This window comes from Phaenicophaeus curvirostris, chromosome 28 (genome assembly GCF_032191515.1).
Source record: "Phaenicophaeus curvirostris isolate KB17595 chromosome 28, BPBGC_Pcur_1.0, whole genome shotgun sequence".
NCBI lineage: Eukaryota > Metazoa > Chordata > Aves > Cuculiformes > Cuculidae > Phaenicophaeus > Phaenicophaeus curvirostris.
Window position 1 is genome coordinate 1,027,790 of NC_091419.1, and position 236,543 is coordinate 1,264,332.

General features: G+C 53.1%; 11 protein-coding genes and 1 long non-coding RNA gene across 16 annotated transcripts; 6 read left to right on the forward strand and 6 right to left on the reverse strand.

Moving 5' to 3' along the window:
* Positions 1–11,640: 11,640 nt before the first annotated feature.
* On the reverse strand, positions 11,641–155,476 carry CD320 (CD320 molecule). 3 transcript variants are annotated; one of them, XM_069878193.1, is made up of 5 exons: positions 155,356–155,476; positions 154,563–154,895; positions 152,907–152,984; positions 152,418–152,566; positions 150,045–151,982 (listed from the first exon to the last, which is right to left on the reverse strand). In XM_069878193.1, exons 1-5 carry the CDS (start codon positions 155,441–155,443, stop codon positions 151,968–151,970), a joined length of 663 nt encoding a protein of 220 aa, XP_069734294.1. In that variant the 5' UTR covers positions 155,444–155,476; the 3' UTR covers positions 150,045–151,967. The 3 variants fall into 3 exon arrangements, 2 of the variants coding, with proteins under 2 accessions (XP_069734295.1, XP_069734294.1); XR_011339223.1 differs by lacking the exons at positions 150,045–151,982; positions 152,418–152,566; positions 152,907–152,984 and adding exons at positions 11,641–11,903; positions 12,353–12,920; XM_069878194.1 differs by lacking the exons at positions 150,045–151,982; positions 152,418–152,566; positions 152,907–152,984 and adding an exon at positions 11,962–12,920.
* Positions 21,184–64,056, forward strand: ELAVL1 (ELAV like RNA binding protein 1). Its single transcript, XM_069878171.1, has 6 exons — positions 21,184–21,270; positions 33,317–33,500; positions 51,629–51,732; positions 52,525–52,678; positions 55,717–55,942; positions 62,481–64,056. The coding sequence occupies exons 2-6, from the start codon at positions 33,329–33,331 to the stop codon at positions 62,803–62,805; spliced, it is 981 nt and encodes a 326-aa protein (XP_069734272.1). The 5' UTR covers positions 21,184–21,270; positions 33,317–33,328; the 3' UTR covers positions 62,806–64,056.
* LOC138731832 (excitatory amino acid transporter 5-like) lies at positions 86,976–105,194 on the reverse strand. The gene is made up of 11 exons (XM_069878064.1): positions 104,665–105,194; positions 102,315–102,394; positions 99,801–100,013; positions 98,894–98,936; positions 97,042–97,264; positions 94,273–94,372; positions 93,834–94,067; positions 91,321–91,515; positions 89,946–90,080; positions 87,270–87,369; positions 86,976–87,170 (listed from the first exon to the last, which is right to left on the reverse strand). Exons 1-11 carry the CDS (start codon positions 105,151–105,153, stop codon positions 87,033–87,035), a joined length of 1,950 nt encoding a protein of 649 aa, XP_069734165.1. The 5' UTR covers positions 105,154–105,194; the 3' UTR covers positions 86,976–87,032.
* PRAM1 (PML-RARA regulated adaptor molecule 1) lies at positions 105,699–115,073 on the reverse strand. Its single transcript, XM_069878154.1, has 10 exons — positions 114,928–115,073; positions 112,881–113,568; positions 109,978–110,050; positions 109,355–109,467; positions 108,979–109,033; positions 108,585–108,678; positions 108,122–108,284; positions 107,088–107,121; positions 106,459–106,493; positions 105,699–105,961 (listed from the first exon to the last, which is right to left on the reverse strand). The coding sequence occupies exons 1-10, from the start codon at positions 114,928–114,930 to the stop codon at positions 105,957–105,959; spliced, it is 1,263 nt and encodes a 420-aa protein (XP_069734255.1). The 5' UTR covers positions 114,931–115,073; the 3' UTR covers positions 105,699–105,956.
* Positions 117,931–122,938, forward strand: POLE4 (DNA polymerase epsilon 4, accessory subunit). The gene is made up of 4 exons (XM_069878232.1): positions 117,931–118,086; positions 121,770–121,854; positions 122,151–122,192; positions 122,526–122,938. Exons 1-4 carry the CDS (start codon positions 117,931–117,933, stop codon positions 122,537–122,539), a joined length of 297 nt encoding a protein of 98 aa, XP_069734333.1. The 3' UTR covers positions 122,540–122,938.
* On the forward strand, positions 135,218–137,890 carry LOC138731740 (bone morphogenetic protein 2-like). Its single transcript, XM_069877868.1, has 5 exons — positions 135,218–135,665; positions 135,774–135,910; positions 136,256–136,378; positions 136,898–137,096; positions 137,496–137,890. Exons 1-5 carry the CDS (start codon positions 135,404–135,406, stop codon positions 137,888–137,890), a joined length of 1,116 nt encoding a protein of 371 aa, XP_069733969.1. The 5' UTR covers positions 135,218–135,403.
* Positions 139,906–143,644, reverse strand: LOC138731850 (potassium voltage-gated channel subfamily V member 2-like). Its single transcript, XM_069878116.1, has 2 exons — positions 142,351–143,644; positions 139,906–140,954 (listed from the first exon to the last, which is right to left on the reverse strand). Exons 1-2 carry the CDS (start codon positions 143,599–143,601, stop codon positions 140,682–140,684), a joined length of 1,524 nt encoding a protein of 507 aa, XP_069734217.1. The 5' UTR covers positions 143,602–143,644; the 3' UTR covers positions 139,906–140,681.
* LOC138731770 (uncharacterized) lies at positions 147,917–148,339 on the forward strand. Its single transcript, XR_011339196.1, has 3 exons — positions 147,917–147,982; positions 148,062–148,216; positions 148,296–148,339. It is a non-coding gene; the product is annotated as an uncharacterized lncRNA (long non-coding RNA).
* Positions 155,477–158,095: 2,619 nt separating the features above from the next.
* On the reverse strand, positions 158,096–160,278 carry NDUFA7 (NADH:ubiquinone oxidoreductase subunit A7). The gene is made up of 4 exons (XM_069877837.1): positions 160,144–160,278; positions 159,951–160,000; positions 159,712–159,861; positions 158,096–158,363 (listed from the first exon to the last, which is right to left on the reverse strand). The coding sequence occupies exons 1-4, from the start codon at positions 160,192–160,194 to the stop codon at positions 158,267–158,269; spliced, it is 348 nt and encodes a 115-aa protein (XP_069733938.1). The 5' UTR covers positions 160,195–160,278; the 3' UTR covers positions 158,096–158,266.
* A 1,690-nt stretch (positions 160,279–161,968) lies between these two features.
* On the forward strand, positions 161,969–162,474 carry RPS28 (ribosomal protein S28). Its single transcript, XM_069878339.1, has 3 exons — positions 161,969–162,059; positions 162,142–162,189; positions 162,266–162,474. Exons 1-3 carry the CDS (start codon positions 162,021–162,023, stop codon positions 162,386–162,388), a joined length of 210 nt encoding a protein of 69 aa, XP_069734440.1. The 5' UTR covers positions 161,969–162,020; the 3' UTR covers positions 162,389–162,474.
* Positions 162,475–163,971: 1,497 nt separating this feature from the next.
* On the reverse strand, positions 163,972–179,282 carry KANK3 (KN motif and ankyrin repeat domains 3). Of its 3 annotated transcripts, none has more exons than XM_069878337.1 (11): positions 179,259–179,282; positions 171,186–171,260; positions 169,212–170,891; positions 168,894–168,993; positions 168,562–168,771; positions 167,933–168,020; positions 167,169–167,388; positions 166,732–166,874; positions 166,232–166,432; positions 166,043–166,141; positions 163,972–165,529 (listed from the first exon to the last, which is right to left on the reverse strand). In XM_069878337.1, exons 2-11 carry the CDS (start codon positions 171,220–171,222, stop codon positions 165,473–165,475), a joined length of 2,835 nt encoding a protein of 944 aa, XP_069734438.1. In that variant the 5' UTR covers positions 171,223–171,260; positions 179,259–179,282; the 3' UTR covers positions 163,972–165,472. The 3 variants fall into 3 exon arrangements, with proteins under 3 accessions (XP_069734438.1, XP_069734439.1, XP_069734437.1); XM_069878338.1 differs by lacking the exon at positions 179,259–179,282 and adding an exon at positions 177,511–177,563 and having other exon boundaries at positions 163,972–165,526; XM_069878336.1 differs by lacking the exon at positions 179,259–179,282 and adding an exon at positions 177,511–177,563.
* Positions 179,283–220,796: 41,514 nt separating this feature from the next.
* ANGPTL4 (angiopoietin like 4) lies at positions 220,797–230,833 on the forward strand. Its single transcript, XM_069877824.1, has 7 exons — positions 220,797–221,285; positions 222,763–222,873; positions 223,383–223,515; positions 227,862–227,975; positions 228,061–228,156; positions 228,455–228,730; positions 229,236–230,833. The coding sequence occupies exons 1-7, from the start codon at positions 220,797–220,799 to the stop codon at positions 229,415–229,417; spliced, it is 1,401 nt and encodes a 466-aa protein (XP_069733925.1). The 3' UTR covers positions 229,418–230,833.
* The last annotated feature ends 5,710 nt before the right edge of the window (positions 230,834–236,543 follow it).

Genomic DNA, 236,543 nt, shown 5'->3' on the forward strand with positions numbered 1-236,543 from the left:
AAATGTTTACCTGTGAGGGTGGGGAGGCCCTGGCCCAGGCTGCCCAGAACAGTGGTGGCTGCTCCATCCCTGGAGGGGTTCAAGGCCAGGTTGGATGGGGCTTGGAGCCCCTGATCCAGTGGGAGGTGTCCCTGCCCATGATGGGGAGTGGAACATGAGCCAGCAGTGTGCCCAGGTGGCCAAGAAGGCCAGTGGCATCTTGGCTTGGATCAGAAATGGCGTGACCAGCAGGTCCAGGGGGGTTATTCTCCCCCTGTACTCGGTACTGGTGAGACCGATCCTCGAATACTGTGTTGAGTTCTGGCCCATGGCAGGGCATGGAACTGGATGGGCTTTAAGGTTCCTTCTGACCCAAACCATTCTATGATTCAATGATCATCTAGAGCACTTACCTTGAAACTGCAAAAGTCTACTCGTTTGGGGATAAAACCAGATCAGGACTACGTGCTGCTTCTTAACATATTTGTTGCAAGCTGGTATGCTTACCACAACAACAAACCCTTTATCCCTTTCAGCCAGGATTCGGAAATACATTCCTGAAGTATGAAGACACTCGAAGTGTGATAACACAGTAATTCTGTAGTGCTTTATTGCTTCCAAGGTGGTGATAAAGGACACTTAAGGCTTGCACAAGTGCCATAAAATTCAGGCTAACTAATTACTTCATCAGCCCCAGGAGATTCTTTAGGCATTACGGTGTTCTGATCACCACATTTTCTGTTTCTAAGACCATCAAGAATATATGCTCTGGAAACCACAAACCTCTGGCAGTGAAAGCAAACAATTCATGTCAAATGTATCAAAACCACTGAGTGCTATGTAATTGCTGTTCAGTGCCCGGTGTGGCAGTATTGTCCATGGACAGACAGAGAGTTGGAATTGTTCAGCCTGGAGAAGAGAAGGCTACAGGGAGACACTAGAGCAACCTTCCAGTACTGACCGGAGCTCCAGGAAAGCTGGGGAGGGGCTTTCATAGAATCATAGAATCATAGAATAACCAAGTTGGAAGAGACCCACCGGATCATCGAGTCCAACCATTCCCATCAATCACTAAACCATGCCCATTAGCACCTCGTCTACCCGTGCCTTAAACACCTCCAGGGAAGGGGACTCAACCACCTCCCTGGGCAGCCTGTTCCAGTGCCCAATGACCCTTTCTGTGAAGAATTTTTTCCTGATGTCCAGCCTAAACCTCCCTTGGCAGAGCTTGAGGCCATTCCCTCTTGTCCTGTCCCCTGTCCCTTGGCAGAAGAGGCCAGCACCCTCCTCTCCACAACCTCCTTTCAGGTAGTTATAGAGAGTTCAGGTAGTTATATAGTTATGAGGTCTCCCCTCAGCCTCCTCTTCTCCAGGCTAAACACCCCCAGCTCTCTCAGCCGCTCCTCTTGTTCTCCAGCCCCCTCACCAGCATGGTTGCTCTTCTCTGGACTCGCTCCAGAGCCTCAACATCCTTCTTGTGGTGGTGGGCCCAGAACTGAACACAGGATTCGAGGAGCGGTCTCACCAGTGCCGAGTACAGAGGGAGAAGAACCTCCCTGGACCTGCTGGTCACACCGTTTCTGATCCAAGCCAAGATGCCATTGGCCTTCTTGGCCACCTGGGCCACTGCTGGCTCATATTCAGTCGCTGTCAACCAACACACCCAGGTCCCTCTCCTCCAGGCAGCTTTCTAGACAGACTTCTCCTAGTCTGTAGAACTGCATAGGGTTGTTGTGCCCCAAGTGCAGGACCCGGCATTTGGCCTTGTTAAACCTCATGCCGTTGGAGTCAGCCCAGCGGTCCAGTCTGTTCAGATCCCTTTGTAGCCTTCCTACCCTCCACCAGATCGACACTTCCACCCAGCTTAGTGTCATCCACAAACTTGCTAAGGGTGCACTAGATGCCTTCATCCAGGTCATTGATAAAGACATTGAACAGGGCTGGACCCAGCACTGAGCCCTGGGGAACCCCACTTGTCACTGGCCTCCAGCTGGAGTTAACTCCATTTCCCACCACTCTCTGGGCCCTCCATCCAACCAGTTTTCCACCCAGGAGAGTGTGCGCCTGTCCAGGCCAGAGGCGACAGTTTCTCAAGCAGAATGCTGTGAGAAACTGTGTGAAAGGCTTTACTGAAGTCCAGGAAGATCCATCCACAGCCTTTCCCTCATCCAGCAGCCGAGTCACTTTGTCATAGAAGACGATCAGGTTAGTTTGGCAAGACCTGCCTTTTGTGAACCCATGTGGACTGGGCCCGATCACCCGGTTCTCTTGCATGTGCTTCATGATAGCACTCAAGATCACCTGCTCCATGACATTCCCTGGCACTGAGGTCAGACTGACAGGCCTGTAGTTCCCTGGATCCTCCCTGCGACCCTTCTTGTAGATGGGCACAACATCAGCCTCCAGTCCAGTGGAACTTCCCCAGTCTTCCACGACTGTTGGAAGATGATGGAAAGGGGTTTGGCCAGCACACCCGCCAGCTCCTTCAATACCCTTGGATGAATCCCATCCAGCCCCATAGACTTGTGGGTGTCTAGTTGGGCTAGTAAGGCCCTGACCACCTCCTCTTGGATCATGGGAGCCTCATTATGCTCCTCTAGCTCCTGGGTTTGTACACAGACGGAACGACTTTCTTTACAACTAAAGACTGAGGCAAAGAAGGCATTAAGTACCTCAGCCTTTTCCTCATCCCCTGTCACTGTTGTTCCTTCTGCGTCCAATAGGGACTGTATGGTCTCCCTAGCCCTCCTTTTATTATTTATATATTTATAGAAGGATTTTTTGTTATCTTTCACAGACTTGGCCAATCTGATTTCTAGTTGAGCCTTAGCCCTTCTGATTTTTTCTCTACACAATCTCACTTCCCTCCTGTAGTCCACCCAAGAGGCCTGTCCCCTCTTCCAGAGCCCATAAACGTTTCTCTTCTTCTTGATATCACTCAAGATCTCTCTGTTCAACCAAGCTGGTTTTCTCCCCTGCCGGCTTTTTTTCCGGAACATGGGGATGGCTTTCTCCTGAGCTGCTAGGATTTCCTTTTTGAAGAGCTCCCAGCCCTCATGGGCTCCCTTGCCCTTGAGTACTGTCTCCCATAAGACTTTGCCAACCAGCCTTCTGAAGAGTTCAAAGTCTGCCCTCTGGAGATTTAATGCTACTGTCCTGCTAACCACCCTCTTCACTTCACCTAGAATAGAAAACCCTATCATCTCATGGTCACTTTGTCCTAGGCGTCCACCTACTGCCACATCCCCCACAAGGCCTTCTCTGTTCACAAACAGCAGGTCCAGGAGGGCACCCTCCCTTGTTGGTTCATTCACCAGCTGTGCAAGGAAGTTGTCTTCCACACACCCCAGGAACATCCTAGACTGCTTCCTTTCTGCTCTATTGTACTTCCAGCAGGTATCAGGAAGATTGAAGTCTCCCACAAGAAGGAGAGGCATTGATCTAGAGATTAACCCCAGCTGTTTATAGAAGAGCTCATCAGCTGCTTCTCCTTGGCTGGGTGGTCTGTAACAGACTCCCATCACAACATCTACCTTCTGGTGGGCTCCTCTCATTTTAACCCACAGGCACTCAATCTCCTCATCGCCACAATCCAGCTCAACAGTGTCCAGGTCCTCCCTCACAAAGAGGGCTACCCCGCCTCCTCTCCTGCCCTTCCTATCCTGCCTGAAGCGTTTGTACCCCACCATAGCTGCACTCCAGTTATGAGTCGTCCCAACACGTTTGCGTGATGGCAACGACATCATAGGCTCCTTGCCCTACGACAGCTTCCAGCTCTTCCTTCTTATTCCCCAGGCTGCGTGCACTGGTGTAAATGCACTTCAGCTGAGCTGCCCAGCCTTCAGCCCTCTTAGAGGGAACAGAGTTCATTCCCAATTGCCTGGTAACTGGAGTAGCTAGCTCCAGAGTGCCCCTATCTCCCTTAGCACCCCCAGGTGTGTTCTCCCCCACTTTCTGTGTGGTGAGTTACTGGTGGTCCTCACCAGCACACCCTCTCCGAATCACCATTGTCCCGCGTCCGGGCTCGTTCCTGTCTAGCCTGGGCTCAACCCCCTCCCCCTCCACATCTAGTTTAAAGCTCGATTTATGAGCTTAGCTAGGTTTCTAGCAAGGGCTTTAGTCCCCCTAGGAGACACACGTGTCCCATCCTTAGCAAGAAAGCCTGGGGGTGCGTGAGCCACCCCATGATCAAAGAAGCCAAAGCCCCTCTCCTCACACCAGGCTCGGAGCCAGGCATTAATCGAATTCTTCTTCCTGACTTCCCGCTCCTCTCTATTTAGCCTTGGGATGGAGCAGAATACTATTTGTGCCCCAGAGCCCTCCATCATTTTCCCAATGGCCCTGAAGTCTTTCTTGATGGTTTTGGTCTTTCTGTTTACTAGACCATCGTTACCAGTTTGGACTATCAGAGGATAGTAGTCTGTCTCGTGGACCAGGGAAGGAAGTTTTCTAGCTCCCTCCTTCACTGATGCCCCCGTAAGCAGCAGACCTCTCTGTGGAGCGGGTCCGGTCTGCAAATGGGTCCCTCCGTTCCTTTTAGGAGGGAGTCCCCTACAACAATCACCCTCCTCTTCTTCTTGATGGAGGATGTTTTTATCTTTTTCTGAGGATGGTGCAGCCTAGGGAAGGATTCTAGGCTGTGGGAACCATCATCCTCATCCTCAGGGTTGGATTCCACCTGCAGCACCTGGTACTTGTTCACCAGGGGGATCTGGGGTTTTGCTGTCTGGGTGAGGGGAGCAGGTTTCTTTCGTCTGGCAGGAACTTGCTGCCATTCCCCATCTCTTGTTCCCCCAACCTTGCAGTTTGCAGGTGGATGGTGTTTGGACACACCAGCTCCAGCAGCCCGCTGAGTTAGTGAGAGGGCCCTGCTCCACTGACCTATCTCCCTCTCACACTCCCTGATGGTCCTCAGCCTCTTTACCTCCTCCCTTAGCTCCTCCACCATGTGAAGGAGTCCCCCACTCGAGCGCAGCTTTCACAAGTGGAGCCAGTACCAGAGGCACGAGCCGGTGTGGGAGGGGGCCCTGCCTGCAGCCCAGGGGCTGGGGAGCTGCTGCACCCACTGTGGCTCTGTCTGAGTGGCAGCGTCCACCCTGCCTGCTGCAGCACCCGGAGCAGCTTTAACCTTCTGCCGGGTGGCCACCATCGTCCTCGGTGTCTGCTGTCTAGTCTCTAGGTCCTCTCTACACCCTGCCCACTCAAACTGCCTCACTCCTCCTCGCGGGGCTCCCAGGGGATCCTTTAAATCTCCCGCGGTGGCCGCCGGGGCCGCCCCCTCCCGTCGGGCCCCGCGGGACCGGCCTGTGGGGGTGGGGAGGCCCTGGCCCAGGTTGCCCAGAGCAGTGGTGGCTGCCCCATCCCTGGAGGTGTCCAAGGCCAGGTAGGATGGGGCTTGGTGCACCCTCATCCAGTGGGAGGTGTCCTTGCCTGTGGCAGGGGGTGGAACTCTATGAGCTTTGAGGTCCCTTCCAACCTAACCAGTTACACAAATTGATGATTCTATGACTTGCCATTGCTGATGCATGAAGACTAAATCTGTGGCTTCAAGAAAGCAGTTAAATAACTGTAGACATTTCAACCATATAAGAACAGGTCAGGAAATCTATTTCCATGTATTTGTTTTTGTGGCAATAAATACTTGATCCCAAGACTAACAAGCTGCTCTCAAACAACCATCCCTAAGGCTCACATCAGGCTTTTCAAAACTCCCTGCTCCTAGTTCGTAGAGGACACTCCAGCAGCAGGTTTTGCCAAACATTCCAAATTACAGAAAAGACTGGTGCTTTCCCTGAGTCTCTGGGAAACAAAAAATTAATTAAAACTGTGTGTTTACTATGGATTTTCCTACAGCTTAACATCATCCCTAAATTTCAAGGACTGAAAGATGATGAGAAATGTAATCAATATGGTTTTACTGAGAGTTGGACAAAGTTTTTTTCCCACCAAGCTGAGACTACAGAATGTGGTCAGTCAGTGAGCTCACCCCATCTTTCTAGGCTAAACAAGGCTACAGCACACCAGGAAGTCTGGTGCCAAGGCCAGAACCAGTGAGCAACATGGAGAAGCAGTGATTTATGCCACTACTACTAGTACTACTACAAAAAAAAAATATAATTTGCTCCTATCACACCAGAGAGACAAGCAAATGAAAGCACGCTGCCAGCCACCACTGTAAGTGATTACTGTTTAAGGAGGGATCTAAAGCGTCAAAACTTAAATGAATAATTTGATTTATCACAAAATATCCTAAGCACTTTCCAGCCAGTTGCTTCCCCATTCAGTCCAAGATATGTAGCAGGTTGAGGATTAAAAAACTTGTTATCCTAGATTTTAATTGCAATAGAAAATTAACAGCTCACCAGACAGATAGAGTGATGCCACAAATAACCACTACATTGAATTAAACAATTGACATGGACACCATTCACAACCGGTACAACCACAAACAATGAGCTGGGAACAAAGGCAAGCTGAAAAGCTTCCATTTTGCTTCCTTCCACTTTGCTGTTTAACTGTGGAGGTATTTTACCCACTAATAAATGTTAAAGGAGTTGATTCCAGGAACTGGGCTAGCAGACAGTGTGGCTGGACACAAATACGTGGGGAACAATTCCAATGCAATTCACACAAAAAGAGAAATCAAGAAAGGGCAAGAGGAAAATCAGTTTCAATAACAACTTATAATAACTGCAAATTTCAAGTGAATTATAATTATCCATGTCTTCCCACAAATGACTAAGTGGTTTTAAGTGGATTTAAGTTGGTTTAATTAGAGAAGCTTGGTGCAGAGGAACCTGAACAGACAGGTCCACCAGCCAAGACGCTCACTGCAGAGGCTCCAGAGCTTGACACAGCATTCCCATTGTTTTCTGCATCCATCTGGGAAAGGCTGGAGAAGTTCTCCAATAATCCACTGAAGGTTTAACTGCAGGTGATATTCCTGCAGTAAAAGGAAGAGACAAACAGGCCCAGGGGACAGAATTCACCTCAGAGGGGAAAGAACAGCATGGGCAGAAGGAAAGAAGCGGTTACAGCTGACCGCAAGGGAGGAAACTCCTGTGGGAGCAAGACACCAAGTACGGCTCCAGGAAGACAGCACTTCTGGGGAGGATAAATCACTCCAGAGGAGTGGATATTACCAGAGCAGGTATCAGGGAGGAAAATTACCCTCATGTACAAAGACAAAAGCACCAAGGAAGGAATACCAGAAAGAGAGAGGAGAGCATAAGGGACATCCAAGGCAGGCAAACCAGAGTATGACTGAGAAGGATGCTGGCAGTGCAGCAATACAGAGCCCTTTGCTGGCTGACAGGGCCACGGTGTAGATCTACAAACCAACAGACGAGCAAAGGGCACCTTCAGTAAGTGAAGTCTTGGAGCCACACCAGGGCATTTCATAGAATCATAGAATGACTAGGCTGGAAAGGACCCACTGGATCATCGAGTCCAACCATTCCCATCAATCACTAAACCATGTCCCTCAGCATCTTGTCCACCTGTCCCTTAAACCCCTCCAGGGAAGGTGAATCAACCCCCTCCCTGGGCAGCCTCTGCCAGTGCCCAATGACCCTTTCTGTGAAAAATTGTTTCCTGATGTCCAGCCTGATCCTCCCCTGGTGGAGCTTGAGGCCATTCCCTCTTGTCCTGTCCCCTGTCACTTGGGAGAAGAGCCCAGCTCCCTCCTCTCCACAACCTCGATCAAAGACAGAAGCAGTGGACACCTTCTGGACTGGGACTCCCAGAGACACCAGACATCTGTGGATCCGTGGTGGTAGCTATAAACCCCTTTTCCTTCCCTTTTCTCCCCATCTCTTTCCTTGTTCTCTATCTCTTTCTATCGTAAGTTGCTTTATGAGCACAATTAATAAAGCCGCAGTTTATATTGAAATTTAACTCCCCTGACTTGTTGAATTTTTCCCGTTGCACTCTGAAATCATAAATGAAATGAACCATCACGCGTCCACCTATGAGCGGACCATGACAATGGTGGAAGAGCTAAGGGAGGAGGTAAATAGGCTGAGGACCATCAGGGAATGCGAGAGGGAGATAGACCAGTGGAGCAGGGCCCTCTCACTAACTCAGCGGGCTGCTGGAGCTGGTGTGTCTGAGCACTACCCACCTGCAAACTGCAAGGTTGGGGGAACAAGAGATGGGGAATGGCAGCAAGTTCCTGCCCAGCGAAGGAAACCTGCTCCCCCCTCCCAGACAACAAAATCCCAGATCCCCCTGAAGAACAAATATGAAGGGCTGCAGGTGGAATCCAACCCTGAGGATGAAGAAGATGGCTCTCACAGCCTAGAATCCTTCCCTAGGCTGCACCATCCTCAGAAAAAGATAAAAACATCCTCCATTAATAATAAAAGGAGAGTGATTGCCTTAGGGGATTCCTTTCTAAAAGGAACAGAAGGACCCATCTGCAGATCAGACCCACTCCACAGGGAGGTCTGCTGCTTACCAGGGGCATCAGTGAAGGATATAACTAGAAAACTTCCTTCCCTGGTCAAAGAGACAGACTATTATCCTCTAATAATATTTCAAATTGGCAATGATGACATACAGAGCAGAAAGCTGAAAGCCATTAAGGGAGACTTCAGGGCTCTGGGGACAATGATGGAGGGCTCTTGGGCACAAGTAGTGTTTAGCTCCATTCCAGCGCTAAGGACTGAGGAGCAAGAGGTCAAAAAGAAGCACTTGCTTAATACCTGGCTGAGAGCCTGGAGTGAGGAGAGAGGCTTTGGGTTCTTTGATCATGGGATGGCCCATGTACCCCTAGGCTTCCTTACTAGGTATGGGGCATGCTTGTCTCCTAGGGGGACTAAAGTCCTTACTAAAAATCTAGCAATGCTCATAAACAGAGCTTTAAACTAGATGTGAAGGGGAAGGGGGACAAAGCCAAGCTCATCAGGAGTGAGCCTGGAAGAGGAACTCCAGTGCCTGAGAGATGGTGTGCTGGCAAGGACCAGCAGTATGACACCACAGAGCAAGTCGGGGTGAGTACATCTAGTGATGGTAAGGATGAAACTGGCACTGAAGGGTTAGTTATTCCAAGGACCAGTCAATTGGGAATGAACTCTATTCTATTTATGACGGCTAAAGGTTTGCCAGCCCAGCTGAAGTGAATTTACACCAATGCATGCAGCACAGGCAATAAGCAGGAGGAGTTGGAAGCTGTTGTAGGGCAAGGAGACTATGATGTCATTGCCATCACGGAAATGTGGTGGATGACTCAAATAACTGGAGCGCAGCTATGGTGGGGTATAAACTCTTCAGGTGGGACAGGAAGGGTAGGAGAGGAGGCGGGGTAGCCCTCTGTGCTAGAGAGTGCTTTGATACCCTTGAGCTTGATTATGGTGGGGAAGGGACTGAGTGCCTGTGGGTTAAAATCAGAGAAGCCCATGAGAAGGCAGATATTGTGGTGGGAGCCTGTTACAGACCACCCAGCCAAGAAGTAGCTGATAAGCTCTTCTATAAACAACTGGGGATAGTCTGTAGATCGCTACCTCTTGTCCTCGTGGGAGACTTCAATCTTCCTGATATCTGCTGGAAGTACAATACAGCAGAAGGTCTAGGAGATTCCTGGAGTGCACGAAAGACAACTTCCTCGCACAACTGGTGAGTGAACTGAGGTGTCCTCCTGGACCTGCTGTTCATGAACAGAGAAGGCCTTGTGGGGATGTGATGGCTGGAGGACGCCTGGGACAACGCGATCATGAGATGATAGGTTTTTCAGTTCTAGGTGAAGTGAAGAGGGGGATTAACAGAACAGTCACATTAAACTTCCAGAGGGCAGACTTTGGACTGTTCAGAAGGCTGGTTGGCTAAGTCCCATAGGAGACAGTCCTTAAGGGCAAGGGAGCTCTTCAAAAAGGAAATCCTAGCAGCCTAGGAGCAAGCCGTCCCCATGATCCAGAAAAGGAGCCAGCGGGGTTAAAAAACAGCTTGGTTGAGTAGGGAAATCTTGAGAGACATCAGAAAGAAAAGGGATGTCTATGAGCTTTGGAAGAAGGGACAGGCATCTTGGGTGGACTACAGGGAGGAAGTGAGATCATGCAGAGATCCAGTGGATTTGTGGTGGCGGTATTTGGTTGGGGTTGGGGTTGGGGTTGGGGTTGAGTGTTGAGGAGGGAGTACTTTCCGCAAGTGCTTTGTTCTCATGTTTTCATTAAAAGCCGTTTTCCAGACCTTTTCTCTGTCTGCATGGGGTGGGCAGGGAGTGCAGGGGCACGAGGACATAGCTCGCCAGAGGGGCAAAAGCCTCACCCAGCCCCGCATCGCATCCCCCAAGCCCCGAAGGGAACAGAGCCGCCCCCAGGGCTCAGCCACCCCCAGCCGGGCAGGCAATCCTGGGGGGGACGGGGACTCCCCTGGCCCCTGCCCCACGTCCAGCAGCCCTTTGGCGGGGGAATCAGGACAGACGCGGCCCTGCAGGACTCATGGACACAGCCCCACACCCAAACCACCGCTGACCCCGCCAACCTGGTCACCATCCTCCCACATCCTTGGAAAGCAGAGCTGGGGATTTTAAGGCCCATCCAGCTCCAAAGCCCCTGCTGTGGGCAGGGACACCCTCCTCCAGACCGGGTTGCTCAGAGCCCTGTCCTACTAGGCATGGAACACCTCCAGGGATGGAGCAACCACAGCTTCTCTGAACAACCTGAAGTGCCCCACCCTCAGCAGAAAAGAATTCTTCCTTAGAGCTCGGCTGAATCTCCCCTCTCCCACTTTAAAACTGTTGCCCCTTTTCCTATTCCTACAGGCCCTGCTCAGAAGTCTCTCTCCACCTTTCTTACAAGACCCCCGTTTAAATGGAAAGAACATTATAAGATTACCCAGAGCTTTCTCTGCACCAGGACCTGCCCTGTCCAAGGAGCAGGACCTTACCCTCATCCTTCTTCAACCACACGATGTTCCCCTGCACCCACTCCTGCAGTCTGAAGGTCCCTCTGGATCGCGTCCCCTCCCAGGTGAATCTGATGCACCACTCAGCTCGCTGGCACCCACAAACTGGCTGAGGACGCACTCGATCCACCGTACCCACCTGTGATGAGGCCATTAAACAGCTCTGCTCCCACAACAGAGCCTTGAGGGACACCACTCAAGTCACAACATTTCTAAGGAGACACCATGAACTGGGAGCTGCTTCCCTAACGCCGAGTTCATTCCTGGGGTGGAAAGAGATCCTCGCCGGCAGGGAGTTGCCCCGAAGCTGCCTGCCCTGCGCTGACCCAGCGTGGCCGCAGCAAGGCCAGGGCACACGGGAAGCTTCTCAACTCCCAGCCCTGGGGCTGAGCTGCCACTAAAAGCCTCCTGTCCCCGGGCTGAGCAGCATCACAGCACCAGCACAACGGTGGAGCAGTCGTCAGGTGTGAGCGAAGCCAGCGAGCGCCTGCTCTGAGGGAGGAGAAAGTACCTGTTCCCTGGAAAAGTCCAGGGGGAAGAATGGGGCAGGTGGACAAGGTCTCTTGGCTGGACTGGAAACAAACAGGTGAATAGCAGCCAGCCCCTGCCATTTCCAGGGGAATAAAACTTTTGTGTCTAAGGTAACAGAGGTGAAAAAAAGGATTAAAACACCTGGAGGCAAGAAACATGGAGAATTTGATAGCACAGTGCGAATCGAGGGCTGATTTCACAGCACCGGGGAAGGCCCTGTGCTCCTGCCACTGCCCAAGGAGTCCCACAGCCCAAGGCCTGTCTCCAAGGGGAGCATCAGTAGGCTCGGTGGTGTGTGCTGATGAATGGACTTGATGATCTTGGAGGTCTTTTCCACTCTTAATGATTCTATGACTCCATAGCTCTACCATTTTCCTGTTATTCCAGCGTAACGACCCAGATCTGGGAGCTCATCTCCCATTCAGTCGCCTCTGTGGTGAGCAGGAGGGAGCCCACGCCAGTCCCATCGTGTCACCTCATGGCGAAGATCCCTGTTACAAGAACAGGAAAACATCTGGTCCTTTGGGTCCAGGGTAACACCAGTCCTTTGGGTAACCCAAGGTCTGAGCCCAGTGTGAGCAAAGCAGAGGAAAACAACCCCCAGCAGGAGATGAGCATCTCGGGGTGCTCAGCGTCCTCGGCTGCAGAGGAAGGACAGAGAGCAGCACAGCACGACCAACAGAAGGCAGCAGCTTCTCAGACTGGGCTGAGCAACTGGCGCTGCACCCAGCAAGAGCCTTGACACCCACCTGCGAGGGAGGAAGGGAAGGGGAGAGATCTGCTGCTCCAGGACAGACCGAAACCCCAACCCCGGGGCTGACCAGCAGCAGAACCGCTGGGAAAAGCTGTTCCCAGAGGGGAAAGCTCTGGAGGCCAGAGCCGTGGAGCAGAGGAATTTCTTCCTCATGTACACAGTGTGCATGGGGTGCAAGAAACTCACCCTGGAGGGAAATGAGCCTGTGTGTCTCTTGACAAGGCATCAGCTGCTCCCTGGATCCATTCTCAAGGCTCAAGATGTCAGATCTGCTTTTTGCTTTGGAGAGGCCCCACAGGGCAACAGAACCCACAGCTCCCAGGACGCTCAGGAGCGCTGGAGAGGAGAGCAAACAAGCAGAGATCCACTCAGTGTGCCGGCTCTGGACACCAGGACCGGGCGCTGCCACTCACCAGCGTCAGCAAACAGCGAGAGATCAGCAGCTTCCCTCATGGACAAGGGACACAGGCAGGAGAGAGTTAGTGCCAGATTGCACAGAATGGCCTTTCCAAGGACACAGGGCGTCCAAGGCAGAGGAAAGAATGAGCTGTGGGCTAAGGCCTCCCCCAGCCTGGCAAAATCGGCCTCCGACCCAGCTCTGTAATGAACTCCAGCAGGACCCTCAATTTATAGCCCCAGCCAGGACTGACCCCACGAGCAGCGCTCCCAGTCTTGCCTGCAATGATCACGATCCACGTGCGGCCTTGACTCCTCGAAGGCGCAGAGCCCCCGGGCACAGACGTGGCTGAGGCCTCTGGGAGGAAAGAGCAACAATTCCATCAGGCTCCCAGCTCACCTCGTGGACGGCGTTCAAAGCAGTCTCCAACCCCAACCTGGCCCAGTTCCCACTTCACCTCAAGAGCACCAAGAGGCCTCTCTCGATTGATGCAAACCCTTATCAGTGCCCCCTGGCAGCCAAGAAGGAACCGTGCCCTGGGCTGCATCCAGCACGGCATCGCCCGCCGGCCGAGGGAGGGGATTGTCCTGCTCCCTCCACACTGGGGCGACCCCAACTTGAGTGCAGGGGGCAGGTTTGGGCGCCACACGATAAAAAGGTCTAAATCCACTGGAGAGCATCCAGAGGAGGGCACGGAGGTGGGGAAGGGTTTAGAAGGGAAGAATGTGAGGAGTGGCTCAAGTCCCCTGGTCCGGTTGGCCTGGAGAAGAGCAGAGGGAGGGGAGACCTCATTGAGGTCTGCAGCTTCCTCAGCTCAGCAGCTCGAGCTAAGAGGATGATCTGGGACAGGCTGGTGACAGCTGACCTCTGCCATGTGGCCTTGACAGCACAAGCGCTTCTATCACCCTAGCTCAGCCCTATCCTGCTGGGATTTGTAAAGCACCTTCCCGCTCCAGTGGGCCCTGAACTCCTTTCATTGGTGCTAATGAAGAAGGAACAAGCACACGAGGGTTTGGGTTTCACTTAACCACACAATGATTTGAGTTGGAAAGGACCTTCAAAGATCATCCAGTCCAGCCTCCCTGCCATGGACAGGGACACCTCCCGCTGGATCAAGATACTCAAAGCCCCGTCCGACCTGGCCTTGAACCTTTCCAGGGATGGGGCTTCTGCCACCGCTCTGGGCAACCTGGGCCAGAGTCTCCCCACCCTCAGCAGAAAGGAATTCTTCCACAGAGCTCATCTGAATCTCCCCTCTTTCAGCTGAAAAACGTCGCCCCTTTTCCTGTCACTACAGGCCCCGCTGTCTGTCACTGGGGAAGAGATTAAACCATACTGGTCCCAGTGGTCCCATACTGGGACACCACTCCATATGGGTTTCCATGGTGCCCTGAGGGGGACTCGGAACTCTGGTGGGAACCATTGGTCACCAACCAGAGCTGTCGTTGGGTGCAGAACCCTGGGAGCCCCAACATTGGTCCTGGGCGAAGCTCAAACTGAAACGGCCAGTGCAGCAACTGCCAAAACAGTCGGGGCTCGGCGAAGCAGCAGAGCACAGCCGATCCCCGTCCTGCCAGCCCTGGGCACCCACGTTGTGGTCCCAGGGCTCACAGAGACTGTCCATCGTGCCTGGACCTGTTCCTGTGCCCTTCTACATTCTCCGTGTGAGGCAAGGACTGACCCCGACCCCACACCCAGGGACACCCTGGGGCAAATGCACAGCCCTTCCTTCCCTGCCCCTCTTCCTCCTCAGCCCCCTTGCGTGCCCTCCTGCCCCAGATCAGGGTGGCAGCGCCAGCGCTCGCTCATGGCTCTTTCAGGATCAGCCAAGGCCCTCAACACATGGGCAGAAGAGGCACCTTTCCCGGCCCCCTGGGCACCCCCGGCGCGGGGGGCACCGCAGGACCCCTGGGCACCCCCAGCAGGTACGGCATCCCCGGCTGCCCTGGCCCCTCGGCACTCCCGCCCGAGGGATGCTCCCTGCCGCAGGCTCCCCACTGCCCCGCAGCACAGCAGGGGCACGGCCGGGCTGGGGCGCAGCTCGCCGGGGGCCCCGCCAGACTCCCCGCAGCCCCCAGCCCAGCACCGCTCTCTCTCTCCCCTCCAGATCAGAAGCCGGCTGCCGCCTGCGCCCTCCAATCCTCCGCCTTCCCCAGGAGAAGAGGACCAGAGCCCTGACCAGACCAGCCACCATCGCCATGGGCCACCGCCTCGCTGCTCCCCCAGGCGCTGCCCTCTGGGCCACCCCCTGGCTTCTCACCCAGGCCACGGCAAACCCAGGGTTTGCCCCCCATGGGCAACCGCTGCTCCGGGGGCCCTGGTACCGCCAGGCCAAGGCCTTGGGGGCACCCAGGGGCAGTGGCGGCGCCCAGGACACGTCTGTGCCCATGGAGGTGGATCCTCCCTCCATCTTGGACATCTCCGTCACCACCGATGTCCAGATGGAGGGAGATGACACCCCACTCTTAGACATCTCTGTGGGCACAGACGTCGACATGGAAGATGTCACCGTCCTGGACATCAGCGTCGCCACTGCTGTGGCCATGGAGTAGGACACCAACCCAGAAAATTCCATCTCTCTGGGCTCTGGTGTCCCCATGGACGAGGGCAGCGTCTGGGGCCACAACATCCCCTGCCACCGGGATGTCAGGAGCAGCGCAGGGCTCTGGCAGGCGGAGCTGTGGAGGGAGGGGGATTGGAGCTGGGGCAGGCATCTGCTTCTCTGGGGGCTGGGAGAGGGAGTTTGTATATAATGTTGTTGTTTTGGGGGGAGTTGTTTTTTCACATGTTCCTGTTGTTTATATAATTGTTTTAAGTGTTCCAGTTGTTTAGAGTTATTGTTGTTGGGGGGTTATTGTTGTTTGGGGAGTTGCTGTTGTTTGTGGGGGGTGAGTGGCAGGTGGGTGTTGAGGAGGGAGTACTCGAAATATTTTCAGAAACTGTATTGTTCTTGTTATTACATTAAAAGCCGTTTTTTCTCCAGACCCTTTTCTAGACCCGTTCTGTGTCTGCATGGGGTGGGCAGGGAGCGCAGGGGCACCAGGACACAGCTCACCAGAGAGGCAAAAGCCTCACCCAGCCCCACATCGCATCCCCCAAGCCCTGAAGGGCACAGAGCCGCCCCCAGGGCTCAGCCACCCCCAGCCGGGCAGGCAATCCTGGGGGGGACGGGGACTCCCCTGGCCCCTGCCCCACGTCCAGCAGCCCTTTGGTGGGGGAGCCAGGACAGACACGGCCCTGCAGGACTCACGGACACGGCCCCACGCCCAAACCACCACTGACCCCACCACCCTGGCCACCATCCTCCCACCCTGGGCTCTGGCAGGGGCTCTGGCTGCTCCCCACCACCCCACCACGTCCCCACTGCAGCCCCACAGGCAGCTCCTCCAGGCTGCCCCATGGCAGGAGGGCACAGGGCTCAGGGAACAGTGGGGGCACCACAGCAAAGGCCTCCCCCCAGCCCAGGCAGCTGACAGCGCAGATCTGCCCTTGCCCGCTCGGGCACTCGCTCTGCCGCGCGAGGCCACTCCAGCAGCCAGGCCCACGGTGCCCGTGGGGAAGCCGTGCTGGCTGTCTCCAACGGGGCTGCTGAGCTCTTCTCTCTCCAGGGCCCAGCTGGGCAGACACTGCAGGGAAGCATTTAGGGCTCCTCCTCACCGGGAATTCACACAGGAGGGAAAAAAGGAGCTGTGTCCAGCAGAAACGTCCTGCTCGGGTAACTGCCTTGCCCTTGGATTTCAATCAGGTGCCACCAAGGCAGCAGCTTCCACCCTGGAGGCACTGAGGGACCAAGCAGGCAAGGAGAACGTGGCCAACACTCAACTCCAGGCCCTGCTCACTCATCTCCTGCCCCACTGCCAGCTCTTCTGGGAAGGGGACGGCGCTGCTGGGAAAGAGCTCCCCGTGCCCCCCGCACAGACAGGCTTTGGCCCAGGACAGGAGCTGCTGCAAGCTGAAAGAAAACCAGAGACACGGCGGCTGAGCCCCGTGCCGGCCAGGCTGCAGTGCAGGCTGTGAGCTCTTCCGAAGGGATCGGCAGGGGAGGGGAGCCGGGGGGGCTGTGTGTGTTGGGGAGGGGTTTGGTTGGACACAGCTCGATGGCTGCGAACGCCCCCCGGGAGGCAGCGCCGCGGGGACAGAGCAGGCGAGCCGGCCCCGGACCACCGGGAGGGCAAGACGGCAAACCCCGTGCCACCCCGAGGAGCGCTGCCGCCCGCCGGCCATGAGGGGCGCGGCCACTGAGGGGCGGGGCCACGCAAAATGGCGGGGCCGGCTGGGGGCACCATGGGGGGGGGCACGGGGGCGGGGCCAGGGGGGCGCACCCCGGGGCGGTGCTCGGGGCTGCGCCGCCATTTTAGGTGAGGGCGAGGGAGGGGACGAAATTGGTGGTTTCGGATGACAAGGGAGACGACGTAAACCCAGGGAATTAATTAATAAACCTGCACTCCGCAGGGTCACAGAGGGGCTTGCGGGAGCCTGGAGCCCCTATGCCTGCTGCAGCCCCTGAGGGCCATGGTTTAGTGATTGATAGGAATGGTTGGACTCGATGATCCAGTGGGTCTTTTCCAACCTTGTGATTCTGTGTTATTCTGTGGGTGCCTGTGCTGGGCTGCTGGCAGCTGTGGATCCCCCCTGCCGTCACAGGGAATCCCTCGAACCATGCAGTCACGGGATGGTTTGAGGTGGAAGGGACCTTAAAGCCCATCCAGTTCCATCCGCATGGGCAGGGTCTCCCTGCTGGTGTCAGTTCTCACTTGTCCTTGTGTAGCCACTCCAGTGATTCCCTTTTGTGATTGTCATTTCCCTGCCTTGTATGACCCACACAAGAAAGGGTTCCAGTGTCACGCTGTTAGCAGGGAGCCTGTTTCATCTTTCCACACACCTGCAGGCAAAGCATGACTGAGCGCAGCCGGCAGAGCCGGAGGGCATTCACACTGATGGTGTCACTGCAGGATTTCAGCCAGAGACACAGCCTTGTGTTTCCAAAAATCCACGTTATTATGAAACCTTCTGACAGATGTGTTCATATGGAACTGACACACTGCCAAACTCTGGTGTAGACGCTGTAACTACTGGTGAAACTTGTGGTGTAGCCCAGGATACAGTGCTCTGGCAGCGCAGAAAGCGTCTCCTGGGCTGCATCCCCAGCAGTGAGTCCAGCAGGGCGAGGGAGGGGATCCTGCCCCTCTGCTCCGCTCTGGGGAGAGCCCACCTGCACCCCCATGTCCAGCTCTGGAACCCTCAGCTCAGAAACGACGTGGACCTGTTGGAGAGGGTCCAGAGGAGGCCACAAAGATGATGCAAGGGCTGGAACAGCTCTGCTCTGGAGAAAGGCTGAGAGAGTTTGGGTTGTTCAGCTGAAGAAGGGAAGGCTCCACAGAGACCTTAGAGCAGCTTCCAGCACAGAAAGGGGCTCCACGAAAGCTGGGAGAGGATGAGGGGAACGGTTTTCAGCTGCAAGAGGGGAAATTGAGATGAGACATTGGGAAGAAATATTTTGCTGTGAGGGTGGGAAGGCCCTGGCCCAGGTTGCCCAGAGCAGCGGTGGCTGCCCCATCCCTGGAAATGTTCAAGGCCAGGTTGGATGGGGCTTGGAGTCCCTGATCCGGTGGGAGGTGTCCCCATGGCAAGGGGTTGGAACTGGATGCCCATGGTTCTCTGATGATTCTATGACAATAAATGTATTTCAGCAAAATAAGATCATTCCTTTAAATTGAACATGCAGTTTAACAGGTTAATACCTTTTAATTACCATCACAGTCTGAAATAACACAGTGTTTATAGTGATAAATGAAGTTATCAGATTGCAAATGATATTGTTACAATATCAAAATGTCAAAGCTCTGTGCAGCATTGTTTTGTGCCCAAGGCCCCTATTTTTGGAGATCTGAGACCCATCTTAGGCCCAGGAATTGGATTGCTTAATTAACACCTGAATGAGACAAGGAAAATTCGCAGTAACAGAAAGCTACCATCAATGTGAATGACACAATTGTGATATTGTGGCTGGCATACATCGCAGCATGAGCAAATAACAGATGCACAAACATCTTTAATGTTTTATGAGGCCTTGAAGGATATTTCCAGACCTGTCAGGCTTGGATTTTACATGTGAGGATTCCCCATCTGGCACTGAAAGCTATGATAAAGAAAAACAGAAAACGGCAATGTTTTTAACATCTCTCTTAATTGTTAACATGCTCAATAGATGTGTAATTTAATGATGTTTTGATACCATGCCCTATGGACTATGGCAGAGGCTGAGCTGGTCCTGGTCATAATGTAGAGATGAGGAGCCTGTACAGAATATCCCAGAACAGCAGGACCACTCGGAGGGGGGTCTGAAATGGGTTTCTGAGGAGACAAACCAGATACCATCAGTGCAATGATGTCAGAATTTACTGTACAAAGCCTTACTAGAAGCCATGTCCAGATAGGTGAAGATTTGCATTTTCATTGTGTGCTTTGCCATGTGTTCCAGTGTGATTACGCCTGAGTATGGAATATTTCCACACACACAGGTACAAGGACATGGCAAAGAAAACACAATCATATATATGGGTTTGCTACAATATCGCAAGTTCCTATCCTTCAGGTGAGATCTCTGTTTCCTTGTCTAGAGAAAGATGCATTGTTTCAAATTTCAGTTCTGTTGCTCAACTGTAACACTCAAATCATGATTGTCTGTGAATGAAAAACATCATATATTTTAATGTATTCTGAATTTTTGGCCAAAGTCTAGTGCTGTGACAGGATACAGGATTTACAAACCTGCAAGCTGCTGAGTACTTCACACATGAAATGTGCTGCTTCATACCACCCGTGTTACTGCAGAATACAGTGTTAATTTCAAAAATACATTTATTTCCTGCTCAGTAGTGGCATTTTGCATTCACAGACTCCTCCTATACAGTGGAAATGGGTTCAGATATAAAGGGATGTCCTTGGCTTCCAACAAGCTGCTGGCAGTGGACAGAGGGAAAACTCTTGCCCAGCAAGCACTCTGGGTCACTGTGGACCACAGAAAGCACTACCCACCACAGCTTCTCCTGCAGATCATAGAATCATAGACTTCTTTGGTTTGGAAGGGACCCTGCTGTTGTGAGGGTGGATTAGTGGATCAGCGCTACGTCAGGAATCACCACCCCAGGCTCTATTCATGCTCTAAGCAAACCCTTTAGTGTACAAACCCAACTGGCTCAGGTTTATATTTCAGCATTTCATAGAATCATGGAATAGTTTGGGTTGGAGGGGACCTCAAAGCCTATCCAGTTCTACACCCTGCAATGGGCAAGGACTCCCACTGGAGCAGGGGCTCCAAGCCCCATCCAACCTAGACTGAACACCTCCAGGGATGCGGCAGCCACCACTTCTCTGGGCAAGCTGGGCCAGGGCCTTCCCACCCTCGTGGTGAATAATTTCTTCCTAATGTCTAATCTAAATCTTCCCCCTTCCAATTTAAAACTATTGCCTCTCATCCTGTCACTCCATCCCCTTGTAAAAATTCCCTCCCCAGCTTCCCTGGAGCCCCTGTCAGTACTGGAAGCTGCTGTAAATTCTCCCTGGGGCTGAACAACCCCAACTCTCTCAGCCTGTCCTCATATGGGAGATGCTCCAGCCCTCAGATCATCTTTGTGACCTCTGGACTCGTTCTAACAGTTCCACATCCTTTTAACATTGGGGATTCCAGAACCGGCCACAGGACTCCAAGCAGGGTGTCATGAGATCAGGCCAGAGGGGCACAATCCCCTCCCTCGCCCTGCTGGGGATGCAGCCCAGGACAGACTTTCTGGGCTGGGAGGGTGCACTGCCGCCCCATCACCTGCCCTCCCCGACCAAGAGCTTTCCCGCAGCCCCTTTGTGACTGGGAGGCTGCCCTGACGAGGTTCTGGGTGCAGGAACATCTCAACCTGCTTAGCCTGGAGGAGGCTGAGGGGAGACCTCATTGCTCTCTCCAACTACCTGAAAGGAGGTTGTGGAGAGGAGGGAGCTGGCCTCTTCTCCCAAGTGACAGGGGACAGGACGAGAGGGAATGGCCTCAAGCTCCACCAGGGGATGTTCAGGCTGAACATTAGGAAAAAAAAATTTCATGGAAAGGATCATTGGGCACTGGCAGAGGCTGCCCAGGGAGGGGGTTGAGTCACCTTCCCTGGAGGTGTTTAAGGGACGGGTGGACGAGGTGCTGAAGGGCATGGTTTAGTGATTGATAGGAATGGTTGGACTCGATGATCCGGTGGGTCTTTTCCAATCGAGTGATTCTGTGATTCTATGATTCAACCGCTTACCCCCTGCGAGCCTCCCGCTGTGCCCGCTCGGAGCCCCAGCGGGCACGATGCCGCGGGAAGGACCCCAGAGCCGAAGTGGGGGGGGGGCAGGGGGGCAGGAGGGCTGCCTGCCTGCCTGCCTGCCTGCCTGCCTCCCGGGAGCACCGGGCCCGGGCCCAGCCCCCCCCCGCCGCCGCCCCGCACTCTCCGCGCAGGGCCCAGGCCGCGGCCCCCGCCGAGGCCCCGCGCAGCCGCGGTTCCCGCCCCGCGGGGCCGGTGACGGGCGGGCGCGCGGGCCAATGGCGCGCGGGGCACGTGCGCGCGGCGGCCAGTGGCGCGCGGCGGGCGGCGCGGGGGGCGCGGCGGGCGGCGCTGCCAGCGGCTCTCGTTGTGCGCTGCGGAGCCGATCGCCTCCCGCTGCACGGGCCCCGCCGCCGCCGCAGGTGAGGCCGCGCCGCCGCCCCGCTCCCGTCCCCCCTCCCCGGGGCTCCCGCGGGGCCGGCGCGGGCGGGGGGGGGGGGGCGCGGGGGCGCGCGGCGCGGGGGCCGCCGGGCGGTGCGGCCTGCGGGCCCGGCCGGGCCTGGGCGGGAGCGGCGCGGCCGGGGGCATCGGGTCCTGCAATGGGTTGGGGTGCAAGGGGCCTCCAAGCCCGTCCAGTGCCGCCTCTGCCGTGGGCAGGGACACCACCCTCTGGATCAGGGGCTCCAAGCCCCATCCAGCCTGGCCTTGAACCCCTCCAGGGACGGGGCAGCCACCACTGCTCTGGGCAGCCTGGGCCAGGGCCTCCCCACCCTCACAGGAAAACATTTCTTCCATAGATCTCATCTCCATCTCCCCTCTTTCAGCCGAAAACCATCCTCCCTTGTCCTATCCCTGCACTCCCTGGTAGGTATAACTCCATTTGCTGTTCTTTTCCCTCTCCAAGCCATGAGCTGTATAGCAGCATCTTCGGTTGCACTCGAATGTTTCTCAACATAATTTCAGTGGAATTCATTGTTCCACCTCATCTGAGAATCCTTTTATTCTCTTCCAGCGCAGCAGCCGTGTTTCTGCAGAATAACAGTTTAGTTCCACTTAATCTCTGACTGCATTGCCTCTGAACACTTGCTGAGATTTTGCATTGTGATGTTTGCAGCTAAAGAAGTGCCGTTATTTGAAAGCTGTGGTCCCTTTCCAGGGAGGTGGAGGGAGTGGTTTTAGAGTGATTCCCCCTCATCCTACAACTCCATGCATCATGCCCATGTCTGCACAGACACGGCTTTTGAATCTCCCACCTTCATGAAGGCCGATTCGTTTACACTGGACACTTTTAAGGCTCAGCTTAACAGGGTGCTGGGCAGTCTCATTTAAAGTATATGTCACCTAAAAAAAGTTGGACCAGATGATCCTATAGGTCCCTTCCAACCTGGCATTCTGTGATTCTATGATCTGGTGGTGCCTGAGTGTGGACAATGGAGTTGGACTCAGTGATCCTTGTGGGTCCCTTCCAATTCAGGTCGTTCTGTGATTCTGTGAATGTTAATTCTAGCGGGGGCCTGCTGGAGCAGGGTTCAGTGGTGGTGGGCTAAGGGCTTTTGGTCACCAGAAATAGTGAGTAAAGTAGCAGCCCGCTATTGTTAGCACTTGCGGGAGGCTTTTCAAAGCAGAGTGCTTACTGTGTTTGGAGATGTAGGGATGTGTTATGGGCTGTTCAGTGGGAGGACATGGATGGAAAGGACGTTTGTGTGTTGCCCAGGGAAAGGGCCACCAGGCTTTGGTGAGATGTCTGTGTGGAAGCGTGTACTGGTTACCTTGTTCTGGGATGCTGGGTAGTGGAGCAGTGTTATCTTGGGCAGAGGCTATCTGCTACCTACTGAGGTGGGAAGTGTGTTTTTTTGCATGAAGGACTTGTACTGTGATCCTATGAGGCATCTGTGGGAAAGGAAATGGGAAGGATAGAGATTGATTCTGTTTATTAGTGCTGGTTGTTGACATTTGATCACTTTTTGTGGTCTCTGTGTTTCTGTTCCTTTTTCCTTTTATGCCCCGAGCGTGGATGGGGGCTGCTCATAGCACTCAGCTCTTCGCCAGCCTGCAGTTCCCCAGTGCTCATGTTTTAACCACTCTTCTTTCTGGCAGTCTGTGAACAGTTCTGACTTGTGTGTCTCTCTGAAAACTGGGGCAATGGGGATTCTGTAGGCCTTAACAAGCCAGTATGGGTGATATGACTTGTGTTGACTCTTGGGTTGTCTGTGTTGTGTGATAGATAATAAAGTCTGGATTCATGAGCTCTGGTGTGTCTGCAGTGTGGTAGTGCTCTGTGTCTGTCCTAGTTCTCGTTTGGAAGCAGTGTAACTGAACGGGTAGAATGATGCACATGGATCTGTTATTTCATGGCTCGAAGTATTCAGCAGCCCTGAGTTGCAGAACTGTGGTTTGCCCGTGCAGTGGGCTCTCCCTTGGTTTGACTGGGATAGGAACAGGGATCAGAAGCTGGTGTTGTTGTTAAATACATTGTCTAGTCAATTTATGGCCTCAGCTATCCAGCCCTGGGCAGAATAACCACAGATAAACGTGGTTATTCTGCTTTTCTCTGAGTTTTGTGGGAGCAGCAGGAGGAGTGAGCACACTCCAGACGGAGATGTGAGGAGATGTGAATGTTGTGTATAGCATCCTTCTTAACTACGCCTGTTGGCTGTGGCCGGTGTCTGGTGCTGACAGCAGCTTACCATGATGTGTCCTCTGTGCTCTGAATTACAGCGCTCTGTTCTCTGTTTATTAAGTTTTGCATGTCCTGTCACTTTTTGCTTCCTGAAAAGAAGCCCTGCTGTGACCTGTCAGACATGTTGCTTTACTGTCAGGATCTATGGTTTTAAGCTGTTGTGCCAGCCTACTTGCTTTCCTGAAGCTTTGGTCTCTGTCTGCTTTCTTGGCTGTTTGTTAAGAGCCCTCTGTCAACAGATTATGGTAAAATGTGCTGAGATGTTGCCCTGACTCCATGCCTTGTGGATGAGTGACCTGCAACGGTGGTAGACTAGTAGGTACAGGGAGCTCGAGCTTGCTGTGTTTGCAGACTTCAGAAGATGTTTAGAGCAGCTGCTCCTTGTGCACTTCCAGATATTTTGGAAAAAGCACAAAAGGCAGGGACAGGAGATTCCCAGTAATTTAAACATTTAGGAAGAGTGAAATAGTTCAGCAAAGGAGAGGTGTTAAATTTGCCTCCCACAGGAAATTGATCAGTGCCCTTCTTTTCAATGCACAGTTCAGTGAGTGGGCACCTGCAGGCTTCCCACCGCCGCCTGCAAGGACCTATAGGTTATACAGCCTCTGCTATAGGTGGGTGATGTATGGCAGAAATAGATTTTGAACAGCTTTTGTTTGGGTTTTTTAGAGATGGGGGTGGAAATAAGCAATACTGAGAAGGCAGAGAGGTTCTTCACCTGCCTGGTTTTGCTGCCTTTATTTATTTTGTATTAGTAGCTGGTGTAGCAGGTATAAAGTAAAATGTTCCCCTCACCCACTGCCTCCGTGGCATTGCTGCAGGAGTGCAGTAGCGCATTGTGGTGTCTCGTCAAGCCTTCAGAGGTGAATTTCCAGCTCCTCATTTTGTGCTTGTGAATGAATTGTGTGCTGTCTTCTCCTCCTGTTGCTTCATTTGCCTTCTGGTTCCATTGCAGTGAGAATCCCAGCTGTTCTTCCAGGATGGACCAGTGGGAGGAACAGTTATTGGTGCAATGTGCCTGGGATCCACAGTTATGTCCACTGCCTCTCACTTACTGCCTGTGCCCTGTGTGTAGGAAAGCAGTTGCTCCCTCACAGCACAGTTCTTTGTTTCCAGATCTTTTTTGTAGCTGGAAGAATTGCCAGAGGCAGTTGCTGGTCCGACTGATTCTCTCTAGAACAAGGAAGATAACATCTTGCTTTTTTAAATATCCGTTTGTTATAAACCCCTCCTTTGTAAAATTCAGTGCAGGAGGTGAGGTAGTCCCAGATCCCAAAAGTTGTCCAGCTGTCTCTTCCCTGTGTGAGAACTCCCCATGTTCACTGCCAGCATCTTTGACCCAGCGAGGAAACAGCAGGGGAAGGTATTGCTGTGCAGCTCTGAGCAGAGCTCTCTGCCTGCTCTCCATCAAAGCCAACTCTTAACCCTGAGAGATGGTGCAATCTCGGATCCAGCTGCAGGTCTTCTGGGCCTGAGCTGCATAGTTTGGAACTGGCCTGTTCGTGCACACCGAGCAGAGCTGGTGTTGGAAGGCCCTGATCCCCTCTTCTTGTTCCAGCAGCAGTGGGTGGTACCATGGCCGGTCTGTGCCTGATTTCGTAGAGAACCCAAACTGCTATTAATTCTGTTCCTGGGAGTTGAGTGTAGTTCAGCAGCCTGATGGTAAAATGAGGTCATTCCTCTGACGAAGGCAGCTTATTTTTTACCCTCAAGTGCTTCTGTCTCTGAACGACAACATTGGCATTGACAAAAACATTTACTTTGTCATTATATGGACATGGATAAAAACAACAAAGACAAGCATTTAAAAGCTTCTTAGACAAATTTGATTGTTAAAAGAGTATGTAAAACTACTTTGTTACTGTATTAAAATTAGGCAGTTGAGATTTGTGAGACTGATAATGTGCTTAAAACTGAGTTTATGTCCAGTACTATAGGAAACAAAAACTGTAACAACCAGAAATGGTTGATTTATCACATAAAGCTTGCAGAAATACAGTGGTAGTTTTTCCTTACAGCCACTGCTGGTGCACAGAACTAAAAAAAATGGTGGAATCTTGAATTTATTCAAGCTGAGGAGTAAAAGGGGCAGTGCCTTTATTCCAGGTGCACAAAGCAGAGAGGAATCAACAAAAAAGAAGCTGTTAACTCTGAAAAACCTGCAGGGCTGCCCAGCAGAAAGGGTCTGGCTGGCTGCAGGATTTACAAACAGAGCTTGCACCTTGGTGTAGAAGCAGTACACAGGTACAAGCTCAGCAGCTTACACAGCTTTAACCCTTCAGAGTTTGTATGAAAGTGACCTTTGTGAGCGTGTTTCAGAAGATAGAGTTGGTTTCATTCTTGAGGGCGTGAGTACAAATGCCAAGTGATTCAAACTGAATATTTTCAATTGCTTATTTAAAATGTCACGACTGTGAGGTGAGGGAGAGGAGTTCAGATGAGGGTGCTGCATGGGACACCGCACTGGCCTTACTGATTGCTGTGTGACAGTCCAAGCAGAACTAGGGTACAGTGCGGTTTGGGGGAAGGACCCCGTGACACCTCAGTTTCTGCCCTTAAGTTTTCACATGCACCCAAACATCCTGCTTCAAAGCTCAGGAAGATTGCTCTTCCAGTGCAATGGAAGATTTGTGCCTGTGAAATTCAGTAGCTGCCCATTAACCCGGGCAAGCATAACAAGCCAGAAAAGGTGAGATTGAGATTCCCCCTTTGTGGTCATGGATTTACTTTTTGGAAACAACACAAGGCATCTCTCAGACGTTGGCATGCTACTTCATATCTACATTATTTTTATTTATAAGGAAAACTTAAGCATTATCACTGCCTGATACAGTGAAATCATCTGGTGAAAGGCTTGGGCAGGTAGCGCAGATCTGAGCTGAGGTTCTGGAGTGTGACCTGTACTGTGCATGTACACTCCAGGACAACCTTTTCTGCTGGACTTAATGTTTGTCCTCTTGTGCTCTATAAATGCTGTTCTTGAATTGAAAAGAGAATTTGTGGATTTGGTGATTTCCCTCTTCCTTCCAATTGGCTTTTGGTGTTCGGTCAATATTAAATCCTCTGCTCTTTGAAGTAACACTGTGTGAATGTGGTGTGAGTCGAATAGCAATGGGTCTTGTCCTAAGTTGCTGTTGACCTGCAGTCTGTATGGATGGTCGTGGAGGTCTGTGCTGTTGGGAACATGAAAGGAGTGTGTATAAAGAATAAAAGGGATTTTCTCAGAGATTATAGGGTAGGGTCTGTGGCAAATGTAAAGTAGATGTGTCTGGATTAGGAAATAGAGACATGGCTGTGGAGCATTTGGAAACTGTTGTTTTGGGTTTTTTTTTGTGGCAGGCGCATAGGCCTAGTGGAGGTTTTTCTGCTGGTATGGCTTTGAAGGTGACATATATTCTGTTCCCTGCAGTGATAGCTTGGAAGAAAACATGTTTTTATGGTTTTTTTTTCCTGTGGTCTCTGTCCCTTCGATGTAATGAGTGAACTCTTGGCTCTCAGCCCTGTCTATACAGCTGGCTGCAGAGCAAGTTTTTTCATGGCACTGCTGTGTTGGGTCATTCTTGAAAACTTTTCTTGACGCAGTTAAAACTCGTGGAGGCTCCTCAGGCCCTTCTGTGTGTGTGTGGCACTGCTTTTGGCTTGTGTTGGAACCCAGACACCTCAGCATCTCTGCATCTGCCCTTCATTGCTGTGTGGAATGGCTTTTCCCTTGCTGTAGGAGTGTCCTTTTGTTCCATTTCAGATGTGATCTCCAGGGAACACTGCTCAGCAGCTTCAGAATTGGGTGGCAGAGCAGTGTCCAAGGCAGTTCAGCAGAATTGTTGCTGCCTGAGACAACCACGGCTTGGGGGGGGTGGATGTCAACAAACATCACCCGTGTGCTGAAGAAGCAGGAGGAAGTCTCTGCATAGCTTGCAAGTTCTGCTTGAAGCACCCCATCAGGATTCTTGAGGTCAGCAGTGCATGTAGGAATAAACCCTTGAGGCTGAGGTCCAAGTTGATCAGGGCAGCTCACCAGCAGAACTCTGCTGAGGTCACTTGTTTCAGTGCAAACTCCCTGGTCATTCACTGGTGTTAACCACAACGAGGAGACTTCATCAGTTTAGGGACGCTGCGAGACAGTGTCTCCTGCGTGGTGTGTCCTTGGCAATGCTGACCTGCACTCCATGGGAAAGAAAGGCCGCAGTGTTGGCCCAGTGACCTGTCTCACAGCTGCAGTTGTCCCATGGCTTGAGAATTGTGCCATGCTCCATATGGCCCATTCCCTGTGCTCCAGTGAAGGTGACACAAACTCTATGCCACATTGCTTTAATGTGTTCGTCTAGCTTGCTCTGGCCAAACATCAGACACTGGTGTGGTCTGTGTGCTTCTGGTATCAGAGATGAGGAATATGTTTCAGGCAGCTCTGGCATCTTGTGTTCGGTACAGCCAGTGTCAGTGCTCACCCCTGCACCTGCGGCGTTCCCTGGTGTTTGCTGGCTGGAGAACTGGATCGCAGGAATGAGAACAGGTCAGTGGCAGGAGAGGTGAGACCTGCTGCCTGAATTGTAATGAAGGTGCTGTAGGAGTGGCATGAAGGAGCACAGAGCTCTTTGCTTCTGGAGGAATTTCCCTTCTTAAGTTCTGCAGTAGCTAAAATGCTCATGTTACCTACTGACCGTTCAGGTGTCTGCATTCAAGTTTGTGATCTCAGTAGTGGTCCAGAGCCTTTGCAAAGCTGTGAACTGCCTGAACTTGCAGCCAGACGGTTGCCTTCCTTGCCAGTGTTCCCATTTGAGATTCTCACCTCTGATTCATACAGGTCTTCCTTCTTGGCAGACACCTCTCAAGGAAAGAGTTCTGGATATAGACTCTGAGTCTCATTTTGAAAAAGCTTTTATTGGTCTGTTGCCAGAACCACCTGTGTGATTTGTGGTTTAAACAGTCTGGGAATGTGTGCACCTTTGAGAAGGTGATGGTCACGGTCAGCATGCTTCTGAAAAAATACCTTGGAGCTTTGCAGCCCAGCCCTGGACACGCAGGCCTGGCTGTCGGTGAGTGAGGGACCTTGGAAGCGGGTGGGGAAGTGCTGGACTCTGTGAGTTTGAGCATGTCCAGGATTACTGGAAGGTTTGGGCACAGCACATACGCTTCTCATTGGTTGCTCTGTGCATCCTTGGCCTTGTAAGTTTGAAAGCATCTTGCACAAGGAAGGAGGAGAAGGCTGCCTTTTAAACCAAGCAGGTGGAGGGTTTGGTGTTTAAAACTCCCTCAGTTTTTGAAATGCAGTGCAATGGGGCTTAGTCTTGAAATATTTTTTGGGGACACAGAATTGAAGTCCTTTTTGGGAAGGCTGCAGAGTACCTAGCCAGTCTCCTTACAGGTAGCCTTCCCCCAGGGAGCTGCTCAGTCTTCATTCCACCCTTGACTTGTCTGCTGAGAATAGAAACGCGTTCAGACTTCTGCTTTGTGTCAGCATGGATCAACAATCATCAATTAACGAGGTTATAGGTCCAACTACATTTCTAGGCCTGGTTCATGTCTGGAATATTTACTGATATAATTTGATTGTTCTCTCTTTGGTAAAGAAAGCTCGGGAGATTCTGTCAACACATTTCAGCAAGAGCAGAATGATAAACTTGTTTTCTTATGTAGCATTCCTAATTTCCTCCCTGCTGACCATTTTGTACTGCCTTTTCTTTTTGGAATTCCTTTCACTATGTCAAGGATAACGGTTCTTCAGGGGATGTTTTTATTCTCACAGCCAGGAGAGTTCTTCCCGGCCAGCGGAGGAAGCAGTTTCCCACTGCCTTCCAGATGGCCAGGAAGTGTCAGTCTTGCAGGAGGTTGTGTAAGTGCTAGGTGAGAGATGAGGGAGAAAGGAGTATCTTCTTCATCAGCGTTCAGCTCCTTCTCCTCTTCTCTGCTGTGCCTTCATCCCTTCTGTATGCTTTGTTCCTCGCATCCCAGCAAATTGTTTGCCAGGCCTTTATGTGAGAGCTTTCTATAATGTTTTTCTCCTGTCTGAAGAGAAGCGGATGGAAGGCGTCCTTCGCAGTTCTGATCGCTTCTGAATCAACGCTGCCCTGGGCGCTCTGTGTTTGTCATGGGAGATAGGAATGGGAGGTGCTGCTGGCAGGTAGATTAGAGGCTGTGGCAGAATGATTTACAGTGATAGCCACTTGCCAAGCTCCTGGCAGTTTTGCTTACTGCCAGATGTGAGTCTAGGAGCTTGTCCTCACGGTGTGCAGGGAGATCTCTGCACTCGGTATCCAGCTGTGGTGCTGTCTCCTTAGCCAGCAGATAGGTACGAGGGAGGATACAGAAACAGGTATTTTTTTAAAGTGTTTGATTTTGGAAAGCACTAAAATATAGAGCAACTTCTTAAACTTGTCACGGGGAGAATCTTGGTGGCAGGAAGGATTTGTATCCTATCTTGGGCAAATTTGGTTTTAGTGAAGGAAATGTGAACTTCTGTTTTGTAGAAGTGGAGAAATATCAATGATTCTTCCTTTGGTTACTGAACACTTGAATTGTACTGAAAACCTCCCTGCTCCAGCATATCAGTGTGTTGTGTTTGTGGGGTTTGAGTTTTACTGAGGACAAAGGCAAGCAAAGTTGCCTTCCATTAAAACAATTCTGAAATGTAAATCATTGGATTTTACAGCTCCGATATGTTGAACAGAGAAAGCCTAGCTGTTTGGTTGCAGACCAGGAAACTTAGGATGTTGTGCTCAAACTGTTCTGATGGAGCTGGAAGGGAATGTGTGTTTAATGATATAATTTCACAATGCAGCTTAATGTCATATGAGGAGGAGAGCCTCTTCCCCCTCCTTCTGGCTTTGCAGTTTCTCCTCCTGCTCTTCTCTCCTCCAGCATTAGCTCTGGTGCTTATCTTACTGCGAGGAAAGCATTACAAAAAGTGCTTCCCTCCTGGTGTTTTCATGTTTTGCTTTCATGGCACACGTTGGTTATCCTGGGCAGAAGGGTACTGGGTCTGGCTGGTGTTGGCACTGGGAATGCAAAAACTGGGAGTAGGCCCTCTCTTTCTGTAGCTGCTGGCTGGGCTTGCTTCAACACATGCTTATGAAAAAAAGAGCTCAATTTAATTCTGTCCTGTGCTAAATCTCAAATAAATGTAAGTCTGGTCATGATTTTTTCCAAAATCCTGTACTCTGTTATTGCTATTTAAAATATTTGACCTCTGCCAGAAGAAAGTGTGAAATAAATGCCCAGCATAGCTTGCCAAGAGCTGCTGGTGGGGGACCAAGCCCCTTCCTGTGAGGGCTCTCAGACCCCTTTCCAGACCTAGGATTTCTCATTGCTGTTACTGGCTGTTTCCACTATCCAACTCCTGGTTGTCAGCAATGCTGCAGTGCCTGGAAAGGCTCATTCTTCAGTAGATCCTGATCCGTACAATAACGCCGCATGCCAGTGCTGCTCAGCCTTTGGCAGAGAGGACAGCGATGTCTGTGGTTCCGCAGAAGTCTTTGAGCTGATGGGTCGTGGTTGTCTTGTGGTGTTCATGGTTGTAACTCAAACCTGCCTGATCTGAGTAGCACGTGTGCTTGTATGAACCCTTCTGACCCGTCTGAATGCAAAAATCCATTGGCAGCGCAGTCAGTGTTAACGATGTGGTACTGTCGGGCTTCCTCCGCGCTGTGATCAGTGGGAGGCTTTTGCATCCTTGGAACCCCTGCCCTGGTGTTTTACTGGTGCCTGAGGAGCAACAATGTCTTAACCTGTTGTAATCCAGGTTGGCTTGGTTACCCCTTCAGGCAAGACCAGTGTTGTGCTGGTGATACCTGCTCCAGAGAATCGCTTGGTTCTCAGGCAGGCTGCAGCCGGAGAACTGTGATAGCAGCTGAAATGCAGCACCTTCTGTTGTTCTTTGGGCCAAACGATTCTATCGGCCAAAAGTCCTGTTAAAGTGAGCACTGAGTTTGGCTTTGAGTCTGTGGTAATGAACTCAGCTGTGGTGGCACCGAGAGGTTCAGGGAGAAGCAGAGTTCATGTTGAACTGGGAAGGTTTGTGCTGACCTTCCCAGGTTCCTTCCCTTTTAGAAGGGAGTTAGAGAGTTGCAGGTCTGCTGCTGCATTTCCAGTGGCTAACTTTGCCGTTACACTGATCTCGTGGGTCAGGTGAAGCATTCATTCACCTTTAGTCTGGACTACAGTGGTGGGAATCTGAATTTACAGAGCTGGTAAACGGAGCAGCAGGAGCAGATGAGGAGCTGAGCAGGCACTGCTGCTGTAGCTGTGTGCACCCAGGTGTCTGATTGTGTTCCTGCAGTGAGAGCTCTGCATTGAAGAAAAAAACCCTGTATCCTCTCAAATTAGCCTTAGTTTCACCCAAAAATAAGTGTCTAGTCTTTTGCCTCTTACTGATGGGATCTGAATTGGAAACAATTTCATGTGTGAATGGATGGGGCCGGGTGCTGCTCTGGGCCTTGGGCCTTGGTTCTGTGGTAAAACGCACAGCAATGCTGCCACCAGGATTGGAGCGCGGAGCTGAGCACCAGGAGGCCGTGGATCCATGTCAGGTGTTCAGCAGCCTTTCTGCAAATTCTGTGTGCTTCACAACTGTTTAAGAGCTTTTAAACCAAACTGTGGGGTTCTGGGGCTAGGGGAATTCAGTGCACTCAGATTGAGAGGGTAAACAAATCTGCAGCAGCACAGGAGAACCCAGGTCTGATCCATGCAGGAAATGAGCTTCCCAGAGGGTTTGTTCTCCAGAAAGAAGGTGCCAGTCTGGGCTTCCTGAGTCTGCCAGACCTCCTGCTGCTGCTCTCGCAGGAATAGGGTTTAGGTATCCTGATTTTGACAATTTCAAACTAGGTTGTAAAAATGCTTTAAAATATCTTCTGGCAGGCCCTGAAGGAGGAGCAACTTGGAGCTGTTGAGGGTTTGAGCTGTAGATGTCCTCTTACGTTTGGAGAGAAGGGATACAATCCTGACTGTTGGCTAAGGCCGAGGGCAGCTGTGAAGGGCTTGTTCAAGGCTTTCTTCAAAAAGGTGCAAAAATGGAAACTATCAAATACTCAATATACACCACAATAGGGTCCAGTACAGATTAATGTTTCATAACTGCAGTTAAGCAGTCACCCAAAGGCAACCAGTTAACAATGAAAGGGCCTCAACGTGCAGGAGAAACAATGTGTAAAGCACAAAACATTTATGAAACTGGCCCAGATTGCCTAGAGCAGTTGTGGCTGCCCCATCCCTGGAGGTGTTCAAGGCCAGGTTGGATGGAGCTTTGAGCAACTCAACATGGCAGGGGGTAGGACTGGATGGGCTTTGAGGTACCTTCGAATCCAAACCGTTCCATGATTCTGCGATCTTGTGAACATTAACTGTTCCCATTTGAAATGCTGAACTGGTTTGATAGATCCAGCTGCTCCTCTTGGTCTCTTAAGAACTCTGGGCATAAGGTTGGAATGAAGGTTTTGATTCTGCTTGTCAGGTGCTTGGACACAGGAACCTGGTTTTTGCTTTGGGTGGCATGAAGACTGGTATTTACAGGAAAGTGAATGCAATCTGTCTTGATGTTTTTTGTTAGCAAAAAAACCTGAAGAGCTCTTTAATGGGGCATAGTTTTGCAAAATGCCGTACTTGTTAATCTGAAAGCATGAATTGTTCTGGAATTTTCAACAAATAATGTTTTGCTTTGTGACTGGAAAAAATGCGTGGTTGAAACAGTCACTTCTTCTCAGCTTTAAAAATAAACATTCAAACTTATTTCAGGTGGAGAAAGTTTGGCTCATTGAAATGCAAAGCTCTCGAACTTACTTGGGGTTTTCTCTTTGCAGATATATTATAAGATGTCAAATGGTTATGAGGATCACATGGCTGAAGATTGCAGGGACGATATCGGGAGAACAAATTTAATTGTGAACTACCTCCCTCAGAACATGACGCAGGATGAGCTACGGAGTCTGTTCAGCAGCATCGGTGAAGTTGAATCTGCAAAGCTTATTCGGGACAAAGTTGCAGGTATAATCTAACGTACAAGGAGTATTTATGTTGTGGGAGACTGCTTGGGCAAATACTGGATTGAACGCAATTTTATGTAGAAATATTAAATGTGTGTGTAATCAAACTGTTGACAAGACCTCATAGAACCAGCGCAATGCTAAGACAGGACACAGAGTGCAGGGGAGCCAGAATGCTTCAGGCTGAATTGAGGACAGTTGTATATGGCTAAGAATTCCAAGAAGTTCAGTTCCTAAATTTGAGCATCAACAGGCATGTCTAAAACTGGTTTGAATTTGGTGCTCAGCTTATTTATTCTTCCTCCTGTCCCTTAGCAAGTTTGCAGACGACACTAAGCTTGGTGGAAGTGTTGATCTGCTGGAGGGCAGGGAGGCTCTGCAAAGGGATCTGAACAGGCTGGACCACTGGGCTGAGTCCAATGGCATGAGGTTTAACAAGGCCAAGTGCCGGGTCCTGCACTTGGGGCACAACAACCCTGTGCAGCTACAGACTAGGAGAAGTCTGGCTGGAAAGCTGCCTGAAGGAGAAGGACCTGGGGGTGCAGGTTGACAGCGACTGAACATGAGGCCAGTGGCATCTTGGCTTGTATCAGAAACAGCGTGACCAGCAGGTCCACGGAGGTTATTCTCCCTCTGTATTCGGCACTGGTGAGACTTCACCTCGAATCCTGTGTTTGGTTCTGGGCCCCTCACCACAAGAAGGATGTTGAGGCTCTGGACCGAGTCCAGAGAAGAGCAACAAAGCTGGTGAAGGGGCTGGAGAACAGGCCTTATGAGGAGCGGCTGAGAGAGCTGGGGGTGTTTAGCCTGGAGAAGAGGAGATTGAGGGGAGACCTCATTGCTCTCTATAACTACCTGAAAGGAGGTTGTGGGGAGGAGGGTGCTGGGCTCTTCTCCCAAGTGACAGGGGACAGGACAAGAGGGAATGGCCTCAAGCTCCGCTAGGGGAGGTTTAGACTGGACATTAGGAAAAAATTTTCACGGAAAGGGTCGTTGTGCACTGGCAGAGGTTGCCCAGGGAGGTTGTTGAGTCACCTTCCCTGGAGGGGTTTAAGGGACAGATGGACGAGGTGCTAAGGGACATGATTTAGTGATTGATAGGAATGGTTGGACTCGATGATCTGGTGGGTTTGTTCCAACCTGGTTATTCTATGGTTCTATGATTTTTGACTCTGCCAGGGCTCCAAAAATGCCAACAACCCTTGTGGTCTGATTTTGATCGGTACAATAAAGGTGTGGCAGGCGTCTGAGACGCCATGGGCCTTATCACTCCTCAGGAATTTAACCTCCAAGTTCTTTAAAAGACTTTGCTTTAAAAATGAGAGGAATGAATTGTTCAGACCTGTGAAACTTAATATTTCCTTGAAAACAAACAAATGCTGGTAGAGCAGCTGGTTCCAGAGGCCACATCTATTTTCACTGTAAGAGCTTTTTATCTGCTTGATGATCTCAAAGGTCTTTTCCAACCAAGTGGTTCTATGATGTTTTAATCCTTGTACTGTAAAAAAACTTTATTTACAAATTCTGGTTATTCTTGCTCAGAATTCAGGGAATCCTGGATTGAGTGGGAGGACTCTGTTGCTCCTGTAAAAGTCTTTGTGCTGTTCTCTAAGCAATGTGTGATTGTTCTTAGCCAGCAGATGGCTGCTTTGTGGAATTTGGTGCTGCACATTCTCAATCTCATATTTCAGAACCTAGCAATGCTTAGATCATTATCTAATCCATAACGAAACAGGACTGAAACTCCTTCACTGACTGTAAAAATGGCATGAAAGTTCTGAAGCACACGAGGATTCTTTGTGCGTTATCTGTGCTGACTCTGGTACTTTATGTGCTCCAGAATAGACGTCAGAGCTGAATCATTAAAGACTTCAGAACTGGCTTTCAGGATGGCTTCTCTAATTTCCATGTTGTTAGTTTTTCTAGTTCCTTTCAGATGAAATTTCACGTGATGGCCTTCAATCTGGGTCTGTACTTATGGAATTTATATGTGAAATCATCATGAAATGGTTACATAAACTACTGATTTCTTTGAATAGTTTGATAGCTGAGTGTTCGGCTTCGATGTTGTTGTACAGTTTGAGGTGTTTAGCAGTAGAAGCTTGCACTGGAGGCTACTTTTACAGGGAAATAAGACCACTTGTTTCATGATAGCAGGACATTCATCAAATGTCACAACTGATCCACACCTTAGACTTTCAAATAAGAACAAAATTAGCTACATGGGAGCTAGGGATGCTTTAAACGGGAAGCAAGACACGTCATTACCTGAAACTTGACAGCCTACTTCTCACTGTTTGCTGCAGTGTCGAATACTCCAGTAGAGTCTGATTAACTTTAACTTGGAACTTGACTGTCCTGAGTGGTTTAAAGTCCAAAACACACGCTTCTGTCCTTCAGGTTTTCTTAACAGCCTCTAAGGAATCACAAGTAAATTCCTGTCAGTATTGCACAGCATCCTTGAGTGCCCATGGAGAAAATTTCGCTTTTCTTTAACATGATTGCAGATGTTCAGTTCTGCACAGTTCTGTTGGTCAGACCACTTAGTTTTGTTGCTACTTAATTTTTCGTTCACTTGCAACACCATTAGAAGCAATTGCCAGGCACCTCCGTGCTCATGGGTGCCTTTGGACTACCAGGAACTAAAAAAAACCTTCTAAAAGCACCACTTTTCCCCTTCCTTTTGCTTTCCTTTCCACCTCTCATGTTTGCGTGAAGATTTTTGGATTGTGAAACTCTGCTCCCGGCAGCTCTGGTGTTTGGCTGGCCCTGAAAAGAACACTCTTGTGGCAGGATTCTGCCTCCCTCGTGCCACCAGCTGTGTTTTTCTGACCCCAGGGCAGACAAGCAGGGAACAAGAACTGCAGGAAAACCTGTTCAGCTCCTGACCTTGGTTTCTGTGAGGTCAGAGAACTCGTAATATTGGCATGTGAGCAGCCAGGTTGGATGGGGTCTTGAGCAGCCTGGTCTAGTTAGAGGTGTCCCTGCCCATAGCAGGGGGGTGGAACTGCATGGGCTTTGAGGTCCTTTCCAACCCAAAGCATTCCACGATTCTATGACAGGAGGGAGGTGACCTCCCCTTTTGTTGGGATTAGATTTCTTAGATCAGTTTAGTTCTTTTCAATGAAATCACAGCTTTGGTGCCTCATCATGTTCTGTTAAATCCAAGCATTTTGTCTCTGGAGTTGCCGTTATTAGCAGAGTTAAAATCAGTGTTTGATAATGCTTATTTTTCATTAAACAATGACTGGTACGTATATTTTTTTCTCAGTTCTCTGTTAATGAAACGTGTAGGGCAGAAAAGAGCTTCTGCCTGGAATGCAGTTTTTAACGACTTATGGAATGAGGCTTGGCCTTCTGGACACTGATTTCTTCAATTCAAGGACTGGTTTGAAAGCCTAAGTTTTGTGTTGTTAGAGCAAAGTGTTTTGCTGTTATCAGAGTGTCTATGTTGTTGGGTTTTGTTTCAGATACAGCACTGGAGGGAACAAGCTGTCGTTATGTGTATTAGATTGTATTTATCAAACTTAGAGAGACTCTTTGAGACCACAGGGCTGCTCCTTCTGTATTTTGTTATTGATGAGTGCTATGGGAAGGTGAAAGTCACAGCAAAATTGTGAGGTTTCTGCTTTGTGTACATGAAATAGAGCAGTTGGTAAAAATGTGGCTGTGCCTTTATTTTGTTGTTTGAGATATGATCACTTTTTCTGTTTATTGCAGTAACTAAAGAGAAGCTTGTGCACAGCAAATGAACATTAAAAAGGGTACAGTGCTCCTTCAGCTGTTCCTGATCCTACTGGAAAGACAGGGTGCTGGTCCCTTCCTTTTCCAATGTGTGCGTTATGTTCCTCAGATGTGGCTTTGCTTGACTTGTGATGAGGGAGTTAGGACTTGGGGTCAGTGGACGAATATTGGATTGTTGCTCACTGTACTTGTGTTTATGGTGAATGTGTTGCACATCCAGGGTTTTCATAGGAGAACTATGGAACTCATGTTGTTGAATATTGTACTCATGTTGTTGAATATTCTTCTTTCTGTCAGATCTCAAGACTTGCCCTGCTTGTATCTCAGGACTCTGAGCCCTGGGGAGGTTCTAGAAGGTCGCTTCCCAGTACAGTACGGCATGGTGTCGGGTCTGAGATGTAACTTTTCAGTGTTGTATGTCCTGGCCTTTTGTAGGAACTGCTGAGGCTCATGAGCAGCCGTCAGTGGGGGAAATCCTCTCTACCAGTGGCTCTGGCTCATGAGGCTGAAAGAAAGGAGGGGTCCTGGGCTTTGTCCAGTCAGTCTGCACCAGTGGGACTGCAGCCCTCTAGCACTCACTGGACACAGTGGGGCCAAACTTGTGCTCTGGACTGATGTTCTACCCAGCAATGGGTGCAGTGTTAAATGTCCACTTTCCGGGAGCCACCACCTCCTACCGTGTGTGATCCCACAGAGGAAATGTGTCCTGTGCCACATTTTGCATTGGGAGTGCTTGACTCTGCTGGAACAGCCAGATTCTGGGCTCTGGGGTTCCTGCCAGTCCACTGGACTGGACTTCTCTTACAGGTGTGCATTTTTAAAGCATTTCTCCTCCTTCTGTACTTGTTGCTGCAGAAATCAAGGCCTTTGCACCACTTTGGTCTTGCTGAGTTTCCTGCAGCACAGATGTGGATGAGTGCTTCTGATCCATAGCTGTACATTTTCTGAGAGAACCTGCTCATCCTCAGTCTGCTTTTTGTGCAGCTGTACCAGGCTTTTACCTTCAGCTGTGGCATTTGGCCCAGAAGGACCAAGTCTGCCTTGAGCCTAAACTGTATTTAGCTTCTGCCTTCTCGTGACTCTGCTGAGGTGTTGGTTCTTTCAGATCTGTCTGTCTGACAGCTCTGAACAGGTTGGGTTAAACTGTTCAGGTTCCTGGACTGCTCTGGGACCGTTATTGCTCGTGACACCTCTAGCCCTGCTCTGAGCACCTGGTGACGAGTTGGCTGTGTGCAGCACTCTGGAAGTGTTCTAAAGACAGTTGGTTTTGTTAGGGAGATGTCTTGAGGGTTTCTGTTCCACCCTCACACCTTCTGTAGTGCCTGAGCCGGCACTGAGGGAGGCCTGTGATACTCACGGCAAAGTATGTATGGTTTCTACTCTAGGAAATCCAGGATACGATCCTTCAGGCTGTGCCAGACTCTGGCTGTACCTGTCAGTTACCGCAATACGGCCATCTCTGTGCAGGCACTGGAAGGAGCAGTGGGCTTCCTCTCATCTTTGCATTTGTGCATGTGAGCTTGAGCTCTGATGGAGCTTGGTAACGTTGAACTCCTTGATCAGCAGCTCTTGGGGACAAAGTTTTCCACTGTTGCTTGAAAAAATGGAGCAGTAGATATTTAGGATGAGTTGTTAAGGTTGTATGCAGAAATCTGGAGCCTACCTCCAGACTGTAACTGCTCAGTAACACTGCATGCGCTTGTGGCACGTTGCCTACAGGACCAAGAGGAAATCAATTCCAGGTAGATGAAATTCCTCTGGAATCGATGTATGTCTTCACCTCTTCCCTGTCTTTTTCTTTTAGCAAAGTCTTCTCTGGAAGACTCTTTCACAGAAATGATGCAGCTGAAAAAGAGGTGAGTGGCTGTGTCCATGTAAACTTTTAAAGGAGGAGGGGAGGTAAGATTTCCTTTGCCCTCCTTTCAGGTGCTGGAAGGCAGTGAGTAGCGCTCCGGCTCCCCTGCCAGGGTGCGTTGTTGTGTGCTTCACCAGCTCAGGGCTCCAGTGGAAAAACAGAATTCTTAAGTGGTAGCATTTTGTGGGAAGTATTTAAGCGTTCTCTGTGGCTGAAATTGTTTCCTTTTGCATGGAAAACAACCATGAAATTGCTTCTGCCGTTTTGCTGTTAACCATGAGAGGGGAACGCATCATTACACTTGGGTTATTTCCTAGCTTTTAATCACATTTGGTGGTTTGCAGTTTCTTTAAATGTGTGTTCAGGATGGCCTACCCGCAGCAGTTAACGTAATGAGAGTGCAGATGGCTTGCAGCCGAATAGGCCAAACACTAAAAACGTTCACACGCTTCTCGCTTTGCCGGCTTCACTTCATTTCCTTTATCATAGGGCTGGGCAGATGAACTCCCTTGGAGGAAATAATGGAGTGCTGGCAGGGGGGGAAACGCGCTTGGTATAACGGCTGCTTGGGTTCTTGAAGTGGTCTCCAAGCACAGGCAGCAGCAGCAGCTCCCGGGCTCTGCTTCCGAATATTCGGGGAATTTCTGGGACTTGTGGGCCCCCCTTGAGGAACTGGAGTGCTTGCTACTAGGAAAGGAAAGGTGTGGGAGCCCTCGACTTCTCTCAGGGCACTTGGTTGAAGGGAGACTGGAGCTGTCGTTCTGGTTGCCTCTGATTAGGGTGTCAGGCATCTCTTGAGCTGTTGCTCAGGACAGGTCTATGGAACATCCCAGCCTGGAGCGCAGCTCCCAGTGTGCTGCAAACAGGACAGCAGCGCTGATGTGGGACCACGGACTGTGCTGCGCTGAGGGGTGACACGAGGGCTCCAGCAGCCGTTGTAGCTGCTCTCCCTGTACCATCAGAGACTGAGACAGAAAGAGGGTGCATCTCTGAAGGTCTGGCGCCACAGGGTGCCGGGGGCTGCTCCCTTAGGTGGGGATGAGGGATGCGTTCTTGTCGCTGCTGGAGGGCCTGCTTCACCAAGCGACAGACCAGTTACTGGGTTGAACACTGATGTCAGAGGCTGGTGATGGGCATCACCAAGTCCAGCTGAGGGCCAGTCACCAGTGAAGTACCCAAAGGCTTGGCGTCAGAGCCAACTGTGTTCAAAGTTCTCTCTAATGGCCTGTGTGGTGGGATAGGTTTGACCCTTGGCATTCCTGAAGCCAATGCACAACTTGGAGGAGTTGTGCTGCCAGTAGGAGGGACTTCTGCAGTGTCTTCTGAAAGCTGTAAGGCAGGGCTGGCATGACATAGGATGACTCCTAATGTTCTAGGGTTGTGGGTATCCATTTACTCTGTCTGAAGACATTGAGAGGGTTAAGTGCACTCATGCTTAGTATCCCTCCTTCTGATACACAGGCACAAAGTCAGAAAGGCTGCACAGCTGCAGTGGCTGTCATGTGAAGCACTCTGCTTTGCACAAGGTGACACCTTCACTTCATAGAATCACAGAATCACGGAATGGTTTGAGTTGGAAGGGGCCTCAAAGCCCATCCAGTTCCAACCTCTGCCATGGGCAGGGACACTTCCCACTGGATCAGGGGCTCCAAGCCCCATCCAACCTGGCCTTGAACACCTCCAGGGATGGGGCAGCTACCACTGCTCTGGGCAACCTGGGCCAGGGCCTCCCCACCCTCACAGGAAAACATTTCTTCCTAAGATCCCATCTCAATCTCCCATCTTTCACCTTCAAACCATTCCCCCTTGTCCTATCCCTGCACTCCCTGGTAAAGATAACTCCATTTGCCTTTCTTTTCCCTCACTAAGCCATGAGCTATATAGCAGCATCTTCAGTTGTACTCAAATGTTTCTCAGCATATTTTTAGTGGGATTCACTGTTCCACCTCATCTGAGAATCCTTTTATTCTCTTCCAGCGCAGCAGCTGTGTTTCTGCAGAATAATGATTTAGTTCTGTTTAATGTCTGACTGTGTTGCCTCTGAACACTGGCTGAGATTTTGCATTGTGATGTTTGCAGCTAAAGAAGTGCCGTTATTTGAAAGGTGTGGTGCCTTCCCAAGGAGGTGGAGGGAGTGCATATTTCAGCCCTCAGGGTGTGGAATAGTCAAGTTTCTGTTCCAACCACAGATGAACAAAAGCCGTTCCGAACTTTAAAGAACTAAGTTCTTACAATAAGCAAGCCAGGTGTTTTCCTCCCAGAGGCTTCCTCAAGACATCAGCATATGGTGTTCACGCACAGCTTTGGACCTGATATTTTCTGTGTTCAGTTTACAAATCCTTTTTATTTCACTGCATCTCGGATGCTGGTGATTCATGTGGGAAAAGAGCCCTGGAGCAAGTGAAATTAAATCTCAATAGAAAATTTTCTGGGAGTGAGAGAAAGGAGAAAACATAAAGAGAACCTACAGAAATTATTAATGTGCAGGAGGGCTTCTGTAAATGAAATTAAATGTTGGAAATAACAAATCTGTTTTCAGGGTTTAAAGCTCTCACTCTTGCTGCATATGGTAGAGTTGTTTAAATATTGTGGGGATGGCAAGATCTCTGGAAGCTGTCTCTGAGACAGGATGAAGAATAGACTTGTGTTGTCCAGTCAGCTTTGGAGCCTCTGACTTCTCTCTGAAGTGTCTGAGTTGCTTATTTCTCAGTTCCAAGGCAAACACTGTTGATTTTACAAATGGAGGAGAGGCCGCGTTACTTGTAGTTTGTAATGCTTAGCTGAGTTGTTTGAAGCTCGGTCTTTCCAAACCCGTTAGATTGGATTTTGGCCTTAAACTTCCGTGATTGAGATTACTCATCATATGACCATGTCACAGAAAGTGCCGTGTATCCTGGTGTATGAAGCTACTTGAGCCAGTGGGAACACGTTCTGTATTTGAACCTGTATCAGTAAAACCAGATATTATTTTCTCCTCTTCTAGTTCCTTCTGTTGCAATCAGGACTGTCCCAGTAAGAGCTGTGGTGTTTAAGTCTTGAGCAGGCAAGAACTAGCTTAGAGTGATCTGTGTCTTAAAGACTGTAGTAAAGATGAATCCAGTTACTGCTGAAGAAGGGTGCTGAGCTGCTGGCTCGGCACTGACCATAGAGGCCTTTAAAGGACAAATATTGTGGAAATGATAGATAGAGATGGTTCTCCCCCTCTACTCAGCTCTTGTGAGACCTCGCCTGGAGTATTGTGTCCAATTCTGGAATCACCAAGAGGAGGATATGGAACTGTTGGAATGGCCAGAGGATGCCATGGAGATGATCTGAGGGCTGGAGCCCCTCTGATATGAGGACAGGCTGAGAGAGCTGGGGTTGTTCAGCCCGGAGAAGGCTACAGTGAGACCTTAGAGCAGCTTCTAGTACAGAAAGAGGTTCCAGGAAAGCTGGGGAGGGACTTCTGGCAAGGGGATGGAGTGAAAGGATGAGGGGATATGATTTTAAATTGGAAGGGGGAAGATTAGATTAGACATTAGGAAGGAATTCTTCACAATGAGGGTGGGGAGGCGCTGGCCCAGGTTGCCCAGAGCAGTGGTGGCTGCCCCATCCCTGGAGATGTTCAAGGCCAGTTTGGATGGGGCTTGGAGCCCCTGATCCAATGGGAGATGTCCCTGCCCATGGTGGGGAGTGGAACATGAGCCCAGGTGGCCAAGAAGGCCAATGGCATCTTGGCTTGGATCAGAAACGGCGTGGCCAGCAGGTCCAGGGGGATTCTTCTCCCCCTGTACTTGGCACTGGTGAGACCGCTCCTCGAATCCTGTGTGTTCAGTTCTGGCCCCTCACCACAAGAAGGATGTTGAGGCTCTGGAGCGAGTCCAGAGAAGAGCAATGAAGCTGGTGAGGGGGCTGGAGAACAAGTCTTACGACTAGTGGCTGAAGGAGCTGGGGTTGTTTAGCCTTGAGAAGAGGAGGCTGAAGGGAGACCTTCTTGCTCTCTCCAACTACCTGAAAGGAGGTTGTGGAGAGGAGGGAGCTGGGCTCTTCTCCCAAGTGACAGGGGACAGGACGAGAGGGAATGGCCTCAAGCTCTGCCAGGGGAGGTTCAAGCTTGACATTAGGAAAAATTTTTCATGGAAAGAGTCATTGGGCACTGGCACAGGCTGCCCAGGGAGGAGATTGAGTCAACATCCCTGGAGGTGTTTAAAAGACAGGTGGATGAGGTGCTGAGGGTCATGGTTTAGTGACTGATACGAATGGTTGGACTTGTTGTTCTGGTGGGTCTTTTCCAACCTGGTGATTCTGTGAACTGGATGGGCTTTGAGGTCCTTCCAACCCAAACTGTTTTATGATTCTATGAAATGCAGAAATATAAACCTGAGCAGTTGGGTTTGTACACTAAAGGGTTTGCTTAAAGCATGAGTGGAACCTGGGGTGGTGGTTCCTGGTGTAGTGCTGATCCACTAATCCAGCCTCACAACAGTTCGCTGCTTCCCAGGTGTTTCACCAGGTTGCGCACGAGCCCAGACTGCACCACTCAGCGGAGCATTGCCCCTGGCCTGACACAGACAGGAATACCTGGGAGTTCTGCTCTCTGTTTGCATGCCTGATGATGGTTTTGGGCAGTGTTTATGACTAAGCTGGAGCTGAAGCGGAACTGTAAAAAGTAATTCAGAGTGATTACTTGTGGCTCCAAGAAGTCATTCAGGGGAAGAAAAAAATCTCGCTTCCATTTCCCACAAACCATATAAAAGACACTGGAATGGCAGTGAAGCAAAAGAGGTCTTTAAAATTAAAGACTGGGTTTAGTACCTACAGTAAAGCTGCTGTTCTTGGTTCTGTCTCAGGCAGTACATTTGTTTCTGGGACTTGCTGTGACCACCATGGTGTGACTGGGAGAGAGTGGGGGTGTTCAGAGCTGCACAGCACCTCCTTTGTGTAAGGCTGACTGTGAGGACATCGCAGCAGAATGGACTGGGTCATCGAATCATGGAATGGTTTTGATTGGAAGGGACCTCAAAGTTCATCCAGTTCCACCCCCCTGCCATGGGCAGGAACACCTCCCACTGGATCCCGTTGCTCCAAGCCCCATCCAACCTGGCCTTGGACACCTCCAGGGATGGGGCAGCCACCACTGCTCTGGGTAACCTGAGCCAAGGACCCCAGTCCAGGGTCCATGGGGACTGGATCAGGAGAAAGGTTCTGCTTCAGGCTGTGAGTTTCAGCTTCAGGTTTATGTGTTTTCAGAGTAGCTGAATGTATCGTCTTTATCTTCAGTGAAGGATTGAGTGTACGGTGAGGTCCCCGGGTTTTCCAAAATGTTCTATGTGGGCTATGTGATAAACTAGTAATAAACAGAATCACTTCTGTGTTGTGATGGTAGGATTTGATCAGCATACACTTGCAGAGGAAGATTGTGCCCTTTTACTATTCATTTTTATGATCAGCCATTAAATACTTGATGTTTGTTTGCATCCAAAAATATGTTTTGACAACGGTCCTTCAAGAACCCGCTTTCCCTTTTTTGTAAGGATGCGTTGCAGTATGAAAACAAAAACTACCAAGGGGCAGTCTCCAAAGTCAAGCCAAGCAGTGGGTGTAGCAGGTGTCAGATTCTGAAGATGACATTTAGAATATTGAAGTGGAGAAGCGGTTACCAGTTCTAATTTGAATCAGACTTAACATTGAGTTGAAGGACATAAGGAGGCGCTAGAAACCAGCATCATCTCCTCAGAGCAGCGGACAAAAAAATGATGGAAGAATTCTAGTGGAAACCTACAGAAAGGAGTTTTCACTCAATTAAAAATAGACCATGAGTGTGGGTTCTTCCAAAACTGTGTGACAGAACGACAGTTCCCAGTGGTCTGTTGCCAGCAATGTAGCAGTTTTGGTAACTCCAGGCTCTGGTTTAAGGGCTACGCTAGAAATAAACTCAAAATATAGAAATAGTTCCATGAATGGAAAAAAATATTGTGAGGGAGTCTGATTCTTTACCTTCTCCAAACCTTCCACTTCTGTTCCATCCCCTCTGAGATAAAGTATGCACATGGGCTGCCTTGATACAAAGAGACCTTGTCCTGTGGAACTGGAAGAACCACAGGTTAACGTGGTATTGAGCTCCTCGTTCATTTGGGGTTTTAGGATGGTGCAGTTTCGTGGGACAGTAGCCCAGCCTCCTGCTTAGAGTGGAGTCAGCTGGGTCATCTGGTCTCTACCTGCCCGTGCTCCATTTCTTTGCGGATATTGGTGGCTCTGTGCTGAGCTCACTGCGGTTCGTTAATGCTTTTCCCATATGGGGGAACGTTAAACATTGGATGCGGTCTTCTAGGTGTAGTTGTGAATGGTGAGTACAGGGGTTGATCTCTTCCTTCTAGCTGTTCTTTTCTTAGTACGTCATAGGATGCTTTTAACCTTCTCTGTCACAGCACGCAGCTGGCTCCTGCTTGCCTTGCTCTGTACCATGATGCCGAGGTCCTTTTCCATAGAGCTGCTCTTCAGCCAGTAGGTGCCCAGTCTGCAGTGTTGCTGTGTTTTCTTCCTTCTCATGATCAGGACTTTGCTTTTGTCCTCGCTGGATTTCCCAAGGTGCCTGTTGCCTGTTCCTCTGGCCTGTTCGTGTCCCTCTGGGTGGCAGGCAGCCCTGTCCTCCAGGTTCCTCCTGGCCTATTGTCATCTCTGGTCTTGGAGTGAGCATGCTCCCATCCCTCTTCTGGGTCATGAATAAAACATTAAACAGCAGGTCCCAGGATGGGTGCTTGCCAGATTCCTCTTGCTGCAGGCATAAATACCTCTCTTTGAAGATGGACATGTCCTTAGCCTTCCTGCAGTTGTTGGGAACGTCCTCCAATTCCCACGACCATTCAAAGATGATAAAGAGCAGTTTTTGGCAGGATGTGAGCTTGGTGTCTCAGCACCCTTAGAAAGAACCCATCTTGTCCCACTTGAGTGGGTCATGTTCTCTCAAGCAATCAGTCCCTGACTTTGTGTTCACCCAGCACTCCTTCTCCTCAAGTTCCTTCTGAAGCACAGAGGCCTGTTGGGCTTTGAGGATTGAGGCAGAGAAGGCATCAGGTACCAGTCACTGAATCACATGCCCTGTTTATCAGCTGTCCCAGATTTTCCTTTTCCAGCCTTGTCCTTCTCAGATAGCAGCAGAAACTTTTCTCATTATTCTTGATATCACGTTTTTTTGGGTTTTATTCCTTTCAAGTCCCCGCTGTAGTCGGCCCCTGATGTTCCTGAGACCGAGTGGCTGCTGCTTCTGAATTCCTCCTTTGTAGGCTGTTGCTTCTTCCATCTCCGGAATGCTGCCCATGTGCCTTGGAGCTCTGCCATGGGTCCCCTGCTTGGCCAGGCTGCCCTGCTGACACATCTGCTTGTTTTCCTGGGTGCTGGGATGTTGGGAAACAAGAGATGCTGTGTGCACAGTACTGACTGTCTGAGCAGTTTGGAATCCAGCCTCTCCTTTGCTCACTCTGTGCTTCTGCATCGCTGTAACCCTTTGGGGACATTAGGTGCAAGGGTGCTGGTGCTTCTCTCGGTGATGCGATGGTGTGTCCTCAGCCATATCGCAGCATGGCTGTGCTGAGGAAAGCCCACAGCAGGCACAGCTGAGTGCTTTTAATCTGCTGTCATCCTCTGAACTAGAGTCATCGCTTTGAATTCTGCTTTTTCAGCACTCTGGTGCCTGGTATTTGGATGCTGTATTTCATGATGAGTTCACATGTATTTAGGCTGATTGTCATTGACAGTACATATTGTAAAGCCAAAGAAACAGAAACCCCAATCCAAATACTTTCGAAGACTCCCTGTTGTCCCCTGAGCGATGCCTGGGGAGCAACGGCCTGTCTCTCTGTGTTAGTGACTTGTGGCTTTAATTTAATCGCAAAGCACTGTTTCTCAGTTCAGAAAACACAGTCTAAACTAAAATGCCTTGCAATCGAAATGCCTTTGTACTGAAATGCTCTGCCATAACAGGAGCCAGGTTTACCTTTAGGTTTCTTAGGGAAGGGTCGGATGGGTACAATGTGTGTTCAGTGCTTTCGGGATGCAGCTGCTCTGTAGGGAAGTGAGAAAGCAGCACTGGCTCTGGTCTCTGTTGGACCGCCCAGTGAGACTGGAGCTGTCAGCCCGTGGCAGGAGGGGAATAAGAAACAAGCTAGAGCTGAAGCAGTGCAGCTCAGGGAGATGGGAGAGGAAGTGAGGACTTGAATAGAGAGCCAAGTGATGCACAGAAAGAAACGAATCCCCTCTTTCATGAAAGAGGTTTTTGTCATGCAACAAAACCAGGTTCTTCCTGCTGAAGGAGTGTAGTAGTTTGCTTAGAACTAGGTTTTATGGTCACTCTGTTAATTATTCATCTGGATAAGGACCTACGTGTTTCTTTTTCTTATCTCTGTCTCTTGAGGAGGTTTGCATTTATATATGAAACTTTTTAATAAACGTTTTTAATTATTGTCCACTAAAACAGTTTGAAAGCTGTTACAGTGCCACCTTCTTTTGCATGACAGGTTTAAAGCAGGCTTTAACGTCATGGTAAAGCAAATAACTTGTCTGCTTGCCATAAATCATAATGCTGTATAAATGGGGATTCCTCTTTTTTCTGGAATGCCTGACAAAGAGGGTGGTTTGGGCTGTTAGGGAACGGGGGATACAGAGTGCAGCTATGGAGCAGAGAGCATTCCTGCTCAGTGCTCCGTCAAGGAGCAGTGGGACATCCTTCTGCAGTGCCGTGGCTGTCATGTGTTAGATCATCTACCAGGCTGGAGGTGGTGACCGGCAGGAGAGGGCTGAGGCTCGAGGTGCCACACACAGCAAGAAAAGTTTGATTGTTGATTTTCACAGAATCACAGAATAACCAGGTTGGAAGAGACCCACCGGATCATCGAGTCCAACCATTCCATCGAGTCCATTTAGTGACACTAACCCATGCCCCTCAGCACCTCGTCCACCCGTGCCTTAAACCGTGCCTTAAATTTTGCATGGGTTGGCTTTTTTTTTTAGCACTTAAGGGCTGAGAAGCCGTGTTATGCTGGTGCAATGGAAGGGTGGGAAGTGTGGTCCAAGAGGGAGGGTTGATGTTTTCCTGTTCTGCAGACAAAGACAGGTAACTGGTATTTTTTACCTAGTGGCTGCAAAAAGTTTATGTGATTTAAGTGTCTGGGTTTTAGTGTGAAGTGATTGTCAAATGCCTAGAGTGAATCTGAGAAAATCTGGTAACTGCTGTAATCCTGCTGGTTTGCAGACCCTTTTGTTTTTAATCTATGTTTATTCCTGTGAACCCTGTGATGTCCCTGCTCCATTTTCCCAGGGCTTTCTAACTCTAATGAGGAGTAGTCACTGAGTGACCTGTTGAACATTAGAAGTGAGGAAGGTACAGAATTTTGCTCAGACTAAACCACATAAGGTGCCATGGAGTATGGTCAGTACTTGTGCATATTTTGGGGAACAGACAGATGAGGGAGTGTAAGTGCAAGGACAGCATTTCATAGAATCACAGAATTGATTTGGTTGGAAAAGACCTTTAAGACCATCCAGTCCAACCATCAGTCCAGCCCTGCTAAGTCCACCAGCAGACCATGTCCCCAAGTATAGCATCTGCCTGTCTTTTAAACACCTCCAGGGATGGGGACTCAACCACCTCCCTGGGCAGCCTCTTCCAATGCTTGACAACCCTATCAGTAAAGAAATTCCTTCCAATATCCAACCTAAGTCTCCCCTGGCGCATCTTGAGGCCATTTCCCCCTTGTCCTGTCAGTTGCTACCAGGGAGAAGTGCCTAACAATTTGCCCAAGAACAAGTGGATAGGAAGTACAAAGGTTCCCTTTTAGAGAAGGCAAGCATTGGAGGGGCTTTGTAAAACAGGCTTGAAATTGGAGTTCATGGGACAAAAATCCAACTGCTTTTAATGTGGAGCTCGCATATGATTTGAGAAGAGAGAGGGTAGGCAGCTTGTGGCTGTAGGAACTGGACCCAGACCACGTGGTCCCTTTTGCTTCAGTGTGTCCGTGAGAGCTGCTACTTGCATACAGGATAAACCCAAAAGCTGAATCTTCCTTGCGACTAATTTCAGACAGTGCATAAGTACACAAAGCCACTGGGTGAGGAACGGTCGTCTGCCTGCTGTGTTCTCTGGGAACTTGTTGCAAGAAAATGGAGAGGGATTCTTGCTTGCACTGGTCACAGGCTGAGCTCCTGAGCTTCATGACTCAGAGCACTAAAGATAGCCTATTAAATTGATACGATGTGGACTTCTGCTGCTTTTCCTCTGCCAGGGGAACACAGTCGCTCCCTCCCCAGGGCAGCATCCACTGGGGAGAGGCAGCCCTGGCTACCAGGGTGCCGTCATTGGGCTTGGAGAAATTAGTCTTGAAATCTATTTTCCTGGTCTTTAAGGCCCCATTTCCATAAGTGCTGTCAGGTCCGGGTTCTATTCCATACTTTGCTGGAATGTTGATGGTTGTGTGGCTCTTGGGACAGACTGAAAATATCTGCAAAGCAGCTGGTGCTCTGAGTGGGTGCTGGTGTGTTGTTTCCCTTAGGAGGGGAAAAGTCATTGCTTACTCTCTGCCTGAGGTTTGTTCCTTCTTCATCTTGTCTTTGTTTTCTTGGTCAGTCTGGAGAAATAAGCCAGAACCCAGTCATTTATGTAACTGTTAAATTATTTGTTTTCTTAATCAAGGAAAAAGAATCTCAGCAAGCAAATAATTACAAACTGACCAGATCTGACCTAAATGATTGATGATCTCTGACTAATAAACCAACAAATGAATGTTCTAAAGCAATCAACAAAACCTACGCTGTAGATAAATGTTAGATGTGTCTGCAGAGCCCTGCTCAGTGGTACTGCAGGCCTTCAAACGGTAAAGGAACAGCAGCTGGTGTCTAATATCTTGCTTTTATTGCATTTATTTCTTTCCTATGCAGAGTTCTTTCCTGCTTGACTGTCAAAGAGCAGTTTGCCTTTACAGTTGTGCAGAAGCTTCTGGCATCGTGAGAGTCTGATCTGCTGGAGGTGGTGTAATGCCAGATCTGTTGGGTGTTGTTCCTGTCTGAAGGATGAACACAAAGGGGATCTGGCTTCTGTGAGAGCGTTAGCAGACAGTAAGAATGAACTGGGACTCTTTGCACGTGGAGTGTATTAGGAAACAGGCAATGGCAGTGTTTGGGGTGAGATGAGTTACTGGTCTGTTAGGACTCACAACAAAGCAGCCTGAGTGGAGGGCACGCCAGGGAGCTGTGCTGTTGTGGTTCTGATGTCAGTCTGTCATGTGAGGGCTCTCCAGATCTTCCTTCCATCTCTTTTGCTGCTCGTGTTCACAGGTCTCAGTTCCTTCAGTGGATTGGTGATTCTTTTTCCAATAGCTGGGGTTGATCTGCGGTGTCACAACCCTTCTCTTCAGTTCCCCTGATATTTTGTGCTAGGGTGAGCTCTGTTGGACTCTGGGGAGATGGGGTGGTGGTGGGGTGTGTGTTTTGTGTTCTGAAACTTCCCTGCCAGCTGTGAGTGCCTTGGAGCCCTGCAGTGTGGTTAAAAAGGGGCTGCATTTCAGAGGAGAATCCTCTACTGTAACAATTAGCTGTGTCTTCCAGTGTTCCCAGGCCTAACGACAGAGCTTAGTAATAACTTAAAAATAGTATATTGTTAAAATAATGTCTTGCTCTATGCGTGCATACAGTTTTCTTTAGCAAATCCCATAGATCTGGCTGAGACAGGGAGAGATTGTCTGAAAAAGTTGAGTCTTATTGAACGGGAGCTACTTTATTGCACTGAGCCAGTCTTGAAAGTGTTGTAGTTGGGTTTAGGTCTACAGTGGTAGGACCCTCTGATTGTTGGGAAATTGCAACATGAAATGATCTTAGGATGTAGTGTTATAATTGATTTATGGTGGTTAGAGATAGAAGCAAACCAAACAAATGTTCAAATAGATATCCTTTAACCAAAACGTTTTGAAGACCTGTGTTATTCTCAAAGAGTGAACTGAAGAAACAGCACAGGAATTGTCTGTATTAACTGAAGAGTGAAAAATTCTCTTTTCATCCTATGTTTGGAAGCTGTGCTGCACATGGGCTCTGTGCATGTATGAAGGGATGAAAACGTATTTTCCCCTCTCGTCCCCAGGGGTGGAGGTTGGAACAGCCACACAAAGATGAGCAGCTTGAGAATTTCTCACCGAGCTGTTCACCCACTCACACTTTCTCACTTTCTGCTCTTTACTTACAGAGTTTGTACTTAGGAACTTTGTTGAACTCTTGCCTGTGTTCCACACCTGTTCAGTTTACCAGAGTGTTCAGAGCTGGTGTTTTGGGCTGGAATTCCTGGCTGTCGGTGATCCTCAGCAGCTGTCTGACACACACTGGCCAGAGTGGCAAATGAAAGAGGTCTGAGTTACTTTGTTCAGTGCAGGCCTTGAGGAACTTCTTTGTCTCCTTTAAATATTTCTTCTGTGGGTTATGTTTGAGTTCACTTCTCATTTGCATTTCCTTTAATGTTGATGGGGATAACTTTCTTTTGCTAGGATTAATTTAACAAACGTTCTTCCCCACAGGACACAGCTTAGGCTACGGCTTTGTGAACTACGTCACTGCAAAGGATGCGGAAAGAGCAATAAATACACTGAACGGCCTCAGACTTCAGTCAAAAACTATCAAGGTAGGATGTCTGGATTTTTTCTGTCTTCTGTGTAAAAGGCATTCTAAAAACTTCATTACAGTGGTAAGGGCTGTGTGCTCTCCAGTCGCAGGACACACTTAATCTGGGAGAACAGTGGTGAAGTGAGCTTTGTATTCAAAGATTCCCCTTTTCTCATTCCCACCATTTTTACAGCAGCAGGTGGGATCGTTCCAAATTGTTGTCAGGCTTTTGAACTCACAGATATCGCGGATACCTGATTATCTCTATTTTAACTCCTGTTGCACTTCTTTTCTGAAATAACCACTAGCACTGTGTGTGCAGGGAATCGTTCCTACTCAGGTGACAGTTGGAGCTGTCTCGAGTAGCAGGAATTAAGATGGAAAACTGCACTTTATCTGATGAAATGTTTTTTATGAGGCTTTACAAAATATACTGACAGCACAAGATCTTGTGATCCATGGTTACTGATTGGTCCAGTATTGGAGTTGGAACCTCAGACAGGGATTCACGGATGTAGCAGATGTGGTTGTTGGAAGCATCAATATCGGTTATCAGTCTGCTGCTGTCTCCTTACAGCAGTGCCACGATGCCCTTTATCGACTGGATAAGCCCAAAATGAACAGAGCTGTACAAGTACATGACTTTTCTCCTTTTGCTCTAGAAATCCTCCCCTTTTCCCAGCGCCGCTTTTTTGGACTGTATTTAAATATGCCTGCATTGATTGGGGAGTAAATGAAAGTGCCTCCTGTAGGATAAATTACTCTTTCCTGTTTACACCCTGAACATACAATTTTTTTTTTCTTTTCTAAGGTTTCCTATGCTCGCCCAAGCTCTGAAGTTATCAAGGATGCTAATTTATATATTAGTGGACTACCAAGATCAATGACACAGAAAGATGTAGAAGATATGTTTTCACGCTTTGGACGCATCATCAACTCGCGCGTGCTTGTGGATCAAACTACAGGTGGGTTCTGCTGCACTGGTGCCATGAAACTGTCGTGTATGGCCTGTTTGCTGTCCCTCTGAGGCTGATGGTTCCAAAGATAAATCAGACTGTCACAACTAACCATGACACCTGGTGGCAACCACTGATAGTTTTAACGGCATAGCCTTTAGCAATGTTTTTTTTATAACTCAGAGGTACTCACGCTGCCTCCTTTGGATTTATGCTCTTACTGTCCATTGTGCTAGGCTGAGCTGCTGATGTGCCAGATCCGCTCTCTTGCTGTGACGCTTGGTGTTACCGCAGTGCAGTGTTTGATCTGGAGTCCTAACAGTACCTTTACCCTACAAAAATGTAGCTATTATCCACATGTAGATCTTGGGCTATAGTTCTAGATTAAAAACCAAAACGCTAATGCATTTTGTCTTTATACCAACTTAGAACTCGCTAACACAATTGCGTCATATTTTAAAACATCCAAGGTGTCTCTCAGTCCCCTGTGGTTCCTCCTGACCCAAAGAATGAACTTAATGCACTTAGTGCTGCTCTCTTGACTTTTCTGAATGTGTTTTGTTTATGAAAAGAGGGGAAAGAAAAGGGCGCAGTTGCTTTGTTAAGCACTCAGTTCAGGAGAGACCAAAGTTAAGAGTTTCCTTTGTAATGTTGACACTGCCTCAGGGTGACAGTGTGTTTTAATTTCTTAGCCAGTTTTCTTAGACTGTAGAATGGAAGAGCATGGCTTACCCTGTACCCTGAGGTGTCCCATGTTTTTTCCAGCAGTCCCTATGTCAGATAGGAATTTGGAGCAAACTTCTGCGAATTCACTTTTCCATTTATTATGCCTGGGCTGTATTAGAATAGAGGATAATCCTTCAGCAATTCCACATTTAACGTTTATGTGGCAGTGTGTATGTTGATGCACAGTAGTTAAGCAGCAGCTCCCACGCTCTGTGAAGAGTCCGCTGTAACTTAGAGTGGGCCATCAGCAGCTTTAGGTGGGATTCGCCTGGTAAGCTGGGTGACAGCTAGAGGGAGGAGAAAGAGAGAGACTTCTAGGGCAAAGGAAACCTATCAATATGAGCGTCCAGAATAGTCGCCCTCCTCTGGCTGCCAGTGGAGCTCAGCCAGCGTCTGTCTGTGCCCGAGCACTAAACTAGATGGCAGAGGTCACACATTTAAAATCTCTCTAGGCACGGTGCTGACCAGTTCAGTGTTGGCTCAGAATACACCACTTGCTTTCAAACGACTTTAATGATGTGTTGTTTGAAGAGTATATCCTGCTTACATTATAAAATTTTAATGTGTGGGTAGCCTGGGTTTCTTTTCACTTTAGGAATGTGGCCATGCCTTGGCTTTCAGACCCACGTTCTGTATCTTGATCTGGTTCCAGTTTGGCTGAATTTCAGTTTGTGCTTCCAGCCATGCCTTCTCAGCAGAGGCTGCTCGCCAGCTTCTGAGAATTAATCTGTTTAAAAAGATGCTTTCTACACTATTGATGTTTTTAAATGAACACTCTGATAGATTGGGTGAGAAACATGGAAGTGGAGAAGCAGTAACAGCATGATGGGTGCTGGGATAGTCCCTGCTGGCTCCTGGTGATGCTGCCTTTCCAGGATTGGGCATGTGCTTCCTCCCGGCATGGTAAGGCCAGTCTCAGTGGTATTGGAGCATATAGTGCAGTTGGCTCTAGTTCAATGAGCTGAGCTGATCCAGCCTCTTGTTTTGGAAGTAACCAGACAGAAATCAAATAATGGAATAACTCCTCACCGGGTGCCTCCTTCCCAGGCCACTCCAGGAGCCCCAGGTGCCGCCTTTGGCATCTGCAACCTCCCGCCAGTGTTCAGTTCTTGTCTTCACAGAGCGCAGTGACATAGGACCCAGGCTTTTGCCGTGTGGCTTTGCTCGCTTAGCAACACGCAGTAAACAGGAGTTGTTATTTATGGAAGCTCTCCCAGTGCCTTTCCTGGAGACCACACTGTGGTAGCTGCAGGGCTTGGATTCTCTTTTGCTTCCTTGCTGCATGCCCAGGGCTTGTCACGTTGCATTTCCTCCTGTGAAATACAGGAAATCCCATTCAATTGTGACAAACAGCTTTGTGATTTATGGCTTAACTGGTTTCTGACACCATCAGAGACACGTGCCCTGTGTGGGTGTGGTGTCTTGGAAGTATTTGATGTGACCCTTTCTGAAATGGAGCTGGTGAAGCCTTCACCCCAGCCTACCTGTAGCAGCTGCTGTGGGATGGGACTGAAACCACAGGCTTCCCTGCGATAACCGATATCACCAGGTGTCTCACACAGAAGTGGGGGGGCAGGCAGAGCTCCCACAAAGCACAACTCATCCCTGGATCAGAAGGACAATGGCATCCAGTGCCTGGGGCTGGAACTAGGGAAGAGGTGCAGGTGTCTGACACAGCGTAACCGTTCACTGCGGTTACTGAGGGGTGACTTGTGATCAGTTTTTAATGTATTAAAAATAACGTATGTTACAAAAGTAGCAGCTGTGATGTGATGAACTTGCGATCCCTTCTTTGCAGACGGTTAAACTGCTTTATTAGTCAGACCTGCAGCCCTCACCTAGGAACCAGAATGGGGAAAACTGAAACCTCTGGGAACAATCAGTGTCTATTTTGTGTTTGCAGATGCTATTCAGTGACAAAGTGATCAAAGATAAGGGGCCTGGGTTTGGCTTTGACCAACTGGAATGAATTTTTGTGAGTGTGTGTGTAATTAATTTAACATTTTGGTAGGTTTTTGCTAATGGAAATGTCAGTTGGTGACAGGTTTCATGGAATTCTACCCCACTGAATTTTTTTTATGAAGTATTTTAGTGACTGTGGTTGTTATCGCTGAAATGAATGTGTTAATTTGTCTTTTGTTTGTTAATTTTGTACTTTATCCACCAGCTGCTGAAGAAATATCAGTAAATGTAGAGAACTTGAAAGCTGTGACCATAGAAATATTTAACTTTTTCGTTCTTTGCTTTCAAAGTTATTTTGAGTTTATCCTGAACTTCAATTTTTTTTATTTTTGTTTTTGTTTTATTGGTTTGGTTACAAGGTTTGTCCAGAGGGGTCGCATTTATCCGGTTTGACAAAAGGTCAGAAGCAGAAGAGGCAATTACAAATTTCAATGGTCACAAACCCCCAGGTTCCTCCGAACCCATTACAGTGAAGTTTGCAGCCAATCCTAACCAGAACAAAAATGTGGCCCTGTTGTCGCAGCTGTGTCATTCACCAGCTAGACGGTTTGGAGGGCCGGTGCACCACCAGGCGCAAAGATTCAGGTAGGTTAGGAAGAATAAAATGCATTTAAGGCTGTCCGACTGTTCCCGTGTCCGTCTGGGAAGCTGCACTCTTGCAGCAGCACAGTAATATCTTTGTTGCAGCGTGTGAATGAATCCATAGTGCACTCTTTGTCCTATATGTAAATAAATTGTTGAATTAAAATATGATTAAAGTAAAATCTTACTTGTAAAATTGATATTGAAGTTAATTATGTAAAGGTGCATACACTCAACGGTGTGAATAGTGCGAGGACAGAAATGGGCAGGTTCCAGAGGGGTGTGGGTAGATTCCTGTCTCAACAGATCCCCATTCTGCAGTCCATAGTTCTGAATGCAGATATAATTTGGCAACTTAAAGCTCTGAACCATTGGTTCCAGCAGGGAGGTGTCGGAATAAACCAGGCAAGCCTTATTTCTGGTTGTGTAGGATTTCTTCCTGCATCTCGAGCAGTGCAGGGTTCTGTCTGTCCTTGAGTCCTTGTGAGTGCAGTAGGATTATCAACTGCTTCCAACACGTGGTGAGCTGCAGAAGATGATGTGTTTTGGCCTTTGAGAATGGGCTTGCTTGTTTTGAATATGAATTGCTTGAAGTTGAATTGCCTTGGCTGCTTAAAGAAAGATGTTGATAGTTGGACTGTGCTCTAGAAAATGCGTTAAATATACTGTCTTGCAGATAAGGTCATTGATTTTGTTATGGATGTGTTCATGAGAGTTTGAGTAGTTCTTCCCTGCTGAGAATTTCCCCTTTTCTCCTCTGAGATATCCAATGAGCTCAGCAAAATCAAGACTAGGAACTCAAATAGCTTTGTGCATTGCTGCTGTTCCGGTATGGCTGTGACCTTTCCTTAGTGCTTCTGTTCAGCATTTTAAGAACAGTTGAGTGTAACAGCTCTCCAGTGAGATTTAGTGCTTTCTAGTCAACTAGTGTTTTACACCATGGATGTTTGAACAGGTTGCCCAGAGAGACTGTGGAGTGCTTGGCTGTGGAGATGCTCAAAGCCTGACTGGAAAGGGCCTGATCTGCTCTTGGTACCCCTGAGCAGGGAGGTTTGCTAGAGGATTTCCAGAGGTCCCTGCCAGCCTCAGTTGTTCTTCGATTCTCTTCACACGCAGCCCAGGCAGGTTCAATGCAGGCAGCTCCTTGAACAAGATTTCATTTCTCATCTAGATCTCCGCACCCAAACCTCCTAAGCCGCACCAAGGAATGAAATTGTACATTGTCAGCAGTTAGGCGAGCCATTAAAAAATCATCTCTGTCTTTTGCACCAGTGAGGGTTTCAGTGTGTCCTGGTCCCAGGAGGATCTCGAGGCTTAGGTCTCATGTGTTCTTTTTTAATGTAACTGAACATTTTCATCTTCATTCTTCCCCTTTAAAATTTATAGCAGAATTAAGATGCATCACAGTAAGCAGTGAACATTCGTAACAAAGGTACGAATTAATTTCAGTTCTGTCCTGTAATAATCACTCAGTAGTAAAAATGACTGATGTATCTATGTTAGTAGTTGTAGGTGAAACTAAGTTTTAATGAGCAGTTGGAATCAGTGATAGAATAATTTTGGTTGGAAAGACCTTTAAAATCATCAAGTCCAACCATCAACCTCACACTGCTAAGTCCACCACTAAACCAGAGGTGGTGATAGAGCTGTTCTGGGTTGAGCCATGCAGTTATGAATATGCTGTGAAGACCAGAGTCACCAGCTGACTTGAAGACAAGAACCATCCGCAGCCTTGCAAGAACTTTAACACTTGCTGTACAACTTCCTTCCCTCAGTCGTGTGTGTGTGTGCAGGCACATATGTGCACATAGGCGCAATGCATGTACTGTTCCACAGCCCTGTCTGTTTTTCTTCCCATCTTTGATGTTAACTGCAGGTTTTTCCAGTGAGTTTCCCTTAAAAGGTGCTGAACTTAATGAGTTATGATTATTCATACTGTGGTAAAGCTTAGGAACCTTAGCTTGGACTGTGTCTTGTTTTGTGTAGCAAACAAAACATGATGAAAGGATAAGCTGCTTCCAGAGCTCAGTCTGTATAAATAACAGTTGTGGTCTCTGTTGTGCAGAGGTTGAATACTTAAACTGACATTTTGATTACACTTCATCTCATTCCATCATATCCCTGTAAATCCAGGATTAAGTGTTTAGTATCTCTAATTTGTAATTATTAATTTCCTACAGATATCGCTTAGACCCTTTGTTCAATGTCCTGTTAATCCCTTGTAGCTCCTGTAGTATTTGTGGCTCCCATCAGGATGTGATCTTAATGCCTTGTCCCACTGGACAAGGAGTTCACTGAGTTCGGTGGGCAAACCTCTTGGTACCAGAGCCCATCAGTGAGGGCCAAAGTGCCTGAAGGAGAATTGTTGTTTCTTGATAATCCTTTGAGCAAGGGGAGATGCGAGGAGACTCCAGAGTCTCCTGTCCCTGCCAGGGAAAAGAATTCAACTAAAAGAATTTCTAGACCTTCTAGAAGTAAGAATAACTGGTTTTCATTTAAGAGGGGCACTTCTGAGATGGTGTGCTCTTGTGTGTTAAAATAGAATTGTAGAATCGCCAGGTTGGAAAAGACCTCTTGGATCATCAAGTCCAACCATTCTTCTCAATCATTAAACCATGCCCCTCAGCACCTCATCCACCCATCCTCTAAACACCTCCAGGGAAGGTGGCTCAACCCCCTCCCTGGGCAACCTCTGCCAGTGCACAACGACCCTTTCCGTGAAAAATTTTTTCCTGATATCCAGTCTGAACCTCCTCTGGCAGAGCTTGAGGCCATTCCCTCTCGTCCTGTCCCCTGTCACTCAGGAGAAGAGCCCAGCTCCCTCCTCCCCACAACCTCCTTTCAGGTAGTTATAGAGAGCAGTGAGGTCTCCCCTCAGCCTCCTCTCCTCCAGGCTAAACAACCCCAGCTCTCTCAGCCGTTCCTCATAAGGCCTGTTCTGCAGCCCCTTCACCAGCTTTGTTGCTCTTCTCTGGACTCGCTCCAGAGCCTCAACATCCTTCTTGTGGTGAGGGGCCCAGAACTGAACCCAGGATTCAAGGAGCGGTCTCACCAGTTCTCCTCCCTCCTGAGTACAGAGGGAGGAGAACCTCCCTGGCCCTGTTGGCCACGCCGTTTCTGATACAAGTGAAGATGGCAGAGTACTCTATTAAATGAAGCAGCCTGTCTTGTAGCGGTAGAGCACAGGATTTATATAAATGAGAAGCTTATAAACTGAAAAAGGTAGCAACTAAAAAATACTTCACTCGCGTTGAGCGTTAACGTCACACGAGATTGGAGGGTTGAGGCTTAGAAGAACCATCCACAGGTAATGTCATCTGCAGGTGCATACAGAGGGTTGAAAAATAGTGTGGAAGAGACTGTATGAAGAGAAATGCAGCAGAAACGAGGACACTAGCAGTCGCTGTGAGACTGGGATAAATCAAATTACAGGATTTATGGGATTTAAAAGATCTCGTCTCTCAAACATCTTGAATCTCTGTGGGCTTTGGTGTCATTTGCCCAGATCAGTCTTTTAAACATCCTTAGTAAGTACAACTTCCTCAGAGTCATCTGATGTCTGTGTGGCCAACGAATCTCTTCCCGTAGGTCAGAGAGGTGGTGTCCTCGCGGCTGGGGGACTGGCCCTGGCCCGACTGTGTCCCCATGCCCTGAGCTGCACACAGACCTGCCGTGCGCAGTGAGCATAGGGATCGGTCCGGTCGCCCGGCAGGAGCCCCGCTTTGCGTATCGGGTGAGCGCTCTTGCATGTGCCCAGTGTCCTGTGGGAGGTGTCCAGGTGGACGCCAGTCTAAATGTAGATGAAGCCTTCCGCGTTGGTCTGGTCCTGCACTGTGGTTACAGTCACTTTTGCAGACTGCTTTTTTGTATGGTCACTTTGCAACCAGCCAGAAACTCCTGTGGGAGATCTCTTTCCCGTGTGAGCTTTCAAAGTACAGCTTCACTTTAGAACCATATTAGACCTGGGTAAGACCTATGTTTCCTGTGTTCTTTGGAATGACTTTTCAAGTCTTTTAAATGTGTTTTTACCCTGGTCTTTGGGCTTTATTTTTTTTTTTATAAAACTGTAGCATTTTTGTGAGCCCAAGCAGGAAGGGAAGAGAATCTGTTTAAGATCAATGTATCTGGAGGACAGAGGTACTTGCTGGTTTATATTATTTTGCCTGTAATATGCATTTAGATTTGTTGTCTTCCTGAGTTCAGCCCCTAGCTGCTTTTTGCAAGGCTTTCCAGTCCCTGATGTGCTGTTGATCTGGGCCTGTGGGCAGAGCCAGAGCATTGAGAGCGAGCAGGTTCAGAGCCACACCAACTGCTGGAACCAACGGCATGTGATGCCGAGCTTAGTGACTGCCTGCTCCCCACACACGGGAGCAGGAGCCCAGGACTGGTGATCTGTTGAGATGAAAACTTCTCAGATGTGAGGGTAAATACACCCTACCAAATCATTTCTCAAATGGAAAGAAGCTGCAGAGCTGAAGGTGGCTGTCGGAACAAGTACCATGTAGAGCATGCAAACCCAGGAAGATTTTGATATAGAAGCAAAAATAAATAGATATGTCACACAATCATCAGACCACAGGGATGAGTGCTTCTCAGTCACATTCTGACACTCGTAACTACTTTCTCAGTACAATATGTAGTACAAGGTTTCCCAAGTTTGGATTTGCTTGGGGCTGTCCCGCAGTGGCAGCAGCAGTGAGTGTGCAGCGGGAGCTCCAGAGACACGGAGATGGGTGCCAGTGGGGCTGCAGCCTTGGCTGAGCCAGATCTGCTCTGGCTGACTTGAGGCAGGCAGCAGCCAGGGTCTGATGGAGGGAAGGAGGCTGTTCAACCAGCTGGGTGCAGGAGGGTCTAACACCTCATGGGTCCGAGAAGATGAGCTCTGAGCACCAGAGAGCCTGGGATGGGGATGGTGAGCAAGTGGTTCTCTTGTATGGTGCATCAGCTGAAATGCCACTCCCAACAGGAGCTGCTTCCCCGCATGTGGATGCTGCTGCAGCTCCACTCTCCTTCTCTCCAACACACACCACCTCCAATCCTCCCTGCTGTGGGAAGGCAGCAGCAGCTCCTGTTTTTGTGCAGGGTGAGAACGAATCAGTAGGGAAGTGTTTGGCAGCTCATGCAGCGTTCACTGCCCAGACATCCATTCCCTGTTTTCTCCAGGTCAGCAGAGAATCAGGAACTGCCACCGCCATGCTCTTGGCAGAGAGCAGCACGTGTACCGCTTTTAAGTGGTTTGCATGTCCCCAGTGGTACACCACAGTTTGGGAACCCCTGGTATAGTATCATTATATTTCTACAATCACCTGACCTCACAGTTTTAGAAAATACATAAAAGCAAGGGAGCAAATTGTGACTTTTACCTTAACTTTCACATTTCCTGACCATTTCCTGATTTTAGTGCTTAGCTGTGCAACCTTGATATTGCATTGAAATAGTCTGAAGATTTGAATTTCTAGGATGGAGACCAGAGGTAGAATAAAGGGGAATTAGAGATGTGGTTTAAAGGAGAAAAGAAAATAATACAAAGCAAGACATAAAAAGGAGAGGTTTTTTTGCTTTGTATTATGTGTGAAAACTGCTGGAGTGCTGTGCAGGGGGCAAAGCTCAGGTAGAGTGGGAAGGGGAATGTAAAAATCCAGTTGAGTAGAAACGGAGAAGGTTTCCTCCTATGAAGTTCATGTAAAATTAATAAGAAGAAAACAGTGAATGAATACTGAAACTGTGTTCTTAAGTGTGCTTTGCTATTTCAGTGTTTGGAAGCTGCTACAGTGTGAATATCTACATAACCAGTATTAAAGAATAAAACCCCAAGATGTAACTTCTGCAGCCAGAAACGTGGGGGCACCTCAGCTCCCAAGAGCTGTCTGAGGGGGTGCCACCATTTCCAGCCTGTAGCTGGGAGCGTGTATCCCTGGGGTGTGTTTAGTTGCCTGCTGATGCTGGGACTGTTTGCTGTCCCCACTACCCTACAGCGGGTCAGGGAGTGGGGTTTATTCTGTTCCACTAGAAATGAGATGTAGATCAGTGCACATGATCCCTTACTCCTAAAAACCAAACACACAGCCCTTCCTCCCCCAAGTTCCCAACATGCTACTTCAGAGGCAAAAAAAGTAGGATATGGGATGCAAACTCCTTTAGAGGAGATGCCTGGGGATGGCTTGCTCGGCTGGGGCCTCTGGGGAGGTGTTGCCTGTTCCTTGCACCCAAGCAGTTCTGCCCTGATGCCATGAGCACTCCTAACAGCCTTGTTGAGTTTGAGATCAATCCAGGTCCCCAGTGAAGGTGATCACGGAACTAATAGTTGCCTTGCAACTGTTCTGTTGCCTGCCTATTGCTAAGGATAGTTCCCTATTGGAATACTTAACTGTTTTTCCCTGGCAGCTCTCAATTTGATTGTCAATGTGAATGGGGAAACGTTTCTTTCTGACGGTTTTGATGTCCATGTAGAATATATTCATTCTCAGTTGCTTCCCATTCAAGTTAACTTGCTGAATTGAATTGAACTTTTACATGCAATGTTGTGCTTTTTATTTGCTAGGTTCTCTCCTATGGGTGTAGATCACATGAGTGGGCTTTCTGGTGTAAATGTTCCAGGAAACGCATCTTCTGGCTGGTGTATCTTCATCTACAACCTTGGTCAAGATGCTGATGAGGGAATCCTATGGCAGATGTTTGGCCCCTTTGGTGCGGTTACCAATGTGAAAGTTATTCGAGATTTCAACACCAACAAGTGCAAAGGGTTTGGTTTTGTGACCATGACAAACTATGAAGAAGCTGCAATGGCCATAGCAAGTCTTAACGGCTACCGCCTGGGGGACAAAATCTTACAGGTTTCCTTCAAAACCAACAAGTCCCACAAATAACTTGCTCGTGCTTTTTGTATGGAATAGATAATGGAGTGACAGAAGTTGAAACATTTTTGTTAGTGTAAAACTCATTTTGCGCCAATTTTCACAAGTGTTTGTCTTTAGTCTAAATGAGAAGTGAAAAAGGTTTTATATTCTGGGATGCAACTGACATGTTCAAATGTTTGAAATCCCACAATGTTAGACCAATTTTAAGTTCCTTTAAGTTATTTCATTTAAACCATATTAAAAATCCCCTGAAATCTTGAGCAGATTGAATTAACCAGACCCTCTGGATGGTGGTAAAATTGAAGCATGCTTTCACTTATGAGACTCGCATTTGTTCCATTGAATGTTGTCTGCAAAAACTGGAATTTGCTGAAAAATATCAGGCTGAGTTAATTAATTTCCTTGGGTTTTTTTTGTTGTTTTTCCTCCCCTAACCTTCTCTACCCCAGCCTTGGTAGTATGGAAGAAAAGTTGAGAAATACTAATGTTTTAGTTGCCAGTGAATTGTTTGCTCAGTTAATATTCATTATTGCATTTGTAGTTGAGGATGAGGCTTTCTAAAGGCAAGGTCTTGTAAGTAGTAGCATGCCAGCATAACTTTAACACCATTGAGGAGGTAAGTTAAGCTGCACACCCAGCAGTGGCCGAGCTGTCAAATTGGAAGGTTTTAGAAACATTACTTTTTAAGCCCACTTTCTGATAGGAACGGACCAAAGAGTTTCAAAGAAACTCCGGGAAGATTTCAGAGTCAAAATGAAACTCCAAAAAGAGAGCGTGAATATGTGTCGCTACTTTCTCAAACCGAAGCTCTTCTGTCCAAATATTTAATGCATGGTGCACTACTTACTGGTACATTATAAAGCAGCAAGATACTTATTCATTGTCAAAGATCCTTCTAGTTTGGATTCCTCTGGTAGCTCTGTTTTGTAAAGGCAAACCAGTTATAAACATTTGAGCATTGTATTTCTCGCATCCCTTCTAATGAGTGCTAGATTTTTCTATTTTAATAGGATTTTGTTTTGACAACTAGCTTTACTTATGGAACACTCAGCAGAAAAGTACTTACTACTTGCAAGTTAGATATTAACAGAAACCCCCTTTGATTTGTAGATTTAAAGATGAATCCCCCGAGTTTTCTGCAGACTGCCTTGAAACTTTGAGTTGTTCTGTTTCTGTTAATTTTCTTTTGCTTTTTTGTGTTTTTTGTTTGTTTTTACTTTTGCATTTAAGAACATTAAATTTGATTTTGTTTTGCTCAAATTTTGTTTTGTTTTTTATTTTCTGTTATTTTTTTGCTAATTATTTGCACACAGTGTCCAGCTTTCCGAGTGTTGCTTTCAGAACTGCAGTTCCTCTCTAGACGCTCTCAGTCGCTCCTTTGACAGATGAGTCCAAGGATAAGGGTTGAACCAAAAGCACTGCAGTAAATCTGTCGCAGAGAAGCTGTCGCACAGCGGGTGTAGCCCTGCAGGTGTTCCTTGCTAGGAAGCCCAACAAGGATTTCTCCATTAGGTGAAGGCAGCGTGTGGTTACCATGTGCAAACAGAGGCTGGCCTGGACAACATCCAGGTCCAGTGTTTGTGTTCAGTTGCCCCAGGGCAGAGCAAGGGTGGAAATGGGGAGAGTGGTAGTTTTGTCGTCTCCTTTTCTTGGGTGAAACTCTCAGTCCCAAAGTTTATTTTCCAACAGCAGAGGCCGTTCCATGCTGCCTGCTCGTACTGCTCCATCCTTAGCTGGCTTTGCCATGTATTTGCAGTAGTTTCTCCTTGTCCTGCAATGAGATCTGTGGTCTTGCACAGCCCAGAGAAGTCTGCATCAGTGTCCCTGCACACTGCGGCTGCAGCACGGCGGAGCTGCCTGCACGTCTCCATCAACCACCTTCAGCCCTGCCTGGGAAATGCCACTGCGGGTGTTCCTGGAGCTGCTTGTGGCCTATAAAAAGCTGTGTAGCTAGGCCTTGGCATAGCAAGCAGCCTTCCACTGTTTTTGAGCTCGTGTGCTGTGAATGTCAGTGGGATTTTTGCTGTGAATACGTGCAGCCTTGCTTTTCCCACTCATCGTGTTCACTCTGGCATCTTGTGAGAAGCACAGTCGTCTGTAGAACGATGGCTGTGACAATGCAAACAACCAACTCCCACCCCATAAAGTGTGTTCCCACTGTCTGTTCTGGAGTCTGTTCCAGATTTCTCCATCATTTTCTCATCATTTATCACCTCAATGAATACTTACCTTCTGTGCACAAGGAGATAATTCAGAAGCATTCAGGGGATTTCTCCCAAGGTAAAACTCTAGAGAAGTCCTTTCACAGTGTCCCATCACCTGTTATCCTCGCACTGTCCTGCTGTACAGGAGTTGGGTCTGCAGTCATTTCCAATTTCCCATCATTCTCTCTTACCTTAATTAATTAATACAAGATTAATTTTCACACTGAATGGGGGTTGCTGTTTTATCACAGCATTTCAATGTGGTTCAGACTTGCAATGAATGACACCCTATAAATATAACTTTGCATCCATAGTCACTCTGGGCGTGCTGGCCACGGCTCAGCGGCACACGGATGGGAGCTCTCTAGCTGCCACTTCTAAAACTCTTCCTGGAGGCTTTTTGGCATCATTGTCATCTGACTGCTTTCCTATTTTTCCATCTCTTATTCTTTGCTAAACAAAAAGACAGTGCAGGATATTGTTTCTCTTTTAGGGAACACCTGGTCCAGGCTTCCTTTGATAGTTGCTCTGAAAACAGTTGCTGGGCAATTTCTGTGCACAAGGCACTGCTGCTTGAGTTGGGAAAAGTGCTATTCAGATACCGAGAGCTGCCACCAGAAGTGCGTGGTCTGCGCCATTCTAACAGTTGATAAATGCTTAGCATAAAGAGCTGATGTCAAGAAAAAGTGGTGAATATATCCTTGGTGCTTTTGGTCCTAAACATCTCATGCATTCAGCTAGTAAAGTCCAAAAGGAAGCTTCTGGAAGTGGAAACTAAATTCTGACAAGAAGGAATGTAGCGACAACTTTCCTACCCAAAAGGAATCAGCGGTTGCCTTCCACTCCATGTCATCCAGCATTTCCTCCTTTGGAGCTCTCCCTTGAGCGTACCTGTTTGAAGAGAGGTTTGGGTTTTTAATCCTCAGGAAGTTTAGAACAACTGTGGATGTGTTCTGATTTTTTATCCTTTAAATAGAGGAAAGAGAGATGTCTCTGTCAGGTGATGCTCTGCCTCTGTGCTTACAGGATCTTTGTAAACCAGAGGCTGTTCTCAAACCAGAGGTGTCTCGTGTCTCTGCTGAGGCGCAGCAAGCTGAGTGAGGTAGAGAAGACTTGAAAGTCCTGGTTGCTGGATTAGAATGTGATGATCAGATTTTCAAGATGTGGATTTCATGGTCCACACTGGAGATGTGCCATAGGGAACAGCTGTCATGGGAATGCTTTGGGATGCAGAGCACCTGCAGGTGCTTTTGCAGCATTGTGTACGATTCCTGATGAAAACACAGTTATGGCCATGCTGCTATTGCAGGGTCTCATGTCTTGGGACAGGGCCCGGGTTTTTGTTACAGGACTTCCGAAGGGTTCAACCTGGCTTTCGGGAACCTGCAATTTGGGCGACACCTTTGCCTTTTTACTTCTTTCATCAAACGGACAAATGTGGGGACAAGATGAGAAGTTTATCTGCCTGTGTTTAAAAACAAAAGGGGAGAGAAAGCTTTTTCATCCATCTCCGTATGGCCAGGGTAGTTCATCTCAGAGCTGAAGCTCGGCCGACTGGGAACACCAATGGCAAGACCAGCGATGCTGCTGTCGGGCTTCTGGGCTTCCTTTTCAAATGGGAGTGTTTGCTGTGTGTCCAGAACTCGCTCGTTTTCACAAAGACGGAGCTTGTCTGTAAGTGAACGCTTAGCACTCCAGCAGCAACTGGCCTTTGTTTCTGTAGCTTCTTCCCGTGCTGAGTCACTCTGGATTTGCACTTCTGGCTATGAGCCATCTCGTTGGGAAGCAGCCTGCAAACCAGGCCCCCTTGAACCTGGCCTCTGTGGCAATTTGCGTTGTTGCTTTTAGCTTTAGAGTCACTTTGGTTTAGCTCAGTATTTCTTTCAAAAGGGAAGCTCTGCTGCCCTTTCTTGGTACCTCTCTCTCCGTCACTCTCTTTATGCACTTGTTGTACCTGGCACTCCAGGAGGGCTCTCAGCAAGGCAAGGCACGGCTTTGAAATACGCTCATGTGGGACTGCTTCCAAAACTGCACATGAGCAGTCGTCTTCCTTTGCAGGACTGGAGTTTCACTCTAAAAAAGAGACAATGCCTAGTTAAGAGCAAAACTGTCTTGGTTGTGGTTGAAAGCCACCTCTCAACTTCCCTGAAGATGTTCTGGGCTTGACTTGTGTTGTACAGAATTAAAAAAATAAATAAGGTTTTCTTAGGATGTTAAAAAAAAAAAAAAGTTTTGTCAAACTTAAAATTCCTTGAAGGCTTTATCCAGACTTGGTCTTTTCAGTCTGCTGATTTATTAACAAGTTTTTACTCCTGCTCAGTAACTTGTATTTGCTTCCCAGATTTCCACTATGAATGAATTCACCCCTGTGCAGAAAGCCAGCCTGAGCACAGTTTAAGCCTCCTGTTAACCATGTGCAGGTAGGGAAATCACACAGGAAATACCAAAAGGAAACCTCTCCTGTTGCTGTGTGCTCTGTGCAAACTGGCAGAGGCAAGTGCAGCTCCTTCAGAGGAGATCACAGCATCACAAAGGCTATAAACATGAGTGGAATCAAAATAGCTTAGCATGTTTAGTTCTCTTGTGATCCCGATTTAGACAGTATCTGCATACTAAGGGATTGAATTGAGTTTGTTCTTCAAGCTACGTCACCTTAAAGGTTGGTTTCCTTGGGATGGTGTGCTCCCCTCTTCCATGTAGAGGGAGGGGAGCTGCACCAGTGCACTTAGTGTTGCCTTCTGTGCCGAGCTTGTGCCAATCCCTTTGCTTCTGCGCTAGATCTGGGGCTGAGAAGGACTTGAGGATCCATCTGTTAGGGTGGAGGACAAGTCAGGAAGCACCACTGTTCAGAACAGCGTCCCGTAGTAGTGTGTCCCCACAGCTTCTTCCTTCCCTTTGGTTGGTTATAGTTTTTCAGTCTATCTGTGTCACAGTAACATGAAAACCTCTGGGAATGCAGAGACATGCAAGTCACTGAAGCAGGAGTCTTGCTGTGGTTAGATGTGGTTGCTCCGTTTGATCGGATGACCAAAGGGTGTCCGCATGGAGGGGGTACCTGGTTTGTAGGGGCATCGACCATTGTAGTGATGGTGTTTATACAAAGCAATTCAAAATCTTAAAAAAAAAAATATATAGCTACGTTTATAGAATGTTCAGCAGTGAAACCAAACCAATGAAATGACTGTAAGGGTGATCCGTTATCTGGAATGTTCAGCTTGGGACATGAGCGGTCCTTGAGGTCCTCAAGCATTGATTATAATATAATTTTATGTTGCTTTAATGTTCTGGGTGAGGTCAATAAAGTAGAGATTCTTCAAATATTTCAGGTGAGGTTTTTTTCAGTCTATTCCGAACTGCAATAATGAAAGTTCCTGTTTGGAGCTTTCATAGTTACATGTGCTTTTTAAAAACAAACTTGGGAGGGCACCCCCATGCTTTTGTAACGAAATAAACAGCTCTTATAGTAAAATAAACTGTTTATTGACATTAGGTCCTTTGACCTGTGAAATGTTAGAGTTTGCGGGAGGTTTTTAACAATCAGCTTTTTGTGAACTGACGGTGATCCCATGGTTCAATCCCAAATCAAATACCGAGCAATCTATCCCGATGCCTCTGGCACAAGGTTCCTCTCTTTCTGACTCACATGAGGAGGAAATGTCCCCTCTGTAACCCCATCAGCGAAGCATCTTATTGTAACGTGTCTGTTTTTAGGCTCCTAAGAATAGCTTTAGGGGGAAGTGACCAAATCCACATTAAGCATAAGAGAACTCGGCTCCCATCGAGCTCCCTTAGTGGAGCCGCACTTGGTTTTGTCAAGAGCTGAATTTCCCACCCCAGGCACTTTAATCTCTGGAGTTGAAGCAGAGTCTGTGCCCTAGGCCAGTTCCTCTGAGGTCACTGTGCACTTCTCACTGTCGGGCCTTGGCACAATAGAGCTGATAAATGCGGAGATCAAAAAGCTAGTGTTTATTTTCTATATTTATCGAACTTATGGATTTCTACTTATTAATGTAAAAAGTGCAGGGTTCATAAAAAGAGTCACATCGGCCTCCCCCGCGCTGGTACCTGCATACGGGCACCTGTGTGCCGGGCTGCTTCTCCTGGCAGCGGCAGGACCGAAAATTGCAGCTCCTTTCTAGAGCTGGTGGCTGCTCGTAGGTCGATCGGAGTACAGCATCGGTTTGGAGTTGCTTTTTGTAGTAGTCTCATGTAGGAAAACCAAACCCAACTTTAAGCGTTGCTTTCTCCTCCTGCATGATTTCAAATCTGGTCGAAGCCTCTCTGCTCTCTAAAGCAAAGCACGGCCCCAGCGAGTGCTTTGACTTCAGGTCCCAGCTGTGTTCTCTTCGGGCTCGGCTGGTCTAGCTTACAAGGAGTAAAATGATGACAGGGGTTGAACTGGAAATGTTTTCCTGTTGCGTGGAATTTTCACCACTTGTATTCTTTTTGTGGTGGTGATGGTAGAACTGAGCCCTCCAGTGTGTGCTGTTGTGCACACGGAGTAAAACCTCTATTGCTGGACCCTTGTTCCTTGGTTTTACACGTTTTTGAGCACTGTTTCAGTGGTTTCAGCTGAACTTTTTCACTTGACCATTGAGAAGAAAATTACTTGAGACACTGGAAACTTAAGTTGGGATAAACCTTTATTTGAGCACTAATTTTGAATAACGCTGTACTTCTGGTCCTTATTGATTTCATTTCCCTTAACTTGTGTAATCTTTTGTTTATAATTATTCTGTTTGTGGGACAGAAGGTTTTATCAACTGTTTTCCATACTGTACAGTATATGGTTAAACATTTTGTATATTTAGTGTGTTTTTAAGTTATTGATTTGTTTTATATCAAATAATTTATTTTTCAGGTACCATTTTCATTTAAACTTTGTTTTTACATGGGTTTATTTTAAATAAAGTATGACACTGCTTTCCAAATGTCTAAAATGAAGTTGAATCCTATTGTGTTATTTTGAGACTACTTCTGTAAATTGACTTATTTTAGAAATAACGGCAAGATTGTACCAGGTTCACCCTTGGGTTGTGCTTCACTTGGAGTGCTTGGAAATTTTCTGCAATGATTTTTGAGCAATTTGAAAAATGGGAATTTTCATATTGAAACAGTTGCAAGATTTGTTGTCTGAAGCAGCAGTTTTGTAGAATCCTGTGGATGGAATGATCAGCATTGTTTTCTATGTGGTATTTTCAAAATTAAATGAAACAACGCCTGGATATTTTGCGCTGGTGTTAATACTTAAATGCAATTAATTACTTGTCAGTAGAGCAAAGGAGTTCTGTACTTTGCCACATGTTCATTGCTGGTTTCGTTGAGTGCTTGTTTGGAATGCACTTTTGATGTTTTTAAACGATCCATGCTGAAAGGCGATGTATTTCAAAATAGAATCAGGCTTTTACTTGTTCATATTTTGTCTTTTTTTCCTGCAGGAATTGGATGATTATTGTGCAATTTGGAATTTGACTTTATTTTCAGAAGAATCTGAACTGTTTTCATGCACGGCTGGCGGAGCCTGCTCCACTGGAGATTTTGTAACCTGTAACCCTAATAGAAAGATGGAATTAAAAGGTGGCACATGATTTCCTTCTTATTTTTCAGGAAAAAAAAGTTGTTCTCTCCATCTTATGTTGTTTATCCTGATTAAACCAAACCCAAAGCCCAGTTGCACTGTTCCTCAGTGTTTTGACACTGTTGAAGAGAGCTCTTGAGAACAAGGAACCTGTCAGCTGTCAGGCCAGGAAGGGCTCTCCAGCTCCTGTGGTCTGGAGGTAGCTCAGAAACCAGGCAGATGCCCGGCGAGGTGGCTGCGGGGAGGTTGTGTGGGTGACCTGAAGGAATGCTTGGGAAGCCGGGTCCTGTCAGTCAGAGTTAACCCTCATGGGCTCTGGGCAGACCGTGTGTTTTGCCCTTTTTCACCAATGCATTTTTAAAGTCTGATGAATTGAAGTCGCCTCCTGATGAGTTTCAGGAGGTCCGTGCTGCGTTCCTTGGTCGCAGATGTCCATCTCTCTTAGCCAGGCTAAGCACCTGGGTTCTGATTTGGGACCTGGGTTCTGATTTTCCTCTTATCTTAGTATCTTACCTGTGAAAAGGGATGTAAAATAAGAAAAAAAAAGCAGTGTTTTTTTGTATGTCAACAAGGAACAGAGGGTGATGCTGCATCAGCTCAGGCAGCTCCATGCAGTGCAAAACTAGATTTCCAGTTGGCTTTCCTTGCTGTGAGAATTGCTCAGTCCAGCGCTGTTCACCAGGTTGGAATTATTCTTTGTGCGAAATTAGTAAAGAACAGAAATGGGTATTTTCTGTTACTACTGTATAACAACAGATTGTTGAACGTGTTGTAACTGGGAAGGCTCACTCACCAGTGTGGAATTTCAGACCTTTCCTGGATTTTCCTTTGGATGGAGCTGGGGCAGCTTCTGCCTTCTGCCTCCCACCTGATGTCAGTCCTATGTCATACACTTAGCACAGGTTTGTTCTCACCACCATTGTATTTTCCAGGTTTTTCTTCTATGAAAAATTACATGGAAAACACGCGTTAACCCCAAAAAGCTTAATCCCAGCACATGTTCCTGTACAGGACAAGCCCCACACAGAAATGGCTGGTTGTCCAAAAGGAACCCAAAAAATCAAGTCTAGATCCAATGACTCCCAGGTGGAATTTCTGGATTTGCAGAATTCCCCATAGACTCCCTGGCTTTTCCCCTACTTGCTCGACTGGAGGCACTGTTGGGGTATCCTGCTGTTAAAAATCGCTCCCTTCATTCCCAGAATAGAAGGGGTGTAGAAGGAGGGGTGTGAGGGGGAAGGTGTTAACCTGCTCTGGTTCTCACTGCTACGTCAGAAAACAAAATGGAAGAAACATCCTCCCATCTGTGTATTTTCGTCTGTATCTCATATCTTTATGAAAAAAGGGAACATGGAAAAATATTGGGATAAGGAATGTCCTCTGGGTCACTTTAGTGGTGTGTTTAGCCCAGGGTTTTGTCTCCGGCAGTGGCAGGAGAGAAGCTATTTACGGAAAGCACACGGACCCTGGCCAGCATCCCTTCTCCATTCCCCTCGTGCTTCCCCAGCCCACAGAGTAGCTGGATATCAGAGGGGGCCTGCTTATTCCCATATCGTCCCCTTTGCTTTGGCTTCTTGGTTGATCAAAGCTTTTTTTTTGTCTTCTGCTTTCATCTCTTGTTGGCAGCAGGAGACTGAAAGGAAAGACAGAATGTTTGGCGTAATGTTTCAGTGTGTGTTGTCTGTGCAGGGAAGTGAAGGTGAATGAACAGCCGTGGCTCACTCTGTGCTGTGACATGCTTCCTTTTCTGTGTAGAAGCAGTGAATTTAGCTAAAGGGAAATCTGATTCTGGTTTGTCAGAACACAGCTTCTATGACATCTTATTGATCATTTTTTTCTTCGTAACAAAACTAAGCAAAATTTGTCACAGTTAAGCTACAGATGTTCTTTGTTTGAATTGTAAGTATGGTGCCTAATGCTTTAACTATTGACCTTTTTGCAGCAGGTCACCTTTTCTCTGCAGAGCTGTAGCTGGAGCGCCTGTTAAAGAGCAAGTTCTTGACTTAAACTAGAGCTTACAAGGAAACTTCCCTGAGTTTAATAAAACTGAGTTTGGGGCTCCCTGGGTTCTCTCAGTGGGTATCAGCAGACCCCCTAAACTTGCTTTAACTGAAATTCTGTTTGAATGTGTTGGAACAGATTTACCGCAGGTCCAGCCCATGCATGCCGCAAAGAAAGGAGAGCAAAGCTGAAGTTGTTTGGCATAGGAGCAGTGTCAGTCAGTGTAAACAGTGCTGAGCTGCTTCCTTCAGTAGGCTCCCACTCAGGTACCATGGAAGGAGCGGGCACTCGGCTTTCAGGAGGTCAAGGCTGTGTTGCAGCCTATGAGTGGCTGTGGTAAGTGAACTTGTGTGCTTCTCTACAGTCATGGCACAAATGGGATTGGTCTTGGTCAAACCACACTTGCAAAATTTGGGAGGGAACACTTTTGTGACCGTTCATCCTGCATCACCTTTCTGTCCCGGACTGTTTCTTTTAGTTTGCGTCTCTGTAGAGGCACAGTGCACATCTATGCTTATCTGTGTGCATGCGCACACCTCATACCTGTGCATGTGTTGAAATGTGCATAGGCTGTATTTACAGATAGGTTGTTCAGAACACATGCATACAATTAACAAATACAGACAATAGTGCTGGGTATCTGCTGTCTATGCACATCTGTGCTGTTTCACTTGCCTACTCAATGTACAGTAATTTGTACAAAGATGTACATCCTTAAAAACCCAAGGTTATGAAAAAATAAGGTATTGTTAATAATGGCGCAGGAATGTGATGAGCAAGCTGTGGCAGTCTAAGAAAATGATTCTCTTCTGGGTAAAAATTTAACATCAATTTTTTCTACAGTTTCTCTTGCAATAACTCTAGCGAACAGCCACATCTATTTATTGTGCTTTTCTCAAAAGTGGCTCTGTAACGCGCAACATCACCGCTTTTCAGGGAGCACCTACTGTTCCATTCTCCCTGTGAGGCAAAGCACTGTCACTTCCTTGGGAGTCAGTGCCTTCTGAAATGATTTTGATTTTATTTTAAGCCATTTTTCTTATGTTTTTTTTTACTCTTTCTGTTTTTACCACGGACCTTAATGTTTTAATCCTTTCTTCCTGCAGGAATGGAGGAAGGAAGACAGGTCAGCTTCAAGGAAGACTGTGATTCTAGTGAAATGGCAGCAACTGACAGCATCTGCCATGGCACAGAGCCAGACGTTGCTCTTCCACCCGTGTCGCTGGATTCTGGGATAGACACCCTGGCTGCTTGTGCTAGCTTAGATAAACCATTCTGAAGCCTTGCCCGAGTGCTTCCTCTCTGAACAAGGCAAAGTTACAGTTTGAGGTACGACACACTGTGATGTCTTTGCCTTGTTCAGTTGCTCTGGCTTACATGGACCTGCTCCAGTTGTTTTATTCCTGAGCAGCAGTGTTTCCAGGGCTGTGATGGCTCTTAGGCAGCATTGTGGCTGTCCTCATTTGCATCTTATGTTAGCTTAACCACAGTAATCCTCAAAGGCAGCACAAGACAGAATCTTGTGAAGCTTTGTGCTTTCCTCCCAGCTTCAGCGTACAGCATGTTCAGCTGGGCAGGTCTGAGCCTCGCGTGTGTTGGGTTGCCCTTGGCCTTGAGGAAGGAATGTTTGCCCTCAGTTTGGCTTCTCCACCTTCATGTCACACATACTGACCTTACAAAAGAACAACTCTAATGCCCCCTGTGTAGAATCTGAGTTCCCTGGTCCTTTGTTGGTGTACATCATGGCTTTGAGTGAGGGAATCATGCAAGCTGGTCACCTCCAAGGAAGAATTAAAAAGGAAAAGGATGGGGTTTTTGTTGAATTGATGAGATTAAGGCAGCCTGACCTAATTTTTGCAATCCTCCCTCTGCAAAGGGTAGCTCGCTGACAGTCTCATAGCTGATGGGTGTTGAACAGAGCAAAAGGAAGGTGTCTGTGTAGGAGCGTTAGCGGCAGCGCTCCGTATCGGTGTGGGATAGGGAGCCGCTTGGGTGGGAGAGCCAAGCCATTTCACCCCTGTGCATGATCTCCTAAGCAAACTTCCTGTTGTACAAACCAAAGGAGGAAAAGAGGTGGGATGTGATGTCCTGATAAGAACAAGTGTGGGTTTTGTGCTTGGGAATGTTTTAATCCTTTGCAGTACACATCCAAGTGTGGGATCCTCTCGCCACCTGCCAGCGTGGCTGCTGCTGAAGCTGTGCTCTCAGCCAGGGCCTCTCCATCTCCTGCTCCTTATTGGAGCTGATGGAATGAGGAATTCCTTACAGTGGCTGCACTTGCACACTGTCAGCACTCATATCTGTGTGAAAGCTCAATGGGCTATTATCTCTCTAACAGACACAATATGATATGGCTTCAAAAATGCTTTTATATTACAAGAGAATTTTAGATATTCAGGTCCTAAAAAACATAAACAGTAATAATTGAATGTCATTGTAGACATAAAAAAGACTCTGAAGTTGCATTCTGGATATGATTTTAGGTGATGGTGTTGCAATAAATGCCTCAGTCTCCAGCATCTTATACCAGTCCTCCACCATCATCTTATTTGTGCAGATAAAACTGTTGGTAGGACTTATTTAAATGAAAGATAAGCCTCACTTGTATTTACTTTAAACCTGGATCCATTCTTGGATCTGTTTTCTATGCTTGGATCTGTTTTCCATGTAGTCTCACGGGGGTATAGATACCAGCGCTGCTGAAGGGACAGGTACAGAGTGGATCAATAGCTGAGTTCAGGGCTGCTTAAAGTGGTGCTGCCGGCAAAGTTGTACTCAAATGTGCTTGGAGTGCTTGGTGCCAGCTGTGTTACTCAGGGAAACCAGAGGAACCAGGGGAACTAGTAGGATGAAGAAGTTGATGTACGGGTGTGAGGGACAGGGGAGTTGCATCTTAGTCAAAACTGCTTTGTCATCTTCAGTCTCCGTTCCCAGCAAAAGCAAAACAAACTGCACTGGAAAAAAACCCAACCCAAAGTATTAAAGAAAAGTAAAGAGTAAATGGGGGAGAGGGAGTGCTGGTGAGCACCAAAAGAGACAGTAACAGATCATGAGATGGAATGGGGGGGACTTCATTTTCAGCTGGGGTGGGAATGTGGTGTTTGTGGCAAAGTGAGTGATTAAAGCAAGTATGACTACATGGAAGTAATGCTGGTGGATGGAAACAAGAGGAGATGGATGTGTCCTTCAGCCTATGTGCATCATTCGCACTGTGGTTCTGGTAGGAAATAGAAGAACTTGTCAGTGTTGATGAGATCTTGTGAGTGGAAATGGGCGTATAAGAGGTAGATGTGTGTTAGAGGCTGTGGTGCGGGCAGGTAAAGCCCTGTTAATCTGCGCTCTGTACGACGCGATATGTTTCAATGCACATCTCGCTCATGCCTTCAGAGCACTGAAGGGAGGCAGTGAGGGCTGCGGCAGCTCCTCCCCAGGGCTGGAGCCTGGTCCCACCAAGGCACAGCCTGACAAACTGCTGAAGCCTTACGTGAAATTTGTAATTACGTATTTAAAGATACAGCAGTTAGTTAAATAATTCAAATACATTTTGTCACAGATTGGTATGGATTTTATCACATTGGTTCAGTGGGTTTCTTTGATAAGTTCTTTATAAATGAGTACATTTTACAGCTAAATAAAATGCAGTACCTGCCATTCAGCTGGCACTGTGTAAAGAGAGTTATAGTGTAACCCTAACTAAACCTGGGTAATTAAAAATACAGTATTTTAAGGTTGAAATTGATTTACTGAAGACAGTGTCGGGGAAAGTAAAGCAGGAGGTTTTTGGCTGGTTTGCCAGCATTTCAGGGAGCATTTTCTGTATTCGTTCATGTTGGAACATCATTTATGTGCTATGAAATCTTCAGCTGGAAACTGCAGAGAGAGGCTTTGGCTCTTCCCTACTGAACTTCCCCCTCCCTAACCCTTCTCCCAGTTTTTTGTGAGAATGAGAAGTATAAATGCTCATGCACAGAGCGTGGGTCAGACATGGTGAAGAGAGCATCCAGACTCCACGTTCAGGAACCAAATGTATGGAACAATGAGCAATGATAACGTGGATGTGGGACATTTCTGTGAAGAGAAAGCATGGGGTGTAAATTGCTCAGGGCTCTGTAGGAGCAGGAGAGTCCATGTGATGAGTCAGATGGGCTCAGTCAAGTGCTTCGTAGCATCTCTGGACAGGACTGATGCTATCAAGAAGAGAAAATAACATGAGGGGATTCCATTGGCACCTTCTACATCTCACAGTGCTCTGTAGCCTTTGGTGAGGAGATGCATGAGCCTAGGAGCAGGGAAATGATTCTAGGACAGGATTTGCAATCTTTAATTGGTCTTGTCATGTGATCTTTTATAATGGAAGACTGTTGATGAGAACTTAGAAATCTTGATGCATCTGGCTGTTCAGGGTTTGTCACACGGGTGGCGTGGATGCAGGGAGGCTCAGAGTCGCCAGTTGGTAATGTCTCTCTTCCACACAGGCTGGAGTGAGCACCTGTAGAGAAGCTTTTTGGATGTCCTCTTCCCAGGGACAGTGCTTGATGGTGCTGTTGATCTCTTCTCACTTAGGAGGGAGTTAATTTTGAACTGAACCACCCTGCTTTTCTTCTTCTGACAGTGGACAGGTTCAGCACTTCAGTGGTTTTCCAGTTGGGGACGGGACACGAGTGAAGTGAGGGTGTCATATAGGTTGAGGAGGCAGTGAAATGAATGAATTGTGCACGCACAGAAACCTGTTGAACTGCCAGAATGTTCACCTTCGGCCAGCTCACACCTCTCTGAGATGAAGTCTGTGGGGGCCTTGCTGGGATTACAGAGCCAGCCAAGGGATTGTGCTCGCCACTGAACTGGTCTCCTTCTCAGAATTGCCTTTGTGAGGCTGAGTTCAAGAGCATGTTCCTAACTGAGTTGCAGGTTAAGAGCAGCTGGAGGCTGTGTTTGGTGAGGAACCAGAGGCTCACTCAGCTGCAGGATGTGTGCGGCTGCCTGGCAGTGTTGGGTGCTGTTCACGCAGCCCTGTACAGGCTCAGCCCCGCTTCCCCAGGACGAATTTTCTCTGCCCGGGCCTCCTTGCCACAGCTGTGTCTGTGAAGGTGTCTGAGCCTGGATTCACCATGGCAAACCAGGTCGTTGTTATGAGACTCTTTGTTTGGGCACCGGGACACTGGTGTTCCTTGTCCCCAGCCCCTGCCCGGTTCAGAGCAGTGGGGACTGCGTGGCGGTTGGGTGGCAGTGTCGTTTGGATGGCTTTGGCGGCAGCTGCAGCAGCCTCAAGACCTCCTGATTTGTTGCTGGTGGGGTTTATCTCCCTCCACTTGCTGTGATCCTAGCTAAAGCACTTTATTGCTATTTGATTATTGTAAGCCCAATGGCTATCACAGTTAATCTCTTTGTGTAGTGACGGTGATGGCAGTTGTAACTCCAGCTGTCGGCGTTCCAGACGCCTCAATATCTGTGCTCTTTGTAAAATAAAGGCTTTTTTTCAGCAGTGTGAAGGCTCTGCTGTTCCAGTTCCCCGTGCAGCTGCACCTGGTTATGCTAGCAAGAGTGTAAAAGAGATTAGAAAGAGTGTCCTGGGGCTTCGAGCACCCTGACCCAGTGGGATATGCCCCTGCCCACGGCAGGGGGGGTGGCACTGGATGGGCTTTGAGTTCCCTTCCAGCCCAAGCCACTCCATCATTCTGTGAAACTCAGGAAATTCAGAGCTTCACACTGAATCAAGGGTTAGTCTTTGATTGCATTGCTTCTATGAGAGACTGTCAAGATACCTGTTTTCGTAGCATACGGGTGCCTCTCTGTACTCTGCTTCTGTTTCCATCAGCCCCTCGCTCAGCTCCAGAAGCTGATGTTGTGATTGTGAAATCCTGGACTGCATAGCACAAGATTCAAGGGCTGGGCTGGGTGTTTAACATTTTTATTAAAACCAGAACCCAGGCAAATAAAGAAATAATCCAAGTTAGGAAGATATTACTTGTAAATTAAAAAGTGGAAGAATTTACCAGCTTGCAGAACTGAAATGCTGAGCACTCACTTTGTGCAGTTTGAGTAATTGTACACATTCGTAGATGAGTTTGGTTGGGGTTTTTTTGTTTGTTTTTTTGTTTTTTTTTACTTTGCATCACTTTAATTCCATTCTCAAGAGCTGTTGTTGTTACATGCTTAGGTCAGTGCCATCTGAGAGCTGTAAGCAAGGGGTTAACTAAAGGGTATGCTTCGGTTTTTATTCTGGTTAGTAGAGTACAGGGGAGCAGTGTTCTTTTTACACCAGTGAGCTGAAGCAGTGAAGTAATGACACCAGGCTCTTAGCATCTTAATTTTGCGTTTTCGACCAGGCTCTCCTCATGCAGTACAGGACGGGCTGCTTGATTCTGCTCATTTTTTCCTCCTCTGACCCATTCAATATTATCATCTGATCTTTTTTTCTGTCTTCCAGAGCTGGTGTGTGGGTTCATTGTTACATTCTCTTTAGTGCTTTGAACTGCATATTTTATTTCACGTGATGGCTGGTGATGAGGGTCACAAATTGTCGAAGAGGGAGGCTGGATCCAGATTATCGCACACTGCTAAGCAGGTGCATGCAGCACTGTGTACCAAACCTGTGCACATCCCATTCACAGCCCAGGTCTTCTGTGCACAGCAGCGGCAACCACCTCTTTGGTTTCTCCAATACCATCCTTACTGGCTGTTTGCTGTGATGGAGAGCAGCGCCCTGCAGCTCAGGCATGTGGACCTCACCAGTTCCACATGGGGATGTGCTGAAGAGAAGAAGTCAGCAGCCCAGAGCTTCTGCTTTGGTGTTGCGGGTTGAGAAACGAGAAGATCTTGGGAGAGATCTTCTGTTGGGATTTCTGGGAGGAGCCATGTGTTAGGGTGCTTTGACGAGGGGACAGGGAAAGAGGAAGGGGCCTGGCTGGTTTGTATCTGCCTGTTTGAGGGGGCTTTGCCCCTTTTTCTGTAAGCCTCATCTGGCACTGTGGAGGCAAGGGCTGGCAGGCTGAAAACACCCCAGTGTGGGTGCTGGAGAAGCTCAAGGAGTTCAGCTCTGAACAGTGTGGCTCAGGTGGTTGTGTCTGTTCTCTGATGCCCATCCATGTCACAACTGTGAGACCTAACCTGGCTCCTGGTGCTTTTGCTCAATCATGAAGTGAAGGGGAGTTTTTATGACTCTGGCTGCAGAAGTTGAAATGATTCATGTCCAATGTGTGGACAAACATAACCAGTTCTTTTGTGTTTTGTGTACCTGTCTGTAAAAGGGAGGGTGTAAATGAATACAAAGAGAGATTTCTGCTTTTGTAACTTTGGTTATGAGCGAGTGAGAAATTGTCACTTGCGAAGGATTTGTTTGAATATTTTATTTCCTACTTAAGACTTCAAGTATAGGAAATGCAGATGGGTGCTCAGGCTAGAAGAAAGCAGGGTCTTGAGGAGCAGCTGATAACAGAATGATGGATGACTGTATGCAGGTGTCCTCTCAGAAAGAATTGCCGATACACGAGCAGGAGAGACTCACAATGAAAGGTCAGGCCTGGTGTTTTCTGGGCATTAGGATGAGAATCGTGAGGAGCTTGGTCTGGCTAGAGCTGTGAAATCGGCAAGAGATGCCTCCCAGGCTGTGAGCGCAGAGAGCATTCCTGCTGTCCATCTCCAGTGACTGTGGCTTGTCAATAACTGGGATTTGGCATTCTGAGGGCAGACAAAAAGACAGCACAGTGGAGTTGGGGTGTAAATACAAGGCAGGATTCCTCAGGTGGGGGTCACGCTGCTGCTGTTAATGCTTTAGCACAAGAATGTGGTTTAAGGTGATGCTTTGCAGATGATTGAAGACTTCAGGATCACTGAAAGGGAAACGAGAAGAATGGCCAAACACCCGGTTTGTTGTGGTTCTGCTCAGGGAAGGCCACTGAGGAGATCTGAGGTGAGATGGCCAGGTAAGTGAAGCAGCCAGTTTGGGGATGGGTGTAATGTCTCAACCCTGTCGTCTTTCCTCTCTGTGTCAGGCTAGGGTTTGAGTAGACTGTGTCTCAAAATCCAAGCCAAAACTGGTTTCACAGAGTTTGAAGGCTCAGCATTCTAAAAATAAATACTATGCTCAGGTGTGTAATTTAGAAGGGGTTCATCCTGCTGACTCCAGCAGCTAAAAATCTTAACACCCAGTTCCAGCCCATCAGTACAAGACTTCAGAAGACGATTCATCCACTCCTAAAATAGGGGTGATTTTCTGCTCGTGAAGATGCCTGGCTCTTGCTGTTGGCTACAGAGGACTTCATTTGTGTGATATGAATGAGATTGTAGAAGACAAAGGTGAGTGTACGTTGCACACACGAGCACCAGGATGGCTGCACTTGCACAGGGCTGGCTGACTCCTGACATGGATGTTGGAGTACCTTTCCCAGGGAAGTTTTGACTTCCTCCCCATGCTGAAATTCTGGGAAGCTTGCAAGAGGAGAATGTCAAACACAGTGAGATCCAAGCTAATGAGCCCGCAAGGGACCTGCGCTGGAGGGCGGATGCACAGCAGCGGGGGCTGCTTTGCTCTGCTTGGGGCTGGTGTGTCTGAACCTAAGTCCTGGATGCCCAGTGAAGGTGTGGGTGCACTTGAACACTGCACAAAGAGTTTATAAAGTGTGAACTTCAGTTGTGGAACAGTTTGCAAACAGTACTGAGAAGGCAAGTGTTGCCGTGCTGTGACTTATTTTGCTCTCGTAGTGCTACATCTGAAGTGGGATCTGCTGTGTTGTACTCGGGGAGGTAACAGCTGGGTCTGCAGTAAGGAGCTCCTCCTGCTGTGAGGGCTGGAATTATTTATTTGGGTTTTCTAGAATGTTTTATTATCACATCAGACAAAATGTGGAGATTGAGATGAGATCTTAGGAAGAAATGTTTTGCTGTGAGGATGGGGAGGCCCTGGCCCAGGGAAGTGGTGGCTGCTCCATCCCTGGAGGGGTTCAAGTCCAGGCTGGATGGGGCTTGGAGCCCCTGATCCAGTGGGAGGTGTCCCTACCCATAGCAGGGGTGGAACTGGATGGGGTTTAAGGTCCTTTCCCACTCAAACCATTCTATGAAAAAGAAATTTCTAAAGGAAATAAATGGTTACAGTGGATCAGAGGAAGAGGCAAAGACACAGCGCACACTCACCAGGAGGCATTTACTGCTTAAGGGGAGTGTTCAGCGTGGGTTCCTTGTGGCTACTAAGCTGTGTGTATCACTTAGAGCTGCTCTGGAAACCTGATTTAACAGAGAAACCTGGAGATTTAATATATTTAAATAAAGACTTTCAAAACTTCTTGTGGAATGGAATTTTCAACAAATTATTTTAAAAATTTGCAGGGATTAATTTAGAAACTGATAGTGGTTTAGGTTAAAGAATGGAAGGTTTGAGCTGTGCCTTAACATCTGTTGGTTTGATTTTATTTTACTGCGTGTTACAACCTTGAGTCATTTTGTTCTTTTTCTCTGTTTCAGGAAAACAAGGGGCTTTGTGAGGGGAAGATGGGAAGGGCACAGCTCTCTCTGCTGACTCTCTGGGCCATTCCAGGGGCTGCCAGGCTGGGCTGCTGCTGCAGCCACTCTACAAGTCCTAGATGAAATATAGATTGTATAAATCCGATGTAAAAATAATATAAAAGTTAAAGTCCCTGATCAAAGATCATCACTTTTCTAAATTCAGAAATGTAGAATTAAGTCCTACTGCAGGAGACATTGAAAACACAGAGGCGCACCCACTTTTGGAAATGAAGACACCTAAAATGGGGGGTGCAGAAAGGAGCTGCTTTCTCTTGGGTGAAACTTGCATTCGAGCTGAAGGGTCAGTTGCTTGTGAATTTGTTGAAGCTTAGTGTTTATGCTGAATTGCATCCTCAATTTCACCAAAACCATAGGTGAGCTGTCATTCCCCAGTCGCATGAGCTGGTTCCATAACCCAGTGGTTGGGGGATCAAAACCATCCTCTGCTAAATGCTGTATAGGTCATGGGGAATGGTTTTCAGCTGAAAGAGGGGACATTGAGATGAGACCTTAGGAAGAAATGCTTTCTGGTGAGGGTGGGGAGGCCCTGGCCCAAGTTGCCCAGAGCAGTGGTGGCTGCCCCGTCCCTGCAGGTGTTCAAGGTCAGGCTGGATGGGGCTTGGATCCCCTGATCGAGTGGGAGGTGTCCCTGCCCATGGCAGGGGGGTGGAACTGGATGGGCTTTCAGGTCCCTTCCAACCCAAACTGTTCTATGATTCTATGAGCATGTAGATTTTCTGCTGGTGTTTGGGAAATGCCATAAAGCCAAGGGCTGCTTCTGCCTTTCCTTTTATTTCATTACCACAAACTCCCATCAACACCTTTCAGAGGGATTTTAGTTTATGGGGATAGCTTTTTGTGATTTTTTTTTTTCCTCAGTGGAAATAATACCTGGGTATCGAACAAATTCCTTCCCCCAGTTGCTCTCTGACTTTATTCCAATTTTATACACTCCAGCCATAACCTAGAGAACATCTGTATCACAGTGTCAGCCAAGATGTTTATATTTGTAATGAAAGCAAGGGTTTCCAGTGAAAAACCTTAGATTTTGGTGTTTGTGTCTGGTTTCATTGTCTGGTCCTTTCAGTGTCTGGTTAGTGTGTGTGTGCCTCACGCTGCAGGTCTGGGCTGCAGTTGAAGGGAAATACAACGGGAACAGCTTAGTGTTTCCATTGCTGGAATGGTGAGAGACACCTTTTATTCCTCACAGCCATCTAGGAAAGTAGTCTGAAATGCTCTGAAGGTGCAGTGTGTCAGTCAGTGAGATTTAATCGTATTTGCCCTTTTTTTGAGGGAGTTTGCTATGTGAGATGCCTTGATTTCATAGAATTGCAGAATCATAAGGTTGAAAAAGACCTTTGAGATCATCAACTCCAACCATACCCGTCGACTACTAAATCATGTCCCAAGGCACCTCATCTACCTGCCTTTTAAAATCCTCTAGGGATGGGGACTCGACCACCTCCCTGGGAGCCTCTGCTAGTGCTTGACAACCCTTTCTGTGAAGAAATTTTTCCTAATGTCCAGTCTAAATTTCCCTTGATGCAACTTGAGGCTATTCTCTCTTGTCCTATCACCTCTCACTTGGGAGAAGAGACCAACACCTACATCTCTCCAACCTCCTTTTAGGTAGTTGTAGAGAGTGATAAGGTAATTTTGCCAGGTGTGGAGCACGTAGCATCACCTCCTTCTAGTTCTGGTGTTCCTGGGTGTAGTCAGGACAGAATTATCTCCTACAGGTGATGCCCAGTAGCTTTATCCAGACTCTGTGCTGCTTTCTTGTCTTCCAGCAATCTCCTGTCCCTCAGCCACTGTTGAGTTTCATTACTCTGTGTACTTAAAGTCATGCTGGATTTGGAGTCGGATGGGTGCCTGCCTGCTTTTACCTTCAGACAGTCGAGGCTGCTGTTCCCCGCGGAGCAGCAGATCTTTTGGATTTCTCCAATCCATAATCAGAGAATCATAGAATCACCAGGTTTGAAGAGACCCACCGGATCATTGAGTCCAACCATTCCTATCAAATACTAAACCATGCCCCTCAGCTCCTTGCCCACCCATCCCTTAAACACCTCCAGGGAAGGTAATGATGGCTTCACTCTTTACCAGACCACAAACAGGTGGTCAGAAGCATTTGAGTTATTTTTTCCCCTTGTTCTATCCTGTTAGAGGGGCAAAGTGATTGCAGCCCTGCTTTGAGACTGTGGAGGGGTTAAAGCTGTCTTTGTATTTCCCATAAGATATGAGGCTGTATTGTCTCTTGACTTCTAACTTTCACAGAACCAACATCCTTGCTGCTGGTTTCACAAATCAGCTTTGCTAGAATGGATCTCACCTGATGCTTGGAGATGTCGCCGACACCTGATAAACCACAGTGCTTGTGACTCCTGAGGCAAACTGCGCTGAGCTGTGTTCACTCGCTAGCTCTAGATTTTATCTTGGGAAGCAATACTCTGGTCAGTAAAAGTTTGTTCTCTGGTCGCAGTGAGCTTGCACTGTTTTAAGTCATTACTCACAGTACTGCAGCCTCTGGGGGGAGCAGAGGAAATCTGGCTGCTCTGCAGAAGCAGAGCCCTGTTACGTGAGTGAGCACCTGAATCCCCATCCCGCATCCCAACCACTGACCTGGAAACCTCTATCACGGACATTCAGTCCTGGCTTTTATTGCAGGCTTAAGATTCTGTGTTGCAGTGCCCAGAGGTCATTAATGAGAGGGGAATGTATGTGACAAATGGAATTCATCTTGGCTGCTCTTTCGTGCTGCTGGGTTCGTTCCCCCTTGAGCCGTCAGTGAGTGATGTGGGTGCTTCCAGGGACAGGAAGCAGTAAAACAGGCATCTAAACAGCTCTGATGAATTATCCTTTTAATCTTGCCTGGTTTTAGTGACTGCTTTGGAACAACCTGCTGCAGAAGCATCTGTTTGTCCATCTGTAGTTTGGGGACTGTAGACAGCTGGGGTAGCCAGGCTTCTGTGGAGGAGTGAGGGGTGCTGGTGTCCCTATCCCAGAGCTGGGAGCTGCCTGGATCATGGAATCATGGAATGGTTTGGGTTAGAAGGGATCTCAAACCTGTCCAATTCCACCCTCTGTCATGGGCAGGGACACCTCCCACTGGATCCAGTTGCTCCAAGCCCCATCCAACCTGATCTTGAACCCCTCCAGGGATGGGGCAACCACCACTGCTCTGGGCAACCTGGGCCAGGGCCTTCCCACCCTCACAGGAAAACATTTCTTCCTAAAATCTCAACTCAATCTCCTCTCTTGCAGCTCGAAAACCCTTGTCCTATCCCTGCACTCCCTGATCAGGAGCCCCTCCCCAGCTTTCCTGGATCCCCTTTCAGTACTGAAACTGCTCTAAGGTCTCCCTGGAGTCTTTCCTTCTCCAGGCTGAACAACCCCAACTCTCTCAGCCTGGCCTTGTAGCAGAGGTACCTCCATCTCTCAGATCATCTATGTGTCCTCTTCTGGGCTCTCCAACAGCTCCGTGTCCTTCCTGTGCTAATTGTCCCCAGTGTTCACCAGCATCTCCCGTGGTCGGTTCTGTCTGACCTTGCTCTGGGTGCAGCGGAGCAGCCGGCAGTCGCTGTTACAAACCACTCGACATCCTGCAGTGCTAAACACGGTGCATCCAGCTGGTGATGAATGATCAGGGGAGGAAGGGGTGGCCGGGGATGCTGCTGAGGTCTCTTGATTTGAAATGTGATTAGTTTTCCTTTTGCAAATGACAGAACTGCTCCGATTGATGAAAAGCTGGACAGTAATGTTTAAGAAGCTATAAAGACCTAACCACCCTAGGAGGAAAGTGCAGGAAAGGCCAGAGTTAACAGCTGTGCCTCAAACTTACCTTGACCTTGATTCTGATACTTTTTGAAGTTATAGGGAGAAGAAGACAAGTTTTCGTGCAAAGGCTGGTTTATGGTATTTAATAACTTCTGCTTTTCTTTTGGCAAAAGTAGAATTAATGTTTCTTCTAAATTGGAAAGTATTTTAATACCCCTGACTCCAACACAAAGGATTACACACAGGAAATGTTTTCTTAACGTGCAATTGGAGAACAGTTCAGTGATGTTAGTGGGAGCTTAAGCTGCTTCCACAGTCTTAATGCTGTGGCTGTAAAGACAAAGAGGGAAAAGGGAATGAGATGGCATTTCAAGAGAGAAATTAATTTAATGATATGAATCGTTGGTATAAAAGGCTTTTGTGGAGGAGGCTGCCCTGGGAAGCCTGGGGTTTAAGGCTGTAAATGGAATTTGAACTTAGGGACAGATCCTTAGCTGGGAAAATCAACGCGGTTGCAATTTGGCCTGGTCAAATAGCTTCACTGTAATAAACCAGCTGGTTGAACTGCACATACAGCTGGTCCTTTGTCCCCTCGCTGTTTGTGCTGGGTGGGACACTCCAGCCAGCCGCCTGGAATGGTTGGGAATCCAGTTGCGTCCAACTTGGATTTTGAGCTCTAGACAAAAACCCACTTAATCTTAGTTTTCAGATGAGAACCTAGTAATAAAAAAGTATATATTTAAAAAAATAGTCTCTATAATAAGAAAAGAAAACGGTATAGAACGCAGCCGGGCCAGTGGATCCAGGCTGCTGACCTGGGGTGTCAGGTTTTGTCCCATCTCTGCTGCTTTCTCGTCTCATCCAGTGCTGGTTTTCTATACCTGCTGCCCTCCCCAGCCTTCAAAAGAACTGGTCTTGGAAAAAAAACGTGAAGCAGAAACCCTTCTTATCCCAACTACTTCAGGGCTGTGAGCTTGCAGCTGTGTCCTCAGTTGCAGGGATGAGCTGGCTCTTCCCCTGACATGGCATTTGCTGGAGAGTCCCAGTCTTCAAAGGAAAGAGAGGGTTTTCCCACTCATGCCAAGTAAGGCCTCTATCTTGCAGAGCATCCACGTGTGACATTCACAGTGTCATTGTTTTGCACAAAGCTCCCATTCTTGGACCAGGATTGCTGTGCTCTACACCTGACAGATGTTGTAATGAACTCCTGTCTGATCGAACAAAGTTTCTTCAATCATTTCAATCACGTTGTCTTTGGGATGCGGCTGTGAGGTCTCTGCAGAAGGAAACTTGTCTGTGTTGCTTCCTGGATCCTGCTGTAAAAGGAGAAAACCCAGTTTTAGATGCTGAAGTGACCAGCTATGCCATCAGTGCAGTCACTGCATCTCCTGCTCCCCTAGATGAGCTGTACATACCGCAGGGTGCTTGGGTGCAAAGTCTTTCTCACAGACATGGGCTATGATACCAGCAGCCAGAGCATCCCCAAGGACGTTGGTCATAGTTCGGAATCGATCCCTAGAGGAGAGAAAGCCGTGAGAATGCAGCTGGTGGCCACAGCCAACATGCCCAGTGTCTTTTGTGGTTTTGAAACACATCAGCCTCCATCCCTAATGTCTCTACCACTTGTGGGCATAAAAGATTCCAGTATTGCGTGTGCGCTGGGACAAGTGGCCGATGCCTTGGCGTGCCTGTGATATTAGCAGCAAGCACAGAGCAAATGTCTGGTGTTCTCATGCTTGCTAGCTTGTTGAGACCTTGGAATCTTTACTAAGACTCGTGAGTTAATAAGAAAAGAATGCATTAGACGGAAAACATGAAGATAAGGGGCACATCTCTGGAAAATAGTGAGTTGCACTCTATTGCTGTAACTGTGGGTTTCTCACAGGTTGAAATTCACTGGGATAGCTGTTTACTGGATACAGAAACACTATATAAGATTTGCATCCTCTCAATAAAGTGGATCTCACTTGTTGCTTTGTTGACGGGGTCCGTGCCTTAATCACTGCAACCACTGGCTTTGCTAAAAGTTGAGGTAAAGGCAGCCTTGCAAATACTGAGAGAAAACAGTATCTGTGATGTCTGTGTGACCCCGGCACCATGGAGGCAGTGAGGCTGCTTTTGTTTCATCTTGCTGCGCTTTTTAGTGCATTGTCCTGCCTGTGCTGCTTCCCAAACTGAGGCACCATCAGCATTTTTGCTCATTTGGGGGGTGAGCTGCCTCAGTGAGCCATAAACCCTTTCGAGATGCCTCTCAGAAGGGGAAATCTTGTCTATCCAGCCCAGCAGCTCTCATGTCAGCACACGGGGCAGGTGATGGTGCTGGGTGCACAACGATCGAGTGTGCATGGTGCTCTGGTTTTACAAGTTTCACCTGAACAGTTAAACTTCTTTCATGTGAAAGAATAAAAAAAAAAAAGCAGCCAGGGTACTCAATGTTGTTCCCTCTGTCCAAGGTGGCTGTGAAGGATGGATTGGCAACCCATGTGTCAACCATCAGCATCTACTCTATTTTGTTTCAACTAGCTAATTCGCTTTGTTTGTAACTTAGTGCTTTAAAACTGCACCTCTCCCAGACTGCTAGGGTTGGCTTCTGTTTGTCTGGGACAAATGTAATCATCAGGTTTTGTCTCCAGACCCATCTGGTCTTCATCCATCAGGATGAGGATGGTCTCATTGGAAGGCAGACTTCCTTGGTGTTGGATGCAGTCCTTTGAAAATGTCATCCTTACTTTTAGAAGCTCCAAGGATGTTTTAGATGTGGTGAAATATGGGTTTGAGAGAGAACTTTCATATTAAATGCAAGAGGAGGGGTTGCTACATCTGTTCAAGAACTGACGCTCTTGTTTTCTGCTGTGATTTGGTGTGTAACCAGCTCGTGCTTTACCCTGTTCCCTCTTTGATGTGACATCTGGTTCTCTCTGCATTTTGCTTCTTAATTATGAAAATGCCCATGTTTGGGAAATAGAAACAGCAAACTGGATGAGACCATATTGTAAATAATCACCACTGGTTTATGATTTGTTATTGGTTTCTCTGACTGATTTTTTTTTCCCTGAAGATCGTACTTTTTTCCCCAAACATGTTTCTACCCCTTTTGTCACTGTCTTGTAGTTGTTTGTGTCTTTCAGGCTAATTTTACCTTCTCCTTATGTGAAGCTGGTTACCTCTCACCCCACCTCACCAATCCTGTTCCTTTTCCAGGGTTAATATTCCACCAAAACAAGTCCTGTACCCTCCGCCACTTTGCCTTGGCTCCTGTGCTGTCCATCCTGCTGTCTTCACAGAGTGGACAGCTTGGAGAAGACTGGGATATGAAGTATTTCTAGGGAATATGTTACCTGGCAGCATTAAACAGTAATGCTTCATGGAGACAAGACTGTGCACTTACTTTCCTCATTTTCTGCCTCTCGCTACAGAGGACAGCAATATGCTTTTCGTCTCATAAAAGTATAAATGTGCTTTCAGAAAGACACATCCTTTTGTTTGAGACCTCCAGCTGGTACAGTCAGATAGGATTTTAGATAAAAGATCAGGACAAACTGGTGTTTCAAAGTGGGGATCCTACTTGAGAGGGTGGCTGAATTCCATCACTAGTTCTCCCACATACTCAGGCTGGGCAGTGATGGGCACCTCGGAACAGAAATGCCTCAGTCCCTCTGTTAAGAGTCTTTGCCTGTGGATATCATGAGCTGTTCTGTAGAATCATAGAATGGCTTGGTTGGAAAAGACCTTTGAAATCATTGAGTCTGACGGTACCTGTCCACTACTAAACAAGATCCCTGAGCACCTCATCTGCTCATCTTTTAAATCCTTCTGGTGTCTCCACCACCTCCCTAGAAGCCTCTGCTAGTGCCCGAGAACCCTTTCAGTGAAGAAATTTGACCTGATGTCCAAGCTGAACCTGCCCTGGTGCAACTTGAGGCCATTTCTTCTCGCCTGATCATCTGTCACATTCAAGACTTTCCCACTCGGCTCCTGGCCTTGTTCTGTGCTCCCTCGATCGCTGTTTGCCTTCATGAGAGCTGCTTCAAGTCCATCACTGTGCATTGGCCCTGAGCACCCCTGTAACGTTGTGGCTGGAGGACACTTACAGAGCCCAGTCGACGGCGATGATGAGTGTGATGTCCTCGGTCGGCAGCCCCACAGAAGTCAGCACGATGACCATTGTAACCAGGCCAGACTGGGGGATCCCGGCTGCCCCTATGCTCGCGGCTGTGGCTGTTATGCTGCAAAGAGGAGGGGGCTGCCGGTTACTGGGGACTGTGATGATAATTTAGAAAAAGCAAGTTTGCATGGCAAAAAAAAAATTTATTCCTGTTTGGAAGGATTGGATTGGGTTGAGTTGGATTGGATTGGATTGGATCTGACTTCCTCCACCTTCCTGCTCCACAATGCTCTCCTTACCCCTGCCTGCGCACATCCTGGACTTCCAGCGGGGACTCCTGACTTTGTGCTTGCACAGCACCTCTCTGCGATACAGTGTAGGCAGCCCCTGCATGGAACTGCTGAATATTTGCACCTCTACTTATTTTCATCTACTTAGGTGCTTTATTTCTCTGCTTATAAAATCATAGAATCATGGAATGATTTGGGTTAGAAGGGATCTCAAAGCTCATCCAGTTCCACCCCCCTGCCATGGGCAGGGACACCTCCCACTGGATCAGGGGCTCCAAGCCCCATCCAACCTGGTCTTGAACCCCTCCAGGGATGGGGCAGCCACCACTGCTCTGGGCAACCTGGGCCAGGGCCTCCCCACCCTCACAGCAAAACATTTCTTCCTGAGATCTCATCTCAATCTCCTCTCTTGCAACTCAAACCCATCCCCCGTTGTCCTATCCTTGCACTCCCTGACCAGGAACCTCTCCCCAGCTTTCCTGGAGCCCTTGTCAGTACTGCACAGCCTTCTCTCCTCCAGGCTGAACAACCCCAACTCTCCCATCCTGTCCTTGTATGGGAGGTGCTCCAGCCCTCAGATCATCTGCATTTCCTCCCCTGACTCTCTCCAACAGCTCCACGTCCTCCCTGTGCTGAGGGCTCCAGGTGGGCTCTCACAGTAGCAGAGCAGAGGGGGAGATGCCCCTCCCTCAACCTGCTGCTCATCCTTCTTTTGAGGATACCCCATTCCTCAAGGGGAGTAAATGATAACCTGTATGAACCCTTCTGTGCTAAGAGAATCCCTCCACAGTCAGGGGTTGACCCGCTCTGGCCATGCAGTTTGTTCAAAGCTTGGCTTTTACCCACAGGCAAAGGCAGTGACTCTGCTCCCATCCTGTGGGTGTGGAGCCCAAGCTCTCCCTGGCCACAGCACAGGGACCAGGACCCGCTGCCCCTCGCCCTGCTCCTCAGCTGCCAGCAAACCTCCCCCAGGCAGCGGCGAGAACTCTGCCGCGTGGGGAAAGGGTGAGAGGTTGTCAGAATGCCTATGAACAGAGAGAAATAATTCATCTGCTGCAAAGAAACATTTACCTTATCGTTATAATTTGTCCAAAATCCAACTCGTATTCGTTGACCTGGGCGATAAAGATAGCGGCGACCGCTTCGTACAGTGCCGTCCCATCCATGTTGATGGTGGCACCGACGGGGAGGACAAATCGTGCCACGCGTCTGTCGATTCCGTTGTTTTCCAGGAGACACTTCAGGGTGATGGGCAAGGTCGCTGAGCTGCAGAAGAAGGAATGGACATTAGGAATAAATTCTTCACAGAAAGGGTCATTGGGCACTGGCAGAGGCTGCCCAGGGAGGTGGTTGAGTCCCCTTCCCTGGAGGGGTTTAAGGCACGGGTGGACAGGGTGCTAAGGGGCATGGTTTAGTGTTTGATAGAAATGGTTGGACTCGATGATCCGGTGGGTCTTTTCCAACCTGGTTATTCTATGATTCTATGAAATGAGCAGTGATTCTCTCTGCTGTTGAGCTTTATAAATAGGAATCAATATAATAGTAGAGAAATACAAGTCCTCTTGGAGGTAGGTGGGGCTGCAATAGAATATAAAAAGCTGTAGCAGTGGAAGTTCAGCTTGTGCTCCGTGGGGACACACAGAATCAGCCCAGTAGTCAGCCAGCCGCTGGCTGCTAGGTAAACCACCCTCTGTGAGCTGCTCTGTGTGATGGTTCCAGCTTTGTGCATCGTTGGTCCCCACATTAATCCTGCAGCACCTCCAATGTTGGCGCGGGGCAGCATCCACCAGCATCGGCTGTGCCAGGGTCCAGGAAGACCCTGTGGCTCCTCGATCGCCTCCTCCCTGTGTGCGAGGAGCAGCTACCCCAGTGCTTGCACCCCCTGACTTCTCCCTCTCGTTTCTCTCTTAGCCCGAGGACGTGAGCTGTCACGCAGGAGCTGGGGTAAGGAGTGGAGGAAGAAGACTGAAAGGAAGAAAGGAAAGGAGCACAGAAAAGAAATGGATTGCGATGGGCTCCTGGAGGCAGGGACTGCGTTTCTGAAAGGAATTGGCTGCAGCGCGTCCATCACACGGCGATCCCAGGCCCAGACAGAGACCGCAGAGGAGCAAAGTGCTCCTGTCCTCTGTGTCACCTTTCTGCCTTCCTGAGCCAGCAGGGTGAGGGAGAGGATTCTTCCACTCTACTCATCACTTGTGAGACCCCACCTGGAGCCCTGTGTCCAGATCTGGGATCCCCAGCATAGGAAGGACATGGAACTGTTGCAACTGGTCCAGAGGAGGCCACAAAGATGATCTGAGGGCTGGAGCACCTCCCATACAGGGACAGGCTGAGAGAGTTGGGGTTGTTCAGCCTGGAGAAGGAAAGGCTCCAGGGAGACCTTAGAGCAGTTTCAGTACTGAAAGAGGCTCCAGGGAAGCTGGGGCTTTTGATCAGGGAATGCAGGGATAGGACAAGGGGGAATGGTTTTCAGCTGCAAGAGGGGAGATTGAGATCATGTTTTAGGAAGAAATGTTCTCCTGTGAGGGCGGGGAGACCCTGGCCCAGGCTGCCCAGGGCAGTGGTGGCTGCCCCATCCCTGGAGGCGTCCAAGGCCAGGTTGGATGGAGCTTGGAGCAACTGGATCTAGTGGGAGGTGTCCCTGCCCATGACAGAATGGTGGAACTGGATGAGCTTTGAGGTCCCTTCTAACCCAAACCATTCTGTAATTCCATGATTCTACAGCTCTAGAGCAGAGAGGAGGGAGAAAGCCTGATGGGGACAGAGCTGGAGAACCTAAGGTCAAGAGGAGATCAAGTAGTTTGGAGCAGCAGAAGAGCCCTGCATCAATGGGTGCTGTGGCAGGGAAGGACAATCCTGGATGGTTTGATAGGGATTATGTGAAGAAGAAACATTTGAGAGGCCAGGAAAACCTTTCGCCTGGTTAAATGGTTTCCAAGAAAATGTTTTAATTTGCCTGTCCCCCAGGCAGGACAGTGGTTTCTGATGTAAAGGTCCTTCATTTTGATGAAGGATGTTTTTCAATGAAAATAAAATAGATAAAAGTAATCTAAAATTATGAAATCTTATCAAAGTAGATAATGCTTTTCTTTGGAGGACCTTCAGGTGCCCAGGAGCTCATTTAAGATGTTCAGGAACGTGTTCGGGAGAGTTTTTTATGTTTTCAGCTAAGACCCAGAGTCATAACTCTACGCTGTTTTCTATGACACCCACAATGACATGGTTTGAACTCTTTCAAAGAAAGCTGACTACTGCTATGAGAAGCACACAGACACAGACAGACACACAGACATCACTGCTCTGCCCTGGAAAAAAACCAGGAGAAGGTGAGCAGCAAAGCAACTTGAGTTGGTTGGGACTGCAAATACTCCGAGGCTCTTGCTGCTGGGACCAGGGCAGCACCAAGCACCCTGCTTCCTACTAAAGGTGGAAGCGATCTCATGTCAAACAGTGCTGGGGTGTAATTTCTCTTTGTCTGATTTATTCCTGTTCTCCCACAGCTCGCCCAGCCATACACACCATCTTCCTCCCTCCACCAGACACCGTCTCAACCATGTCAGCATCCTTCAGCCCTGATTTTGTACCTGGAGGACGTTGCCAAGGCAATCAGCAAGGCTTGCAGGATCCCCTGGATGAAAGCAAAGGGGTTTTTCTTGGTGATGAGCGCAAAAAGCAGAGGTAAGAGAACGAGTCCGTGGATGACGAGCCCTGACACCACTGTGATGGCATACAGCCCCAGCTTCTGCCCAATAGCCGATGGGTCTTCCATCTCCAGGATCTTTCCAGCGATGAGAAATACGATGCCAAAGGGGAAGTACCTGCAAGGAACAAGCAGAAGGAATTCTTTCTGAGGATGCAGCAATCACTGGAGCACTACACTACATCCTGACAGGATTTGGTGCCGTGTGGCACAGCCGTATGTATGGAAATCCAGTGTTCACCGGGGATGCTTGTAGAGGCACAACTGGCATTACCATTAGGGGGCAGGCAAGAAAATAACTGAATCAGTCAAACCAGATTTACCAAACTGCCATCGAGACAATCTTCATAACAGCTTCATTCAGGCACTGGCACACGTTAACCAGCGGGGTTCCTCGCTCACCCATTTTTCCCAGGAGAAGTCCTGCAACAAAGCACATTTATGTTACTCAGCAGTGTGGGAGCAGGGAGCGTCCTGCTGAATGTCCTGAAGCTCTGGTGGACTCAGAATGGGTTTCACTGGGCAAACTGACAGCAGGTCAGGCTTAATGCACATCTCCACGTGCTTTTATGGGTCGTGATGGTTCTCTGCTCCAAGGGAATACAAAGCATCTGGCCTTTTCTCAAAGAAACACAACAAACCCAAGCCCAGGGTATGGACTGTTCCTTGCAGGAATCACTGATAAACTTGTCACTCCTAGGAGAGTCAGCCTCAGAGGTGGCTAAGCTATCTTTTTGCTGTTTAGTAATACAAGGGTAAGATAGCTCTGAAACAAAAACGGATTGTTTTTTTAAAGAACAAAGCTTGGTGCAGTTCTCTTGAGCTAAGGATGTGATGAGGGCTGCATCCCTGCCCTCATTCTGCAGTGAGAAGAGCCTCACGCCACGTCTGCTGCTTGGTTGAACTGTGGCAGTGCTCAGGTTGTCTCGGTCTCCACGGGCTGTGGGATCCCAGTTCCCTTGCGGATGGGCTGCGCTGGCTCCTGAGCAGCTGGAATACGAGTCTCTTGAGTGTTTGCCCATTGAGCTTCCCAGCTGGTGCATGGACTTCTGTGTGGTCTCATTGACTAAAATGACTTTTGAAGTGCTGTGCAAGTGTCTGCTTTAGCTTGGAAAAGAGGCATATAGTCAGGATCTTCCCTTGTCCCTCTCATCCCACTTCAGGGCTGAGACTTCTAGAGAGCCTTGGCAGGTAGTTGGGTCTCTTGGTTTGCTCAGAAACCAGATGAGACAGATCCATCTTTGCCAGGGCTTTCGGATATAAGACCAGGCTCAACACATTTAAATCTTAGCTCTGTGCATGTTCATCTAGTATATGGTGGCCACAACAGCTGGTTGGAAAGAAATCAATTTCTCTTCAGGTCCTGGAGACAGCTGATGTGGAAAAGATCGCCCTGGCAAATGGACGGCTTTGCTCGAATAACATTAAATCTCTGCCTTTTCTGGATTTCAAAAGCACTAGAGGTGACTGGAGATGCTCGATGTCAGTGAGAGGTAGCTGGGCTGTGGCAGCTTTGTTACCATCCACCGCAAAGCCACCTCTACCTGCGTGGACACCTCAGTCTCACAAACTGCCCCATTTTGGTATTGGACACAAATACCCTTTGCCAAGATCTCAATCAGCTTCCAGATCTGCAAGGATCTGCTGATCCCCGTTTCCCCACGGCACAGATCTGTGCTGCCTGCCCTTCCCTGTCCCTCTTCTGCCTCCTGCAAGGCAAATCCCATTAATTCAACCTCTCCTCACAGGTAAATCTTCCTGTGGATATAGGAGTGCCCTTCCCCAAGCTGTCCGGCCCCAGTACAGGTGATGCTTTGTGGGGCTGCAACTTTGTGGAGCCCTGATCCCTCCTGAGCGGAACCCGGGGAGCGCAGCTGGGTGCTGGCGGCGGTGATCTGCTGCGCCCTAACTCAGGGCTGATCCTCACTCCCACGCTGGTAGGCGGGTGGGCTGGTAATCTCAGAAGAGAAAAGCGGCTTCTCCTCACTTGTTTGGCTGGGCTGGAGGAAGGCACGTGTGCTGGGAGCTGGAGCTCAACATGTTCCCTGAGCAGCTGTGGTCAGCAGGTGCTGGTGGTTGCTGGGACAGGAGTCTTCCACTGACATGACTTTTGTCTGGAAGGGGCTCTGCCTCTGTCCCATCTCCTCCAGGCGCTGCTTTGTGGCCTGTAAAACCTTCCTCTCCTGCTCTGACAGCAGCCTGCTGTGCTCCAGCACTGGGCTGGCTGCGCTGCCTCCACCCCACAAATCCTCTAATTGGCTTTTTGGTTCCTTATACATTTAAGGTCAAGCTCTTTGCCCTCACCTCTTAATCTACACCTAATCCTGCCCCCAAGCTCATCTTATTGCCTCCTACTCTTTTCCCTCCTGATTCCCCTCTTCCTTTCTCACTCAGCGTTGCACCCAGTGTCCTCTATTATGCTTTGAGTCTGCTCCAAGTTCCTCCTTCCAAGGACTTTCTCTTCTTTAAGCCTTCTTCCTCCCTGTCCCTTGCACATGTTCTCTCCATCCAACCTTTGCTGCTTCTTCTTCCATCCTAAAATTGCTGCCGAGCCCCTTGCCCACACGCAATTGCAGACTGTTCAGCGCAGGAAACTTCTTGCCTTCTTCAGAAAGCCCTGATACAAATTTCCATGCCTTTGTGGCTGGCTCTAAGCCTGACCCAGCTCTCTCCTGCTGCCTGGTCAGGGAGGTTGAACTCTGCCAATGTGTCCCAGGAGGTGTCTGCCAAAGCTACAACTCACTTCATCAAGCTTCATTCAAAGGACCCTCTAGTGTATGTGATGGTTTCAAAACCCTCAGGACCCACACCTCAGCTGTGAAGGCTCATATGGAAAATCTGGGAGAAAACATCCTCCTCAGTGCCTAACACCATTTCTGAGCTCTGCTGTGGGTGGTACTGACAAAGGGGTTGGTATCAGCTCTGTGCTGTGCCTGGTTCCCCAGGGCCTTGAGCAGCTGCAGCTAAAATAACCTCATTCCTCTAAGCATCTTGACCTCAGTTTACAGCCCAGTGGCCACAGTTACCACCCAGGGCTGCAGCCACTGCTGGTCAGGAAGCAGCATGGAGCCCGTTCACTATCGAGCAGGTACCTATCGTTGCTGAGAAGATGACAATTCCCAAGACGTTCATCTCGTTGCTGGTCCCGGGCAGGGTCCTGTAGGTCATCTCAGGTGATGGCGTCAGCTCAAGGAACACCGGCCGATGAATTTCAGGGTTTTCGTCATCGGGTGCGAAGTAAATAAAACTGAGAGATTTCCCTGGTATCTTTGGAAAGCCGGGAGACTTCACCACTGGGACAATAACGGTTCGATACTGGAACAAAAGCAAAGCAGTGAGGTTAGGGTCCTGTTGACAATGGGCTCCATCCTGCTACAGGGCAAAACCAGCCCTGGGCTGAGTGGTCCTGGAGGTTCAAAGTTTGTTTTTCAGGCAGTAAAAGGCAAAAGGTGAAAAGAAGAGACACAAGGCACAGACGGGGGCACTGTGGTTGCTCCCTGCAGAGTTAGCAGAGCTGTCCTCCAGCTGGGCTGGGCTCCTCTGGGCCGGCACAAAGGATTTGTGAGTCAGGTCCCTCAGGATCCTGTGGCTGCACTGGGCAAACGGTGTGGTCCTTATCATAGAATCATAGAATCACCAGGTTGGAAAAGACCCACTGGATCCAACCATTCCCATCAATAACTAAACCATGTCCCTCAGCACCTCATCCATCCGTCCCTTAAACCCCTGCAGGGAAGGTGACTCAACCCGCTCCCTGGGCAGCCTCTGCCAGTGCCCAATGACCCTTTCTGGGAAAATTTTTTTCCTAATGTCCAGCCTGACCCTCCCCTGGCGGAGCTTGAGGCCATTCCCTCTCGTCCTGTCCCCTGTCCCTTGGGAGAAGAGGCCAGCACCCTCCTCTCCACAACCTCCTTTCAGGCAGTTGTAGAGAGCAATGAGGTCTCCCCTCAGCCTCCTCTTCTCCAGTCTAAACACCCCCAGCTCTCTCAGCTGCCCCTCGTAAGACCTGTTCTCCAGCCCCTTCACCAGCTTTGTTGCTCTTCTCTGGACTCGCTCCAGAGCCTCAACATCCTTCTTGTGGTGAGGGGCCCAGAACTGAACACAGGATTCGAGAAGTGGTCTCACCAGTGCCAAGTACAGAGGGAGAAGAACCTCCCTGGACCTGCTGGCCATGCCATTTCTGATCCAAGCCAAGATGCCATTGGCCTTCTTGGCCACCTGGGCCACTGCTGGCTCATGTTCAGTCACTGTCAACCAACAGCCCCAGGTCCCTCTCCTCCAGGCAGTTTCCAGCCAGACTTCTCCTAGTCTGTAGCTGCTCAGGGTTGTTGTGCCCCAAGTGCAGGACCCGGCATTTGGCCTTGTTAAACCTCATCCCATTGGTCTCAGCCCAGCGGTCCAGCCTGTCCAGATCCCTTTGGAGCCTCCCTGCCCTCCAGCAGATCCACACTTCCACCCAGCTTAGTGTCGTCCACAAACTTGCTGTGGAGACATCCCTCCCCCACCCCCGATCCCTTTTCTTCTGGGGGCTTTGCAGGTGCTTTCCCAACACTGTGAGTTCACTCATCTTCCCTTCCTCCCTACGTGCCTCTCCTTGGCCTCTCCTCTTCCTCCACCCCAAGCTGTCCTTCAGGCTTTCCTTCCCTGTGCTGCTGCTCCCCAATCCCTGGTGACTGAGAACCCACTGACCGAGAACGAAGTTTGAGGGACGAGCGGCGCTGCCGTGGTGCAGGAGCCCCCAGGCCAAAGGCAGGAGCAGCCCTGGGTGCCTGTGATCCCACCAGCACCTTCCTGCCGAGCAGCTGGGGATCAGCAGGGTGGGGAGGGAGGCAGAGGGAAGGAAAGGGGCTTGTGTCTAGGCTTTGTTTGAGGAGGAGCTCCTGGCTGTCAGAGCAGCCCCATCTGGAGCTGAGCACCATCCAGCCACCCACGCTGTGAACTCACCTGCTGGAACGAAGCTTCGACGAGATTGGAAGGGAACATGTTCCTGAAAGAGAGCAGTGGCGCGGGGGTTAGAGTATGTTGTGAGGACACAGGGAACAACCTGGGAAGCATCTCTGGTGGGACAAGGGGAGAACCACCACAGCCAACAGCAGCTCATGGCCTTGTGCTGAGGGTGAAGACCAGCTGGAAGCTGAACGAGGAGCAGGGTGGTGAGCTAGCCACGCATAAACTGGACTCCTGGAAAGCCAGAGGGTGGGATGGAGCCCTGGCACCTCCAGCTTGGAGCAGGCCAGCCTGCAAAGCTGAGGTGAGTTGCTCAGAGCCTTGTCCAGGTGATCAAATGCCTCCCAAAATGGAGATTCTCCCCCAGCCCCTGGGTCTGTGCTGCACCGCCTCCCCACTTCACCCTTGTTCATTGTTTTAATCTAGCCCTGAGCCAACTGCTGATTTTCACCTTGTGAAGCCCGAGGAGCTGCACGTCCCACCTGGGGCTGTGGAGGGAGAATTGCGGAACTGCAGGGAATTTAAACCTTCCTGTTCTCTGCTGTCACGTCCCCTTTGCTGGTGGCGCTGGGAGGGGGGCAGGAGGGTGGCAGAGTGTCCACAGGGACATGTAGGGAGAAATGAACCCCACGTCACTGGGCTTGGAGGTACCCATGTGGCCAGCAGTTCTCCTGTTTCCCTTGAGATCTCAATACCTCCTGGGAACTCAATGCCTTGTGGGAAGACCATGTCGACTCCCCCATCTCCATCCCATCCCTGCAAGGGCTCTGAACCCACCCTGCTTGCTCTCCCAGAGCCCTGTGCTTGCTGGGTGACACTGCTGAGGAGCTCTTCCCCTTCTTCTTCCCTCTCTTCTCTGAGATACCATCAGGACCGTGGCTCCTCCCAAAACCCTGCGGCGTACCTGATTAAATCCAGTAATGCATCAGCTGAGCTGAGCACCACTTTCCCCACAGAGTAGTCGTCCTTCTGGGCGGCTGCACCGGGATGGATGCTGACCACGAGGATGATCCCAATGGTCACTGCCATGAAGGTTGTCCAAAGGTAGTAGGTGATGGTGATCACCCCCATCTTCCCGCACGCCTTGGAGTCCATGGTGGCCAGTCCAGACATGAGACTGAGTGAAAAGATTGTGGTCAGTGTCTGCCCCCAGAACTGCTCAGGATGCACCTGATGGACAAAATTCCCACGATGGGAGACTTTTCCATAGATATTTATTTAACTAACACTTAAGGGCACCCTGAGCTCTTGCACATTCGTGTTCCTGCAGGATCCCACACCCAGGATGGGCTACTGGCAGCACAGGCTGAGCTGTGAAGAGCAAGGTGGTCCTCTCTGAGTCCTCTCTCAAGGTCTGGCTGAGTTTTCTGATTTCTTCATGGGATAAGAAGTAAGTATTCTCAGTGTGTTCTGGTGGTGAATAACCAACACTGATTCTTTTTTTTTTATTTGTGATAGCGGTCTCTTAAATCTCTGCCACCTTGTGCTGCTGCTGCGAGTCACGGGGACAGAGGTATTAGTGAGGTTTATAAAACCCTGCTGGGGACAGACCCCACTCCCCATGGAGAGAGCTGCTGGGTCAGACCTCCAGTACAGGTAAGCTTTCTTAAGAAGCAGCCCATAAGCTACTTTTAAACAAAACTGTACTAAAAATAGAGAGGGAATTGCAGGCTGCACCCACAGGGAGAGCTTATCAGTGCCAGCACTGGGGCAGTTGGGAACGTTTGGGGGCTGCAGCAAGCCCTGTGTGCTCGCAGACCCACACGAAGCTCCTGGCCACTGGGTTTCACTGCTCTGGCTCCCTCGGGGATGTGCACAACCTGTATCCACGAGCCAGACAGTGTGTTCCGCAGCGCCTAACGGCCCCCAGGAGGGATGTGATGGAGACAGAGGCTGCGAGGATGAACCCCACCCTAGGGATAGGTGGCCAGCCCACAGATCCTCTCCAGCAGCCACATGTCCAGGGGGAGAGAGACCCTGGGCAACCAAAGAGGTGGAGGTGGGTGAAGCTTTCCAATGTGAGGCTTGGGGAGCTCCAGAGCTGAGCACCAGCCTGGACAAACCCATCCCCAGGGCACACCAGGTCCCCTCTGGGACAACGCAGAGAGGGAAAATGCTACCATGCCATCATTCAGTGATTAAATCAGAAAAGAGCCTGGTGCAGTTCAACATACAAGAAAAATCCCGTGAGCTCCAGGCAGACCTTGCACCCGCAGGTGGGAGAGCGTTCATGTGGGATGGCCGAGCATCACTGAGCTGCGAGGAGGGCTGGGAGCACCTCCAGAGCCAGGGAAAACCCAGGCAGCGTTGGGGAGGAGTGGGAAATACTGGAGGGGAGAAGAAAGTGGTTCCAGAAGGGCTGATACTTAAAAGGCCAAGTGTGGCCAGGATAGAGACCACACTGCTCCCAAAAACGAGCCAAAGGCAAGCGGGACAGCAAGCAAACTCTGGAAAACAATAGAGAAGGGACGTCCTGAAGGGAACCAAGCGGATTCCTGGCTATTTCTAAAGAGCCAGCAATTGTTTAAAATATCTCAGCTTTTCAAGGCCTTGCTTACATCGAGTGTGACTCTATCAACTCTGTTTCTTATTTCTAGGGCTGGATGAGCCAGTAGAAGTGGGATTTGCAGATGTAGATGCAACATTGAGAGATGCTTGTGATTTCTACCTGGATTTTCTCAAAGCCTTCAAAATAAGGAAATCTGGTCTGAGTTTAACATCTGCCCATCAACAACCACTCATGGACGGTCCCACATCGCCAGCTGGCTGAGCCCAAAAGGAAGGAAAACACCCTGGCCAGCACAGGTATCTGACCTGGATGCAGGTGTTCACCAAGGAGCTGGCACAGAGCATTGCTGGGAAATGGGGCTGGATGGACACAGAGCCAGGGGACGGTGCTTGGTTGCTGGCTGCTTGGGGCTGGGGTTGTTCACACTCCAGGCAGTTTTGAGGTGATCTCCTCACCGTGATGCAGATGCCATAGAATCATTAAGGTTGGACAAGACCTCTAAGCTCATCCAGCCCAGCCCCACCATTCCCACTAAACCTTATCCCAAAGTGGTTTTTGGTTTTTGAAAACCTCCAGGGATGGAGACACCACCACTGCCCTGGGCAGCCTCTTCACTCTTCCAGTGAAGAAATCTTTCCTGCTAGCCAATCTGAGCCTCCCCTGGTGCAACTGGAGGCCGTTTTCTCTCCTCCTATCACTTGTTACTTGGGAGAAGAGATCAGTACCCACCTTGCTACCACCTCCTTTCAGGTAATTGTAGACAGCCTCTTCTCCAGGCTAAACAACCCCATCTCCTTCAGCTGCTCCTCACAGAACCTGTTCTCCAGAACCTAGGAGCTGTTCTCCAGACCCTAGGAGTTGTTCTCCAGACTTTAGCTGGTAAATTAGAAGCAGAAGATGATGTCTCACCTGGAGGTGATCAAGGGCAGGATCAGCATCTTCAACATCCTCATGAGGAGCTCTCCGGGAAAGGAAAAATACTGCTTCTCCTGCACATAGAGCAGAGCCATTGTGTCAGGTGAGAACTGAGAAGCAGATGCTTATTGTGGGTTGGATTAAAGGCTCAGATTTGATAAATTTTCCTTTTTCCCAAACAGACCCAGCTCCGAGCTTGGTTCTGAGCTAGCAGCCATTCCCTGAAGCACTGAGAGATGTGATTAACTTGGCCATCCTTTACGAGGAGCTGGGTCAGGGATGGGAAATACTGGCCACATAAGAAACCCGCCTGGGAACCAGAGCGGGGTGTGTGTTTGGACCCCTTCCAAAAATATCCTTGGGTCCATTGCCCTTTGGTGAATGGTCCCCAGGGCCCCATTGCTGGCTCCTCTCAAATATTGTTGCACTTATTATTGGGGAGCAGAGGCTTGACTGCATGTGCAAACACGCCCTGAAGGTGTTGGGTTCTGCCTTGTGCCGGCAGCAAAAGGTGGAAATTCCTTGTGGCTGCCGATGGCAATGCTGAGCTCAAGGAGAGTCCAGGTGTGCGTCCCACCTGTGATGCGGCTTTTTGGTGAACCAAGGGAGGTTTCCACCCCGTGGCATCTGTCCAACTCCTACACTCCTCGTGAGGGCATGGGGTACGGCTGCCTGGAGAGGGACCTCCAAAGCCCAGATCCTACAGCCATGACCACAAGAAGAGTGAAGGGTCTGTGACACAAGCAGCCACCTGGGCAGCATCCCTCCATCCACCCACCATCAAATCATCACCATCCATTCATCCACCATCCATCCATCCTTACTTCCACCCACCATCCATGCATCTACCATCCATCTATCCTCACCTCTATGCATGATCGCATCACCACCATCCATTCATCCATCCATAATCTTGGCTGTTGAGTTCCTTCCACGCCTCCACCCATCCCTCACCCCATCAATACATCCATCCTCCTTGCCTCCCTCCCTTCCTGCCCCCAGTCTCTCCCTGTGCTGCTGTAGAGGTGTCAAGGATGGATCTGAGATGGCCCCAAGCCAGGCAGGTACTTTTGGTTACTCCACAGTACCCAGCACCAGTGAGCTTTGAGGGACACCAAGCCAAGCTGTTAAAATAAACGCTCTATGCTGCTGTCCTTGTGCTAAACCAGCCCTGTGACTTGGCTGCTTTGGCTGGTTTTCCTGGGGAGCTCACATAGAGCGGAGCCGCAATGAGTCCAGCCAGGTCCAAGGAGTAATAACACATGCGACCAGCATCTCTTTTGTCAGTGGGTTTCTCAGTAGGTGACGCTGTCCCATCACGGGGAGGAAAACAGAGACTGGCTGCTTCTCCAGCCCCTCATCTGCTGCCGGGGACCACAAGGAGGGCTGTGGCAGCAGGGCAGGATAGGACCGGAGCAGAGGATGGATGAACTCGGTGCATGGCAGGATGAGGAGCAGGAGCCCCAGGCTCTGCTGGCCCCAAGCACGGTATGGGAAGCTGCTGGGGAGATTACACCAGCTTCAATTAAGTAACAAGATCATCCCCGCAGCAGCGGGTGATGCTGGAGGGCATAATTGAAGTGACAAGACTGCGTAATCCATTGGGTGACATGGGGATGTTCCAGCTCTCCAAAGCAGCATCCTCCCTCCCGCACTCAGCCAGCCTGGCCAGAGATCAGAGCTGAGCCCCAGCCAAGACACCCGATGCCACTAAAGCCACGTGGCTTCTAGTGTGGTGACATTCCGTAGCGCAATGCTCCGGGAAAGTGCTGAGCAAACATGTTTGTTCAGTGCATTTTCTCCAATGTGTTTATCTCCAAGGCTCCTTGGAGGAAGAGTCCTCTGGAAGGCTCTCGGGCTCCTCACGAACCCTGGATTTACTTTTACTGGGCCTTCTCCAGAGAGTGAATGGGCTCTGGCTGAGCATCGCGCAGCTGGGGATGACAGGAGGAGCTCCTCTCTCGGACCCCAGCGCTGCTGTTGGAGTTGGGGGATCCTGTTACTGAGCATCCAGCAGCCAAGCACCCATTCCCCGCTTTCCCATCCCCATCCCACCTAGAAGCTCTTGCAGCTCCATCCTGGAGCCCCTCGCTCCCAGTGGAAGGAGGCAGGATTTGTCTGGCAGCTTTGGCATTTGTTGACAGCTTTTTGGTCAAAGAAGAAAAGCCTCAGGGAGAAACCAGCCATGCAAGGTGGTTCTCTTGGGCAGGAGCCTTTGCTGTTGGGGCTGTGCTCACCTGGGGCCCTTGATGATGATGTCTTGGCAGCACCAGGGCTGGTTGCTCCAACTGCCCCTCTCCATCCCCCTGGCTCCCATCCCTGTCTCCATCCCGGCCAGGCTTACCAGCTCCGTCAGCTCCAGCGCCCGCAGCAGGAACCCCAGGAGGCACCCGGTGGCAACCGACAGCATCGACAGGGTCAAGAGGCCATTTTTGTGCCAGAAAGTCTGTACCCACTTCCAGATGTGCAGGCAGCTGGTGGACAGCGAGCTCCGCAAAGCTTTCCTGACCCGCTCCCACATAGCCATCCTCAGCTGCCCAGGCGATGCCCCTCGGAGCCGCTCCCTGCCCCGTTCATCGCCCCGGGCACCACCGCGCCACTGGATCCCGGTCCTTTGCTGGGAGCCGAGTGTGCCGGTGGCTAATCCCCAGGACCAAAAGCTTTGGGGCTCTTTGGGAGCCTTTCCCGTAATGGAAAGTGACGTCTTCAACTGCTTAATCTGGGCTTGGCATCCCGCCGGCGCGGTGCCGAACCTCCTGGTTAACCCTCTGCCCCCAGGATCAGGGCCGCGGGCTGCAGGCTGAGAGCAGGGATGCAGCCCCCAGTCTCCCATGCAGTCACAGTTTGTGACCCAGAAGGATCCGAGTCCTGCCTCTGGAGGCTGCCGCAGTGTTTGTGCTCCCACCAGCTGCGAGTGCATCCCACCCCACATCTCTAAGGGCTTCCTGAGGGCAAAGCTGGCAAAGGGAGACGTTCTCCAGTAAGGGGAGATCTTCCCATGGCAGCTGCACAAACCCAGGGCTCTGATGGGTGATGCTGGATGTGCCCACAGGAATCAACACAACAGCTCAGCCGGCTCTGCAGGGAAGCTGCCCCGAGGCCGCGCGATGCTGCTGGGGAGCTGGGTCAATAATCATCGCTGACCACGATGTTTTAGAGGATTTCTGTGGCTGCCTTGACTCTGGCTTGGGCCAGGAGCCTCGCTGGGGCAGGAGAGTGGTGCAGAAGGCAGCTGGGAGGTGAGGTGGGTGGGCTTAGGGATACAGCGCAGTTCCTAGGCTGAGGATGCTCTGGGAATGGGGAAATATTAAAACGTCTCTGAATTAAAACCTAACTGGCCCAGATTTTACCCCCCACCCTGAAGAAGACCACAAAACCCTCTCAAACCATTGCCATGTTTTACACAGACAAAAGAAAGCCACGAAGAAGGCTCGACCTGAGGATCTCTGGACTGCCTGCCCTTGTTGGACAGGATCCTGCAGCCCCACAGCAGGGACACAGAGGTTTTGCAGGCTCTGTTGGAGGAGGCAGAGCTCCTTCCAAAGCGGGAGCGTGGCAGGCAGTGCTTGTTATGTTTTGGCATTTGAGACGTCTCTGCTGGTGCTGTCTTGTGCCTTCAGCTTCAGCATGGATCGCTCAACCTGTCCGGCAGAGTGAGATAAAATGTTTGCTCATTGGCACAGCTGAAATAGAGCTGTCTCTGCTCCGCTCCATCTTCAGAGCCATCTGCGAGCCAAGGGATGGAATTTCCATGCTAGGAGAGAGCAGCTGCTGGGGAAAGGGCATCCCGAGTTGTCTGAGGGATCAGGGACATCTCAAAGGACATCTGAGGGTCCTTGGGGCTGGCAGCAAGTGGAGGGAGCAAGATGAGAAGAGAAAGGGTGTGGGGAAGTCCAAATAACTGGGAACAGAGGAACAATGAGGACTTGTGGAGAACTGAGGGGAAGGAAGAGATGTTCCAGAGAGAGGGAGAGAAATCACAGAGAGGGAGAGGAGTGAGGAAAGGGGGGGAAACACTGAGGGAGGCAGGAGGGGAGGCCCTGGTGTAGGTGTGGGGATCAATGCTGCCTGCCCGTGCCAGGGAGCATCACCCAGCGCTTGGCACAGTGGCAATGGGAGCAGTTCCCTCTGCACCTACCGTAAATCTCAACGTCATCATAGATGTCAGTGTCCCTACAAGGAAAAAGATGGGTGCTGTGAGCAGTCTGGTCTCTCCCGGCCACCTCTTGACACTGAGGCAAGGGCCGGCTCCCGCTCCAGTGTCTGTCCCATCTCTCCTACCAGGTTCTGCAGTCCTCCACACAGCCCCGTTTGCCTCCTCCCAGCCTCGTGCTCTCCCCGCAGGGATGGGAACATTTGGCATGGGATAAGCACAACTCTGGCCCCTCTTGGATTGCACATGGACGGTGGCCCCTTCCCGGGCTGCCGAGAGCCGCAAACACAGCTGTGTGGAGGGGCAGCGCTGGCCCATCCCGCTGTGCCACTGTCAGCAACTGAACAGCTTGTGGGCAGGTCCTACATGAGGCACCAGGGCTTGGGGAGGGCTCGCAGTGCCCCAGGAAATTGCTCTCAGTGCCAGAACCTCTTGTGACACCAGGAATGGCAGATGGCTCCAGGGTAACGAGCCCATGGCTCCGCGTCACTTCCCCGGGTGGATAGGTTTGAGCTGGCACCCAGTGGCAAGGGCTGGCTTGGTGCTGGGCACCAGCTGGGTGATTGCTCCAGCTCGTGGAGTGGGGAGGAAGGGTCTGGGAACAAGGTACTCACAGGTGTAGCATCACAGCCCGGGGCACGTACCCATCTGCAACAGAGCAAGGGAAAGCACATCAGGATGTGCCAGGGGCTGGGGCCGGCTGGATTCTCACCCCAGCACCTGCCCCTGCCCAGGACACATGGGGTTTGGCAACATCTCCCGTCCCCAGGGAAAGCTGGGGACAAGGAGGAGCCCAGCTCTGGGAAGCTGAGCTGGATGCTTGGGAGGAACCTGCTCAGGGCATTGCAGGTCATGAGCCAGGCTGGCCTGTAGCTGCCTGGGAAGAGACTGCTCCCATCTCTCTGCTCGTGGAGTCCGTGCCTACGGCAAAGCCTGACGTGCCGGGCTGGTGGCCAAGAGGCTCTGAGAACTGTGAAGGCTTTAGCAGAAGGAGATAACAAGCCCAGATGACAGCAGAAATTCTGGAGCTGAGCAGGAGGAAAAGGAGGACATTTGTGCAAAGAGAAGTGTGAGTTTGAATCATCACTAGGTTGGAAAAGACCTTTGAGATCATCAACTCCAACCGTCCCTATCCACCACTAAATCAGATCCCAAAGCACCTCATCTATCCACCTTTTAAACACCTCCAGGGATGGGGACTCAACCACCTCCCTGGGCAGCTTCCGCCAGTGCTTGACAACACTTTCTGTGAAGAAATTTTTCCTAATGCCCAATCTAAACTTCCACTGGTGCAGCCTGAGGCCATTCCCTCTTGTGGAGAAGAGTCTCCCCTCAGCCTCCTCAAGACTAAACAACCCCAGCTCCCTCAGCTGCTCCTCATAAGACTCGTTCTCCAGCCTCTTCACCAGCTTTGTTGCTCTTCTCTGGACATGCTCCAGGGCCTCACTGTCGTATAGCAAGGGGTCCAGAATTGAACACAGGATTCGAGGTGCAGCCTTATCAAGAGTCAGGGTATGTCAGATGTGTCTAACAGCAAGGCATTGTCTCCTGCTGCCTATCAGGGGGTGTGCACACAAGGAAACTCATTCCCAAACCTTTGTGTGCTGTGATCCCTGCTGCAGCAACACCTCAGCCCCCCCAGACTTACACCTCCTTTGGCTGTTTCGGCAGAGGATTTGCTCTTGGTTTGTAAACTGAATGACATCGAGAATTTCTCCTCGTCTCAGTGGCAGGTTCTTCCCTCCACCCCTCTTCTCTGTTGCTGCGGGGTCAACCATCATCTGAGTCAGGACATTGATGCTTCCTTCAAACTGAAACACAAACGGCAGTGCTGCAGCTTGGCATCCGCCCTGGGGAAGCACGAGCCAGGCAGCTCCGACCACCCTCCCTTCTTGGGGAAAGCAGATGCCTCTCACCCCAGCTGCTCTGTGGGACTGGTCTGATCAGGGATGTTTCAGTGGGGAACAGGGCAGGAGTAACTTGGGTATTGCCGGTCTCTGTGGGGCACAGCTCCTCTCTGCTTTCCCCTCTCCCCCCACCTCTTCTCATTACTCCCTTCCTGGGAGGAGAGGGGATGCTGAGAGAGAAAATAATAGCTTGTTGCTGCTCACCTTGAATTTCTTCTGAAAATCTCTGTCTGCCTTCTCTTCCTTCTTGCATTCCTTAAATGTCATTTGCTTCACCTTGTGGGAGACTGGGGCTTCTCTGCAGAGTTGTTGCAAGTCATGGGAAAGTTCAGGTGACCCCAAGCTCTGCTCCCTCCCTTCCCCTTCTCCCAGCCCTGCTGCTGCCCTGTCGTATTGCCCTGCAGCAGCTCTGCCCCCTCCCTCCAGGGCTGCTGGGCTGCTGGGCTCCTGGGCCAGGTTAAAGCCTGCTACTTGTGCTCTTCAACACGAACTTTTCTATCATAAGCCCACCAGAGATCATTAAACCACGAGCTTTGCCAAAGCAAGCAGGAGCCCTGGCCATTTGGGGACCCTTAGAAAGAGCAAAAGCCCCCATTACCTGTGTGCAGCTGCCAGCAGCACAGCCCTGTTAGAGGCTTGACCAGTGTCTCCACCTGCAAAACCAAACCCCGGGAGAGGTGCTGCTGTGAGGCTGCTGCGAGGTGTACACGTCCGCTGAGACAGGGTGCAAGACTGAAACAGCAGCAAGAGCTTTCTCCTCTGGTGGCAAACCCTGAGTTTGCCCCGTGAGCGTGGGGAGCATCAGGGCTGCCTGTATTCATGTACAGGGCAGCAGAGAAACCCATCACTTTCCTGTGCATGGGCTCAGTGAGCTCAGCGTGGGCTCTGCTGCTGCCTGTGGCTCGTCAGGGCCTCAGAGCTCTCTGAGCTGCAGGGCTCACCCCACCCTGCACCCCAGCGCCTCCAGTACCCACCTCCTCTGGCGTGGGGATGTGCTGGTGGCCGGGATGTGGGGGGCAGCAGAAAGCCTTGGCCACTCTTGACCAGCCCAACGGGCTCTATGTCATCGTATATCTCATCTTTGTCCCTGTGACGAGGCAGAGAGTGATTAGGAAGTCCTGTTGCAGCGATGGCACCAGGAGTCGAGGGCAGGATTGAGGCTTCCAGGAGGAGGGTGGGCAACAGGCGGTCAGACTGCACATGGGTTGGCCCTGGGTTTGGGGCAGAGTGGACAGCAGCGCCGTGCCACGTGCCAGCAGTGCCGTGCCACGTGCCAGCAGTGCCGTGCCATATGCCAGCAGCTCCGTGCCACATGCCAGCAGCTCCTCACAAGGCTCAGCAATGCGGCACTGCAGCCTGAGGTGCAGGAGATGGCAGCGAGGTGCAAAGGCAGCAGCCAGACCAGTGTGGTCATGCAGCCCATGAAGGACGGCACGTTGCACTGCGGGAGCTGCCTGCAAAAGGTGCTATCTCGTGCTGGGCTCCAGGAGCAGGCAGAAAAACCAAAGACCCTCTTGCTGTTCCCTCTCATGCCCTTCCCACTGGATCAGGAGACCCTGGAAACCACCCAGAGTAAAAGTGACATCTGAGTCCTTACCCCACTACAGTCGGAGCATCCTGTGGTGGGAGCTGAGCTGGGGTTGATGCAATGCAGGCTGTCCTTAGGTAACCTGTGGTGAAAAGAGGAACAGGAGAGGATTGTGAGGTGTTATTTCACGTTTTCTTCTTGACTCTATAACCCACACAGAGGGTTAGAGCTGCCCTGAGCTGGACTTAGTGCAGAAAGATGCAGGGAGCTAAAAGTGACAGCACAGCTGGATCCAGTGAGGTGTTCTTACTCTGTAGCCCACTTATGAATTCTCTTTCTTCCCAGCACACTGGGGCACGGCTCATCAGGGAGCTCACTGGGGAGCCTTTTATTTTCCCATTCTTATGATCTTATTCCCATGGATCATAGAACGGTTTGGGTTGGAAGGGACCCAAAAGCCCATCCAGTCCTACCCCCTGCCATGGGCAGGGACACCTCCCACTGGATCCAATTGCTCCAAGCCCCATCCAACCTGGTCTTGAACACCTCCAGGGATGCGGCAGCCACCGCTGCTCTGGGCAACCTGGGCCAGGGCCTCCCCACCCTCACAGGAAAACATTTCTTCCTAAAATCTCATCTCAATCTCCCCTCTTGCAGCTTAAAGCTGTTCCCCCTCATCCTGTCCCGGCACTTGCTGATCAAGACGCCCTCCCCAGCTTTCCTGGAGCCCCTTTCAGGACTGGAAGCTGCTCTAAGTTCTCTCCAGAGCCTTCTCTTTTCCAGACTGAACAACCCCAACTCTCTCAGCCTGTCCTCACACGTGTGGTGGTTCAGCCCTCATATCATATCCTTGCCCTTATCTGGACCCACTTCCACAGGTCTGTGTCATCCCTGAGCTGAAGGCTCCAGAGCTGGACGTGGGGCTCCAGGTTGTCTCTCCCCAAGGTGGAACAGAGGGGCAGGATCCTCTGGCTACGCTACTGGGGATGCAGCCCAGGAGATGCTTGGACTTGTGGGCTGTCAGCACACATTGCTGCCTCATGCCCAGCTTCTCATCCCCCTGCACCACCAGGTCCTTCTTGGCAGGGCTATTCTCCATCCAATTTTACTTTCTCTTTGACCCAGTGATGAAGCAGAGTAGAAGAGGCAAAAATGGGTATTTTGAATGTGATGAACACCCTGAACTCCAGATCCATACCAGAGTCAGGGCAAATACTGGGTATCTCCATGTGCTCAGGAGAATCATCTGCCCCAACTTGCTGCTGCACCCCGTACAACTGCCAGCACACCTACATCCTTGCTGGGATCTTGTTAATTTTATCACCAGCCTTGTAGCTGTCACCAGCCTGGACAAGCAGACCAGCCAACAACTAGCACAAAGATCTGCGGTACAGCATCACTGCTCCACTGGGTTATTGTACCAACTAACATGCGATCATATATTAGGCCCTAAAAATCATAAGATGGCCCTAAAAATTAACAAAAACAACCACAAGCAGGGCAGGGGTTTACTTCTAGATGTTCAAATTTGCCTTAATCCCCAGAGACAAATACACACTTGAAACCTGCTGATTTGTAGGATACGTGGAGAGCAGCTCGCTTCCTCCTCTGCCAGGGCCACTCAGCTCAGAGTCAGAGCTGCTCTTGTGGGTGAGCATCTCCCAGCAGAACAGCCTGGGATGGCCTCTGTGTGCTGATACAATAATTATGTCTCATAATAATAAACCAGCTCGGCTTTGTAGTTCTCATAAGGAAAGAAAGAGGCTCTACTCCTACAATTGCCCTCTACCCTTCAGGCTATGTACGGCATGAGCTGGTTAATAGGGAACCATCCCTTAAATGAGGTTGTGAGCAAGAACTTAGAGGAGCTGAGGAAGAACTGGGATTTGCAACAAGTTTCATCACCCAGAGTGAGGATTAGCAGAGTGACTGCTGTTAGGAACCAACAAATCTGCCTCGATTTGGAAGGCCGCCACGGAGCATGGCAGGGCTCATGCGAAATGGAGAACCATGATGTCCAAGAGAACAAGCCCTGTGTCCCATGGACAGCTGGTATGGAGGGCACGCCAAGCCATAGCTCCAGCCGTGCCTGGGGACTCTCAGCAGCTCCTTCAGGCTTGGAGGCAGGTGGTGTTGTGGCCAACACGCTGCCACCTTCAGAGAGCCTCTGTCCCTTGGCCAAAGGGTGCCTCATGCCAATGGGATGGAGGTGAGCTCTGCTTCTCACCAGTCAGGCTTGTTGGCTCTTAGAGCCGCACATGGGCATACTGGATGGAAAGGACCTCTGGAGCATCATCCAACCTCCTGCTCAGAGCAAGACTGGCCTCAGAGCCAGAGCAGGTGTTTAGGGCCTCATCCAGGTGACAACTGCATATCTCCATGTATGGAGATACCTATCTCCCCGGTGCCTGCTTTTCTCACAGGAAAGAGCCTTCTCCTGATGTTTAACTGGAATTTCCCCTGCTGCAGGTCACACCTGTCACCTCTGGTCCAGCTCCTGGCCACCTCTGGAAAGAGTCTGGCTCCATCCTCTCCTCCCACTGAGGAGCTTTGGGCCATGAGAGGATCTCCCCATCACCTGCTCTCCTCCCAGGCTTTGGGTCACAGCCTGTCTTTCCCCATGTGCTCCAGCCCGCAACCTTCCTGGTGCCCTGCACAAGGCTCACTCCAGTCTGTCAGCGTCCCTCATGCTGCTCTCTCCAACCCTATAAGCTCCCTGGAGCCTCACACCCATCCCCAGCCAGGGACAGGGTGCTTAGACCCCTTTGTTTCTTCACCTACTGTCCTTCTCTCATTCCTTTCCACACGCTATGCCTATAAAAGCCCCTTTGGCATCATCAGCCCCAACTGGTAATCAGCCCTACCCCCCCAGTATTGCCATCTCTCAGAAGCTCCAGACTCTGAGTGGGGAGATTTTCCTTCCTGAACTAGCAGCATCCTTCCCTGGGGGACTTGCAGGTGCCCGGCTGTACCTGGCTGAGCGCTTTTTGGTGTCTCTGTGACAGGATGGACGCGCATCCCAGGAAGTGGAGCCACACCAAACTTCTCCAAATCCACGACAGGAGGGCGCCTGGGCTTGGGTGGCCTCGCTCCCAGCCCCTTCACGTGTGGCAAAGGCTTCCTCCGAGGCCCAGATGGGTGCCCTGTCCTGTGAGGGCTTCCCACAGTGTCCAGGGAGGCTGCAGCAGCTGCGCCCCTGCCAGGAACTGTTGGAGGCCCTTTGTCTTTGGCAAGTGGCTGTGTCTGCTGGGCTGTGTGTCTCAGGGGAGGATCGGAGGTGGCTCCCATCTCCTTGTTCAATGCAACTCTTCTTGGCTTCGCAATGACTGGGGGAAAGCCAGCACCTTGAGCATTCTCCTTCTTCAGTTGCACCTCCCGTCGCGCGGTCTCACAGACGGGATGAGGAGTCAAATGTTGTCCCATGCTCTGACCTTTACTGTGAGATGAAGAAGCCCTGCTGAAGTCCACCCTCTTGGTCCAGGGACACTCGGGAGGCATCTTGCCCTTGGAGCCTGGCGCAGGCGTCTGTCCGGGCTCCGTTGCAGGGGATGCTGCAGAGCGACTGTCCAGCTGGCCACCTGCATCGGAAGGGTCATTCCTGTTCCCCTGGAACTTTGCCCGTAGGTGCCTCACCACAGCCTCTTTCCCCTCCAGATGTGCCTGCAACCATTAAGAGAAGCACCAGTTAAAGCACCATGGAGGAAGAGGAGCCAAAGGACCCCCTGAGGAATGCAGTATCTCTTCCCCGTGACCCAACAAGAAACCTCCTCCATGACATGCAGTCTTTTCTCAAAGCAGCTCTGGAGCATGTCTGAGAAAACAGCACTGGGCTGCACCAGATGAGGAACAGGTCCCACCACCATGGGGCCATCCAAGAGGTGTTTCATGGAGTCTTTTGGCCTGATCCACCCTTTGTCCACTATCAGGGACCATCAAAACAGAGGGAAGCGGTGGGATTATACCCTACTAGTAGCAAAGCTCCCGAGGGCAGAATTTGAAATCTAGAGATTGCCCAGGACTCAGATGGGAGCAACCTGATTTGTCCTGGTCCTGGTTCCCATGAACCCAGGATAGCTTAGCAGGAGTTTCCTGCCAAAGCCTGCGTGCAAAATTAAAAGCCAAGAGGCAGCAGATCTGCCCTACTTTCCTGCCCAGTGTGTTTCCTGCACTGCTCACACGATGCACACGTGAACTGGGGCACACCAGCCCCAGCACACAGCTGCCCAGCTTCCTGAGTGACCAAAAAGCCCCAAAGGATTTGATTTTGAAGTTCTCTCTCTGGGATTTTAGCTTGGGTTTGTGCTTGCCTGTTGTTTTTTCTTTCACAACAGTAGGGCTTGCATGCAAAGATGCTAGTGCAGGGTTTTTCAATGCAAGTTCTCAAATGTATCTGTACCTGAAAAAGTGCAAGTTCCCCTTGCACCCTCAGGCAGTCACCACAGTTTCCCTGGTGAATGCTGCACATGCAACATTTGAATGCAGCCTGTGGTAAAGCAGTGCAACTCTGCTGGTTCCTGGATGCCGAGCTGTGGGGCTCTCACCCAAACTAGTGGAAAAAAAGCAACCTTTTCCAAGCTCCCAAACATGCCACTGGGATTTTCGGCACCCGAAGGATCCAGAGGTTTGTAAGCATCAATTTTGGAGCTCTTCCATGAGCTGAGAAGTGCCCCAAGCCCCCAGGTGTGCCTGTGGGATGCCACCATGACCAATCCCAGCTTTTTCAATACATTTTGCCCTGGTGGGAGCTCTCTTGGACTCAGTGGCTGAGTGGCCTCCCTCTCTCTCACAGGTTTTACATCCAGCCTAACATTACCCAGCAAATCTTGCACTGAGCCCAGGAACTGGAAAAAAAGACTTCTGAAGCTCTGACCAGCTCAGACATACAGAAGGACTTTGTCTTCCAGACGGAGTGAGGATCCTGGCAGGACCCAGGACACTGCCAAAGCCTTTTCAAGCAGGAGACACGGTTCTGCTCTCCATCCCCAGGTCCAGCACAGCCCAGATCCCATTCTTACTCACCATTTTCCATCAGCAGGTGCTTTCCTGCATGCTCACCTCCCTTCTGAAGGCCACCAGAGGCGTCCAAACAGAAGGACTTGTGCAAGGCAAGTCTCTCTGAAGTTCCCCTCCCCTGAAACCAGAAGCTCTTTGCTAACTGTTGGGGAGAAGCTGTGCGCAATGCCAGGAAGTCACTGCAGCCTGTCTGAGAAACAGGACAACGGGGAGGAGGAGCTTTTGGTGCACTTGGACTCTGCAGCTGTTGGGAAGCTTGAAGCCCACCAAGCCCTGCTGCCCGTAAGAGTCTCATCTAGAAAAGAGCCTGGGGTTTAGGGAGTGACTCCAGGATGTGAGGGACTGACTGCTGCAAGGACCAGGAGAGCGGCTTACATTCTTGTCTGATGGTAGCTGTCACGAACCCACTGCAGGTGAGGTCTTCAGAGCCCCAAGGGACCTGCTGCGGGTGGAGGCAATTTGCAGGGGTTGCATGGCAAAACCAGTATGACCGCACAAAGCTGAGCCCTACAGGAACGCAGGAGGGATGGGGAGAGGGCTGGGTTTGCCATCACATCCAAAACTGGAGGACATTGGCTATGCTGAAGAGCTGAGCTTCACCAGGATGCAGGGGAAGCCCTCTGCATGTGACAGTGCCAAGTTGGGTCATTTTTATGTTGAAATACCCTGGTTTCACTGTTTATTGCCTCAGAGACAGGAAAGGCCCAAGAGGTTGAGTCAAGCCCCATGACGAGGATGCTCTGGCCAACTGCAAGTAGATGCTGATGTTCCCACCCTGGGGTGGTGTGTCCCTCCCACCCTTTGGGAAGAGGAGGCTACAAAGATGATCAGAGGGCTGGAGCACCTCCCATATGAGGACAGGTTGAGAGAATTGGGCTTATTAAGCCTGGAGAAGAGAAGACTCCGAGGAGATCTTATAGCAACCTTTCAGTAACTGAAAGGGGGCTACAAGAAAGCTGGAGAGGGACTGTTCACAAAGGCTTGTAGTGACAGGATGAAGGGCAATGGGGATACAGTGGAGAGGGGCAGATTTAGACTAGATGTAAGGAAGGAGAGAAAGGAGACCTCATTGCTCTCTACAACTACCTGTAAGGAAGTTGCGGAGAGGAGGGAACTGGGCTCTTCTCCCAGGTGACAGGGGACAGGACGAGAGGGAATGGCCTCAAGCTCCACCAGGGGAGGTTTAGACTGGACATTAGGAAAAAAATTTTCATGAAAAAGGTCATTGGGCAGTGGCAGAGGCTGCCCAGGAAGGGGGTTGAGTCACCTTCCCTGGAGGTGTTTAAGGGGCGGGTGGACGAGGCGCTGAGGGACATGGTTTAGTGTTTGATAGGAATGGTTGGACTCGATGATCCAGTGGGTCTTTTCCAACCTGGTGATTCTATGATTCTATGAATTTCTTCACCATGAGAATGGTGAGGCACTGGAAGCTGTGGCTGCCCCATCCCTGGAGGTGTTGGAGGCCAGGTTGGATGGGCCTTGGGCAGCCTGATCCAGTGGGACGTGTCCCTGCCCATGGCAGAGGGATTGGAACTAGATGAACTTCAAGGTCCCTTCCAACCCAAACTATTCCATGATTCTACAAGTCTAAGATGTCCCACCAGCAGTGCTGGCTGCAGCTCCTTCCTGTGGATGGTTTTAGACTCATGGAATGGTTTGCGTGGGAAGGCAAGTCTCAAAGACATCTGGTCTGATCCCCCTGCAGTGAACAGGGCCATCTTCAACTCAATCCTTGTGCTCAGAGCCCCATCCAACCTGGCCTTGAACACCTCCAGGGCTTCTACCACTGTTCTGGAAAGCCTTTCCCAGTGTTTTGCCACCCTGAGCATAAGAATTTTCTTAGAGCACTTCTGAGTCTCCCTTCTTTTAGTTTAAAGCCATTCCCCCTTGTCTTGTCACTACAGGCCTTGCTAAAAAGTCTGTTCCCATCTTTCTTATCTATGGAAAGACCACAACCAGAGCTTCCTGGAGCCTTCTCTTATCCAAGGGTGAAGAAACCCAACTCTCTCAGCCATAACTGACCACCCCCAGCTGGGGTGGAGGTGGGACAGACTGGGTTGTGTTGGGAGGCCCCAAGCTGGACCCGCAGGGAGCTGACATGCCACCTCCTCCACCCCCTGCCCCAGCGCCGCTGCCTTGAGGGGGGACACAGAGCCAGGTGTGAGGGACAAAGGGTGACAGGGAGGACCCAGAGCCACCTCCAAAGAGGACAGGGATGCCGGGGGGCTGAAGGACATGGGGGACAACAGGAGGCAGGGTGTCTGTTTGAGGGGCAGGGAGCTCAAGGGCTGCATTTGGGGGTGAAGGGGAGGATGAAGAGTGGTGTTTGGGGGCCATGAAACTCAAGGGCTGAGTTTGGGGGTGGAGGGGAGGATGCAGAGCCATGTTTGGGGGTGAAGAAGAGGATCAAGGCTGGTGTTTGGGGGTGATAAGACGTCCAAGGGCCACATTTGGGAGTGAAGGGGAGGATGCAGGGTGGGTTTTGAGGTGAGCAGTGGGGGACGAGGGGTGATGTTTGGGGGGCAAGGGAGGATGCAGGATGGTGTTTGGGGTACAGGGTGGGATGCAGGGCAGTGTTTGGGGTGCAGAGGGGCTGAGAAGCAGTGTTTGGGGTGCAGGTGGGATGCAGGGCGGTGTTTGGGGGCAGAGGGCTGTGTTTGGGAATCAGAAGGCAGTGTTTGGGGCTGGGGGCGGTGTTTGGGGGGCTGGGGGAGGTGTTTGGGGGGCTGGGGGAGGTATTTGGGGGGCAGAGGGTGGTGTTTGGGGGGCTGGGGGCGGTGTTTGGGGGGCTGGGGCGGTGTTTGGGGGCAGAGGGTGGTGTTTGGGGGGCTGGGGGCGGTGTTTGGGGGGCTGGGGCGGTGTTTGGGGGGCAGAGGGCGGTGTTTGGGGGGCTGGGGGCGGTGTTTGGGGGTCAGGGGCGGTGCTCGGGGGGCTGGAGGCGGTGTTTGGGGGTCAGGGGCGGTGTTTGGGGGTCAGAGGGCGGTGCTCGGGGCTCGGCGCGGGGCCGGGATGGCGGCGGCGGGCGCGGAGGCGGCGGAGGAGGCGGCGGGGCCCGGGCCGCGGGGGGCGCGGCTGCCGCTGGCGCGGGTGAAGGCGCTGGTGAAGGCGGATCCGGACGTGAGCCTGGCCAGCCAGGAGGCCGTGTTCGTGCTGGCGAGGGCGGCGGTGAGAGATGCGGGGGAGAGCGGGGGGGACAAGGGCATCTTGGCTTGGATCAGAAACGGCGTGGCCAGCAGGGCCTGGGAGGTTCTTCTCCCTCTGGACTCGGCACTGGGGAGACCGCTCCTCGAATCCTGGGGTCAGTTCTGGGCCCTCAGCACAAGAAGGATGTTGAGGTTCTGGAGAGAGTCCAGAGAAGAGCAACGAAGCTGGTGAGGGGGCTGGAGAAGAAGAGGAGCGGCTGAGAGAGCTGGGGGTGTTCAGCCTGGAGAAGAGGAGGCTGAGGGGAGACCTCATTGCTCTCTCCAACTACCTGAGAGGAGGTTGTGGAGAGGAGGGAGCTGGGCTCTTCTCCCAAGTGACAGGGGACAGGACGAGAGGGAATGGCCTCAAGCTCCACCAGGGGAGGTTCAGGCTGAACATTAGGAAAAAATTTTTCCCAGAAAGGGTCATTGGGCACTGGCAGAGGCTGCCCAGGGAGGGGGTTGAGTCACCTTCCCTGGAGGTGTTTAAGGGACGGGTGGATGAGGTGCTGAGGGACATGGTTTAGTGATTGATGCGAATGGTTGGACTCGATGATCCGGTGGGTCTTTTCCAATCTGGTGATTCTGTGATTCTGTGATTCTAAGGCTGGGGAAGGGACAGAGCTGGGGGCAGGGACAGAGCCCTGGAGTGCAGGGGACGAGGGGCGCCAAGCCGGGGGGAGCAGAGCTGGGGGGGGGCACACAAAGCTGGGGGGGGCACACAAAGCTGGGGGGGAGGGCTGGGGAAGGGACAGAGCCGGGGTGGGGACACAGAGCTTGGGGGTGGGGGGGGCACAGTGCTGGGGGGGCACAAGGGGAGCAGAGCCCTGGGGGGGGACGGGAGAGAGCTAGGGGGGGAAGCAAGAGGGGGAGGCAGAGCCCTGAGGTGGGGTGGGGACAGGAGGGCAAGTGTGGGGAGGAGCAGAAATGGGGGGGCATGGGGGGGCAGAGCCCTGGGGGTGGGGGGGGCAGAGCTAGAGGGGAAGCAAGCTGGGAGGGCAAGGCTGGGGGGGAAGCAGAGCAGGTGTAGGGGGGGAAGGAGCCCTGGGGTGGGGGGCAGAGCTGGGGAGGGGGCACGGGGATCAAGACCGGGGGTAACAGAGTTGGGAGTGGGGCAGAACTGCGAGGGCATGGGGAGGTGGGGCACAGAGCCCTGGGGTGGAAGCAAGGCTGGAGGGAAGGTTGGGGAAGGGACAGAGCCGGGGGGGGACACCAGAGCCCTGGGGTGGGGGGGGTGCAAAGCTTGGGGGGAGCTGAGCTGCGGATGACAGAGCTGGGGGGACACACAAAGCTGGGGGAGGTAAGGCTGGGGAAGGGACAGAGCTGGAGGGAGCAGAGCTGGGTGGGTGCAGAGCTGGGGGAGCATGGGGTAGGGGGTGCAGAGCCCTGGGTGGGGGGAACAGAGCTGACAGTGATGGGGCAGAGCTGAGGGGGGACCAAGCAGGCAGCAGGCAAGAGCCCTAGGCTGGGGAGGACACAGAGCACAGCTGGGGGCAGAGCCCTGGAGGGGGGACGGTGGGAGAGGAGAGTTTGGGGGGTTGGGGGCAAAGCAGGGGGGTCAGAGCTGGGGGCTGTGCTCGGGCATGGGGAGGAGCCGCTTGCTTGGGTTCATCCTTTCAGTGAAGGGTTTGAGGGGTTTCATAGGGATAGGACAAGGGTTTTTGAGCTGCAAGAGGGGAGATTGAGATGAGATTTTAGGAAGAAATGTTTTCCTGTGAGGGTGGGGAGGCCCTGACCCAGGTTGCCCAGGGCAGTGGTGGCTGCCCCATCCCTGGAGGGGTTCAAGGCCAGGTTGGATGGGGCTTGGAGCAACCTGATCCAGTGGGAGGTGTTCCTTCTTGTGGTGGGGTGTTGGAACTGGATGGGCTTTGATATCCCTTTCAACCCAAACCATTCTGTGATTCTATTCTATGATTCCCTGGGAGCAGATTTCCACAGCTGCATTCCTACTATGTTGATGGCAGCAATGTCAAGATGTTTCTCCCTGCTGCCAGGCAGGATTCAAAGGGAGACTGCTCTTCCTGTTGGAAGAATGCCTGCTCCTGACCATCTGCTTTCCACAGCTGGTGATCCTTTGGTGCACATGAGGACACTCCTACTCCACTCATGCACCCACTGGGCGCAGGGTACCTCTTCTCCTTCAGAAGGTGCCTAGGGAGCAGCTGGTTTAGCTGGGCTTCCAGACCTGTTCCAAGGAATCACCTCTGTTCAGTCACAGAATCATAGAATCGCTAGGTTGGAAAAGACTTCCATGATCATCAGTCATTCTTGTCCTCCTCTCCTCTCTTGATTCTTGTCTGCATCACTGTCCAGCAGTGTGTCCAAGGCCCTATCCAAACCTGGCCTTGAACACCTCCAGGGATGGGGCAGCCACAGCTTCCCTGGGCAACCTGTTCCAGTGTCTCACCACTCTCATGATGAAGAATTTCTTCCTTATATCACGCCTAAATCTGCCCCTCTCCAGTTTATACACATTCCCCCTCATTCTATCACCACAAGCCTTTGTGAATAGTCCCTCTCCAGCTTTCTTGTAGCCCCTTTCAGGTACTGGAAGGTCACTATAAGATCTCCTCAGAGCCTTCTCTTCTCGAGGCTGAACAAGCCCAACTCTCTCAGCCTGTCCTCATATGGGAGGTGCTCCAGCCCTCTGATCATCTTTGTAGCTTCCTCCGGACCCGCTCCAATTGTTCCATATTCTTCCTATGTTGAAGATTCCAGAACTGGACACAGGACTCCAGATGAGGTCTCACAGGAAAGGAATAGAGGGGCAGAATCACCTCCCCTTGCCCTGCTGGCCACGCTGGTTTTGATGCAGCCCAGGACACAGTTGGTTTCTGGCCTGTGAGTGCACGTTACCAGCTCATGTCGAGCTTCTCATCGACCAGCACCCCCAAGTCCTTCTCTGCAGCGCAGCTCTCAATCACATCATCCCCCCATCCTGTATTGAAACCATGGATTGCCCCAACCCAGGTGTAGGACTTGGCCTTGTTGAACCTCATGAGGTTCCCACAACCCCACTTCTCTAGCCTGTCCAGCTCCCTCTGGATGACATCCCGTCCTTCCACTGTGGCAACTACACCACTCAGCTTGGTGTCATCTGCAAAATTGGTGAGGGTGCCCTCGATCTCGCTGTCAATATCATTGATGAAGATATTAAACAGCACTTGTCCCCATACAGACCCCTGAGGGACACCATTCATCATGGATCTCCATCAGGACTTTGAGCCATTGACCACTACTCTCTGAATACAACCCTCCAACCAGTTTCTTATCCACCGAACAGTCCACCTACCAAATCTATCTCTCTCCAATTTAGAGAGAAGGATGTTGGGGGGGACCATGTCAAAGGCTTTACAGAAGTCCAGATAGATCACATCCAGATAGATCATATCTGTTGGTGTACCTGTGTCCACTGTTGCAGTTACCCCATCATGAAAAGCCACTAAGTTGGTTATACAGGATTTGCCCCTGGTGAAGCCACGCTGGCTGCCGTTAATCACCTCCATGTCCAACATTTGTTATTTTCGGAGCTATTTATTGGAAAGGGGAAATGTTAAGATAGAGATTCTGGCTTCTTCCTGAAGCCTTGTAGTATCTTTCCTTTCCTCAGGATGTTCCCTCTTCCTGCTCTCGTCCCTTGTGTGAAACTCTTGTTTTGCTTTGCAGGAGCTGTTTGTTGAAACCATAGCCAAAGATGCGTACGTGTATGCTCAGCAAGGAAAGAGAAAAACTCTGCAGAGAAAAGACTTGGGTATGAAAGCATATTCCATGCTGTCCTTAGCAAAAGGTTGATGAGATAGGTGATTTTTCTACCTCTCCTGGTGTGGAGAAACAGTTGTAGTTGCTTTTCTCTTTTTTTTTCTGAAGATGGGAGAGAAAAACTTCTCTGCTACCAAATATTGCGCTGATAATTTCACACACCAGCTCCAAACTCAGCAAACCTCTTTAAAAATGGACACTGCACTGGGATGTAATTTCAAATACTCCTGCTTGAAGCAGTTGCAAATGGAGTTTATCTGTCTTAATTGTTTTCTGTTTGCTTTGTAGATAATGCCATTGAAACTATTGATGAATTCGCTTTTTTGGAAGGTGAGTTTCTGCGTGGTTTCCCTTGATGTCAGTATTTTGTGTAATCATCTTGGGAGAGAGAAAACCGAATCATTTGAAGCACCCTCTCTTTCAACATCTTTGATATTTACTAATATAACTTGTTTTTCCCCACTCTGTGAGGTGAGAGACAAATCAACTGAACCCTGAGGCATGTACAATGCTTTGGTTTTACTCATGTGTGATCTGCTTAACCTTTAAATTTCTGCCTATTCCTTTGGGAGCTTGTAAACAAGTTTCATTTGTTGACGTAACTGCATTTCTGATTTCTGAGGCCATAATTGGGGTTTTTTTTTGTTTTCTTTTCATTTTTAGGTACTTTGGACTGAGCTGGACAGAGACAGAGCCCTCTGGAGAAAGAGCCTGCAGAGGTAGACGTGGGGTGGAAAACAGGATGTTGAGAGTTCAAAAATAGCTCCTAGAATTGAGACACTGGAATGGCAACCATAATGTTTTGTAAAGTTCTTGAAGTTCTTTATTTAAAATGCCTATTTTTTCGTACCTGTTTTGTATGTCACTGGCCTGCCCTGCTGCCAGGGCACAGGCAGCTGTGGCCACCTCCTGCACAGCAATGGTGCAGAGAAGTGGTCTCTGCCTCTCTGGGCACTCTATGGCACCACAGAGCTGTGAACAGAGAGCAGCTTGGTGGATTTTTTTTTTATGGAAACGTATTTTTCTTTGTATATGTTTGTTTCTTGGCTGAACACAATTAAATTGTTGCTGTTGAACCCCTGTCCTGATTTCTGCTCTGTGCTGCTGGGACAAGGGATGGTGCTCCTGTAGCGCTGCGGTAAACAGGAAGGATGCCTGCCAATAGCTGTTTGCTTTTGCTAGTTGTTTCCTTAAGGTATCTGTCCCAGTGAAGCCTTCCTGCCCTCCAGGAGCTATGTATGAGCTCCTGGGAGGCTTGGCTTGTTCCTAAGGGTGTACAGATTCCATAAATTTCTGTAATTGCTGCACTTGTCATTGTAACCAAAAAAATCCATCCCAACCCCCCTATTTTGAATGCCAGAGTGGTGCCAGATGTGTTAGGCTGCCATTGCTGTTATCCTGTGCTCTCCTGTTCCTGGATCTGGCAAAAAAAAAAGTTCATCTGGGAATTGGTTCCAGTCCCTGCGCACTTGGCCAAGTCAGGACAGAGATCCTGGTTTCTGGCATGTGGCAGGCGTCTCGGACAAACGTTGCCCCTGACTGTGCGGCTGCAAGCAGCCCCTGCAGCACACAAGCACTGCCCGTGACTCTGCTGTCTCCAGGACTTGGCAGTCTCGTATTTCCTACGTGTATTTAATGAGCCAGAAAAAAAGACGCCTCCTCTTTGCTCCAGGGCTCGGGGATGCCAGAATGAGAAAGCACAGAGCTGCAGGTCTGTGTGGTCAAGGGGAACACTTGCTGCTGTGCCTGAGTCCTACAGTGTCACCATCAGCACCACAAGAGGCAGTTTTGTCTTTGGTGGTGAGGAAGGGCAGGAGAGCGTTGTCCCCAGATAAAAAGGCGATTGAATCATGGAATGGTTTGACTTCTTATGTTGGGGATTCCAGAACTGGACGTGGGGCTCCGGGTGGGGTCTCAGTAGAGTGGAGCAGAGGGGCAAAATCCCCTCCCTCCCTGTCTGGCCACGCTGCTGGGGATGCAGCCCAAGACACCGTTGGCCACCTGGGCTGCGAGCACTCATTGCCGGTTCATGTTGAGCTTCACATCAATGAGCACCCCCAAGTCCTTCTCCGCAGGGCTGCTCTCAATCCCATTATCCTATGGATTGATCACATCATTCCATGACTGAAACCATGGATTGCCCCATCCCAGGTGTAGGACCTTGCACTTGGCCTTGTTAAACCTCATGGTGTTCACACAGCCCCACTTCTCCAGCTTGTCCAGATAATGCGAGGAGTGGGGATGAAGCATGGTCGTTTCAAATGAGGTGGCTTAAAAGTGGCTTCAGTCACCACAGACCTAATTAGTTTGAAATTGGTGATAATAACAAAGACCCCCAAGGCTGGCAGCAAACTCAGTTGTTCTCAAGAAGCACTGATGCTTGCTGGAAGCCTGATCCCTGTTCCCACACCCGTCCCCACCTTCTCATCCTCTCTTTCTAGTGCCAGTGTGGGGATGCACCAGGCTGGGGGAGCCATGGAATTGTGGTGGGGGTGTGCAGATGAAGTTTCAGCTCAAGCAGCTCCACAAACAGGTTCATCAGGCTTCTAGGCAAGGAGAGCCGAGGTTCTCTTTCTGTCCTGGATCCACTGGGTGCTCAGGCTCATTCGGTCCCTTCAGTCTCTGCAGTTCAGCAACAGCTGAGCATTCACATCCCTTTGCTGATCAAAGTCTCCATATATTCTCACACCATCCTCCATCACTAAAGAATACAATCTCTACTGTTTCCTAGTGTGGTTTTAATTGCATTCTCTTTGTTCTGAAGTGCATTTACCAGTGTTTAGCCTGGAGAAGAGGAGGCTGAGGGGAGACCTCATTGCTCTCTACAACTCCCTGAAAGGAAGTTGTGGAGAGGAGGGTTCTGGCCTCTTCTCCCAAGTGACAGGGGACAGGATGAGAGGGAATGGCCTCAAGCTCTGCCAGGGGAGGTTTAGGCAGGACATTAGGAAAAAATTTTTCACAGAAAGGGTCATTGGGCACTGGCACAGGCTGCCCAGGGAGATGGTTGAGTCGTCTTCCCTGGAGGGGTTTAAGGGACGGGTGGATGAGGTGCTGAAGGACATGATTTAGTGATTGATAGGAATGGTTGGACTCGATGATCTGGTGGGTCTCTTCCAACCTGGTTATTCTATGATTCTATTTACTTCTGCTCTGCAGACACAGCAGTGGTATGTGCAGTGCTAGTGAAGGGCTTTCCCTCTGGGATTTCTGTGGGTTCTCAGACTGAAGGAATCTTTCTTCCAGGCAGATTTCTTGAAGGAATGTCTTTTTGTTCAGTGTTTGTGTTGCACTTGGCCCTGATTTGTGCTTGGGCCTCTCCAGCAGGACACAAATAGTGAGCAGTAACCCTGTTGTCAGTGTGTGTCTCACAGATGTCTCAGGCAGCGTGGACAGTGTGGACAGTGGGAAGTGGCTTCCAGCGGCTCCGCTCTCTCCAGCCTGGTCTCCTGGGCTCTCCAGTTGCTCCTTCATGCTCAGTTTCCTTGGGATCAAGAAGGTGAGAAAAGTATTTGTGTCATCCCAGTGGCAGAAGAAGCTGCGTCTGGGTGGCGGTCACACACCGGTGCTGTGATTTTACGCGTGTTTTACCTGTTCTTGGATTCTGCATTGCAGAAATAGCTTCACTGAGCCTCCTGCCCTCTTTTGGCCAGCAAGAAGTGGACTATGTGAGCCAGAAAAATGGAAACCATCTGGCAGTTCTGGCTGCCTCATGCAGAAGGGCTGGAGCTAAGCTGCAGGGCTATCACAGCACCTTCCCGGCTGCTCCAGGCAGCAGCTCAGCCTATTTCTGTCCTCCCCTACCCATCATCAAGACCAGCTCCTTCAGCAACATAGAATGGTTTGCTTTGGAAGGGACTTTAAGCCCATCCAGTTCCAACCCCATGCCATGGGCAGGGACACCTCCCACCGGATCAGATTGCTTGTGAGAGCTGGTGCCCTGTATGCAGAGGCTGCTTTCTGCCTGGTTGAGCAAAATGGGCAGGACGTGTTTAATGATGAATATCTGGCTTTTGAGGTGCTCCTGGCATTCCCTTTTCACATGCCACGTGTCCCTGCCAGGGGGACTGGAAGGAGCCTGTGTGTCTGGGGGGACAGCAGTGCACAGGTTGTGGTGGTCTCCTTATCCCAGGGAAGCTGACATTGTCTGAAGTCCCATCTCCACCAAGAGAACTAACCCTGGTGAGAGGCTGGAAGCAAGCCCTGCAGGATGCCAATGGCATCTTGGCTTGGATCAGAAACGGTGTGGCCAGCAGGTCCAGGGAGGTTCTTCTCCCTCTCTACTCAGCACTGGTGAGACCGCATCTCAAATCCTGTGTTCAGTTCTGGGTCCCTCACCACAAGAAGGATGTTGAGGCTCTGGAACGAGTCCAGAGAAGAGCAACGAAGCTGGTGAGGGGGCTGGAGAACAAGAGGAACGGCTGAGAGAGCTGGGGGTGTTTATCCTGGAGAAGAGGAGGCTGAGGGGAGACCTCATTGCTCTCTACAACTACCTGAAAGGAGATTGTGGAGAGGAGGGAGCTGGGCTTTTCTCCTGAGTGACAGGGGACAGGACGAGAGGGAATGGCCTCAAGCTCTGCCAGGGGAGGTTCAGGCTGGACATTAGGAAAAAAATTTCATGGAAAGGGTCATTTGGCACTGGAACAGACTGCCCAGGGAGGTGGTTAAGTCACCTTCCCTGGAGGGGTTTAGAGAATGGGTGGACGAGGTGCTGAGGGGCATGGTTTTGCGTTTGATAGGAATGGTTGGACTCGATGATCCTGTGGGTCTTTTCCAACCTCGTGATTCTATGATTCTATGATTCTGTGCTGCACACATGTGTCCTGTGAGTGTTTTCCTGTGGGGCTGTAACTCTGAAAACTCTTGTTGTCACTTGTCCTGCCATGGCCACCACTGTGGCACTGCTGGTACGACATCTTCCAGGTGGGAAGACCCACGTTCACTCCTCAGAGCGGTCAGCATGCTGAGCCTCTGGGTGAGAAGCCTGGGGTGAAATAAGGACTGCTTTACCAACACACTGAGCTGATTGGAGCAGAGCTTTAGGGTATAAACAGCTTTGATATCAATGTGTCACTGGGAAGAGCAGTACCACAGCGACACAGTGCTGCCATGCAGGGGGAAGGAGTAAAAGCTGAGTCAGTTCTAGATTGGAAGAGGTTTTTATTCAGGAGTTGATGCTGTTATTCAGCGTGTCTGCCATTTGCCCTCTTCTGTGCAGCTGCAGCTCAGGCCCCCCAGCTCACCACCACAGCTGGAGCCCCACTGTCCTGCCCTGCGGGTTCCTGCTGTGAGCGGCTCCTGCTCTTTAAAGGTGTTTGGATGGATGTGGTCAATGGCTGTCACTGCAGCAGGTGCCCCAAGGAATGTCTCCATCTCCCAGCTCTGAAAACCTCCTTCCCAGACTTGCCCTGGGAGGTCACGGTCTACGTGGGAAAATCATAAAGTCATAGAATCACCAGGTTGAAAAAGACCCACTGGATCATCGAGTCCAACCATTTCCATCAATCACTAAACCATGCCCCTCAGCACCTCATCCACCCGTCCCTTAAACGCCTCCAGGGAAGGTGACTCAACCCCCTCCCTGGGCAGCCTCTGCCAGTGCCAAATGACCCTTTCCAGGAAAATTTTTTCCTAATGTCCAGCCTGAACCTCCCCTGGTGGAGCTTGAGGCCATTCCCTCTCGCCCTGTCCCCTGTCACTTGGGAAAAGAGCCCAGCTCCCTCCTCTCCACAACCTCCTTTCAGGGAGTTGGAGAGAGCAATGAGGTCTCCCCTCAGCCTCCTCTTCTCCAGGCTAAACAACCCCTGCTCCTTCAGCCACTCCTCGTAAGACTTGATCTCCAGCCCCCTCACCAGCTTCGTTGCTCTTCTCTGGACTCGCTCCAGAGCCTCAACATCCTTCTTGTGGTGAGGGGCCCAGAACTGAACACAGGATTCGAGGAGCGGTCTCACCAACGCTGAGCACAGAGGGAGAAGAACCTCCCTGGCCCTGCTGGTCACACCGTTTCTGATCCAAGCCATTGGCCTTCTTGGCCACCTGGGCCACTGCTGGCTCATGTTCAGTCGCTGTCAACCAACTCCCCCAGGTCCTTCTCCTCCAGGCAGCTTTCTAGACAGACTTCTCCTAGTCTGTAGCTGCCCAGGGTTGTTGTGCCCCAAGTGCAGGACCCGGCATTTGGCCCTCCCTACACGCAGGTATGGGGATGACAGAGAGCTGCCCCTGCTCTGGGAACGTGAGGACGAGGCCTTCTGTGTCACCAGCACTAATATCAGAGTGCAGAGGGTGATCCAACAATGCTCCAATCTGCTACACAAACCCTCTTTGCTGTCAGTGGGAACAGAATTGTGTTTTATACTGTTGGGGTTTGGGTTTTCTTTTCCCTCTGCTGCTGGGCCTCAGCAGCCCAGGGCTGTAGGTGAGGTGGTAATTCTCTGTGCATGCTGTGAGGATAAAGATATAATCACGTCCTGTTATGGGGAGGTGTCCTTAGACCAGAGGCCATATTATCAGAGTTACCCCAGCCAGAGGGACCTTAGGGGTCTCTGCTTCAACCCCCCCCACTCAAAGTGAAAAAAATCCAAGCTGCTGATAGAAGCTTTCCTGAAAACAGGGCACTTGGCCACCACTGAAAACTGGAGTTTCCTTTTCCAGGGTCTGACCTGTCCTTTCAGCTCAGCACCAGGGACCCACACTGATGTTTCAATGTTTCAAAAATCACTCGGAAATGGAAATTCCAAGCTACATTGTTCCAGACAGAGCAAACCTTTCCAGTGGGATAAAGCCGAACTGGATTGTCCTGAACTGAAGTGCTGTCTTGTGAGCCCACACATAAAATAACCCGAGAATCACAGCGGTGAAGATGAACTGATCCGGTTTTATCAGAATGGAAAGTTTTGTTGAAATGATTTTCAAAAACTGCTTGATAAAATCAATTCTCTTGGAATTTGTTGATGTAATTTATTGGCATTTCTGCATCTCAACCCAACCCGTTAGAACCTTCCTGGTAGCTCCCGTGACACGGCTGTACGACAACCACTAGAGAGGGACAGAGGCCAATCCAATACTACCGTGAGCTGGGGAAGCGGGGGAAGGGGCCTGAGCAGAGGCTGGTGACCAAGTGGTTGGTGGAGAAAACCCAAAGGCTTGCAGACACGCTCCCCGTCCTCCGAGAGAGCCGGCATCAGCTGCAGCCCTTGTGCAATCCGGCTGCCAGACACAGCAAATGGAAAAGAGAATTAAGCAGCGTGAAGTGTTTTTTTCCAGAGGTGGGAGAATCAGCATTGACTTCCCAGACGTGTGACTGGAAGGTGCTGGACAACGCTGGTGTCCTGGGGTGGCTAATGGACCGTGGCTCATTCAGTGATAATGGCCTAGGGCTGGGAAATGTGGACTCGCCCCCGGCTTTGCCTCTGCCCTAGGGCAGGTCTCGGCACTTTCCTTCTGGATTTTCCCCTGTACAGTCAGGCTGACACTTTCAGTGTTGTGTTAAAGGTGGCAACATCAGAGAAGTGGGGAGAGGGCTGGAGAAGGATGGTCAAACCTCACCCAGAAATACTGGTTTCCAGAAATTTGTTGTCACCCTGTGTCCCGGTCCTGAGGCATCGCAGAGAGATTTGCTTTGCTTTTCTCTCGCTTGAAAACACAGCCCCATCCTGGAACAAAGAAATCTCCTCCAGCAGCTGATGAAGCTGGGAGGGGGCAGGAAACTATTACAACCATTCTATAGCCAGGAAGCAAACACAAACTCCGAAGGACCCGCACGCAAGGGCTGGGACAGGGCAAGGCTGGGTCCTGTTGAAAGCCAGACCCCAAGACTGACTTAGCCATAAACTTACAGTGGTTTGAGTTGGAAGGGACCTTAAAGATCATCTAGTCTTCATTACCCCTTCTCCCCTCTAGCTCAGGCAGTGGGGATTTTACTCCTGATTTACTTGGTGAGGGAGAAAAGCTGAGAGGTTTAGCAGACAGACTGTCTACGCAGAATGTGTGTTCACACTGAGCCAGGCAGGACAGTCTGTGTGACAGTCTGTGAGTTGCTGCTGGAGGAGCCTCTGTCTCTCCTCTCGAGCTGCTGAGATGTGACACAGAGACAGCGTCTCCTGACCTGGAGGGGAGCCGGCAGTGAGGTTGCGTCTCTCGTCTGCCCATGCAAAGCCCCCCTCTCGCAGCTCTCTGCATGGTTTCCTTAACGATCAGATTGGGTATGGCAGGTCCAGATGTAGTGGGGTTTTGCCCCAGGAATTTTTCATTGAGTTAAAGCATGAACAGGGAGAGAAACGGCAAAGGGCCACCACCTGCTTTCCTTCCCTTTTCTTATCTCTTGTACTGGCCCTTCTCCATCCCACAATGCGGGTTGTGCAGAGTCGGTGAGTTGTGACATGGGAAGATGCTGCCTCCATCACCCCAGCCCCAGGCAGCTCCTCTGCTTGCATGGTGAGCTGAGAGCCCAGCCCAAAGCGAACCGTTTGGAGATGCCCAGGGGAATCTGCTCCAGCAGAGCTGGTCGTACTGGCTCCAGCATCCAAGAAGCCCCTGGAGGGCATGGCTCTGTGGCAGATCCAGAAAGAAATGCTGAAAGAGTAAATGATAAATAATGTTCCCCAGCTCCGTGGTGTAAGACCACATCTCTGGAAAAAGTGCTGCCATGAATATTTGATGTTGAAAGACCCTAATTCCTTGAAGACAATGTTTAAATAGCTCAGGCTGCCACCCAGAGATGGGGCTTTTGCAGGGTCTGGTGCAGGACTCACAATCTATACCCAGAATAACCTCTGGTTTTGTGCTCTGAACCTCTGGCCCTGTGCTCTGAAACTGAGATGGAGGAACAAAACTTATTGCTGAGGCCCTGAGCTGGTGAAGGAATGAGCCCCAAACTCTCAGCTGGGCATCCTCACACAGAACGCAGCCCTTTCCACGCCGGGTGCTGGACGCCAGAGCCTGATGCTGTGCCTGCATGGGGCAGACGCACCCACAGTGGCCTCATGCAGCCCTAAATTAAATTTCCTTCTTTTTTTCCTTGCAGATGGACTTTTCTGCCTTCCCACAAAGTTCAGCGTTGCTCTGGTCGAACCTCTACAAGGTAGAGAAGTGATTCAGACACTGGAAAGCTGTGAAGTGAAGGAGAAATGCTATCATGCATCCCAGATGGAATATTATTATGAAATTGTGCCTGGTTCTGTGGGACGCAGGGAGGAATGGCTCGAGGTTGGTTTCCTGAAGCTTCGTCTCCTCTCTGGCGGGTTCAGCCGTGCTCCTGGCCCTGCACAGGGGGTTCAGACACCTGGGTGGATGCTCTGACGTATGCAGCTTCACTCTGGCAGAGCTCAGCGCAAGCCACCCACAAACTGTAACAGTAAAAATCCCACATTTATGTTATCTTATGTAATAAAATGTATTTCACTGCCACTAATTTGTACATGCATCAGTGCCATAAAGTTACAAAAGGTGTTATCTTTGGAATGAGGATTTCTTTACAAAATAATTAAGGGAGAGGTGAGGTATTTATTTAAAGAACTATTTCATCATTAAGTATGTTTTATGCTCAGTTCAGTGGAGACTTGCCATCTGCTTTAACATTACCTGTGTGCACAGAGACCTCTGACTCCAGAAACACTGTTGTGCTCCCAAAATTCTTCATACAAGCTTTGCCCAGCCACTGCCCTTTCTTGGGGCGCGGGCTCAGCCTGAGGGTGGAGGGCGCAGGCAGGTCCCCCGGGGTGTCCCCAGGTGCTGCAGGGGGTTTGTGTGCCTTTGTTTTGCAAATCCTTGCAGGAAATCGATGTGGGAAGGTGCTTGGGCAGCTGCTCCTCAGGGGATCCCTGCTTCCTTGGGTAAGCACAGCTGCCAGGATGCGGCTCTTCTCTTTCCTGGGCGCATCCACACACATTCAGCGCGGGTTGGAGCTGGTCCCATTCCTCTCAAGGAATGCATCTGCTGCTCCTGGGGCAGGATGGCAAGGAGCAGGGTGTGGGTCGCCCACCCCACTCACCCTCTGGGCTGTGTCTGGCCAGCAGCACCCTGCTCCGTCGCTCCAGGGATAAGGGAGACCCTGCCAACGATGATGCCGAATTCGGTCTGTTGGGCAGCTGGTGAGAGAGTTTGTGGTCCCCCATGGCAGCAGCTCAGATGAGTCCCGTCGGTGCCTTTCTGCAGCCTGGGATTCCTGCTCTCACCTGCTGGCAATGCTGTGGAGCGGGAGGAGCAGGACGATGCTCTGGGGCAGCGGGAGTCCTGACAGTTGTTTCAGGCTGGAGCAGACACACTTTGTGTTACTTGGAGACATAAAAAAGTGGCAAATGCAAAGGGAAACCACAAAGAAAAATAATTCCTGCCTGGCACACACAGAGAAGGAGGAGATGGTTCGCCAGGTTGTACAAGAAGTAAGGAATAGATAACACGGGGAGAAAGCTGCCTCCCTTCTCCCCAACCCTACCAGGGGCTCCTTTTCCAGAGGATGAGATGCAGGGTGTGGGGACCACAGGATGTATCAAGTTTGTCTCTAATTGCAGGGAGCCACAAGGCAGAGAGAAATGCCTGCTCCAGGCAGAAGCTGCCTCCAGCCACTGCGTCCCTCACCATACGATGTAGACGTGTGCAGGAGCTGCCAGGATGGTGTTGGCACCGGGATTGCCACCCGGCAGTGCAAGTACAGGGGGAAGCGGGGTTCAGAGCTGCAGGTGGGGCTCCTGCAAGAGCCCTGCCAGACTGTCTGTACTATGTGTAAATGAGAGAAGGCTATTTTTTTGAATAAAAGCTATTTTAAACAGCCCTCGTATAAATGAACCCTCTACAAAATATTTTGCAGCTTGTAAAATAAACATCACAGGCAATTCACAGCTCCTTCGGGCGCCGCTGTGCAGCCCCATGGCCCCTCGTCTGCCCGAGCATCCCAGGAGGATGTGGTGGGCACAGAGGGATGCAGCCAATAGGCTGGGATATGCATGGACCCAACTGCTCCCATGTTCAAAATGGGAAGTGGGAATTGGAGAGGAGAGGAAACAGGTTGGGAGGTGAGTTGGGGCAGAGATGTCCCCTCTCAAGCAGCTCAAAATATCATGCAGACATGCCACACCCCGGCGAGGCAGGAAGAAGGAAAGGATCAAGAGGATGCAAATAGTTTCCTCTAGCAATAAACTCAAACCTGTCGTTGCTTCCCTGCCTACTCAAGATAATTAAAAACCCTTTAAATCACCAGGCAGTGGGTTAGAATAAACTATAGCCACCAGCTGGGCAAGTAGCCCTTGGGTTGTCTCCCATCACAGTGGCCTGGAAGAGCCTCGGCCAAGTGTTTGTGGGGCCAGGAGCCCTGCTGGTCCCTGCCGGTTGACAGGCAGACAGAGCTGGCTTAGCACCTGCACCTTCCCTTCTTCGAGCCTCAAATCCTGTGTTCAGTTCTGAGCCCCTCGCCACAAGAAGGATGTTGAGGCTCTGGAGCGAGTCCAGAGAAGAGCAACGGAGCTGGGGAAGGGGCTGGAGAACAAGAGGAGCGGCTGAGAGAGCTGGGGGTGTTTAGGCTGGAGAAGAGGAGGCTGAGGGGAGACCTCATTGCTCTCTCCAACTCCCTGAAAGGAGGTTGTGGAGAGGAGGGAGCTGGGCTCTTCTCCCAAGTGACAGGGGACAGGATGAGAGGGAATGGCCTCAAGCTCCACCAGGGGAGGTTCAGGCTGGACATTAGGAAAAAATTCTTCACAGAAAGGGTCATTGGGCACTGGCAGAGGCTGCCCAGGGAGGTGGTTGAGTCACCTTCCCTGGAGGTGTTTAAGGCACGGGTGGATGAGGTGCTGAGGGACATGGTTTAGTGTTTGATAGGAATGATTGGACTAGATGATCCGGTGGGTCTCTTCCAACCTGGTGATTCTATGATTCTTTGAAGCCGAACCTCTTGCAGAGCTTGTGCCTGTGGGCCTCATTCATGGGGATTTCCCTGTTCCCTGTAAATTCTATCAGGCTTTTCTAATCCTGCTCTTTTGATGTGGTGCACTAGTGGGTATTGAATAATACTGATTTTTTTCTGTTTGGTCACATGGCATTAAATCAAACAGCAAACATGGGGTCCAAGTGCACTGTGCCAACACGCCCACCTTCACCAGCCCTGCTACTCTGTGACTGGGGAATAAGAGCAAAAGAACTTGCTGTTATGCATCATCCAGAGTCTGTAGGGTTCTCACGGTATTTCGTTCATGTTGAGCATTTGCTTGGCAGCAAATACCTTTTAATCCTCAGGAAGCCAATCGGTTATTTGTTTTCTTTTTTTAAAAAAGGTTAATTTTGGTCTGGTTCTCCTGCTGCAGAGTTTTTGCCACAGTCCAGGGCCTGGCAGTGCTGCGGAAGGATGCTGCAGTGTGCTCAGGTGGCCAAGAAAGCCAACAGCATCTACGTCTGGATCAGCCGTGCTGTGGGCAGCAGGAGCAGGGGAGGGATCATCCCCCTGGACTCAGTGCTGCTGGGACCCCACCTTGAATCCTGGGTTCAGCTCTGGGCTTCTCACTACAAGAAAGACATTGAGGGGCTGGAGAGAGTCCAGAGAAGGGAACAGAGCTGGGGAAAGGGCTGGAGCCCAGGGGTTGTAAAAAGCAGCTGAGGGTGTTTGGTCTGGAGGAGGCTGAGGGGAGATCTTGTTGCTCTCTGCAGCTCCTGAAGAGGAGGTTGTGGTGAAGCGGGTGTTGGTCTCTTCGCCCAGTTGACAAGTGATGAGATGAGAGGAGATGGCCTCAAGTTGCACTAGGGAAGGTCCAGATTGGATATGAGGAACAGTTTCTTTACTGAGTGGTGAAGCACTGACAGAGGCTGCCTAGGGCAGTTGTGGAGTCTCCATCCCTGGAAGGGTTAAAAAAATGTGTAGCTGTGGCTACACATTTGGGGACATGGTTTAATAGGCACAGTGGGGCTGGGCTCACGGCTGGACTGGGTGAGCTTAGACATCTTTCCTAAATTTAATGATTCCATGATCCTATGCAATTCCTAGGGCTGCCGGTTCTCCGCTGAAACCCACTTTGCCCCGTGGGTTTGGCTCCCCAGGCTCCTCGGCTCAGGCTGCATCGAGGGGTGCACAGCCTGGTCCCCAGACCTCCACCTGCATGCGTGATGGGGACATGGGATTGGGACAAGGGGGGGTGTGTGGGGGGGGTGGGACAAGGAGCCCCCTGATGCTGCCCAAGCTGCTGCAACAGGACAGGGCTGGGAAGGGGATGGATGTTCCTGCAGGTGGGCTGCATTCCTCCACACAAAGGTCCTCCTGTTTGTCCCATTAGTGCCATCATTAACCCCAGTTAGTCTCCTAGGGAGAGCAAACGCAGCCCAGCCAGGGCCCTGTGTCCCCAGACCCCCCTGTCCCCAGCAGCTGGGCTGCGCCAGCCTCCCCTCCCGCTTGTGTACTGGGACCAATTGGTGCAGGGAGCCCAGCTTCGCACCTTGTTAGCACAGCAATTACCTCTCTTTACCCTCACGATTGCACTTGTGCATATTTGACTCCAGTCCACCTTTCCAGCTATAAATTCCCTGCTGGAGAGGCAGAGGGGAGTCGCTGGGGCAGGGACAGGAGAGCCATGCTGGGGACCGTCCTGCTGCTGCTGGCCCTGGCCAAGCCCGTGTGCCCGAGTCCGAGCGGAGCGGCGAGCAGGCGAGCTGAGGCCTTGAAGAAGCTCCTGGAAGTCTTTGGCATGGAAGACCCCCCGCCTCCCCCAGCTCATTCCAAGCAGCCGCCCCAGTACATGGTGGATCTATTCAACACTGTCGCCAACGCGGACGGTGTCACCAAGAACCCCGACATCCTGGAGGGCAACACAGTCCGCAGCTTCTTGGATAAAAGTAAGGGTGGAGGGTGCCCACGGTGCTGGGGACTGGGCTGCGGGAAGGGGCCAAGCGCAGCCGGTGCCCCTGGTTTGGCTCCACCTCTCAACCCATCCTTGCCTCCAGCTCACAGCGAGGAGATGCGGTTCCTCTTCATCCTCTCCAGCGTGGCCAGGAACGAGAAGATCCTGACAGCAGAGCTGCACCTCTTCCGCCTCTGGCCAAGGGCCACTGATGGGCCCAAAAGACAGCACTTCTGCCAGGTGAGGATGGGGATGAGGATGGGGGTGAGGATGAGGATGGGAACAGGGACGTGCACCAGCCAGTGCCTGGGGATGCTACTGACCCTGCAGCCACTCACCTGCAGTGGGACACGGCCCAGCTTCATGAAATTCATACAACCAAATGCCACTGTGTTACACAGAATCACAACGTTTTAACCACGGTGGGTTGTTAAATATCATTCTGGTTTGTGCCCGCACCAGCCAAGGCACCTGTGAGTTGTGACAAACCCAAGCTGACAACTCCCCCATCTCTTACCTCTTTTTCCCCCAGTACTGTCTGGGCTCTTTCCCCTGGTGGTCACCACCCTTTGCTGCCTCCCCCAGGTCAGCATCTACCAAGTGCTGGAGAGGAGCGAGCCGGATGCCCCCGCAGGGAAGAAGTTGCTGGCGACCAAGCTGGTCTCACTGCAGGGCTCGGGCTGGGAGGTCTTCTCCATCACGCAGGCTGTGAGTTGTTTTTCCCCTGGGTTGGGTGGCACAGTGGGAATGTGGGATGGTACCAGGACACGTAGGATGGGGACCCCTGCCCTGACCGCCTCAGCACCTCCACCCTGCAAGGGAATCCTGCGCACAGGATTTTTTGAAACCCATTTCACCCCAGCAGCCCTTCAGGCTCTGATGCAATTTCCTATCTGAATGCTCTGCAGGGGGATGCAGCCTCTGGGAGGGGGTGAAGGCCCTGCTGAGAGCTCCAGGGGCTGCTCTGTCCAGCCCCCAACCTGGTTCCACTGCTCCGCAGGTAATGCCGGTGCCGGCTCCTGCCGCAACGTCCCTCGTGCCACAGCCACGGAGCAGCTCAGCCCCTTCCACAGCTGCGACACGGAGAGCAGCCATGGGGGATCCTGGTTGATGCCTCCTGGCTGCTGACAGGGCATGGGGTCCATCGGCCTGGCATGTGCCACAGGGACACCAGCTGAGCGCCTCTCTGGCCTGTGGTGCTGTGCTGACCCCAGTTTGGTTCCCCAGGTTCGTGACTGGACTGAAGATGAAAGCAGCAACCAGGGTTTGGTGGTGACAGTGCAGGGCCCGGGCGGGAGCCCCCTCAACACCCCACCACTGCGGTTCGCCTCTGGCAGGGACCATCATGAGAGCAAGAAGCCCATGTTGGTCCTGTTCACAGATGACGGGCGCCGGGGAGCATCCCTGCCCACAGCCGGCTTCCCAGGTGGGTCCCACACACCCTGGCAGGCTCCCTCCGTGCTTCTATCCTCTTGCTCGTGGGGCACAAGATGCTCCCGGTACCTGGGCTCCTTCAAATCCAAAGGTCCTTCTCTGGCCAGCAGAAGAAGCCGTCTCCTTTCTGTTTTAGTCTGTGTAGGGTTGCAGGCTCACAGATGTAAGTCTGGATTTGCCTTGCCCTGATGAGCGCAGTTGTGGCGCTGTGAGGTTGTCACCTCCTGGTGGCTCTGCCTGGGCTGATCACAGGCTGTGACCAAAGGTGTTGCCACACTCGGCAGCTGCAGATAAAACCTGTGGCAAGGGGTGGTGGTGGGGGCTGCACCTCGTTCTCTGTCCTCCCAGGCTCTTCTGATGGCTAATAGCATCGGGTGCTCCTTTGTGGCAGATTTACAGCCTCCTGCTCCCATTCTCACCGACAAGAAGCTGACCGGGCGACGCAGCCCCCGCTCACTGGACCGGCTTCAGCCCTGCCAGAGACATCCCTTGTCCGTGGACTTCGAGGAGATCGGCTGGTCGGGCTGGATCATCTCGCCACGGGGGTACAACGCCTACCACTGCAAAGGCTCCTGCCCCTTCCCACTGGGCGAGAACATGCGGCCGACCAACCACGCCACAGTGCAGTCCATCATCAACGCCCTCAAGCTGAGTGAGGGCGTCAGCAGCCCCTGCTGCGTGCCCGACAAGCTCTACTCCATCAACCTCCTCTACTTTGACGACGATGAGAACGTGGTCCTCAAGCAGTACGATGACATGGTGGCCGGGAGCTGTGGCTGCCACTGAGGCAGGAAGGTGGAAACGCCACTGTGGCCAAAGCTGCTTCTGCTCCCATCGGAGCATCTCTGTGGGGTCTCTGCCCCCCAAAATCCCCACAGAAGAGATAAGGGTGAGCAAAGCTCTGTCCTGGGTGCCATCCACCCCTGGTAGTGCTTGGGAAGGCTCAGGGCTGAGCTCTAATTAAATTGACCTTAATGAGCCCAAATGACCCAGCAACTCCAGGGCAATGGCTCCGTGTCAGGGTGCCCTGCGCAGGGTGCAGGATCCGTGCCCACGCAGAGGTGTCCTGCTGGCTGTACTATATGTAAATAGCAAGAGCTCTAATATATGACAGAAACCACCTGTACAGGGTCCTGTAAATGTCTGTACATTTCTGCATTGTTGTGACTTGTAAAATAAATTCAGAGGAGCTATTAAACATGTTGTTCTCTGTGGGGATGCTGCTCACGCGGCTGGTTGAGGGTGAGCGAATGTGGCATAGGGAGGGCTGGTGCAAGCAGAGATGGAGATTCCACCACAGAGTATGTTCTGGGCAGGAGGTATTTGGTTGCTGAGCCCCCTTCCTTGGAAGCTGTATTAGCTCAGGATGCACCAGCTGGCCTGCAATGCCTGGAGGGGGGGGGTGTCTCCCTGAGCAGGCAATGGGGGTGTGGTGACAGGGTGTGAGGGTTAAGGGGGATGGAGAGGTGCCTGGAGGTGATAGAAGCAGAGAATCTTGAGGTTGGAAAAGCCCTCTAGGCTCATCCAGTCCAACCATCAGCCCAACCCCATAGTGCCAACTAAACCGTGTCCTGCAGCATCACATCTACATGCTTTTCGAACCACTCCATGGGTGGGGACCCCACTACTGCCCTGGGCAGCCTCAGCCAGGGCTTCACTGCTCTTGTAGAAAATAAATTGTTCTTAATATCCAATCTAACCTTCCCCTGGCTCAACTTGAGGCTGTTTCCTCTCATCCCATCACTTGTCACTAGGGAAGAGACCAACACTCACCTCACCACAACCTCCTTTCAGGCAGCTGTAGGCAGCGATGAGGTCTCCCTTCAGCCTCCCCTTCTCCAGGATAAACATCCCCAGCTCCTTCAGCTGTTCCTCATAACCCTTGTTCTCCAGCCCCTTCCTCAGCTCCATTCCCCTTCTCTGGATGTGCTCCAAGCCCCACAATGTCCTTCTTGTAGTGAGGGGCCCAGATCTGAACCCAGGATTCGAGGTGGGGCCTCACCAGCACTGAGTACAGGGACACAGACACTTCCCGACACCCCAAGCCAGGATGCTGTTGGGCTTCTTGGCCACCTGAGCACACTGCTGGCTCATGATGGTGCTGGGCAGGTGGGTAGGGGGAAGGACAGCTCTGGGTGAAGATGATTGGAGGAGGCTGTGCTGTGCGCCCAGGGAAGGTTTCTTGTGGAAGATACGTGGGGTGGGAGACAGAGCTGACCAGTGTTGTGGGGCCAGGGTGGTGCTGGGGAGGTGTAGAGAGGGAGGGTGTTAGAGGTCAGGGCAGGGGTCCCCAGCTCGCACACGCTGGTACAGCCTCCTTGTCCTAGGACTCAGCAGGACCACGACTGCCCCTGCCAGAGGGCTCAGCTCTGACAAGCCTCTTTTCAACTCTTTCCAACAGCAGCAGCTTAACCATGGTCCCAGGCTGACACCAGGACTGCCCCCCAGCAGCTCATCTCCCAGCTCATCTTGCAGGTGACCAAATCCCACCCTGGCCTGGTGGGCACCAGTTTCCTCCCTCACCCGCCGCTGTTGGCCCTTCCCTGCCACTGCCTTCCCCAAAGTCTGAGCTCCCTCTCCCCATCAGGGGAAGGGTGAATCACCCCCTGGAGCCCATTGACCAGACACGGTTCTCCAGCAGAGGGCAAACCTTCCCGTGCCCCACAGACACGGCCCTGCTCTGTGCCAACCAGCGCATCCTCGGCACACGGAGATTCCCAGCTCCCCTTCCAACACAACCTGGGCCGGGCACCTCATCCCCAAACCAAAATGCAGACAGACTCTCCTGCATCTCAAAAGTGCCCCTTCCTCCCACCGATGGGCAGGAGAGGTGGTTGTGAGTCCAGGGGAGATGTCCCCTCCTCACCCTCAGATTATGAGCATTTTACCGAATTACACAAAGCATCTGGCCAATAATCCAAGACAAGGAATGGTTTGTGCCTGGTTTATTAAATGCCTGTCCCTGGGGATGCTCTGGCTTCCAGCTCTGTATCCCCAGAGTGGCTGTGGCTCCCATCACAGCAGCATCCCGAGCCAGGCCCATGCCCCAGGCACCCAGGGCAGCGGGAAGGAAAATGGGTTGGTTGGAAGGGCACACAGCTGCAGCTTTTTCCTGTGGGTCTTCACCCAAATCCCTGGATTTGCTGGACTCAGCCTGGGCTGGATGCCCACCTGGCTGGGAAGGAGTCACAGGGCTCTTGGCCACTGCCTGGTGGGAAGCCTGTGCACATCCCGCTCAAGTCGGGGAGAGCAGCACCTGTTCAGGTATCACACTGGGCTTCATCTCATGAGTGTCCACTTCTACCATCCTCAGCAGGTGACAGAGTTTGGCCTCATGTGTCCCACCACCAGCTCCCTGTGTCCCTGGAGTGCCCTGTGCCCCAGACCACGGCAGACAGACATCCTGCCTTGGCCGTTCAGCACATCCTTTAGCTGGCTCTTTACTGACTGCTTTACTGTGGTTGCTGCTCGCTGCCCAAGCTCTGGAGGTTCCAGAGGGGACAGGGCTTTCTGGCAGGATGACCAGCGGAGGGCAGGATGCGCTGTGGTGGAGCTCCGGGGAGTGAAGGGTTGCTGGTCAGTGGTGATAGGGGGGCTCCGGTCGGCAGCATTCCGACAGCTTCCGCAGGACTCGCTTTTTCAAGTGGAATTTCCTGGAGAGCTTGACCGAGTTGCTGGTCTCGTTCTCATGGGCCTTCAACTTGGCATAGTAGTCAGAAAACTTGTTGTAGAGGATGGAGATGGGCATGCCGTTGAGGATGATGCCAAAGGAGATGCAGCCAAACGCCACCATCCGGCCAAGCACCGTGTCGGGCACCGTATCTCCGTAGCCCACAGTGGAGAGGCTGACCTGGGCAAGGAAGGGAAAGGATAAAATCCTACATGAGGAATCCAAGCAGACCCCCCTGCTGGTGCTGCGACCCCCACTTGCTCTGCCCCCGTGTGGAAGCTGGGTACGACCAGCACCGCACCTTGGCAGCACCGGCTCGGCTGGCCCTGCTCCAGCAGCCAACACAGCCAGGGCTCAGCTCCAGGTGGGCTTGGAGACCCCCAGAAAAGAACTAGGTGAGGCCCCAGCAGCAGACCAGAGGCAAGCCTGCCTGCTCCCTCCTCCCTTTCGTGTCTGCCTCTCCAAAGGCAGCTGGACATCACTGAGCTGAACTTTCCCAGCAGCCAGACTGTCTGCTGGAGCTTCCTGCTCCCACGGAGCAGCGGCTCCAGTGCTTCCTGGTTGGAACCTGTCTGGTCTCACAGGAATGAAGTTTCCTAGACCCTCCCACCAGGGGAAACTGAGGCACTGCTCAGGAATGTGCCCAAGGAACTGTGTCTGAGTGTCAGGGGAGCAGGACTACGTGGACAGGGTGCAAGCAGAGGCAGAGAGGTTTGGGCTTTGCATGGAGCCATGCTGACAGCATCACCCTGTGGCATTTAAGTCCTCAAATCAGGTGGTTTTGCTGAGTGATTTTGCACTTCCTTAAGAAGAGATTAATTTGCAGCAGGCAGCCTGTGGTGGCTGAGTGGGATAATAAGAGCAGAAGAGATCTGTGGGATCATTTAATCCATACATCAAAATGCCCTTGTAACCCCTGGCTCTCAAGCGCTTTAGCTGCTCCTCATCGCAGAGGTAATCCCAGGTTTATTATAGCGCTTGTCTTAGCAGAGCTGCCAGCTCCTGGCACGAGGAGGGCAGCAAACAAGGATTCCTGTCTCTGGCTGCAACACACTCTGGCCTGTGTCCCCTCTTGGACTGAGACATGGTGCAACCACCTTTCCTTGGTTCCTGCCTGCAGCTCCGCGTCCCCCAGCTCAGCCCCACAGGTTGTGCCCCCCTTGTGCCTCCTGAGCCCAGCTGGGCTGCAGTGTTGCCCAAGCCTCAGTCTGTCTCCATCCCCACAGGGTCTAAACTACAGCCCCCCAACACTAGGTCCCATAACAGATAAAGCCTGGACAAAGTCCTATCGCCCTTGTCGCTAACCCAGGCCTGGAGGTGCTCAGGGCCACTACTTCTGTCCCATCATCCTACCCCAGCTCTGGTTTTTGAGCCTCTGAGCTTAGTCTAAATCTCTGATTTCTTTTCTTGGAGTGCACAGGGCTCTGGTTTTCCCACTGTTACCAAGCATATGGGGAGACCAGGCCCTTTTCTGCCTCCTGGTCAGCAGCAGTGATGAAACCCTTGAGCACCAGAGCAGCCTCTACCCACAGAGCCCCACCACGTCCCCCTCTGGAAGAAGGTGCTTAGATCTTACCGCTGCCCACCACCAGGCATAGGGGATACTGGTGAAATTGGTGCCTGGGACATCGTGTTCCACTGAGTGCATGAGAGCAGAGAAGGTGAAGACCCCCATGGCAATGAAGAGGAGGAGGCAGCAAACCTGCTGGTAACACTGGCGCATGGTGAATCCAAAGGCCCGGAGGCCGGTGGAGTGACGAGCTAGCTTGAGGATGCGGAAGATCCTCATGAGTTTGATGAGCTTGAGAACTTTCCCCAGCTTGCTCACACTCTCTACCTTGTCCAGTTCATCATGGTAAAGCGTGTCCCCTTGGTCCAAATTTTCAAAGAGAATCTGGATATAGAAGGGCAGGATGGCCACCAGGTCTACAGCATTGAATGCTGCCCGCAAAAATTTCTTGAAGCTGGAGGAGGATATAAGCCGCATGAGGTATTCAGAGGTGAAGAAGATGGCACAGATCATCTCCAGCTGCTCCATCCATATCTTCCCTGTCTTGTGTTTCATCTCCTCCACTGTGCTCAGTGTCATCCCCACAATGGAGATAAGCACAAAGAAGCTCGACATGACAGCAATGATCTTGGCTGGGACAGAAGAGTATGGGTTCTCAATGAGGTTCCAGATCATCTTCCGAAACCGCCCCAAAAATTTGCCCTCAAAGTGCTCTGCTGAGTCCAGGGGCTCCAGTTCTGCCTCCAGTTCCTTCTGTACTTTCAAATACTCACTGAGTTCATCTTGCTTTTCCTCAAACAGGATCCGGCAGCAGCGCTGGGAGTATTTCAGATGGATTCCCCAGTACTCGATTTCCTCCACAAAGTTACTGGGACACATTTCATCCATTATCCACAGGACCCCACTGCGGTAGAAGTGGAAGATGTAGTGGAAAATGGAAGGATCTCGGTCAAAGAAGTACTCGTTCTTCTGCACTGAGTAGTCATCGCAGAGCTGCAGCTTCTTCATCGGGTCTGTGTAAAGCGCCAGCTTCCCAAGCCTGGTGATGGGGTACCGGGCTGCTATGCTGTAAGCGATCTGGAACAATTTGCCACCCACATTAATGTTGAGCAAATACTTGTTCCTTTGGATGGGAGTCTTGCTTTTCTCCTGGTGCCTGTCCGCCACGTTCTGCATGGAGCTCCATTGCTTTACCAGGCTGTCCTGGGCAAATGGGATGTAGACTTCCTCTTCCTCCGGTGTCCGGTAGCAGCCCCGGTGATCCCCTATCTTCAGGCTGGCAGAGAGGCTCGCGCGCCTCATCCCCAGCTGCCTCATTGTGCCTTCTCCTCTGAAGCAGTGACTCCCGTTACAGGCTGTGGGACAGCAGCCTGGGCTTCATGAAACGCTCCCACCAGGCATGTGCTGGCTGGGACAGGCACTGCGAGCTCTGAGGAGCAGTGCTGAGCCACTCCCCAAGGGGCACTGGCCGTGTCACGGCAGACCTGACAGGTTCCCAAAGCCGATTGCTGATCAGATTGCGGTTTGCTTTGTAGGAGTAAGAGGCAGCTAAGTGTCCGCTCCTTAAGACACTAATGAGATTGAAGAGCCAGTCCTTTATGTAAGGAACTATTTCCAGCGCTTCACTTCTCTTTTGCCTTATTCTGTTCTTATTAGCTGTTTGCATTTGTCACATGTTATCCCGTTTCCCAGGATGCACCATAGCAAACCAAGGAGAGAGCATGAACTTGCCTTGATTTAACCCTGAAGGACTCCCCTTGCCAGGCACAGAAAGCACAGACACGCAGGATCTGTATCCGTTTGTACCCCCACAACAGATGCTGCTCTTGGCACCAACCATTGGTTAAGCACGTGAGCGCCAATGCAGCTGCCCCTGCTCCATCAGCTCTCACAGCTCAGGGAAGGGGAATGATTGTGACCTCCTAGCTCACCCCTCAAAGCCCCATAACACAGATTTACAGGGGAAGAGGTCAAGAACCCATCTCGCCCTCCATGCGGTGCCTGAGCCAATCCCCAAGGTGACAGGTTGGTCCTGCACCACTGCCCTGTGCCACCAGCTCATCACATCAACCTTCAGCCGCAGTGCTCCCACAGTGGGGGCAGGAACACAGAATGGGACATTGGAATCGTATGTATGCGGTAAAAGTTCTGAACTAGAGCAACTGAAAAGGAGGAAACAGTCCTTTGGATTTGCAAGTAAATAGGGAACAAAAATGAAATAGACTGATCTTTGATGTCCTGACCAAGAACACCACCCTATCTCAGCATGTGAAACATCCCGTTGATCTCTATGAACTGATCTAATTAAGTACAGAGACCTGGAGCACAAAGCTGCTCCTAGACTGCAAAGCAGCTCAGGCTCCACAACAATTGAAGTCTCTGTGCCTGGGGATTAGGACAACAAAAATGCTCCTGGCACTGGACAGAGGAAGGGAAATTGGTGTCACAAACACAGCTCCAAGTTTTGGCACAAGAGCTGTACAAATGCATTTCATTCAGTCCTGAAACACTCAGCTCTGGGATCAGTAAGCAAAACCTGCATGACCTCAGAGGGAAGAGGTTGTGACTGCTATGTTTACCCACCAGCTGGGTCCCCATTGCCCAGAGCAAGGGGTCTGCCCCACATAACAGAACAGCTTCCTCAGCTCAGCACTTTGAGCTAAGAGGGTGATCTGGGACAGGCTGGTGACAGCTGACCTCTGCCATGTGGCCTTGACAGCACAAGCGCTTCTATCACCCTAGCTCAGCCCTGTCCTGCTGGGATTTGTAAAGCACCTTCCTGCTCCAGTGGGCCCTGAACTCCTTTCATTGGTGCTAATGAAGGAGGAACAAGCACACGAGGGTTTGGGTTTCACCATATTGGATAATGATTTGAGTTGGAAGGGACCTTCAAAGATCATCCAGTCCAGCCTCCCTGCCATGGACAGGGACACCTCCCACTGGATCAAGATACTCAAAGCCCCGTCCGACCTGGCCTTGAACCCCTCCAGGGATGGGGCTTCTGCCACCGCTCTGGGCAACCTGGGCCAGAGTCTCCCCACCCTCAGCAGAAAGGAATTCCTCCTTAGATCTCAGCTCAACTCCACTCTTGGACATCTCTGTGGGCACAGACATCCAGATGGAAGATGTCACCGTTTCAGTCCTGGACATCAGGGTCACCACTGATGTGGCCATGGAGTAGGACACCAACCCAGAAAATTCCATCTCTCTGGGCTCTGGTGTCCCCATGGACGAGGGCAGCGTCTGGGGCCACAACATCCCCTGCCACCGGGATGTCAGGAGCAGCGCAGGGCTCTGGCAGGCGGAGCTGGGGAGGGAGGGGGATTGGAGCTGGGGCAGGCATCTGCTTCTCTGGGGGGTGGGAGAGGGAGTTTGTTTGAAATGTTGTTGTTTTGGGGGGAGTTGTTCTTTCACATGTTCCTGTAGTTTAGAGAATTGTTGTTGTTTGGGGGGGTTCTTGTTGTTTGGGGAGTTGCTGTTGTTTGTGGGGGGTGGGTGGCGGGTGGGCGTTGAGGAGGGAGTACCTGAAGTACTTTCAGAATCTGTTTTGTTCTTATTTCATTAAAAGCCGTTGTTTCTCCAGACCCTTTTCTAGACCCGTTCTGTGTCAGCATGGGGTGGGCAGGGAGTGCAGGGGCACCAGGACACAGCTCACCAGAGGGGCAAAAGCCTCACCCAGCCCCACATCGCTTTCCCCAAGCCCCGAAGGGCACAGAGCCGCCCCCAGGGCTCAGCCACCCCCAGCCGGGCAGGCAATCCTGGGGGGACGGGGACTCCCCTGGTGCCTGCCCCACGTCCAGCAGCCCTTTGGTGGGGGAGCCAGGACAGACAAGGCCCCGCAGGACTCACAGGGGCCCGTAGGGGATCCTATAGAGGGTCTGTAGAGGCTGTATGTGTCATAAAGGGGGTTTAGGAGAGCTCTGTGGGTCCTATAGGAACCCTATATGAGGTCAGGTGAGGTCCTATGGAGTTTCTATGGGTCCTGTGGTGGGTATCTTTAGGGGTCTTATAGGGGGCCTGTAGGGCTCCTATAGGGACTACATGGCCCCCATGGGGGTTCTGTAGGGACTCTGTGGGTTGTATAGGGGTCCTAGGTGCCCTGTGGGACATCTGTATGGGTCCTATAGGGACTATGTGGTCCCTGAAGGGGCTTTGTGAGTTACATAGGGGTCCTAGGAGCCCTGTGGGGTGTCTGTATGGATCCTATAGGGGCTATATGGGCCCTAGAGTGGGTCTGTAGGGGCTCTGGGGGTTGTATAGGGGTTCTAGAGACCCTATGGGGGGTCTGTATGGGTCCTATAGGGACTATATGGGCCCTCTAGCAAGTCTGGGGGTCCCTATAGGGGTCTGCGGGCCCAGGGGATTTGGGGACCCTTTGGGCTCCTCCAGCTTCTGGCAGGCAACAAAATGAGGCTAAAAATGCCGGGTTTGGGGCTTGTCTGGGTGGGGTTGGAAGGGAAATGGCAGGAATTGCCCCAAATCATCTTTTTTCCCCTTTTTCTCCTCACATTTCCTCTTCAAATTCATTATGATCAGGAGCGTGGGCAAGGGGAAGCCCAGCCTGCTGTACTGGTTCATCCACAACAAGTGTAAATGGGGCATTTTGGGGCATTTTGATGGTTTGGGGGCATTTAGGGACATTTTTGGGGACGCTTTAGGGGTTATTTTTGGCATTTTGGGGAACTTTTGGTGTTTGAGGGAATTTTACTCTTTTTTGAGAGTATTTTTGAGTGTTTGATGGCAATTTGGGGGGGGCTTGCAGGTATTTTTGGATCATTTTGGGGCATTTTTGAGGCACTTCTGGGGCGTGTGAGGCCATTTTGGGGTGTTTGAGGGAATTTGGAGGCATTTTGCAGTCTTTTCTTCCTCCATCTCATTTTTTCTGCAGTCAAACAGGATTGCGGCTGCAAGATCAGGATGGGATTTTGCTCTAAGTTGGTCAGTGTTGGTGAAAAGATGGTGGAGCTCCAGATCTGGGACACACTTGGTGAAGAGCAATACAGGTAGGGGAAAAACAAATCCTTCCCTGCAGCGTCCTATGGCTTTTGGGCTTCTCTTATTGTTCAAAATGGAACCTATGGAAACCTGGAATGGTTTGGTTGGAAAAGATCCTGGCGATGATCGAGTCCAACCATCCCTGTCCACCTCTAAACCATCTCTGAGCATCTCATCTCCCCGGCTTTTAAACCCCTCCATGAATACAGACTCCACCACCTCCCTGGGCAGCCTCTTCCAGGGTTTCACCGCCCTTTCCATGAAGGAATCATTCTTGATGTCCTATCTGAGCCCCTCCTGGTGCAGCTCCCTCAGCTGCTCCTCCTAGAATTGGGTCTCCGGACCCTTGCCACCTTTTCCAACCATGCTCGGAATCTCCATAGAATCATTTGGTTGGAAGAAACCTTTGAGATCATCGAGTACAACCACCCCTGTCCACCACTAAACCATCTTTGAGCACCTCATTGCCCTGGCTTTTGAACCCCTCTGCCAAGGCTTCACCAGCCTTCCCATGAAGGAATCATTCCCAGCGTTCCAAACCAGAGGCTCTGAGTCCCCAAACCGGATCCTCCAAGCACCAAACCGGAGCCTCCAGGTGGTCTTCTCCTACCTGTTCCTTCCTTCTCTTCTTCCTCTGCAGGTTGGTGACCAGGAGCTACTACCGGGGCGCAGCTGGCGTGTGGCTGCTCTACGACATCACCAGGTGGATCCATAAATCCCAAAAATCCCTTGGAATTGGGAAAAATCGGGGCTCAACCCCTCCTTTTTCTCCCCAGTTCCAGCCGGGAGATGTACAACACGTTGACCGACTGGTTGACGGACGTCCGTACACTCACCAGCTCCAACGTCGTCATCATCCTCTGCAGGAACAAGAAGGATTTATATGACCATTGGGAAGTGACCTTCTTGGAAGCTGCACGCTTTGCATGGGAGAACAGTGAGCTGGAAGGGAGAAATGTTGGCTTTAATTCAGAATTAATGATGGTGGGAATTAATGAGGTGGTTGTGCTTCCCAGGGCTCTTGTTCTTGGAAACCAGAGCCATGACGGGGCAGAACATGAGAGAGGCGTTCCGCATATGTGCCCAGACCATCCTGGACAAGATTGGGTCAGGTACAGCAGCACCAGATCGGTTTTGTTGGGGTGAGGGAGAGGGGTTGGAGCTTTAGGATGGAGCGGTTGAGATCCTGGAGAAGCTTTTGGATCTCAGGGCTAGAGATTTTGTATCTTCTGGGGCGGTTTTTTGGATCCTGTGGATGGAAGTTCCCGTTTTCTCCCTGCAGGTGAGCTCGCTGTGGACAACATGGCCTCAGGGGTCCAGTACAATGTCACCTTCCTGCAGCAGGTCCACCAACCGCAGGATGCCCCAGGCTCCCCCTGCCAGTGCTGCTCCTGCTGAACCCAGTGAGATGCCACCTCAACCCCCACATAACCTCCATTTCCTCTCTCTTTTTCTCACCCTGCCAAGGTCCGCCTGCCTCGACAGAGCCCCCCAAACCCCCCAGATCCAGCGCTGGTTGGGTTTGGCCAGGGTGGCTTCTCTGAGGGGATCTCCATGTCATGCCCCCCCAGCTCCAAATTCGGTCAAATCCCACTTCTTTAATAACACCCCCCCAGCATCGCAGTTTCACCAGCAGAACATTTTTTTTTGGGGGGGGGTGGGGGGTGGCTTAATGTGGGGGGGCTCCTGCTTTGAGGACATGGGGGTAAACCACGCTGGTTTGGGGGGATGCCTTTTTTTTGTGAGGGGGCCACCCATTTTCCATTCCCAATATGGACTGGGGGGTGACACACCAGTAATCAACCCCCCCATCACTTTTTAGGGGGGGTGTCGAGGTTTCACTCCCTGCCCTGCAACCTTTTCCCCCCGAGGCCAAGTCCTTGGGGGCCCCCTGGGCAGGGGCAGCACCCGGGACACACCTGTGCCCATGGAGGTGGACACCAGCTCACCCTGAGACATCTCCGTGGGCACCTGTGTCCCCCCTGAAGAGGACACCCTGCCAGCCTGGGACACCACCATCAGCACAATGGCCACATGGAAGAGGACGCCCCAAAAGCTGTTGACATCTCCGTCAGCCCCAGGACAACAGCCTCCCAGCCTTTCCCATCCATTTGCCAGGGACAGAGGCAGCCCCTCCCAACATGGCTGTGCCCATGGAGGTGACGCAATCCCAGCCGGGGACATCTCAGTCACCACGGATGTCTCGATGGAAGAAGACCCCCTTGCAGCCCTGGACAACTCTGTGGACACTGATGTGCCCACAGAATAGGACACGCTCCCAGACATTAACGTCCCTCTGGGCACTGATGTCCCCGTGGATGAGGGCAGCCTCCCAGGCCATAACATCCCCCGACTCAGGGATGTCACCCCCGGCCACTCTGCTGCCCTCCAGGTCCAATGCATCAGGGACCCCATGGGGACTCCAGACAGGAAGACGGTGTCCTCTCAGCAGGGGCTGCTGGAGAAGGCTGGGAGGCGCTTGGCTCTCTCCATGGGGGCAGTGGGGATCCACCAGCACCGTCCCAGCAGCATCCCCATGCCCAGGGCCCTGATGACACCGGGGCTCCCTCTCCAGCACCACAGCAGCTGACTCTGCCCTCCAAGAAGGTGCTAGTGGGGACTGCACTGTCCCCAACACCTCTCACAGGCACCCTGAGCAGGGAGCACTCCAAGGCCACCAGGACGGATCCCCAGGCTCCCTGGCAGGAGGCAGGGACAGCCCTGCCAGCCCCCAGGGCAGCGGGTCCCAGCGAGAGCCCGGCTGGGAAAGGGAGGGAAGAACCAGCGACAGGGGTCACGGCCAGAAGCCGGGGGCAAGCGCAGGGCTCTGGCAGGTGGGGCTGGGGCAGGAGTGGGGACTGGGGCCGGGATCCAGTGGATTTGAGGGTGGTGGATTTTGTTTGGGGAGTGGGCATGGAGGAGGGAGTACTTTCAGCAAGTGTTTTGTTCTCATGTTTTCATTAAACACATTTTCCAGATCTTTTATGTGTCAGCATGGGGTGGGCAGGGAGCGCAGGGGCACCAGGACACAGCTCACCAGAGGGGCAAAAGCCTCACCCAGCCCCACATCGCATCCCCCAAGCCCCGAAGGGCACAGAGCCGCCCCCAGGGCTCAGCCACCCCCAGCCAGGCAGGCAATCCTGGGGGGACGGGGACTCCCCTGGTGCCTGCCCCACGTCCAGCAGCCCTTTGGTGGGGGAGCCAGGACAGACAAGGCCCCGCAGGACTCACAGACACGGCCCCATGCCCAAACCACCGCTGACCCCCCCCAACCCTGGCCACCATCCTCCCACATCCTTGGAAAGCAGAGCTGGGGACTTTAAAGCTCATCCAGCTCCAACGCCCCTGCTGTGGGCAGGGACACCCTCCTCCAGACCAGGTTGCTCAGAGCCCTCTCCTACCAGGCACTGAACACCTCCAGGGATGGGGCAACCACAGCTTCTCTGAACAACCTGAAGTGCCCCAACCTCAGCAGAAAAGAATTCTTCCTTAGAGCTCGGCTGAATCTCCCCTCTCCCACTTTAAAACTGTTGCCCCTTTTCCTAGTCCTACAGGCCCTGCTCAGAAGTCTCTCTCCATCTTTCTTACAAACCCCCTTTTATATGGAAAGAACGCTATAAGGATTCCCAGAGCCTTCTCTGCGACAGGGATTGCCCTGTCCGAGTGGCAGGACCTTGCCCTCGTCCTTCCTCAACCACACGATGTTCCCTTGCCTGAAGGTCCCTCTGGATCGCGTCCCCTCCCCAGGGGAATCCGATGCACCACTCAGCTCGCTGGCACCCACAAACTGGCTGAGGGCGCACTCGATCCACCGTACCCACCCATGATGAGGGCATTAAACAGCTCTGCTCTCACAACAGAGCCTTGAGGGACACCACTCGCGTCACAACACTTCTAAGGAGACACCATGAACTGGGAGCTGCTTCCCTACCGCCGAGTTCAGCCCTGGGGTGGAAAGAGATCCTCGCCGGCAGGGAGTTGCCCCGAAGCTGCCTGCCCTGCGCTGACCCAGCGTGGCCGCAGCAAGGCCAGGGCACACGGGAAGCTTCTCAACTCCCAGCCCTGGGGCTGAGCTGCCGCTATAAGCCTCCTGTCCCCGGGCTGAGCAGCATCACAGCACCAGCACAACCATGGAGCAGCCGTCAGGTGTGAGCGGAGCCAGCGAGCGCCTGCTCTGAGGGAGGAGAAAGTCCCTGTTCCCTGGCAAAGTCCAGGGGGAAGAACGGGGCAGGTGGACAAGGTCTCTCGGCTGGAAATGGAAGCAAACAGGTGAATAGCAGCCAGCCCCTGCCATTTCCAAGGGAATAAAACTTCTTTGTTTAAGGCCACAGTGGTGAGAAATCAGCATTATCAGCCACTGGAGGCAAAAATCATGGAGAAACTGCTATCGCCTTTTTCAGGGCTGGTTTCACAGCACCAGGGAAGAACCTGTGCTCCTGCCACTGCCAAAGGAGTCCCACAGTCCAAGACCTGTCTCCAAGGGGAGTATCAGTAGGCTCGGTGGTGTGTGCTGATGAATGGACTTGATGATCTTGGAGGTCTTTTCCACTCTTAATGATTCTATGACTCTATGGTTCTATGATCTTCTTGTTATTCCAGTGTAACGACCCAGATCTGGGAGCTCATCTCCCGTTCAGTCGCCTCTGTGGTGAGCAGGAGGGAGCCCACGCCAGTCCCATCGTGTCACCTCATGGCGAAGATCCCTGTTACAAGAACAGGAAAACACCTGGTCACGGACAGTCCTTTGGGTAACCCAAGGTCTGAGCCCAGTGGGAGCAAAGCAGAGGAAAACAACCCCCAGCAGGAGATGAGCATCTTGGGGTGCTCAGCGTCCTCGGCTGCAGAGGAAGGACAGAGAGCAGCACAGCACGACCAACAGAAGGCAGCAGCTTCTCGGACTGGGCTGAGCAACTGGCGCTGCACCCAGCAAGAGCCTTGACACCCACCTGCGAGGGAGGAAGGGAAGGGGAGAGATCTGCTGCTCCAGGGCAGACCGAAACCCCAACCCCGGGGCTGACCAGCAGCAGAACCGCTGGGAAAAGCTGTTCCCAGAGGGGAAAGCTCTGGAGGCCAGAGCCGTGGGGCAAGAGGGATTTCTCCCTTGTGCACACAGAGCACATGGGGTGCGAGAAACTCACCCTGGAGGGAAATGAGCCTGTGTGTCTCTTGTCAGGCATCAGCTGCTCCCTGGATCCATTCTCAAGGCTCAAGATGTCAGATCTGCTTTTTGCTTTGGAGAGGCCCCACACAGCAACAGAACCCACAGCTCCCAGGATGCTCAGGAGCGCTGGAGAGGAGAGCAAACAAGCAGAGATCCACTCAGTGCGCCGGCTCTGGACACCAGGACCGGGCGCTGCCACTCACCAGCGTCAGCAAACAGCAAGAGATCAGCAGCTTCCCTCATGGACAAGGGACACAGGCAGGAGAGAGTTAGTGCCAGATTGCACAGAATGGCCTTTCCAAGGACACAGGGCGTCCAAGGCAGAGGAAAGAATGAGCTGTGGGCTAAGGCCTCCCCCAGCCCGGCAAAATCGGCCTCTGACCCAGCTCTGTAATGAACTCCAGCAGGACCCTCAATTTATAGCCCCAGCCAGGACTGACCCCACAAGCAGTGCTCCCAGTCTCACCTGCAATGATCACGATCCACGTGCGGCCTTGACTCCTCGAAGGCGCAGAGCCCCCAGGCACAGACATGGCTGAGGCCTCTGGGAGGAAAGAGCAACAATTCCATGAGGCTCCCAGCTCACCTCGTGGACGGCGTTCAAAGCAGTCTCCAACCCCAACCTGGCCCTGTTCCCAGTTCAATCCAAGAGCACCAAGAGGCCTCTCTCGATTGATGCAAACCCTTATCAGTGCCCCCTGGCAGCCAAGAGGGAACCGTGCCCTGGGCTGGAGAAGTCTGCAGGGAAACTTCATAGAGGTTTATAATTTCCTCAAGGGAGGTGGAGGAGCAGGTGCTGAGCTGTTCTCTCTGGTGAACAACAACAGGATATGAAGGAATGGCAGGAAGATGCCAGGTAAGGGTTAGGTTGGACATTAGGAAAAGCTTCTTTCCCCAGGGGGTGGTGGAACACTGGAACAGCTCCCAGGGAAGCAGTCGTGGCACCAAGCCTGACAATATTCCAGAAGCCTTTGGCCAACGCCCTCAGCCCCACGGTGTGAATGTTGGGTTGTCCTGTGCAGGGACAGGAGCTGGACTTGATGATCCTTGTTGGTCCCTTCCAACTCAGGACACACTCCAATTCTATGGTCTGCTGTTACTGTGATTAATTTCACACTGGGAAATGGCAGAAAATTCCAGCAAATGGCAGGAAATTCTCTAAAGTGTGGTTTCTGAAATCTTGAACTGCAACTTAAGGGGAAAATCAGGCATATTATGAACACTTCAAGCTTAGACTGCCAAAAGTAAAAGAAGAGTTTATGTACTCATACATAAAATTGTGATTGTCCTGTATCTGCCAGGTACATCCAGGTATTCTGGCGGCAGGCACATGACAGACAAGCATGGGAGAACATGCTATGAATATCAGAGTCCAGAAAAGACATGCAAAATCCCATGCATGATGAAGTTGTTTCTAAACTCATTTTCTTTTGAGGAAAGGAACTGGGATAATCTAAGGAAAAAGTCAACACAATTCAGTAGTTGCAACCAAACTGCAACTCATCTTCCCACCTCATAGTCAAGCTGGTGCAGGCATAGATTGTCTCTCACACCTGCAGTAACCACCCTCCTCCCCACATCCATGGTGTCTCACAGGAAACTCCAGGGTAAGGGAAGCTGGAATAGCACATCCAAGGACCTCACACAGCCAACAGGGCTGTGCCAGAGGAAGCTCCAGAGCACCTAGGAGCAGAGCAGCAGACACAAGCGGTCCTGGGGACGCAGACTCACCCTTGACAGGTACCAGTGCCTTTTTCTCCACCCTGCCTGCGAGGCCCATATGGGCTTCCCCATACGTTCCCCTTCACCTTGCCCATTACCCAGGGATCAGAGGGGCTCAGAAGGGCAGACAGAGGCTCCAGAGTCACTGGTTGTCGGAAGGAAGCAGCCAGAACTGCATGTTCTGGAAGAAGGTACTTCAAAGGCACTTCCTGAGGGTGCCCTGGGGAGGAAGTTCAAGGTGGGGCTGACCCCAAGGTGCATCCCGTGCCTGAAGCGAGCTGTAGCAAGTGCTGTTGCCTCCAACCAGCAGAGGCAAAAGGTTTAGTCAGGTTCATCTCCCTGAGAACGGCTGGGCTCTGCCGCTGTCCCCCCATGTCTGCCAGCCCCTTTAGCCCCGTACCTGTGCCTTCGACGGGCAGCACAGCCCCACTCCGCAGCAGGGTGACCTGGGTGCCCTCGGGGCCCGGCTCCTCAGGGGTCACTCGTGTGTCCTTGGAGCTTGGCTTCTGAGAGGTTACCTGAGTGTCCTCAGGGCTCAGCTCCACCGGGGTCAGCTGGGTGTCCTCAGGGCTCAGCTCCTCGGGGCTCGGCTCTGTTGTGGTCACCAGCCCACAGTCACGCTCATCCTCGCCATCGGTGCAGTCGGGATGCCCATCGCAGAGCCACTCACGGTGGAAGCAGGGAGCACCGGGCTCGCACTGGAACTGGTCCGGGCGGCAGTGGGACAAGGTCACTGTGGGCAGAGAGGGGAGAGGAGCATGAGGAGAGAGAAAGGGAATGACGGGAAAGAGGGGGATGAGGGTCTAGAATGATGTGGGAGAAAGGGGGGCGAGGGGGGAGAAAGGGGATGAAAGAGAACACGGAGGGGTATGAGAATGAGAGAGGGATGAAGAGGGTGATGGGAGAGTGGAATGAGGGGTGGATGGGGATGAGAGAGCTCAAGGGGAACGGGGGAAATAAAGGAGATGATAGGGGATGAGAAGGATGAGGGGGAGATAAGGGATGAGGAGAGGGAGGAGTGAGGGAGGGACAGGGATGGGGGGGACAGGGATGGGGGGGACAGAGGGATGGGGGGTGAGGGTGACCCCGCGGGCCCGCGCGGGGCGTGTGAGGGCGCAGCCAATCGGGGCGCGGGGCGCGCAGGGGCAGCCAATGAGCGCCCAGGGCATCCGTCAGCCGCTCTCTCCGCTTACCGGGCCCGATCGGCGGGGCTGGGGGCCGCGGCAGCACGGGAGGCAGCAGGAGCAGCAGGAGCGGCAGCAGCGGCGGCGGCGGCGCCATGGCCGCCCCCCTCCCGCCCCGCCGCGAGCCAGGACGCCGACCGCGCGCGGGGGCAGCGCATGCGCGCTCCGCGGCTCCCGCCAATGGCGAGCGCGTGCCCTCGAGGGGGCCCCGCCCCGCCCCTCAGGGACCCGCGGGGAGGGGGGCGGAGCCACGGGACGGGGCGGGGCCTGAGGGTGTCCGGGATGACAGCGACTGACCGCGAGCCAGCAGGGGCCCAGGTGGCCAAGAAGGACAATGGCACCTTGGCTTGGATCAGAAACGGCGTGGCCAGCAGGGCCAGGGAGGTTCTTCTCCCTCTGGACTCGGCACTGGGGAGACCGCTCCTCGAATCCTGGGGTCAGTTCTGGGCCCCTCACCACAAGAAGGATGTTGAGGCTCTGGAGCGAGTCCAGAGAAGAGCAACGAAGCTGGGGAAGGGGCTGGAGAACAAGAGGAGCCGCTGAGAGAGCTGGGGGTGTTTATCCTGGAGAAGAGGAGGCTGAGGGGAGACCTCATTGCTCTCTACAACTACCTGAAAGGAGGTTGTGGAGAGGAGGGAGCTGGGCTCTTCTCCCAAGTGACAGGGGACAGGACGAGAGGGAATGGCCTCAAGCTCCACCAGGGGAGGTTCAGGCTGAACATTAGGAAAGCATTTTCATGGAAAGGGTCATTGGACACTGGAAAAAGCTGCCCAGGGAGGTGGTTGAGTCCCCATCCCTGGAGAGGTTTAAGGCACGGGTGGACGAGGTGCTAAGGGACATGGTTTAGTGTTTGATAGGAATGGTTGGACTCGATGATCTGGTGGGTCTCTTCCAACCTGCTTATTCTATGATTCTATGAGATGGTTCGTTTCATTTATGATTTCAGAGTGCAACGGGAAAAAGGCAACAATTCAACAAGTCAGGGGAGTTAAATTTCAATATAAAGTGGTGCTTTATTAATTGTGCTCATAAAGAGGCTTGCAATAGAAAGAGACAGAGAACAAGGAAAGAGATGGGGAGGAAAGGGAAGGAAAAGGGGTTTATAGCTACCACCATGGGTCCACAGATGTCTGGTGTCTCTGGGAGTCCCAGTCCAGAAGGTGTCCACTGCTTCTGTCTTCAATGGAGGTGATCCCACGGTGGGGGGGCTCTTCTTCTGTCTTCGTCTTCTGCTCCCCCCAGTTCAGCTGCTCCGGAGCTGTCTTTTATGCTAGTGAATACACCTGTGACTCGCCTTTGCCTGTGGAGATGTGCCAATCTCCACCTAGCAGGCCACACATGCCAAGAGAGGAGTGTCTGCAGGTCTTCTGCCCCTGTGCATGCGCTCCTCCTGGCAGCGGTGGGCGACCTGGGGTCTCCCGATGAAGGCCAGTAGTCATCATCACCCATGCTTTGTGGGCTATGGGTCTGTGGTAAGTCCCATCATTAATTTTCCTGTCTTTTCCTCCTTGCTTCATGGATCTTTCACAATGGTAGGGAGCAGAGAGGCTTGGAGCCCGGTACAAGAGATTTTTGAGATAAGGAGGTAGGTACAGGTAGTTAGGTACAAAGCATCGGTTTCGTACCAGCTTTTTTGGCCGTTTTCCTAAGGCTGCATCTGCCCTTAGCACCTGAGAGAAAATATTGAGGCAGGAATTGATCCTTTGACCGACTCTTACAGACGGGAGCTGCACCCGTGCTCCGCTGCTTTCCGCCACTTCGTTTTTCCACTGCCAGCCCTCTGCTGCTTGCTCCCAGTGATATGAAAGTGCCAGCAAATCAAACTCTCCAAGACTTGTTTTTGAATTTTAAAGAGCAAGAATCCCTTCTCAGGCTTGGGCAACACAAGGGAGCGATCTCTATCGATCGTGTGCAGCCAGGCAAGAGCTGGGACAGATTTACCATTTACATGCAGATGTATAAGTTTTCCCATAAGTCTTGTATTACTTTCAAAGGTCTAATTTTAATGTTGTTATGAAACTTCAGAACAGTCAAAACTCTTTGGAGCTAATTTGGCTCCAGCTCTCTGCTTGACACTGCCCTTGAAGATCAGAAGAAAACTGCAAACAGAGAGGATCACAGAAGAATTAACATCGGTTCAGCACAGATTACACTGAACACAAGACATTATTATCTCCAAAGAATGAGCAGTGCCTGGAAAAAACACTGCCTAAGAGGAAACATGCTCTCAGGGGGACATTCTGTTTAACTTTCAAAGAACACAGTTACTTAGACAAAACTTAACTGCACTTGAGTTTAAATGAAAATATTCCACTCTCTGTAATAGTAACCACTTCTTGTATCACCAGGAGTGGGCAAACCCACCAGCAGGGCACCAAAAAGTGATCACTGGAGCCACGGGGACCCGCTGTCCTTGGGGAGGGTCCAGCTGCAGCACCAGCACCCCAACAGCGCAGGTGGAGCAGGGAAGGCTGACAGGGCACAGGGCACTCGCAGAAACACAATCCGACTGCAAAAGCAGAGCATCAGGGCCCTTCTGCCAGGGCATCTCGTTCAGCTCTGTCCTTCAGGGGTATCACGGCACTATTTTTGGGTCACACCTTGAGTAGGGTCACAGACAGGACCACAAATCCACTCAGCTTTAATCTCATGTGCGTGTAGTGTATTGCTATTCCCCCAAGAAACCCTTACATCCCGAGCCGTATTAAAAATGAGTCATTTGGATAAAATAAAACTGACAAAAGGAGGGTGATGTTCACAACTTTAAATACATTTATTAAACATGCATCACATCACCGGGACAAGGTCCACGCAGCATTGCTGTTCCAAAATGCACCCCAAGCCTCCCCATTTGAGCGCCACTGTGTGGCGCCACTGTGTGGATTGTGATCTCCACGCCCAGCCCCACCACATTTATTTCTCACAAATAGGGCTGGTCTTTTGAAATCTCCCACTTCTTCAATGCTGGTCCAGGTGTCACTGGTTTCTTCTCAACTGTTGTCACTGCTGAGCCTGAACTGGGGTTGAACAAGGACGAGAGAGGCTTCAATAACATTATGACAACCACACTCACATTTACTCAGGAATACAGGTTTCATTATACAATCACAGAATAGTTTAGGTTGGAAAAGACCCTTCAGATCTTAAAACCCAACCATTAACTTCATACTGCCAACTCCACCAATAAACCACGACCCTAAGTAACACATTCCCAAGTCCTTTAAATCACCAGGGACGGTGACTCCACCACTTCTCTGTGCAGCTTGTTTCAATGTTTGACAACCTTTTTTTATGAAAAATCTTTTCCTAATATCCACTCTAAACCTCCCCTGGCACAACCTGAAGCCATTCCTCTCATCCTATCACTTTACATGGGAGAAGAAACTGACAATCCACCTTGCTACAACCTCCTTTCAGGAAGCTATGTAGCGACAAAGTCTCCCCTCAGCCTCCTTTTCTTCAAGCTAAATAACCCCAGTTCCCCCAGCTCCTCCTTACAGGATGCGTTCTCCACACCCTACTCCACCTTTGCTGCTTTCAGCTGGATACACTCCAGATAGAGAGATTTTTAAGCCTCCTTCCAGCTTATCCAAGAAAAGATACAGACATCAGGAATCAGTTCAGCCACCTTCTACTGACCTGTGAAATCTGCTTACTGGAAGAGGTCTACATTAGTAGCATAAACCAAACCATGTTTTCTGATTGATAAGCTTGATATGAGCTGGCAATGTGCACTCGCAGCCCAGAAAGCCAACCATATACTGGGCTGCATCAAAAGAAGCATGGCCACTGGGGCAAGGGAGAGGATTCTGCCCCTCTGTTCCTCTCTCATGAAACCTCATTGGGAGTATTGTGTCCAGTTCTGGAATCCTCAACAGAAGGATATGGACTTGTTGGAAGAGGTCAAGCAAAGAACTACAAATGAATGATCCAAGGGCTGGAGCACCTTCCATATGAGGACAGGCTGAGAGCTGGAATAGTTCATCCTGGAGAAGGCTCCATGGAGACACTATAGAGACTTGTTGGTACCTGAAGGAACTACAGGAAAGATGGGGAGGAACTTTTTGCAAAGGCATGGAGCGATAAGACAAGAGGAACGGGTATAAATTGGAGAGAGGAGGATTTAGACTAAACATAAGGAAGAATTTCTTCATGATGAGGGTGGGGAGGCCCTGGCCCAGGCTGCCAAGGGAAGTGGTGTCTGGCCCATCCCTAGAGGTGCTGAAGGCCAGGTGCGAGGGAGCTTTGAGCAGCCTGATCCAGTGGGAGGTGTCCCTGCCCATGGCGGGGGGGTTGGAACTGAATGATCTTTAAGGTCCCTTCCAACCCAAACTATTCTATGATTCTATGTTTAAACCTGCTCACCTGCCAGCCTGTGTCCCCGCAGCCAGTGTCTTCTGCCCTGCCACCACCACGATGGGGGGCAGAGCCTCCCGCCGTCCATCCCGGGTGCAGTAATAGTTCCCGGCCAGCTTGTGACTGGGGCCCACGGGGAGCCGAGGTGGCGGCTGGCTTCTAAACCGAGAACGGTTCCACAACGTCAGGCAGCGGTGGTGGCCGGCAAGTCTCGGCGCTCACACCGAGCCCCGCCGCCCCACCGGTACCTCTTGGAGATCTCCGTGTAGCGCAGCGCCAGCTTCGACTGGAGATCCCGCTGCAAGGCAAAGCCACAGCGATTCAGGCCATGCCGGGCGCTCCGTGTCCCCGCGGAGCGCTGCTCTGCGCTAATCGGCGCAGAGCAGCGCCCCGCGAGGACACGGAGCCCCAGGACACGTTAGGAACCGGAGCCATTCTTACCCCAGCCAAGAAATTACGGAGGCGCTGGATGAGGCGAGTGGCGGTCGCCATCTTGGCCTCTATGAAGGGCAGGGAGAAGCGCCAGATCTCGCGAGATTTGGGACCTCTACAGCTGAGAAAAGTCTCGCGAGATTTGGTACCTGTACGGCTCCGCGAAGTCTCGCGAGATTTGGCTCTACATCAAGCCGCGCGGAGCCGAAGCAGAAGGAGACCTGGACTTCAGTAAAGCCTTTGACGCAGTTTCTCGCAGCATTCTGCTTGAGAAACTGTCACCTCTGGCCTGGGCAGGCGCACACTCTCCTGGGTGGAAAACTGGTTGGCTGGAGGGTCCAGAGAGTGGTGGGAAATGGAGTTAACTCCAGCTGGAGGCCAGTGACAAGTGGGGTTCCCCAGGGCTCAGTGCTGGGTCCAGCCCTGTTCAATGTCTTCATCAATGACCTGGATGAAGGCATCGAGTGCACCCTTAGCAAGTTTGCGGACGACACTAAGCTGGGTGGAAGTGTGGATCTGCTGGAGGGTCGGGAGGCTCTGCAAAGGGATCTGAACAGGCTGGACCGCTGGGCAGAGTCCAATCGCATGAGGTTTAACAAGGTCAAATGCCGGGTCCTGCACTTGGGGCACAACAACCCTGGGCAGCTACAGACTAGGAGAAGTCTGGCTAGAAAGCTGCCTGGAGGAGAGAGACCTGGGGGTGTTGGTTGACAGCCGACTGAATATGAGCCAGCAGTGGCCCAGGTGGCCAAGAAGGCCAATGGCATCTTGGCTTGGATCAGAAACGGCGTGACCAGCAGGTCCAGGGAGGTTCTTCTCCCTCTGGACTCGGCACTGGTGAGACCGCTCCTCGAATCCTGTGTTCAGTTCTGGGCCCCTCACCACAAGAAGGATGTTGAGGCTCTGGAGCGAGTCCAGAGAAGAGCAACAAAGCTGGTGAGGGGGCTGGAGAGCAGGTCTTATGAGGAGCGGCTGAGAGAGCTGGGGGTGTTTAGCCTGGAGAAGAGGAGGCTGAGGGGAGACCTCATTGCTCTCTCCAACTCCCTGAAAGGAGGTTGTGGAGAGGAGGGTGCTGGCCTCTTCTCCCAAGGGACAGGACAAGAGGGAATGGCCTCAAGCTCCATCAGGGGAGGTTCAGGCTGGACATTAGGAAAAAATTTTTCACAGAAAGGGTCATTGGGCAGTGGCAGAGGCTGCCCAGGGAGGTGGTTGAGTCACCTTCCCTGGAGGGGTTTAAGACGGGTGGACGAGGTGCTAAGGGGCATGGTTTAGTGTTTGATAGGAATGGTTGGACTCGATGATCTGGTGGGTCTCTTCCAACCGGGTTATTCTGTGATTCTATGAGACCGAGCAAGGTCTCACGAGACTTGGTTCTATCAACGGCTGCTCAGGGTCTCGCGAGACTTGGCTTCAGGGTTGCGTGGCGTTAGGACACGCTTCATCCCGCGAGAATCGGTCCTGAACAGAGCAGTTTGAGGTTTCGAGAAACCTGTTGCAGAGGGTCTTGGTGCCCTTTAAAGTGGCGCGGGGGCGGGGCGCGCCGGACCTCGCGAGGTTTGGTGCGGTTCAGAGTCTCGCGAGAGTTGGTGCTAAATGAAGCCGTCTAGGATCTCGCGAGACTTCGCTGTGTCGGGGGCTACAGCCTCAGACCTCGCGAGGTTTTGTGCCGTTCAGAGTCTCGCGAGACTTGGCTCGGCGGCGAGCGCCAGATCTCGCGAGAGTTGATGTCAAACGAAGCAGTTTGGGATCTCGCGAGACTTCGCTCTGTATAAGGCTATAAGGCCGGATCTCGCGAGGTTTGGTGCTTATCAGAGTCTCGCGAGACTTGGCTCTATATAAGGTCGAGCAGAGTAGCCCCACCCCTTTTCTAACTCGGCGGAGCAGCTATGGACACGAGCCGCGTGCAGCCTATTAAGCTGGCCAGGGTGAGTGCGGCGGGGCCGGGCGGGAGCGGGGCTGTGGGGCCGCACACCGCCCCCTCATCTGTCTCCTGCTCTGTCCCCGCAGGTGACTAAGGTGTTGGGCCGGACCGGGTCCCAGGGGCAGTGCACGCAGGTGAGCGGGGCCGGGCTGGGCTGGGCTGTGACCCCTCTCGCCCCGCCGGGCCGCGCTGACCCCTCTCGCCCCACAGGTACGCGTGGAGTTCATGGACGACACGAGCCGCTCCATCATCCGCAACGTGAAGGGACCCGTGCGGGAGGGAGACGTTCTCACCCTGCTGGAGTCAGAGCGAGAGGCCCGGCGGCTGCGCTGAGGCCCGGCCGGGCCCTCGGCCATGGCGAACGCGCCCTGGTCGGTGTCTGTGCAAGTCACCTCGCGGCAATAAAGGGTTTTATAGTAGTCCCTGGCCTGGGACTCAGTTTGTCTGGGAGCTCCTGCCCTTGCTCAGCAGAGGGACAGGAGCACAGCCTGCCTTTTGTTAGGGCCCCACATGACCTCTCTGGTGTAATACAGTAACTTGTCACACTCAACAAAAATAATTGTGTTTTGTTTGCAGCAACCTTACTTCTGACTTTTCTGTTAAGTGTTTTTCTATAGGTAACCAGAACCTGCTGGTTCAGAGCTGCTGAACTCACTGGTCTTCTATGGAGTTTAATTACAAGTTGAAAGTTGAGCTTTGTACCAGCTTGTAAACAGCAGCCTGCTGTTTCTGTCTTTAGCGGGCTGTTCTATAAATACACTTGCTTGCTGCCTTTCCTGGCAGTCGCCCACAGAGCAAGTGTTTGTCTCTCTCCTCTTGGCATCAGTAAATAAATCTTGGTCATTTTGTTTCTGCCACACTGTCAGCTAGAAATATTTTTTGGTTTAGGCCATTGCATAAAGTGAAAGTAAATCTGAAAGGATTAGGAACAAACCTGAAAATTCACGGTCCAAGGGCTATTTAAGTACTGATATTTTTCTTCTGTAACAGTGATAGGTTTGTGGTTTGTTTGAACTGGGCTGGGTCTGCAGCTCCTGACTCTGTGCTCTCTGGTGGGAGCTAATTTATCCTTCAGTGTCTCAAACTTGATTGTGATGCCTTTGTCATAGGTGAAGCTGAGGAGAAGCCATTCTGGGATAGATGCCTAGGCCCCTGAACAGCAGATAGTAAGGACTGTTTTTTCCCCTCTCCTGCTGGTGTTTGCTGTGCCCTGATTGGCTTGTGGTGGCTTCTGTCAATTTGTGCTGTGGCTTGGTCAGTTCTTGATTCTTTGGGCTTTCAGAGCCTTAAGTGAGTCCACGCTCTCCTATTTCATGTGCCACAATATGGCTCTTGTGAACTAGCTATGAGTGCAAGAAGTCTGTGTCGGTGTTGCTTTTCTGTTTGCTGGTTGTTCACTCACCCTACAGCATTAGCAGTGACCGAGGAGCCTTTGCTCTGTGGTGGCTGCTGGGGGAGAGGCAACAGCTGTGAGTTAGTGGCCAGACAGGGAAACTGGTGGCGGGGGTGGCCCAGAGCAGCTGTAGTCCTTCCCAAATATCCTTGGCCACACAAGGAGGGAGGATACTTTGCATCTCCACTCTTGATCTGACTTTGCCCTTTAAAAATGCAGCTTAATGTCAGAACAGCAGGAACAGGGAAGGGCCCTCTGTACGTCTGGTCCCAGCATCCTGCTTGGTCCTGTGAAACGGGTCAGAAAACAACACAGTACAAGTCTGGTTCCCAAATGGGAGAGTTCAGCTGGAAGAAAACCAGAGTGAGGGATGCAGCCAGATCATTAACTTGCAGGGAATGAATTGAAATGTGCATGCAGCTGTTCAGGGTGGGGGCTGGGCTAGGCTGTCCCTTGGGTGAAGCTGCTTTGGGGGTTTTTGCATGAGCCAGACAAGGAGGCAAGAGACTGCTGGTGGTCACTGTAATATTGCAAAATAGTTTTACTTTAAATTTTATTTATATCTTAAAAATAAACATCAGTATTAAAATACCAGTAAACAAACCTGTGAAACCAAAGCAGTGAGTACAGGATATATATGCGGAGCAGTGTACTAGAGTGGCTGTGAGCATTGTATGTTAACTTCAGTGCAAAGCTGAGACAGCCCCACTGCAAGGACAGCAGTGTGATGCCCAGAACAAGTTTTTGGGAAGCATTTCCCAGCTGACTGTGGCTCAGACCAGGCCTGGGAGGGATGAGGGTGATGGTGGGGGAGGCTGGGCTGAGGAGCAGACACAGGGCTGTGACCCATGTTACTTTCATGAGGGATTCAGAGAGCAGAGCCGGGCTTCACATGCAAAAGCCTCTTTTCCCTCCTGGTCCTTTGTCCTTACCTTGTCTGTTCCCACCCTACCTGGTGCACACACGCTCAAATGGACGCACACACCCCCTCCAACATACGCCTCCATCTCCAGGGGCCCTAGGCTCCCTCTGAACTTGTGCAGATCTTTTGTTCCTGATGCCATCCTCAGCCGCTTGCCTCCCTTTTCGGAAGGATAGTGGGCAGGAAGGGACTTGGCTGTCTTAACAGTCAGTGGCTGTCTCTCCCTGGGGAGAAGGTCCCTGCTCCCACGTAGGTATCAGCTGGGCAAGTCTTAGTCCCTAAATGCATTCATGGCTCCCAGCCCCCTTCTGTCAGCTTGGCTGCAACCCCAAGTGCCCAAATCCCATTGAGCAAATCAAATCACCAAGTGACTTCATGTCAAATTCAGTCCTTTGAATAAGCAATATGTTTTTTTTGCTTTGTGTGCATATGCTAGAAAAAGTTCAGATTTCAGCCAGGAAAGGGAAATGCCACAAAAGAAGGGCAAGTATTTCCGTTTGGAAGTGTTCCCAGCCTGCATCCAAGGCAGTGTTAACCAGCTGGTTTGTGTCCCTTCTCCTGTCACTGTGCAGGATTCTCCTCAGCACCGCTTCACTGCTTCCCTGCCAGCATCCTGTGAGCCAGTGCTCACTCTCTCACAGCCCTGTGCCCCAGCACCAGCTCTGATGCCTTCCTGGAGCTGGCTGAGACCAGAAAACAGGTGCTGTTTCCACGCGGTTTATTTGCTGCTGTTCCAGTGAGCTAGTGACTCACAGAGGGCTCCCGAGGCTGTGCAGCTCCAGCTGTTGTGGGGAGCAGAGCTGAAGGGGAGCAGAGGGGCTGGGGGTGGCTTCTGCTTGCTGTGTTTCCCACCTCGAGGTCATGATACTTGGCTCCTCTGTCACTTGGTGGAATGAGGTGGCTGTGTGTGGGCCACTTAACAGCACCGCAGACGGGTGACTGAGGTCCAGGAATGGCCCCTGCTGTAGTGACAGGAGGATTAAAGCATCTGCAGCTGCAGAAAGCCATTTGGCACACGATGGAGTGGCAGAAGGGGGGAACATAAATTACAGCTGAGGGCTGACGGTGACCGGCTGGCCCCTGGCTGGATCCTAAAGTTGCTCTAATTTGGTTTCTTTGGGCTCCCAGGGCTCTTCATGGCTGTTGGTGATGTCCCCTGCTGCAGAGAGAGCAGAGTCACACAGTGTCACCAGGGGCCCCTCCAGCAACTCCTGACTACTGTGGATGCACCAAGCATGTAGCACCCAGAATGCTTTGCTCTTGCCCCTGCAGCCCCTTCCTGGGAGGCATCACCTGTGTCACAGAATCACTAGGTTGGAAAAGACCTCCAGGATCATCGAGTCCAACCATTCCCATTAATCACTAAACCACGTCCCTCAGCACCTTATCCACCCGTCCCTTAAACCCCTCCAGGGAAGGGGACTCAACCACCTCCCTATTCCAGTGCCCAATGATCCTTTCCATGAAAAATTTTTTCATAATGTTCAGCCTAAACTTCCCCTGGTGGAGCTCGAGGCCATTCCCTCTCATCCTGTCCCCTGTCCCTTGGGAGAAGAGCCCAGCTTCCTCCTCTCCACAACCTCCTTTCAGGTAGTTATAGAGAGCAATAAGGCCTCAGCCCTGTCCCCTCCCGTGGGCCCCTGTGCAGCTGAGCTGGTGCTGTGGGACTCACGGACAGCTGCGCTTTCGTGCCGTTGAGGTGGGCGTAGAGCAGCACGGCGATGTTGCTGTGACCAGCCTCCAGTGCGATGGCAACAGCGTTGTTACCGTCCTAGAAGGGAAGGGAGAGCAGCTGGGGAGAGGTGTGGGGATGGGACGTGGGGTGGGTGAGAGTGCCCAGGCCCCAGCAGCAGAGGCTTACACTGTCCACAATGGAGATGTTGCAGGTGGGCTGAGCCAGCAGCAGCTTCACCGTCTCCACGCGGCCGTGCTCGCAGGCACACATCAGTGCAGTTGAGCCCTCCTCATCCTGCAGGTTCACGTCGGCTCCACAGGCGAGCAGGGCTTCCACCATCTCCTGACGGCCGTGGCTGACGGCCAGCATCAGCGCTGTCTGGCCAGCCTGCGGGGCAAGGGATGCTGCCAGGCTGCTCCTGCCCGGCTGTGCCACCCACTCGTCCCGCTGCTGTCCCCAGTGCCCACACGGTCCCTAAGCGCCTCCCGGGCTGGAAATGAAGTGTGGGGGAGACCCGAGAGCCCTGATACCAGGCAGAAGGAGCTCCTACAGTGACACCCTCCCTGTGTACTGTCCCTTCCAGGTTTTGGAGCTATGGTCCTGCCCTTGGAGGAGCCGAGTGTGGCCCTGGCAGCCCCTTAGGGGTGGGGGAGAGGGTCAGGATGTGGTTCCCAGCACACACCAACCTGGCTGGCTTTGGCGTTGACGTTGCCCATGCTGAAGAGCCTCCTGACCACATTCATGTCGTCTTCTTGCTCGACGGCTGCCAGTGCTGCCAGCATGAGAGCCGTGTAGCCGGCTTTGTTCTGGTGATCCACGTTACAGACCCCTGTGGGGACGGGCAGAGTGGGGTCTCAGGGTGCTGAGGGGAGGCATGGGGCTCGGCTTTGGCTTCTGCCCTGCCTGGGGTGCTATGAGCCGTCCCACAGCCCTGCTGATGGGTGACCCCCATTACATCTGAGCTCCGCAAGGGCTGGGGTGGCTGCACAGACACAGCCCAGGGCAGCTCTCCCTGCCCCTCCAGCTGCCAGCACCTTCCCCCATACTGGGCATGGCCAGGATGTGACCCGGCGTACAGACTGGGTGGTGGCAGGGGGACGTTTCTGGGCTGGGGGCCACTGACCCGTGTCCAGCAGCAGCCGCACAATGTGGAAGTTGGAGTGGGAGACGCTGTAGTGCAGGGCTGTGTTGCCGTTCCCGTCTGCCAGGTTCACCACGTGGGCCAGGAGAGCTGGCGAGACCTCAGCAAAGGCCAGGAGGTGGTTGGCGACTGTGTCGGGGATGGAAGACTTCTGGCTGGACAGACGGAACCACTCCTGCAGGACCAGGCTGCTGCTGGCAAGCTGTGGGTGGGGAGTGGGGCTGAGCAGGGGGCCACGGCTCCCCTGAGCCTCTAAACTGCCCGCACCCACCCTGGCATGAGAGCAGAAATCCCAGAGGGACTGGGTGAAAGCGAACTCCAAAACCATGCTGGGATGACCAAGCTGAGCCCACAGGGGTTTTCATAGAATCACAGAATCACCAGGTTGGAAAAGACCCACTGGATCATCGAGTCCAACCATTCCCATCAAACACTAAACCATGTCCCTCAGCACCTCGTCCACCCATCCCTTAAACCTCTCCAGGGAAGGTGACTCAACCCCCTCCCTGGGCAGCCTCTGCCAGTGCCCAAGGACCCTTTCCGTGAAAAATTTTTTCATAATGTTCAGCCTAAACCTCCCCTGGCGGAGCTTGAGGCCATTCCCTCTCGTCCTGTCCCCTGTCACTTGGGAGCATCTGGGACATTTTGGGGCATCTGGGACAAAGGGCTGTGTCCTGGGGAAGGCCAGTGCCCAGGGGACCCTGGCAAGGGCCGGGTGCAGAGTACCCCCGCTGCACCCCACTCACCAGCTCTTTGCTCTTGGTGGCACTGGGGTGGCCCAGGTGGGTCTTGACGATGAGGCAGGCCTCCCGCATCCTGGGGCTCAGCTCAAACCTGGGGAGTGCAAGAGGGCACCTGTGGTGCGGGGCTGCACCCCCACCCACAAGCTGCGCCAGCAAGGGGTGCCCCAAGTCCCTGGGGGCGGTTTTGCTGCTCTCCCCAGTCAGTGAGCCTCCACAAGCTCCCCGTGGTGCAGCATCCAGCCTGGTGGTTGTACCCTGGTAGCTTCAGCTGCTGCAAACCCCTGCTGAACCGAGCCTTGTATGGACGTGTTCAGGCACAATTTACACATTTTTAGGCCAAATATTTTCCTTTTGTTGAAAAATGCTATTAAGAGCTGTTGGTTTATTATTTCCCCTTCCAAACTATCTTCTCCAGCAAAGAGGCATCTGGGGCCTCAGTCCCACCCTTTCCTTAGCCGACCCAAGAAGCTGGAAGGATTTTTTTTCCTGCTGAATGGTTTCTGCAGGACCTGAATGTGTTTTTCCCATCAGCTGCACAGAAACCAGGGCAGAAGCCCAAAGTCAGCAGGGCAGGTGCCAGCCTGTGTCTCCTGGCTGCGTGGGGCAAGGGAACCTTCCTCATCAGCACTTACTTCTCCTTCACCTCCACGGGCTCTGGCAGCGTCACACTGTCCCCCTTGTGCTCCTGTCCTGGCTCATGCTCGCCTTCCTCAGCATCTTCTTCTGAGGTTTCGCTGTCCTTCTGCTCCTCACTGTCAGAGCTGTCGGCTGAAGCTTTCTCAGAGGAGCTGTCTCCTTCCTCCTCCTCCTCTTCTTCCTCCTCACTGGATGTGCTCTCGTACCTGCACGGAGGGAGGATGCTCAGTGGCACCTCAGTTCATCCCCTTCGAGTCCCCCCATTGCCACTGCTCCCAGCCCAGGACGGGGATGGCCCGGCGGGTGGCAGGAGCCCCTTGGCACGTACTCGCCATTCAGCACGCCCACAAACTGCAGGCTCTTCTTGCTGCCCTCGGCCTTGCTCCGGGGGGGACCATCCCTCTTCTTCATGATGGACTTCAGGGCTCCTGGGGACAGAGACATGGGTGTTGGGCCAGCAAGCAGGAACCTCCCCATGGCCCCTAGTACTGCCAGACTCCAGAGTGGGCACGGGAGGGAGACTGCGAGTGCAGGCAGCTGCTGCAACACCAATGGCGTTGGCCCCGCAGGTGAACAAGGCCACCCTGTCCCTACCTGAAGGAACAACCCAACCCAGACCCTGGGGCCATCCCCAGTGCCAACTCACCAGCTGCAGGGCTTGGGGCAGCTCCACCATGCTGTGCCGGGGATGGGTCCTGGTCGCTGTGTGTTGTCTCTGGCGTGGCTGCCGTGGGGGACGGGCCGCCCTGGCATGTCCCCCCCATTGCTCCTGCGCCCTGCACTGAGGGGCTGCTCGGAGCATCGCCCGCAACAGGCTCCGTCTCCTTGTCCACCAGGACGGTGCTGTCCAAGTTGGTCTGGCTGCCCTTGTCTTCGCACCCAGCGATGGAATCGGGGCCGACCGCCACATCCTGCCCATGGGGGTGGCAGCTCACCCCGACGCAGGCGGTGGGCGGGCAGCACTCCACGCCTGCCTCTGCTGTCTCCAGAGGGTCACCAGCCGCCCGGCTCTGTGTTGGCACCACCGCCTCCACCAGCGCCTCAGCCACCTGTGGCTTGGCCGTCACCTCCTTGTCCGCCCGCCCGTGGGGCCGACGGGCGCACACCTCCAGCCGCAGCTCCTCCAGCTCTCGCGTGGCCTCCTGCAGGTGCCCCTCCATCATGGCAATCACCTCCTTCTGGTGCCCCACTGTCTGCTGCAGCAGCTCCAGCTCCTGCTCCGCCTCGTTGGACATTCCCAGTGAGGATTCCAGCACCCAGACCGCTGCATCCCTGCGCTCCGTCGCCCCGCTGTCCAGCACGTCACCACCCTCCTGCTGTGACCGGTAGTAGAAGACGGCATCGGTCATGGCCCGGTCCTCACCCACCGCCACGGAGCGGCACGGCCTCTCGCTGGCCCTGGGGCTCCTGCACGGCCAAGCCCTGACACCTCGCTCCGGCACAGCCAGCTTCTCTGTCAGCTTCCTCAGCTCTGCGATCTTGCTCACTCGCCCCTTTGCTGGCTCTGTTTCGCTCTCCAGCCCCGTTTGGGGAGGCTCCTCGCCTCCCACAGCTTCAGAGCCAGGGGGGTGGCTGAAAGCCTCACCGGTCTCCGCTGACAGCTTCTCCATCAACTCTGCCTTCTCCCTCTTCAGCTCACAGATCTGTGTCTCCAGGAGGGGGATGGTTTTCACCTGCTCCTCCAGGTCCCGGAGCTGCCGCAGGGCCGCGGCCATCTGCTCCCGCACGTGCTGCAGCGGGGCAGTGCCGAGCCCTGCGGCCGGCGTGCTGCACCCCGAGCTGCTGGGGCTAACCCGTCCCCAGCCCTCGGCCCCCACTGGCACCCAGGGGGGCGGCTGGCTCGGGACACCACGCGAGGGGGCACCGATATCCTGCAGATGCTCCTGCTCCAGCCTCCTGCTTGTCTCCAGCAAGGTCTTCTCCACCCGTGGGTTTTGCGCGAGGCACTTGCGGATGGGAGGCTGGAGCAGCCGCATGGGTGGTGGCGGTGAGACGGGGTGGGAAGTGGGCTTGCTTAGGGGCTCCAGGGGCGCCCGGCGGTGCGGGGACAGCAGCATCCTGCCCTCCTCACTGGTAGTGGAGGCGAGGGACTCGGTGGAGGTCCAGGCACTGGTGTGGCTGCTGGGGCTGCGCAGGGCACTGGGTGGCTGCCGGGCCCCTTTCGCCCTGCGAGGCAGTGGTACTTTCTTAAGCGTTTGGCCACTTTCGATGTCATCGACGTATTTCAGGAAATCCAGGTCCAGGAGGAAGCCATAGGGGGTTTCCACTGAATACGAGCTCTTTTCTCCATCGTCCTGGTCCCGGTACAAGAATGGGCCCCCGAGATCTGCAAGACGAGCAGGAACAGTTAGGCAGAGACCTGGTGGAGACAGGAAGGCTTTTCTAACTGGGTTATACTGGGATTTGCAGCATGCAGCCCCCCCTCCCCACCTCTGCTGCTGGCAGAGGGTCCAGCAGATGGCCTGTCCTTGACACCCTCAGTGCCATCAGGTGTCATAAGGCACCCGCTCAGTGCTGGGGTGAGAAATCCCATGAGGAGAGGACGGGACAGCTGAGCCCTGCCACTGTCCTCATGGTCCTTCCGCTGTCCCTGCCCAGCAATGTCCCGGGGTTCCTTTACCTGGGAGGTTCTGTTTCAGGGGTGCAGGCTGAGCCATCTTCTCCCCAGGGCGCTGCTGACCAGGAGACCATCAACCTGCAGCAACAATGGGTCCACGTCTGATGAAACCCTGCAAACTAGGGGCCAGTGAGCCCCACGGATCCGCAAACCGTGCCCCCCTGCCTGGGGAGCACCCCGCAACACCCCTGCCATCCGCGGGCCCCTCGCCTCCCTCCAGCCCCGCTGCCGGGGGGCTGAGGCTGAAGCCAGCGCTGGGCAGCGAGTGCGGCGCTGCCTGCGAGGCCACGGGCTGCTTGTACATTTAAGGAATGCTCTGCAGCCTGGGCTGGGGCGGCTCCGAGGGTGCCGAGCTGTGAGTCAGAGCTCAGCCACACATTGGGGAGCGCGGGTGGGAAAGAAAAAAACACCGCAGCCTTCGCAGGTGTGATTCCCAGTGGAGAAGTTTGCTTTGGATAAAGGGAATCGGTGCTTTTGCAAAGCCACAAGATGGCAGGCGGCTGCCAGCACTTGTGGCTCGCTGGGCACGACGTCCCTGCCTGCCGAGCAGGGCTGGGGTCTCTGCACAGCCACCGCCGCTCTGGGGGTGTCTCAAGAGCTGGTGACCCCCAGGAGGGACCCGCTTGCTTTTCCTGGTCAATAATGCGGGATAAGGCCTGGTGGGGAGAAGAAATGGGATCCTGGTTTTCTCAGGAGCCAGGCCCCGGCGCACTGGAGAGCCAGCGGGATGCGGCTGCCGTCCAGGGGTGAGCTCACAACTAGGGAAGCTGCCAGCTGTAAGCGTCCAGCTGGAACCTGCCACATCTGGCAGCATTTGGGCACCGGGGCCCAGGTGGGAAGCGCTCTTGGTGGGAGCAGGAAGGGGGCGAACAGCACCCCAGGAGCTCTGGCTGCGGCTGCGCATGGTGTGCCCCTCCTGGAGCAGCGGGTCCTGTGTGCTGGGGTGCGGTGGCCCTGCCCGCAGGCACAGGTGGCCGTGGGGCTGTGCAGCTGCTGGTGGGCAAACCATTTGGCACCACGTTATTTTCGGAAGAGAGCAGGGGCGGAGGCGTGCACAGAGGAGCGGCTGCTCGGGCACAGCCCTAGGGGAAGCCAGGGTTCAGAGAAGGGTTTAGGATCCAGCCTTGGCTGCAGAGAAACATCCGCATCCATCCCCGAATCCTCTGCCCGTGACAGCTGGAGGATCCAGACTTTTCCAGCAGAGCTGCTGCGGCTGCCCCATCGCACAGCCCGGCCTGGGGATGGTGTGACAGCTCATGACTTGCAACCACAGCCCACGCCAGTGCCACCTGCCGCTCCCCAGTCCCAGCTGTGCCGCTGTGGTTGCCAGTCCCCGGCTCGCCCTCACCATGCGGCTGCCAGAAGGCAGAGAAGCAGCCGGGGCGCGGGCAGCACCGGGCGAGGCGGCAGCCTCCCGCTGCCAGCCCCAGCACACGGCACTGAGGGCTCGAGCCCAACCCGGCAGGGATCAGATGCTTTCCACCAGTCATGGGGCCAGATCCTGGGGCTCTCCAACTCCTCTACCAACCCTTCCGCAGCTGAAGGACATCCCCACTTCCACCTGCCTTGGGAAAATCCCAGCTCCATGCCAGCACCCCTTCCACATCCCTTTGGAACATGCTGGCTCCGTGCTGGCACCGTCGCCGTGCCGCCAGCTTCATGCCCAAAAGGGTCTGCGTGTCTCCCACCTTCCCTGAGCCCCAGCACCCTAGGAAGCAGCTGGCTTCCTCCTCCGCACGGCCCTGGGCCCTCCCTGCAGGTGATTCCACAGCACAGGGGCCATGACAAACTTCCCACTGGGCTCTGTCTGTGCCATAAATCAGATCGGAGGGGAAGAGGGAGAGCAACAGGAGGCAGAGCCAGCGGGTGCGTTTCCTCGGGGGAAGCGGCCGGCAGCTCCCTTCCGCTGCCCGGCCGGGTATTGTCCTGCCTGGGGCTGTGCCAGGAAAAGCCTCCTCCACCGGGACCCTTGCCAGGAGAGGTCTCCCACACTGCTCCTCCTGCTTGTGACAGAAGTGCCCTTGGCTCTCGCACTGCCCACTGTCCCCTCTGCTGAACACAGACACAGCGCTCGTCCCCCCCGGCCACCTCATCCTGCTCCTACGGCCAACACCAGCAACTGCTTCAGCCATATGGCTGAACCCACCATCCCCAAAGCCGGGGAGATCCTCCTGCAGCTTCTCTGCAGCTCAGCCCCCATCACTTTTGGTTCAACAGGATGGGCTGGGCCCAGGGCAGCAGCTTCTGCCTTCGTCCAGCTCCAAAACAAAAGGCCAGGCCAGGCGGTGGGACCTGCAGGTTCCCAACCATCTGCGTATCGCCCTGCGATGCGGAAACCTCAGTGGGGACCCCACGATGGGCAAACCTCAATACAATCCCCATCATGGCCAGACCTCAACAGGGTCTCCAGGATGGGCAAACTTCAGTGAAGACCCTGCGATGGGCAAACCTCAGTGGGGTCCCCGTGATGCACACACTTGCAGTCGGCTGGGCTGGGCAGCCAGGCGAGTGGCCAGCTGGACTTGAGCTGGCCCTGGCTTGCAGCAGCGACAAGAGGGTTAACTCCCCACACCCTCGGCCCAGCACCTGCCGGGGTGGCCACACAAAGCCAGCCTTGTCCCCAGCTGCCATCACCGCAGCACCAGTTCAAAGAGAAGCTGCTCTCCACCTGGGCTGCAGTCCCAACAGGGAAGACCGTGCTGGCTACTTTGGTGCCAACGGCTGATTTTTGGGAGCTCCTGCAGTGCTGCTCCTGCAGGCAGTGGGTCTCGGTGGTGCTGGGGCTGGGCACGGGGATCCCTGGGTGCCAGAGGTAGGAAAGCCTACACGATCCCCGCTTCCTTTGGAAGAAATTAAAGCATTGTGTTTTGCCCTGGTGTTTCCACAGAGAAGCAGGACAGTACAAAGTGAGGTGCTTTGGGGAAGCTCAGCAGCAAGAGGAGGAAGAGGATGAACAGAGCAGGGCATCCCCGCGAGGCAGGGCATCCCCGCGAGGCAGGGCTATGCTTCACCCTGGGCTCCACACCTCCATTTCCCCCTCTTGCCATCGTACCAATTCCAACAGAGGAAACTTGGGGCCCAACCTGGAGCCACTCTGCTCAATTACAACACAAAGCCACGTCAGGGACAGAGCAGCCTGGGCACCTCAGCACAGCTCAGGTGCCACTCGGTACCCCATGCCCAGCCCCAGCCAGAGCCCGCTGGGACCCCTCACTCCATGGGTCCATGGGATGATCTCTGCTCTGGGTTCCCAAATCCCCAGGGCTGGCAGGGGATAAGCCTGAGGGATTTGTTTTTAAAGCTCCGGACTCCTCTGGACCCTTTGCCAGGGGCACCAGTCGGGCGACCCCCGCTCAGGCACGTGCTGCCGTGCAGCCGGAGCTACTCTGCTGTCGTGGCCAGGGCCGGACACTGGGAGGGCTCTCCTGTCTCTTCTCCTGAGCCAAAATACTGAGGTTGTGAGGAATGTGAGAAGAACGGAATCCAGAGCAGCACTGGCCAGCGCGACTTGATTTATCTCAGCCAGGCACGCTTCCCTCGAAGCTGCGCAGAGGCGATAAGCCCCAAAGCTGGGGCTGAATGATTCCAAAGTTAAAGGGAAACCACTGAGCAAGCACCCAGCCTTCTCTGCCGCCCGCGACCTGCTAGGATTTGGGCTCCTTGCACAGAGCAGCCACCCATCACGCGTGCCCGTCGCGTGCCTGTCACCTGTAGTGTCACCCGCTGGGAGCAGACAGGAGGTGCCTAAGGCCCATCACACCTTCCTGGCAACCCATCCCGTCCCCATCCCGTGTCCCAGCGCTGTGTGGGACAAACCGTGCTCTGTGCCCCTCGCGCAGGCTGCCTCGGCCACGCCGGCCAGGCCGGTGCTGCTCCTGGAGGAGCTGGACCCCGTGTGGGTGGGTGCGTCAGTGCTGACCCAGGGAGGAAAAGGGAAATGCTTCGATCTCCTCCACAGCCTGAGCTCAGGGTTGGGCTGTTATTTCTGGAGTTGTCGTAATCATTGGCCCCGTGGCCTTGCAACCCACAGGGCTGCTTGTGCTTTGCACCCGCTCCAGCACCTGGAGAACCGCCCCGAGCTCACACAGCACCTCGACAACAGGCACACGGTCCATGGACTCCCGTGAGGATCAGTTCTACGCACCCCACCACACCTATCGCTCTTATAGGACGCCCACATCTCCATGGGAAGACATCCACCACTTGTCCCGCACCCTCGCCGCTGCTGCCCACCAGCAATTCCCACCAACACCTCCCCAGATCCCTCGGGGCTGGTGACAACACGTGGGGTTGGCCACGAGTCCAACAGCCTAGGATCGCGCTGCTGCGAGGAGATGCTCAGTGATGAAGTGATTAAATTGACACCCAGGGTACCTGGGCACAGTCTGGGTACACGAACAGGGAGCGCCCCAAACCCCACAGCACCCCATGTGCCCTCCAGCACCCCAGAGGGGCCCGCAGCAGCCCAGGGTGCCCCCAGCACTCTTGGGAGCTCTATGGCACCCAAACACCCTGAGGTGCCCTCTAGCATCCCCAGTCCTGTGCGTCCCACAAGTCCCCAACATCCTAAGAGCCCCCCAACACCCCCAGCCTTGTGGGGCCGGGAGCTCCCCGGAGCCCCCAGCCCTGCAGGTCCCCTGTACCCTTGGGTGACCCATGGCACCCCTGGCCCTAAGAGGTCTCCAGCACCCCGAGAATGCCCCACATGCACGCAGGGAGAACCTCGAACCTCACAGCACCCCATGTGCCCACCAGCACCCCCAGTCTTGTGGATCCCCAGCACCCCACAGTGCCCCACAGAACCTCCAATTCTGCAGGTCCCCTGGCTCCCCCTTATGTGCCCCACAGCACCCCTGGCCCTAACAGGTCCCCTGCACCCCCAGCCCTGTGGGTCCCCAGTGCCCTGGGAGCCCCTCAGCATCCTGAGAGCCCCCAAGAGCCCCCAGCCCTGTGGGTACCCTGTACCCTCAGGTGCCCCCCAGGACCCCCAGCCCTGTGGGTCCCTTGTACTCTCGCTGCCCCCCAGCATCCCCAGCTCTAACAGGTCCCCTGCGCCCCAGAAGCCCCTCAACATCCCAAGACCCCTCTAACACCAGCAAACCCACAGGTCCCCTCTACCCTCGCTGCCCCCCAGCCCCCCCAGCCCTAACAGGTCCCCAGCACCCCAGAGACTCCCAGTCCCCCAGCCCTGCGGATCCCTTGTGTGCTCGGTGCCCCCCAAGTGCTCCCCAGCCCCTTGAGCCCCACAGGTCCCCAGAATCCCGGAAGCCCCTCAGCATCCCAAGAGCCCCCCAGCTCCCCCACCCCCTTGGGTCCCTTGTGCCCTTGGCGCCCCCCAAGTGCCCCCCAGCCCTGCTGGTCCATCACAGCATCCCAAGAGTCCCCCAGTCCCCTGAGCCCCGCGGGCCTCTAGCATCCCGGGAGCCCCATAGCATCCCAAGAGCCCCTCAGCCCCATGGGTCCCTTGTGCGCTCGGTGCCCCCCCAAAGTGCTTCCCAGCCCCCTGGGAGCCCCTCAGCATCCCAAGAGCTCCCCAGCTCCCCCCTGTGCCCTCGGTGCCCCCCAGGAGCCCCCGAGCCCCATGGGTCTCCAGCCCCCCAGGGAGACCCTCAGCATTCCAATTGCCCCCCAGGCCCCCGAGTTCTTGTGGGTCCTCAGCACCTTGGAAGCCCCTCAGCATCCTAAGACCTCCCAGCTCCCCCAGCCCCGTGGGTCCCCAGCCCCCTGGGAGTCCCTCAGCATCCCAACAGCCCCCCAGCTCCCCCAGCCCCACAGGTCCCTTATGCGCTCGGTGCGCCCCAGGTGCCCCTCAGCCCTGTGGATCCTCAGCCCCCCAGGAGCCCCTCAGCATCCCAAGAGCCCCCCGAGCCCCGTCGGTCCCCAGCCTCCCGGGAGCTCCTCAGCCCCCCAGGAGTCCCCAGCCCTGTGGATCCTCAGCCCCCCCCAGGAGCCTCTCAGCCCCCCAGGAGCCCCCAGCCCCGTGGATCCTCAGCCCCCCAGGAGCCCCTCAGCCCCCCAGGAGCCCCCAGCCCTGTGGATCCTCAGCCCCCCAGGAGCCCCTCAGCCCCCCAGGAGCCCCCAGCCCTGTGGATCCTCAGCCCCCCAGGAGCCCCTCAGCCCCCCAGGAGCCCCCAGCCCTGTGGATCCTCAGCCCCCCAGGAGCCCCTCAGCATCCCAAGAAGCCCCCCCAGCCCCGTGGATCCTCAGCCCCCCGGGAGCCCCGCAGCCCCCCGGGAGCCCCCCAGCTCCCCCAGCCCCGTGGGTCCCTTGTGCCCCCGGTGCCCCCCAGGTGCTTCCCAGGCCCCCGGGAGCCCCCCAGCCCCCTCACCTCCTCCCCGAGCGCGGAGCCGCCGCGCGGGCCCCGCGGGCCGAGCCGGGCGGGAGGGGCGGGCGGGGCGGGGCGGGGGCGGCACCGGCACCGCCCGGGGGTCCCGCGGCCCGGGAAGGGGGGGGCCCTGCCCCGCACACCGCGCTACCCCGGTGAAAGGTGGTCCCTTGTCCCCATGAGCCCAGGATGGGGGCGTCCCCTGCCCCCATCACCCTGGAGGTCCCCTCTCCTCCTCACCCTGGAGAAGGGGAGTCCCCTGTCCCCGTGTCGCTTGTCCCCATGAGCCCAGGAAAGGGGGTGTCCCCTGCCCCCATCACTCAAGGGATGGGGTTTCCCTGCTCCAATAATGCTCAGGATGGGGATGTCCCCTGCCCTGATTGCTCCGGGGGGCCCCTCTCTTCATTACCCAGTTGAAATATCGTCCCTTGTCCCCATGAGCCCAGGAAAGGGGGTGTCCCCTGCCCAGATCACTCCAGGGATGGGGGATCCCCTCCTCCAGTCACCCTCAGGATGGGGATGTCCCCTGCTCTGGTCACCCTAGGGGTCCTCTCTCCTTGTTAACCATGTGAAAGATGGTCCCCATAGCCCAGGAAAAGGGGTATCCCCTGCCCCCATCACCCTGGAGGTCCCCTCTCCTCCTCACCCTGGAGAAGGGGAGTCCCTTGTCCCCATGTCGCCTGTCCCCATGAGCCCGGGATCCCTTTGGGTGTCCCATCTCCTCACTGTCCTGGAGAAGGGGGTTCCCTTGTCCCAGTGAATCTGGGAAACGGGGCGTCCCCTGCCCTGGTCACCCCAGGGGTCCCCTGTCTTCATTACCCAGTTGAAAGATGGTCCCTTGTCCCCATGAGCCCAGGAAAGAGGGTGTCCCCTGCCCCCATCACTCCAGGGATGGGGGATCCCCTACTCCAATCACCCTCAGGATGGGGATGTACCCTGCCCTGGTCACCCTGGGGGTCCCATCTCCTTGTTACCCTGGGGAAGGGGGGTCCCTTGTCCCCACGAGCCCAGGAAAGGGGGTGTCCCCTACTCCAGTCACTCCAGGGTTGGGGGATCCTCTTCCCCAGCCACTCTCAGGATGGGGGATCCCCTGCCTGTGAGGATGGGGGCTCGCCTGTCCTGTTTGGGTCCCCTAAGAATGGGGGATCCCCTGCTGTGTTTACCCAAGGGGATGGGGGATCCCCTGCCCCATCACCCTGGGGATGGGGTGCCCATCCTCCAGTCTCCCTGTGGATGGGGACGCCCCTACCCTGCTCCCCTCAGCAATGGTCACCCTGGAGAGAAGAGGACTCCCTGCCCATGTCCCCCCAGCGCTGGGGTGTCCCTTGCCCTGGGCTCCACAGGGCTGCTGGACGGGGGTCTGGGGGTGGTGAGGTCCCTGTGGCCCTGCACTCCGCCTGCCCTCGTCCCACCATGGCTGGGAGCTCTGTGCCGCTCACCCTGGCTGGGCTCCCCGGCCTGGCCCCGCTGGGTTTTGGCAGCCTCCCTCGTCCCAGCGCAGGCTGTTTGTCTCCTTTCCTTGCCAACTTTCTTCCCTGCCTGCTCTGCGCTCGGTTCTCCCAGACGCTGAGGTCTGGGCCGCCCTGCATCCCGCGGGGACCCCCAGCAGTCTCACACCTTAAAGCTCGCCCTCGCTAACTGCTCCAGCCCCTTTCAGTGCAGGAACCCTCAGCGAGGAGTTTTGCTTCATTTTCAGCTGCTGAACTCCCTGGGTATTTTTCCGCAGCCGTCTCTCCTGTAACGCTACTCACGGGAAGCGCAGGAGAAACAAGACGTTCTTCCCGGCATCCCTCCCAGCTGCCGGCTGGCAGCCTGGGGACTTCCTGAGAAAGGGGTTGCATCCGGACGGAAGCACCTTAATAACCCTAATGGATCTACCTCCACCACCAAACCTTGTCCCTCTCCAACCCATTTACATACTTGGCCTCCCCAGCATCCTGTGGTAATGAACTTGGGGATTTCATGCCCTGGTTCCATCTCCAGAGCAGGTCTAGAAGAGGAGAGCTCTTGTCAAGTCACTGACTGCTTGCCAAAGAGATCACTTGGGTCCTCTGGAGCCGCGTGCCTTGCCTTCATCCAGATCTGGAAAGGTAAAGTCTGGTGCAATGAGTGAGGTTCCACCAGTGTCTGCTTGCTGGCGTCACCACAGAGCCATACTCTGAGTCCCACATCCAGGTCCCCAAATCCTGCAAGGACCCCATGGTCAAACAACAATTCTTGCTTCATCCTTATGAGGGTAGGGGGGAAAAAATATATAAAGGAGTAGTTGAGGAAAAATGAGCTTGGGAAAGCGATGTCCCTCCAGCTCCACAGCTGCTGCCACTTCAGCACCGGTCAGAGCCAAGGGACAGCAGGCAGCCTGAAGCCATCCAGTGCCCCAAGGAAACACAGCCCTGGGGCTGCTGAACTTGGGTGCTGGGGCACAGAACTGTGGCAGCGCAGAGATATTTCCAAGCTAAAATTCAGCAGCAGTCTTTGAACAAGGGGTGCCAAGTTGTTCCTTGCACCGGTCAGGCTTCTCTGGCTTTAAGCTCTCGGGACTGAGAAGAATCAATCCCAAGGGACAACCCTTATATCTAACAGTCACGGGTTTGGCGAAAACTCTGCAAAGCTCAGATACGAAGACATGGCTGGAGAAGTCATAGGGTCAGTCAGTGATTGTGAATCACAATTGCTTCTGGGAAGCAGCAAGGAGAAAAGTTCTTCCCAAGTTGGAAGTTCTCAGCAGTCAGCCAGGGCAGTGGCTTCACCTCAGGCCAGAAACGCCAATCCAGGACCGGTCCGAGCTGTGGCACCTGCCTGCCTGGGCCGGCAGCCCCAGCAGCCCCAGCCAAGCCCAAGCTTGGAGGCAAATGTCAGCGCCTGCCGGCTTTCCTGCCTCTCCTGCACATAGAATCATAGAATGGTTTGAGAAGGGACCTTAAAAATCATCTAATTCCAACTCCCTGCCATGGGCAGGAACACCTCCCACTAGATCCGGTTGCTCCAAGCCCCATTCAGCCTACACTGGACACCTCCAGGGATGGGGCAGCCACCACTGCTCTGGGCAATCTGGGCCAGGGCCTCCCCACCCTCATTGTGAAGAATTTCCTTCTTATGTCTAATCTAAATCTTCCTCTCTCCAATTTTAAGCCATTGCCCCTCGTCCTATCACTCCATGCCTTTGTAAAAAGTCCCTTCCCAGCTTTCTTTTAGCCCCCTTCAGGAACTGGGAGCTGCTCTAAGGTCTCCCTGGAGCCTTCTCTTCTCCAGGCTAAACAACCCCAACTCTCTCAGCCTGCCCTCATAGCAGAGCTCTTCCAGCCCTTGGATCATCTCCATGCCCTCCTCAGGACCTGTTCCAACAGCTCCATCTCCTCCTTATGCTGAGGATTCCTGAACTGGATGCAGGGCTCCAGGTGGGCTCCCCCAGAGTGGAGCAGAGGGGCAGGATCCCCTCCCTCGCCCTGCTGGCCTCGCTGCTGGGGGTGCAGCCCAGGACACCGTTGGCCTTCTGGGCTGGGAGTGAATACTGCTGGCTCATGTCGAGTTTCTTGTCGATCAGCACCAAGTCCTCTGCAGGGCTGTTCTCAATCACTTCATCCCCCATCCTGTATTGAAACCACGGATGTACAGAGCTTCCAGCTAGTAAAGGCACAACAGTGAAGTTGTGGATACTCAGGCAGGTGTCTGCGTGGGTGAAAGACACCTGGGTGCTCAATCCTGGCAAGAATCAGGAACTGCCACAGCCTGGGACTGAGCTCTCGTAGTCAGTGTCTCTCTCATCAACCTGCATGGAGTGACGAGGAGTGCAGTCAGGCTTTTGTTGCTGTTGTAGGGCCACTTTCACCAAAAGACAGTGGGTTTCTGCTTGTGGAATGTTGTAATTCACCTGTCTGGGGCTCGACAGACTTTCATGCCATTGCGGCATGGCCCAGTGTGGCTGTTCCTGGTCCTGGACCTCACACTGGCCAGGGGAACTGGCCATGACCCTCCCAAGGGCATCCATCTGAACAAAAAGCTCTGGGACTTGATGAGTTTTCAGTTCATCGGAAACATTTTAAGCTTTTTCTTTTTGGTCCATAGAGGGTCTCAAAAAATGGCTTTCCCTGTGAATCCCAGTCCTTTGCTCTCTGCCAGCCCTGCCTGGGACTATGCATGCAATCATGCCTCAGTTTCCCCATTGGAGAAGGGTGTACATGTGGGTGTGGATGTATTGTGATGTGCACCAGCATGGTGGGGTGTTTCTCTGTGGCGTGCCAGAGAACGGAGCCTCCGGAGCTGGAAATGGCTGCAGACTGATAGAACAGGCTGCATCCCTTTCACACCACACACAGAACAGAGGAAACACAGAAAGCTTGGCCAGGCTTTCAGCTGGCTGTGAGCAAGTTTTTGCTGTCATTGTGCCTCATTCAAGTAGCCCTTGGAGAGAGAGAGTCAGAAATGCTGCTGGAGATGCCCGTGGGGATGTGCTGCAGCCCTGCATTGCAGCACAAGCTGTCCCACTCACTGCAGCTCTGAACAACTCCGCTCCCTGGGCAGTGGGGTCCCAAACCCTTGGGCCACCTTCATCCCCTCCACAGGCAACAGCTCCCAAGGCCCTGAACATCTTGGTCCATTCTGGTTGGTTGAGAGTGACTGAACATGAGCCAGCAGTAGCCCAGGTGGCCAAGAAAACTGATGGCATCTTGGCTTGGATCAGAAACGGCGTGCCCAGCAGGTCCAGGGAGGTTATTCTCCCTCTGTACTCGGCTCTGGTGAGACCGCTCCTCGAATCCTGTGTTCAGTTCTGGGCCCCTCACCACAAGAAGGATGTTGAGGCTCTGGAGCGAGTCCAGAGAAGAGCAACGAAGCTGGTGAGGGGGCTGGAGATCAAGTCTTACGAGGAGTGGCTGAAGGAGCAGGGGTTGTTTAGCCTGGAGAAGAAGAGGCTGAGGGGAGACCTTATTGCTCTCTATAACTACCTGAAAGGAGGTTGTAGAGAGAAGGGAGCTGGGCTCTTCTCCCAAGGGGCAGGGGACAGGACGAGAGGGAATGGCCTCAAGCTCCTCCAGGGGAGGTTTAGACTGTACATCAGGAAAAAATTTTTCACAGAAAGGGTCATTGGGCACTGGAACAGGCTGCCCAGGGAGGTGGTTGAGTCCCCTTCCCTGGAGGTGTTTAAGGGACGGGTGGATGAGGTGCTGAGGGACATGGTTTAGTGATTGATAGGAATGATTGGACTTGATCCGGTGGGTCTTTTCCAACCTGGTGATTCTATGATTCTATGATTCTAGGGCAGCGGGTTCCCAAAGCTCTGAGCATCCTGGTTCTCTCCAGGGCCCTGGGGATCTCAAAGCGCTGGGTGCTCAGGGCTGGCTGGTCATGGCCCGTGGCAGGCAGAATCTGTGCGTGCTCAGGGTGCAGCTGGAAAAGCAGCCAGTGGGGTGTGTTCTAACCGTTTCCTGGCTGCCTGAGTTCATCTCCGCTTGCTCCAGCTCCGTCACCCCTGCCCAAGCCAGGCTCCCGGCTCATCATCCCCTTCACGGCCCCGTGGACGGGCTGGCAGGCGTGAGACCTGTGGGCGAAGGCTGGTGAGGATTTGCCTGGCTCGGTCCCTGTAGGAAAGCAGTGTGAACGCCTCCACGCTGGATAAATAAACCGGCCCAGCACACTTCCCTCCCAGCAGGCTCCCTGTCCCTGCCCAGCCCGGCCGCTGCAGGATGTCCTTGTTTTCTGCTTGCAGGTTTGGGAGCGGGCAGGAAATTCGTTTCCTCTTGTTGCTTCTCTGCTCGGATCCTTCCTCCCCGGGATGCTGCAGTGAAACAAAGGATCTGAGAGCGGAGCAGGAGCAGGTTTCCAGCTCTCCAGCTGTTCGCAGTCTGGCAGGACCTGAGGAAGGGTCCTTGAGGGGCTGCTGGGCTCAGACCCAGCTGGGCTGGTGGGGAAGAGGCTGAAGCCATTGGGGGTACCCGTACCCCGACAGCGGGACAGACTCCACAGACCCCTTGCCAACAGCCTCCCCGCTCCTTGCCATCTCCCACTACCCCATCCCCTTCCAAGGACATCCGTGAATCTGATTTAACGCCTTGCTGCTGCAGCGGCATCCAATACAGAACACCTGCAGCGTCACCTGCTCCCTGGGGACGTCCTGGCTCCTTGCCACCACTTCCCACATCCCCCTGGCATGTGTGACCCTGCTTGTCACCTTGTCCCCAGCATGTCCCTATAGGACCGGCCCTCACAAAGGTGCATAATGCCCTTGTCCCCGTCCCCTCTCCCGTGTCCCCTCTGATCTGCCCGCTGCAGGTGGCATTCTGTGCCCGTGTGGCTCAGCGGCCTCAGGCTTTTATCTTGGGCAAGATATTTCACACACTTGGCACAGCCCTGGGGAAGGATGGGATGGCTTTTTATTGCGGCTGCATTTGCAGATCGGCCTTATCAGTGCTGAGGAAAATGCCGAGCGGGTTTTCCGCAGCTGGGATTTGCTTTGGCCAGTGGCCAGACCTGCCAGCAGCACCAGGGGACCTGTCACACCAGCTGCCACCTTCCTGTCGTTACACGGCCATAAACACTCCCCAACGGTTGGTGGGAGCTGCCGGCTGGATGCTGGGTCTGGGATTTTTCAGGTACCCAGGTCATGCTGCACTCAGAACAATTGCAGCCTGGGGTGCCTTCAAAAGTTGGGACCTTGGCTTAAACTCAATTCTTAAAAATGGACATTTTACTGCTGGGCGGTATCCCTCTGTCCACCCATAGCTGGTGGGCTGCAAAATGTGTTTTTGTAAACAAGTGCTCACACTGATTCTTACCAAAAGGTGTCCTGGAAGGGGGTGATTAGGGAGCACCCGCCTCTGTGAATTCATGTGACCTCGGGGTCCATCCCACAGCAGGATGGCTGCCACCCCATCCCTATGGGAGATGCTCTTGCACAGGAGCAGCGGCCCCAGCACAGCTCCGAGATGCTCTTGGTGAGAGGGAGGACACTGGCCTGCGTGGACACGTGAATGTCCTCACCACATGGTGGGTGACGTGGCCTCAGCTTCATCCACCCATTTCCAGCTCATCCCTTCATCCTGCAGAGCAGGACAGGGATGGAGGTGCACCAGGGGGACAAAGCAGCCCCCAGATACCTTCCTCTTCTGGGTTCTCTGGCCTCAAGCACCCAGCAAAGACACCAGCCAAGCCCTTAGGACAAAGAGGGAATGTCCTGCCCAGCGGATGCCCTTCTGCCTTGCCACAGCCACCAGCAAACCAACCTCTCATTTTCTCCACAGGGAGTTATTTCCACTCATTTCCAGCTCTCCACTCCCCCCGCCACGGAGCCCTCAGGCCGACAGGGTCCAATTCCATTCTGACATTTCCAGCAGAGCCGAGAAAGGCGGCGTGTGTCTCGGCACACAGAGCGCCCTTCTCTGCCCGGCGCCCCGCAGCAGGCAGGTTCCCGGCCGCTGGAATCTGGGAAGGGCCAGGGCAGCGCAGCGGGACCTTCCCTGCGGGAACAGCATAGATCTGCCATTGAAAGGCAGCAGAAAAGCCTTTCTGTGCCGCCGCCCGGAGTGGCGCATCTGGTCCCAGCACACAATTGGGCCATTGAGTCAGCAACCGCAGAGCGGGGCCAAGGAGATGAGCTTTCCCGCTCCTTCCTCTCCGTGGGTTGATTTGGAGCATGAATCCTCCTCCCAGCTGTTGCTTTCTGCTCTCAAATCTCCGCCAGGAACTCCCCACCCCATCTGTGGGACAGCAACAGGTTCCTCACACATTGCTGATGCCTCCGAGCGCTCCTTCCCAACCAACCCTGGCCGGGGAGCCCGGGCTCCCGCTGCCGGCACCCAGCTGGCTTTGCCTCTGCCGGCGAGTGAGGAGGAGCTGGAAGGTGCCCGATCTACAGGAGAGTTTTCTGCAGGTGATGCATGGAGAAGTCGGGGGGCTCCGAACTTGCTGGCCCAAGCTGCCCCTCACCACAGGGATGGGAACAGCTCTGCAGGGAGCAACCAGGCCTGCATCTCTCCTCACTCAAGGAACTGGAAAATAGGCAAAGCGTGGCCTGAAGCTGTGGGCGCAGGACATGGGTCATGAAGCACCATGGCGCTGCCACCACCCAGGGGCTGCTGGCAGGCGGCAGGGGTGCTGCTCCAGCTCTGAGCAGCACCCAAGGGTGCCCTCCACCGCATCTGCCCCCGCGCGTGGGACACTCGGCAGCCCAAACGAGGGACATTTGTTAATGATTAATGTTATTGCAGTCATAGAATCATTAGGGTTGGAAAAGACCTCTAAGATCATCCAGTCCAGCCGTCAGCCCAACCCCACTGTGCCTACTAAACCACGTCCCAAAGTGCCATGGCCACATGTTTTTTGAACCTCTCCAGTAATGGAAACTCTGCCTCTGCCCTGGGCAGCCTCTGCCAGGGCTTCACCACTCTGACAGTGAATAAATCATTCCGCATATCGAATCTGAACCTCCCGTGGTGCAACTTGAGGCCATTCCCTCTCATCCTATTTCTTGCCACTTGGGAGATGAGCCCAACACCAACCTCACCACACCCTCCTTTCAGCAGTTGTAGGCAGTGATGAGGTCTCCCCTTGACCTCCTCTTCTCCAGGCTGAACAACCCCAGCTCCCTCTTCCGCCTCTCATAACCCTTGTAATTCAGAGGATGCAAAACAGGCTCTGGGTGCAGATCTCTCTTGAAACCAAGAGAGCTTGAGGGGGAGCACAAAGCTGAGAAAGGATCTCCAAATTGATGTGGCTTCCAGGAGATGGGGAGCAGAAGCTTTGCCAAGCACCAGAGCAGCAGCTGGTGCTCCATCCAGCTCCATCCTGAGCAGGGTGGCCACACCGCAGGGTGGCCAAATATCCCTTGAGGCCCAGTTTTCACCACACCAGGGCCCAGAGCAGAGGGTGGAGGCGGTGCCAGGGGGGCTGGGGTGGAGCTGCGCTTTGTATTCTGTAGGGAGAGGCGTCGGGCAGCACATTGGGGTTCAGCCCAGTGTGATCCCTGGGGTTGGGAGGCTTTGGAAGAAGGATGCGGCCGCAGCTGCGATACGGTGATGGGCTGATGGGCTAGTGAGGTGATGGGATGTGGGGGTGATGGGCTGATGACGTGGTGGGGTGAGGGGTGAGAGGGTGGTGGGATGACAGGATGATGGGGTGGGGGTTTGACGGGGTGAGGGTTTGACAGGGTGACAGGATGACAAGGTGATGGGATGACACGGTGATGGGGTGAGAGGGTGACGGGGTGACAAGGTGGCGGTGACCCTGCACTCGCAGCTCTGGCGGTGCAATCCCAAAGCCCTGTTCCCAACCCTGTCCCCAGCCCTGTCCCTGCGCTGTCCCCAGCCCTGTCCCCAGCCCTGTCCCTAGCCCCGTCCCCATCCCTGTCCCTGCGCTGTCCCCAACTCTGTCCCCAGCCCTGCCCCTGTGCTGTCCCCAACCCCGTCCCCAACCCTGTCCCTGCGCTGTCCCCAACCCTGTCCCCAACCCTGTCCCCAGCCCTGTCCCCGCGCTGTCCCCAACCCTGTCCCCAGCCCTGTCCCTAGCCCCGTCCCCATCCCTGTCCCTGCGCTGTCCCCATGCTGTCCCCAGCCGTGTCGCTGCGCTGTCCCCAACCCTGTCCCCAGCCCTGTCCCTGCGCTGTCCCCAACCCTGTCCCCAGCCCTGTCCCTGTGCTGTCCCCAACCCTGTCCCCAGCCGTGTCCCTGCGCTGTCCCCAACCCTGTCCCCAGCCGTGTCCCTGCGCTGTCCCCAACCCTGTCCCCAGCCCTGTCCCCAGCCCTGTCCTTGCGGTGTTCCCGATCCTGTCCCCATGCTGTCCCCAGCCCTGTCCCCAGCGCTGTCCCCGCCCGGGCTCGGCTGCTGCTGCCCCGCGCGGGTTCGGCCGGGAGGGGGCGCTGCCGGACCGGGAACCGCAGCGCCGGGGGGGGCGGGGGTGGGATGAGGGCTGGGGGCATGGGGTGGGGGCAGTGGTGGGTGCTGGGGGCATGGGGTGGGTGCTGGGGGCATGGGGGTGAGTGCTGGGGGCATGGGGTGGGGGCAGCAGGGTAGGGGCTGGGGGCATGGGGTGGGGACAGTGGTGGGTGCTGGGGATAGGCGGTGGGGGCAGTGGGGTAGGTCCTGAGGGCATGGGGTGGGGGCAGCAGGGCAGGTGCTGGTGTATGAGGTGGGGGCAGTGGGGTAGGGGCTGGGGGCAGGGGGTGGGTGTGTGGGGTGGGGGCATGAGAAGGGTGCTGGGGGTATGGGCTGGGGGCAGTGGTGGGTGCTGGGGGCATGGGGGTGAGTGCTGGGGGCATGGGGTGGGGGCATGAGATGAGTGCTGGGGGCATGGGGTGGGGGCATGAGATGGGTGCTGGGGGCAGTGAGATAGGTGCTGGTAGCATGGGGTGGGAGCAGTGGGGTAGGGGCTGGGGGCATGGGCTGGGGGCAGTGGGGTGGGGGCTGGGGGCATGGAGTGGGGGCAGTGGGGTAGGGGCTGGGGGCAGAGGGTGGGTGCGTGCGGTGGGGGCACAGGATGGGTGCTGGGGCCATGGGGTGGGGGCAGCAGGGTGGGTGCTGAGGGCATGGGCTGGGGTCAGTGGTGGGTGCCAGGGACGTGGGGTGGGGGCATGGAGTGGGTGGAGGGGTAGGTGCTGGGTTCATGGGGGTAAATGCATGGAGTCGGTTCCGGACACATGAGACAAATGCGTGGGCTGGGGAGCGGGTGCACGGGCAGGGGGCATGTGGTAGGTGGAGGGGTGGGTGCTGGGGTAGATGCTTGGTGTTGAGTTCTGAGTGCGTGTGGGGGCACCCGGGTGGGTGCTGGAGGTGGGCAGGGGGTGCATTTGTAGGATGGGAGCCGGAGAGGGGTGGTGAGGAGGTTGGGTGCTGGAAGTGAGTGCATGCGCTGGGCGTTAGAGGTGGGTGACTGAGGGCAGGAGGCTAATAGGGCCTGCCAGGAGGTGAGGGCAGGACACTTTCATGGCTGGTAGGGCAGTGACAGGCAGGACAAGAGACTGCACAGCCTAGGTCAGTGCAAAGAAGCTTTTTGTCCCCAGTCTTGGTCTATGCAAGCCCTCAACAGCCGCTCCCAAGTGCCCGACCACAGCACAGTGACATGGAACGATGGAGGCATGAGAGAGAGGGAAGGAGCAGGCCCCAAACTGCATCTCCCACTCCAGTGCACAGTTTGCCAAGCACTCACAGGGCTGGTGAAGAGCCCTGATGTGCCCTCAGCAAGTCTGCCAGTGACACCAAGCCGTGTGGTTCTGGAGGGAAGAGATGCCATCCAGAGGGACCTGGACAGGCTGGAGAGGTGGGGCTGTGTGACCCTCATGAAGTTCAACAAGGCCAAGTCTAAGGTCCCGCATCCAGGCTGGGGTAATCCAAAACGCAAATACAAGCTGGGCAGAGAATGGATTGCGAGCAGCCCTGTGGAAAAGGACTTGGGGTGCTGGAGGATGAGAAGCTGGTCGTGAGCTGGCAATGTGCGCTGGCAGCGCAGAAAGCGTCTCCTGGGCTGCATCCCCAGCAGCGAGGCCAGCAGGGCGAGGGAGGAGATCCTGCCCCTCTGCTCCGCTCTGGGGAGAGCCCACCTGGAGCCCTGCGTCCAGCTCTGGAGCCCTCAGCTCAGGAAGGAGCTGGAGCTGCTGGAGCTGGTCCAGAGGAGGCCATGGAGATGATCAAAGGCCTGGAATAGCTCTGCTCTGGAGAAAGGCTGAGAGAGTTGAGGTTGTTCAGCCTGGAGAAGAGACCTTAGAACATCCTTCTAGTACTGAAAGGGACTTCAGGAAACCTGGAGAGGGGCTCTTGATCAGGGAACACAGGGACAGGATGAGGGGGAATAGTTTTCAGCCTAAAGAGGGGAGATTGAAATGAAATCGTAGGAAGAAATGTCTTCCTGGGAGGGTGGGGAGGCCCTGGCCCAGGTTGCCCAGAGCAGGGGTGGCTGCCCCATCCCTGGAGGTGTTCAAGGCCAGGTTGGATGGGGCTTGGAGCCCCTGATCCAGTGGGAGGTGTCCCTGCCCACAGCAGGGGGTGGGACTGGATGGGCTTTGAGGTCCCTTACAAGCAAACCATTCCACAATTCTCTGTTCAGGGCAGGGCATCCGTTCAGCGGGGTGGCTGCCACCACGGGCTCATCCCAGGGTACTGAGGGTGCCCCACCACCTGGAACACTTCCAGCAGAAGAATGCAGCCAGCAGTCACTTTTGGGGGTGTTACTGCTGTGCTAGTTTTCTCCCCTACATGGTCCCCAAACTGGGGACAGGGACACGTGGCAGCACTTGGGGAAATCAGGGCTGGAGCTGTCGGAGCTCTGCTGCCAAGTGCAGGGTGTGGGGGTGCCCAGCCATCAATCATTTAGTGCTGTTAATTTTTAATGAGTAAAAATCTGTTTAAGTAAGGAGCCTGGTGCAGAGCAAGGCTGATGATTAATTCAGGGAGTGACGCACGGAGGTGAGCATTGAACCCGACTGTGATGTGCGGGGGTCCCACTGCTGGGGACTGGCCACAAAGCAAGCGAAGGGTCTGAGAAGGGATGGAGGTCGGACAGGGCTGTGACACGCAGCGATGCTGCAGTGACACTAGTGTCCTCCACAGCCCCAGAGGTGTCGCATGTGCCCCTCTTGGAGAAAAGTGACTGTGGGATGCGATTGTGCTCCTTGACTCGGCACTGGTGAGGCTGCACCTTGAATCCTGGGTTAAGATTTGGGCCCCTCACTGCAAGAAGGACATTGAGGGGCTGGAGCATGTCTGGAGAAAGGAACGGAGCTGAGGAAGGGGCTGGAGGCCAAGGGTTATGAGGGGCAGCTGAGGGACCTGGGGTTGTTTAGCCTGGAGAAAAGGAGCTGAGGGGAGATGTCGTCACTGTCTACAACTGCCTGAAAGGAGGTTGTGGTGAGATGGGTCCTGGGCTCTTCTCTCAAGTGACAGCGATAGGACAAGAGGGAACGGTATCAAGTTGCATCAGGGCAGGTTCAGATTGGACATTGGGAAAAATTTCTTCATTGAAAGGGTTCTCGAGCACTGCAGAGGCTGCCAGGGAGGTGGTTGAGTTCTTAACCCTGGAGGGGTTTGAAAAATGGGCAGATGAAGTGCTTAGTTAGTTAGTTGGGATCTGGTTTAGTAGTGGTCAGGTACAGTTGGGTTTGAGGATTCTATGATTCTATGATTTTGGGGACTTATAAAGCTGGGAGCTGTACAGAACAGGGTCTCCTTGCTCCAGTGATGCTGCTGGTGGTGACAGAGGCTGAGGGCTCTGGCAGCCCCTCTGTGATCACCACCCCTCAGAGCCCCCACTGCATTTCCAGCTGTGTGTCAGTAAATGCACGAATAAATGATGTTACAGCATCAGTAATAACACACTGCTGGGGGATGTGACTGGTCTCACTGCACACACTGCACCTTCTCAACCCCCTCATCCCTGCAGTAGGGTGAGAAAACCCCAACCTTTCCATGGTGGTGTTGGAGAGGATGAGTTGAATCAAGAGACCGTTACCAGGTGACAAGATAACCAGAGAATAACCCATACATAGCAAGAGGCTGGGGAGAAAAATCATTGACTGAGGGGGTTTTGCTCCACCAAACAGCCTGGCCACACTGCTCGCTCCTGGCCACGGCACAGCACGAAGGCAGGACCAATGCAGCCATCAGAAGCTGGCGGCAATGTCCTCGCTGTCAAGCACCTGGCAGGTTCAGGCATGATGGGAGAAGATTGAAATGCATCAAACTGGCTGTCACCCTCTCCCATAGCTCCTGTGTCCCATCAGCATCCCTCAGAGCACCCCAAATCCCTTCCTTTTCAGCCGGGGCTGGATCCAGCAGGACAGTGGTGTCTCCAGGGAGTTGTGCTGGTGGAAAGGTGCACGTGGTGATGCTGAAACACAGCCTTTCAAAAGTACATGGAGATGATATTATTATCCATCTATGGTATTGAAAATGGCATTTTCCAACAGCTTTTCAAGCCTCCAAGCATTAACCTCCAGTGTTTGGGGAGCTGGGGTCGGCATTCCTACCTTCCAGTTAAAAGGCAATTAATTGAGGATGTCTCATCTGAGGCACAGGGATGGGATCCATCCCACAGGGAGCCCTCACAAGTATTTTTAGCTTTGAGAAGTGCTGACAATGGAGCAGGGAGGGATTTTTCTGGTGTCCTATGCGCTACTTGTGAACTGCATCAGTACAACCACTGCATGGGGTCAGCTGGCCCCGCATGTGGCTCTGGGGGTGGATGGGCAGCAGGAAGAGCAATGGCAAAAGTCAAAGTCACATCGGGAACAGCTGCAGCATTCAGGATCCCAGTAAAAAGCACCAATGCTCTCCTTTGAGGTTTTCATGGCCAAGGCCTCTGCAAACGTGGCCCATGGTCAGGCAGGAGGGGAGTGGGAAGGGGAGCCTGCAGAAACCTGCCACTCCGCACGAACGCAAAGAACTCAAGTGGGCTTGCAAGTCCCCAAATTCCACGTGTGCTGGAAAGGAGAGTGCTAATGGAAGGTCTCCGCTTTCGGGAAGGCGAGTTTAAATAATTAAGAGGAATAGTGAGGTGGAAACAAATGTGCAGAAGGTTTGGGGCTCCCTGGAAGGAAGTGGAGATGAAAGGAACAGCCTTGCTACAATATTCATAAAGCTCTGAAGGCAACCGCATGAGCGCCTGGGAGAAAAATTATTGCGTGAGCTTGTCTCCTCCGGAGACCCCGGCCGGGCAGCCAGCGCAGGCGTGGGAGGACGTGGCCAGCCCTGGGGTGCTCAAGGTGTTTATGAGGTAGCAGTTCTTGTGGCTCTTTGCTCCCAGTGCCACGTGCAGGAGAATGCCTCAATGCAGCCCAGGTGACCCGGGGGCTTGTGCCCACCCCCAGCCCCTTTCCATGCAGTATGGATTTTATTTGGTCTTTTTCCTTCAGGAGGGATGAGGAGCTGGGAAAGTCTGTTCAGGAGTGGGACAAACCTTAAACTTTGTGGGTTGGCAGCTGGGACAGCAGTGCCTCATGCACTGATACTGGTGGGGGAGATTTGTGCTGTCGATGGTACTGGGCATCAGTGCTTTGATGCTGGGGTCCGCGCTGGGTGTTGGTGCTGTTAGAATCATAGAATGCCCTGAGCTGGAGAGGACCCACAAAGACCATCGAGTCCAACTCCTGCTCCTGCACAGGACACCCCCCCCCACACCCCATTCACACTGTCTGTATGAGGGTTTTGGCCAAGTATTTCTGAAATATTGTCAGCCTTGGCACCACAACTGCTTTCCCGGGAACTGTTCCAGTGCTCCACCACCCTCTGGGTGAAGAACCTTTTCCTAATGTCCAGCCTAACCCTCCCCTGGCCAAGTGACTTCAGCTGCTCCTCTCATGCCTCCCCCTCCAAACGCTTCCCTAACTCCGTGCCCTCCTCTGGACGCTCTCCAGTGGCTTTAGACCTTTTTATCGTGTGGTGCCCAAACCTGCCCCCAGCACTCAAGTTGGGGTCGCCCCAGTGTGGAGCGGAGCAGGACAATCCCCTCCCTCGGCCAGCGGGTGATGCTGTGCTGGATGCAGCCCAGGGCACGGTTCCCTCTTGGTATTGATGATTGGTGCTGGGAATGGTACTGGCTGTTGATCCTGTCTTGGTCCTGGTGCTGGGGATGAGCCTTTGGTGCTGATCATTGTACTGGGCATGGGGTGTTGGCACTGGGTGTTGATGGTGGCGCTTGCCTGTGGTTTCCCAGGTCTGTACATCCAGCGTTGCTTCAGTGCCTGGTACCTACAAACCCTTGGTGCTGATCTGCTCTCCCCCGGGGCTGGACACAGCTGTGCTGTGCGGGGAGCACCGTCCCCCTTTGCAGCCCTCAAACCCTAGGATCCTGCATGGGCAGATGCAGCTTCTGGGCCACCAGGACTGTTCCTCGGGAGATCGCACTTCATTCTAACATCGTCCACCCTGGACTTGCCATTAACATATTGCCAAGAATGTGTTTTCCTGCTGGGAGTGGCTTGTCTAATCCCAGGTGGGCAGAGGGGCCAGTGGCCCTGCCCCAGTGTGACCCTGCCCTCCCGACACCCTGAGGGAAGGGTCTCTCCCAAGGCTGAAGGAATGGGCCCCAACCTGAATTTTCTGATGCGAGTCCTTCATAGCATTGGACAAATCATAGGATCATAGAATCATTAAGGTTGGAAACAGCCTTTAAGATTATCCAGTCCACCTACCAGCCCAACATCACCTACTAAACCATGTCCCAGAGTGCCACATCTACACTATTTTTAACCTCTCCAGGGTTGGTGACTCCACTGCTTTCCTTGGCAGCCTCGTCCAATGCGTCACCACTCTTTCAGTGAAGAAATTTTTCCTGTCATCCATTCTAAACCTCCCCTGGCACAACTTCAGGCCATTTCCTCTCATCTTATCATTTGTTCCTTAGGAAAAGAGACCAGCATCCACTTCACCACAACCTCCTTTGGGGAGTAGTAGAAATGTTGCAGAAACTCCAGTTCTTGGTCCAGAAATCATGGAATTGTCACCTAAGGAACAGTGAGTGATTCACAAGCAGACAGGAGTGGGAAGGAAAGTGACGGATGCTGCCTCTGCCCTGGGAGCCAGGGCAGGGGGTGAGGATGCTCCTTTGAGGGTACCAGGAAGCCCAAGGATGCTTCTTGGAGCACAGTCTGTTGCTGCCACACCAGGTGTGTACAGTTTCATGCTGATTTGCATTCCTCCAGCAAAGCTGAGAATTTCTCTGGGCAGCGTTGACAAAATTCCCTAAACCTGCTGCTTTCCTTGCTCAGAAACTGGAGTAGGAACTTGTGTGAACCACAAAGAGCTGATCTCTATGGTGTTTCTTCTTTCCATGTTTGGACAGAGCTTGGTTGGCCCAACAGGGCACAAAGCAGAACCACAAACACTTGCAATGTGTTTTAGATAGAAGAACACAACGTACCTCACTTTTTTTTTGGCTGCTGACTCACTGATGAGCCCAGGCTTTGGCTCCTGAGGGATTTCCCTTCCCAGCATTGCTATGGGACACTGGGCCAGCAAACGGCTGGTGCAGTTGCCTTAGGTCTCTCTGCTGATCTTCTCCATCCAGTGGCTGTGGGGCTCAGCAGATGCTGCCCCAAGAGTGCTATGCCATGCATTTACACATGTGCTTGATGTGAAGTGAGTCATTGTTCCCCAAAGTGCTGGTGCCAGTACACAGCTTTAACTGTGCTGTCTTAGGCCCTAAAAATGCCATAAATGCCTTTGGGAAAAACACACTTTTCAAGTACATGCTTGTCTGGAGTTTTATTGTTTCAGAGGAAACACAAGGAAGCCACTGCCTTTTCTCCCCAGTGGGCAGAGGAAGGGATTTTGCCTGGTCTGAGGTGCGTGCAGACATTTATTGCTGTGTTAATGTGTAGCCTGGCGCACACCACCATGGCCACTGGCACAGAAAACCCTCCCCAATGTGGGTGCACGCTCGCTTGCTGCTTGCTGGGCTCTGCTCCACACCAGCCCATTGTCATCTTGCTCAGTCACTGGCCACCCCACATCATGCGAAAGACCTGTCAAATCATTTAATTGCTGCTACGGTTACAAAATCCCATGGAATTTCCACAGGAGAAGCGTGGCAGAGCCTGCAGTAGCGACGGGGGATGCAGAGACAGCAAAGAGCAGCCTGACAGCACAATGCGCAGCCCGACAGCACCATGCGCAGCCCATTTTTCTCTCCCTTCCCAAGCCAGGCTTTATTTCCTGGGTGGTTTTGGCAGTTCAAGGGGGTGATGAGATGCTGGGAGGTCTGGGAGCAATGGGAGCTGTTGACCCGGGACAAGGCAACGTCCTGCATCAGCAGGACCAAGCAGAGTCTTGCAGGATTTTTCAGGACCAGTGGCAAACTCCGGGCTAAAAAGAGATCTCTGCTGTGAATGCGAGGAGGAGGAGGGGAGAGCAAAGCACCCACCGCACTGGGAGCGTGATTAGTGATGTTGGATAGGCAGAAGGGCTGTGGCATGAAGACATCCCTTTTTTTCCCACTCCCTGTGCTGTCTGCAGTGTGACCAGGAGCTTTGCCAGGCTTGGGGGAGCAACTGTGCTGCACCCTGAGAGAGCAGCCTTCAGCCTTGTGGCCCCAGCGTGCCCAGCCCTGGCTGCAAGTGCTGCTCGGCACAGGAGTTGCTCTGCAACAAGGTTTTCTGAGCTCCACCACCATGGTGATGGTCACTAATCGAGTGGGCTGCTAACGAGGTTCCTGGGTGTTTGCTCAGCCTCCTCACGCTGTGACTCAGTGGAAAGGCCGTAGTGCAGCTGGCAGTGGACTCAGGGCTGTCCCTGCCTCTTCCTGTGTCCCAAAGCCCTTGGGGACAGGAGCTCCCAGTGTCCCAGGGCACCCTGGCAGGGTGTGTGCAGGCTGCGTTGGCATGAGCTGGGCTGTCCTGCTCCTCTCTGCCCTCAGCAGGGGAGCTGAGCCAGTGATGCCAGCAGCACAAGGGGACAGAGGGCACTGAACAGCCACCCCTCTTCCCCCCGCCTCGACCTGCCACTTCACTGGGGCGCAGTCAAGGTGGACTCCCTCAAATTCACAGCTTTCTTCTCCAAATCTTCCAGCTGTCCAGGGGACCTATGGAGAAGGATCCTAGAGGAGCATGCATCCATGGTGTCCCAGCTGGCCAGGGGTTAAGGGATCATAGAATAACAGAACAGTTTGGTTTGAAAGAGACCTTAAAGCCCATCTGGTTCCACCCTCCTGCCCTGGGAAAAGACACCTCCCACTGGATCGGGGACTCCAAGCCCCATCCAACCTGGCCTTGAACCCCTCCAGGGATGGGGCAGCCACCACTGCCCTGGGCAACCTGGGCCAGAGTTTCCCCAACCCTCATCGTGAAGAATTTCTTCCTAATATCTCATGTCAATCCCCAGGGACCTGGTTCCCCTCACCCGGTGTCCACTGTCCCCCTCCAGGACCTGCCAAGACCAAGCCCCAGGGCTGAGGCTCCTGCCAGTCACCTCCTGCCAGATTTCTGCTCCCTGCCGTGGCACGCGAGCTGTCTGCAAAGCATCCTGTGTGCTGCCGACAGCTTTTGGCTGGAAACAGCACTCCCAAAGTCTTTCTCTCTGTTCGGACCAGCAAACCATTCTTTCTTCTTGGGTTCACTGCTCTTGAAGCTGGGTTCCTGAAGCTCCTTCCAGCAACCTCCGCTCATATTAAATCACGACGCTGAGATGTGTGCCCAGGGTGAAGTTGGAAGGAAAGCAGCACACAGAACCTGAAATACAGTGGAAAACAGCCTAAAAGTCAATGGTAATTAGGGAAGGATATGGTGTCAGCGTTTTGTAGGAATTTCTTGCAGTGGTGGCTTTGCACTTGCTCCTCAGACCTGGGGAGAGTGTCTGATTCTGGGGAAAACAGCCTTCAACCCCCATTTCTGAAGGGCTGCCTACATCAAAGTGGGACAGAGGCTGAGCCCTGTGGTTTAGGGAAATGTGACTGCAGGGACACAGCCGAATCCAAGACGTTTAAGGGGTGTATCAGGGGTTTTATGAAAGCTCGGGTTGGTCTTGGATGGTAAAAGCCCTTCCTGCTGTGCTCGCCCCAGCTCCAGCAAATGCTCTGTGTTTGGAACAGGGATGGAGCTGGGCAGAGAGACCCCCAGCCAAGGTGTCCTCTCAGCCCTGGGGTGGGCAGAGCCGTGTCTCCATCACCCCCAAGGGGAAACACGTCCTTGGTGATGGGAGGGTGATGCCACCATAAGGGTCATGCTGGTGGGGGGGTTTCCCAGACACTGTCCATGCTGGGGGTCTCGTCAGTGAGGGGAGTGAAGGATGGGGCTGTAAAAGCTGCTTAAGGGATTTGAATTCTTAATCCCCATTAGAAATTAATGTCCAAATCCCTGGAGTGGTGGCAAATCCCACCGCAGAAGTTCATTTTTCTTCAAAACAAAAAGAAGACCAAGCTGCAGCGTGAGGGGCTGTCAGCCCAGGAGTGGGGCTGGTGAGGGCTCCCCGCAGCCCCAGGCCATCCATGTGAGACACCCATGGGTGCCATCGGGGCACAGCCACCGGCATGTCCCCCTGGACACTGGGATGTTTCCTCCCAAAGCAGCTGAGCATTTCAGAGCTCAGGGACACGGCTCGGGATCTCATCCTGGTGACCGCTCTCCCCTTCCCAGCCCTTATTGAATCCCCAGCACCCTCCTCCCGTATTTTGGGAATCACAGAATCATAAAACAGTTTGAGTTGGAAGGATCATCTAATTCCAACCCCCCTGCCACGGGCAAGGACACATCCCACAGGACCAGGCTGCGCAAGCCCCATCCAGCCTGGTCTTCAACACTTCAGGGATGGGGCAGCCACAATTTCCCTGGGAACATATTTTCCTCTTCTGCAACGCAGTAGCTGGTGTGGAAAACAGCCGAGCTCTTGGGAATCCAGGCGGGTTGTATTGCTTTGAAAGCAATTCCCATCTGACTTAGCAAAGGGCTAAGCTAATTTAACACATGACTGATTTTCACACCTTTAACAAGAAGCAGTTTCTCTCTCCATGAGCAGTGCATATGGCAGTTAAATTGATTATTCGTTGAACGAGTGAGAACACACAGCACAGAAACTGTATTGGATACCCAAGGCATTGGAACAGTGCGATGGAAAAACACTGACAAATGGGTTTTCTCCCCATGCAGCTATGACTGAATACAGCCAGACACACTGAGGCTCATTGACAAGGATCACACCTTGTGCTAAAGTCAAGGTGTAAATTAGGTTTAAAATCTGGCTCTGGCTGACCTTTCCCCTCTGGAGTCCTCAGCGTGGGAAGGACGTGGAGCTGTTGGACTGAGTCCAGAGGAGGCCACGGGGGTGATCCAAGGGCTGAGAGAGTTGGGGTTGTTCAGCCTGGAGAAGAGAAGGCTCCAGGGAGACCTTAGAGCAGCTTCCAGGACTGAAAGGGGCTCCAGGAAAGCTGGGGAGGGGCTCTGGATCAGGGAGTGCAGGACCAGGAAGTGGAGGAATGGCTTTATGCTGAAAGAAGGAAGACAGATGAGATCTTAGGAAGAAATGTTTTGCTGTGAGGGTGGGGAGGCCCTGGCCCAGATTGCCCAGAGCAGGGGTGGCTGCCCCATCCCTGGAGGTGTTCAAGGCCAGGTTGGATGGGGCATTGAGCAACTGGATCCAGTGAGAGGTGTCCCTGCCCATGGTTTTATGATTCTACGATTTCTGCCCAGTAAAAGCTCCAGCAGCATCATTTTGTCCATCTGCATCCCTGCGGCTGCCGAGGTGTGTTGTGCAGACGCGGGATGGGGAGCACCCAGCTGCAGGATGGGCCGTGCTGGGACAAAACCTGGGAAGGGGGGGTGGAATTCAGGCTGTGCTTTGCATTTCACTTCTTTTGCTTCTGATGGAAACCCCTGACATGGGGCAGAGGGACTCATATTAACAGCCCTTAACACTACCCCTGGGCTGGGGGGAGAAGGGGGGGTTGTGGGGGTTCTTGCTTAGAGGTTAACAGAGCTACACAACCTTTGCATGACTGTAGAATCATAGAATCACGAGGTTGGAAAACACCTTCGAGATCATCGAGTCCAGCTGTACCTGTACACTATTAAACCAGATCTCTGAGAACTTCATTTCCCATCTTTTAAATCCCTCCGGGGAAGGGGACTCAACCACATCCCTGGGAGCCTCTGCCAGTGCTTGAGAACTCTTTTGGTGAAAAAGCTTTTCCTAATACCCAATCTGAGCCTGCTTTGGTGCAGCTTGAGGCTATTCCCTCCTGTCCCATCACCTTTCACTTGGGAGAAGAGACCAACACCCACCTCACCACAACCTCCTTTCCCACAGTTGTAGACAGTGGTGAGGTCTCCCCTCACCAGAAGAAGAGCCTTCCACCAGTGGTCACTGATCAGGGCAAAAAGCTCAAAGCAAGTGTCCATGCTCATCATCTCCCTTTGTTTGATAAAGATTTCAATGCATTTCCACTCGCCTCTAGGAAAAGCTGCATCTGAGCCAGGGGATGGTGAGCGGCGAAAGAGGGAAGGATTTGTCACAGCCCCATGAGCCCGATGGCCATAGGACATCCCTGCCCATCAGAGCAGGACCAGCCCCAGCACCAGGTCAGGATGGCTACAGTGTTGTGCAGCCAGGCTTGGAAATCCCAGACAAGGATGGAGACAGCCCGTGGCTCTCGTGGCCCATCACAGGGGTCGCGTCTCCTCCAGGAAAGGAGCTTTTTGATGGGTCCCACCCAAACTTTATAAATAGCAGCCACTGCCCTGCTCCAGGGGCTGGAGCACATCCAGAGAACGGCAATGGTGCTGGAGAAGGGGTTGGAGAACAAGTATTATGAGAGGTGGCTGAGGGGACTGGAGTTGTTTAGCCTGGAGAAAAGGAGGCTCCAGGGAGACCTCATCACTGTCTACAACTGCCTGAAAGGAGGTTGTGATGAGGTGGGTGTCGGTCTCTTCCCCCAAGTGAAAGGTGATAGGACAAGAGGAAACGGCCTCAAGTTGTACCAGAGCAGGTTCAGATTGGACATCAGGAAGAAATTTCTTCACTGACAGGGTTCTCAGGCACAGGCAGAGGCTCCCAGGGAGGTGGTGGAGTCTCCATCCTTGGAGGGATTTAAAAGATGGGCAGATGAGGTGCTTACGGATATGGTTTAGTAGCGGACGGGTATCGTTGGGCTTGATCTCAATGGTCTTTTCCATCTGAGCGATGCTGTGATTCCAGTGAGCTGCATGGGAACGGACTCTTCACCGTTATCGCAGCCTTGCCCCGTGATCATGTGCCCTGCTAGCGGAGCACCCCGAAACCTCAGCCGTGTGGGAGTTTTGCATTAATCTCCTTGCACAGGCGGTGATTGTAAGGAACATCCTTGCTGCAAGGGAGCACGAAGGGAGCCAGGCACTGTCAGTTTGAATGGCATTTTAATTCAGGTTAATTAAAGGGTTCAGGCAAGAATAAACAAGCAGACATTTTCCTCGGAGCAGGCAACAGGAGATCTGAACCTGAGCTGACAACTGCCTGCAGGAGACAGCCTATCCCTGAGTGCTAGAGAGGAGAACTCTCTGCTTGCAGCTGGCTGGGGCACAAACCCACACGGGCACCCAGAGCATCACCCAGAGACCCCAAACCACCTCGCAGTGGGGAGGGAAAGATCCCAGGCCAGCCCAGGAGCTGGTGGGTGCTTCTTCAGGACAGGTTTTTGCAGGTTATCCCCAGACCATCGGGTGCTGTGTGGGTGCCCCCCACTCTGGTGCGTCACATCTTGGGTGGGTGCCTGGCCTGAGCCCCAAAATTTTAATGAGGTGCGATGTAGATTTTCTCTGATGGGCCAGCAGCTGGGGCTCAGGACCAGATGAGCTTTACAGGCTGAGACAACCTCTGTGGAGTTTCTGCATTCCAGGCTCCCAGCATCCGCCTCAACAGAACTGGCTTGTGCCAACCCGCCTGTTGGCACAGCTGCCTCCAAAGATTAGGACCAGCCCTAAGGGATTGTCCTAAATGTTAGGAGAAGGCAGGATCCAGCACCTCAGCAGGGTTTCTTGCAGTAGCATAGGGGTCTGGCTGGGGTGGAGAAGGATGCTTGGGGCCATGCGCTGCCTGCGTGGGCTCTGTGTGCGAAGCGTGAATTATTTCTTCTTTTCACTGTAAAAACTGTGCTTCTGAGGCATGCGTTCATGAAATATAAATGTGAGACCTGCTTTAAGCAGGCAGAGCTCAGAGATTAACGGCGGGTCTGTGCAGGCGGCATCACACAACCTTTCATTTCCCTGCCGCAATAAATAATTTATGATTTTCATAACATGAGCTGTGATCTGGGAGCCCAAAATGCCATTTTGGTTGGCAGGGCTACCCCGCGTCACACTGACACCAGTGCTTCACCCTCACCAGCAGGCACTGTCCCCAAAGCCACCCGCACAGCACTGCACAGGACCTGAACACAGCTTCCCATCCCTGCCAGGAGATGGGTCTGGTCCCCAGGGAGAGTGGCATTCATTGGCAGGAGGTGGTCATGGGTTAGAAATGGGGTGGTGGTGGGTGGTGACGGGTCAGTGATGGATGGTGATGGGTTGGTGGTGATGGATGGTGATGATTTGGTGGTGATGGAAGGTGCTGGATTCGTGGTGATGGATGGTGAAGGGTTGCTGGTGATGGATGGTGAAGGGTTGGTGGGTGTTGATGGATGATGATGGTTTGGTGATGGATTGGTGATGGTGGTGGTGGGTTGATGGTGATGGGTGGTTATGGATGCTAATGTGTTGGTGGTGGATGATAAAGTGTTGGTGATGGGTTAGTGGTGATGAGTGGCGATGGATTGGTGGTGGATAGTGATGTATTCATGATGGTGGTGATGGGCGGTGATGGGTTAGTGGTGATGGGTGGTGAAGGGTTGGTGGTGGATGATAATGTGTTGGTGATGGTGGTGATGGGTTGGTGATTGACGGTGATGGGTTGGCTATGGTGATGATGGGTGGGACAGGATGCCAGATGGCTTGGGGGTGGGTGGCAATTGGTGGTGAGGGGTTGGTGGTGAGTAGCAATAGGTTGGTCATGGCTGTTGGTGGTACCAGAAAACTTCCCAGATTTGGGGGAGAAGGGGTGAGAAAGGGGTGGTAGCCTGCTGAGGGGATGGGTAAATCTGAGTGAAAACTTTTCATCCTTGCATGAGAACCTCAGTTGCAGCAACACCAGCTTCTTCTGTGAGAGCAACGACCCAGAACTGCTCATTTTGAGTGAGCTGAATGCAAAGTCTAAGCTCAGGAGATGCCAGGTGCTGGGCTGAGGTTTGGATGTTTGGGGTCCTGCTTGTGCCCAGGCGAGGGACAGCATGTGGCCAAGTTAGGACCAGATCAGTGACACAGGGACTGTGTTGCCTGTGCTACTCGTGACACAGCGACATGCAGGCCCTTGCTGGAGGACCAGGATGGCAAGGGGCTGTGAGGGACCCAGGAGAGGAGACACAGCTCCAGGCAGGTTGCCCAGACGGGCAGTGCAGAGGGATGGGCAGGGTCCTGGCTCACAGGGATCCCCATCTTTTCCATGCCAGAGCCCTCCAAGCCCGGTTAAGCATCCTTTGCCACCCTTGGGAGGATGGTGATGCTGAAGCCACCATCACCACTGTGACCAGGGACTCTGCCCTGGGCGCGTGTCCCCAGGGAGAGGCTGCCCCTAGGGCAGGGAGAGGGTCCCCAGCGGGCCCAGGGTGGCACTGGGACCGGGCCAGGTGTCCCAGTTCCCACCTGGCACTGACTGGGCTGATCTTCCCCCTCCCGGCTTCTTCTCTATTTTCAGCTCAGTTTGAAAACAAACCCTGTGGGGTCACTGGGTTTTTCTTTCTTTCCTAATTTAGCTGGTCCCAAGGCCCCGCAGGCAGATAAAGGCAAGTTTACTCCTTCCCCGTGTTTATGGCACTGCTGGAACACGCTGCTCCTGCAAATATTACATCAAGAGAGCGTGGGTAAGGCTCAGCTTTCCCAGCACAGCTTAACTCTCACCTACATCTGCCCATCGTTGCTCACCGCCTCCTCCTGCACCCCAGCATCGCGTCATGGTGCTGCTGCCCTCTCTGGCTTGGCTGCAGTGGTGGCTCTGGCTGTGTTGATCCATGGGCAGTGCTGGCTCTGGCTGTGCTGGTCCCTGTGTCACCGCTCTGGGGGCAGCCGGTGCCCTCAACTCCTGCTCCGGATCGCGTGGTGCCCCTGCTCATCCTGGCAGCAAGGAGAGTCCCAGTGCCCAGCACCAGATGGAACCCGCAGCTTCACTTTGGCCTCAGCCCTTTCTCGTGTGCCTGCCGTGTCCCCAGAGAGTGCAGGGGCAGCACTGAAATGCCCTTGGGGGGCAGAGCTGGTGTCCCTCCATGTCCCTAACAATCCTGTTCTGCCACATGGGTCAGAGAGGGGGCAGGACAGAGTGGGGCCAGAGCCAGGCAAGGATGCAGAGACACCATGGGACCCCAGCAGGGCTCGGCGTGGGGCTCATGCCACACTGATGGGGACGTGGACAGTTTGGGATGCGAGTCTTTTGTATCTTGGTCTGTGTCATGAAAACAGGGAGAGCTGAGCCCTCCCTTGCCCTTCTTGGTGGTTGCCCCAGCTCTACCAGCAAGTGGCCTGGGGGGTGCCAGGATGGCTCTTGCACCAGAGGAGCCCTGGCTGCTGCCGGACAAGGGCATGGGCTGTCCCTGGCTGGTAGCACAGGGGCCGTGCAGGCTGTCGCAACACAACACAAGGCTCCGAGCTGTGTTTGCTTGGCTGGGACAGCGTGTCACCACCAGCGGAGTCTGGGTTGTGTCGTGCCAGTGGAGAGCAGTACCCAGCCTCTGTCCACTCCCTTGGCCAGCGGGACACAAGGGCAGTAACAGGCAAGGAAGGGGAGGGGACGGTGTGGGAGAGCTGGGGGGATACAGCTGTGAAGATGGAGAGTTCATTGCCTGCAAGAAAGATGCTGAGGACAGGGAATGCCCTGAGGCACTGGAGGAAAGGGCTCAGGGCTGGAGGCTGGAGGTTTTAGTGGCTGATCATTAACAGAGTCTGACTTACCCACATGATGCTGGTGAGAGAGGGATGCTGGCAAGACCCCTCTTGGTCACAAAAGCCAGGAGATGACATCAGCGGTGTCAGCATCTTCCAGGGCAGAGGTGCGATGAGCCCTATCCCTCCAGAGCTGCCTCAGGGTGCTTCCAGTGCCCTTGCCCTTCCTAGGGTCCAGCAGAAAAATGAATTATAAAATCCCCTTCGTGGGACAGCCAGACAGCTGGAGTTCTCCATCGGGATGCAGTTGACAGGGACCGTTCCCTCTCACCCAGATCTGGAGAGGTGGATTCTGTGGTCTGAAGCCAGTGGAGCCAGTTCCCATGTGGTGTCCAACATTTGGCACACACCTTGCTGCTCACCATGAGAATTTGTCTAGAATGCAAACACCAACGTGCCCAGCCCAGCTTTTCAAAGAGATCTGAAACCCCAGGCTGGTCTCACCATGTCTTCCTGGGCAGGACTGAGCCACCAGTGTGGTGCTGCCTTCCCCAGGCTGGCAGTGACGCTGGGCACAGCACCAACCCCAGCCCCGGCGCGGCCATGAAGGTGTCCGCAGGCAGGGTCCCAGGCTGTGCCGGGAGTGGATTTGGGGTTGTCCACCACCACCAACAGAGGGAAGGAGCAATTTTCTCCACCAGGGCTCTGGCTCCATGGGAAAGGACATCACCATCCTCCAAAATCAGCCCAGAGGCTGGGGAATGAGCCAGTCCCCAAGCAGCAATGGGGTCAGGGAAACCTGGAGAGGAGCTGGACCTTGGGGAGGGGTAGTATGAGGACAGCGAAGGAAATCAGAGATAGGGGCAGGAAATAACAAATGTGAGTCAGTTGAGAAGCATGCGGGCAAGGGCAGCTTTGGAGACCTAATCTGCAGGAGATAGTGCTGCTGGGATGGAGGAGCCTTGGAGACAAGCTGATGGAAAGGGGCAATCAAGGCACGGAGGTGTCTGGAACTCCAGCAGCCAGCATGGTCCTTTGCATCACTCTCAGCTACGTCACCCCTGGGGCTGGAGGGAGCTTTGGGCTCGACACCTAGCCTTGGGTGCTCGAACAGCACGTACACTTCGGAATATGTTTTGTAGCCTCCAAAGTTTTCCCTGAAATCCTGCAGTGGGTGTTTATCCCCTGGCAGACAGGACTAGCTGCGGCGCAGCCTGTCTGCTTTTAGTCTGGTGGAGATTAAGCTCTCCAGGGCCTAATGGCAATTCTTTTGGCAAGCGTTCAGCAGGCTTTAATCCATCTTATCTCTGCTCTGAAAGGATGAATTAGGCGCCTCTCCAAGCGCTCAATGGGGAGTAGAAGCGGCAGGAGCTCTGGCGACGAACAAGCTGCTGCGGGCGCCCCGAGGATGCCCTACATACGGCAAAGAGGCTGCGGAGCCACCGACTCGCAGGCAGGAGCTAGAGCTGCCTGGGGGTTGGAGAAGGGGCAGCATCGCCGCACGGCTGGCACACTTTCCTCCACGCAGCAGAACCCTCTTGCCTTTCTCCCCCTGAACATCCAGATGTTGGGGTCACCAGGAGTCTCAGCCTGAATAATGAATCATAGAATCCGTATGTTGGAAAAGACCTTTGAGATCATCAAGTCCAACTGTAAAATATAGAATCATAGAATCACAGAATCACCAGGTTGGGAAAGACCCACAGGATCATCGAGTCCAACCATTCCCATCAATCACTAAACCATGTCCCTCAGCACCTCATCCAGCCATCTCTTAAACTCATCCAGGGAAGGTGACTCAACCACCTCCCTGGGCAGCCTCTGCCACTGCCCAATGACCCTTTCTGGGAAAAACTTTTTCCTAATGTCCAGCCTGACCCTCCCCTGGTGGAGCTTGAGGCCATTCCCTCTCGTCCTGTCCCCTGTCACTAGAGAGAAGAGCCCAGCTCCCTCCTCTCCACAACCTTCTTTCAGGTAGTTGTAGAGAGCAATGAGGCCTCCACTCAGCCTCCTCTTCTCCAGCCTAAACACCCCCAGCTCCCTCAGCCACTCCTCATAAAGCCTGTTCTCCAGCCCAGTTCCCAGTTCCTTTGGAGTTTGCCAGGGTGTGAGCCAAGGGTGGTTTCTGGGTTCATGGGTGAAGATGGGGACAATGTTTCACCACTCATCCCCATCCAAAGGCTCCTGTGCCAGTGCTGGTACCTGCCCAGCCCAGCCAACCCATCCCATACCCAGGCATGAGCAGGACTCCCCTGAATGACACAGAGGACATCCTGGTCGTGTGGGATGGTCCCACCATCTCCTTGCCACCCTGCCGTTGAGTGGAAGGACTCCAAACTTGCCTTTTGCAAACCTGTCCTGACGTCGCTAATAATAACTGTGTTAATTAGGGAGCTCTGACAGCCCTGCATGATTCGTTTGGTCAGTTCTGGGGGAGGTTGTCAGGGTAATGGAAATGAGGGGTGGCATTCAGCTCCCCAGCAGCCATCTGGAGTGCTGGAGCCGTGTCTGAGACCCCAGGCACTCGCTGCATGTCCGGGTGTCCTGGTTGGTGCAGGCGCCACTGGCAAGGACGCTGCTCAGCTCAGCCCCACGTAGACTTTGGGCCCAAGGAATCACTGCTCAAACACCCACCGAGCAGACAGCCGTGCGCACCCGTCCCCACTGCAGGCACCCACGGGCTGCGTCCCCGCCAGGCTGTGTGCCCCGAGCCCACCTCCTGTCGCTGGCTTTTAGACGACTGCCCATCACCGTGGCATCTTGCCTTCTCCAAACTCCTTCTATGTGAAACCAGAGAGGACAGCAAAACCTTCATGGACTTTGCAAAGGCTGGAATCTCCTGCTTCTCTGCATCAATGCCCTGCTGGCACGGGTGGCTGGGGCTCGATTCCTCTCCATCTGCGGCGTCCCTTGGGTGACAGACGGGCAGTGGCTTGTGCAGCTGGTGCCGTGACCGCAGTGTGACACCCAGACAGGGGGTCTGCGTCTGCCAGGGGGAGCAGGTCACCCTGAGATCAGGCAGGGACAGTCTGCAGGGTGGTGGCAGAGCCCCTGTGACCCTTTGAAGAGGCATGAGGTTTAATAAGGCCAAATGCCGGGTCCTGCACCTGGGGCACAACAACCCTGTGCAGCTACAGACTAGGAGAAGTCTGGCTGGAAAGCTGCCTGGAGGAGAGGGACCTGGGGGTGTTGGTTGTCAGCGACTGAACATGAGCCAGCAGGGGCCCAGGTGGCCAAGAAGGCCAATGGCATCTTGGCTTGGATCAGAAACGGCGTGGCCAGCAGGTCCAGGGAGGTTCTTCTCCCTCTGGACTCGGCACTGGTGAGACCGCTCCTCGAATCCTGTGTTCAGTTCTGGGGCCCTCACCACAAGAAGGATGTTGAGGCTCTGGAGCGAGTCCAGAGAAGAGCAACGAAGCTGGGGAAGGGGCTGGAGAACAAGAGGAGCAGCTGAGAGAGCTGGGGGTGTTTATCCTGGAGAAGAGGAGGTTGAGGGGAGACCTCATTGCTCTCTATAACTACCTGAAAGGAGGTTGTGGAGAGGAGGGAGCTGGGCTCTTCTCCCAAGTGACAGGGGACAGGATGAGAGGGAATGGCCTCAAGCTCCACCAGGGGAGGTTGAGGCTGAACATTAGGAAAAAAATTTTCCCAGAAAGGGTCATTGGGCAGTGGCAGAGGCTGCCCAGGGAGGTGGTTGAGTCACCTTCCCTGGAGGTGTTTAAAGGATGAGGTGCTGAGGGACATGGTTTAGTGATTGATAGGAATGGTTTGACTCGATGATCCGGTGGGTCTTTTCCAACCTCGTGATTCTATGATTCTATGATTCTATGATTCTATTAATGCCTTTAGAAGGGAGGCTGCCTTCTTCACTGTGGCCAGGCAAGGGTGGTGATGGGCACGTGTTGGGCTGCTGCCGGCTGGCACCCATGGGTGCTGCCCAGGGGCTGTTGCTGCCCGGTTGCCCTCCTGGGGGAGGTAAGGGTGGGTGGTGCGGTGGCTCAGCGCCGCTGCCCACTGCTGTCCCTGCTTCAGACCTTGGGTCTGGTTGCTCTGTATCGAGCTGTGCCGCCCATGAGTCAGCATCTGCCGTGGCCAAAGAGGCCGTGGAAGCTCTCTGAGTGCTGCCAGGGTGACACACTGGCTAACGAACCCGTCCCACCGCGCCAGCCCCCAGCACGCCTCACGGTGCCTCTGCAGGACCTCAAGTCTTGAGGGTCTTTGCTATAAGGGTCACGTTATGTCTTGTTTCTCTCCCTGGTCCCCAGAGCTCCTTTTCTCCTCTGGAAAAATGAAAATCATTAATTGAGCAAAACTAACCAGTTTTCAAGTAATATATTCAGTGCTTCAGGACCTGCCCACTGTACTTTGGACTCATCCCACTCCAGCCACTGGCCACCTTCGTGTCTATTCCTGGCCCAAAGAGCCCTGCACCAGCAGAAATCCTCTCTCCGTGTTGCATCACCAGTTGAACCCCAGTGCATGCTGTCTCCAAAGCAACAAGAGGCTAAAATTGGTAGAAAGTTTGATCTGAGCCTGAGCCAAGCTTAATTTTTAATTGCTTCTAATTTCATCCCCTGGGCTGGGTTTGCCAAGTGGGGCCGAAAGGTCACGCCGGCAGGTGCAGGCTGGGTTACTCGCGGGCAGCGCTCCTGCCATTCCTGGGTCTCAACTCGCAGGCTCAGCAGTGCCTCAGGGTCCCCATCGCGCCTGGGGGCTCTGAGCTTGGCCGCCACCTCGTTCCTCACTGTCCAGGCCCCCGGGTGGCCTCTCAGATCCCCTGGGAGCCCTGTTTGCCCCGCTTGTGGCAGAAGAGGTTGACACCTTGCTTGAGCCCCTGTAGGCAGTGGGCTAATTTTTCAGCTTTTGCTTTAGTGCATTCAAAAGATCAGCATGATGTGAGGATTTGGTTAAACCCCAAATGGCTTATGGCATTCCTGAGTCCTGTCCCTTCCCTTCCCTTCCCTTCCCATTTCTGCAGCATACCTCTTCCCTCCCATCCCATCCCATCCCATCCTGTCCCGTCTCATCCCATCCCATCCCGTCCCGTCCCATCCCATCCCATCCCATCCCATCCCATCCCATCCCATCCCGTCTCATCCCATCCCGTCCCATCCCGTCCCATCCCATCCCATCCCATCCCATCCCATCCCGTCCCGTCCCATCCCATCCCATCCCATCCCATCCCATCCCATCCCATTCCATCCCATCCCATCCCATCCCGTCCCATCCCATCCCGTCCCATCCCGTCCCGTCCCATCCCGTCCCGTCCCGTCCCGTCCCATCCCATCCCGTCCCGTCCCATCCCGTCCCGTCCCATCCCATCCCGTCCCATCCCATCCCGTCCCATCCCATCCCATCCCATCCCATCCCGTCCCATCCCGTCCCGTCCCATCCCATCCCGTCCCATCCCGTCCTGTCCCATCCCATCCTGTCCCATCCCTTCTCCACAGCTTCCCCCTTCCCGTCCCCTGGTGGGGCTCCCAAACAGAGGAACATTTCTGGCACGCAGACACACACGGGGAGTCTCCACTCGCACTCCCTGGAAGGCACCTCCTGGCATCTCCTCTCCCAGATGCCTCCGTGCACAGGGATTAGGAGGCCACATTCCCCGTGTGTTTCACGGCTGTCACCGGAGAGAGTGAGAATTGTCTGGTCCTGGCTCTGAGCCCCTGGAACCTTCCACAAAATCCCCAGACATGCTGTGCTTGTGCTGACAAAGCAAACAGTTATTCAAATGGCAAAGGTCACCTCTCCCCTTTTTGACAGCTATTTTTGCACCACGTACTGAAGTCCAAGGGTAAAGGACCTGCAGAGCCAGGCACGGCTCCATCCCTTGCACCAGCCTGGGGTGTCAGGGGGGTTTGAGAGAGAGGATGAAACCATCCCTGGGCAGGAACTGGGAGGACAGGGTCCCTCCCACCTGTTTTTCCTGTTTACGTCCCCCCAAATCATCCCAATGACCTCCAAGCAGGTACTTGCAAGCATTTACACACCATGGTGGCTTTGGGGTTGGGTGAGTGAGGCAGCGGCGCAGCCCCATGGGTGCAGCTGTGAGCATCTCCGTGAGAGTCAGCAGAATTTCACTGCTGACATTACTTTTTTTGGGGTGGGGGAATTCTCCCATCCCTAAAAAAGGGATTGCACCCTTAGTGAGTTTGCAGACGACACTAAGCTGGGTGGAAGTGTGGATCTGCTGGAGGGTCGGGAGGCTCCAAAGGGATCTGAACAGGCTGGACCGCTGGGCTGAGACCAGTGGCATGAGGTTTAACAAGGCCAAATGCCGGGTCCTGCACTTGGGGTGCAACAACCCTGTGCAGCTACAGACTAGGAGAAGTCTGTCTAGAAAGCTGCCTGGAGGAGAGGGACCTGGGGCTGTTGGTTGATCATGATCCAGCAGTGGCCCAGGTGGCCAAGAAGGCCAATGGCATCTTGGCCTGTATCAGAAGCGGCGTGGCCAGCAGGTCCAGGGAGGCTCTTCTCCCTCTGGACTCGGCACTGGTGAGACCACTCCTCGAATCCTGTGTTCAGTTCTGGGCCCCTCACCACAAGAAGGATGTTGAGGCTCTGGAACGAGTCCAGAGAAGAGCAACAAAGCCGGTGAGGAGGCTGGAGAACAAGTCTTACGAGGAGTGGCTGAGAGAGCTGGGGGTGTTTATCCTGGAGAAGAGGAGGCTGAGGGGAGACCTCATTGCTCTCTACAACTACTGGAAAGGAGATGGTGGAGAAGAAGGAGCTGGGCTCTTCTTCCAAGTGACAGGGGACAGGACAAGAGGGAATCATAGAATCATAGAATAACCAGGTTGGAAGAGACCCACCGGATCATCAAGTCCAACCATTCCTATCAAACACTAAACCATGCCCCTTAGCACCTCAACTACCCGTGCCTTAACACCTCCAGGGAAGGTGAATGGCCTCAAGCTCCCCCAGGGGAGGCTCTGGCTGGAGGAAAAAAATTTTCACAGAAAGGGTGATTGGGCACTGGAACAGGCTGCCCAGGGAGGTGGTTGAGTCACCGTCCCTGGAAGGGTTTAAGGGACGGGTGGACGAGGTGCTGAGAGACATGGTTTAGTGATTGATGGGAATGGTTGGACTCGATTATCCAGTGGGTCTTTTCCAACCTGATGGTTCTATGATTCTATGATTCTTGGATTGTGCTCTGGATTTACCTTTTCTCTGCACTTTGCAGGAGGGAAACAGTTTCCAGGTACCCCCAAGCCAAGTTCTTGGTGTCAGGACTTTTTTTCTCCAGGTGTCTGTTATCCTTGCAGTGGGAGGATCACCACATGCCAAACCCGGGCAGCTCTGAGGGCACACACTCAGCGCCGGGCGGATGAAGTCGTGCGATGGGAGCATCTGACTCCAAGATTCAGGTTTGGACTCGCTTCAGCTTTATTACCGTCCATGGAGCAAAGTCCCGTGAATCAAAACATCTGTTCCTGCCAGGTAAAAACCCCACAGCTTTTGTTTTTGTAAGACAGTCAAATTAAACAGAAAATGCTCTGTCCCAGCCCTGCCCGAGGAGGATCACTTCATGCCCATGTGCTCCTTCTCTGGGCTCTGCAAGAGGTCATGAGCAAAGCTGGGTTCAGGATGCTGCAGGCGCGGGAGCTGTGGGTGCTGGGCACATGATGCCCCAGGTGAGGTACTTGTGGGAGCTGGTTTCTGGGTGCAGGACGCTGCAGGCGTGGGACCTGTGGGTGCTGGCTGCTGGGCAGCTCCCACTTGGGAAACCAGGCCCTGCAGCAAGGATGGGGCTGCTGGGAGCTGGGAGAGCTCAGATCTGCCTGCAGGTAGCAAAATGCTCGTTTTACAGCCAAGGGACCCGAGAAGCAGCCAAGGTCACTGTCACAGCAGGGGAAAGTGCCAGGGTGAGACACCAGTTCACACCTCCCAGCTCCCCTGGGTATCTGGACCCCCCCCAGTGAGGTGGCTGGGAAAGGGGCTGCCAGGGCGTTGGTGTTTTGAGGCATTTTCATGCATTTCTTTTCATATTTTCACTGCAGTGAACAGACAGCAGTGGGGTTTTCACCTCCTTGTGCCTGCATGTCTGTGGGGCCAGGGGTGAAAATCTGGCAGGATCTAGAGTCAGAGCATGAAGATGCAGAAAAACCTTATCTAAAGATTAAGATCTACATATATATCCTGTTGGAAAATGTTCACAAGCAGAGAAAGCCTTGGGCTTCTCACTTCTTTTTGGACCCTGTCCCAGCAGAGTCTGGGCCATCCCTTCCCTTCCCCCTCACCTTCTTGGTGTCACTTCATGCAGCAGGAGGAAATATCTCCACTTCCTAGACACATCCCGAAGTACTCCCAGACACCCTGTTACGTAGCTGGGGACACAGCTGGGGTGCAGCTGGCAACGTGCACTGGGAATTGTCACCACTACCTCCCTGGTCCCCCGAGGCGTGGCTGTGTGCTCCAGCCACCAGAGCCGGATGGGAAGCCCCAGTGTCACATCACCTTAGTCACTAACCCAGCAGGAAGGCTCTGGGGAGAGGTTGCAGCCCACCTTTGGCTTCACTGTCAACTGGATATTTACAGCTCCTTCACCTTTCCCAGCATCTCTGTGGTGTCCCCAGAACTCCCCTGCCTCCGTTGTCACATCCCAAGAGGTTCTCTTCCCTTCCTGAGGTATTCCCAGAGCTCCTCTGCCTTCCTTGTGAAGTCCTTGATGCTCCTCTGCCCCCCTCTGCAGTGTCCCTGATGATTCAGTGCCTCCTGCTCCTGTACCCCCAGTGCTCTCCCATCCCCTGTGGTGACCCTGATGCTCCTCCATCCTTCACCCTGAAGCTCCTTGGCTGGTGTCACATCCCAGTCCCGGGAAGCAGAAGATGCACGTCTCAACCTACCCACAGAGATTGCTGGCTGGGTTTTCAGGACCATGCCCACAAGCCTGTGTGCTTTTTCTTGTGTTGGCTGGATGAGCAATGTCACCCCCAGCACCCCTGTCTGAAGCTCCAGGCCTCTCCTACGGGACCCTTCCTGGGGGAAGAAGCAGCCCTGGCTCCCTGGGGGTGCAAGGACAGGCAGGGACACAGCAGAGCCCTCGATGGACGTGGCTGCCACTGCTGTGGGTGCAGAACAACCAAACCTGGCATCACCACAGCATCACCACGGCTCAGTGCTGCCAGCCTGGCTCACACTGTCCTTCACTGCGGAATCGTCCTGATGGGACAGGGACCTGACCAGTGCCAGGGGAGAAGGGATGGAGGGAAACAACTCCCCTCCCCCGACAGCCAAGCAGTGCTCACCCAGCAAGGTGTCGAACAGGAGTCCCCAAGAACCACCGTGACCACCCGTCCTGCATGTCCTGGGATGTTTAAAAACCTTCCAGGGCAGCAGAAGTGACCCTGAATTTTATCACATGGCGCAGCCAAAAATGCTCTTTGTGCTGCGTCAGGAGATGTGGCCTGTGAGGGGTTGTGCCAGCAGGGTGGAGGGGTCACGGCTGCCAGCAGATGCCAACTGATAAGTGTCAAGTGTTGCCAGAACCACCTCCATTCCCATTGCAGAGATGGGGACGAGAGGCCAGGAGTGACAAAGGGACCATGGATGCACTTGCTGTGGGCTCTGCTTGTGCTTGCTGCAGTAGCTCTCTCAGAGGCTCTGAGCATCTCCTTCCAAAAACAGTGAAGGGAAAGAAAGGTTATTCAGAAAACATCTGGAGAAATGGAGAGGCCCTGTCCCTGGAAGCATTCAGGGGCTCCGAGCAAGCTCATCTTGGGAAAGATGCCCCAGCTCCTGCAAGGGTGTTGGACTGGATGACCTGTAAAGGTCCCATCCAACCCAAACCATTCCATCATTCCATGATTCTGTGATTCTAAATCCCATCACCCCTGTGCTCATCAAGCCTCTTCCAAAGCCTCTCTGTCACCAGCCAGAGGCTAGTGACAATAAAGGGATGCCACCGGAGTCGAGCTGGGACAGCAGAGCCCAGCCCTGGTTTTGGTGTCCCAGCCCTTCCCTCACAGGGTGGGGAGCGCGCTGAGATGCCACGCGCAGCCTCATCTCCCGGAGACCCGGAGCCGATGAGCTGTGAGCCCAGAGAGCGAGAGCCCCTAATTCAAAACGCCTGTTGTTTAAATCTAGTGATGACTGTAAAAACAAGGGTCAGATTTCTGTGGCTGCCAAGCCTCCCACGTTCAACCAAGTGCTCCAGTTTCCTGCCTTCTGGCATGTGTGACCTTCGGCACAGTAACCCCGGCGCTCCCTGAGGAGTCCCGGGATGCCAGGAAGAATAAAGGGGAGCGAAGCCTTGCATAACCTTCATCCAGCACCACTGGGAAAATAAGGAGGCTGCGTGGACCAGAAGTGTCTCAACCCTTTTACGCTGGCTTTTCAAGTGTGAAAATGGGTTTCCTTGCTCCAGGCTAGTGGTGCCTGGGATCCTCCCTGCTCAGAGGAGCCCTGGGATGCCTGTGACCGTCACCTGTCCTCCAGAGCCTGTAGGGGACATTGCAGCCCAGCATAGAATCATAGAGCCATAGAATCACCAGGTTGGAAAAGACCCACAGGATCATCGAGTCCAACCATTCCTACCAATCATTAAGCCATGTCCCTCAGCACCTCATCCACCTGTCCCTTAAACACCTCCAGGAAAGGTGATTCAACCACCTCCCTGGGCAGCCTCTGCCAGTGCTCAATGACCCTTTCCGTGAAAATTTTTTCCTGATGTCCAGCCTGAACCTCCTCTGGTGGAGCTTGAGGCCATTCCCTCTCGTCCTGTTCCCTGTCACTTGGAAGAAGAGCCCAGCTCCCTCCTCTCCACAATCTCCTTTCAGGTAGTTGTAGAGAGCGATGAGGCCTCCACTCAGCCTCCTCTTCTCCAGGATAAACAACCCCAGCTCTCTCAGCATCTTCTCCTCACTGTGTTTATCCAGAGCTGCCCCATGCCGGCAGGGAACCCAGAGCAGAAAGGGTGGGAATGGAGCCCAGGTGATGTGGCTGAGCTCTAGATACCACCAGTCCTTGTTGGGGGGGGATGGCTGCAACTGATTTTCTGTTTCTGACTCATCCTGCTTGGAAATCCATCTGTGCTCAAGAAGCAGGACCATCAAGAGCAGAAGCACGCTCGGTGATGGGGATGAAGGAATATCCTTGAACCTGGGGCATGACCAGGCAGCCAGTGCCACCCACTGTCACTGGTCCTCTTGGGGTGGTAAAGGGTAGGGGTACAACCAACCCAACTAGGAGCCAGTCTGGTCCCTCAAAACAGCATTCTGGTTCTCACAGCGTTCTGCTTCAGAAACTGTCACCTCTGGCCTGGACAGGCGCACGCTCTCCTGGATGGAAAACTGGTTGGCTGGAGGGGCCAGAGAGTGGTGGGAAATGGAGTTAACTCCAGCTGGAGGCCAGTGACACGTGGGGTTCCCCAGGGCTCAGTGCTGGGTCCAGCCCTGTTCAATGTCTTTATCAATGACCTGGATGAAGGCATCGAGTGCACCCTTAGCAAGTTTGCGGATGACACTAAGCTGGGTGGAAGTGTCGATCTGCTGGAGGGTAGGGAGGCTCCAAAGGGATCTGAAGAGGCTGGACCGCTGGGCAGAGTCCAATGGGATGAGGTTTAACAAGGCCAAATGCCGGGTCCTGCACTTGGGGCACAACAACCCTGTGCAGCTACAGACTAGGAGAAGTCTGTCTAGAAAGCTGCCTGGAGGAGAGGGACCTGGGGCTGTTGGTTGATCATGATCCAGCAGTGGCCCAGGTGGCCAAGAAGGACAATGGCATCTTGGCTTGGATCAGAAATGTTGTCACCAGCAGGTCCAGGGAGGTTCTTCTCCCTCTGGACTCGGCACTGGTGAGACCGCTCCTCGAATCCTGGGGTCAGTTCTGGGCCCCTCCCCACAAGAAGGATGTTGAGGCTCTGGAGCGAGTCCACAGAAGAGCAACGAAGCTGATGAAGGGGCTGGAGAACAAGAGGAGCGGCTGAGAGAGCTGGGGGTGTTTATCCTGGAGAAGAGGAGGCTGAGGGGAGACCTCATTGCTCTCTACAACTCCCTGAAAGGAGGTTGTGGAGAGGAGGGAGCTGGGCTCTTCTCCCAAGTGACAGGGGACAGGATGAGAGGGAATGGCCTCAAGCTCTGCCGGGGGGGTTCAGGCTGGACAACAAGCTCCCAAGCAGGGAGGGATGAGGTTTCTGGTCCAGCTTGTGCTTGGGAAAAGTGGGGAAAATAGCCTCAGCATGTGGGGTTTTAGCAAGCAGAGCTGTTTCAGCAGCAGGGCTGGGCCATGTGTGCGATAGGTGTCACTGCCAGGACGACACCCAAGCAGAGACCAAGGTGGACGGGGCGCCCGCTCCGGCTGGGAATGCTGCCAGCGGTGTCCGGGTGAGCCGTGCGGCTGCGCTCGGCTAGGGGCCGCTAGGAAATCCCTGTTGGATGACCGCAACCTCCGCTGAATCAGATCACCCGTTCCTCTCGAAAACCTCATTTTACCCCTCAAGCGGTGACGGTGGAATTCACGAGTTCCCTGTTCCCCACTCCTTGGAGTCTCCCTTGGGTTTGCCATTCCCAACAATAAAGCAAAGCTGTGAGCAACCTTCCTGTAAGCCGGCGTCTCGCCCAGCACTCCCGGTGACGCCAGCCGGGGCTGAGCAGCTGCAGGAATCCAGGCGAGTTCAGACCGGGCTGAACTTTCACACAGTGACCCCCGGGTCAGCGAGGGAAGGAGAGGGATGGGGAGAGGGGGAGAACAAAGACGGCCCTCGCAGCCAACGCGCCGATGGGGATGGGGACAGGGAAAGGGATAAGAGCAGGGATGCGGGTGGGGATGGGGTGGTGACAAGAATGGGGTCGGGTGCACGGATGGGGATGGGAAAAAGGATGGGATGGGGACAGGGATGGGGACAGGGATGGGGATGGGGATGGGGATAGGGATAGGGATAGGGATAGGGATAGGGATAGGGATAGGGATAGGGATAGGGATAGGGATAGGGATAGGGATAGGGATGGGGTGGGAGATGGGAACAAGGATGGGAATGGGGATAGGGATGGGGATGGGAACAAGGATGGGAATGGGAATGGGAATGGGAATGGGAATGGGGATGGGGATGGGAATGGGGATGGGGATGAGGATGAGGATGGGGATGGGGATAGGAACAAGGATGGGGATGAGAATGAGAGTGGGAACAGGGATAAGGGTGAGGACAGTGACAGGGATGTGCTGCCTGATGCATGGAGGCTGTTTGGAGGAGTTACTTGTGGTGCATGCTTAGGTCAGCTTTCCCGGCTGACAGGGCTGGAAGGATTGTATGGAAGAGGCGTGGAGATGAGGATGAGTGTAGTGATGGGAATGGGTGTGGTGATGGGGATAAGGACAGGGATGGGGATGGGAGCGACCCCTGTTCCCACAGAGAGATCTCCACCAAAAACAACTTCCCCTGGAGTCCACGGCTGCCTCCCCAGGGGACGCCCCGCTGGGGGTGACTCCAGCCAGGGGAACCCTGATGAAGCACGCGGAGTCCCAGGGGCAGCTCCGAGGGCCACCATGCCCAAAGGCCAGAGGGTCTGCTGGGCCAGGGTTCCTCCTGGGGGTGCAGGGGAAAAGGTCTTTCGTCCCCAGGAGGAAACCTCAGCCCTTCCCCAGCCCCAGAGCGAGTCGAAGAATTGGGACCCCACGGTGATTTCAGCCACAGCCCTTTTCCATCCAGGGCAGAGTAGGGATCTCACTTGGAATGGAAAAATGCCCTGAGAGATCAGTCCCCACCAGCTGGGCCATTGAAACAGGGGTGCCATTTGAACTGGGGTCCTATTTAAACTGGAATGCCATTTAAACTGGGGTGCTATTTAAACCAGAGTGCATCCAGCTCTGCAGGGAGCACTTTCCCATTGACCCGTGGTCATTCACAGCCTGGTCCCCTCAGGGGACTTTTCATTTGTGTACGTCCGAAATTCCTATTTCTCAGGGCAAATTGGAGAAGTCCCAACAGAAAAGTAGAGCCAAAGGAAAGTGAATAATCATGTGGCTTCTCAACAGGCCTCGGGTACTTAGATTACCTCACTCCTGCCTGAGCACAAACACTGTGAATGCAGAAAATAACCAGTGGGAACACGTCTGCTGCGGCACCCGGTGTAACCCCGGCACAGCCCAGGACCAGCTCCAGGGTTGGGTAATGAAGGGCAGGGAGTGGAGCTGCGTGCAGGATTCATTTCACCTCACGTCGTTAACCCGCAGCAACTGTAAACACATGAATTTGTGTTTCCCTGTTTGTCCCAGTGACTCGGGGGTCGGTGTTTCCCAGTTCAGGGGGCTCCCGGGATGATGGGTGCTCGAACCTCAAGCTCTGCGCGCATGGATTCTGCCAGCTCACTCCCTCTTGGAATGCCAAAATCCAGCAGGCGCCAGATGAAAAGGAGGATTTTCATGTTTTTTGGGGAACAACCCTATCAGGGAATTTCTGGCAGAGCCTTTGGCTGCCCCTCCAGTACTTGAGGGGGGTACAGCAGGGGATCTGTCCCTTGGGGAGGCAGATGTGCAACATCTGGTGTGAGCTGGGGGTGCAGGGGCCATGGGCCAGCCCAGTGCACCCCAAGGTGCCACGCAGGGACCCCGGAGCCTGCAGAGAAGCCTGACACTGTCATCCTTCTGGGGGGCGACATCACCCCCCAACACCTCCCCGGCTCCATTTCAGCAGCTGCAGCAGAGTGGGCACAGAGGCGCCCCAAACCTCAAAGATTTGGGAAAAGTGATGACCACAATTTGCATTTTAGTGTAGTTTCTTTTTCCCCTGCAATATTTCCTATCTGTAGGTGTTTTCCCTTCTTTTCCCTTTTCCTCATTTTAAAAAATCCTTCTAACCATGGAATAGATGAGAAAGCATCACGAGGGGGTGGTGGTGCAAGGGGGAGGTTGGAGGCTCTCCTGAGCCATCCTGTCCTGAAATATCCCAAATTCCTCTTTCCCCAGCTCCTGCCTGTGTGACTCCTCCCTGTGCTGTGGCTGCTGGGTGCTTGCTGAGGCCTCTCACCCATCCTTTCTGTGAGAAGCAGCCTAAGAGAACCTTGGAGACAGACAAATCGAGGGCCAGAAGAACCAGAAACCAGGGGCTGGTGGTTATTCCTGCAGGAGCCTCCCGCACCTTTGCACACAAAAATACCTACAGCAAAGAGGTGCTTCACTCCCAACAATAGGGAATTTATCCCTCCTAAAGGGAAAAGATGGGGAAACCCTGAATATTAGTTGCCTGCTCAGGCACAGGAAAATGAGTTTGGCTGATGGAAGGGCTGGGTGCGCACATCATCGCTTCGGCGAGGCTGGGCGCCTCGGGAGAGGCTGAGCTCCAGAGCAGCTCTGCAAACCCACAGTTAAATGGAGCAGCTGGTCTCAAATGCAGAGTCTTGACCAAAAATCCTCAGGGATGAGCTGTGCAGGGTGGGAAAGCTGCTCCGGGTGGCCACTGCCCTTGGGAAGCTCCCGTTCCCCCCACCCTGTCTGCACCCCCAGGTGGCACGGGGACTGCTGGGGGGTGAATCCTGCTGCCTGGTGCTTTCCGAGGTGTGAAGGCTTCTCCCTGGGCTGGACGGACCCTGCCCAGTCGCAAGACTGGGAGAGGCAGTGGGGGGAAGGGAGCAGAACCGCCGGGGGCTTCTGTGGGGCTGGGTGGAGGTGAGCTTGGCACGAGCACCCGCTGCAGCCTTGGCCCCGTGGTGGCTCAATGTCAGCCAGACACACGGACAGGGCCCAGCATGCACTGGGAAGTGGGGATTTGGATGGGATCCTGCTCTAGGATGGGCTTTGCAGAAGGGGGACTGAGCGCCTGCGAGGCTGGGGGAAAACCCGAGCGGAGAGGGAGCAGAAGGGCTCCATCTGCTCCTGTCTGGAAGGAGCCGAGAGTGGCTCCATCATGGTGCATGAATTCCTCCACAGAGGAAAAAAAACAGGGGCTGAAAATCCGTTTAAGCTGGCGGAAAAAGGCAGGACAGGAGGAAAAAGCTGTAACTGGAGTCCAAGGCAATCGCAAATGAAATAAGAAGCATGTTTTTCACCAGGGATGATTGGAGCCTTAGAGGGAGAAGGAATTAATCCTTGGCACTCTCGGGGTAGGGAGCGTTGGAGATGGAGAAGGGGAGAAGGATGGGGATGGAGACAGGGATAGAGGAAAGGGATAAAGACGGGGATGGAGATAGGGCTGGGGAGGGAGATGGAGATAGGGAGAAGGATGGGGATGGAGACAGGGATAGAGAAAAGGGATGAAGACAGGGATGGGGATGAGGATCGTGATGGGGACAGAGATCAGGATGGGGAAGGGGACAGACAGGGAGATGGGGATGATAGGGACAGGGATTGAGATGGGGGATAAAGATGGAGATGAGGAAGGGGATGGAGATGGGGACAGGGATGGGGGTGGAGATGGAGCCAGGGATGGGGAGGGAGGCAGGGATAGAGAAAAGGAATGGGGACAGGGACGGGGATGGAGATAGGGAGAAGGATGGGACTGGAGACAGGGATAGAGAAAAGGGTTGAAGATGGGGATGGGGCTGAGGACGGGGATGGGGCTGAGGATGGGGCTGGGGACGGGGACGGGCATGGGGATGGGGACGGGGATGGGGACGGGGACGGGGCTGAGGACGGGGCTGGGGACGGGGCTGGGGATGGGGACGGGCATGGGGATGGGGACGGGGATGGGGACGGGGACGGGGACGGGGATGGGGACGGGGCTGGGGCTGGGGACGGGGATGGGGACGGGCATGGGGATGGGGACGGGGATGGGGACGGGGCTGGCGACGGGGATGGGGACGGGGACGGGGACGGGGCTGGGGCTGGGGATGGGGATTCGGACGGGGCTGCAGGCGAGGGACGGGGCCGGGACGCGCCGCGAGGCTCCGGGGCGGGCGAACAAAGCGTCGGGGCCGGGCGGGGCCGGTGCGGGTCCCTCCCCGCCGCGCTCGGGAGGCGATAAAAGGCGCGGGGGGCGCGGTGGGGGCGGCAGAGGAGGCGGCCGAGGGGGCGATGAGGCTGTGCGGGGCCGCGCTGCTGCTGTGCGCGGCGGCGGCCGCGGCGCCTCCTCCGGGGCGGGCGGCGGCGGGGGGCAAGGAGCGGCGGGCGCAGTTCGCCTCGTGGGACGAGGTGAACGTGATCGCCCACGGGCTCCTGCAGCTCGGGCACGGCCTGAAGGAGCACGTGGACCGCACCAAGGGGCAGATGCGGGAGCTGGGCAGCCGGCTGAGCGCGCACAACAGCTCCATGGGGCGGCTGCTCCGCCAGGCGAGGGAGGCGCAGGAGCGCGGCGAGCGGCTCCGCAGCAGCGTGCGGGAGCTGGAGGGGCGCGGCAGGCAGCTGCTCAACCTCTCCGAGGCTCTGCGGCAGCGCCTGGAGGAGGTGGCGGCCGACAAAGCCGAGATCCGGGGCCGCCTGGAGCAGCTGGAGGGCAGAGTGCGGCTGGCGCTGCAGGCGAGACCCAGCGGCAACCAGAGCGCCAGGGACCTGGGGGCGCTGCAGGTGAGCGGGGGGGGGGGCAGGGGGGGACCAGGAGAGGCACGGGGGCAGGGGCAGAACAGGGCACCGGGGGGGACCCGGGGGATGCAGAGGGGGCACCGCGGGAGGCACCCGGGGGATGCAGAGGGGGCACCGCACCGGGGGGGCACCCGGGGGATGCAGGGGGGGCACCCGGGGGATGCAGAGAGGGCACCGCACCGGGGGGGCACCCGGGGGATGCAGAGAGGGCACCGCACCGGGGGGGCACCCGGGGGATGCAGAGGGGGCACCGCGGGAGGGACCCGGGGGATGCAGAGAGGGCACCGCACCGGGGGGGCACCCGGGGGATGCAGAGGGGGCACCGCGGGACGGACCCGGGGGATGCAGAGGGGGCACCGGGGGGGACCCGGGGGATGCAGAGAGGGCACCGCGGGAGGGACCCGGGGGATGCAGAGGGGGCACCGCACCGGGGGTGCACCCGGGGGATGCAGAGAGGGCACCGCACCGGGGGTGCACCCGGGGGATGCAGAGAGGGCACCGGGCACCGGGAGGGACCCACCCCCACCCGGGCACCGGGGGTCCCGCGCCTGCAGCGCTGGAGGCTCTGGGGGAGAGCCGGTGGAGCGAGGGGGTACCCGGGCACCAGGGAGACCTCCGCCTGCAACATCGAGGGGCACTGGGGAGGGGGCACCCGGGGGAGGGCAGAGCCGGACCCGCACTCAGAACATTGAGGGGCACTGGGGGAAACCCGGACACTGGGAAGGACCAGGGGGACACGGGGCACCAGGTGTGACCCGAGGGATGAGGGGAGACCCAGACCTGCCTGGGCACTGGGGAGACCCGTGCTCACACCACGGGGGGCATCTGAGCCTGCTTGTGTGCTGTGAGGGATCATGGGGAGCCCCGGGCACCGGGAGCAGCCCAGGGGAAGTGGGTGAGATCTGGGCACCAGGAGAGACCCAGAGGAGGAGGGGGGTACCCGGACCCCCGGAGCGACTCAAGGGGTGAAGGGGTCTAGAGCCCACTTGGGGACCCGGGGAGCAGGGGGAGACCTGGGCACCGGGAGTGACTTGAGAGGTGAGGGGGAACCACACCTGCCCCGATACCAAGAGAGACCTGTGGAAGAGTGGGGAGCCCTGGGCACTGGGGATGACCCAAGGGGTGAGAAGGGAACTGGGACCCTCCTGGGGGAAGCAATGAGGGGTCCCTGCCTTCCTGGGAGTGGCTGTGGGAACAGTGAAGTGGTACCTGACCCTCTGGAACACGGCAGATCAGCACAGAGAGGTGGGGGGATGTGACTTTTGGGCACTGGGAGCAGCAAGTGAGAATTGGCCTCAGGAGGGCAGTGGGGGGATCTGATGGTCCTGGGGACACCAGGAGCATCCGTGGGGACGAGCCTTGCTGGCGGTGGGGGAACTGGCCCACCTGGTTCTGTGCAGTACGTGCAGCACAGCCAGATCTCCCCAGAGTTCTGAGGTTCACTTGTCTCTTCCCCCCCCAGTCCCTGATGGATGCACAGAACGTGCGAATTGAGGAGCTCTTGCAGAAGATCAAGCAGCAGCAGTACAAATTGGACAAGCAGAATCTGCAGATTAAAAGCCTGCAGAGCAAGGTGAGCTCTCATCCCACTCCGCGGCTGGGGGACCACAGCCTGGTACTGAGTGCTGTGCGGACCTCGGCATGAGCCATCCCAGCAGCCCAGTGCTCTGGCAACAGGAGAATTAGCCGTGCCAGTGCTCCTGGGCTTTGGGGACCCTACAAAGTCTGTGGCCCTGGTTCTTGTGCTGTGGTGTTGGTGCAAGGGTAGCAAAAGACTCGCACTGGGAGCTTCCCCAGTGCTTGCACAGAGCAATAAGCAGAATTGGTGTGTGGGAACAGAGCCTCTCTGTGTTCTTTCTGAGTTTATCTGCAGAATGAACTCATTAGCATGGGCATGAAAAACCACAATCACTTCTGGCTTTGCCAGCCTTGGGTATCTCCTGTTCCTTGAGTTTTCTGGGCCATTTCAGCCCTGGCTGTGGTCACAGGGGAGTGGCTGGCGCCTTGGCTGATCAACTTCCCTGAGCAGCAGCATTGAGAACAAGCTGAGATAAAACTGTCCTGACTGGTGCTTTTTTTTAGGTCAATCTACTGATCCCCTTACACCTGAAGGACAACAAAACGCAGTCTCCAAAGTGGAAGATAAACCTGCAGAAGAGCCTCAGCCTCACTAACCAGAGCCAGAATGCAAGCGGGGAGCCCGTGCTGACGCAGAGTGAGTACCTGCCTGCATACAGCAAACCTGCAGCACCGCAACCGTTTGCAAACAAAAGGCTCAGTTGTCCTGAGTCAGGATGTGGGATTTGCTTGCAAAACCAGAGCTTGGGAGTTTCGCCAGGCTGGGGGGATCTGGAGCACCGGCAGGATCTCAGCCTCCTGGATCAGCGTTAGGCCAGCAGGAATGTAGAGATTTAAGAGGAATTTTTCTGTCTGAAATTAAGAATGCAATGGGGAGCGGACAAACACTGCTAGAACGTATTGTATTTGTCAAAGAGGATTGGCAGGTGGAGGCGGGTGGATGCAGGCAGGAAAGGAGGATTTCTGCTCCTTGGAATTAACTCTTGTTCACCTGATCTCACTTCAGCAGGAAGGGTCTGCTGCTCAGTCTCTCTGCTGGCAGAGGGGAGCATGAGGGAGCCCTGGGCTGTGAGAGGAGAGCTTGATCCTTGTGCTTGATCAATATTCCTTGGTTCATATTTAGGGTTCAGACGTGAAAGACAAGTGCCTTGGTTCACACTGTCCTTAGCAGAAGGTGCTGAGCTGCAGCAAACACCCGGGCAGTGAAGGCAGGGGACACTTGCAGCCCTGGGAAACACACACCAGCGCAGGCGAGAGGATGCTGTCTCTGGAGCATCCAGACAGAGCCACGAGCATCCTCCCTGCTGGCAAGGGGGCTGGAGGAGCTCCTGCAGAGTGAAGGGCAGCAGAGCAGGAGTCCCCAGCTGCGTGTCCTGCAGCCTCCCTCCCTGCTGGACAGGAACTGGTGTCCCCGCAGGGTTTGCTGGCCAGGAGCAGCTGCTGTTGTGTTGTCAGCTAAATAGCTGCTGGCTCAGTCTGTGCAGCTGTCTGGGGATGTCCAGGGCGAGCCAAACAAACCAGGCAGGGTGAGGGTGCACAGGGAAATCCTGCTGAGGGCTTAACGCAGGGAGAGCTGTGGGGAAACACACACGGTAGCTTGGATGGGGAGCCTGGAGCTGTCACCGGTTTGCCTGAAAGCAGTGCAGGCAGAACAAAGGGCTGGAGACTTGATCTTAATGAGGAAAGAGATGGGATGCAGGGCTCCGAACTCCTGTTGCTCAGCTCGATAGGGCTGCAGCAGGGCTATGTGAGTCCCCCTTCAGTGAAAGCAGCACTAGCAAGCCAGAAAATTGTCTCAAAACCTCTTTTGCCCCCAATTTTTTCCTAGCTCTGCCCTCAGTAGCATGTTGTAGAGTCACAGAATCATTTGTGTTGGAAGGGACCTTTAAAGTTGACCCAGTGCAACCAACTAACCCTGTCCCCCCGCAGCTCTGCTCTCAGGTTATGTTGAATGTGGGGTGCAGGGAGATGATTTTTGGTCTTTGCTACCTAGTGGTGGCAGACGTAGGCTGTGCTGTTGGCTCTGTACCGGCTCGTGGGTGCTGGGTGCAGCAAACTTTGAAGCATGGTGGGAGGCAGGGAGGGCCCCCAGCCCCTGGGGATGCTGCAAGGCTGGGGGTGCAAGAGCTCAGCCCTTTCTCGTGCCACACTGTGCCCGGTGGGAGCCCCTGGGCATCCCAACTGCCTCCCACCCGCCTGAGCCACGAGCTCCATGTTCTCTTGCCCGATCCCTGTTGTTGGTATTGCTGACAGGAGACAAATTGGCTTCCTCTCATTAGCAAGTCAAGAGAGTTTGCTGGCAAATCTTAAAGCACAACAATATCTGGTGGGCCAGCCTCGTGCCCTCTGCCTGGGGAGGCTTGTGGCTGCTCTCAGAGCAGGCAAGTGCCGGCAAGGCTTGTGCTGGCAGCTCCCTTCCCATTGTCAGCAGAGCCGCGGTGCCGGCAGGGCCATGGGGAACAGTGATGAACTCCACCAGCAGTCCTTTCAGAAAGCCCCTTTTATTTGCATCTAGCCAGCACAAGTTTTTTCAGGCCAAGAGATGGCACAGGGCCAAGCATGTGAAAGTTGAAGGCTTGAAGCAGCCTGGAGAGTGAAAGGTTTAATCACTTGCAGAAAGAGGATCACGTCTTTAGGCAGAGCCTGTGCGCTCTGGCAGCTGGCCGAGTAGGGGAAAGGCAGAGCCCCACTCGCTCTCCCTGCGGTGCTGGGACTCCAAAATAATTGGGCTGGGTTGGGGAGGGTGAGGCGATGCAAACAGCTCCAGGCACGCCCTGCCATCCGCAAGGAAGGGTGTTTATCCCAGGTTGGTGACCTCCTGTCATGCCTGGAGATCCTGTTGGGTAAATAGGGTACCGTGCCTGGGGCAGCTCGAGCCAGCCGTGTTGATTCTTCCATCTTGTTTGGCTCAATAAAAGGGGAGGGAAAGGAAAACATCCAGAGCAGCCAGGAGGTCTTGTTGTTCTGCTGGTGCCATACGGATGTGCAATATGAACTGGAACTAACGAGCGTGTTCCTCAAACAAAAAGATTGAGTGGAAGCTGTTCAAGCAGCTGCATCTCATTCAGCTGCTTCAAAGGCTCCAGTGCAGCAGCAAAACAGAAGAGACGAGTGCAGGGAGTGTGGCCAGGGCCCAGGGAAAAACCAGACAGGGTTGGGTTTGACTTCTGCCACTGAGCATCCGCCTGGGCCCCATCCCACTGATGCTGGGAGATGTGGTGGGTGAGGAGCTCTGCGAGCTCTCCTCTGCTGCTGGGCTTGTGAGCTAGGGTGGCCCCAGCTGCTTTTGTGGGGTTGTGTCCTGGGTTTTCCTTCCCCTAAGCCTCCTTTGGCATCCCTGGCTGTAGGGAAGTGGCAATACAGGGGGATGCATTTGGCCTCCCTGCAGTGCTGAGCGGCTTTGTGTGGTATTGATCCTTCATGCAGAGCACTTGCTCCATTCGTGTGTGCACGAGCTTGAGGGGGGCCGCGTGCTTGTCCCTTGGGTGTGCTGGTGGGCTTGGTGGCACCAGCCCTGGGTGCTGAGGGGGGTGCAGGATGCTGGATGCGGGGCTGTGGGCTGTGGGAGAGGGGCTGCCCACCCCAAGGAGGGGGGAAGCTCACGGGGATCTGGGGAGGGGAACTGGGTGAAAGGTGGTGGCAGGGGTCACACTGCCATCCCCTGGGTCCCCCTGTGCTGACCTTTCCTCTAGTTGTGGCTCCGCTCTTCACCCCGATGCAGCATCAGTGCTCGACAGTGGTGGGGGGTGATGCCCTGTGGGGGCTGCTCTTGCTTTTGGCAGCCCAAAGGTCCCATTTTCCCCCTTGTGCCCCATGTTTAGCCCTGTGGCTGCAGGACAGCCTCTCTCCCCGCTGCTGCCCCACATCACTGTTCCAGCTCCTGCAAGGGGGACCCTGAAGAGGGACTAGGGGGCAGCCAGCCCCCAGCACAGCCCATGGCTGGTCTTCAGGCTTCTCCACCCGTCTGTCTCGGGGCTGTGTGGGCAGCAGCTGTGAGCCACCAGAATCCATCCCGCCCTGATGTGGGAACAACAGATCCCCTTTGTCTGGGGGCAATGGGGGCACCTGTCCTGGCTGACAAAGAGCCCCTTGACTGCGCCGACACCCCGAGGGCAGACATCCCTGCTCACCCTCCTGTGGCCTCTTGACTCGGGTTTTGGAATGGGTTTCCCCCCACCCTCATCTCTGAGCGCTGCCGGTGGTGGTGCCTGGATGGACTTTTATCAGCCCTGTTGAAATGGTGCTTTGCTGGCAGCTCCGGGCAAAGTCCTGCAGGGGTGGAAGGAGAGGTGGGATCCTGGCCGGCACGGGGCCATGGGAGCAGCTGAGGGGTGGCCTCACCCCACACAATTCACTCGTGCAATGAGCTGGGGCTCCCTGTGGTCCACCCACCGCTTCCCTGCCCCGGTCGGTGTGTCTGGGGCAAAAGGGTCACCCTAGCCTGGCCCCATGCCTGTTGGTGGCCTGCTGCCCAGCAGCACATCTGGCTGGAGCCACCAGGAGCAAGGGGTCGCATGCTGGATGTTCAGGCACCTTCCTGGTGTCAGGACCTGGGGGTGTCTTTCTGCCCCTGAGGTCCTTCGAGACTGCTTCAGCCTCGGGGTGGGGATGCTTGGTCCTGGCGTTGCCCAGCCCCAAACGGGCTGCTCCTGTCCGCTGCAGGCACAGAGGGAGCTGGGAAGCTCCTCGGTATCTCCTCGCCAGGGAGCTGTGTTCTCCAGCATAGGTCACCCCAGCCTGGCCTTGGACGTAAGCCCACGGAGCTGCGTTTGGATAAATGGGAAGATCCGGGGTCACAGTGTTTACGGATGCTGGAGTCAGAGGCCGTCATCTCCAGCACGTGGCCGGAGCCACAGCCACCACTGCATGCAGCTGGCTGGGCTCATGGCCAGGGCTGCAAGTGCCACTGCTGTGGTGAGAGCAACCTGCTGAGGAACTGGGATGTGGGGCCATCTTCTCAACCGCTGTTTGCTTCCCTTGCAGAGATCCCAGAGGATTGCCAACAGCTCTTCCTGGCTGGGCAGCAAAGCAGCGGTGTTTTCCAGGTGCAGCCTGCAGGGTCTCAGCCCTTTAAAGTCTACTGTGATATGACTGCAGGTAAAGCAGTGGAGGTGTCCTTCAGGACTTTGCCCACTGGTCTTGTAAGTAGTAAATCCAAAATGACTGTGGCTTCTCCCCACAGAAGGTGGCTGGACAGTGATCCAGAGGCGTGCAGATGGCTCTGTGGATTTTGACCGGCTTTGGGATGCCTACAAGAATGGCTTTGGAGACCTTCATGGTAGGTGGATGATGGTGTCTATCTCCTTATTGTGGGATAGGTGGTATCTTAGCGCAAGTTATTCCCCTTTACTGGCCCCTGGAGCTCTGTGTGCCAGAGCACAGTCTTGGGCTGAGGAGGGGGAGGACACTGCTTGCAGAGCAAGAGTCCTTGGTCTTCCTGTCTTTTTTGGCACATGCCAGATGGTGACTCAAATGCTGCTGTGTCCTGGGTTGTCTGTGTTTGTCTCTGGAGCCTGCTCACATGTCTAGTTTGCACAGCATGTTTGTGGCCTTGCAGCCAACGTATCTTGTTTCAGGTGACTTCTGGCTGGGCCTGGAGAAGATGCATCACCTTGTCCAAGAGGGAAGATACAATCTTCTGATTGAGCTGGAAGACTGGGAGGGAAATTCCCAGGTGGTTCAGTTTGTCTTCAGCCTTGGTGGCGAGAGCACAGCCTACATGCTCAATCTGCTGGGACCTCTGTCTGGAGAGCTGGAAAATGCCATTGGAGACTTCAGACAGCTGCCCTTCTCCACTCGGGATCAAGACCACGACCTCAAAGCTGACACAAACTGTGCCAAACACCTCTCAGGTCAGTGCAAGCTCTTCCCCTCCCTTCAGGCCATTGTCTGGTGGAGGCTGTGAGTTGGGGCAGTGACCTTGTGGTACTGGAGCCCTTTGAGCCTGATTGTTGAGCCATGCAGGGAACAGGGAGGGGAAGCTGAAACCGAGGAGGGGTTCATGATTTGGGTTTTGGCCCAAGCATCTCTCCTGCCAACAGCTTTGCTGGCTGCCACCTTGCTTGGGAACCTTTCCAGTGAGGCAGAGGCTAGTCCCCAGGCCTGAGATGGGGCTGCTGAGGGGATTTTGCATGCAAGAAAGAGCAGCAGGGATTTGCAGATCCATCCTGAAGTCATACGGGATCTGTGTAAAGGTTTCCTAGTGCATGGGAGTCCTCTAGTGTGTGAGAGAGGTGGTCTTGTAAGGTTCTGGAGCCCTGGGGAAGTGGAGAAAGTGGGGGCAGCAGCTGGCTGGAACCTGGGTTTGGTTTTGGTCTGGATGAGCTCTGGGCTAAGCCTGCCTCTTTTGCCTTGTAGGTGGCTGGTGGTTCAGCACCTGTGGCCATGCCAACCTCAATGGGAAGTATTTCCGCTCCATTCCCCGCCAGAGGCATGAGCGCAAGCAGGGCATCTTCTGGAAAACATGGAAAGGCAGGTATTACCCGCTGAAGTCAACCACCATGAAAATCCAACCTGCAGCACTGGAAGCAGAGCCCTAAAGCTGTCACTTGAGACTTGACCTTCTCTGTGGAGCACAGACCTGAGCTCCATCACTTGGTGTTTACAGAACACAAACCCACCCTCCCCAGGAAGCCCCCCGAGGGGCGTTTCTCTTGGTTAGCAGCCCTTTAGTGGCACGGCACAGCTCCTCACTGTAAGACATCTCCATGTTGCTGAAACAGCTGGACAGGAGCTCCCAAACAAGAGGAGCTACCAGCAGGGATGTCCACCTCCAGAGCATGCACATGGGTCTTCCAACCCACCACATGCCGCTGCAGCAAGTTCAAGTTGTCTGGTGCTTTCTGTCCTGTCTGGTTTTGTTAAGCTGGGGCTGGGGGGAAGGGGACCACATGAAGTGTTCTGCAACCCTGGACCCAAGCATTGGATACAGAGCCTCACTGTGTCCTGTCTCACTGTCGTTCCCAAATGATGTCCTCTGTACCTTCCTGCAAGAGCCTCCAAACCTCCGTGCTGGAGCTGTGGGGCCGTGAGCCTCGGGCAGTTCCATCTGCACAGCCCCTGCTCTGGTGACTTCAGCCTGCTGAGAACATGGTCATGGTGGGAAGGCTGAAGGACACCCTGTGCAGAAGGGAACCTCAGGCTCACTTGGTGTCCCTGGCCTCCACAGCTTCAAAGCCCTGTGGCTGTGCTGGAGTCTGCAGAGGGCTGGGGAAACCACTTCCAGCTCCAGGAGATGAGGGGTGGGATCTTGCAGCTGGTCACACAGGGGCCAGATCCTGGTGAACTGACTCTTAAGATCTGCCTGGAGTCTCATGGTGTTGCTGGGGGTGGCTGGGATGAGCACTAGGACAGCACAGGTACGAAGCAGTGACTGCCCTGCGCAGGACCAGCCCTGCTGTCAGCTGTAAATCCCCTGGAGGGCTGCCTTCTCCCAAAAGCCTCCCTGCACTTCGTGGAGTGAATAGCACCGTCCTGCACGTGTGTCCCAAAACATGCTCTAACAGGCATGGGACAACAGGACAACAGGGTTTCTCGGCAAGAGCCACACTGCCTTGTTGGGTGTGCACCCTGATGTACGGCGTTGCCTCTGCCTTTGGGATCAGCATCGGGGGAGAGGCGGGCAAAACAGGTCCCTGAAAACTGTTACGGGCCAAGCTGCCGTCTTGGGGCTTCCCAAGCATCCTGCCCTATTGAAGTCATATTGACTACTGTGCTAGAGCTCCTAGCTGCTAATAGCTGTAAATAGTTGTTTGTAGGATGTTGGATCTTGTCAATGAATTTCCTCTTTTAATTTGTTTCCATATTTAAATGCAGTGTTAATAACAATGTGGTGTAATTTATAAGTGTTGATGCTGGGAAGGAAAAAAAGCAACTGTAGTCTGTGTATTTTAAACTTTTTTTTTTTACTAAAGTATCTTTTCTGAAGATGTCTTTTAATAAAAACATGCCTGTAACTGCCCTGCCTGGGTTATTTGCCTGACGTTTTACCAGTAAGTATGTGTGGGAGCTATGTGAGGACTCTGGATTCTGCAGCTTCATTTGTTGGGAGCTTGACCTGAGCAGTGTGCTTCCTTCTGGCCTCAATTTTCAGCTCTGTCCTTACAGACCTTTTGGATCAATCTCTGCCATAACCCCCAGCAGCAGCTTTTAGTCTCTTTGAAGTTTATGGACTTTAAATTTCTTTTTCTCTCTGGAAGTCGAGCCCTGGGGCAGCAAGCTTACAAGTGATGATGAGCTGGCTTTTCTTATTCCTTGATGTGGACCTTTGCACCAGGGAGATACTTCTTGTAGCTGGCTGGAAAACCCCCTCCCACTGCCTTGAACAAGAGCAGAGGCTGAGGTCTAAATGATCTCGATGGATTAAAGTCAGAGCTTATCAGGACAAGCAGTAGTCTTTTTCCTGCTTATAATGCATGCAGAGTCACCTCCAGAAGGCTTTATTGCAGCTTCTGAGGAATGATTACGCAGGTCAGCAGGAAATGAACTGAGGATGGAGCAGGAGCCTTGATGATGACAGGGTTAAACTCCAGCCTTGCTCATGTGGTCTGATACAGGTGCTGCTGCTGAGGGAAGGGGAGCTAAAATTGCTCCTTGCAGAAGGAAGAGACAAGCATAGACATAGCAGTGCCCTGGAGCAGCTGTATAAATACCTGATGGACCTAAAAGTGGCCCCAGCTCCTGTGTCTGCCCTCCTTCCCTGTGAAAAAAACTGGGGTTAATGATAGCCTCAAGCACGATTGCACAAACAGGCCATTATACCTAGCTCTGTGCTATCTGTCTGCTCCCTCTTGCATTCAGAAATACATTTTTAATGTTCCATTTGCTTAACTCAAAGTGTGCCTGGGTGCACCAGCAGATACTGGAGTGCTACGTTTTGGTCTGGATGCTAAAATGATCAGACTGAGGTGGGGTTCATACATCAAATAGAGACCAGGGAATGAGCTTTGCTGGATTTATTCATTGCCAGGGCGGTTAGGCAGATCTCGGGTTTGCTCCCAGCATCTACAGGAGGTGCTGCAGGGTGATACCCGCCAGGAAAGGCTAAATGTCTGGAATCTTGCCTACCCTGGGACCTGCAGCTACTGCTTTCTCCGTGTCTCTGTCCCACGCTATTCAGCCATGCAAATCTCCATGTCCCTGCACCATGGTCTCATACGTGTGGCGTCCTGGAGCCCTTCCACGTCCCTCTGCAGAAGGAGTTAGTCATAAATCACTAGGTTGGAAAGGACCACAGGATCATCGAGTCCAACCATTCCCATCAATCACTAACCCATGTCCCTCAGCACCTCATCCACCCGTCCCTTAAACCCCTCAGGGAAGGTGACTCAACCCCCTCCCTGGGCAGCCTCTGCCACTGCCCAATGACCCTTTCTGTTAAATATTTTTTCTTGATGTCCAGCCTGAACCTCCCCTGGTGGAGCTTGAGGCCATTCCCTCTCGTCCTGTCCCCTGTCCCTTGGGAGAAGAGCCCAGCTCCCTCCTCTCCACAAGCTCCTTTCAGGGAGTTGGAGAGCAATGAGGTCTCCCCTCAGCCTCCTCTTCTCCAGGATAAACACCCCCAGCTCTCTCAGCCGCTCCTCTTGTTCTCCAGCCCCCTCACCAGCTTCGTTGCTCTTCTCTGGACTCGCTCCAGAGCCTCAACATCCTTCTTGTGGTGAGGGGCCCAGAACTGACCCCAGGATTCGAGGAGCGGTCTCACCAGGGCCGAGTCCAGAGGGAGAAGGACCTCCCTGGCCCTGCTGGTCACACCGTTTCTGATCCAAGCCAAGATGCCATTGGCCTTCTTGGCCACTGGGCCACTGCTGGCTCATGTTCAGTCGCTGTCAACCAGCAGCCCCAGGTTTCCATGAAAAATTAGTCCTGAGTCTCTGTTTTCATCTGAAGACCCCCTTGAATCCTCCAGTTCCTTCGTTTTTCCCAGCTGGCTGTACCGAGGCTTGTGGAGGATTTGCAGGAAGGGTGGGCAGCTCCCTCCGGCGACAGCGGGAGAAACGACACGTGGAGCTCCCAGCGGCGTGTGGGACACGGGGACCCGAAGGAGACCGGCCAGGGACCCACGGCAGCTCCTGAGCTGAACGGGCAACCCGGGGCTGCGAGTCGTCCCAGCTGAACCACAGCGAGGGAACAAGGGTTGCTGGGGAAGGGGCTGGAGAACAAGAGGAGCGGCTGAGAGAGCTGGGGGTGTTTAGCCTGGAGAAGAGGAGGCTGAGGGGAGACCTCGTTGCTCTCTCCAACTCCCTGAAAGGAGGTTGTGGAGAGGAGGGAGCTGGGCTCTTCTCCCAAGTGACAGGGGACAGGACGAGAGGGAATGGCCTCAAGCTCTGCCAGGGGAGGTTCAGGCTGGACATCAGGAAAAAATTTTCACGAAAAGGGTCATTGGGCACTGGAACAGGCTGCCTAGCAAGGAGGTTGAATCACCTTCCCTGGAGGGGTTTAAGGGACGGGTGGATGAGGTGCTGAGGGGCAGGGTTTAGTGATTGATGGGAGTGGTTGGACTCGATGATCCAGTGGGTCCTTTCCAACCTAGTGAGCCTGAACACCAGGCTGCTAAAGGCTGCAGGGTCTGGCAATGGTGGGACAGGGTGGGACCAGAATCACTATGAGATGGTGCATGCCCCAGTGTGGAGTCTGGACTCAGTAGAAGAATCAGATCAAACTGCACCTGTGGGCTACCTCAGAGCATTGTTAGAATCATAGAATGGTTTGGGTTGGAAGGGACATTCAAGATCTGCCAGTTCCAGTCCTCAGGAGCACTGCAGAGGCTGAAGCACCTGGGCAATGGACAGTGTCTTGGGTGACCATTCTGAGCAAAGTTTTATCATGTATAAAAAGCAGAAAGTGTAGGCCTGCTTGATATTAAGGGTGTGTGCCCAGCACAGTTTAAGAAAATATTTGGAGTTGGTAGGACCACTGCTGCCTGCAGCTTGGTGGCCTGCAACCTATTCATAGAATCACAGAATTGTAGAATCATAGAATAGTTTGGGTTGGAAGGAATCTTAAAGATCATCTAGTTCCAACCCTGCTGCCATGGGGTCAGGCTGCCCAAGGCCCATCCAACCTGGCCTTGGACACCTCCAGGGATGGGGCAGCCACAGCTTCCCTGGGCAACCTGTTCCAGGGCCTCACCACTCTCATGGTGAAGAAATTCTTCCTTATGTCTAGTCTGAATCTGCCCCTCTCCAATTTATACCCATTGCCCCTCATCCTGTCACTACAAGCCTTTGTGAGCAGTCCCTACTCAGCTTTCTCTTAGCCCCCTTCAGGTACTGGAAGGTTGCTATAAGATCTCCTTGGAGCCTTCTCTTCTTGAGGCTGAACAAGCCCAACTCTCTCAGCCTGTCCTCATATGGAAGGTACTCCAGCCCTTAGATCACTTTATTAGCCTCCGCTGGACTGGTTCCAATAGTTCCACATCCTTCTTATGTTGAGGATTCCAGAATTGGACACAATATTCCAGATGAGGTCTCACAAGAGAGTAATAGAGGGGCACAATCCCCTCCCTTGACCTGCTGGCCACGCTTCATTTGATGCAGCCTAGGACACAGTTGGCCTTTTGGGCTGCAGGTGCATGTTGCCAGCTCATGTCAGGTTTCTCATCAACCAGCACCCCCAAGTCCTTCTCTGCAGGGCAGCTCTCAATCACATCATACCCCATCCTGTAGTGAAAATGGGGATTGCCCTGACCCAGGTGTAGGACCTTGCACTTGGCCTTGTTGAATCTCATGAAGTTCTCACAGCCCCACTTCTCCAGCCTGTCCAGGTCCCAATAGATGGCATTCTGTCCAACCCAATCATGGAATGGTTTGGGTTGAAAGAGACTTTAATGCCCATCCAGTTCCACACCCTTTCCATCAGCAGGGACAACTCCCACTGCATCTAGTTTCTCCAAGCCCCATCTGACCTGGACTTGAACATCTCCAGGGATGGGGCAGCCACCACTGCTCTGGGGAACCTGGGCCAGGGCTCCCCATCCTCACAAGGAAACATTTCTTCCTAAAATCTCATCTCAATCTCTTCTCTTTCAACTTAAAACCATTTCACCTCATCCTATCCCTGCACTCCCTGATCAAGAACCTCTCCTCAGCTTCCCTGGAACCACTTTCAGTACTGCAAGCTGCTCTAAGGTCTCCCTGGAGCCTTCTCCAGGCTGAGCAACCCCAACTCTCTCAGCCTGTCCTCATATGGAAGGTGTTCCAGCTCTTGGATCAACTTCATGGGCTCCTCTCGACTCGCTCCAACAGATCCATGTCCTTCCTATGTGAAAAGGACACATTCAAGGACACCTGGTATTCCCAAAAAGGGTCTGCAAACGCACTGCCCCATGAGCACCAGTGACACATGGCTGGTTTGAGTGACATGACAGCAATTTTCCAGTGCAAAATATACCATGAGCCTGGGGGGACTACAGGGGTGAAGAACGCAGGGACTCCAGGCTCACTCTTCCCTCCGGATTGCCCGGAGCAGCAGCCCTCCTGAAGCACCAGAGCATCATCTTCGCTCCCTGCAGCCCAGCCCATGTTTAAAATCTACCCCAGGGTGTTTCAGAGCTGTATGGCACTCACAGGGATACCTCTGTCGTACCTTGCTCTTCAAAACTCAGGGGAACTATTTCCAGGCATTGGGAGAAGAAAATAAGAAAGTAATTTCCATCCAAAGCAATATAAAACAGCTTTGGGGTTTTTTTTGCTCCCTCCATGCACACCCACTATACAGTTCAGAACCAATTAAGCTATTTGTGATAATGAAAATAAGATGTTTTACTTCTGCTGTGCCCATTTTCACCAGAACAAAGTGAGGGAAGCAAAAACCTCGTTTGCAAGACCAGCAAGGAGCCTCCCTCCTCTCCTTCCTTTCACCCAGCCACTCATGGGATGCGGCATTATCAGGTGTGGGAAACTCAGCATGGATTAATTCCCTTTCCTAGGAGATTCTGCATCCAGCATGTTCCAGCTTTGCTCCTCCTGATGCTATTTCACTGTTTGTTGATTTAATGCTCAGCATCCTGGGGTGTGCCCATTACTAACAGAGCCTTTTGCTGTGGTCCTGCGGGGATACAAACAGCATCATCGCGAGAGAGTGCAAATGCCTTCCTGCAGATCCTGGTAGCTAAAATGCCCTTCAGCCTGGGGAGGATTAAAATTCCAATGGCCCATGTTGTATGTGAGTATCAGAACTTTTTGGGAATACCAGGTGTCCTTGAATGTGTCCTTTCCACACAGGAAGGACATGGATCTGTTGGAGCGAGTCCAGAGGAGCCCATGAAGATGATCCGAGGGCTGGAGCACTTACCATACAAGACAGGCTGAGTGAGCTGGGATTGTCCAGCCTGGAGAGAGAAGGCTCTGGGAACACTTTTGAGCATCTTCCAGTACTAAAAAGGGCTCCAGGAAAGCTGCGGAGGGACATTTTACAAAGGCATGGAGTGATAGGACCGGGCAGAATGGCTTTAAAATGGTAGGGGGGAGATTTAGATCAGACATTAGGAAGAAATTCCTCACGATGAGGGTGGGGAGGCCCTGGCCCAGGTTGCCCAGAGCAGTGGTGGCTGCCCCATCCCTGGAGGGGTTCAAGGCCAGGTTGGATGGAGCTTGGAGCCCCTGATCCAGTGGGAGGTGTCCCTGCCCGCGGCAGAGGTGGGACTGGGTGCGCTTTGAGATCCCTCCC

Excerpts from the sequence above, each read along its gene's own strand:
- ANGPTL4 (XM_069877824.1), top strand. The coding sequence starts at position 220,797 with ATGAGGCTGTGCGGGGCCGCGCTGCTGCTGTGCGCGGCGGCGGCCGCG. Across the intron at positions 227,976-228,060 it reads CTACTGTGATATGACTGCAG|AAGGTGGCTGGACAGTGATC; the intron begins GTAAAGCAGTGG and ends TTCTCCCCACAG. Across the intron at positions 228,157-228,454 it reads TGGCTTTGGAGACCTTCATG|GTGACTTCTGGCTGGGCCTG; the intron begins GTAGGTGGATGA and ends ATCTTGTTTCAG.
- POLE4 (XM_069878232.1), top strand. The coding sequence starts at position 117,931 with ATGGCGGCGGCGGGCGCGGAGGCGGCGGAGGAGGCGGCGGGGCCCGGG. Across the intron at positions 118,087-121,769 it reads TCGTGCTGGCGAGGGCGGCG|GAGCTGTTTGTTGAAACCAT; the intron begins GTGAGAGATGCG and ends TTTGCTTTGCAG. Across the intron at positions 121,855-122,150 it reads TCTGCAGAGAAAAGACTTGG|ATAATGCCATTGAAACTATT; the intron begins GTATGAAAGCAT and ends TTTGCTTTGTAG.
- LOC138731850 (XM_069878116.1), bottom strand. The coding sequence starts at position 143,601 with ATGAGGCAGCTGGGGATGAGGCGCGCGAGCCTCTCTGCCAGCCTGAAG. Across the intron at positions 140,955-142,350 it reads ATGCCTGGTGGTGGGCAGCG|GTCAGCCTCTCCACTGTGGG; the intron begins GTAAGATCTAAG and ends TTCCTTGCCCAG.
- LOC138731740 (XM_069877868.1), top strand. The coding sequence starts at position 135,404 with ATGCTGGGGACCGTCCTGCTGCTGCTGGCCCTGGCCAAGCCCGTGTGC. Across the intron at positions 135,666-135,773 it reads CCGCAGCTTCTTGGATAAAA|CTCACAGCGAGGAGATGCGG; the intron begins GTAAGGGTGGAG and ends CCTTGCCTCCAG. Across the intron at positions 136,379-136,897 it reads TCTTCTCCATCACGCAGGCT|GTTCGTGACTGGACTGAAGA; the intron begins GTGAGTTGTTTT and ends TTGGTTCCCCAG.
- PRAM1 (XM_069878154.1), bottom strand. Across the intron at positions 110,051-112,880 it reads ACCAAAAAGCGCTCAGCCAG|GTTACCTAAGGACAGCCTGC; the intron begins GTACAGCCGGGC and ends TTTTCACCACAG. Across the intron at positions 108,285-108,584 it reads ATTTTCAGAAGAAATTCAAG|TTTGAAGGAAGCATCAATGT; the intron begins GTGAGCAGCAAC and ends TTTGTGTTTCAG.
- CD320 (XM_069878193.1), bottom strand. The coding sequence starts at position 155,443 with ATGGCGCCGCCGCCGCCGCTGCTGCCGCTCCTGCTGCTCCTGCTGCCT. Across the intron at positions 152,985-154,562 it reads GCTGCCCGTCGAAGGCACAG|AGGCCTCAGCCATGTCTGTG; the intron begins GTACGGGGCTAA and ends CTTTCCTCCCAG. Across the intron at positions 152,567-152,906 it reads GTGGATCGTGATCATTGCAG|CGCTCCTGAGCATCCTGGGA; the intron begins GTGAGACTGGGA and ends TCTCCTCTCCAG.
- RPS28 (XM_069878339.1), top strand. The coding sequence starts at position 162,021 with ATGGACACGAGCCGCGTGCAGCCTATTAAGCTGGCCAGG. Across the intron at positions 162,060-162,141 it reads AGCCTATTAAGCTGGCCAGG|GTGACTAAGGTGTTGGGCCG; the intron begins GTGAGTGCGGCG and ends CTGTCCCCGCAG. Across the intron at positions 162,190-162,265 it reads CCCAGGGGCAGTGCACGCAG|GTACGCGTGGAGTTCATGGA; the intron begins GTGAGCGGGGCC and ends CTCGCCCCACAG.
- NDUFA7 (XM_069877837.1), bottom strand. The coding sequence starts at position 160,194 with ATGGCGACCGCCACTCGCCTCATCCAGCGCCTCCGTAATTTCTTGGCT. Across the intron at positions 160,001-160,143 it reads TCCGTAATTTCTTGGCTGGG|CGGGATCTCCAGTCGAAGCT; the intron begins GTAAGAATGGCT and ends TTTGCCTTGCAG. Across the intron at positions 159,862-159,950 it reads TACACGGAGATCTCCAAGAG|AAGCCAGCCGCCACCTCGGC; the intron begins GTACCGGTGGGG and ends TTCTCGGTTTAG.
- ELAVL1 (XM_069878171.1), top strand. The coding sequence starts at position 33,329 with ATGTCAAATGGTTATGAGGATCACATGGCTGAAGATTGCAGGGACGAT. Across the intron at positions 51,733-52,524 it reads TTCAGTCAAAAACTATCAAG|GTTTCCTATGCTCGCCCAAG; the intron begins GTAGGATGTCTG and ends TTCTTTTCTAAG. Across the intron at positions 55,943-62,480 it reads CACCAGGCGCAAAGATTCAG|GTTCTCTCCTATGGGTGTAG; the intron begins GTAGGTTAGGAA and ends TTTATTTGCTAG.
- LOC138731832 (XM_069878064.1), bottom strand. The coding sequence starts at position 105,153 with ATGGGAGACTGGGGGCTGCATCCCTGCTCTCAGCCTGCAGCCCGCGGC. Across the intron at positions 94,068-94,272 it reads ATTGTCTCGATGGCAGTTTG|GTACTTCCCCTTTGGCATCG; the intron begins GTAAATCTGGTT and ends TGTTCCTTGCAG. Across the intron at positions 90,081-91,320 it reads GGACAAATTATAACGATAAG|CATAACAGCCACAGCCGCGA; the intron begins GTAAATGTTTCT and ends TCCTCTTTGCAG.
- KANK3 (XM_069878337.1), bottom strand. The coding sequence starts at position 171,222 with ATGGCTCAGCCTGCACCCCTGAAACAGAACCTCCCAG. Across the intron at positions 167,389-167,932 it reads CCACCAAGAGCAAAGAGCTG|CTTGCCAGCAGCAGCCTGGT; the intron begins GTGAGTGGGGTG and ends CCCCACCCACAG. Across the intron at positions 166,875-167,168 it reads GCGGCTGCTGCTGGACACGG|GGGTCTGTAACGTGGATCAC; the intron begins GTCAGTGGCCCC and ends CCGTCCCCACAG.